The sequence below is a fragment of the Anolis sagrei genome, chromosome 5 (genome assembly GCF_037176765.1).
Source record: "Anolis sagrei isolate rAnoSag1 chromosome 5, rAnoSag1.mat, whole genome shotgun sequence".
In the NCBI taxonomy this organism is placed as follows: domain Eukaryota; kingdom Metazoa; phylum Chordata; class Lepidosauria; order Squamata; family Dactyloidae; genus Anolis; species Anolis sagrei.
The window spans coordinates 124180659-124469016 of record NC_090025.1 but is presented as its reverse complement, the minus strand read 5'-3'; the positions used below and the strand labels follow the sequence as shown (position 1 = coordinate 124469016).

The following is a 288358-nucleotide window of genomic DNA, read 5'->3' as shown; positions in this document are numbered from 1 at the left end:
GATGAAAATTTATTCTCTTCAATCTAGTATGCTTCCTCAAATACTTCCTTCTAGTCTATAGACATCACTTCAACTTTACAGTTTTAAAATTCTGTATGTGAATTAGAGGCACAAACCCTAATCATGCAAACTGCCTCCTCTGGTGGAAGGGAAAAGGTGACATATTTGCCTATGATAGTGGTTCTCAACCTTCCTAATGCCGCGGCCCCTTTATACAGTTCCTCATGTTGCGGTGACTCCCAACCATAAAATTGTTTTCGTTCTACTTCATAACTGTAATTTTGCTACTGTTATGAATTGTAATGTAATTATCTGATATGCAAGATGTATTATCATTCACTGGACCAAATTTGCCATAAATATGTGATACTGGTGGGGTTGGGGAGTACTGATTTTGTCATTTGGGAGTTGTAGTTGCTGGGATTTATAGTTCACCTACAATCAAAGAGCATTCCGAACTCCACCAATGATGGAATTAGGCCAAACTTGGCACACAGAACTCCCATGGCCAACAGAAAATACTGGAAGGGTTTGGTGTGCTTTGACCTTGAGTTTTGGAGTTGTAGTTCACCTACATCCAGAGAGCACTGTGGACTCAAACTATGATGGATCTGGACCAAACTTGGCCCAAATGTGAACACTGGTGGAGTTTGGGGACAATAGACCTTGACATTTGGGAGCAGTAGTTGCTGGGATTTATAGTTCACCTACAATCAAAGAGCATTCTGAACCCCACTAGCAACAGAATTGGGCCTAACTTCCCACATATAACCAATAGAAAATACTGTGTTTTCTTATTATCTTTGGTGACCCCTCTGAACCCCCTCAAGACCCCCCCCCCCAGGTGCCCCGACCCCCAGGTTGAGAAATACTGGCCTATGAAGTGAAGTCGGAGTGCAGCCATATGCATTCTAAGGTAAGCCTCACCAAGCCAAATAGGCATCACTCATAGTTTCTTGTTCATTTTCATATTTTGACAAGTATTGCTGTTGTTATTGCTGGGGAAGTGCTATGTTTTTGGTTTTTTTTTTAGGTCTTGATAACGGCTGAGTTTTTCCTGTTGTTTTTCCTCAATGCAACTGTCACTGGGTATGGCGACATCAATAATCCAGACGTTTTTATTTTCCACAGTCATGATGTCTGGTGTATTTTGTTCCAAAACTTTGTCAGTCTGGTTCGAAAGTCCCACAGTATTTTTGTGTGTTCATTTTCTACTACCTTTGCAGGTTTATGATCCCACCAGTTCTTTACTACTAGCAGATGGTACTTGTGACATAAGTTCTAATGAATCATTTGGACCACAGAGTTATGCCTCTGTTTGTAGCCCATTTGTGCGATTTTCTTGCAGCAGCTGAGGATATGATCAATGGTTTCATCAGCTTCCTTGCACAGTCTGCATTTTGCGTATTATTATTATTATTATTATTATTATTATTATTATTATTATTTTACTGACACAAAAACACAGTATGTCACAGCAATATGCTGGATTTCGTATCACAAAATCACAAGTCGAACACTTTCCAAGCATCTAGAACTGTGTGATGCGTGCAGATCCAATTAAGGTGGCTTTTTGCAGTTGACAGATCATGATTTTGTCAATGTTTATTGTTTCCAAATGCCAGCTGAGATCTTTTGGCATGGCCTCCAGTGTGCCAATGACCACTGGGACCACCTGTACTGGTTTATGCCAGAGCATTTGCAGTTCGATTTTAAGGTCCTGATAATGGCTGAGTTAATAGCATTTCATAACTGTGTGGTTTTCTGGCATTGTGTGCATCCTCTGAGGATGCTTGCCATAGATGCAGATGAAACGTCAGGAGAGAATGCTTCTAGAACATGGCCATATAGCCCAAAAAAACCCTACAACAATCCAGTGATTCCAGCCATGAAAGCCTTTGACAATTGTTGTTGTTGTTATTTAGTCAGTAGTAAGCCCTTATGACTTCAGTGGGATTAAGTAAATGTGTACAGGATTGTAATACAAATGAAACATTTTGAAAGGTCATTGGAATATATAGATTTCTTTGTCTCCTAGAGTTAATTTTACTGTTTCCTCATAAAAGAGAATAAACTTGATAGAATCTTAAACACCAATTACTATATTGCAGTTTTTACCTTGCTTTGTTGCACCCTTCCTCCTCCACATCAACATCTCCATTGCTTTCTGTGCAATCTTTGGAAGGAAATCTGCAAAACAGACCTCATCAATACATTCCCATTAAAATTTAGATTTTCCTGCAGCCATAACATGTGCCAGGTAAACTTCTACATTGCCATATAATCCAGATTATCAAATCAGATAATCCACAATATCTGCTTTGAACTGGATTATTTGAGTCTACACTGCCATATAATCCAGTTCAAAGCAGATAATCTGGATTGTATATGGCAGTGTAGAAGGAGCCTTAGGGTGGTTCTACACAGACAGTTTGTTTTGTGGCTTGCGTACTCACCATCAGGGCCTCAAAATGGTTCCAGGATTTCCTAAGTAATCATCTATGCCACACATGTCAAATGAAGGGCCTATGGGCCAAATTCGTCCTGTCACGTCATTTTATGTGGCCCGCGAGCCTTCCAATGCCAGGACAACATACAAAAGTGACATGTGTAAAGTTGACACTTTGAAGTTAACCGTAAGACTGATATTGAAGAAAGTGGTTTCGCTATGCAGATCAGGGTTGTGCCGTCGCGCCTGGGGGCTATAACTCATAGTGAAAGAGACATAGATGTGACATCTTTCCCCCAGGGGTTTGCTTCTTGCCTTCCTTTAAAGAACTGGAACTCCCAAGGACCAAAACACTGTAGATAACTCAAAATAGGTTTTATTGTTCACAAAGAGTGATACCTTTAAGGCAATAAGCTGGAAGTTTCAAAGGGGGTAAAGGAAATATACATTACAGTCTCTAGTTGTCTTGGGTCCAAGGAGATTTTGCAGCTGAGAAGCTTTTCCTGTTCCCTCTTTTCTCAATAACTGTGAAGGTCAGAACAAATAAGCCGCAGTCCAATGGCTTATGTTGAAGGCACAGAGTCTTCCTTTTGATGCCAAAGGACCGGTTTGAAGGCGCTTGGGTCTCCTCAACGTTGTCCAGGGCGATCTGGACATGAAGTATGAGTACCAAGGGTAAAAACCTTAGAATTGGTGATGAGAGGTAACTTAATTAAGGGCTTTAGAGCCAAGTCTCTTGCTCACATCTATCTGATAGAAAGTTTGATGGTAGAATGGAAAAGAAAGCCCTGCCCTCTTCCCCAGGAAGGGGAGGAGCCAAACAATTAAGCAGGGGAGGCAATTCAACAGATGCAAAAAATATTGACAGCTACAAATAACCAATCAATCCAACTATACATTTACAAGATAAGCAAGTTTGGGCATGTTATTTAATTTAAACCTTTGCACTTTAAAGTTTAACACACAGGTGGCGCCACTCGTGCTGTCACAAGGGTATCAAGCTCATTTTCACTGAGGGCTCTTCCAGACAGGCCCTATATCCCAGGATCTGATCCCAGCTTTTCTGCTTTCAATTGGATTATGAGTCTGCACTGCCAGATAATCTGGGATAAACAGAAAACCTGGGATCGGATTCTGAGATATAGGACCTGTCTGGAAAGGCCCTCAGTGGAAACAAGCTTGACACCCCGATCTGCATAGCAAAACCACTTTCTTCAATACTGGTTTGAAACTGCATTAAATGTTCAATGTAGATGAGGACCCAGTTGTTCCTGCAGGCATTTTGGGAGAAGCCTTTAAGAAATCTCTAAAAGATTCAAAATGTTTTTTATTTATGCAAGACTTTGATTGTTTCCTTTCACATTGATCGATTGATCTAAATAAAAGAAATTGCTGAAACATTGTGAATTGGTCTTCTTATTTATTTTTTACCTGTTGGAATCTGTCCCTATTCTTTCCATGTCATTTCTGCCTCTGGTCCCCAATGTTCTGCAAATGAACTGAGGTCCTGGATCACATCTGCTTTGTTAATTGAGGTATACCTCTATTCTCAAAGACTGTGTATATGACATTTACCTTGGCAAGCAGTTTGTTTTGCCATCAGAAGTCAGCTAGATGCCAGGAGAAAAGTAGGAGCAGATGTCCACACTCCATCCAAATGCCACCCCTAATGATAGATACTGAGCTTTTAATAATCTTTTGCGCTAATTTTTATAAGTGCTGGCACAACATGTTCATATCTCAGACGACATGCATTAAAAATAGAAATAAGACTGCTGTCTTTCAAAGAGCTTTTCATTGCCATTGTACAGAAATGTCAGAATTATAAAACAATGGCCATTCATTTTATGTGCTTTGATAAAACCATATCAATTAATCATTGTGGAGACTGATTGTTCACAATGTTCTCAATTTTCCCGCTAAAAGCTATGCCAGAGGTTTCTGAGAAACCTGAATATGGAAACCCAAATCGGACAATGAGATGGATTTTATTTTTGCCTGAAGCTGCTATTGTTTCATGAGTGGATTGCAAGCTAGAGTCAGGGCTTGTATTTTTATTATTACTTTGTTCAGCATCCAGTCCTGTGTTATACAAAACCATACTACTTTTTAAAATGAACTCTCTTATCACAACAGATTGTTGTGCCTTCTGGCCTGCCTCGGGGGAGCATGCTTGCTCCATTAATGTTTAACATTTACACAAATGACTGCCAAAAGGGACAGAGAGTTTCATCTACGCTGACGATTGTGCCATCACCACTCAAGCAGGGAGCTTTGAATTGGTTGAACAGACGCTCTCTGAAGCTTTAGGTGCTCTTACTGCCTATTACAAGGAAAACTAGCTGATTTTTTAATCCATCTAAAATGCAGATGTGTGCTTTGCATCTTAAGAACAGACAAGTATGTCGGAGGATTACCTGGGAAAAAATCCCACCGGAGCATTATAGCAGACCAAAATAACTGGGAGTCACTCTGGGCTGTGCTTTTACTTATAAGAAGCACTGCTTGAAAATCAAGCAAAAAGTGGATGCCAGAAATAATATCATTCGAAAGCTGACTAGCACAACTTGGGGATCACAGCCAAATACAGTGAAGACATCTGCCCTTGCACTTTGCTACTCTGCTGCTGAGTATACATGCCCAGCATGGAATACATCTCACCATGTTAAAACAGTGGCTGTGGCTCTTAATAAGACATACCGCATTATCACAGGATGTCTACGCCCCACACCACTGGAGAAATTATACTGTTTAGCTGGTATCGCACTACCTGAAAAGTAGCAGCCAGTAATGAGAGGACCAAGGCATTGACATCTCCAGCCCATCCTTTGTTTGGATATCAGCCAGTAAGCCAATGCCTTAAATCAAGAAATAGCTTTCTAAGATCTACAGAGCTATCCACAGGAACACATCAGCAAGCAAGAGTCCAAAAGTGGCAGGTTAAAAGCCAGAACCTCAATCAGTGGCTGATATCAAATGAGAAACTCCCTCCTGGGCACACAGAAGCCTGGATGACTTGGGAGGTGCTGAACAGACTGTGTTATAGTTTTAATGAATGTATATGTTTTTATGGCTGCAAACCGGGCTGAGTCCCTCAACGAGGTTGAGAAGCTCGGTATACAAAACTGTGAAATAAATAAATAAATAAATTGTATCGTGAGATGCAGAGCTAACCTTAAGAAATGGGGCTACAAAGTGGAGTCCGTGACATGTGAGTGTGGAGAAGAGCAAACCATAGACTACTTACTAGAATGCAATCTGAGCCCTGCCACATGCACAATGGAGGACCTTCTTACGACGGCACCAGAGGCACTCCAAGTGGCCAGCTTCTGATCAAAGGAAATTTAGTATAATCCCAAGGTTTTTACTTTGTGTGTGTTTTTAATAAATTATAATTTTAATCTCAATTCACTTCTGACACAATAAATAAAAATCACAAGAAACGACTATACAAATTATAAAACAGTACACAGGGACAGTATTGAGAGAATATTTATTTGCTTTCAGTGCTAGTTTCAATAAATATTGGTGTCATATTTATGTCTGAGGTAAAAGAAATTAAACATACTTAAGAACGTAGACCCATAGATCTGTGCAGTGTTGTTTTTTTCCACCATGCAGAAATGTTTTGTCATTTCAAGAGAAATTCTTGCTTTTTATTTGATATTACTAAAACTGAAAACAGAACAAAACCCTCTTTTCAAGGGAAATTTGTCAAGAACAGTTATTGCATGCTGTTTTCAGTGGGCCCTTTGAAAGCTACAGTAGATCTAGGAAACTCACGCATTAAGTGTTACAGGAAGAAACCAGTTGTGAGGATGTACTTTAGGGCCAAGCAAGGTAAACAGTGTTATGAAAATGACAGCACATATTGCACATTCATTATCCTCATACTATATGCCCTGGAATAGCTAATAAGCATGGTGTTTTACCTTTAAACATGCATCCCGTTGGCTTTCAATGAGGTTACACCTGGGTTTAAAGCTAGTCAAGGACTTAAGAGCTTTGCTACATCAGGCTTTTCCACAGTACTAGTTGACCACAGATGAACACTGAATGGGAAATGACTCAGCTTTAGCATCTCCACACTGATCAGAAGTGTCTGGAGATTTGGCACTGAGACCCTGCCTCAGAACTGGGTTTGCATCTCTTCATCAATCAGTTGCATGGACATTTCCCCTAAATGAAAAATCCCATAAATATTATACTGTACAGGTTTAGAATTCTGCATTCTGATGTCATGATTATTAGCAGCCTGAGAAAATCCGCAGCATAATTCTACATACTACTTTAAATTTGATCCAGATTTAACCCTATTATAGGGCATCCTGCTCTGGATATCCTATATGCTTGTGTTGACCTTTGTGATAAAGGAGAGGTCTACTGAGGGGAATGTCCAAACACATTGAAATTACTCTTACCAGAAGAACCAAATTATTAGAAGGGATGGAAGAATAAAGAAAAGCTAAAGCAGTGGTTCTCAACCTGGGGTCCCCAGATGTTTTTGGCCTATAACTCCCAGAAATTGCTGATTCAGAAAATTGCATTAGATAGACCACATCAGCTCTAGTTTCTGATACAGAACATATGCCATCCTGTAGTTGCCATCTGCTCGCCCACAAAAAAAAATCATATTTAGTAACCTAGAGCTGATGTGGTAGTAGTAATCTTTTGTGGATAGTCAGCCTCTCCCCTCCTGACACCCCTGTTGCCTCAGCACTCACTATAAGAGGGTTTTGTGAGACCGGTCACTCTCATTGCCAAGTAATTTCGAGACAACAGTGTAGTAATGGTGAGTCCACAGACCATATTTTTGTTCTTGCAGACCACTGGTGGTGCATGGACCACAGGTTGGGAACCACTGGTTTAAAGCAAGATTTAGAAAGAGGTTTACCATTGCCTTTCTCTACCACCGAGAAAGTATGACCTGCCAAGGATCATCCAGTGGGTTTCCACATAGGCGCACCTCAATATTTTTAATTGATATTTTAAAGGGGTAATTGCCATTTTAGGCTGCTGTACTGCTTCCTTCTTCTAAAAATTGGTTTGTGAGCTTCTCACAAGGGGGCTGTTCTAGTTTCTGTGCTGTTACGTTTGCTCATATTTGCATTTTTGTCCACATTTATACCTCAGAACTAGTGGTTATATGTCAATATTCACTTCAGCTATGTAAAAATGGAATAGTCATGGAATCTGTTGATATTTCTGAAGTCATATTCCAATGTGCAGAAACACCTCGTAGTATAGAAATACTCAATCTGTCCACCTGTCTATCCATCCTGCATTTCAGACAGTAGGCAAGAATTACCATGTTTGAAAAGCATCCCTGCTTGGGGAACGGCAGCATGTAAGACAAGGGTAATATTATGCAAGTTTTTATATGTATTTTTAAAGTATGGGCATAATTTCAACATGTGATCCCTATGCGTCAAGTGATGCAGTTATTGGTAGTGTGTCAAAAGCTGTATGCAGAGGCCTCCTCCAAAATGCTCTACTATTGTTGTAGGCAACTGGTATGACACAGAGAATGAAAAAAATCATGGAATCTCTGCAGAGAAGAACCTTTTGTGGGAATGGAATTACAATTAGCTCACCTGCCATTTTATATCCCTCACAATGTTCCTGACCTTGTATTGTTACGGGGAATAATGGGCAAGAAATGAGAGATGTCACAGATCAATAGTGCTGTATATTTTAAGAAAATTGTGTGTAGTGTACTGCTTGTGGAAAAGAAGGATGAGAAAAATATTCAATGCATTTTCTCAAAAAATATTCCCTTTTCCAGAATCATGTGTTGTATCCACATCTAGCCCTTGATCAGAAGCAAATATTGCAATGCAAGTACAAGCTGGAAGAATCAAAAGTGTTTGATCAGTGGTAAACTGTAGTGTAGATAAATCCTTAAAAAAAAAAAAACAAATCAAGGAATAATGCTCTGTAAATCCACGTCATTGGGTCAACTAGCTCACATTGGGTATTTTAGCAGCACTGAAATATTCTTCACATCAGTAAATCATCTTCGGAAGTTTCTAGTCTGATTTGCAGACTTCGCCCTGACAAAAATAAATAGTTATAGGATCACCACCCCATCTCTACTACTCTGCTAAAAAATAACTTCATATTCAATAAAACTCTCCTGTTCACAATAAAATAGATATTAAAAAAATAAACTCTTCATTTTCATTATCTGTCACAGCACATATAAACATATTAAAGGGCAGGGTGTAGCTCTTGAGTTCCTCATCTGTAAGTGCAGCAGTCTGACAGATTTCAACTATTGGTATGTATGCTGGTGAGGGTCAGTTGACCCTTAAAATCAGCTGGCAAGCCCAATACCTGTGAACCAACACAAGCTTAACATGGAAACTATGACCTAAGATTTCATCCCACAAGGGGGAGGGATGTGGGGGTTCTTCTAAGTGTGACTTTCAATGGCCTTCAGTTTCCAAAGGAAATGGAGAATTTAACAACAGTTCCCATTCCACATTAAAATCTAACGTCCCCATTCCACCTTAAATACTGAGTTTCAGCCATTTCTATGTGCATGGAGAGCAGTGAAGTTGATTCTTTCCTGGTTTCACAAGTCTCCTTTTCTATACCCTTCAAACACGAAATCAACCAGAAGCAGTCCTGCATCATTTGACAGGCTCCATGGGACTCCACCTTTAAAGTGAATAGAAGTGATAAGATGACTCTCCCTACTTCTCTCCAGCCCCTTGTGGGGTGAGGTTGCTACCAACCCCAGATAGAAAAGGCCTATTGAATCCATGACATTTATGTAAGTGCTGACGTAACATTTCCAATGGATTCAATGAGTAGACTTTAGCTGGGACCAACAATTGGATTTAAGTCTTTACTGTTCTCTTTTTTGAAACCCCAATCTTTTTAAAACTTTAGAAACAAAACACAATTTTATGCTTTCTTGAAAATGAAAGAATAAATATTGTACATGTTAATGTGCTTCAATACTTGATATAGTGAGCTGGACCACCAAGGCTAGAAGTGCTTTGTTTAAGAAACACTGTGTGACATGCACTTAAACGCTTTAGATATTTGGATAGTTGGAGTAATCCACACTGAATTCATGAAGCTACAGCTAAATGTCTTTGTGCTTTGTTTCTTGGTAACTCCAAGCATAGAATAATTTGGCTGGCATTCTTATTGTTATCATTATATTCTGCAAGCTATTGATAGCAGACATGACACTACCCTGAACAACCGATTTGGAGTATTAGTGAAACCTATGGACTGTGTTTCAGCACTCCAGGCTCATGCAGTGTGTGGCATTTCTGGGGCAGCATGGTTCACATTACAGTGGTACTAGGTGGTGAGGTATCAGGCTCAAGCTTTGATCAGCATCAGCTTGTGGCCATCAATACTCTATAGAGTTCACTATTGCCAGTGGTTCATCGAAGGTTGCCAACATGATTTGCTTTGTGGAAGGTATAGAGATGATATCCCCTGCTTCGGTTGGTGAGTGAATTGCATTGTCTAACGAATCAGCTATAAGGTCCGACTCCTCTTCTTCGTGGTCTTCATACAGAGTATTGATATGCAGAAGAGGGTGCGTTGGGTTACAGTTCAGGGTGGGCATTGGCTCAGCCTTGCTGACCTGGGGCAAAATGACCTTTGCTGTAACACCAGCAGTTGCTATATGGTTGTGTTTACAGGTGAGGAAAGCCGCAGCAGCAGGCACAGTTCTGCATGTTTCATGTGAGTAAAGGGTATCTTTGCCAGGAATGGAAGAGTCTGAAAGAGAAACAAAATGCATGATGAATTCTCACCACTCTGTCCACTTCTTATGTTGCCATGAAATCAATTCTGGCCTTAACATTTCATGTTTCTCGTTTCTCACAGTTGGTTGAGGAGTCACTCTTCTGTGTGCCTTGATGCACAACCACAGTTTAATAACTATGGGTTGCTTTAGGATCTTCCCATATGCATACTTCACTGGGCTAGCAGATACATTTGCCTCCAAAAGTCTTACTGCTCTTAAAGTGGTCTCTGATACCAACCAGCCATTACAGGCACAATCATCTCTCTATATTGATGGATTCTGTATCCATGGATTCATCCATCCATGATTTGAAAATATTCCAAAAACATACCTTAATTTTGCTATTTCATATAAGAGACACAGTCTACTATGCCATTGTATTTGGTGGGACGTGAACATCCATGGATTTTGGTATCCACAGAGTCTCCTGAGACAAAACACCAGCAAATGCCAAGGTACCCATGACCAGAGGGAATCTTTCTTCTAGGCCAATGGTTCTCAACCTGTGGGTCCCCAGGTGTTTTGGCTCCTAGAAATCCCAGCTAGTTTACCAGCTATTAGGATATCTGGGAGTTGAAGGCCAAAACATCTGGGGACCCACAGGTTGAGAACCACTGTCCTAGACAGAAGGGGAAAAATAGAAGGGGAACTCTACTTTCAATTTTCTTACTAAATAGATAAGACATGCCCCAGTCATTTGCCTTCCTCTTTCTTTCTAGCACTGGCTGCTCTTGGCTGTAGTTGGAAGAAAGAATAGCAACAAAAAAACAACTAGCCTCAGAGCGAAGAGGGAAGAAAAATCATGGGATTAGTCTCTTACTCATTCCTTATTATAAGAAAGAAAAAAAAGGCTGGCATAGTGGTGCCCCTATGGTGATAGAGGTTGTCCCAAGGCAGGGGTGGTGGTGGTTCCCAAGTTTGGCTCTAAAGTCTTTGTAAAAACTAGGGCCTTTTCACATTACAAATTTATAGCACCAAGATTCTACTTCAACTGCCATGGCTGAATAATCAAATCTTGGGGTTTGTAGTTTGATGAGACACTCAAGTTCTCTGGCTGAGAATTCTGAATACTCCACTCTTAAACTATATGTCCCAGGATGGCAAAGGATAGAGCCATGGCAGTTAAAGTAGGATCATGCAATCAAAGCATGGGGAAACATTGCCTCTCCAAATGTTTTGGATTATAGCATCCATAACTCCTTATCATTGGCTATACTGACTGTGCTGAATGGCAATTGTACGGGGGAAAAATCTGGAGGCCCATGACTCCCTACTTCTGATTTAGGGTCATATCAATAGTATAGCATTCAACTGCTTTAACTATTCATTTTCAGTGGATCAGCAATATTCCTGAATTTCAAGAATTTTCTGGTGGAAGCCATAACAGATTGGTATAAATCTTATTGTTTCTCTTCTATATATACCTGTAAATGATAGCCAATTATTAATTAAAGTGTTTTTGATCTTTTTTTAATGACAAGGAAGGCTCTATATGGCTATTTTGGATGAGTGCTTTTTAATGCCCTAGCACTAAGTGCAGTTCTAGACAGCGATAAAGTCTGTGCCAACCTAGGCTTTAAAAACCCAGGTCGGGCCACACTGTAGTCCGCACACCAGCCTAGAAAATGAAAGCTTTTGAGTCTGGGTGTCTAGATGCCCTCCCAGAACCTTCTGGGAGGACAGTGAGACATTTAGACCTCCTCCCCAAATCTCCCCAAAATCCTTTAAAAATAAAAGAACACACTCGACTGCCATTAGCGTGGTGCTGGAGGTCTCCTGGCAAGATTGCCCTATGTTCCAGGAGGGTTCCGGCACCAAGCTAATGGTGGCCAGGAAAGTACTTTAATTTTTAAAGGGTTTTCTGGGGGGGGGGGGGGTTGGGAGCGGGGGCTCTCTCGGGTTTCTTGGGCTCTAGGAAGAGAAGAAACCCAAGACAGATATGTAGATGGGCACTGGAAGTCACACAGCGTGATCTCCAGTCCCATCTATACAGCCCCCCACACCTGGAAAGACACAGGTCTTTCCAGCAGACAAATTACCTCTGTACAAAGCAGGGTTTTACTGCTCTGTGCCGAATGTAGTCACTTTTCCATAAAACATCATTTGGACACCCGAGGGGAAAACGCAGGAGGGCACAAACTATAGGTGCTATCTGGATGCACACTTAGTTTAAAATGCAATCTGATTTACTTACAAATTATATGAGCAATAAAAACTTCAAACTCAGAGATCAATTTTTGCCTCTTTTCCCCCCCATAAGACTCCACCCGACATAGTTACATATCAATGTGATATTGTACTGTATTTATTCTGGCTCTACTCAGAATCTGAGCTTCTTGCCCTTTGAAATGAAGTAAATATCTGAAGTATAGCAGATATTTGTGATTCTAGACTGAGTCACCTGAGGGTGTAAATTGGCCTTAGGGACTAGTTTTTCCTCTGGAAACACAAGTTACAATATACATATAATTTTTTGTTGCCATTCACATACCTTGTGTGAGTGGCAAGTCTCAAGCTTACATTTGATTATTCTTTGCAAATCCAATCTACAAAACCCTGTTGATTAGTCTCAGACCTGATTTATACGTACCCCTGTGGTGAGGTTGCCACTTTTGTGTGGTCAGAATCCCATGACGCAGCAGTAACATCTTCCCATGCTACCTCCGCCAGTCTGACACACATGGTCTCCAATATAGAAGCTACTGCTGTGGTGTGAGATTCCAACCAGGTGGAAACAGCAACCAGTGACATCTGAGTAATTGCAGGAAAAACTCCAACGTGAGTAGAAATTTTGAAATCTACTGTTTGCATTTGACTTCAACGCAATAGAAAGAGTAGTAGAAATATCACTGTACCTTTGAGAGAGGAGGTGACGTGCACTATGACTTTCTCTTCTTGGCTTAGAAATCCACTCCCTTGGCTTTTGGATGTTGCCATAGAGGTAATCGGTTGAATCTCCGGCTTGGGTTTCTTGTTACTAAGGATATATGGGTGAACATCTAACGAAAAGTGCCGGGTGTGCTTTTTCTCACCACTTGTGCTGGAGAGGGTGCTGGATACAGTTTTTTGGGACAAAGATGTCTGAGGGTTTTTTGAGTTGGACTCAAGCAAAGGAGCAACCAGACTGTCTGTTGCGGTTTTCCGACGGACTGGTTTGGGCTTCTCAGACTTGTTGTTCTCAACTTTCATAATCGTTAACTGCTCTTTAAATGGTTGTGGAAGAGGATTTGTACTTGGTATCCATTTCATTTTCTTCCGAGGCCGCTTAATGACCAGGTGCTCATTAGGGTCGATGTCTGTGGGATCAATGCTGGGATCTATGGTTTGTATCCCAGAATCGCGTACAGTTGGGGTGACATCGTGATTGGATTGGGCTAATGCTGCAAGCAGCTGGCGCACCACATTGTCATACATCAGATCACTTTCATTGGTAATGAAATCCAAGCGGTTCAGTGACTTGATGTGGTCTCGATTTTCATTGCAAAACATCGCTAGGATATTGATGTCACAGAACTGAGACTTCTGCCACTGCTTTTTAGTCTTTATGCCCACCTTGTTCAGTTTGTCAAAGATGAAATTGGATTTGCGGACGATGAAAAGATGGATTAGATTGATGAGAATAATCAAGTTCATGAAGGAGAGGAGGACAATGTCTACACCAGCAATGATCCGTTGTAGTTGAACAGATGGCAGTTTGCAGTTCACCCGGATGAGTAATTTGGAATGGCTTGTTTTGTCGGGAGGTTGTCCGAGAGCACAAGTAAACTCGTTTTGTTTCTGGGTAGCATAGTACGTGGACAAATAAGTGATTGGGATGATGCTCAGGAAGATGATGAACAAGTGCCTCACAAGATAAAGTTTGGCTAAGAAGTTACTGCGCCCTCTCCGTTCCAAGTATTTTTCAAACAGATTTTGCTCCGGGCTCTTTTCTTTCTCAGCGTTCTCAATGATCTCTCGTTTCTCTCGCTCTGTAATCCCAGGGCCCTTGGATTGGATTTGTTTTTCAATTTTGGGTGCACGGCCTTCAGCAGCTCGGTGGTAGCAGTTATCTATCTCCTGGAGCAAAAAGTTAAGTTCAGACGTCAGTCTGGTGGAGGCCAGGAATTCCCAGCCAAGTGCTGGAATGTACATAATGCCAGCGAAAGCCAGCAAGGCATATGGAAGGAACTTATGCTCAAACAAGGAGGGCCAATGGCTGGCATTGACTCCTGGCAAGGCATCTCTTAGTTCTGTCCAACAGTATCCTCGGGCATACAAGGCTTGGTCACGCGTGAAGTTGTGGGGTGTGTAACAGTATATGGGCTCCTCTGTATAACAGAGAGAAAAGTCACTGCTGTACAATTTAACCTACAAAAGGAGCTCTGCAAAATAAATATTTCATAAACTATATCAATTTCTCACCTATTACATGTTTAAAATAACATCAAGTACACAGAGATGTATCATTCCCAAAGGGTTAAATATATCCTCTTCCCAAATTATGATACAAAGCACAGGGAAATCTTATTACCTTAAAAATGTGATGATTAAGTTGAAGTAAGACTATAGTGTAAGTACTTACACAAATTCTCTTGACTTTTGTTACCCACGCAAATCATAATACATTCTGGAAAGCAAATGAAGAAGATACCACTTCTGCATACCAAATGAAGGCTCGTGTCTCTTGACATATCAAACTATGCTATGTATCTCTGTCCTCACAACTGCTCAGATTATAATTAAAAAATAATGGCAATTTTAAAAAGCTTGTGGCCATTTTTTTTTAGCTACATTGCTTCACTTGCTTCAAGTCTGAAGCAAGGCAAAATACACTTGGGGCAGTTTCTCTCTTACTGTATCACCGAATAATCTAGGGAGGTAAACTCAGTTCCTCATAGTTCCAAAACTAACAGAATCTTTGAGATCATAGCAACAATAATTGATTTTGTGTTATTGAAGGCTTTCATGGCTGGAATCATTGAATTGCTGTGAGTTCTCCAGGGCTGTATGGCCATGTTGCAGAAGCATTCTCTCCTGATGTTTCGCCCACCTCTATGGCAGGCATCCTCAGAGGTTGTAAGGTCTGCTGGAAACTAAGCAAGTGGGGTTTATATATCTGCAGAATGTCCAGGATGGGACATTCCACAGATATATAAACCCCACTTGCCTAATTGCCACCCTGGATATCCCACAGGTATATAAACCTCACTTGCCTAGCGGCCACCCTGGACATTCCACAGATATATAAACCCCACTTGCCTAGTTGCCACCCTGGACATTTCACAGATATATAAACCCCACTTGCCTAATTGCCACCCTGGATATCCCACAGGTATATAAACCCCACTTGCCTAATTGCCACCCTGGACATTCCACAGATATATAAACCCCACTTGCCTAGTTGCCACCCTGGATATCCCACAGATATATAAACCCCATTTGCCTAGTTGCTACCCTGGACATTTCACAGATATATAAACCCCACTTGCCTAATTGCCACCCTGGATATCCCACAGGTATATAAACCCCACTTGCCTAGCTGCCACCCTGGAAATTCCACAGATATATAAACCCCACTTGCCTAGTTGCCACCCCGGACATCTCACAGATATATAAACCCCACTTGCCTAGTTGCCACCCTGGACATCCCACAGATATATAAACCCCACTTGCCTAGTTGCCACCCTGGACATCCCACAGATATATAAACCCCACTTGCCTAGTTGCCACCCTGGACATCCCACAGATATATAAACCCCACTTGCCTAGTTGCCACCCTGGATATCCCACAGATATATAAACCCCATTTGCCTAGTTGCTACCCTGGACATTTCACAGATATATAAACCCCACTTGCCTAATTGCCACCCTGGATATCCCACAGGTATATAAACCCCACTTGCCTAGCTGCCACCCTGGAAATTCCACAGATATATAAACCCCACTTGCCTAGTTGCCACCCCGGACATCTCACAGATATATAAACCCCACTTGCCTAGTTGCCACCCTGGACATCCCACAGATATATAAACCCCACTTGCCTAATTGCCACCCTGGACATCCCACAGATATATAAACCCCACTTGCCTAGTTGCCACCCTGGACATCCCACAGATTTATTTATTTATTTATTTATTTATTTATTTATTTACTTACCTTACTTATATACCGCTGTTCTCAGCCCGAAGGCGACTCACAGTGGTTCACAACAAATACGAACAGCAAAAATTCAGTGCTACAGTATAAAGACAGTTAACAACCTAACACATTACACAATTAATAAACAGTTACTACAATACCCATTCACTGTCGTCTCGTCATCAAAAACATGTTCCAGATTCGTCATCCATTGTTCCATTCCAGTGTTCATTAACCAATCATTGCACTAATTATTCGAACGCCTGCTCAAACAGCCAGGTCTTCACTTTTCTGCGGAATACCATCAGAGATGGTGCTAGTCTAATGTCCGTAGGAAGGGCGTTCCACAGCCGAGGAGCCATCACCAAGATATAAAACCCCATTTACCTAGTTGCCACTCTGGACATTCCACAGATATATAAACCCCACTTGCCTAGTTTCCAACAGACCTCACAACCTCTGAGATGCCTGCCATAAGTATGGGAAAATGTCAGGAGAGAATCCTTCTGGAACATAGCCATATAGCCCGGAAAACTCATAGAAACCCAGTAATTGATTTTAATCTATTTAGTTGTCTTTTATCCTGCCCTTCCTTACAAATGTCCAGGGCATCTCTAATAGACTTGGAGGCTCTAAACTGAGTAACATTTGCAAGTCCCACATCTGCTTTGCTGTGCCAGATTCTTCTAATTGCAATTAATTCTGCTACTTGTAATGAATCAGGGAAAGATAGTTTACAATTACCCGACAACTGGGACTGTAGCAGCTGTTTTTAAAACCAGCTCCAAAGAAGGTTAGGTTCAAACACAGCAGACAGATGCATTCTAACCATTACATAGAAGTGACAACTTTCCTCACAGCATGTTGCAACAATAATCCATCACGCCACATCAGATTTAAGTCATATTTCAATTCTAATTGGCCTGGCAGTGGCTAGACTAGGCTCTAAATCATAACTCAGTGCAATTGCTGCGGTGCTGGCTGCTACAGAATACCAGGCTGGCAGGTGAAAACTGATGCGATTCCTTCATGCTCTATCTGTGTCACAAAAATGGCTGCAGGCTAGGAAATCCACATAACTGACTGCTAGTAATGCTTTCTTGCAACTTGAACCCTAAGCTTTTAGTTGTAAAACACTATGGTGAGAAGCAAAGCAAACTGGTTTTGCACAATTCTATCAGCATCATCCTGACATGAAATATATCTCCTAGGAACAGATGAAAGCAATCAGTTGAGCACCATGTTTATCTTCTTGGAACCATATTAAAGTATAGATTTAAGAAAGTACTGTAGAATCCCTGTATTGGTAAGGGATATGTTGTAGGATTTCCTATGAATATGCAAGGCTGTGAGTATTGAGCATACCACAGAGTTGTGGCAAAGGACCTATGAAATGCCTAGAACGGACAGCTCTCTAAGCATCACTAGGTCCTTCAGCATAGCTCCATGGTGAATCTCTTGCAGAAGCATATTATAGAATCATCTTGGGGACCTAGAAAATCTTTGAGGACATATTTTGGATATGAAACCATGGATCCTGGTCCTGCAGATACAAAAGTTGTACTATAATAATACACTTAGCACATCATGTATAATCATGTAAGGGAAGAAGTCAATAAGGGTCCAAGCACCTTCTTCTCCTCTGCCAGTATGATCTCTAGGGCCCCTTCCTACACAGCTGAATAAAATCTCACATTATCTGCTTTGAACTGGAATATATGGCAGTGTGGACTCAGATAACCCAGTTTAAAGCAGATATTGTTAGATTTTCTCCCTTGATATTATGGGTTACATGGCTGTATGGAAGGGCCATAGATAAGAAGTTCCCACTTCCATTGCAGATTAACCAGATTAATGCTATAATTAAACCATACACTGTGGTTAACCAGTAATTATTATTAGTGAAAACAAAATTTGACCTGCACATATCCATAATGATGATTAGTAGAAACAAGTTTGAAACTGGCTTGTTTATATTAATTCTCATTATGCATTAGTTAAAAACTGGATAACTTTCTGTGGTTCATCTTTATAGCATTCCTAACACTACAATGTGATTAAATATTGTGTGAGAATTCAGAAAAAGACTGTTGAGCAGTGAAGAGAAGAATGACTAAAAGTATTTAGGCACACACACACAAACTCACACACATGATCAGAGAATTTTGGCTCTACCAAAATACAATTATTTCTAAGTACACAGAGACCCCTTCCACGGTTGTATAAAATGATTTGCTTTGAACTGGATTATATGGCAGTGTGGACTCAGTTAACCCAGTTCAAAGCAGATACTGTGGGTTATCTGCCTTGATATTCTGGGTTATATGGCTGTGTAGTGGGTCCAGAAAGACATATATAAAAATATCATATATATCATATTTCACTGATTCTAAGGTGCACTTTTCCCCATTTAAAGAGCTTCAAAAAAAGAGATGTGCTTTAGATTTACAGAGTATTTTTTTTCTTTCAAAACTGTGTTACCTCTGGGTCCTTCCACACAGCCATATAACTCAGAATATCAAGGCAGAAAATCCCACAATATCTGCTTTGAACTGGGTTATCTGAGTCCACACTTAGATACAGTGTTCCCTTGCTACTTCGCGGTTCGCTTTTAGCGGACCCGCTGTTTCGTGGGTTTTTGAAAATATTAATAACAAATATAAAATATGAAATATTTATGTCCAGTGGAGGCCAGGGACCCCGGAAGTGCGGCGGCACAGAGGCGAAGACCTGCCTCCCTGGCCTGCTGCTGCCTGCGTGGCTCCAGAGGCTCTGCAGGGGTCTGCAGAGGCCAGGGAGGCAGGCAGGTAGTCTTGGGATGGACCGGGAGGCGGGTAGGGAAGTGTGGGTAAGAAAATAATCTATAAAGTAATGTATAAATATTAATATTAATATGGCGTCCCTACTTCGCGGATTTTCACTTATTGCGGGTGGTCCTGGAACGGAACCCCTGCAGTAAGTGAGGGAACACTGTAATGTGGGATTTTTTGCCTTGATATTCTGGGATATAGGGCTGTGTGGAGGCACCCTGAGTCCACACTACCATATATTCCAGTTCAAAGCAGATAATGTGAGATTTTATTCAGCTGTGTGGAAGAGGCCTTAGTCTTCAGCATATTCTATGGCATTAGGCAATACTGAATGGCTGGAACTCTGACCACGACAACAACAGACCTCCGAATGGGGTGAAAAAAAAAAGCTCCTACGAGTTCAGCTGAAAAAGAGAGGTATTGTATATGAGTAACAAGCCTGACACATGACAAAAGACTGTCGTTTTCAATCCAACCAAAGCTTGCTGTGCACACAAAACCAGCTGGAACAAATGAGAACTCTACAGGAACACACACCTGTTCAGTGTGGCATAATATTACAGCAGTGTGGACAGAAAGCAGTTCTTTGACACAAGGACCCAGCTTATGAATAAAAATACAACACAATAAGTGCATTATTTGATTGCTCTTTTTATTGAATAAAAAGCAGGCATCCCATTGTTCCTGTGAACAGGTCTAAAAAGAATAAATACATTAATATAGCCATGGATCCTCTTCTTTCTGGAAAATAAATTATAAATGCGTCTAGTTAGTTTAAACAGCTCTTACATTTGTTTCCCACAATATAACCATAGCAGCTCCACCCACCTTTTCTGAGAAATTCTTAACATATAAAAAAGCATTATTAAAAGATGTGTTACCAGGAGCCTGAAAAAAAATCTGTCAATTTTCTTTTTACTGTAGTTCTTAGAATCCTACCAAAATTCTGGTCTCAATTTTTATATCGGTTGTGCAACCTTTTCTCCTTTCATTGAAACTTATATTTATATTGAAGTGCCTCTTTTCTAATTTAAATATTTGTTTGCATTTTCCTTATGCATAACTTATCCTTGTTGGATAAAAGATGTTTGTGCACGTTTTTCATGCATGCAAACTTTATCTATACATATAAAAGTAAAAGTCTATCTATCTGTCTGTTGGTACCACAAAGGCTGTTGGTAGGTGAAGGGCTGGTCCTCTGTGATGTCACTCGATGTGATGTCACTGGATGTGATGTCACTGGATGTGATGTCACTGGATTGGACCTTTGTGATATCACTGGCTTGGGTGCTTATAGGTGATGGATTGGATATGAAGTTAGGTCTTCTATGATGTCACTGAGAAAGAAGGAAGCAGAGTAGCGAACACTACAGTGTATGAGGGAAAAGGATGGCAGCAAGGATGTGGGAAGTAAAAGGAGAGGAGAAAAGGATAAGGGGTGGTAGCACAACTGGTTAATCAGTTGCAATAAATCACTGCCTACTGAAAGGCGGCAATTTTGAAGCCCGAGTCAGGGTTGAATGCCTGACTGTTAATAACTGTTTTTTTTTTTAAAAAAAATAGCTGTTAAAAATGCCCAGCTCACTGTCGACTTAAGCAGTTTGGAAACAGCTGTGAGTAGAGAAATTAGGGACCACATAAAGCGGGGAGGCTAATTTATGACACCATAAGAGTAAACCACAGACCACCTATTACACTGCAACTTGAGCCCTGCCATATGCACAATGGATGACCCCCTTACAGCGACACCTGAGGCACTTCAAGTGGCCAGCTTCTGGTCAAAGGACATTTAGCATAATGCCATGTGTTTAACTTTGTGTTCTTAAATACATTATAACTGTACCCTCAATTTGCTTCTGACACGACAAATAAAATAACCCAAAAAGGACCCTTTACTGGTAAGAAGGGGTTTTCCCTTCTCATAGCTAACTACAGGTCTCCTATTTCCATGTTCATGGAAGCCACTTCCTCTGAAAATATTAAATATTAAAGAATTCACTGTTTAGTTTTCTTATTTCAGCTAGGGACACATGCACTTTCTTCAAACATGAGAAAACCCCATTGGGATATTACTGTTGCAATATAACTGCAGTGAAGGCACTGAAATGGAATAGTGCTTGAATTCCATGTCTTCGGTGTCTGAGCAAGCTTTACAAAATCTTGACACACACACACACAAACGCAGGGAAGATGCCAAATTATCAGCCTTAAAATGGTTTATTATTGCACTTAGTACTTACTATACTACCTGAATAAAATATAGTTGTATTACTATTTTAATAAAGAAGTAAAATCATTATAGCTGTGAGTGAACTCTCTTTGTCTCCTGACAACCAATATTTTTAGACCCAATCCATTGCTGGCTGGATCCTGGGTTGCTTTGGGACCCATTTAGAGTGGTATAAATGAACCTTCAGCTCTTAATGGAACAAGTGATTCTCCAGGATGCATTGGGAATATGGTATGGCACTTGGATGACTTGCTTGAGTAATTTGGGTAATTTCTTGCATTGTAACTGTCTGAGGGATTCCGTGAGTTGGAGCTCTACAAAGTCACTTGTCCAAGCACTTGCTTTGCTGCACCTCATCTTGCCTATTCTACTGTTTCATTCTCTTACAGGTTATGTCAAATAAGCACCAGAGAAAGTAAGAGATTTGTTAATATGAAATGTACAGCCAGGGGGTAGCCTATGGCATTAATTATCCCATGTGACTCTTGTCTTCTTACATAGTGGGAGACTTATTCTGATGTGGGCTTCTAGGTATCAAATTAGAATAGGTAATGGTAAAGTTTTTCCCCTGACGTTAAGTCCAGTCGTGTTCGACTCTGGGGTGTGGTGCTCATCTCCATTTCTAAGCCAAAGAGCCGGCGTTGTCCATAGACACCTCCAAGGTCATGTAGCTGGCATGCTGGTCTCTTCCGCCGGGAAGTAGCAGCCAATAGTGAAAGGACCAAGGCAGAGACATCTCCAGCTCATCCCCTGTTTGGGTATCAGCCAGCATGCCAACGACTTAAATCTAGAAATAGTTTTCTAAGATCTACAGAGACACTCGCTGGAACACCCCAGCAAGCGAGAGTCCAAAGTGGCAGGCTCAAACCCAGAACCTCAATCAATGGCTGATACCAAATGAGATACTCCCCCCTGGGCACACAGAAAACTGGCCGACTTGGAAGGCGTTGAACAGACTGCACTCTGGCACCACGAGACGCTGAGCCAATCTTAAGAAATGGGGCTACAAAGTGGAATCCACGACATGCAAGTGCGGAGAAGAGCAAACCACTGACCACCTGCTGCAATGCAACCTGAGCCCTGCTACATGCACAATGGAGGACCTTCTTGCAGCAACACCAGAAGCACTCCAAGTGGCCAGCTACTGGTCAAAGGACATTTAATCAACTACCAAACTCACAAATTTTGTAACTTGCTTGTTTTCTTTGTTTCTGTTAGAAATGTAATATAATTTCACTGGTTGTTCTGACACGACAAATAAATGTAGCTGGCATGACTGCATAGAACGCTGTTACCTTCCAGAGCGGTACCTATTGATCTACTCACATTTGCATGTTTTTGAACTGCTAGGTTGGCAGAAGCTGGGGCTGACAGTGGAAGCTCATGACACTCCCCGGATTTGAACCTGTGACCTTTCGGTCAACAAGCTCAGCAGCTCAATGCTTTAATCCACTGCGCCACCGGGGGCTCCTCCAAATTAGAATATGGGACTGGATTTCTTCGATCCCACAATAACACCATATTATATGCTCTATTGCCCTCTGGCAACTGTTTAAAGCAAAAACAAAGGTGTCTGTAGGAGCAGCTGTCAAATAAAATGCTCATTAGCACCCCATGGCTGGAATCCAAAGAGATACGCTCAAGGATTTGGGCCATGTTCAGTGGGAGTTTGGTTATCCAGCCAAGGCCCCATGCCGCTCTTTCAGAATAATTTCCTTTGGAAGGCCCACTCAATTTCAAACATAGCTTTTTATGAAAGCCTCTGATCACTAAAAATCTCCAGGTGAAAAAGCAGGAATTCTTACACAGTTTCTTTCTTTCACAGTTTATATTATACAACCTGAAAATGCATGCATCATATTTAAATAGTCTTTGCAGCAGAAATGGCAAACGACTTGTAGAAAAATCAATTTCCACTCATTTTATGGTTACATTTAAAGAAAATGAAATAAAAGAATCCAGTATCCTATTCCAGTTAACTGAATGTTTTTCCTGGTCTTTTCTGGCCAGGGGAAAAAAAAAAACACTTCCTGGCTCTTTAAAAATATAGCAGTTCTACATATTCTGACATTAATTTTAGAAAGTATCAGAGATCTGGCTCTCATTGGGTATGGCAGATATCTAGCTTTAACTTGCTTTGATTACCTTTACCAATAAGTCTCATCTAATCAGAAAATTGTTATTTGGAACTTTCCTGACACTTTGCATGCTACAGAATAAATCCATAAATTGTGCAGACATGATTACATATCTGAGAGCAAAACAAATGAATAGATGCATACAAAACGTCAGGAGAGAATGCCTCTACACCAGGGGTCCTCAAACTAAGGCCCGGGGGCCGGATGCGGCCCTCCAAGGTCATTTACCCAGCCCTCGCTCAGTCAACCTAAGTCTGAAACTACTTGAAAGCGCACGACAACAATAACAATAACAACAACAACGTCTCATCAGTCGAAAGCAGGCCCACACTTCCCATTGAAATACTAATAAGTTTACATTTGTTAAATTGTTCTTCATTTTAATTATTGTATTGTTTTTAAGTGGATTTTGCACTACAAATAGGATATGTGCAGTGTGCAGAGGAATTCATTCATGTTTTTTTCAAATTATAATCTGGCCCTCCAACAGTTTGAGGGACTGTGACCTGGCCCTCTGTTTAAAAAGTTTGAGGACCCCTGCTCTAGACCATGGCCATATAGCCCGAAAAAACCTACAACAACCCAAATGAATTGTTTTCTCCAAATTTTCCTCAAGAGAATTTGCTAGCAGAAGTGTGACAGAAGGCTGAACTAGGGAACTGCTAAGAGACATAGAAATACAAGGTTCATGAGCTTGCCTCGGTAGGCTGAAGCTATTTCAAACACACACAATGAGAGTGCAAATGCCAAAGCTTACATATTCAATTAAACTGCCTGGCTTGTCTGCCTTCTTGGAAGAAAAAAAGAAAAAAAAGCAAAAGCAACCATCGCAGAAACCTTAGGGGACATTTGGTGAAGAGAAAATATTATGTTAGAATACAAATACAATACACTAGTTACTTGGGCAATCTTTGCTGGGAGTCAACTATAATATTATCATTTTTGACATATACAACCCAATATTATATAAGCTGACATTTTCCAGGATCTATCCTTAAGCTTCTTAAAGCCCATCCTCAGAATGCAGTAATTCCAAATTAAGTACCAATGGAGGATGTAATAATGACCTCTTCTTTCATTCCGATGTATGAGCTGTGGCAAAATGAAACCCTGCCTTTAATTCATGATGAATCATCCTTCTGGTGAGTGCTGTCCTTCCAGAGAAACAATTATGTTCAGATGGCCCAAGCAAGCCAAACAGAGAAGAGACAACTAATCTCTTTCTGAAATGGACTGACTATGAAAGGACTCACATGTTCCCTAAATGCTGTTGTCCTGACTCTTCATTCCATACCAAAGAAACACTTAGCCTACGATCAAATAAATGCTTAGCTTGAGTTCAGTGGGACTCAATTATGAATCAACTTGTATAGGATAGCACTGCTAAAGTGTTCATTATTTGTATACCAATTAATTTGGGAGCAAACAGTAAATGTGAACTGGGATAATGAAGCAAGACAAACCTCCTAATCTGAAAAACTAGTGCATCATATACAATTTTGGGATATGTTTGAAGAGATATTGTGCTGGGAAGTTCCAATGGGTTTTGCCTTGGCCCTGTGTGGCTTGAACAAGAGTATCCTAGATGTCAGTGATTGGGTATGGGAGGGTGTCATCAGTAGCCATGGAAGTTTACTTGCTGTTTTTTTTCCTTCTCATAGGAAATTCCAGATAATCTTCCAAGGAACCTCAGTGTCCCCTCTAACCAGGGCTTCGAAAACATAACTGTGTGGGATTATAACTCCCAAAACCCCCTGGTTAGAACCTAGAGACAGAATGTTGTTCATAGCAATATTATAATGTGGGATCTACAATCTGGGAGACTTTTCTCTTTGAATCCAACATACTCCAAGAATATAGTTTTAGTTATATACTGAAAAATGTACCCCTTTTCCAAGCTTTTAGCAATATAAAATGGCAAAATCAAGATTTGCTTTTTGAATTTTTTTAAAAAATATGTTCAAGTTGAGGGTTGTTGAATCTGTAGATGCAGAATGTGGATACAAAGGGATGACTATAATATTACTTCGTCTTCACAACCTTTTTCTACTGTCTGACCACAATTACCAGTTTTTCAAAAAATTAGAGAAAATAGATCCAGTATGCCTCACAAGGAAAACAGATGTGGAATTTCACCAAGAATGAAAAAGGAAATGAAACAGAAAAGATAACAACTAGAGTGCAGATGGAAAACTCAACTTTGTTGTGACAAGACATGTATAGAGAGCACCTCTGCTCCTTTAAGGTAGCAGTATGTGCAGCTAAGAAAGTTTTGTTCTCTGCATGCATTGCATCTGTGGATTCACATCCAGCTGAGCTGTTCAGAGTGGTGAGGGGTTTAATTCAGGCACCCTATCCCCTGAACCCATTATTAGAATCTTCAGTAGTTCACTGTCAAGCCTTTAACAATCATTTCACAGGTAAAATTTCTTGCATAAAAGATGACTTATATGCGGTCATTGAAGCAGAAGCCAACAATGAGGTGTCCAGCAACTCTGTGTGTGGGATTACACTAGACCAGTTTCAATTGTTGAGTACTGTTGATGTAGACAAGCTGCTGGGGCAAGGAAGGAAGACAATCTGCTTTCTTGATCCCTGTTCCTCTCAACCAGGGAGAAGATGCAGTTAGATTTCAAATACAACACATTATCAGTACATCTCTCAGGGAGAGGGATTTTCCATCCTGTTTAAAAGAAGTAATAGTTAAACCACTGCAGGTTCCAGATGATGGTGCTACTTCTCAAAAAAAGGAGCTGTTAAATGATGTCCCAGAAGGTGGCATTCGATCCCCAATGCTTTTTAATATTTACATAAAAACGCTAGTAGAGCTCAAGCAGAGATGTGGGGTGGGATGTTATCAGTATGTTGATGACACACAAATATATTTTTCATGCCTTCAGAAACAGCCTCAGCTAAGGATATCATGTTTCCTCAGAATTAATGCCTTGAAGAGATAATGGGATGGATGAGTAAAATCAAACTGAAAATAAATCCAGACAAAATAGAGATGATTGCCATCAAGGGTCCTAATCTAGGGGTGGAGGTGTGTCAGCCAGTTCTGTATGGGTTATGTTTCCCTTGAAAGAATGCATTTGCAGCTTGAGAGTGCTCCTCGATCCCTCTCTCCAAATTTCAGCCCAGGTAGATGCGATGGTTGAGAACGTTTATTACCACCTTCAGCTGATATGCCAACTGTGCCCCTTCCTAGATTTGGAGGACCTAAAGATGGTAGTGCATGTGCTGGTAACCTCAAGGTCAGACTTCTGCAATGCACTTAACATTGTGCTACTTTTGTACCAAGTTTAGAAACTCCAGTTTGTTTAAAATCTGGCAGCTAGATTAGTTACAAGAACATTCAAGAGTGAGCATATTACACTTATACAAAAGTCACTCCACTGGCTACTAATTAGTATCTGGACAAAGGATAAAGTGTTGGTTTTTACCTTTAAAGCACTATATTGTTTGAGACCACACTACCTAAAGGATAATCCCATACAATCTGTCCTGGACACTGAGATCCTCTGGGGAATGACTTCTCCAACCAGCGAGAACCTAACTAGCAGCCACCATCCATATTACCTTTTTGCTGGCTGTGGAACAACCTACTGGAAGAGATCCGACAGATAAATGAGCTGTCAGAATTTAAAATACATCTGAAGACCTATCTCTTCCGACAGGCCTATCCAGATAGTTTTAATCATGAATTTTAAACATGTGTCTTGTGTTCACTATATTTGTATCTTTGTTTTGTATATTTTAATATCCGTATTTGTAGAAATACATTCTAATATGTGTACTTTATATAATACGTACAATGATTATATTTATATGTTGTAACCTTCCTCGAGCAATGAGGAAAACTGATTAAGAAATAAAATTACCTGTTATTTACTCAATGCTAATGCTCCATCAAATCTAATGCGCACCTCAATTTCAAAACTTTGAAACCCAAAAAAGTATTTACCACATTATGTGAATCTAATGTGCATCCTAATTTTGGGAACGTAATTTAGTCAAAAAAGGAGAGAATTCAATTCGAGGAAGTACAGTATTATTATTAAGAACGCGAGGACAGTGTGAGCTGGAGAATCGTCTTCAAGATGTCAAATCCCTCTTTTGAACCAACAGCTTTCTGCTCCAAAATCCATTACAGAGAAGGTAAATGATGATGCTTAGAAACAACTAACTTGCTCAAAAAACCAAAACCAAACAAAAGACTGAAGTGGAATGTGAGCTTGAAATGCTCGTCACACCCCACAAGAAAATACAAATTTCACAGATGGCAAATTGATGATGCTGAGAGAACACCCACACCAGTAACAACCCCAGGCAAATCAGGCACCATCCCGCATCAAACCAACCAAGCAGCTTACTCTCTGTCTCACACACCATACTGAAAGAACAACCAGGCAAAATACGCACATACTGAATAGACAAAAACTTCCAATTATATTTTCCAATGTCTCTGTGTTCCATTTCTGGAAATAAATGTAGCACAGAAAGGCAATTACTGGAGAGGTGAGCAATGTAGCAATGGAACCCTATGTGTATACCCTAAAGACTTCCTGACACCTCATCCATTAAAAGAAATCTATCCAAAAACGAATGGGATATACCTATGGGCACTACAATACAGACCTATGACAGGCAATGATGATCTTAAATGCAAACACTGCAGTTACACCGATCTCTGGTTCGGGTTTTGCAAGCTAATTTTGAAAACAGATTGTGTCATTTTCATTATAGAGATACTCTGGAGGTTTGTGTGCAAGCATAGGGTCAGTCAGAGAAGTGATGCCTGCTGCATACATTTGCACAAAAGCTGCAATTTTGCCAAACCTCTGGGGTAACTGCCTGCTAATTAGCATTGCTAGTCTGAACCATTTTCCACACACAGATTATATTTGATGGATGAGAGTACTGGTTTCCAGTCACACACCCACACTCATAAGTCTGCTAATAACATTTTTTTTAAAAAAAATAAACGAACAGAAAATTCTTTGTTTCAGGACCATATATGTAGAAATACTAGAAAATCGTTTTGCATGTTATTAGGATAGCTTATGCTGATTTCAGGAGGTGTATCCTTTCAAGTTATTTCACATTATTTCAAACTCAGAAGCTTGGCTTTCATTACCTAATGGGTCTCACATGTTGCCTTTTGCTACGCTGCTTCTCCCACCCACAGCAATAATACACCAAGGACTTATTTAATGTGGACAATTTAATGGCATAATTGAAATCTCAAATGATTTTTCTAGATAGGTAGGCTTCAATAAGTAACATGATTCATATTCTAAAGGGCTCTGTGAGGGATATTTTGTGCAATGAAGCTGAAAATACAATGCTTTTAAATGCCTTAGAACAGATTCACTTAACATCGGTAGCTATTGTCACAAAGAATATTTGGCCATCCCTGACCCAAAACAAGACACCCACAAAAAAACTCAGCTCTGAAAAAAGAAGAAGAACGAATCCACAAATACAACTGTATTTTGGCTTATTTGGCCTTTTAAAAAAGGACCTTAATATCAATGTAAAGCACTATAACATAAAAGGGACTGAGATATTTGCTATAGATACAATTGCTTCTTTGTCAGAAAGTCAACAGGAGATCAGAATGCTTAGCATTTGTTTAGTGCTTCAGGCGCATGATATTATTTGTTGTTCTGATCCTTATAGAAGTTCTGTGAGGAAATTCTATATTATTATCATCCCCATATTGCATAAAGAAGGAGATTGGCTTGCCTAAGATCATCCTGTGAGTTCACAGCAAAGGGTTGCATTAAATTAGCACTGAGCTTAAAATACACCCATTCTGATGACATTATAAATATGTATATATTTAAGGCACCACAAGATGCTTCCTTGTCTTTTCTGCGATAGATCAAAGTGACCTGGAAATAGTCACTTAAATAAAAAAGGCTATTATATTCCATTTTACTGGTCATGCACAATTCTAAAAGAAAACTATAAGGATGTTGCGGTGTTGGGTTGCTGTGAGTTTTCCAGGCTGTATGGCCATGTTCCAGAAGCATTCTCTCCTGATGTTTTGCTCACATGTATGGCAGGCATCCTCAGAGATTGTGAGGTCTGTTGGAAATTAGGAAAAGTGGGTTTATATATCTGTGGAATGTCCAGAGTGGGAGAAAGAACTTTTGTCTGCTTGAGGCAAGTGTGAATGTAGCAATTGGCCACCTTGATGAGCACTGAATGACCCTGCAGCTTCAAAGACTGCTTGCCTGCTGCCTGGGTGAATCTTTTGTTGAGAGGTGATAGCTGGCCCTGATTGTTTCATGTCAGGAATTCCCCTATTGTTATTTATTGCCCTGATTTTAGAGTATTTTTTTTAAATACTGGTAGCCAGAGTTTGTTCATTCTCATGGTTTCCTCCTTTCTTTTGAAATTGTCCACATGCTTCTGGATTTCCATGGCTTCTCTGTGTAGTCTGTGTAGTGTTGTTTGCATGGTTAAAACCATTTTTGATGAGCTTCTAAGTGACAATAATGTCAGATTCATGTCATTGGGACATGAATCAGCTCTGGGTTTTAGTATGAACTTTATTGCTTCTATTTGTGCTGAACTCTATCATTTAAATAAGTCTAATGATTTGGATAACTCATTTGAAGTTTAGGTTAAAACGTAGAGCAGATTTATTACACCACCTACATGGAAGCTAACAGCTACTACTGGGAGATATGTCATCCTGTTTGTTTTTACCGTAGATTCAGGCTTTAATAAAACTTAAGAAACATAGATTTCCTACGCAATGATATACAGTGCATAATGCTCTGTGGTGGCTTGTGTTTGTAAATGAAAGTTACAATTCATTCGCTCTACCAGAGATCTGTTGTGATGGAAAAGAAAACTGCTGCAAGTGATTTGCGGATGACAGTTCACCCCTGTGTCTGTATTTTCAGGGCATCCTACTGGGTTCGTTGCTATTGGGACTGTCATAATCCCTGCCTACACTTCAACATTTACTTTTTAAACTGCTGGGATATTCTATGCACTCTCTGCCCAGTCTTTCATTAGGAAAAAAACCCCTAACTTGAATAGGTCTGAATATGCAAGATGGCACTTTCAAATAATGAAAAGCATTGTGGCAATAATGTCCAGGTGCTGTGAAGATAAACACTAATAAGCGGTATTGGCCTTGCAGAGAAAATTGCGGCAGACACACCAAACCACATGGATGCTGTATATCACTATTAAAACTATAAAAGAGACCACAAGAGAGAGAGAGAGAGAGAGAGAGAGAGAGGGAGAGAGAGAGAGAGAGAGAGAGAAAAGCTAGAGTTTCTGGATCTTGCAAGCTATGCCTGCTGACATGTCTTTCACGCCGAGGTCTTCTTTTTTCATATCTCACTAATATAAGTTAAAGGTAAAGGTAAAGGTTTTCCCTTGACATTATGTCTAGTCGCATCTGTAGTGCTCATCTTCATTTCTAAGCCGAAGAACTGGCGTCGTCCATAAACACCTCAAAGGTAATGTAGCCAGCATGACTGCATGGAACGCTGTTACCTTCCTGCTGGAGTGGTTTCTATTGATTTACTCACATTTGCATGTTTTCAAACTGCTAGATTGGCAGAAGCTGGGGCTAATAGCAGGTGCTTACCTTGCTCCCCAGATTCAAACCACTGAGCTTTCAGCCAGCAAATTCAGCAGCTCAGAGGTGTAACTTGCTGTGCCATGGGAGGCTCCTCTCACTAATATATTAAACCTGAATGAGTTTGTATTATTAGATATTCTCCTCAGGCAGAAGATGAGAGGTAAGGAAGACAGTTAGAACAGAATGCTACGAGCTCAAACTTGAGATACCTGAGCTGGGAAAGATGGCATGAACTGAACCAAAAAGAAGGGGAGAACAAATATTTGGAGCAGTGACTTAGCACTACTTTGTGAGAATGTCGGATGCAGAATGATATTTCTGTTGGAGCTCAGCCTGTGATTGTGTTTAAGGATCAGGGTGCTTTGTATGTGGGGAATGAGGTTCATGAAGGTAATGGTGTTTCCAATGATATTGATGCAGAGAATGACCAAGAGATCCCTGTTCAAAGTGTATTTTCCCATGAAAATGTCACTGAAGGGTGTGGGGATGATCCTGTGCTCCCTGAATTGCTACTAGAGAATTCCCATGATTTGGAGCTTGAGAATTTCTGCACCTGGCCCAGCTGCAGAAATTAATGAGCAAATAATTAATGAGCAAATAGATAGACGGGATGTTATTAGTCAAAATAGAAAAGCCGATCAGTTGCTCAGGCGTTCTGCCCGGCTCAGGGAACAAAAGATAAGGGATTCAAGGCTAAAGTGAAACCAGTTTCTGGCTACTTGGGACATAGCTTAATGAGGAGATAAATGTCCTAAGTACAGAATCTGTAGTCAGATGAAGCATCGCTCGGAATCAAGTCAAGATCTCGTCCCTGTTCCTTGGAAGCCTTGCTTTGGAAAGATTCATGTTAAGTACCTTTGATTCATATTTTTAAGTCTTGGATTTTATGATTATGTGATTAAGTGCCTTGGATTCATGTTACCAGTTTTTTGGATTTTACTCTAGAAGTTTATGCCTTTGTTTTTCATGAACTTTGATGGACGAATTCCTTTGACTATTTTGTTTCGGCTTATCTTCCTACCTAATTGGATTTACCTATTCCTTTAAAGTGCTTTTTACTTTTACTGCTTTTCAATTATCTTCAATAAACAGATTGCATTTTTTCTCAGCTGTGTGGTGTTTAAAGTCAGAGGGCTTTTCCTGGTCTGGAGTGCAACAATTTATATGGAGAATGGCAACAAATGCATGCCACATGGTTATAATGACAATCTGGCCATGGGTTTCAAGAAAAGGTCAGCTCAGGACAGTAGATACTGGTAGCTTCAATGTCAGTGGAGTAGTAAATCGACTCTTGTCTTAAATCAGAACTTTTGAGAAACTAGTCAAACTGTTGAACCTTTTCGAGGACTGGATTCAGCACCATGGAGAGTTCAGAGTGGTTCTCAACCTGTGGGTCCCCAGATGTTTTGGCCTTCAACTCCCAGAAATCCTAACAGATGGTAAAGTGGCTGGGATTTCTGGGAGTTGTAAGCCAAAACACCTGGGGACCCACAGGTTGAGAATCACCGGTCAACTTCAAACTGAAACATAGAGCAGACTGACATTGCGGCCACCAGCTTTTGATGGATCGTGATTGGAGAACCAATCCAGGGCTCTCTTGATATTGAACTATGTATTCCATCCATTTCTCAGCATGATTTCTGAGGGTCTGGTGAGAACTGCAGTCTAACAACACTTGGAGGGCTACAGGTCTCCCAATTCTATACCAGAGAGAAGGTCTGTATTCTTTAAAAAGGGCTTGTTGTGTGTTGGTTTGCTACTTTATGAACACTGAAATGGAAGGACAGAACAATACACATGGGAGCAAGAGTTGCTCTGGGGTCAAAGTTTCGATACCCCTTCACCCATGGTTTCTCCACCAATGTTAAAGGCATGAAATCCATTGACTTCGATGGACAGGAGACTGCAGATTTACCAAGTCCTCCAAGACCCATCATGCCAAAACAATACTTTTATGTTCGCCACTCAACCTTTTCTCAACAATCTTTGTTACTGCCCTATTTTTAGTCTGCTGTCTGAATGTATCCTTCCCAATATGAATAAATAAACAAATAAATAATGAAGAACATGGATACAAGCCTTTAGGGTTCAGAGTACTTTGTGATCCTGACAACCGAGATGGTAAACTTGTGGCCCTCTGTCTCAGATCTTTGAAAAATTACTTTTCCCTGGAGTTGTACTTCAACTGCCATTCCACACCTTCATCCAGATACAATAATTGAAAATTATGTGAGCTGATTTTAGAGGTTTTTTTTTAAAAAAAAACCGATAGCCAGATTTTGTTCATTTTCATGCTTTTCTCCTTTCTGTTGAAATTGTCCACATGTTTGCGGATTTCAGTGGCTTCTCTGTGTAGCATGTGGACAATTTTGAGAGAAAGGAGGAAACCATGAAAATGAACAAAACTGGGCTACCAGTATTTAAACAAATTTAAATAAAGAACAACACTCAGAAAACAGAGGAATTCCCAACATGAAATAATCAGGGCCAACTAAAACTTCCCAACAAAGTATTCCCCCAGGCAGGAAGCAGCCAAACCTTGAAGCTGCAATGCTATTTAATACTAATCAAGATGCAACGGTCACACCTGCTTCAAGCAGACAAGAATTCTTTCTCCCACCCTGGCATTCCACTGATATATAAACCCTACTTGCCTAGTTTTAAACAGACCTCAGACCTCTGAGGATGTCTGCCACAGATGTGGGCAGAACGTCAGGAGAGAATGCTTCTGGAAAATAGTCATACAGCCTGGAAAACTCACAGCAACCCAGCAATTCCAGCCATGAATGCCTTCGACAACACAGTGGCTATCATGTCTGCTCTCAACCTTCTCTTCTTCAAGGTATACATCCTCAGCTCCCTAAGCTGTTCCTCGCAGAGCTTGGAGTCCAGGCCTTGGATTATTTGGGTCATGTTTCAGTATCTGAATATCCTTCATGAACTGTGGTGCCTAGGATTGGTCAATAGTCCTGATGAGAGTAGAGTGAGACTATGACTTGCTTAGATCCAGACCAGGCCTGGGCAAACTCGGGCCTTTCTCCAGGTGTTTTGGACTTCAACTGCCACCATTCCTAACAGCCTCAGGCCCTTTCCTTTTCCCCCCTCAGCCGCTTAAGGAAGGCGCCTGAGATGTGAGGATTGGTAAATGTGTATAAGCAGAAGCTTTACCACAGTATTTAAACCAAGATATATCCTTCTGTATAATAAAATGTCACTCACGCTTGTGAAACAAATAACAAACATGGTAAATATATGTGTGTGTGTGTGTGGGTCTCTTTGAATACAAGCAGAGATCGGAGGAATAAAATAGCCCTTTTAAAATAGTCTTTGAAATAAGCCTCATGCCTTAAAATGATCAAACCCATTTCTGTTTGTTCCATCCACAATGTTGCCCCTATGATGGACTTTCCCTCTTCCTAAACTGAAAGACTAATCCCACTGTTCATCCTTTTTGGGCTCCTCTCAATTACACCCCCCCCCCCCACTCCTACCCTCATCCAGGGTTTTATCATGTTACCCATTCATGTTGCCCATTCAGCCTGCCCATTGTGTTCGATTTTATAACATGTTTATTTGTTTTATTTATCTTATTGTTATTGTATTATTTTATTCTGATGTAATTTTGTTGTTTGTATTTTGTATTTTACTCAGTTGTGTTGTATGTTTGGGCTTGGCCTCATGTTATCCTCCCTGAGTCCCCTTTGGGAGATTATTATTATTATTAAAAAGCAGAATGACACTTAGAACCGTTGGCCTCAGGAGCTAGCCAGAGGCAGCCATAGATTTTTTAAATTTCTGTTGTTATTATCTACCTATGAGTTATACTAATTGTATTGTTTATTTTGTTTACTGCTTGTTGTTTCTTATTGCTTGTTGTTTTTGATGTGTTGTTGGGCTTCGCCTCATGTAAGCCGCTCTGAGTCCCTTGGGGAGATGGTGGCGGGGTTTTTGGGTTTTTTTTGTTGTTGTGTCAGGAGCAACTTGAGAAACTGCAAGTTGCTTTTGGTGTGAGAGAATTCGCCCTCTGCAAGGACGTTGCCCAGGGGACGCCTGGATGATTTGATGTTTTTATCATCCTTGTGGGTGGCTTCTCTCATGTCCCTGCATGAGGAGCTGGAGCTAATAGAGGGAGTTCATCCGCCTCTCCCCGGATTCGAACCTGCGACCTGTTGGTTTTCAGTCCTGTTGGCACAGGGGTTTAACCCACTGCACACCGGTGGCGGGGTATAAATAAAATTTTATTATTATTATTAAAAAGCAGAATGACAGTTAGAACCGTTGGCCTCGGGAGCTAGCCAGAGGCAGCCATAGGTTTTTAAATTTCTGTTGTCATTATCTACCTGTGAGTTGTACTAATTATATTGTTTATTTTGTTGACTGCTTGTTGTTTCTTATTGCTTGTTGTTTTTAATGTGTTGTTAGGCTTGGCCTCATGTAAGCCTCTCCGAATCCCTTGGGGAGATGGTGGCGGGGTATAAATAAAGTTTTATTATTATTATTAAAAAGCAGAATGACAGTTAGAACCGTTGGCCTCAGGACTAGCCAGAGGCAGCATCCAATCAGAACCCCTGCCCCTGGCACACTCAGCCAATGGGCTGCTGCCACATCTCTCTCCAGTTAAACCGGTACATCATGGCGTTCTTTTTCAAATCCTAACATGAGGCTGTTCGGAATGGTGGGAGTTGGAAGTCCAAAACACTTGGAGGGCTTGAATTTGCCCATGCCTGGCTTAGTACCACAATGCTCACTCTTGCTCTTCTGAATCCCTTTCCCATCAACAGGTGATGCCACCCCTGCTCTCCTGCAGTGTTCTTTCTCCCCCACCCTGGGGTCCCTGAGGCGCCCCGGACTTCATTACCCAGGATCCCTGCCCACCTGCCTCGGCAGCAAAGGCTCCTGGGAGTGGCAGTCCCCGAGGAGAGGCCAGGGGCGGTGGGTGGTGGGCTTACCGGCGAAGTTCTTGGTGAAGACGAGGGTGACGAGGAGGATGGGGATGAGGACGGTGCCGATGGTGACCACGCGGTCGAAGGGCAGCTCGAGCTTGAGCTGGAGGAGCAGCGCGGCCAGGGAGCCGCCCGCCTTGTCGTCCTGCGCGCCCGGCAGGATCAGCTCCTTGAGTTTCTCGCCCGCCAGCAGCGCCGTGGCCATGTCCGGGTGGTTCTCGATGATGTGTTGCATAAGCGGCGGCGGCGGCGGAGCGGGGCCGGCCTCGGATCCGCCGCGGGGGGCTCAGCCTGGAGGAGCGAGAAAAGGAGAAAGCGGGAGGAGGAGGAGAGGAGCCCGGGAAGGAGGAAGGGGAGGCGGGCCTGGCCAGCCAAGGGGATCCGAGGCATCCTCCTCCAGAGCGGGGTCCCTCGCCCGACGGACTGCGGCATTAAAGGACCCAAGAGAAGAGCAGGAGGAGGATGCCCTTGCCAAGCTGCCTTCTCCCCCGCGCCCCCTACTGCCGCCTCTGCGCAACTGCAGGGAGCGGCAAGGAAGCCAGGAGGAGAGGAGGGGGCGGCATCAACATCATCCTCATCATCATCCGCTCATCACCATCCTCCTCCACTTTGTTCTCAGCATCATCATCCTTATCATCTTCTCATGATCATTCCCATCATATTGTCATCACTATCTTCATCCTCCCATCATCATTTCCATCATGTTGTCACCTCCATCCTCATCCTCTCCTCCTCCTCCATTTTGCTCTCACCATCAACATTCTCATCATCCTTATCATCCTCATCTTCATCCTCCCTTCATCTCTCTCATCATGTTGCCATCACCATCCTCCTCCTCTCCTCCTCCTCCACTTTGGTCTCACCATCACATTCTCATCGTCCTTATCATCCTCTCATCATCACTCCCATCATGTTGTCATCACCATTCTCACCCTCTACTCTTCCTCCACGTTGCTCTCACCATCACCATTCTCATCATCCTCATCTTCATCCCCTCATCATCATTCCCATCATGTTGTCATCATCATTCTCATCTCCTCCACTTTGTTCTCATCATCATCATCATTCTTATCATCTTCATCTTCTTCTCCTCATGATCATTCCCATCATGTTGTCATCATCATCCTCATCATCTCCTCCTCCTCCACTTTGTTCTCATCATCATCACCATTCTCATCCTCATTTTCTTCTTCTCATGATAATTCCCATCATATTGTCATCATCATCGTCATCATCTCCTCCTCCTCCACTTTGCTCCCACCATCACCATTCTAACAATCCTCATCTTCATCCTCTCATCATCATTCCCATCGTGTTGTCATCCTCATCCTCATCATCTCTTCTCCTGTACTTTGTTCTCATTATCATCATTCTTATCCTCTTCTTCTTCTCATGATCATTCCCATCATGTTGTCATCGCCATCCTCATCATCTCCTCCTCCTCCACTTTGTTCTCATCATCATTCTTATCATCTTCTCAACCTTATCATCCTCTCATCGTGTTGTCATCACCATTCTCATCTTCTCCTCCACCACCACCTTGTTCTCATATCATTCTAATCATCCTCTTATCCTGATCATCCTCATTCTCTCGTCATCATTCCCATTTTATCATCACCATCCTCATCTCCACTTTGCTCTCACCATCATCATTCTCATCATCCTCTCATCTTTATCTTCATCCTCTCATCATTCCCATTGTTATCACTATCTTCATCCCATCCTCCTCCATGACCTTGTTCTCATCATCATTCTCATAATCTTCTCATCCTCATCCTCTCATCCCATCATGTTGTCATCACCATCCTCATCCTCTCCTCTTCCACTTTATCACCATTCTCATCCTTATCACCCCCATCAACATCCCCTCATTATTCTCCTCCTCTCATTCTCATCACCATCATACTCTCATCACCATCATTCACTTTGCTCATCCTGATCATTCCTGTCATGTTGCCATCACCATCCTCCTCCACTTTGTTCTCATCACCATTTTCTTCATTCTCTCATTCTTATCACCCTCATCAACATCCCCTCCTAATCATCCTCTTACTCCTCATTCTTATCACCATCATCCTCTCATCATCAACAAGAGAGGGCTGAGAGGAGACATGATGGCAATGTATAGGTAAATATGTGAGGGGAAGTCACAGTAGGAGGGAGCAAGCTTGTCTTCTGCTGTCCAGGAGACTAGGATGCAGAACAATGGCTTTAAACTACAGGAAAGGAGATTCCACCTGAACATTAGGAAGAACTTTCTGACTACAGTAGCTATTCAGCAGTGGAACTCTCTGCTCTGGAGTGTGGTGGAGGCTCCTTCTTCTCATCCTCCCATCATGTTCTCATCCTTCCATCACCATTCCCATCATCCTCTCATCACCATTCTCCTCATCACCCTCATTCTCATCATTCTCTCATCCTCATCACCCTCATCAACATCCCCTTCATTATTATTTCCCTCCTCCTCCTTTCATTCTCATCAACATCTTCTCATCACCATCCTCCTCCTCACTCTCATCCTGAGCATTCTTATTCTCCTCTCCTCCTCCACTTCACTCTCATCAGTCTCATCATTCTCCCATCACCATTCTTCCATTGCTCTCATCATCAAGTCTCATCATCCTCTCATCCTTATCACCCTCATCAACATCCCTCTCATTATCTTCCTCCTCTTCCTCCTTTCATTTCCATCATCATCCTCTCATCACCATTATCAACATCCTCCTCCTCACTCTCATCCTGAACATTCTTATCATCCTCTCCTCCTCCACTTTGCTCTCACCATTATTCTCATCATCTCACCACCATTCTCTTCTATTCTTCTCATCATCACCATTCTCATTATCCTCTCATCCTTATCCCCCATCAACATCCCCATCAATATCTTCCTCCTCCTCCTTTCATTTTTATCAACATCCTCTCATCACCATCAACATCCTCTCATCATCACCATCCCCCTCCTCCATTCTCTCATTTTGAGCATTCTTATCACCCTCTTTCTCCTACACTTTGCTCATCATCATTCCCATCATCCTCCCATCATAATAGTTCTCCATTGCTTTCATCGTTATCAACATTCTCATCATCCTCTCATCCTTATCACCCTCTTCCTTCTCTCATCTCCCCCATTATCCTCTTCCTCTCATTCTCATCATCCTTATTATCCTCTCCTCCTCCTCCTCCAATTTGTTCATAATAATACCCCTTGGTTGCGATGCAATGCCACTGTTTTGCATTCAATTGTTCAGTCGTTCTGGAGACCATGGCTTGAAGTTCCATAGCAACCTGTTTTCTGACCTTGGTTGAGTCACACACTCTCAGCCTCAGACAAGGGACAAGGGCAAACCTCCCGTGAATAAATCTTGCCAAGGAAACCCAATGGTTATTGGTCGTAGATGACTCAAAGGCATACAGGAATAATTGGGGTTTTGCAGAGTCCCTTCTGCAAAACCCCCAAATGCTCAGAAGTGGTAGTTTACTAGTTTTACAATGTATTTCGCCTTCTCAGATAAATAGTGTTAGTGCATTGCCAAACTACAACTCCCATGATGCCACAGCAGTTAAAAGTGATGTCAAACTGCATCAATTCTATAGTGCAGACAAGCCCTGAGATAGGCCGCTTCTGTTTCAATGTGCACCCAACTGTGTTCCATACACACAATTACCGTATTGGGCTGAAAATTATCTCCAAGCAATTAGGTATATAAAGGAACATCAATGAATTTAATGCTGGGTCCTATCTGCAAAGTATCTCATTGTGTATGTATATACAAATACAGGTATTTTAAAATCCAAAATCCAACACGCTTCTAGTCCCAAGCATTTCGGACAAGACTCAGTCTACAATAACAATAACAGTAACAATAACAATAAAAGACGAAAGATTGGGAGAATAGCAATGATGGTGGGTGGAGGGATCAAAACAATAACTAAATCAAGGAGGTTCAACCAATGACCAGATTGGGCTGCTGGGGGAATAAAAGCCATTTGGAGGCAGTTAGGCAAAAAGAAAAGAAGAAAGGAAATGAGGAGGCGGGAAAGGAAATAGGGAAGGAAGGAAATGAGGAAGGAAAGAAAGATAGAAGGAAGCAAAGGGAATAAGGAAAGAAAAAAATGAGACAGGAAATAAGGAAAGAGGAAATGAGGGAAAAAAGCAAGCAAGCAAAGGAAATGAAAGGAAAGGAAACAGGAAATAGGAAAGGAAAGAAAGGAAATGACAAAGATAAGAAGGAATAGAGAAGGAAAGGAAAAAGATTAAAGGAAGATAAGAAAATAAGAAAGAAAATGCAACAGGAAATAAGGAAAGGTGATGAGGAAGGAAGGAAGGACAAAAATGAGGAAGAAAAAAAGAAAGGGAATGAGGATGGGAAGAAGAAATGAAAGGAAGAAAGCAACAAGGAAGTAAATGAGGAATGACAAAAGGAAAGAGAGATCGAAGGAAGCAATGGAAATATGGAAACAAGACAAGAAATAAGCAAAGAGGTAACGAGGAAGCAAAGAAAGAAAAGGAAGGAGGATGGGAAGAAGGAAGGAAAGAAAGCAGCAAGGAAGTAAATGAGGAATGATGGAAGGAAAGACAAATGGAAGGAAGCAAAGGAAATAAGGAAAGGGGGAAATGAGTAAGGAAGTAAGAAAAGAGAAAACAAGGAAGTAAAAAAAGAAGAAAACAAGGAAAGAAAGATGGAAGGGCAGAAGGAAGCAAAGGAAAGAAAGGAAATGAAATAGGAAATAAGGATGGAAATGAGGAAGGAAAGAAAGATCGAAGGAAGCAAAGGGAATAAGGAAAGAAAAGAAAAGAGACAGAAAATAAAGAGGAAATGAGGAAGAAAAGAAAGCTAGCAAAGGAAATAAGGAAAGGAAATGATACAGGATAGAGGAAAGGAAATGAAAGGAAATGACAAAGAGAAGAAGGAAATAGGGAAGGGAAGACAAAAGATTAAAGGAAGCTAAGGAAATAAAAAGGAAATGCAACAGGAAATAAGGAAAGGGGATGAGGAAGGAAGGAAAGACGAAAATGAGGAAGAAAAGGAAAAAGAAAGGGAATGAGGACGGGAAGAAGGAAGTAAAGAAAGAAAGCAACAAGGAAGTAAATAGGGAAGGACAAAAGGAAAGAGAGATTGGAGGAAGCAAGGGAAATAAGGAAAGAAAGGAAATAAGACAAGAAATAAGGAAAGAGGAAATGAAGGAAGGAAAGAAGAAAATGAGGAAAGAAAGAAAGAAAGAAAGAAAGAAAGAAAGAAAGGGAATGAGGACGGGAAGAAGGAAGGAAAGAAAGCAGCAAGGAAGTAAATGAGGAATGATGGAAGGAAAGATAGAGGTAAGCAAAGGGAATAAGGAAAGGGGGGAAATGAGTAAGGAAGTAAGGAAAGAGAAAACAAGGAAGGGGAAAAAAGAAGAAAATGAGGAAAGAAATATGGAAGGATAGAAGAAAGGAAGCACAGAAAAGAAATAGGAAATAAGAAATGAGGAAAGAAAGTAAATGAAGGGAAGAAAGAAATAGGGAAGGAAAGAAAGATGAAAGGAAGCAAAGGAAAGAAATAGGAAATAAGAAATGAGGAAAGAAAGTAAATGAAGGGAAGAAAGAAATAGGGAAGGAAAGAAAGATGAAAGGAAGCAAAGGAAAGAAGAAAACAAGGAAGGAAGGAAGTAAAGACAGGAAACGAAGAAGGGAAGAAGAAAGATGAAAGGAAGCAGAGGCAATAAGGAATGGGGAAATGTGGAAGGAAAGAAAATGAGGAAAAAGGATTGAGGAGGTGAAGAAGGAAGGAAGGAGGGATCTGTGGAAAGAAAGAAAACGGGGAAGTAAAGGAGGAGGAGGAGGAAAAGAAGGCAAGAGCGACAGGCTGGAGCATGACTCTTCTTGTTACCTTGGTGAGTGCAATGCCGAAGAGGGAGGTGCAAACAAAAGGCTGGCTTGCAGATAGGCAGCGAGCACCGGCTTCCTTCCCTCTCCACTTCATCCAGATGCGGCTGAAGGGCAAAATGCTGCCGGCCTTCCCATCTTCTTCTCCTTCACAAAAACAACGCGGGGGAAAGGAGGGGAAGGGGAGGCGGGGGGTGGGCCCATGGCCTTGCTAAAGGCGCCTCTGGCCCTGAAGACAGACCCTCTGCTGCAAGGGGAGGCGCCCCTCTCTCCCTCCCTCCCAGAAATGGAGATGAGGAGCCGGAGAGGTCCTTTAAGGTCTTGGAGGAGACATCTGGAATTGACTCAAAGGAGGAGGAGGAGGAGGAGGCAGGGCTGGGCTAGAGAGGCAGGTTGGAGGGCTGCATTTCATTCTACACCAGAGAATAAAGGCAGCTTGCCTCCACTTTCAATTGTCATGGCTCAATGCTCTAGGTAGCTTTGTCTCTGTCAGGTGCCACCATACATTACAAATCCTAATAAAGATTGCTCTTTGTTTATTCAACAGAAAGGAGGAAATAATGAAAATCAACAAAATCTGGCTACCAGCATTTAAAAAACCCTCTAAAATCAGTACAGTAAATAAAGAGCCACACTTAAAAAAAAACAAAAAACAACAACAACCAGGGAAATTCCCAACAAGAATCAATCAGGGCCAGCTAACACCTCCCAACAAAGGATCCCCCCAGGCAGGAAGCAGCCAGGCTTTGAAGCTGCAAGTTACTAAGAGCACAAGTATCTATATAACAGACTACATAGGAAATAGTATGTTATTGTTAATTACTGAAATATCAAATATGCTGTTATGTAATAAGTTTTTTATCTATAAGGTAAAGGTAAAAGGTTGTCCCCTGACATTAAGTCCAGTTGTGTTCGACTCTGGGGGTTGGTGCTCATCTCTATTTCAAAGCTGAAGAGCCAGCATTATCCGTAGACACCTCTAAGGTCATGTGGCCGGCATGACTGCATGGAGGGCTGTTATCTTCCCGCCAGAGCGGTACCTATTGATCTACTCACATTTGTATGTTTTGGAACTGCTAGGTTAGCAGAAGCTGGGGCTAGGAGCCCCCGGTGGCGCAGTGGGTAAAACCCCTGTGCCGGCAGGACTGAAGACAGACAGGCTGCAGGTTCAAATCTGGGGAGAGGCAGATGAGCTCCCTCTATCAGCTCCAGCTCCTCATGTGGGGACATGAGAGAAGCCTCCTACAAGGATGATAAAAACATAAAATCATCTGGGTGTCCCCTGGGCAACGTCCTTGCAGACGGCCAATTCTCTCACACTAGAAGCGACTTGCAGTTTCTCAAGTCGCTCCTGACATGACAAAAAAGAGAGAGGGAAAAAAGAAGCAGCTGGGGCTGATAGCAGAAGCTCATACTGCTCTCCGGATTCGAACCTGTGACATTTCGGTCAACAAGCTCAGCAACTCAGCGGTTTAACCCACTGTGCCACTGGGGGCTCCCTTTTTTTATATATATACAACATTCAAATACAATTCTTATCACTATTACAAATAAATGTCTGTATTTACAGTGGGAGACACCAATCCCTTTAGTAAAGGCAGTTCAGAGGTCTAATAGGTTGACAGGGTCTGTCTGATGGTTCAAAAAAAGTTTCTTGGAGGATTGTTTGTTACATACAAAGTAGTAGTAGTATCAGAGAAGAGTTCTAAGAGGTCCCAGAGGTTACTACAAAGTATCCCGGGTAGTATTGCCTTGTTTTGGTGGTTGTTGTGGGTACACCTTCCTCAGGTCATCCGTTTTTCCAATATTGCTTAAATTTCAATGGTGTTTAAATCTCTGGCAATTTCAGTAGGGAACCACTGGTTTTGCTTTTAATATTTTATTGCGAGCTATTGAAGCTACAAGGCCATTAAAGCACCGTCACTCTTGGAATCAGAGTGAAGAAGGGGAGCCAGGAAGACAGAGATAATCTGTGTCTCCTGAGTCATCACTTGGGAGTCCCTCCAGCAACAATATAGTAATATATAATACTAATATTGCACTGTGCTAATAATATATTGTACACACACATAATATTGATAATATTCTAATGTAATGCAATATAATACCAATAATACAATATAAGTATATATTTTATATTTCATGTAATATTACTAATAATATTACAGCACAGTGGCATAGTATAGTAATATATAGTAATGTATAATATAGTATAGTAATATAGAATACTAATGTGCTATTTATTTATTTATTTATTTATTTATTTATTTATTTGGGGTTCTTGTACCCCGCACTTCTCACCCCGAAGGAGACCCAGGGCGGCTTACAACAGCAAGGCACACTTAGATGCCCGCCACACAAACAATCATCACAAAAGTACAATTCAAAGTACCCACAATTCAAGCCATTATCTCAATAAAATCTATAAAATCGATAAAAACAATAAGAAAAATACAAACCTAATTCTTCCTCCTACCTATCAGTGTACACTAACTCAAAGATCTGTTTTTGATTCCACTTCGACAATCCTGCTGATCTTACACATCTGATTGTCATATTTAATTGTCTTATTTAATTGCCTGGTTGCCCAAAGGCCTGGTTCCACAACCATGTCTTCACCCTCCTCCTGAAGGAGAGGAGGGATGGTGATGTTCTGATTTCCCCCGGGAGTGAGTTCCACAGGTGAGGGGCCACCACTGAGAAGGCCCTGCTTCTCGTTCCCACCAGCCTCACTTGTGACAGTGGTGGGGTCGAGAGCAGGGCCTCCCCAGATGATCTCAAACTCCGAGGTGGGACGTAAAGAGAGATACGTTCAGACAGATACACTGGACTGGAACCGTACAGGGTTTTGTAGGTTAAAACCTTGAATTGTGGGGAGGAGCCATCATGGTCGAGTAGAAGACGTCTCCCTGGTAGCTCCCGTGCAAAAAGATCAGAATGCAGTGATAAATGGATCAAGGATTTCTCTTTATGGACTGGAAAAGAGGCGAAAGTGTGGTGTGTCTAAGGAGCTGAAAAAAGAGGAGTCTAAAGGTAAATTACTACCGTTTAATTGCTTTTGATTTATGAACTCTGGATAGTTGGCTGGCCGCTCCGGCCGAAAGTGAAACTAACCTATTAATTCAAGTGCGTCATAAGCTTTCCTACTTAAAGAAAAACTTTTGGAGAGACTGAATTAAATGATTTGGAAGGCAAAAGCAATGTCCAAAGCAATGATCAAAAGCATGCCTTTCCTATGAAGAAGGAGTGAGTTATTATTATCAGTTAAAGCAAACCCTTCGGTATAAGGGAAAAGCTGCAAGTGATACAGACATATCTGGTTGGAAATTTTTGGACTGTGCTGAATGATTGAATGGACTGAATGAGTAGGAGTAGGAAGACACACCAAGGGAAAGACACACCAAGTGAGACTCCAAAAAACCCTCTGTGGGAACGTACCAAGCCCTCGGACAGATCTCTTGCAAGGCTTGTAAGGCTTACTGGATTGAACAGGTTGAAAAATCTTGAAGCCCCCCAGGCTCCTCAGCTTCCTAAAGACATGAGTGCAGTTAGACGGACCCCTCCCCAATCAGGGAGCGGAGTTTCAACATCAATGCCATGTCTAACTGCAAAACCAGTTGGATCAGAAGGAAGAAGTGAGAGGGAAGAACTGGGGAAATCAGAGAAAGAAATGAGCAATAGTCAAATGTTAAATAAAATAGCAGATCTGATCAAAAGTGAGACTCAGCTATTAAAACAAGATATCCTGACCAGTGCTAAAGAAATGAAATCAGAATTAGATATGGAACGAAAAAGTTCAGATAAAAAATTCCAGGCAATACAAGAAACCTTGAAAACAATACATGGAGAAATACAAACGAATAAAGCAGAAATTGAAAAAAACAAACAGGAACAACTTGTACTTAAACGGCAAACACAACAAAATGAAAATAGACTTTCAGATATGGAAAGAAAGTTTGTTTATATGCAAGACAATCAAAGAAGGAATAATGCAATAATTAAAAATTATCCAGAAGGGAACAAAAAAGAAGACCTGAAAGCTGAAATCCTGAAGTGGCTGCAAAAGATTACGCCGGTATTGAACTGGTTAGAATTGGATATAGAGAGAGCTCATCGCCTCCCGGCTGGAAGAAATAAAATAACACCCAGAAATATAATAATTCGATTTCACAATTTTGCAAAGAAGGAAGACCTGATGAAAATACTTAAGAAGAATCCTGATTACCTAAAGATGGGTGATTCAAAATTGGAGATATTTAACGACTACTGCCCAGAAACCAAGAATTGGAGATATTCAATGAAACCTATCACGATTCAGTTAATGAAAGCTGGAATTTTGTATACCTGGGGATACCCTATCTTTCTTAAGTTCCAATGGAAAGGCAAGAGATACAGAATAGATTCACTGGAACAAGGTTATCAATTACTGGAGGAGCTTGGAATAGTAAGAAGACAAGAAAGAGACCGGAAGGAGGAGGAGGAAAAGGATCCGGATGGAGGAGAAATGGAGGAATTAATTGGTGCCGTTGGAGGAATCGAGATGTAAGAAGAAATTAAACACTGCAACAACGCTTTTTTTATTTTTTATCTAAAATGAGCACTCGGGGGGAGGGAGACTCTGGGCCACAGGATGACTTCACCCCCCCCTCCCCAATTGGGAAGGCCGGGGGCCATGATTGGGACGAGAAGTCCCGAAGATTGGAAGGGGAGGAAGGGGGAAAAGAGGGAAGCGGGGGGATTGGGGGGGAGGGGGAAATGGGGACTAAGGGTAGGGGAGGGAAAGGGTCAAGGGTTCACGTTGTTTCAAGCCACAAAAAAGCTTTTAAAGGGAAAGGGAAATGATGTCCCATAAATTAAGAATTTCAACATTGAACACGAGGGGACTGGGGACGGTAATTAAGAGAAGGCGGATTGAATCTCTACTGAAGAAGGACGCGGCGGACGCCATCTTCCTACAGGAAACACATCAAAATAAACGGGGCTCGAGTGAGCTAAAGTCGAGCTGGATAAGGAACTATGAAACATCTTTTGGGTCATCAAAGTCAAGAGGAGTAGCAATAATAATAGCAAAGAAATGCAATTTTGTCATAAACAAGGTATTGAAAGATGAAGAGGGAAGATATATAATAATATATGGGGAAATAGGGGAGGAAAAATATGTATTAGTAAATGTATACGCACCAAATGTGAAACAGCAAGAATTTTATGAAAAAGTGTTAGAGCAAATAGAGAATTATCATCAACAAAATGTAATATTTGGAGGAGATTGTAATTGCTGTATGGACTTGAAGAAGGATAAAACTACGATAGCATCAAAAGCTAGAAATATTGAAACAACGGATTTAAGCAGAGTAATGAATAAATGGCAATTAAAGGATGTGTGGAGATTGGTAAAAGGGAATGAAAGTAGATATACATATTATTCATCGGTACACAAGGTGTATACAAGAATTGATTATATTTTTGTCTCCAAGAACATGACAAGTAAAGTGCTAAATGCTGATATAGGTATGATTAAGATTTCGGATCACGCTTTGGTTTCAATTGAGATTGCGTTGAAATGTGATTATGATAAAATGAAAAGGTGGAGGTTAAACACAAGAATACTAAATCATAAAGAGATAGTAGATAAAGTGCAAGCAGAATGGCAAGAAATATGGGGCTTCAACGAAAAGGGGGTGACAAAAGGAGTCCTATGGGATACTATGAAAGCAGTGACCAGAGGGTTATGTATAAAAGAGACAATTAACTTAAAAAGAAGGCAAGAAGAAAGGAAAAGGAATCTAGAAAGAGAAATAGAAGAGATTGAAAAAGCATATGTAATAAAGAGAGATATACGAATTTATGCTAGGTTAAGAGCAAAAAAAGAGGAATTGGATAAAATGGAAATAGACGAAGTACAAGAAAATTTAATTTATTTAAGGAGGGAATATTTTGAGTTTAGTGATAGGAATTCAAAGATCCTAGCCAAATCAACACAGAAAAAGAAAATGGAAGGAATGATAAACACGATAAAAGATAAAACAGGTAAATTATGTAGAGCTATGAAAGAAAAATTGAAAGTATTTGAGGAATTTTATAAAAATCTATATCAAACTAAAGCATGTCCCATAGAGGCAATCAGGAAATACGTGGAAGAAAATTGGGAGAGTAAGCTGGAGGAGAAAGATAAAGAGCTATTGGACCAACCTATTAAGAAAAAAGAAATAGAGGAAGTCATTAATAAATTAAAAGTAGGGAAAGCCCCAGGCCTGGATGGTCTAGGGACAGAATATTATAAAAGCTTTAGAGAAGTTTTAACCCCAAAATTATTGGAATTGTATAATGGAATAATGAAGGGAGATAAAATACCCGATTCATGGAGGAGATCATTAATAATATTAATACCCAAACCTGACAAAGACTTAACAGACCCAGGGTCATACAGGCCCATATCATTAATAAACCAGGATGCAAAGATATTGTCCGCGATATTAGCTAACAGAATGAATAAATGTATGTATAAGTACATAAAAGAAGATCAGTGTGGGTTTATAAAAGGAAGACAAATGTCAAATTTGATAGGGAGAGCACTGAATAAAATTCATTGGGTTAAAGAGGGGAAGGGAAAAGCAGGGATACTATCATTAGACATTTTTAAAGCGTTCGATTGTGTGGAATGGGAGACACTAGGGGAAATAGTGAATAAATTTGGAATGGGAAATAAAATAAAAGGAGTACTAAAACAATTTTATTCAAAGAATTCAGCAGTGATAACTATAAATGATGGAGTGACAAACGAAATAAAAGTGACTAGAGGAACTAGACAAGGGTGCCCTTTGTCCCCGATATTATTTGCTATGGTGATAGAACTTTTTGCTAATAATATAAGGAACGATAAAAATTTAGAAGGATTAGGAAAAAAGGAGAAACAGAAGGTGAGCTTATTCGCTGACGATACATTGTTATTTATAGAAAATATAGCGGAGAAAATAGATAGAATAAAAGAACATTTGGAGATATTTGGGAAAGCAACGGGATTACAAGTTAATTGGAATAAGTCAGAAATGATGCTACTCAATTATACAAGAGAAGAAGAAAAAAAATTTATAGAGCAGAGAAAAATGGGAATAAGAATTAAGAATAAATTAAAATACTTGGGAGTAATAATAACTAAGGATTTAAAAGAGATAGAGGAAGTAAATGTAGTAACTTTAAGAAAAGAAGTTCAGAAAAAGTTAATAGAGTACGAAGGTATACATTTATCCTGGTTTGGAAGAATAGCATTAGTAAAAATGAAAATACTTCCAAAGATAAATTTTATATTTAGAATGTTACCACTTCAAATTACAGAAGAAGAGCTAATTAGATGGCAACAAATGATTAATAAGTACTGCAATGGAAGTAAAAGAAATAGGCTAAATAAACAGTTATGGTATAGATCGCAAAAGGAGGGTGGACTAGCACTACCTAATATAAAAAAATATTATGAAGCAAGTAGATTAAATTTGGTTATAGAAGGAATGGTTAAAAAAGAGGGAATAGATTGGCTTAGTAATGAATCAGGAAAAGTGGAAGATGAAACTTGGAATATATTTTTTAAACAACTTACTAGAAAAGAACTGAGGGAAATTAGAAACCCAATGCTGAGCAACATACTGAAAGTATGGAATAAATACAAGGGGAGGTTAATAAAGGAAGGATCAATTATAACCCCAATAGTGATGGAAAAGAAATTCCCAAAAAATTTAAAAAAAGCAATGGATAAAAAGGTAAGGGAAATAAATTTAGATAGAATAGGGGATTGGATGAAGGTGGAAATGAAGAGGGAAAGGATGTTGGAAGAGTTTAAAGAAATAAAATTATCATGGTTTCATTGTATACAACTAGAACAATGGTTAATAAACTGGAAAAAAAATAATAGAAACGGAAACCAACTCAATCAATTTGAACAAATAATACAGAAGGGAAGGGCAGTAGAAGAGCACGAAAACTTGAGAGGTATAATTAGCAAAATCTATAAGATACTAATTGAAATGAAGGATGGGAAAACGAAAAAGAGTACCCTTCAGGAGATTTGGGAAGAGGATTTAGGGATAAAAATAAGTGAAATAGAGTGGCAACAGTTATGGGGACAAAGACATTTAAAAAACCTATCGATACGTGTTAAAGAAAATTATTACAAGTTAATATGGAAGTGGTACTTAACACCGGTAAGAATAGCATATATGAATAAAAACAATTCAACAAATTGTTGGAGAGGATGTAAAGAACCAGGAACATATATACATATGTGGTGGCAATGTAAATATGTAAATAATTTTTGGGAGAAAGTATTTAGAGAAATAGAAAGCATAATGAATATGAAAATAGACAAAAGTCCTAGTATAGCCTTATTATCATTATATACCAATAAGCAACTGAAAAAGGAGGATAAAGAAGCGATAACAAACTTACTAACTATAGCAAGACTGCTCATAGCAAGGAATTGGAAAAAAGAAATGAATATACGAATAGAGGAGTGGTACAAGGAAGCCTGGAAAATGGCATTAAATGATAAACTGACATGTATATCAAAGGTTAAAAAAGGTATATGGAAACAAAGTGATTTTGATGCTATATGGGGTAAATTTGTGGTAAATGGATTAAAAAATAAGGAAGGAAAATTACCGTCACAAGAAGAAATGAAATTTTGGACAGATGAAATGTAAAAAATGTGGCTTGAGACGGGTGGAGGGGAGCACTGAGGTGAAAAAAGGGGGGAAAAAAAGAGAAAAGGGGAGGAAATGTCAAAGCAAAACAACAAAACAATATGTTAAAGAGGTTGATGTATAAAATGCAACAGTATGTAATAATTGTGATAAATCAATAAAAAATAAAAATAATAAAAAAAAAAAACCAGCAGCCAGTGGAGCTGGCATAGCAGGGGGGTGGTGTGCTCCCTGTATGTCGCTCCAGTGAGCAATCTGGCTGCCGCTTGTTGGACTAGTTGAAGTTTCCGAACAGTCTTCAAGGGCAACCCCACGTCGAGCGCGTTGCAGTAGTCTATTCGGGATGTAACAAGAGCATGGACCACCGTGGCCAGATCAGACTTCCCAAGGTACGGGCGCAACTGGTGCACAAGTTTTAATTGCGCAAAAGCTCTCCCGGCCACCGCCGAGACCTGGGGTTCCAGGCTCAGCGGTGAGTCCAGGATCACTCCCAAGCTGCGAACCTGCGTCTTCAGGGGGAGTGTAACCCCATCCAGCACAAGCTGTAACCCTATACCGTTTGGCCTTACGGCTGACCAGTAGGACCTCTGTCTTATATGCTAATAATATAATATATTGTATGTACAAATAACTTGTAAGCTGCTCTTAATCAACTTCAGGGTGAGAAGAGTGGGATATAAATGTCGTAAATAAATAAATGCTAATCATGCTGGCCACTTGTAACATTCACACTTACCTCAAGCGGACAAGAGTTCTTGGACATTCCACTGATATATAAACCTTACTTGCCTAGTTTCCAACATACCTCATAACCTCCGAGGATGCCTGCCATAGATGTGGGTGAAATGTCAGGAGAGAATGTTTCTGGAACACAGCCTGGAAAACTCACAGCAACCCAGTGATTCAGGCCATGAAAGCCTTCGACAACACAACTCTTACATTGCTTATTAATTGCTCATTGTTGCTGCATTCCTTTATATGGTTATATAGGCATTTTTGTTTGCTTTTCTTAGAGATAAGGGTTTGTTTTCTAACAGTGTAGCAAGTGTTCGCTAATATTAGGCACAATGATAATGTAATCCAACATTTTCCCATTCTGCATTCATAGACCCATTTTTCCTCAATATACCACGCTATTTCATTTTAAAACAAGTTGTATATTTTCTGAAGAATGTGTGCAATACAGTATTTCTGGTCAGTTAAAGTAACTATGTTTGTGCAAGTGTCTTAGATGAACTTTTCATATAATTCCTGTTTCAGAATCTGGCATTCTTGAAGGAGTGTAGAGCCATTCATGTCAAGGAAATGTGGGTCTATACCATCCTTTATTTTTACCTTATGCACAACTGTAACTGTCTTCTTCCTATTCATATTACATAAAAAGCATGCAAGATTATCTTCTTTGCCCAGCTTCCTTCTGTGAGTTAGGTTAGTTGGACGGAGTGACTTAGTTTACGCAGAAGTTTATGGCTAAAAAAGATTTGAATCCAGGTCTCATTCTAATACTCTAGTTATACTACCTTAGGCTTCAATAGTAGTAGTGATGCAGGCAGCAGTTTCTTCATTATCCTATTCTAAGAAGAAAGTCACTTCAAACATTGGCCTATGATTTTGGATTGTGTGATTTTACTAATTGGTTTTAATGTTTAGATTTTTCCATCTTATGGTTTTAATGCAAATGTTTATTTTGTTTGTCTGTTTGTTTATGCGGCATTGGATTGTTGTCTATTTGTAAGCCGCTCTGAGTCCTCATCAGGGTGAGAAGGGTGGGGTATAACTATAGTAAATAAATAAACAAACATTAATTAATAGTGTAAGCAAACCCAAAGGCAAAACTGGGGGGGGGGGGGGGGGGTGTTACAAATTCCAACAATGAAGTTCAGAGCAAGAGTGTCCCAACACAACAAGATCATTTGTAATACTTGCTTGCAACCCAGTCTGAGCAAGAAAGGGAACACCTCATTGCACAGCAGTGGAGTGAAATAGATGCCCATCTCATGCCAGGACTCTTCTGTCAGAGTTAATATTTAAGATTAGGAAGCATTTCTGCTTCCATTAATTCACATGCATTTTCTGGGGATACACAGCTTAAGCTACATAATGATTCCTGCCAATGACTCATATTCAGTCATTTGTGAATACTGTATAAGCTGTTGTTCGCTTCACCTCAACTAGCTTTGTTATTCATACTAATGTTACCAATGAGTTGCAGTGTTCAAGACACATAGAGAGGGCTGATGGAAGCTTTCACTTGCCACTCAAATAGGCAAATATATTGGTATGTGAAATTAGTGTTGAAAAATTAGACTTTTTTTCTTCACCCATCCGTTTTAAACATGTCTTCCTTTTGTAAAATCAAAAAAGTCCTTAGCACATTCCTCTACAAACAACATCACTAAACCAATGATGAAATAGCTGTTCATGTTGCTGGCATGTATTCATTAAAACTAGCTGTAGGAAATTGTAAAGATAGGCTATAAATAGGGAAGTAAATCGCATATTTTCATTCTTGTGCACAAAGACAAATGTTTTCCACACCATTTCTCTTAAGGCTTCTGCACAATGCTTGAGGTATGCATACCCTGCAAGTATTTGGGGGAATTATTCACAAAAATAGACATTACTTTCCATGTAGAAAGAAAAAAAAATGTTCAGAAAACAAGGGGCTGTTTTTGTTGCGCAGAGTGTGTTTTAGCCAGGTCCAATTTGCAAAAAACACACAAGAGGAAAATGGCACAGAAAAACTTTACTCTTATCAGCAGAGGTAATAAACTTGTAGTGTTGCATACAAAATCAAACAGTGCAACAAACTTACATAGTCCTTGTAAGCAACACAGAATAAGGCTTCTTCATATTCATTTAAATGAGAGCAAAACATAAACCTTGAGTAAGTAGCTATTCCACCATAGCAAAGAACATCACTGTTAGAGCATAGCATCTCCTTCAGAGCAGCGTATCGCTCCTCTCCTTAGAGCTACATATTACTTCTCCAAAGTATATTCTAAAATTCATACAGTTATACCCCACTGGGTGTAGCTCAAACATGCTGGCTGACCTACATTACCAGCTGCACATAATAATTAACATCATAAGGTTTTTCTTTAACACATAAACTTGATCCTGCTACAACTTACTGTAAGTTTTTACATAGGAAAGACTCTTTTCTGCACATAAATTATATGTATTTTTGTATGGAATAATCCACTGAAAGATTCTCTTATAGCTCTATTCTCAGCAAGGAATTTTCCAGTATTATTTTGCCAGGAAACAACTAGTTATGAATATCCTTTCAATCCTTACTTACAAAGTCTAGCTCCTTTACGCACCTGTGACTATTTCCTCTGATACCTACATCTCTGCACCTGAAAACCAAGAAGAGAAGTCATAGGGCAATCCAAAGCCAGATATCCTGCCTGATGAACATTACCCTTATGTTACTGTTGGGCTCAGTGATGTAAGATATCTGTAGGCCAAATCAATATGAGGTTATGCCTTCTTTTTCTGCATGCTCTCTTTAGAGTTGCTTTTCTGTCAAAGCTTCAAGAGCACATCTGCAGCAGAGAGCATAATGCAATTGTAAACAGAAGGTATACGTCTCCTGAGTCACCAGATGACGCAGATGTTGTCACTGAGGTGGAAGAATTGCTTAGGTAACCGCCTTATTTAATTTATGAAAATAGCATTACCCAGGTGTTAACACGCTTTGCATCTGTATGTGCTAGCAACACAATTCAATGAAAAATCATCATTTAGTGCTTAGAACATGTTATGTTTGATCTCTCCAGAGGTAGGAGGCACACTTTGCACTCATCCTTTCCCAAGGACAGGCTTTAGGTCAGGAGTGGGCAGAGTGCTGGCGGCAAGCTGCACTTAATATTGTCCAAGGCTTAGTTTGTGACTTGCATCTCTCAGAACCATAAAATAAAGTCCTTGTAAAAGTCAAGTTTGCTGCTTTTGGAGTCCTCTAGGAGCAGTGGCTCGGGGATCAGTGATCTGGTTCAGTGTAGCAAGTGCTTACTGTGAGCAGATGCCGTGTAGGGAGCAGCTAGGGGACAAGTCAAAACCAGTCAAGGGTTGAGCATGGGAGCCACAAGGCAGCAGCAGCAGTTAAGGAGCAGGAGAGAGCTTTGCCATTCAAGCCCAAACAAACAAAACCTATCACATTCATTATAGAATGAGCTAGGAACTAGGCCAAGGAGCTTTCCAAGGTTAGAACCTGAGTGAGTCAGGATCCAGAACACGTGGGGAGGAAAAATAACCTTTAAAAATTAATCTGGTATCTCCAATGTGGGTGTTTTAAAGCCTTGGGGATTGCAGGGAATGTGTTAGGCTAATTCCTGCTATCCTAGGCTATCTTGAATCCTGGCATTCCTTCCCAGCTGGTTCCTTTCCATCTGTGATTGCTGCCTGGATCTTTCATGACAGCACATTTCAGTGTGTGTATCTTCTTCCTATTTGGTGACTGGAGAAGGAGGATTTAGAACAATGGTTCCCAAAATTATTTTGACCAGGGACCACTTTGACCAGGGACCACTCCCCAAAATTAGTACCAAAAGGGTTTTGAATTCATTTTTAGTCAACTTTAGATTCAATTTGGTTATTTGGGGTGCTGATTCAGAAACATGTATTGGATAAACCATATCAGTTTTAGTTTCTGATACAGAACATATGCCATCCAGCAGTTGCCATTATTAAATTAAATATAGTTTTCTTGCCCACAGAAAACTACATTTAATAAGCCTCGGCACTATAAGAGGGTTTCCCAAGATCAGTCGTTCTTGTTACAACAGTGTAGTAACAGTGAAATCACAGACCATATTTAAGTTCTTGTGGATCACTGGTGGTCCACAGACCACAGGTTGGGAACCACTGATTTAGAACATCCTGCTCTATCTCCAATAGCATTAGAAAGCCTTCAGATACCCCTGAGATTGGCTCACCTATTCATGAAGGGGGCTGTGCAAGATAACATCTGACATTTATTGGACATAGTTATCACACAAGCTCAACATCACCTATCTCCAAAAAAACCCAAAAACTCGAAAACAAGGTGAATTTCTAGTTTTAATTTTTCCTATTTTTTCAACTTTTTTTCCCAGTGCAGAAGGCTACTCATTCCTGAACAGAAGAGATAGAGTTAGGTAGCTGGGATACTATTGCCAAGAAGAGAAAGCAGGCATGAATTTGAGGAAAGTTGGCATATTTTAGTGCTGATAAATTGCGTTGTGAAGATCAGAGGCAAGGTGGTAAGAAAACACTAGGAGAAACATGGTGCTTAGAAGTGGTTTTATAAGTTTAGCTATCTATTTATTTACCCTATTTATACCCCACCTTTCTCAACCCTATAGGGGACTCAATGAGGCTTACATATATGGTAATGATTCAATACCGTGTTAACATACATACATTCATAAAAACAAATATGTTAAAATAAACTTTAAAAAATATCAAAATCTTAAAACACTTTATTAAAATCACATTAACCAAGCTATGAAAGCAAAATTCATTAGTATCAGGCAGAAAGTTGCAGTAGCTTCCAGACACAGATGTAGTCACTAGATCCTTCTGGAATGCAGAAGAACAAAGAAAGGTATGGATTATAGAGATGAGAAAACCACAAACTTCCAGCAATTGGACTACATTTTGCATAATTACTGACCCTGCATGTTGGAATTGATGGGAACTTGAATCCCAACATCTGGAAGGCTAAAGAGGCCTATGAGTGATGCTATTTCCTTTAATGCTAAGTCTGCTCAATATCATATACAACTGCATCCCAGTCTGGCTTTGATGTTCTTCCCATTCAGTTGCTTCCTTTTTCCTTAATGCTTTAAAATTTTATAAGAATTTAGATTATAGGTGGGCTATTTCAGCAGTTCAGAGGGCAAACTCTCTGAACCTGCTCTCCCAATGTGTTGGATTTAATAGCAAATTGCAACAAATAAATAAAATACCCCTTTAAAATATTAATTTTCTGTCTGCTTTGGAAAACATTTGGCACTGTCACAAAAATTTAGTAACATTATGACAGGGCAGTAGAATGGCCAAATGGAAATATGGTAATTAGCTGCTTTTTATTTAGTCCAATCTAGGCTGTCATGTACTTATAACCTGAAAATTCTGTCTTGCCACATTCTCAAATTGCTTTCCAAGAGGATCATGCTATTTGTGTGTATATTTGTTATGTAGGCTACAGCCAGGCATCTTCTGTTTTCTTCCATTAGTTTGGTGAGAAATTTAAAATTTCCCCATATAGAAACAGCAATCTTATGGTTATGGAATGGGTATTTTTAAATAACCCTAACCCTAGCCCCCAAATTTGACAGTGAAAGTTGGACAGGTTAAGAATTTGTAACATCTCTGGTGCTGACCAGCAGTGCATTCAAAGCCACTTTGTAAACAGCAGGGGTTTATTGATAATCATTATTATAGTGCTTATTGTCAAAATGCCAATGATCTCCACCCTCTTCGGCAAAAGCTATTTAGGTACATTTGCATAACTTCCAAAAACCATGATAAGTCATGTAAAATAAAGATAGAACTACTTTTCTGTCGCCTGTTTGTATCCACTCAATACTCTGTCTCTCTGCTTTGACAGTATGAGTTGCCTCCTGAAATCACTGTTTCCTGTCCAATTGCTGCACAATTTTCTCAAATTCAAAATGGACTCCAACTCCAATCTGTTTTTATATTTCAAAAATCACTTTTGTGATACTTCTGACATTATGAGCACCCAAAGATCTCTTCCTTGCTGAAAGAAACCCACATTTCTCCCTAATGTCCGAGCTCAAAAATAGTTCATCAGATTATGGTCTTCTTTCACTGCACAACCTTTTTCAAACTCGGTATTACTGTGAAGTCTCTCCGTCAGTGTCTTAGGACATAACACTTCAGCCTCTTTATATCAGCGATTGTTCAGCTAAAAACATTAACTGTTCCTGACCACAAACTATCACTGCTTTACTACAATTATGATGAATTACAGTTAAAAACAAGTAGCTGTGAATTGTTATGTGTTGTTGAAGGCTTTCATGGCCGGGTTGCTGTGAGTTTTCCGGGCTGTATGGCCATGTTCCACAAGCATTCTCTCCTGATGTTTCACCCCCATCTATAACAGGCATCCTCAGCAGTTGTGAGGTCTGTTGGAAATTAGGCAAGTGAGGTTATATATCTGTGTAATGTCCAGGGAGCGAGAAAGAACTCTTGTCTGCTTGAGGCAAGTGTAAATATTGCAATTGGCTACCTTGATTAGCATTTAATGGCTTTGCACCTTCAAAGTCTGGTTGGTTACTGCCTGGGGGAATCCTTTGTTGGGAGGTGTTAACTGGCCCTGATTGATTCTTGTTTGGAATTCCCCTGCTTTTTGAGTGTTGCTCTTTATTTATTGTCCTGATTTTAGAGTTTTTTTTAAATACTGGTAGTCAGATTTTGTTCATTTTCATGGTTTTTTCCTTTCTGTTGAAACTGTCCATGTGCTTGTGGATTTCAATGGTTTCTCTGTGTAGTCTGACATGGTGGTTGTTAGAGTGTGTTCTCGTTTTTATTTAGCTCTATAACTTCACCTGCTCCACGTTTCCCATGATGGTTATTTAAAAGAAGTTGATCCTGTCACTGCTTTGAATACATGTTCAAGAATGGTACTGCAGACATATAAGAAAAAAAGGATTCCACTTGTGTTCCTTTTGTGTTCCAAAACAGAATAGTTGTATGATGAAATGTCTGTACTTTGGAGAAAGTCTAGTGTATCTCACATAAAATTAGCAGGTTGACCAACTCCTGTTTTTTTACATCTCCAAGCTGATAACTACCAAAGCATTAAGAATCTAACTTGCTAAAAATCAAAATGGCAACGAAAAGCATTCAAGCATTTCCAGAGAAACCTCCTCCTGTGCCAAAATCACAGGTACCTAACCATTTTATACCTTTGTGAATAATGGCCTAACAAAATCAGGAAACGAAGATATATAGTATATACCAGCAAGTTTCCAAATTCATTTGATCCCTCTCCTCTCTAGGGATTTAAGAACTCAGCAAGAAAATGGCACCTCATTAACGTTTATTACGATAATAAATACACTGTATTTGTTGAAGGCAACAGGACATGTTTTTGTTTTATATGGCAACAAAAGGCTGCCCAAGTAGCATTAAAAGAATCGGCCATCACAAAGGGAGGAAAAACAATAATGTACTAGGGGCTATGGTTGAGTACACAAAGGAGAGCACAGCCCTTTACTAATTTATGATAATAAATGTTGTATGCATCCATTTTAAAAGATGCTTTGCCATTTTATTCAATAATTTAGACCTCAAATTCACAAGGGAGACAGGTCTCTTTTTCTAAATTATATAAAAAAGTTCCAGTAATTACCATCAAATTGCTTTCTATCAATTAAGGATTTTCTTTCATTATTACTAAAAGACACATCATTTAACTTTCTTTTGCAATGCAGATGGCTGTCCCTGCAGATCTGCCTCAGTTGGCAACCTTTGTCAGGGGTGGGAAATAGGTACCAAACAAGGTAGAAAGTATGGCAGCTACACATAGTTTTCAATTCAGATTGTAAAATGTCTTGGACCAACATTGAACAATGTTTTCTTAACCCCACCTCCCAAAGAACTGCTTCCTCTAATCTGTTACATGAGTAGAAATTGATCCAATGTACTTTTACCTGCCGGCTCAAAAAAAAAAAAAAAAAAAAAGCTTAAAAGGGAGATCTTGCCATATCATCAGAAATGTATTTGTTAGGTATAGAAAAAGAATGGGATATTAAATATGGCTTTTTCATATATGATAGTACCAGCAAGAATACTGCTCAAACTTGGAAACAGTTTGAAGCACCAATGACAGAATGGATTGCTAAGGTCGCAAAATTAACCCAAAATACCAAAGTAAAACACAGGTTTTAAAAGACAAAGCAACTGAAGGCATTTTTTTAAAAAAAAACTGCAAAATGTTCATGAGCTTTTTTGAGCAATAAGAAATCTAACAATGTAAATAATCTATATTTTCCATACTTTTCTTTTTCATTGCACTTTGGATCACAGCTCTTTAGCATTCCTGTTTTAGTTACTGTTGTATATATACATGTCTAACTTGATATATATATATATATATATATATATATATATATATATATATATATATATATACACAGTTGGCCTTCCCATTTGTGGATGTAACCTTAGTGGATTTGATTATTTGTAGATTATTTGCCGCTCCCCTTTGGCAATTAAAATAATAATTTTTAAATCTTGCCTGATTGTAACTAGAACAAAAACCAGTCTTCTCATGTATCTGAGAATAAAGAAAAAGGACACAAAGAAAGATTTACTGAAGTAGTTTTAAGATGGCAATTAGCTGTACTGACTTTGAGATGCTGGGAGCTGTAATCCAGAAAAAGTAACTTTTCCAGGCACTGACAGATTCCATCCTAACTGTTTATGACCAGAGGGAGGGCTGGTCTTCATTACCACAATAAAACAAACCCAGAAGAGACTCTTCCCCTCAACGGTTTCATGTATGAATTATGCTGTGAAGAGGTACTTTCCATTCTGTGTGAGGATGCGGTAAAGCAAGCACCATGCCTTAAGCCTAGCTCATCACCTGAAACAGGAAAATCTAATACCTTATCATCTTTCATATACCATATTGTATTTAAAAGACCGCACAACAGATCACAACACACAGAAAACTTTACTCATTTATGATTTTACAACATCAAAATATAGCAAGTACGAAAACATAATTTAACAGGCGTCCTTTTAAATAATACTACTTTAAACAACTGCAATAATTCTTCACCTGCTTTATATTCCATACCAAACCGTTGACAAATCATGAAGATTTATCAGGTTGTACAGCAGTCCTTTTTAATTCGTCATTTCTGTTAATTAATAGAACAAGATTAGTTAATAATACAATACACATTTGAATAGTCCCAATCTCTCTTTGTTTTCAGTCAAAGATGATATAACACTCAAGCAGGCTCTGTCTTTTCCTTTTCACATTAAACCTATGAAATTGTAATTCTGTGAAAGGGCTAAGAGTCTACGTTTTAAGTACTCACAACCCTATTAGTACTGAACTAGTTTTGACATCCTTCCAAATAGCTCAAAATAAAAAAATATACCACTCTACTTTTAGAAGTCAATATGTTTTATGTATGCCATCAACATGCACACTTAGATATTGGTAGATATTGGAAATAAATATTTGTTTTCTCCAGTCTGTGAAGACAGGAGTTTGGCTGTGAAATATTTTCAACCTGCAGCATTACTGCAATCAGAAGATAAATCTATGACAGAGGAAATGCCAATTCTGAAGTAATAAAATTGTCAGGAAAAATTATTGACTCCAGCTGTAAGGAGATGGAGTCTAGGAGCCAAAAAAAATCTAGAGCCCCTACACTCAGTCTTTGTTTGCCCTCATCCAGTCCATTACTGATGATAGACACTGGTTTAGGGTCAGAAAAGCTTCCTTGGTGGAAAGGAGTTGTAGAGTTGGGTGTCATCTGCACATAGATGGCACTGCTCTCCAAAACTCTGGATGACCTCTCCCAGAGGTTTCATGTATGTATTGAAACAGCAAATGGATAACACATTATACAAATGTGTCAGTCTAGAAATTTTATTCAAAAATATCTACTAAAAAAACCTGATAGACTTACTCATGGGCCAATGTGAGTACTGTACCTTAATTGTTAACGTAAGAGGAACAATTCCCTATTCTGAGTAGATTGGTGAATACAAATAGCTTAGTCCATCCCAGGACAACCTAAAAGAAGTACTGACACCCTCTAGTCTCTCCACTGCAGAACTGCTTCTGGCTTTTTTGGATGCCTGGAAAATGGCAATGGTGGACAGGGGTGGATCACCCCTTGAATTGGCCTTGCTGCCCTCCTCTCTCCACAGAATGGTCTTCAGCGTGTCCATAGGTCATATCAAAATCCACAATTTCAGCCTTCAAACCTGTCCTCAATTTATATCCATGAGTATATACAGTATTATCCAATTATGACTTTTAAAAGGAATTTTTAGAGGATCAACTACATTATTTTATTCTTTTACACTTCTTAACTCCAAAGCAATGCTAAAAGATGCTCACAGTCTTTGATTTTCCAGTTCTTGTGGTAAGTCACAGCCAACGTAAACTCCGTTTTCCAAGCTGTAATCCAAAAGGGCACAAAAGGAGGGATTCTGATCAAAAGAAAATAAGACTGTGAGAGCTATGTACTTTATTACTTATGTTCAAATATAAACAGTGCACTAGTTTTTTTTTATTCTTCAGCATACCTAAAGAGGAATGAGTCCCCTTGGGGGTGACATGGGTGGGATATAAATGTAATAAATAAATAAAAACTTACAACATACATGGAGCTGCATTTTATGCACATGTGTTGTTAAATTGGAATTGTATAAATGGAACAACATAACCTCATTATAATCTCTGAGATGTATTGTACAAGAAATAGCTATTTAATATGGTCTCTCTGAATAAAGAAAACCCATATTATAGTAGACTCTCAGTTAACTAGAACTCTCAAGTAAATGGGAAAGAGTCAAAGACATAATAGTTTATAGATGAATTTAAAAGTAAAATAAAATTTTAGCTGAAGAAAGATGTTTTTATAATAGTTACAATATAGTTAAACTGTGTTGCACTAAGATATGTTTGTCTTTGTCTTAATTTGCTTTTAACTACTGTATTTCAATATTAATATCAAGTCAATATAGAGTTTATGGAATGGTATAACATGGAGTATAGTAGTAGGCTTATTTTTAATAGTAAAACTCAAGCAACAAGTACATTTATCCAGCATCTTCCAATCCCCATACTTACTTAGGTGATCCCTTGTCTTCCAGGATCGGTGTGCTGGTGGGTCTGTAGGTGACTGTGGAGCCCTATTCTTGATCTTAATCTTCTCTCGCAGTGAGGGCATTGGTTTCCAGGTGGAAGGCGGTCTCAGTCAGGGTTGACTTGAAGTGCCTTCCTCTTGGCACGTTTCTCTCGTTTGCCCTCCATTCGTGCCTCTTCAAATTCTACAGCACTGCTGGTCACAGCTGACCTCCAGCTGGAGTGCTCATGGGCCAGGGCTTCCCAGTTCTCAGTGTCTATGCCAGTTTTTAAGGTTGGCTTTGATCCCATCTTTATATCTCTTTTCCTGCCCACCAACATTCTGTTTTCTGTTCTTGAGTTCGGAGTTGAGCAACTGCTTTGGGAGACAATGGTCAGGCATCTGGACGTGATCGGTTCAGCGGAGTACCATCACTTCAATGCTGGTGGTCTTTGCTTCTTCCAGCACGCTGACATTTGTCTGCCTGTTTTTCCAAGAGATCTGCAGGATTTTCTGGAGGCAGTGCTGATGGAATCGTTCCAAGAGTTGCATGTGACGTCTGTAGACAAGTCCACGTCTTGCAGGCGTAAAGCAGGGTTGGGAGGACAATAGCATCGTGGGCTCCCTACGGATGTCCCAGTCCTCAAACACTATCTGCTTCGTTCAGAAAAAAGCTGCACTCACAGAGCTCAGGCGTATTTTGGTGTCAATGTTGACTTTGTGGAGAGGTGGCTGCCAAGGTAGTGGAAATGATCAACATTGAGGTCTCTGGGTCTTTGGACTGTGCTTGGTCTGGAAACTCCCCCGCGGTCACTCCTGGGAATGCATGACTCCAGTCGTTGTACCCGCAGTTTCATTGGAACATGCAAGCCCCCTCACCACGACAAGGTGACAGTCCATCGAGAGGGACAATCCCCATACATGCATGTTAACAGAGAGTCTACTGTACTTTTACCTCTGCAGAATTTTGCATAACTCATATAGCTTAACAGAAAGGAGGGGGAAAGGGGGAAAGGAACACTTTCTTGGTTTTCATCTGTCATTTTACTGTTACTGTCATTTTAATAAGTGACTCAGTTGGAGAATAAAATTCTTTTTTGCGTTTCTGTTTTGTAATTCATAAATATATCTTGAATTTGCACAGAATTGAATTTGCGTTTATAGCTGAACAACATCTTCTGATGAGAGCCTGCTTCCAAACTGGAATACAATTTAAATTCATGATCTTCTCTGCATTTCCTGTTTCTATTTTGCTGCCGCAGAATATCAGGAACACCTTTACTTTTGAGGGTTACCTTCCAGTTAGTTCAACTTTATTTTCTCTTTCTTTCACTTTGTTTTCATTTATTTTCATACCTTTATCTCCCAAACCAAGTTATTCTTTGTTCCCACCCTTTTCTGTGCAAAAGAGGCAACCAGTCTCTGAACAGCGGATACATATTATATTTGAAGAGTACATAAATGAACAGTGAAGGACATATAGATTTTAGCCCAGTGCCATGAAACTCAAGTTTCTTTGAAAAAACAAATCAAAGAGTCTTGTGGTGCCTGAAAAACTCATTAATTATTTGTGGACTGGAAAGAATTCAGAGGAAAGTGAAATGTTCTAAGTACAGAAAGTGATTATTACCATTTTAGCAGCAGGCACTTACAAAACAAATGTTGGATGGTAAGAGGAATGTATTGTGGAGGTTAAGAGATGGATTATGTTAAAAGCTTGTGTCACTATCCTGCCACAGGAAATATAGTTGAACCTCTTGATAAACATAGTTCAGTCCTTTCACTCAGAAATCTGTCTTTAAAGTCCCTTTGCCCAATAACAACCATCCCGAAGTCAATGGCAAGAGTGTCCTGGGAAACTGAAGGTCCCTGGTTCTTGAACACTGACATTTTTGGTGTCAACTTTGTGTCCAATGGGGAGGCACAGAAATTGTCCTATGTAGATTGCAGTAGCATATTATTGGCAAACAGTGCCATATATGATACTAGGAGATGAGATGTTGAGGACAATATAATTAGGTCTTAATTATGTCAACGGCTGCTGATCCTCCAATTGTAATTGTAGGTCAGGTTGAAATATTCACGAACTAATGTTTTAAGAGATATGAAAATATAACACTGCCTCAGGGAATAATGTGATATCTGAATTTAGGATGACTTTAACAGAAATGCAGTAACAGCGAATCTTGTCAGAGGACATATCTTTCTGACTCTCTTAGCATATGCAGTTGCTACCAAGAATGTAGTCATCACAGACAGCAAGTGTAAGATACAGGGATCTCACGGTTCAAAGGGTTCAGACATAATTTAGGAAGTACTACTATCAAATCCCAAGAAGTGAGAGACAGAATGACAAAACATGTATGCTTTTGTGCACAGTTTCTTGAAGCCCCGAGGAAGGCGGGCACAATGCACAATCTGATACTCTCATCAAGGGTCCCTTAACAGATTAAGGTAAATGCCTTCAGTTGTCCGGAACTGTCTGAGTCTCATACGTTGCAGAGGAACATATTGTGTGGGTAGAAAATAAATTTGGCCTATTTGACACTGTACATCAGTGGTTCCCAAACCGTGTCCATGGACCACCAGTGATCCACAAGAACTAAAATATGGTCCACGGCCTCACTGCTACTACACCGCTGCAATGAGAATGACTGATCTATTCAATACAATTTTCTGAATCAGCACCCCAAATAACTATGCCAAATCTAAAGTTGACCAAAAACTGATTTGTAACCCTTTAGGTACTAATGTTGGAGAGTGGTCCCTGGTCAAAAAAAGGTTGGGAATCATTGCTGTATATGGAGCGTGCTGAAGGTTCTCTGGCTGCCTGATCTAAAAGAATCTCATGACCTAGATCCACTATACTTGTCTTTTTTAACCTCTTTTTTCAGTTCTGCCATCCAAGTCCTGAGCTTGATACGCACCATTCCTTTGTCACTCTCTCAGCTGTTATTCTTTCTTTATATAGAAAAGCTGAGAAAAATAAATAGATCATATTTATTTATTTATTTATAGTATTTCTCACCACTAGGGGGACTCAAAGCAGTTTGCACATAATTGACAAAACTTCAGTGCCATACATTGGACACTGACGCGATGCCAAACCATAACAACCACAATAATAAAACCACAATTAAACATAAATCATAATTAGACAGTACATAAGCAATCATTAAAACAATAAATAATAAAAACAAACTCTACAAACATCTACTGTCCGAAGGCCTGATCCCAAAGCCATGATTTTAATTTCTTTCTAAAAACCAGGTGGGAGCAGATCTTACCTCATTTGGGAATGTGTTCCATAGGCGAGGGGCCACAGTCAAGAAGGCCCTGTCTCTCGTCCCCGCCAGACGCATTTGCACAATAGACGGGATTGAGAGCAGGGCCTCCCCGGATGATCTTAGATTATGAGATGGGACGTAGGAGCAGATGCGTTCGGACAAGTAAGCCCCGAGTCGCCTGCGGGCTGATATGGGCGGGATACAAATGATGTAAATAAATAAATAAATCAAATAAGCTGGGCCAGAACTGTATAGATATAGATATGAATATGGTCCAAATGAAAATTATTAGCATATGAATGCTTTGACAGTGACATTATCTCATAGAGTCACTTTGTTGTTGTTCATTCGTTCAGTCGTCTCCAACTCTTCGTGACCTCATGGACCAGCCCACGCCATCCTCTGAAATCAAAACTTTTAATTGAATTAAATTAACATAAATTAAATTGACAAACAAAACTTACTTTGGCAAGCACATGAGGATTTCCCACTATAATAAGCAATGCTTTGGGTCTGGTTATTGCTACATTGAAGCGTTTTGAATTTGCAAGGAAGCCTAAATAGACTTTTTCATCACTGCTTGAAGTTTCATTTGACCGAACCTGGAACATAAATAACATGAAGTCTTACAAACACCCAGAGTGCCACTGCATTCACATGCATACTATACGCACACATACTAACCTTAATCTCATTATAGCTTCTTATGTTAGTATAGAAAGTGAAACAAGTTAGATCCGTGTAATCAATGAAAAAAAATGTTTCAATACCCAGTATGAAATTAGGGGGTGGGGGAAAATTGGTTCTAAAATTGGTTCTATCGTAACTATAACGGGTTAACTACTTTTACGTTACTTTTTGTTAAGTAATTGTGAGAATGGGAAAAAAACAGGGGCTCTTTTCTCCCTCATTGTTAGAGCTATTTGCATGAAACTTGCTATGATCATAGAACACATTTACCACTATTAGCTCATCAAGTTTCAGAACATTTCACTCTTCCACAGATTTTTGGAAAATGTTCAAAGTTTTTACAAACAAGTTAAAAAAACCCTACAAGAGCTATCTCCTTGAATTTTCTATACAATGCCACAAGACAGCAGGGAATCATTTCCCCCAATTTTCAGAAATATTCATAGATCTACTGAGTTTGGGATTTTAAAAAAGTTTTGACAAAAACTTTTTTTAAAGCCCCAACAGCTATCTCATTCATTGCCTTTAGCCAATAGGACTTCAATTTAGGGATTTCTTCCCAGCCCAGCACAGATTTACTTACTTGTACTTAAGTATCAGTCTTCCTCTTTGCAGATTCAACCATTTATTGGAACTCTGTTTGCTACTAGGAGGGGAAAATCTCTCCCCTATCCTTATTGGGGTTTTCCGATGCTGAGCAGAACTACGTATTTCTGGGAAATGTAGTTTAGGGCAGAGCCTTTCGAATTCTCTGTCATAGGGCCCCTTGCCTCCCCAAACTACATTTCCCAGAATTCTGTGCTCTCAGTTTCTTTCCCAGCTCACTCAGCTCATACTGCCCTGCTGCTCTCCTCTTCTCATAGTGAGAGGCAGCCTATCTCTTCTTAATTTAAAGAGGAATGGCAGCATTTTTGGCTTTGCCTCGCTTGTGCTGAAAATGAAATTGACTTCCAAGCATTACAGAATTCAAATGAAAAAGTTATCAGTGAGTTTTAATTCTGCTATATTCCTACCTAACCTCTTTACTGGTCCACTGGCAGTAACATCACCTATTCTGGCATCTTTCTATTGCTTCAATGTATTTATTTTGGGTGCTTCACATAAGTAGTGTCTCAGTACATACTGCTGATAGGATGATCACCAGGTATTCTTGCCCTTGAAACTCTTCTACTGAGCCAACTTTGATGTCCATTAGATTCATACTACGTAAGAGAATTCTGATTTTTTCAGCCTAAAAATAGGACCAACACAACACTGTTTTACAACTAGCATTAAACATATTATTGTGGTTTTACACTAATAATAATGTAAGAGCTAGAGTCAAGTCATTTTCTAAAGATTTAAATATATTGCATCATATTCTCCAACTGTATTAAAGAGAAATGTCCTCCTAGAAGCATTATTTAACAGATGCTTCACAGTGGATTGGGACAATACCATAAGAATGTAAGTCATTTTACTAACAACTGAATAATAATAATAATAATAATAATAGGGCTGGGCAAGGGATAGTATGAGAAGATTCAGGGTTACTGTAGCTTCCACAAAGTGGGAGAGTGTTTTGAGATGTATTTTCTACCAATATAGTTTTCAAAACCTTCAGGATAATTTACAGAAAACATCATAGCAAATTATAGTGAAAAATCAATATAAAAGACCAGAAAAGATATCTCCATCTGTGTTTTTTGGAATAGAACCAGATTACACAGAACCAGACCTGTTTCTGATATGGTGTGATCACACCAATATCCACCTCTGATACTGTCTTGGTGATATTTTTAGTAAGAAGGCAACAGTACAACATCACTTGGACCGCTTCTGTAGGATTAAACCAAGAAGGATTGTGGCCTTCACGCATTTCAGTGCCCTGCATTAGAAAGGAAGGAAATGTATTTTTTTCATTTGTATGGCTTGGAATTACCTGACGGTGTAAACTGTATACTGTGTGCAATGCTATTCAAAACAAAACTGTGTATAGACAGAAGTACTCATCTTTTAACATTCAACACTACTTTATCTTCACATTAACATGTATCTTTATAGTCACACATTTCAGATTATTCAGACATCTGGTCAGTTTAAGACATATAGATAGCATGCTAGAATGCCCTATGAGGAGCGACTTAAAGAGCTGGGCATGTTTAGCCTGAAGAAGAGAAGGCTGAGAGGAGATATGATGAGGGCCATGTATCAGGATGTGAGGGGAAGTCATAGGAAGGAGGGAGCAAGCTTGTTTTCTGTTGCCCTGGATGCGGAACCATGGCTTCAAACTACAGGAAAGGATATTCCATCTGAACATTAGGAGAGCTGTTTAGCAGTGGGACTCTCTGCCCCAGAGCGTGGTGGAGGCGCCTTCTTTGGAGGCTTCTAAACAGAGGCTGAACGGCAATCTGTTGGGGGTGCTTTGAATGTGATTTTCCTGCTTCTTGGCAAGGGGTTGGACTGGATGTCCCATGAGGTCTTTTCCAACTCTATAATTCTATGGATTTTCCAACTTCTTTTTATTGTGTTTACAATGACATTTAATTTTTTTTACATTCACTTTTAAAATGAAATGAAATTAAACATTTTAATCACATTAAATTGCTCACATTTAAATTACATTTATTAAATACATTTGAAGTTAAAAAGGCAAAAATGTAAACTATTAAAACCAACTGACATGTCCAATGTTGGATCCATCCATTTATTGGGTGTGTCACTGATGAATACAGTCAGGACTTAATACTTAAATAAATACTGCAGAGGCCAAATAGACACAAAATTTTGGTTGTGAGTCTGAAAGCATATATCATGCTCTCACTTGAGAGTGCTTCACTTCAGGAAACATTATTTTTCTGAGTCTGAGAAAAACTATTGACAATGTCTGTAGGATTGAACAGAGTGCTCTTCACTACGGCACACATCAAGAATCTGTTATTGTCTCGGATTCCCCTCACTGAACACAAATATTGCAAAAAGAGACCCTTCAGGGCTATGAAAAGTAGAGGAAATAAAGCATCTAGCATTCCAAAGTAAAAGGAAAATAATACTAAGAACAGAAAACATAAGTCCAGGAGAAAAAGCCAGCAGACTCTTGCTATCACTATCATTATGACAGCCATCACTTATTCTGAAAGGCAGGAAACTACCAGAGGTCCCATTTCAACCCACGACATTTATAAGGATTTGAGTGAAGTAGAACTCACTGAGGCTATTTCCCCAGGAGTGCTCATTAAGTCAGTATTTTCTGTTAGATGATTACTCATATTTTGGGATATTGAAGTAAGCAGCTTCCAAATAGTCTTCTACAATAGAAAACTGATATAAAGCTCATTTCCTGCATCCTTTAAACTACCATATTTACTCAAATCTAGTGCGCCATCTAATGTAATGCACACCCCAATTTTCAAAACCCAGAAACCAAAAAATCCTATTTGCTGGCAAATATAATGAGCAGCTGCAAAAAAGTGCTCTCATTAAAATTTGGCCGGAAAAGATGTGCATTACAGTTGCTGCCTTCTTAGAACTGCTTCTTTAAAAACGAACTGTTAGGACACCAAATCTTCAGCAACTGAAAGGAAAACCAGAGAAACGGGTAACCCTTCCCTCAAGGAACCTCTCTTGTTTATCCTGTCTCAGCTTCCTTGGGTGAATCTATGTTATAGAATGAACACCATTTTAATTGTCCTGGCTCAATGCTATGGAATCCTGGGAGTTGTATTTCTACAAGCTCTTTAGCTTGCTATGTCAAAAAGGGCTGGTGCCTCCCCAAGCAACAAATCCCAGGATTCCATACACTGAATAATGGTATTCTCAGTGTTATTGGACAGCATGCATGCTTACAGTATAGGTGCATCTTAGGTGATTCCAAAGTCCTTGGGTGAATCTGCACTGGAATTAATGTAGTCTGACACCACTTTCACTGCTATGGTTCAATGCTATGGGTTTATGGGGGCAGTAGTTTACAAGGTCTTCAGTCTTCTCTGCCAAAGACTGCTGGTGCCTCACCAAACTAGGATTGCATAGTATTGAGCCATGGCAATTAAAAGTGGTATCAAACTGCACTAATTCTGCATATAGATGCATCCTTGGAAGGCTATGCTGTGGTTCTAGACTTTAGACCCCAAATCTCCTTAGAGCTACAAAAGGGAACCATAAGCAAATCACATGGAAAACTTCCCTGACTTACTGCAAGGAATTATGGGGACTAAATACTCCAGAGGCAATCATCCAAAAAATAGGATTTAGAATCTGTGCCTGCAAGATTCTGGGGCTTATAGTTTAGGGAGGTTTCCCATTTTCAGCAAGAGAAGTCCTTCGCTCGCTGAACTACAAGCCCCAGAGCTCTGCAAGTTTTAAAGCGGGACAGGAAAGTCCTATCTGATCTTGAAAACTAAACAAGGTCAGTGCTAGTTAATGTTTGAAAAGGAGACCCTCAAAGGTAGGTTATATTTCAGGGGAAGCAGCTGGAAAATCACTTTGTGGGGTCCCCTTGGGCAACAGCTTCTGCCTCCTACCTCACTCCCTCCCAGCTGGGGAAGAAACCTAGGCTTTGGAAGTTTCCCAAGTCTTCAATTTGGCTTCAGCTTGACTAGACTCTCCCCGCCCTCTCTCTCTCCCTTCTAGGCTTCAGGAGGTTTGGCTTCATCTTTTGACTCTCCTCTCCCAGTTTCTCTTCAGTTTCCCAAGTTGGGAAATTGGAGAGAAATGGCCTAGGAGGGAAAGGGGCGCCTTTTCTCCTTTGTCTCGCAACAGGGAGACTAAGGAGAAATACATAGGGAGGGAAGCCCCTGCTCCACTGTTAGGCAGAGGCTGGTGAGTTCGCCAGTCTCATCTTGTTGGAGGAGCAAAGGGACCTTTTGGTGCACGATTGTAATGCACCATTGAATCTCATGCGCACCTCAATTTTGGCTAAGCATTTAAGCCAAAATAGATGTGCATTAGATTCGAGAAAATTCTGTACTTAACATCAACGATGGCTCCCTAGCTCTGCGCAAATAACCACATGATAAATATTTATTCCCAAATTCTTCTTACGTTTGGGATTTGTGAATAAATCTATCAAGAATTACTTGGCTATAGTTTGTCATTAGAAAAAGAACGGCACACTTTAGAGATGTGCAGAGGATACAGCTACAAAACAATGGGCAGCAGAGTGAAAAAAGTATGATTTCAAGATGGGTGAAAGCTTGCAATATTCTTAGGCTGTTACAGGTTTCGGCTCACTCCATTAGGTTGATGGCAATCTCTGAGGCTCTACGATAGGCCTGGCATTTTCATGGGGTTTACTGCTGCAGGACCCCTGTGAAAGTAGAACTGCAAATTAAATAACTGCTTTTTTAAACCTGAAAGAACACTTCTCTAGGAATCTCTAGGTCCTCCATGGAGACATTATGGTCAATTACGGCTAGACCATAGAATTGGACTGGAAAACCTAGAGATTACTAGAAAAGTATTCTATCTAGGAATCCCCGGGATTTCCAGCATCATTTTACATGCAACTTCCAACAAAAGTTGACCACAGAGTTGTCATAGAGAAAGCTAGAGAGAGCACACCAATCTCTAAAAAATAATCAAACCTGCAAAATCAAAACCTAGTAATATGGGGGGGGGGAGGGGGGAAGGAGGACACAGCCGTATTAGTAAACATATGAAACACATCATCAGAAAGTTTACATACCCGTACTCCATGGAAAATCAATGGAAGGTTTTTCATTGGCAACTTCTCCCATCCCAACAAAGAATTTACTATAGAAGGGTCAGCACAGACCTCTAGTTCGTTATGATAGAAAAGTCTAGATGGCACTTTGAGCAGTGCAGCATGTGATCTGTAATTCTTAATGAGTTTTGTTATCTGTAAAAAAAGAACAAAGGCCATGATATGTCATTCTATGCCTGTGAATCGCATCCTCCGATTCTCCAGATATCTTCTTTTGAACTTCATCTCCCAGAAACCATTGCCATGAGCCACACTGATAGCAGCTCCTTACAACTGAAGTATGAAACAATTTGATGACCAAAGACTGAAAGCATTGCTTATATGCTACTGGTTTGTAAAGAACTGCCACTTGGTAATAACTTTATTAGGCCAGTGAAAAATCCACATTAATCAACACACCAAATCCTGTGTTTCCATATTGGTAGTTTAGATACAATTCTTGAGGTTGATATGATTACAAACTTTAATATATAACAAGAAACATTATTATCCAATGTACCACTTACCAAGAGAGGATTGTATGACCCACAAGCCCCAAAAGCCTTCTCATCTCTCATATACAGAGGCCGACTCATGAGTCTCTCCAATAAGGAAATGTGTAATCCATAGGCAATTGCAAGTCTGGATTTCATCACAGGGCCAAGCTGCATTGGATCACCCGAAAGCACTATCTGTAAGCAGAGCATTCTTTAACTAACACTTTGAATATCTATTTAATGTACACTGCATGTAGTTTTTTTCCCCATTCATTCACATTCCTTACATTACTTGCCTTGGTTTACTTCAATGTGATTTGCGGTACTTGTCATCAATATGCAGCTAAGTTCAAAAGAGCCAAGAAAAATGACTATTTTGGATCAACTCCAAGATTCCTTTGACCCAGCACGGTCAGTGGAATGGTGTGTTATTTTAAAGGACTCTTGCTCCATTGTTTGTTTTACTAGCTGATCAAAGAGTAATTGTAAATAGCCTGAGCTAACTTGGCTTGAATATGGGTTGGATGAGGAATAATACATTCAAGCTAAACCAAAGTCAGATAGAAATTCTGATGCTGAATGGTGTATCAATCAGAAAAATGGTGTTCAGCTTACTATGGATGGGAAAAGATTTCTCCTTAGGAATCATATTAATAACTGGAAGGTGATGCGAGGCAGGCACTGCTTGAAATAGCACTGATGTTGGATGATCTCATTAGAGTCTTTTCCTGGAGGAAATGTCTGACTAAATATAAACACTGTAGTAATATATACCGTATATGAAATTACTGCGAAGGCTTTTAGAAAGAAATAGAAAATTAGAACTGGTTCAAAACATAGAGAGCAACTGACATGAGCACAATCTACTAAGTCTGCAAGAACCAAGGATTTTTTAAAAGTAAGATGTTCTAAATGCACATTTCCCTACACTTAAAACAAGTCAATAATAAAAGGTGTATTCTCTTCATTGTTTACATTCTGCATCAATTGTAGGGTTTTTTTTGCCACAGGCCACAGCTGCACATAAAGTTTTAAAAGAAAACTCTGAAAAAGTGCTGTACACTTTGAAAATAAGATGTGGTTAGAAACATGGAATGAACACTAGATTCATTCAGTTTCTCAATAAGCATTTAAATTACACCTTTAATCAGTAAGATTCACACTAATTTCTTCTGCAAAGTGCAACACAACTGTACAGCTTTTTTCAAACTTTGCCTTCAAAACTATGTGCACACTCATAAATACATAAACACTAAAAATATTGCCAATTAGTCTTATGGTAATGTTTTCAAAGCAGCAGCAGTGTGCAAACAGTTGCCTTTCAAGAACGGAACTTTTAATTTTGGTTTGAAACTTTACAAACCATGAAGCAACTCCCTAAAAGCGAAAGGTAGAGTGGCTCAATCAGTTAAATGTGGCAAAAACACACGCACCTGCCCAGTGACTTCTGAGATCAGACCCAGAGGAATCAGGCATTCTGGCTCACTGGCCTGCCCTGCTTCATCCACAAATACATGTGTGAAATGTCCAAACCTACCATTAAAAAAAGAAGTTCAAACTATGCGCTTCATCAAGAAATGTTCTGTCATCCTGTGGCAGCACATAAATAATAAACAATGCTTCATAAAAAGCAAAAATTGCACACAAATAACTTTTGTGAATCAGAAGTATTTCAAGTCAATCAAAGCCTCTCACAGGACTTTTGTATGTAAAAACCGTATTTTTGGGGGTGACTGAATTGCTTACTGACAAGAACAGGGAATCATGTAACTCTTCAAGTGTGACTGAATACCCATATCCATCAGTTCTAGCCAACATAATCAGTGTTGTGGATTGTTTGGCATTGCAGTCTGACATATGGAGAGCCACACAACTCTCACCTGTTTATATGTAATCACCTAACATTTTGTTTTGGGCCCAGCTCATATATAATACCTGGTCCAGACTGTATCTTGAACACATATAGTTTGAACACATATAGACCTAAAACAGGGACATGAGGACATATGCAAGCCCTGCGTACAAAATCCATAAGTTAAGACTTTTGTGCATTGAAATAACAAAGATCTGAAGAGTGCTAACCTTGATGATGATGATGATGATGATAATAATAATAATAAATCTTTATTTGTATCCCGCTTTTCTCCCACAAAGGGACCCAAGGGGCTTACAATGTATCAAAAGCAATACAAGTCTAAAACAATCAGCATATATAACACATAAAACTTATCTATAAAATAAAACATAAATAAGCATTTAAGTTTGTGATCCTGACTACAGGAGTTTTGCAACCATGTTACAGAGATCACTTCATGCCTTCACATTCAATGTATGCAGGATGAATTAGATGTAAATGCTTGTGGATACCGAGGGTGCTATTTATGAGCTTTCCATGTCCCCATTCCCAGTTTTAGTCCTTTTCTTGTTCAGGCCAATGCATAGTTCTCCTTTTCCCACCAGTCCCACAACATGATTATCCCCTGGGAATTAGGAAGTGGTTTAAGGTGACAATGAGCTTCATGGCTAAGTATTTTTATAATACTGGGATAACATACTAGAATAGTTTGAATACAGTGTACTACAAAACAGAATGGGAATGTCAAAAATGTGTGATTTATTTTAATGTAAAGGATATTTGATATATTTTTTGAGAAATACTGTCATGACATATTAAGATACTCTCCTAGATGAAGTTTTTTTCTACGAAGGAGAAATGTCCAGCAAATTAGAAAATGCAAGCAATTGAAAAAAGTGCAAAAACTGTTTTTGGGATTGTATATGGCATTGAATATTTGCCTTTTGTATGTGTAAACTGCCCCAGGTCTCTTCGGGGAGGGAGGATGGGATAGAAATAAATTTTTATTATTTTTATATTTGATACACAACAAGATTAGTACATAGCAAACAAGATCACTATGCAAACAAGATCACGGATGTTGTACTGGATCACACATCAGACACTTCCTAAGTGTCTAGGACTATGTGATGTATCAAAGAATAATGTGTGCAGATCTGAGTAGGGTGGCCTTTTGCAGTTGACAGATGGTAATTTTGTCAGCACCAATTGTTTTTGAGTGTTGGCCAAGGTCTTTAGGTACTGCACCCAGTGTGCTGATCACCAGAGGGACTAACTTTACTGGCTTGTGCCAGAGTCTTTGAAGTTTGATCTTTAAATCCTATTATTATTATTATTATTATTATTATTATTATTATGTGTATTTATAACCCACTTTCTCTATCTACAAAAGAGACTAAAAAACTAGCATAATCCCACATAGCAGTATAAAATGATTTTTATTTTACTTGTGCAAAGTAAGCCGTTTTCATGTCTCTAGTAAACACAATCATGTTGATCTGTACAGTATCCTTTGTTTATAGGATTATCCCGTAGCAAACACCTCTCACAGTACTTCCCAGTTATGGCCTAAATGTTTCCCAAAGACATGTATCAGCAGTACCTTACTCCTATTTGGTAGAACATCCCTGCACTGGTGCATGTCACGATAATTATTCTGAATCGAGATGCCTGCCAAATGTCTTCTCCATCTTTGCAGTAAAGTTTTATTACATCACTAAGATTCTGTTAATACAAGCAAGAATGTTTGTGCAAGCATTATATTACAGGATAAACCTATAATATATGATAGAATTTTTAAAAAACATGACACCTATTTTTTTCCTATTAAGAATGGCATATACAGTATGCATAATGTTCTTGATGTGAAACACTATTAATAAGGAATTTTTGCTTAAGCTGTTCACCATAGTATAAAGGTATACATTTCTGAGGTGTCCTTCCCAAAGAACCTGGAAATACATCCATGAGATCCTTCTATATTATAATCTTTGCTCTTTCTTTTACCTTCTGTCTTCAATTTTTCCTATGCAAAATGTTGCCTGTTCATAGTGAAATCCACAAAAAAGAAGGTTATGTCAGTACAGAGGTGGCAGCTGGTTAATTCAGTGAAAAATCATATCATTCAGTGCAAACGAAGGTTAAAAAACAACATGACAGAGCATGTTTAATGAAGTGGCTGCATACAAAGAAACTCAGCTTCAAATGAATGCTTTGCCCACTGATGTAACTAGAACAGAATGAAGTTATGCACAAGGTTTCTGAACAAAATTTACCTCTTCATTTCTGCTTGAAGCATTAACCCTCACCATTACTCCTGGCTTTAACATATTGCTGTCATGAAGTCGTGAACAAAGAAGGTCTGATGCACTGTTGGATGGTGCACAAACCAGTATTCGGCTGTCTGGTAAAGCGTAATGGATCTGAAATATTATTTTAAAAAGAATCTTTTACAAGTTATGCTTTGGATGGATTATCTTATTATGCATACTAAGCCATGAAATAATATTATTTCAAGATGTGAACAAATATTTTCTGCCCTTCCCATTTCTTCAAAACTCCATAAAGAAAGACCAATACGTTTGGCTCTCTGTATCCAGATTCTGTATCCATTAAACCATCCACAGCTTGTTCTTCCCAGATGATTTAATGTAGGTACCTTCCTCTTTAAGACAAAATAATCTGAAAGCAATACAAATTTCTTCACGGCTGCAATGCATGCTTTGACAAGTATGTATTGAAGAGACAGAACTATTAAAAGCCATGGCAAGATTTCAATTATATTTTTGTTCAATGTTACCTGCAAAATTGCTTCGATGACTGTGACAGTTTTGCCAGTTCCTGGTGGTCCAAAGATAATATAAGGAGTTGGGCGACATTCTCCACTGAGTATCCTTTTCACTGCTAGTTTCTGATGTTCATTCAGCATTGGATTGAAAAAGCCACAGTCCTTTCTAACTGATGTTGTAGTTCTATTTTCTAGGTTAAAAATTGTGTACATATTTGAAAAAAGGATTTTTCTCTGAAGTGCACACAATTTAGAAATCAGACCTGCGAGTCTTTTCTACTATTTAAAATGTTTGTAGGCACAAATCTAAATGTATAGTAGCCAAATACAGCCAATTCACTCCAAAGCACTGCAAAAACTATGGGCCTTTAAGTAGAACCAAGTATCTTTATATTAGTAAAAATAAAACAAGCATTAAATCTGTACTTACCTGTTTGTGTGGCAGTAGTCATCATATCAGAAAACGTAATTGTCTTTTTATCTTTTGTCATCTTTTTCTTTTTATTATTTTGTGCCCTGTTTTTCTGGAAGTAGGAAGAAAGAAGGAACAAACATTTGAAGTATCCTAAAAACAAAACTTTATGTTCAAATGATTTAGAATTAATTTCATTTACTGCAATATCTGTGTGCAGAGCTCATTCATATGTACATCTTAAAGAGCCCACCACACTTTGCCTTATGTAACAGTAGTTGAAAAAATTGAGGACCACACCAGCTTTATGGTTGCCCTCAAAGGGCCACTGAATCTATGGATGGAGAATTCAGGAATATAGAGGTCCAGCTATCATTCTTTTTACTTAGTGGTCGGTGCTCTTTAGTTGTTACAGTTTGGATGTTAATGAATGACAATGTTGCACCCTAGCCAGAGTTCACCTTGTAGCTAAATCCAAACTCCATTATCCTGACCAAACCAAACAAACTGCAGCCTTCCAGGTGTTACTGTATTACAAATCCCATCAATTCCAGTCATTATGTCTAACTATGAGGAATACAGTCTGTAGTCTGGAAGGCCACATAAAATGAGATAGGAACCATACAAATATGCTGCCCAGAAGGTGGATATTCCTAATCTTTCCTAAGTAAAGTTTTAATTGTGTGGCAGAAAACAGAAAGAAGAGGATTTAGAAACACACACATAACTCAAATGATCAACCAGTGAATAACTCAAGTTTGGTAATACATGCAAAGCCTTTACTCCTCAAAAACTATAGAGAAAGTGCCCAGCCAAGATTCAGGTTTCGTGGTACTTAGGGGAGATGTGAACATAGGAATATACCCCCCCCCCTTCTCATTTCAATATGCAAGTACAAACACAAATGACAGCTGCAAAGCTACATATTTTACAACTGTACATTGGTAGATTAATGAATTGGCTTATTTTTAACACGAAGCAGCAGCAAATAGTTTAGAAAAAAGCTGGTGACATTCACCTTGGTTTTGATTGTGGTGCTTTCTTCTTGAATGTTGCAAGGCATTTCTGAATCATTCCACTGCTTGACAACTTGTGGAGACTGTACAGTAAGTCTCTCAGGAAATAAAACTTTGGGACAAAAAAGAAGAAAGGAGGAACCAGATTGGTGTTCCATTCGGAATTGATGTTACTGAAGAGTCAACAGCTATGTTTCTGCATCTTTTAGAAAAAGAATGCTGGCTCCTGCCGTTTCAGTTGGCATACAGGGGCTAAGCCCAATTGCAGTGGATTGCGCCTTTGTGCCATCCTGAGAAATGTCTGCATGAAACCACCGCATGATTGTGATATCAGCAAAAATGAAAACATTAGGGTTTTTTTTTTTTAAAAGTCAGATTGACTTGTTCTTTGCTATCCAGATATGGTAAAGAGGAAGTTAAAATTTCATAATTCAGTTCTGATTCCACACCAATAAATGTTTCAAGGTTTATTAGAGTACCAGAACATCACAAGAAAACTAGTATGGTTTTGATCATATCAGGAGGGAATACTTGAATTAGTATGTAAATTGCCATGTGACAACGTAAGGAAGGGAAAAGAATGCCGAAAAGGAGAAGGATGTTCAATTATACCCAGACTGCATAACTCATTGTGTTATAAAAAAAGAAACACGTTTCACTTTTACATGTTGCAAACTTCTAGCCACACATAGGACTGCAACATACCAAAAGAGAAAGTAGTAATGCCACATGTGCTCTGATTTACCAACTTTTCCCACTTGTGTTGCTCAAGTGGTCCCTGGAACATAACCAGCCCTAAAGAAATGTACAGTATATACTTGAGTATAAGCCGAGGCACCTAATTTTACCACAAACAACTGGGAAAACATATTGCTCAAGTATAAGCTGAGGGTGGGAAATGCAGCAGCTACTGGTAAATTTTAAAATAAAAAATAGATACAAATAAAATTACATTAAGAGAAGCATCAGTAGGTTAAATGTTTTTGAATATTAATATTTACATAAAACTATAATTTTAAGATAAGACTGTCTAACTCTGATTATACCATCATTATAATCTTCTTCAATGTGAATGTGCTTTCAATAATAATAATAATAATAATAATAATAATATAGTAAAATAATAAATGTTATAATAGAGTAAAATAATAAATCTAATAATAGAGTAAAATGAAAAATGTAATAATAATAATAATAATAATAATTAATAATAACAATAACAACAACCACAGAGGTTTTTGTATAGTGAACATGTGTTTGATGTAAGGCATCAGTTTCTCAAACATGTTACAATTTTCAGTAAAGGGAAGCACATTACCCACCTTTTTCTCCCAAATGGACAGCTTGTTCAACTGCAAAATGACATCTCCGGGTTGTAGTCCTGTCAACAGATTTGAATAAAAGTTAGCCCTAAAGAGCAGAGACCATAACAGTATGTCTGCTCCATACATTTTGTCAGTGCTGCAGCTGTATATGCATATGATGATAAAGACTAGCGTCTTAACCAAACTGCTCTTGCTTTGCAATGAATCTCTTCATCCAATGCATCCAAAAGCTGCATGAAAAAATGTTTGTCTTGTCTTTCAAAGCTAGAAAAGAGAAACATTTTGATCTCAAATCAAATACTGTTTTTTTTTAAATTTTATCCTGTGCAACATGGCTACCATATTAAGAGAAACAAGAGACAGCATGGGAGAGAGAGCCTGCAAGATTGAACCACTATTTCCCATTTTTTACATATTTATTTATATTTATTTACGATCGTTCTACATCTTTCTCAAACCCGAAGGTGACTCAAGGCAGCTTTACAACATAGGCATTTAAAACAGAATTATAAAATACATACATTAAAACCTTTAAAAACATATAAAACCACTACCTTCACTATTAGCCTTGTCATCCAAAAACATCGTCTAAGCCATGCCAGTATTCGATTTCACATAATTCTGTGTTTATCTCTTGCACCAGGTTCCCAAAGGCTTGTTTAAAAAGCCATATCTTCACTTTTCTGCAAAAGTTCAGGAGTGAAGGGACTGATCTAATATCCCTAGGGAGAGAGTTCCACAGCCAAGGGGTCACCATTGAGAAGGCCCTGTCTCTTGTCCCCACCAGTTGTCCCTGCGAAGAAGGCAGGACCGAGAGCAGAGCCTCCCAAGATGATCTGAAACTCCTAGATGGTTCATAGGGAGAGATACGTTCCAATAGGTAAGTTGGGCTGGAACCATTTAGGGCAGTGGTTCTCAACCTGGGGTCCCCAGATGTTTTTGGCCTACAACTCCCAGAAATCCCAGCCAGTTTACCAGCTGGTTTATTTATTTCTGGGAGTTGAAGGCCAGAAACATTTGGGGACCCCAGGTTGAGAACCACTGATTTAGGGCTTTATAGGCTAAAGCCAGCACTTTGAATTGTGCACGGTAGCAAACAGGCAGCCAGTGGAGCTGGCGTAACAAGGGAGTTGTATGCTTCTTGAACGCCACTCCATTGAGCAATCTGGCTGCTGCTCATTGGACCATTTGAAGCTTCTAAACAGTCTTCAAAGGCAACCCCACATAGAGTGCGTTGCAATAGTCTATATGGCTTGTAACCAGAGCGTGGATCACCGTGGCCAAGTCAGACTTCCCAAGATAAGGGCACAGGTGGCGCACAAGTTTTAACTGTGTAAATGCTCCTGTGGCCACCGTCGATACCTGGGGCTCCAAGCTCAGCGATGAATCCAAGATCACACCCAAGCTGCAAACCTGCGCCTTCAGGGGGAGTGTAACCCCATCCAACACAGGCTGTAACCCTATGCCCTGTCTGGCCTTGCGACTGATTCAATTTCAATTTGTTTGCCCCCATCCAGACCATCACAGCTGTCAAGCACCGCTTCAAGACCTGAACAGCCTCCTTAATAGCAGATGGAAAGGAGTGATAGAGTTGAACATCATCTGCGTACAGATGACACCAAACTCCAAAACTCTGGATGATCTCACCCAACAGCTTCATGTAGAGACCATATGGACTTGTGGATCAAGTCACTTTAGCAAATGAGCAACCAAGTTATGCAACATGCAAGGAAGGGGAGGTTCTAGAATTATTTTATGACACATATTTGATTCACATACTTTGGGAACAATGTTAAGAAAAGGCATACCTGCCAAGAGGAAATTCCACATCCATTGGTTCACCATTATAGGCTTGTTCAAAAGCTGGATCAAGTTTCAGGGTAACATCTTCTTTATCAATCTGCATTATTAGAGGAAGGGGATAATAAACTACCAGTTTATTCTAGCTCAAGGATTGGCCATCGATAAGCCTACTGCTTCCAAGTTTTAATATAAGTGAAACTAAATATTAGAAGCTCTTCTGAGAATCCAGCTAAGAAATATAAAATCATTCAAAGAATTAACTGCAATGAATCCTAATTTAAGAGAAATTGCTCTTTCTTATACACAATACTTATCTGAGAAAATGTCACACTGAATGTAATAGAATTTATTTCTGAGCAAAGGATAAGACGGTGCTGTTAAAAACATATAAAAAGCCAAATAAACAAACTTGATTAGTGAACTTACCTCAGTAATAAATGCAACATAGTGGATTCTCTGCTCTGTGTAATTTTGGGTTTTCAATATCACTTTGTCACCTATGTGAAGATATATTCATTAGGGCTTTCCCTATATAACCATTGTTATTAATTGGTATTAGACGGACATCCTCAACAAATGGAACTGAATGAAATCTAAGTCAATGATTACATCATAAGCAAGATGACTTGTGTGTTGTATTGTCTCTCATTAAAAAGGAGGTCTTCACAAATTATTTTAATTTATGGTTCCAAAGGCTGTATTAGTCCATGTTTCTAGTGAACAACACTAAGCTTTTCTGTGAAATTCAGTCAACCTGGGTAATAAATGAAAACTCAAGGAAAATAATGGCTGACATTTTTGTGAATGAGATATGAACTTGATTTATGAATTGCAAAAATGTTGGATATGGCAGAGATGGACAATGACTAGGCTTATACAATCACCAGATCCTTCCAAGTTTGAAGAATTGCAGCCCTTTATTGGTGTATGGGTGTGTGGAGTTGTGAAAATATAGTGGAATTAATGCACATGCAATATCATCCCCACAATAACCCCTCAAGACATGCACTCCAGCAGAGCTACTTATTTCCCGCATGACTGTGTGTATTTGAGGGGAGGGTTGAGGAAATATAGTAAAATTAACACACATATAGGTGTTCTCCACAACTTCCTTTCAACACAGACATAGGCATATCCACACCCATATGTGTGTGTGTGTGTGTACAAGCACTACATCTCCCCCCCAAAGAAAGAAGAAGACAAAGAAGGAGGGAAGGTTGGTCACAGCAACGCATGGCAGGCACAGCTAGTAATTGCAATAAAAATCATATGGGAAAAAAGAGATATGCATGTGAAAGTCATGCTATGCATGTAAAACCAGATTATTTACCTTAAGGCAACCGATGTATCCTGCTGATAGCAATGGAAGTCATGTGTCACGGACTACAATTGTATACAGAACACTGCCCATTGAACAACAGCACCTAATCACGGATATGAGTTGCACAATCTTGCTATATTGTATGGAAATTGTGTTGTTCTGGTGCAATGTATTTCTGCATACAAATATTTATGCTACATTGGCTGGGGATGTGGGATTGCTGTCACGGCCAACCACTGCATCATGCTGAGTCTTTTCATTCTGATTACTGCAGAGTATCAACAAGACAACAGAAATTCCACACCTGGATAAAGATAAGGGCGCCCCTCTACAACGCCTGGAACTTCAAGTACCAGAAAGTTTCCATTTTTTTTCAAGATGACCCCATGCAGGGATAACTCCTTCAGTTCCTTCTCTTCGGAAATTTCTTCAAGCCAGAGCAAAGTAGAAAAAAAAGCTTTATAATTAGCTAGAGTTAGGCCCTGAAAAGAGAGAATTTTTTGACTTTAATTTCATTACACGTGGTATTAAGAGGCTTTCCCTGCCCCCCACCCATCATGTGCACCGAATTGTGAATGCAAAGAATACGGCATTGCTCTTGATATTAGTTTTTTACTTTTTTGTCTAGTCTGTAAATGATAAGTGAGCATACCTTATAGTGTAGAAGCATTAAATCTCTACCGCCTAACCAATGCGAAACAAGTGGACCATTCAAAGGGTCAATGAATAAATAGTACACAGCCATTTTTCCAACCTGCTGCCTTCCAAATGTTTTCGAATAAAGCTTTCATCAGTCCCAGCCAGTACAACAAACAAAACACACCAATATGTTACATAGAAGTGCATATAGAAGTATAGATCAATGGAAGGGTTTACAGGTCCATGTTAATCCCAGGACAAATTGCAGAATTTACATATAGTTACATGGTTCTCCCATTCCTCACAGCCACTTTTTACTGAATGGTGGATCTGTCTAATAGCTAAAAGAACATTTTACATAGCTGTTACAACTCTCTCATTCACACAACCTCAAAACATGGAAAGCATGAGTGAGCCTTGGTTTTCACTCTCCTTCCCACATTGTGTGATTAAGGTGAAGTGGGAGATTGGAAGAGATTTTCCTGACTTCATGTTCAGTTACAAAAAAAATTTCTATATTTCTTATTTATTTTTTGCTGTGTTTAATCAACCCCACTCAGGAGGGGGTTTTTTTCTTGCTAAAGTAGCTCTCAGTTTTTATGCTGGCACCCAACCATTTGAACAGAGCAATCTAGAACAGTGGATCTCAACCTGTGGGTCCCCAGATGTTTTGGACTTCAACTCCCAGAAATCCTAACAGCTGTTAAACTGGTTGTAGGCCAAAACATCTGGGGACTCACAGGTTGAGAATCATTGATCTAGAAGCAAAGCTTGAAGAAAACATTGCAACACTCCCACTCTGGGTCTCAGGGGAAAAAAAAGCCAAGCTTACATGTGCCTATCCTTTGCTGAAGAATCTAACAACATTTCTGAATTGCACTAAACACTTACCTAGTCTAATATCTTCAGCAAACCTCTGAATTGGAAAGCAACCAAATACACTAGAAAGCTCAGGCTTACTTTAAGAGCAACAGAACGCCTTTCATGCTAGTCTATGTTTGTGCCTTTTCTCTCCACAGATGTTCCAGAGGTATATTAAACAATTCCAGTAGTAACACACTTTTGCAATCTTTTTTCAACCTTTTCAGTCAGTACTATCAAAAGAAATCATGACAAATTGTCCTTACAGTTAAGAAGAATAGTAAACATATTCATGATTACAGACTGTAGAGGCATTTTTAACAATGTATTTTATTTCCTTTCTTCTGATTTGGGATCCAAAGCACTTTGTAAAATAGACTAAGCATAATACAGTGTGATAATTATAACCAAAAATTATATACCACAGAAGCTATACTACCTCTCCGAGATGTGGATTAAAAGTAAGTATGTCCAGGTTATTTTCCACACATCTCCGTAATGAATCTTGAAGGGGGTACTGTCCAATGAAATTTGGAAGCTGTCTCCTTGATTGTCTAAGTTATTAGAAGAATCATAACAGAAGGCATTTTATTATGAAATTTTAAAGAAGGGAATTCATAACATTATGTAACACAATGTAATTTCCTAATTGGTTCCATCATAAAAACATTGAAAGATTTATTAAACTGCAAAAGCTTTTGCGGGACATCCTGCAGGACATTTTGCTATAGCTTTTCAATGAATATCTCGCAGAATCTCAACCATTTCAACATGGTTTGTGGCAGGCAAAAAAACAAAAACAAATAAAAACAAATCTGGAGTATAACCGTTATTTTCAAATTAAGTACAGCACAATTGAACAGGAAATAACAGTTTCAAATTAGGAACAGAAAATAATTCAAATTCTGTTCAAATGTTCAAATTCACACAATACTACCCATCCTCCACTCATCATGCAAACCTCCCCCTTTCTAGCTGCTACTGCGGCTCAGGAACTGGGGAGCACGGGGCCAGGGCACCGTTATGTCCTGGGGAGGAGTGGGCGGGGTTACCGACAAAAATTGAAGGGATACAACTTGGAAAGATTCTGTTAGAGCCTGCTCAGATGTAGTAAACTCCACAAGTGTACATTCACAGAAATCACAAAGAAGAAATATTTACACACGCACACACACACGTATTTAAGTATTAAAGGTTTGAGAAAGGAAGTACTCAGGAAAGCAAACTGAACACTAAATTTTTTAAAACTAATATAGACTATGTTATTGCTGCAGAGTAATTCGGTCAAACCCAAAACACAGTTTGAATTTATCTCTTAGATGTTTTGCCTGTGCGCTGCCGATATCACAAATGTAGTTTGTGTGTTAATTGCAAATGTCTACAAAGAGGCTGTCCCAGATCTGCATTGCAGAAAGGCTCAATAAAGTGCTGCACTGATAGGTCATGATTCTTAGACCAAACAACATAAGACAGATAAAGACTCTGAAGTCATGGAAGTATGTTTTTAATAGTAACACAAACATGTAGCATTTCTGATTATCATATTCTAAAATGCAGTGGCCATGGGGAATTCCAGATGACTATAGAAAAACTGCTTGAAAGAGTGAGTTTAAAGCCTCTGTAGTGCTCTGACTGCAAAGTATGGGGCCAAACATAATCCTTATTCCTTTCCAGAAAGAACACTGTTGCAATTCTATGCCTTACAGCTGAAAAGGAAAGAAGAAGCAGTAGCCTAGGCTAGTTATGACCAGAAGCACTGGATTTGCTGGGAGGTTGCTCCATCCTTTCCCTTTGTCCTGCCCTTGATTTTCCATGGAAATAATGGAGTCAGGCAAACCAACTCACAACTCACAAACTTACTCCACAGTAAGTTTGTGAGTAGTGAGTTGGAAAACTCCAACTCACAAACTTACTCCACAGGTAAACAAAATGTTTAGCTTGGATACTCTTTTAGGATGCAGCAATACAATAGGGGAAAGCTATCTCAGTTTAAAAACTGTTCCATAAGGATGTCTTCCAAGGTTTATTGTTTCAATGGATAACCAACATAGGAATGTTGCTACTCAGCAAAGAGGGGTTTTGTTATGTTGCGTTTGTGAGTGCAGACTCCGGACAAACAAAATCAGGGTTATTTGGGTCTATACACCTTGTTTTGACAGGTTCTGGATCCCAATCAATTCAGGAGCCTGGTTTCAATAGCTTCTGAATTTCAGCATTTAGTATGTCTACACTGCTGATATCCCCTTAATATCCTGCCTTCAAAATAATGGCCCTGAGCATTAATTTTGACCAATGTAGTTATACTTTTTTATTCCCATGTTTATACCTATTCCTATAATGAATTGGAAATAATGAACCAATTCGTATTAGGAATATACATATTCATTTAAGATGGATCTTTAAGCTTGACATAATCACGGGCAACAAAAAGTAATTTTGTTAAACAGAATAACCTGGGTGTAACTGCCAGTACCTTTTGTGCGTTGGTAAAACCACTAGTGCCTTTTTATCGTGCTCAGGGATTACTTGGCATTTCCTTTGGGAAAAGGGCTCAGTGGCTGCTATCCGTGCTTCTTCCTCTGCTACCACTGTGGCTTGAATGTGCCGACCAATAACACAATCCGAAAAGCAGAGCAACAAAAGTTCCGTACAGTGGCCAAGATTTCTTTAAAGGAATAAAATAAACATAAGCCACTTTGAATCTTTTGTCTAGACATATAAAGTGTGATATAAATAAGAAATAAAAATCATGACTTTCATTGTTGTCTGCATGAGAATGCATATAGGAAAGTCCTGCCTCCCTCTCCAAATTCTGAAATGTACAATGCCTGGGAACAAAAAGGCTACAAGAAGAGTACATGAATAGTTGAGGTGTTGCTTTTAGTGTTTTCAGTCTAGGCTGCTTGGACGCAGATATAAAGATGGGCTGAATTGAAAGGTCATAGACAAAAGGGAGTGACATATGCATCTGACTTAAATTTGGAAGAAGTAAAATGTCCAACTAGTCAAGATAAAATAGGGTGATAGAGACAGAAGTGTCCTTACTAATGGTATTTTGTACTCAAGAAAATACCACGTGACTTTGATTAATCAGTTTTGCCACTGCTGAAAGTCCCAATCATCACAGAATTCTTCACCGTGCTACTAGTAGCCTTCTTCTTCTTATTTATTGTTCTTATAACCTGCTACCATCTCCCGCAGGACTCGGTGCGGCTTACAAGAGGCCAGGCCCAACATCATCATAAAAACAATAACAGCAAATGACAAATAACTCAAAAAAGCAAAACAATACAATAATGACATGACACATAAGGCAGGGCCAAATGTGAAAGTTTTAAAAGTTAAAGGCTGGGAAGTTTAAAGGGGATAGGAGGAATGTTTTGGGAAAGATGGATGTGCAGACAGTTCTAAATCTCTCATAAAGTGCACTGAGGACATATTGCTAGGATTCCTTATTCTGGGAAGGCATTCTGGAACATCCACATTTTCAAGCTCCTTCTATGTGCCCTCCAAGTGCTTTGAACAGTTTGCCAAAAATTTATTTATTATTTATTTATTTATTTGCTTTTCTTCTATACCGCATATATCAGCCTGATACAGCGACTCTATGCGGTTTACAGTGCGATTAATAACAATTACAATAAATAAGACATAACATACACAAACATACAACAAATAATCATCTACGCCTGGATGAAATCAGATCTCGTTCTCATAATCCTTTAGCCGTTCCTTGTTCAGTAATGCCGTCATTGTAAGTTCAATTGCATTGTTGACCGAATGCCTGTTCGTAGAGCCACGTCTTGGTCCTCCTCCGGAACGCTAGCAACGAAGGGGCCTGCCTGATGTCCACGGGTAGGGCATTCCATAGCCGAGGGGCCACCACCGAGAAGGCCCTGTCTCTCGTCCCCGCCAACCGCGCCTGTGACGCTGGCGGGACCGAGAGCAGGGCCTCCCCGGACGATCTTAACGTCCTTGCCGGCTCATAGGAGGAGATGCGTTCGGAGAGGTAGGTGGGGCCGGAACCGTTTAGGGCTTTATAGGCTGAAGCCAGCACCTTGAATTGGACAGGGTCTTACATTAATTTTGGTCCAAAGGATGCATTAGGGGTTATTTTTATTTTTTCATATACAACAATCTACATTTATTTTTGTACAACATACATTTATCAATTTATTCATGTACAAAATCAACATTTATTCATGTACAGCAATCTATATTTATTCAAATACAGTCACGTCATCTTCTTCTGGAACATCGTCATAATATTATGTCAACAATATTATTTATTTATCTTTAACGATACAGTACTATTCTTATTTTATAATTCAATATGTCTGCCATATGCTGCAAAAGATGTACTACCTTTTATATAATTTAATTTGTTTATATAACATCAACACTGTTTACTTTTATTTATGAATGTTGTTGTTGTGTCAATTTAGTATGTTTTATTTTTAGTGTTACTTTTGCTGTTAATTTTGTTAATTTTGTTGTTCGCCTTAATTAATTATTGTTTATGGTTTGCACTGTGATTGTGTTCTAAACCACTCTGAGTCCCTTCGGGAAGATGGGGCGGGATACAAATAAAGATTATTATTTGTTACACAACAAGATTAGGACACAGCAAACAAGATCACTATGCTGGCTTTTGTATTTGATCACACGTCAGACACTTACCAAGTGTCTAGGACTGTGAGATCTATCGGCGAATAATGCATGCAGATGACAGATGATGATGATGATTACCGATAAATGTGTCTGTCTGGCTGAGGATCTCAACTGGGGCTTATTTTTGGGGTAGGGCTTATATTATGAGCATCCTGAAAAAAAATCATGCTTTGCCTTATTTTCCGGTCAAGACTTGTTTTTAGGGAAACAGGGTAACTATTACTCACAGACACTTCTCACTGTGGACTGGGATGAAGAAAGTTTTAGTCTGACAGATCTAAAGTTAACTGGATCAGATGATAATAGAGACAATTGAGAGCTATGGTCAACATATGCAGGTTCTTTAAGGGATACGATAACCTTTGATTTTACATTAATTTAACCACTTTACAGTTGCATCTGCTGCAAAAGACAAAACCCTCAGAAGCTACCTAAAAGCAAGAATTAATTTAGGAGCAATTCTGGGTAATTAGTGCCTACCCCAGAGAGCCAGAATCCCCTCTTGGATGCAGCAACTTCCCTGATGAGATCAACTGCTTAATTAGGTGATTCCATTGCCAACACTACAGGGAACTATCACTCTTCCTCAACTTTGTAGGCAAAGGAGAATAATAATAAAGCATAAATGATGCATATGTTTATCCATTTTTAGAAAGCTGGGTCTTCTGAACTAAATATATATACATACAAAATTGCTAAAGCAGTGCCATAAACTGAGGATTGATATAGATGATGCTTTGACATACACATTCTATTGTAATTCCTTCTGACTTTCTCTTACAGTTCTGGAAACCAATGTAGAGAACCATAACCTATTGTTATTGAAAAAAATTCAGTAGGAGATAGAACATATGCTTACTTTGCAGTGCATGAAACCGTAATAGAAATCTTTCCCCCAGAAGGCAAAAAGATGTCCTCCTTGGCTTCATCCGTATTTTCTTCCATATCTTCATTCTGTACTTTTTCACAGCTCAGTTTTTCTGTTTGACTGACAAAAGAACTGTCACAGCCTCCAACATTATTAATGTCTGTAGATGCAACTCCTTTAAAAAAGGAAAGAAAGCAAATTAAGCCACTCCAATTACAACAAATGTAACTTGCAGATGAATTATATTTACCAGAATTAATTCCTGTGGGTGCAACAGACTATACTATAGTTGCTGTTGAACTCTTCTGACTGTTACCTGGCACTTCCAGATAAAATTGTCTCTCTTTATCCCAGCCACCTAATTTGCAGCTAATTAAATGATGTGTTGTATTCCCTTTGTTCCTAAAGAAAGAAAGAAATGACTTAAACCTTAATATTTGCGTTATGTAAAAAAGCATTATGTTTCAAGATAGTAGCATTTCAACAGTGAGGCATTGTCATACACCTGCCCAAAGAAATCATTAATATACAAAGAAGAGGGTATATCAAAGGCGCCCTACTGAAAATATAAGGAGTCCATACATTTGCCAGAGGATCTCATATCCAGCAGATGTTTCCAATAATATAAGGCAGCAAAGGGGACTGTGAAGGAAGGGGGTTGTCGCAAAAAATAAAAGAGGGTTCACTAAACTGAGGTGTGAAATCACACTGAAAAAGAATGTGGACTACAGCTCCTACCAGACCAAGCCAGTGTGAAGAATGCTGTGAGTTGCAGTCCATTAACATTTGGAGGACTTTATGATTCCCTCCATTGTGTCTTAATGAAAGTGGAATCAAAAGGTGGTGCTTTTTGGGAAAGCACTATTGGATATGGTTCATAGATGAATTAATGAGATCAGGCCCTACTTTTCTTGGTTTGGCTTATTGATTTTTCCAGTGTGCTGAGTGCAAACTACCAGAAGGAGAGGTCTTGATCCCTACGTGCATTCCTCATTTGGTACCACTGACAATGTACTACATTCTGTGTACTGCACTTCCACAGCCTTATGCCTGGTTCAAATTAACTAAGGATAAATGAAAAACAAGGAGCAAAAGACTCTTCTCACATCAGGATTCTCTTTCATAATTCTACATTTTCAACAAAATGTTGTCAAAATTTTAACTTCTATCTTGAAAGACTCTCAATATTCTAAATAAACTAGCTACCTTTTACTAAATACTAGCTTGGGTACTCGGCGGTGCCCGGGTTATTTGAAAAAAGCATTGTTTGTTTTGGGGTGTTAGGTAATATCATTTAGCTAACTAGTAAAACTATTGATTAGAAAAAGTCAGTCTTTAATGAGTGCCAAATGTGGACCAGGTCCATTATTGAAGGGGGTCACAGTGTTCTGCCTTGATGCAGGGTGAACTACAACTTCCATCCTGTTGAGTCAGTCTCCCAAACCTCTCCAGTCTGTTTAGTTGGTGGTCAATTCCTCTGTTTGCTGTGTGCCATAAGAAAGGGTTAAGGAAGAGGCAGTAGGCAGGGTCATGCAAATTTCACATCAATGAGAGAGAAAAGAACCCTGGGGTGCTTGTCTGTGGTGGATGAAACATGTCAACTATAGGATGAAATGGTCCCCGAATGAAAGGTGGTGGGCTGTAGTGTTTGGGGAAGACATTGGCAGGGTTTCGGCTACATGTTCATGGTGCTCACTCTAACCTGGAATGTCAGTGGAGGGAGTGCCTTTGGAGACGTCTCAGTACTGGGAACTATAGCCTGTTTGTAGAGGCGGGAGGCTGTCTGTGTAAGTGGACACCTCTGACACACACACACACACACACTTTTCACTTTATTATGTGTATAGATTTTAAAAACTTAGTTTTATCTTATTGATTTTAGAAATAGTTGTGAAGCAAAACTGTTATTACTCACAAAGATACAATGTCTTGTATGAAGTTATTTGAGATCTGATAGAAAAGTTTTGGTGTGACAGGCATATTTGATATTTTGCAGAATAAGGAAAGAAAGGAAATAATTACTCCCCAGTTCACTATGAGATGCAACTTCACTAAATGTATACTTACCTTTCTAATTGTCAGACTATAGGTTTTTCATATGAGTATTCTTTTCCCTCCAGTGGTTTGAATTTTTTTAAAAAAACAAACATTTTACTTGCCTACTCCCTGCCATAATACATGCATGTGCATGTGTATGCCTCTGCCTTCAAAGTTGCCTGTTGAATGTTAAAGGATTTTCTTAGGCAAGGAATATGCAGAGGTGGTTTTGTCAGTTCCTTCCTGTGGTTTTGTCACTTCCAATGAATGCAGCCTATAGCACCTGCATTCATTGGAAGTTTCTTATCCAGGACTGGTCCTGTTCAGCTTTCAAGATCAGACAGGATCTGGTACATATTAAGGCATTTCGGGCCTTATTTCCACAATATGCACATTGTTAAATTAACGCTTCAAAGACCAGCAATAGAAACATACCATAGGGAAGAGTGGGTGTGAAAAAAGACCTTTAAAAGGAAAAAAAAAGTAGGCAATGAAAATAATTACAACTCACTCAATCCAGACCTCCATGCTTTTAGTTACTCCTAACTTGAGCTTGCCAATGTTTGTTATTTTGGATACTTCAAGTCCTTCTTTGTCTTTCAGTAAGTGTTCCCATGACTCACTGCAGATGGTTCCTTGGGTTATAGAAGACCTGGCAAAATACATAATTAGGACCTTCCTTGTATTATAAAAATCCATACAGAATTTTCAAACAGCTATTTCAAAATGATTAATTTCTGACATGGATGTGTTAGGTTCCTTTCTGTATCAGCTGTGTTTCTATTTAAACTGTGCTTTATTTTAAAAGGATTCTCATCCTTTCCTTTTGGAGAAGATCAACATACAGGAAGAAAGTTTTGAATTTACGTAGTGATGAAAACTACAGGCATGCTTTGTAAAGAGCCACAATAAAGAGCAAGCTCTTGATGCTGTGTTAGAAGACAAACATATCTGACTCTTGGTTGTGTTCACGTGACTCCTTTTTAGCAAGTTCAGCTTTTCAAAAAAGTGTTGTCCACAACACTGCAACTAGTTACCATGATATATTCCTGGGTATCTAGGTATAGACCAGGCATGAGCAAACTTTGGCCCTCCAGGTATTTTGGACTTCCCAGAAATCCCAGTCAGCTTAAGGCTTCTTAAGAATGGTGGGAGTTGAAGTCCAAAACACCTGGAGAACCAAAGTGAGCCCCATGCCTGGTATAGACCCAGGACTCCAAATTTAAAAAACAAACAAACCCAACTTCAATTAGTTTACTTTGTATGAAAAACAGCACTAGTTGGAATGTCTCAGTCCAAATAAATTTTTAAAAGGCTATGATCTGCCCACATGATGTACAGCCAGTTCTACAGCAGAAATACTTCTTCAAGCTATTAATTTGGCCTAAAAAGTACTGCATGTTACTCTGGAGTGACCCATTGTGTTTTTGACAGGACTGCTTGATTGGTCTGAATCCAAGATGATCCAGTGTCTGCACAGCAAAAGACCCACTTTTGTTTTGCTGGCCAGAAGCAGCTTCCTAACGATGTCACTTTTGGTGTTCACATAGTAGGGTGTTCTGTTGTGAACTCCCAATAAGTGACAAAATCAGCAAGGCAGGGAGTGTTTTGGGCAGTTAAACAGCTGCAGCCAACAGGAGGACAGAGAACCCGTGCTGATGTGCCATGTAGACTGCAGAAAAGCTTTGGGGCAATTCTATACATATGTATGGACTCTGTGAGGTATATCGGGTGCAACAGTATTTCACCTACTGGGGATACACCCCAATTCTTACGCATTTTTATCTGCAGGAGCCATGCAAAGTGCTCTCCATATGTAGCATGACTGGTTACTTTCCACAGCAACCACATTGACCAAGTCATATCTTTGAGGCACGTAACCATCAGCAAGTCTCAGGGAATCCAGAGTGAAAAACACACTGTCATCTACAACACCAGTTCTTCCACACAGACTGGATACACGGACCTGAAATAATTGTAGTTGGCAAATGCAAAGTTAAAATGCAGTAATCAATATAAACCTTTAATCCAAGTATGCATAAAGCTACTTAAAGTTTCTGGAGAAAACTATTGAGCTGGCCATCTGTATTTCAAATCACAAAGCTGTCACAGTTATATTAAATCAGGCATCCTAAACTGTGGCCCTCCAACTGTTTGGGCCGTCAACTCCTAGAATTCCTGACAACTGAACAAGCTCGTTAGGGATTCTGGGAGTTGGAGGCCCAAGCAGCTGGAGGGCAGCCGTTTGAGGATGCCTGAACTAAATGTATTGATTTAGACTTAATTATGTCATAAACTAATTCTTAACCATGATCAAACACTAAAACAGTGTCACTGATAACACTAGCGAACACACTTTTTGGTACATCAAATGTTAGCCCTGTTTCTGGGTACATTTGACTGGGTATATGATTCCAAAAATGGCACCAGTTGTCCTTAATCAGACACGTCACGCACAAAGCCTGTGGACCACATAATTTAATTATCAGAGCAGCATAGTTATACAGTCTGACATGAGTCCCTTGAAGGCAACTATAAGGCTGATGTGGCCCTAAGTGGAAATGTGTTTGACACCCCTGCCCTACCAGCACTAGTTTTTAAGATACAGAACATATGCCATCTACCAGTCATCCATATAAAATCATAAATATGTATAAGAAACTAGAGCTGATGCAGTCAATCCGATGCAATTTTCTGAAACAGCGTCCCAAATAACCCCAGTAACAGGCCTAAAAACCAAGACACCAAAAATGTTGTTGTTGTTGTGCTGTGCAATTCTTAAAGTCTACTGTTGGTTACTTGACTTAAATATTGTCTTGAAGAACCTTTACTTTGACATCTAATACTATTTTCAAATATACAGATTCCACTATTTCCTGAAGAATAAGAGTAACATTTCCTGTTTGTAGTCCATTTAGGCACTACTGCTTATCTTACCCTTTATATATGGTGACAGCAGGCAATAGCTATGAATCCATTCCCAGTTTCAGAATCTTGAACAAAATGAGACTGCAATTGCAATTTCACCATGTTGAACAGTTTAAGAAATCTATGACCTACTTTAAGGGGCACAATCAAGGTACTGCTTTTCTTATACAGAACAAGCAGTGTGAGTCCAGAAGCAATAAAAATTAGAAATGAGACACCAAATCAATTTTGGAGCAGAAGCCGTTCTCCTTGAACTATGTTTAGCCTTTTTAAAAAAGTGACTACGAACATTAGAGGTATATAAAATGATGCATGGTATAGAGACAGTGGCTGCAATATTAGATAATGACACCTTGAAAATTCATTAAGACAAATTGTGTAAAATGAGGTGAGACCAAAAAGAAATATTTCTTTGCACATTACACAACTGCAATTTGCCACTGTGATAAGTAATGCTGTCTGTAAACTTAACAGCTTTCAAACAGAACTAGGTACATTCATCAAGGATAAGGCAGCCAATGGATATCAATGACAATGTATTTTCCCTGGCAACAGGGGATGTATACATCAGCTTCAGGGAACATGAGGGTGTAAAGATTCTCTTTTTGAGCTTGCCACAAAAGGATCTCATGGGCCCCTTTGGAAACAGATTACAGGTAGTCCCCGAGTTACAAATGTCCAATCTACAAATGACTCATAGTTAAGGACGGGGCTGAGATAACAGGAAGTGAGATAAATCTATCCTTAGGGAGAGAAATTCACTCTTGGAAGATTTATTACCATGGGAAAAGGGGTCTCCACTGAAGCTTTATCATGAATCCACAAGGTTTTTCAAAATCTATCACAGGAGCAGAAATGAGGTGCAATTTTCTCAACAGGGGCACAGACAACAAAAGAAACACCAGTTTTAACCCTCCCCTATGCTATCCAAAGTATGTATGTTTGTATGAGTGTGTGCGTGTGTGTATTTGTCTGCCTCGAGTTACACTTTAAAAATGTACCTGTTCCGACTTAAATACAAATTTAACTTAAGAACAAACCTACAGAACCTATCTTGTTTATAACTTGGGGACTGCCTGTATTGGGTTGGATAGGCCTTTGGTTTGATTCATCAGGACCCTTTTCATGTTACCTGCAGTACAACTCAGATTGCTATAGCCTATATATCTATCATTCACCTACTATGTATTAGCTGACTAAAAATCTAAGAAATCTCAAAAGTCAACCAGGCATTAGACGTACCTTATCAATTCTTTTATATCTCAAGGGTTCCACACAAATTGCTTTAGTGGTCCATGTTGTTGGGTCAATAACATATTCTGCTACTACCCAATCTCCTTTACAAGGTTTAAAGGCTTGAAAATAAAATCACAATGCATTTCAATAAGTTTGCGTATCAATTTGACCCATTTGCAATAGAATGTAAGAGCCATCGCAAACTAGGTTCCTGCGGGAGAAAACCTTGCTAGCATGTCCCTGACATCACGAGACTCCGCCTCTCGCCCCGCCCCTTTCTCCGCCCCTTTCTCTTTGCCAGCGTGGTTTTTCCTTTGCTAGGGCAGCATTGCCCGCATTTTCTCTCAGTTGGCAGAATTCAACTGAGAGAAAATGCGGGCAATGCTGCCCTAGCAAAGGAAAAACCACGCTGGCAAAGAGAAAGGGGCGGAGAAAGGGGCAGGGAGAGAGGCGCAGGCTCATGACGTCAGGGACGTGCTAGCAAGGTTTTCTCCCGTAGGAACCTAGTTTGCGACGGCTCAAACAGAAGAGCAAGACAGTTAAACAGCAGTTGTTACTTAGTTGCTGAAATTGGATTGTTATTGCTCTCAACATAATACCAAAGATAAAATTTCAAAACAAAATGAGGAGAAATGCCACAAATATAAATCCATACATATTTTGAAACCAAACTTACCAAGGAAAATGACATAGATTTTTTTCTTTCACCAGCCCTCACTTCTATTATGATTTTGGCTGAAGTAGCCAAGCATATAGATCTCTGTTTTTGTTTTTAAGATGGTGGGCGTAACTGATGAGCAGGCTAACCTGCTCTCTTCTTTTCTCTCTTTTGCTGTTCACATATTCTTATCAAGAAATTCTGAGGGCAACTGCTGCTTACTTGAATTTTTGTACACAGGTACACACATCTCAGCTGCCTGTGTGACTTCTTGTCACCAAATACCACACAGTTCAACAATAAGAAAAGAGTACATAATAGAAAAGGCGGTTTCAAAAATGAGTAGACAAAAGTATTCCAAAATCAGCAAAGCAATCACAAAGGTACAATCAAAAACCATACTGTAAAAGCATGTTCACAGTTATATTCATAAGCTTGACATTCTTGAGAATAACCAATAGCAGGGACAACCCAGGGGTTTCAACACTTAAAGCAAAACTAGATCCAAAGGCTTGAAACTTGTACACAACTATACTCCAAAAGCTTGGAAACTTGATCCAAGAATTGTAATCCAATCAAGAGGCACTGATCTTAAACAAGAAAGCAAGATACATTACCAAAGACCAGAACTCCTAACTCAGAGCTCCCAAGAAAGGCAACTTGACCGATAGAAATCCAATGTTGATCTCCAATGAACATTATCACAAAACTCTTAAGACTTCTAATTCCTACCCATGACATCACTCTTTCTTACACCTAGGTTCCCTTTGTTTATGTTTTAGCCTCCAGGAACAACAAATTTGTCTCTGCTTTGCACTATTTCTAATAGTTGAGTTATAGGCAGTGCTCCCATCTTCTCCACATTTCTTTCAACAGTCAGTCCCTGGCAGATTATCATGAGCACCACTTTCTGTTTCCCTAACAACAACTCTAACCAAAACATTCCCATTATCAGGAGGAAAACGTACAGCTAGACAGAGGAAAATTGGGAAGGGGGGATACCTTTGAAGTCTGACTTGGCCACGGTAGTCCATGCTCTGGTTACATCCCGTACTGCAACGAGCGCTACGTGGGGTTGCATTTGAAGACTGTCCGGAAGCTTCAAATGGTCCAACGAACGGCAGCCAGATTGCTAACAGGAGCGGTGCTCAGGGAGAATACAACTCCTCTGTTGCACCAGCAACATTGGCTGCCATTTTGCTACCGGGCACAATTCAAAGTGCTGGCTTTAGCCTATAAAGCCCTAAACGGTTCTGGCCCAACTCACATGTCCAAACGCATCTCCCCTTATGAACCATCTAGGACCTTAAGATCATCTGGGGAGGTTCTGCTCTCATTACTGCCTTCGTCACAAGTACATTTGGCGGAGATGAGAGACAGAGCCTTTCCGGCGGTGGCCCCTCGGCTGTGGAACACCCTCCCTATAGATATTAGATCAGCCACTTCCTTTCTAACATTCCAGAAAAAAGTCATGACTCGGCTTTTTGAACAAGCATTTCCAAACGCAGAGTAATCAACATAGGAAAACGGAACGACAACAATGAGACCGGACAACGTTTTTAACAAGGCGACACTATGAATTTATATTTTACCAATATGTTTAATTTTTATTATATGTTATGTTTTTAATTGTATTTATGATATTGTAAGCATTGAATTTTACTCTGTTAACCACCTTGAGTTGCCTACGGGCTGAGAAAGGCGGTATTCAAATATAATAAATAAATAAATAAATAAATATATTGATGCAAATAGGCTTTGGTAAAAGGAGGTTCTTGTTAGAGGCTTTGTTAATTGAGGTGTATCCCTGTACACACGATTTTCAGAGATAAAAATATTTTTCTTACGCTCAAGTGAGGTGGTAAAGAATGTTAAATCCGCATATAATAAACTATGGCATCTAAGGCATTTTCACTGCAACGCAAAGATGCAAAGAAAAAGGAAAAAAAGTGATGTAAGTTTAAAATAAAATGTAAATCACCTTTAGAAACCACATCGAAGGAGAAAGAGGTTGTTTGGTTTATGTATCCACCAGCTTGAGTTAGGTATGTAATATTTCCAATTAGTGTCTTAATATCAGAGTCAATCTCACTGGGACATGTGCTGTGATCTTCCCATGTATCAGGTATGATTTCTACCTATAAAAGTGGACAAATCAAAGTTTCCTGCAAATCAGTTTTCTGATATATAAAAGAATATAAAAGATTTGATTGTTGATAATTCCCTGTAGAGGAGACATACTACAGAACTGCTTCGAACATACTGAAATACACATAATTGACAACATTCTATAAACACTGGTATGTACAGACTACTAGACAGACATGGCGAAACCCACAAGAAACCAGGAAAAATTGAGATGAGAGATTCTGACAAGATTATGGCCCTTATGCATGTAGGGTCATGGGGCTGATTGGTGGTCAAATGTTTTTTACTTCAAAAATATCACTAATGCCACACAGAGTACAAAATTATAATGAAAAGTTGCTAATCTCTCTCATATATTCCAGACACCTACTTTCTATAATCTGAATTGTGGATAAAATATTTGTAAAATAAAACGTTAGAAATATTATCCGGATTGGTCGCCAGGACCATTTATTATGAAATGGCCTTGGTCAACACAAAACACTGGCACTGAAATGTTGAGAACACATTTCTCCTAGATGAATTCATAGCTATGAAAGGGCTCCAGCTATTTCTCTTCGCAACACATTTGCTCCCGTCCACAACTGTTATATGACCATCATATTAATTCATTGATAAAAATATGATCTGTTTTCTCTCCTGAAATCTATTTATGTTATTGTGGGTTTTTTCCGGCTATAGGGCCATGTTCTAGAGGCATTTCTCCTGACGTTTTGCCTGCTCTCATTACTGCCTTCGTCACAAGTACATTTGGCGGAGATGAGAGACAGAGCCTTTCCAGCGGTGGCCCCTCGGCTGTGGAACGCCCTCCCTATAGATATTAGATTGGCCACTTCCTTTCTAACATTCCAGAAAAAAGTCAAGACTCGGCTTTTTGAACAAGCATTTCCAAACGCAGAGTAATCAACATAGGAAAACGAAACGACAACAATGAGACCGAACAACGTTTTTAACAAGGCAACACTATGAATGTATATGAATTTAGATGCAGGCAAAATGTCAGGAGAAATGCCTCTAGAACATGGCCCTATAGCCCGAAAAAACCCACAAGAACCTAGTGATTCCAGCCATGAAAGCCTTCGACAATATATTTATGTTATATTGACAATTACGAATGCAAAGGGATATGTTACATGCAACATTTTGTATGCTCCTCAAAACAACTCGTGTTAATTGCAATTGTCGGAAATCTGTTATATCTATGGTAGCCTCTTTTCATACAGGATGAGACAAGTAAAATGATGAATTCCTCAGGAATGCTGAATATGAAAATGAAGAATTCCTTAAGGATGTTGAGTATGGACACTAGCAAGGAAAAGGAGGTGCAAAGTGACAGGGTAGAGCTCATTTAGGTACTATTTCTATGTTCCTATTCAGTGTCTTTAATTCATTTCCAACTTATGGTGACCCTGAGAAGAACTTATCATGGGGTTTTCTTGGTAAGATTTGTTCAGAGAGGAGCTGTCATTACCTTCTTTTAAGGCTGAATAATGTGGCTAGCCCAGAGTCATTTCTGGGATGAGAAGGAATTTGAACCTTGGTCTGCTACAGTCCCTGTCCAACACTCAAACTAAGATACCATTCTGCTACATTCACAATGGAGGACCTTCTTGCGGCAACATCGGAGGCACTCCAAGTGGCCAGATACTGGTCAAAGGACATTTAATCAACTACCAAGTTTGCAAATGTTGTGTTTTGTCTGTTTGTTTGTTTTGTTCTGTTAGAAATGTAATACAATTGTCTGGTCGCACCTGACACAATAAATAAATAAATATACTCAGTGGGGTAAGTCTGCCATCTGCTGGATGCTTGGAGGAATTACCAATATATGTGCATGGAATCATGGACAGAATTACTAAATGCAATACTGTACACATAAAATAAACTTCACATGAATATTATATGTAGTGAGTAACATTATTTGAAAAAAACACTCACAAAATGATTTTAAACATAGAAAGCCATCAGGTGTTATAAAATAAACTGTATTATTCCTCCATTTGCTCTATTAATAATGTAGTTTATATTTCGTAACAGCTGCTGGCCTAAATTCAAAACCCTTTTGTTTCCGTTTCAGTTTTTGGTTTCAAATAATCTCCTCCACTATACATAATATTCAATGTTCCTTTTATATGTACTGTATTTAGCGTAGTTCTGCCCATGATTCAACTTCTAGCAACTTTATATTATTTACTTTTGTGTGACCTAGATAAAGATTGGATGCTTCCTATCCCGTCTGACTCACATTCAAACAATATTGAGAATCTGAGTCAGATTATTATTTCTCTCCATAATGAAGTGATAGAGACACACCCAAGAACCTTAATATTTCTCTTGGTACATAATAACTGCATAGGCAACATGTGCTGAAACACTTTGGGCTTTCAATATGACCAAATGGATAAACAGAATTTTATTTTGTACACAGTTTACAGAAAAACTTGACGAATTTCCACAGTAATTTTAAACTCACCCTGATTGCCTTTAATCCAGTAGATATTTTATCTTCTTCAACAAGAGCTACAACCCTCTGTCCAACGTGCAATGGCGCATTGCTAATGACAGCATCATTGGTGAAAACAATGGAATCGTCTATCATCCCATAGTCCAGGCAAAATCTTGTCACTACGCCTTGTACAGTTTTTGCCCTTTTGACATCTTTTAAAAAAGATAAACATATTTAAGCCAATACAAAGTGCCCCTTGTATTTCTTTCAAGATAAGTGTATTAAAAACTTTTCTTGGTCCTCTGGATGTACTTTTTGTTATAGAATAAAGCAGAAAACAAATCATCTGGAAGTTTCATGCCAGTGAAGATGGGTAACAGGAGAAGTATTAAAGTCATTCACATCTCCCCTACCTCCCTTTTATAATCACTGCTTTGAAAGCGATCGTAATTAAATTACCTACCTTGAGCAACTGCTTGACAGAAGGCAACAAGCCATGCTGGGTTTATTAAGCAATAACATTTCATTAAGAGTTTTTATTAGATGTACAAATCAATTTCAGGATAAGAACAGCTTGGGTAAAGCCACAACAGTGCTGCAAGCTATCCCCAGGAATGCTCTTCAGTTCCATATCAACTATTTTGGAAATTGCCAAGAAAAAAAGTATGTCTTTATCTGTCCTTAGCATCTTTTCCCCATTCTTCTGGTTTTGTGCAGCTCCTGGAATTTCTCTATAGTTCACTATGCATTACAGTTCAGTATATAGTATCCCTTTCCATACTGAGACCTCCTTTTTATAGGACCACAATCCTAATTCTAATACAATTCAATATTAATTCAATCTTATAGTTAAGCCCATTTATTTTCGAATTAATCGCTGATAAGAATCCAATTGCACTTCAGAATATTAAAATGCAACTAAGATGGAGTAAGGTCAAGAACAATGAACAGGAAGGCAAAATCTTATATGTAACTTTCCTTAGAAAAAAACCCAGTAAGATTAAATGTAAGTCATTGTCAGGATTCGAAAATGGTAGCCCTCTACATGTATTTTCCATTTACCTTGCCCAGGATAGTGAATGGTGAACAATAATACAAGAAGTTCCTTTTCCACTTTTCTTTGGGTAAATACATAGCACACATAAGCAATTCACAGACAAGGACAGGCAACAGATGGATTGGTTTTAGACAAGAATGTTAGAGGCACTATATTCCCCTTACTTAAGACTATCATGGAGACAGATCCATGCTGAAATCTGTCTCCATTTTAAAGTTTTATTGCACTTGGAGAAACATGGTATTGTTCTGTGGGGGAGTCACCGCAATGGGGAATGTTAATCCGTCTCTTTAGCAGTGACTCTCCTGAAAATGCCCCCCATGCACTCTAATCAGGATGTTAAAAGCTTTCTATTGGAATAAATGGCAAGTTTTGAAAAGGTTTATTACAGTATTTTCAAGGAATGGCACAGTAGTAGGAATGGCACTGCCCTCTCCTGCAGTGCACCACCTCGCATGCACACATAAATGTTCCCTCTCTGCACTTTAAATATGCTTTTAAAATGTTTCCAATGGCAAAATGTCCAATTATTAGGTAGCCTGGGAATTGAAGTCCCAAACATTACAAGAACAAAGAGGAACAATGCATTAGACTGCATCGGAGACTGTGGTGGGCAAAGCATAATCTATCAGATGTTCCGTAGTTTGGCAGTAACTCCCACTAACTCCAACCAGCATAGCTAATGGTGAGGAATGTTAGGTGTTGCAGACTGAATATCTCTGGACAGCGGATTTTGTCTTCCTGTATACTAGACTGACACCCAGACAAGTCTCTGGGATCCATTTTTAAATGGTTAATACTAATTTTAATTTTAAAGGGTGATAGAAAGGAATGAAACATTATTTACAAAATGTTCAAGTGCATGAAAACTCAATCATGAATACCTCACCAAGAAATATAAGCTGCTCAAGTCATCCCACTAGTCAGCAGGATATATCAACACACTATGCCTTTGTATGTGGGCATTACTTGAAAGATGCATGATTAGCTTGGGACTTATCCTCTAAATTCAACTGTCCAATAATCAAAGAGACAAAGGATGAACCATTTTATCCAGTACTGTGAAGCCACTATCTATCACTTTATATATCTTTAGAGAAGAAGTATGTATATTGCGGACATCACTCTCAATCTCATCAGATAAGAGGTACTAAATAATGTATATACAGGGTCACAATATGTCACAGTCAAAATGCACTGACAGACCCTGATTCCAATTCTCTGTAAAACACTTTAAAAGTAATGGGTTCCAAAGCTATACTGGTTTACTAACAATTATACTTTACTTTCAAAATAAATATTTTATGCCCTCTTGTTCAAGAAGATATCACACTGACTTTGGAATGTCAGCATACCAAGTTGTGCACATTCAGTAAAATTCACAGAACTGTATTTCTTAGAAATCTGATTGCTAACAATTAGAAGTAAACACATGTGACAAATACATTCCACAAAAATATGGACATAATTACTCAAGAAGCAATCACGTCCACAAAATGTTAAAAACTGAGATGTCAAAATAATTATTAGAAAGTATTCTCAGAAGACATGAACCAAGCCTAAATCAGGCTCATTCCAGATGTCCTAGAAAATGTGTTATTGTTGTTTTATTTCATTTTAATCATGTTTTGGTTCCGATACTTGTTAACATATAAAATGATTGACAAAAGTATTCACAGCTAAACATTGGAACATAAGAACCCGAGTGTCTTCAAAAGACTCAGTCAAAACCTAGACCACAATCCAATTGTGAATTTGTAGCCAAACTAGAAAAAAGTGTCTGTTCAGCAACGGTCTCCATTCAATTTGGCAACTGCAGAAATCTTGCCAAGAAGAAACTGAAGGACCCAGATGCCCAAAACTGATAGAAATGTAATTGGAGATAAATGTAAATGTAGATAATTGGTATTTAATTATAGACACATATTCAGTGTGTATCAAAATAGTAACAATGCACATTAAATCCATCACACAGCGATTCAAAGCCTAAAGGATACCAAGGATCCACTATATTATAGACACAAAAGATATTTACATCTATTTATATATAAACCGGACTACACATTTCAATCCAATTACTTTTCTTTACAATGTATGGACCACTTGCAAGTGATCCATACGACGCCATATTGAGTGATTCAAATGTGATATCCGGGTTGATTACATATTATGTTTGCCAGTTTTTCCAGCTATTTAATCTGGATGCAAAACATGTTATTTTGGGAAAGTGAAATGAAACAAGTGGGTGTTATTTTAAAACAACAAACCTAAAACATGCCTATATCATAACTATATAGACAAAGAGTTATGGTTCTAAATACATCCTGTCTTTCAACCGTTTGATAACCCACCACCTTTCAATCCAGATCACTGGCTCTCATATTTTGATCTTGTCATTTTTTTTTAGGACTTTGGTTCCCAGAATTCCTGAAGATTAGCCAAGCTGACCAGGGCTTCTGGGAGTTGAAGTAAAATATATATATACTGAGAATCACTTATCCAACTCAATGAGGTTGAAGTGATACGGGGGGGGGGGGGGGGGGATGGAATTTATGGCAGAGGGTGCCTACTACATTGCAGAATTAATGCAATGTGATACAATTTGAACTGCCACAGCTAAATAGTATGAAATCCTTGGATTTGTATTATTGTTGTTATTATTACACTATGTAACAACATTTGAAAAAATATGTTCTTGGTTTGAAAGTGTCATTTCCTGTTTAATTGTGCATATCGCTTTGAAAGCAGTTTTATACTCCAGAAATATCATTTTTGTGGCTGCCATGAACTATTTTGAATTGGTCGAGATATTCATTGAAAAACTATAGCAAATTGTGCTGCAGGATGTCCCGCAAAAGCAAAGTTTTTGCAGCTTAATAAACCTTGTACCTTGGTCCATATATCAAATGGATAATTTATTAGGAATCTCACATTAGAACAATGTATTTTATCTGTGGCCAAGACCTAAAAATAACATATAAAACAGTTTTAAGCAAAACAGATTTGTCTGAGTTGCTGTGAGTTTTCTGGGCTGCATGGCCATATTCCAGAAGCATTCTCTCCTGATGTTTTGCAGGCATCCTCAGAGGTTGTGAGGTCTGCTGGAAGCTAGGAAAATGAGGTTTATGTATCTGTGGAATGTCCAGGATTGGAGAAAGAACTCTTGTCTGCCTGTGGCAAGTGTGAATGTTGTAATAGGCCACCTTGATTAGCATTTAATGGCCTTGCAGCTTCAAAGCCTGGCTGGTTGCTGTCTGGGGATCCTTTGTTGGGAGGTGTTAGCTCCTGATTGATTCCTGTCTGGAATTCCCCCGCTTTTTGAGTGTTGCTCTTTATTTACTGTCCTGATTTTAGAGGTTGTTCATTTTCATGGTTTCCTCCTTTCTGTTGAAATTGTCTACATGCTTGTGAATTTTAATGGCTTCTTTGTGTAGTCTGACATGGTGGTTGGCAGAGTGGTCCAGTATTTCTGTGTTCTCAAATAATATGCAGACTTCTCAGATTGAATTTGCCTGCAGTGCCTTTCATTTTTCTTGATTCATGTTTGGGCAATGCTGCGTTTGGTGGTCCCTATGCAAGCTTGTCCACAGCTGCATGGTATACGGTAGACTCCTGCCGAGATGAGAGGATCCCTCTTGTCCTTTGCTGAAGTGGGCAAAATGCAAGGAGAGAATGTTTCTGGAACATAGCTATACAGCCAGAAAAGTCACAGCAACCCAGTGATTCCAGCCATGAAAGCCTTCAACAACACCTTTGCTTCATTTCCCACAAACATATAGCCAATTGGCTTTTATTACATGCTAACAAAACATTGCAGTTGCTGCTATTTGGTCACTTCCGCCCTGTGTCCATTTGTCAATATCATGCCAACTACATATGGCATGTCATAATGAAATGACTTATGGCTATGACAGCATAAGAGCATTTAAAGCATTAATTAAAACTGACAAAACATTAAAAGTAGGAAAGAGCAGGTAAAATACAAGTACAGCCACTGAAGTCTAGAAGTTAAGAGTGCTGGATTGCAGTCTGGGAAATCTAGGTTCAAATTCTCATTAAATATGAAACACAGCAAGTGATCTTGGGCAATATGTCTGAGATCCACATATGTTGGGGATCCTTCCCCCCAGCACCAACTGCTGCTCTGAGCCAGAGTGAAGAGAGAGGGGGCCAGGGGACAGTTCCACCTTGTCTCCTGTGCTATGCTAATAATATAATATAATATAATATAATATAATATAATATAATATATTGTATATACATATAATATACAGAGTACAGAGTACCTAATATAGGAAATCAAATGACCTGACAATGGAATTGGACAATGCTTGAGAATAATGAGACGCTGATAATGTTGCTTTTATTGCTTTTGTGATGTCTTATACTGTTTAATCTTGGAAGACAATCCTCCTCGGAAAACAGATTAAATACTGTTAAATACAGATTAAATACTGTTTAATGTATTTTATCTATTATGTTTTATGTATACTGATTTGTTGGAAAACGCCTTGAGTCGCCAATTGGCTGAGAAAGGCGGTATACAAATACAGTAAATAAATAAATATTTATAATATTATAATGTAATGCAATATAATACTAATAATATAATCATATATTTATATTACATGTAATATTACTAATAATATTACAATATAATGGCATCGTACAATATAGTAATATTTAATACTGATACTGTACTATGCTAATAATATAATATATTGTATGTATATATATCTTGTAAGTCGCTCTTGAGTCTCCTTCGGGGTGAGAAGGGCGGCATATAAATGTCATAAATGAATAAGTAAATAAATATGTGGGGCTGACTGTGGTAAATAATGTATATATTCAGTTTTATCACACTTATTTACTGTATTATTATAAGTGTCTTATTTAACTTACTACATAGAGTTTTATTAAGTTGTCTCAAGCTTTGTTGTTTGGTTCGGTATGGTGATATGGTGTAAGGGCTAATCAATAAAGTGTATGTATTTATTAATAAACCTTCTCTATATTTTTTATGATGGAACCAATTAGGAAATGACATTTACAACCCAGGAACAAAAATGGTGTTATATAGAGCTATTATTTATTGTATTTATACCCCCTTTCAATCCAGGGGGACTCAAGGCAACTAACCACCAAACACTTTGAAAACAAAGCCAATTATCAAATTAGTAAAGCAACAATGAAATAATACTGCATGATAAATAGTTAAAACAGAATACCAGCACTGTTTGGAGGGAGAGAGCTGAAGGCCATATAAAACAAGCCTGAGCAAACTTGGGCCCTCCAGGTGTTTTGGACTTCAACTCCCACAATTCCTAACAGCCTCCGGTCCCTTCCTTTTCGAGGGGGAAAAGGAAAGGGCCTGAGGCTGTTAGGAATTGTGGGAGTTGAAGTCCAAAACACCTGGAGGGCCCAAGTTTGCTCAGGCCTATTATAAAACCATGTAAAACTACAACTCCCATGATTCCACCACATTGTGCCAAGTGGTGTCAAAGTGTATTCATTCTCCAATGTAGATGTATCCAGAAATCAAGCAGGAAGCACAAGTTGGGAAGGAAAAGCAATGCTGGAGCTGCACATCCTTCTATTTTCCACTTGAGAGGAGAGAAAGGCACAGGACACGTTGCCATTCCTGCTCCTGGCTTTTTCCTTTGGGAACCAAAGGCCTCTAAAGCCTATCCCTTTCTTTCTCTCCCCAAACAACCAAACCCATTGGGTGGGAAACGAAGCCTCTTCCTCCTCTTCTACCTCTCCTTTCGCCAGCCTCCTTTTCCTCCTCCTCCTCTTCGGCCCTTCGCCAGAAGAAAGCGAGGCCCTTGGAGAAGAGTTGGAGCATCCCGACGAGGCTTCAGCCACAAGGCCTGAGCCTCTCCCTCAGAAACGCGGGAAGCGCCTTCCTCAGGCCCGCCCGCGCATGCGCCAAAGCCTCTTCTGTCTGGAGCCCTTTTATAGGAAGAGGCGCTTCAGTGAATAGCTTTCTGAGGAGACTGAGGCGCTGGTGCTTTACCCAACTACAAATCCCAGGATCCCCTATAGCATTGAGCCCGTTTCAGAATTAAAGTGGTGTCAAACTGCCTTCACTCTACAGTGTAGAAGAGGAATGTGGTAAACTTCGAAGTTTCCTTTTCATTTCACACATTTCTGGCCTTGTATGTTTATGTATGTATGGGCTTAATGGCAACTCCCATTAATTTCACAGGATTAGGGTCTGGAGAACAAGCCCTATGAGGAGCAGCTTAAGGAGCTGGGCATGTTTAGCCTGAAGAAGAGAAGGCTGAAAGGAGATATGATAGCCATGTATAAATATGTGAGAGGAAGCCACAGGGAGGAGGGAGCAAGCTTGTTTTCTTCTTCCTTGGAGGTTAGGACGCAGAACAATGGCTTCAAACTACAAGAAAGGAGATTCCATCTGAACATGAGGAAGAACTTCCTGGCTGTGAGAGCCGTTCAGCAGTGGAACTCTCTGCCCCGGAGTGTGGTGGAGGCTCCTTCTTTGGAAGCTTTTAAACAGAGGCTGGATGGCCATCTGCCAGGGGTGATTTGAATGCAATATTCCTGCTTCTTGGCAGGGGGTTGGACTGGATGGCCCATGAGGTCTCTTCCAACTCTTTGATTCTATGATTCTATTTCCTTTGACATGGAATCCTCAGTTGGTTTTTCACTACTTCCTTTTTCTGAAACAGAGCCTATCTTTATTTATTGGGAGGCCCCTTCCGCGTAGCTGAATTTTTCAAACTGCTAGGTTTACAGAAGCTGGGACTGGCAGTGGAAGCTCACCCCACTCCCTTTCAGTCAACAAGTTTAGCAGCTCAGTGGTTTAACCCACTGCACCACCGGGGGCGCCTTGCAACAAGATTAGTACACAGCAAACTAGATCACTATGGTAGCTTTTGTATTCAATCACACTTTGGACACTTCCCAAGTGTCTAGGACTGTGTGATGTGTTGTTGTTGTTCATTCGTTCAGTCGTTCAGACTCTTTGTGACTTCATGGACCAGTCCACGCCAGAGCTCCCTGTCGGCCGTCACCACCCCTAGCTCCTTCAAGGTCAATCCAGTCACTTCAAGGATACCATCCATCCATCTTGCCCTTGGTCGGCCCCTCTTCCTTTTTCCTTCCATTTCCCCCGGCATAATTGCCTTCTCTAAGCTTTCCTGTCTCCTCATGATGTGGTCAAAGTACTTCATCTTGGCCTCTACTATTCTTCCCTCTAATGAGCAGTCAGGCTTTATTTCTTGAAGTGTGGACTGGTTGGATCTTCTCGCTGTTCAAGGCACTCTCAGAACTTTCCTCCATCACCACAGTTCAAAAGCATCTATCTTCCTACGCTCAGCCTTCCCTATCGTCCAGCTCTCACATCCATAGGTGACTACGGGGAGTACCATTGCTTTAACTATGCTTTAACTATAACTGTGTGATGTATTAGCGAATAATACATGCAGATCCAAGTAGGGTAGTCTTTTGAAGCTGACAGATGATGATTTTGTAAACACCGATTATTTTTAAGTGCAGGCCAAGGTTTTTAGGCACTGTACCCAGTACCCAGTACTGGAGTCCCTGGTGGCGCAGTGGGTTAAAGCCCTGTGCCGGCAGGACTGAAGACCGACAGGTCGCAGGTTTGAATCCGGGGAGAGGCAGATGAGCTCCCTCTATCAGCTCCAGCTCCTCATGCGGGGACATGAGAGAAGCCTCCCACAAAGATGATAAAAACATCACCACCAGGACCACCTTTACTGGCTTGTGCCAAAGTCTTCGCAGTTTGATCTTTAAATCTTCAAATTGTGTAAGTTTTTCCAGTTGCTTCTCATCAATTCTGCTGTCACCTGGGATTGCAATATCGACAATCCATATTTTGTTTTTTCCATACTTTATTATTATTATTATTATTATTATTATTATTGTTTACCTGTCTTTCCCTATGTATTGAGGCAGGGAACAACAACATTACAATACAACATATACCACCATTTAAAACACACACTACATAAAATCCATTTAAAAGAAATATACAACCAATACATAATTATCACCACAGTGGAAATGAACATATATCTTTTTGCATCAGGCTTGCAAAAGCAGATAAAATATTTTGTTTGTATTTTACAAGCATGGAATATAGGATGACTACAACAAAGGGACTTTTGTAACTGTAGGAAAAGGGAATACAGCAGGTACAGATTGTTGCCTGGTTGCGTAACCAGCAACAAGGGCTGAAACCCCCCTTTCCACACAATAAAGGTGCTTGATTTGGCCTCACCCTTGCAGATTTTTCCTCTTTCTGGATTGGGCTTTCTCCTTTTCACTTGCTGCGTCATCTTAAATGACATACATCCAATTGTGATGAGTACAAACCATTGCAGACCTCTTCAATGCATGGAATTGTTAATATGTTTCTGTTTATTCCAAATGACTCACAATGGGATTGAGATCTAAATTGATGTAAAAATAGTTACAGGATGAACTGCAGTTTTATGCTGTAGTTTCACTGAATTTGGACTTTATTTTTTAGGCTGACACCGTGGAATCCTGTATGCTACAACAATCCCATCTGTTGTTCCTCCTGTAATATTATCATTTGTATATACAGGGTTAGTCAAAATGCATAGGCCAATAAGCCATTCAATTGAATGGCTTATTGGCCTATGCATTTTGACTAACCCTGTATTACAGACATACTTTCAAATCCTTCAATTGATATGAATTGGAAGTTCTCCTGGACTCATCATTGAGCCTGGAAACCCAGGTTGCACTCGTGCCTTGGAAAGTCAGACTTGGCCACAGTAGTCCACACTCTGGTTACATTCCGAATAGACTACTGCAATGCGGTCTACGTGGGGTAGCCTTTGAAGGCTGTTTAGAAGCTTCAAATTATCCAATGGGCAGCAGCCAGATTGCTCACCAGAGTGGTGTATAGGGAGCATACAACCCTTCTGTTGCCTCAGCTCCACTGGCTGCCAATCTGCTACTGAGCACAATTCACCTTGGCAGAGAATAATAATCTCTGCCAAACCAGGACAGTTAGATTGGTCCACTTTCCAGGTGTGTTGTGTGGATAAAATAGGAAGGAGGGATGTTTGTAATGTACTGATCTAATTGGGGGTAGGTAGAATATAAATGTAACCAATGAGGAATTGTGGTGGGGCTGCAACCTTAATGATAAGTTATGCCCAATGATTCCAGTGGAGCATAATTTAAAGTACCTTTCCCCTGATTCAAATTCTTGTCTCCGACAATGCCATAGTCTTGCCAGTATGATAAATCTTTAGTGGAGGCACCTTTTTATTCTTCTTACTACACTAGGAGAAGTTCTTGATGTGAAATGAGAAGCATAAATAAAGCGGTTCCATGTATTGTAGCAAACAGTGCTTTGTGTGTGGAAGAGGTGTTTTCAGAATGAAGTGCTTTCACTGCTATGAAATTACAGCAGTGACCATTAGCCACTTTAGTTCTTTCCAATGGAATCCAGGAATCTGTAGTTTGGTGCCGGGAGCTCTGGTAGAGAACTGTAGTACACTTTCTGAACTTCAGCACTAGAGCTCTAGCAGAAAATTCAATGTACAGGCAGTCCCCAAGTTACAAACATCCCACTTACAAAGACTCTGAGTTAAGAATGGGGCTTAGACAAGTGGAAGTGAGAGAAATCTACCTCTCAGAAAGGAAATTCACTCCTGAAAGAGTTGTCATGAGAAAAAGATGTCTCCACTAAAGATTTATCACCAATCCTTCAAAAATGTATCTCTTCCGAATTCAACTTAAGTACAAACCAACAGAACCTATCTTTCATAACTTGGAGACTGTATGTAACTAACTCAAAGTACAGGGTTCAAAGTATAGTCTATTTAATTTCTGTATTACTTATCAGGTGATGTCCATGTATTGCGTACAGTTGTCTCTGTGGTTACCTGAATAATGTGTTTGTGATGCATTTGGCAACATTTCTTGACCCTACGCATGCAAAATTTTCCTATAGTCATTGATTCTGCTCCCTTTCCTACTTTGCATTCTAATAGCTTGTGATTAACAAGAAATTTTGTTATTGTATGTGATCGATTTCATTTTGAACATTACCATAGAATCCTTCATTTTCTTCTTCTTCTGCCTTTGTAGTTGGAGCATAAAGTTGAATTAAGGTTATATTGATGGTTTTCCCCTCTGAAGTCTTATTGACATGATGACATGATTTGGTTAGTCTTTGCATTAGGTCCTTTGACTGCTTTTGCTTAATCTCTCTTAATTATAAATACCACCCAATTTCTACTTAGATAATTACACTGTGGTGCTGGAGGAAAATTCAGACCACAAGAAGTCCGTACTCCAGGAAATAAAGCCCAACTGCTCACTGGAGGGAAGGATATTAGAGGCAAAGATGAATTACTTTTGGCCACATAATGAGAAGGCAGGAAAGCTCGGAGAAGACAATGATGCTGGGGAAAATTGAAGGAAAAAGGAAGAGGGACAGACCAAGGACAAGATGGATGAATGGTATCCTTGAAGTGACTGGCTTGACTTTGAAGGAGCTGGAGAAGGCCACGGCTGACAGGAAGTTCTGGCGTGGGGTGGTCCATGAAATCATGAAGAGTCTGAAGCAACTGAACAAATAAATAACAACAATTACACTGTGTAATTATCTGACTCAAAATGTCCCATTTGCTCACTTTAGCTTGCTCACTCCCAAGTATTGCAATGTTTATATGTCTCAGTTCTTGTTTTACAATTTCTAGCTTCCCTTGATTCATTCTTCCCACTTTTCATTTTCCTGAAGTTTCGGACATTCCTTTCGACTCTGAGCACATCAATAGCTGTTGTGTCCAGTTGCTTTATTAGCCTCAGCATTACTCATAAATGTACTCTGCTCTTTTTCAGTAGTTGAATGTTATCCGATTTGGGAATTGCATCTTCTGGCACAATGTCTTGTTTTATTTTGAATTATCTCATCATGGGGGTTCCTGGTAAAATATTTTCAAAAGGACATTTACTATGCCTAGCTCTGTGTAATGCTAACAAGTGTTAGCTATGATGCCACTGCTGTTGCCTCTGAAAAGTCCTTTGCCAATGACGATCACTACTAGTGCTACTACCCAGTAGTTGTTTGGCCCATTTAGTCTGGCTCCTCCTCAAAAGCTTCTCTAACATAGGAGACACTAGCATCAGCACTTCTGCCACCTGCATAGACTCTTGCTTCACAGGAGCGCACATTCTCACTCACTAGCGCCATTGTTGAGTTCACAGTTTGGCTTCATTAAATTTGAAAGACGTCTCAAAATGTATGAACCATTTCACTTATTAGCGGCATATCATTAGGAATGAATGCTTGGATCGTCTTTCCTCTTCTCGGAACAAGAATGAACATAGGGGGTCGAAGTACATTGAAACGTCTGCATTTAGCAACATGGTTGTTTACTTTTAGGTGAAGACCTAATTATCTGCAAAACAATTATAATTCTCAATATGCCAAATATCCCTTTATACTGCCAAGAGTAAAAAAAAAATCAGATGAGTTTCTGTTACGACTGGGTGGTTTTTCAGTGTTGTGCTCCTGAGGTTGTTTTCTCGTAGCAAAGGAAATGCGGAACTGTACAAAAAGCCCATGCCATTGTAGGAGTTGCCAGCCTGCCAGTTATCTCCAGGGTAGATGGCATTCTTTGTTGCTTTGGTTTCCTAATAGGGGAATGAGGTTAAATGAAGCCAAGATGATTGCATGTTGTTGTTTGCTAAACTTTAATTTGTCTTGGTTTTTGATTTGTTTTTGAACTGTCTAATACAAAATATGAAGTAAGAGTGCAGAGTTTATGTAACATCGTTACATGAGGTCACAAACAAAAACAATCTCCTTATATTACTAAGATGGCACTTTCACACCATTTTTAAAGGACTGTATGATTCTTATAAAACTTTAACTCATTTGAAATCAGTGAGATTTATTTCAAAGAGTGTAGTTTAGTATCCCAAGAGCATAATGGGTTGAAAGGTTCACATACAAGTCCCATGGCCTTTTTAAAAATATGATCATATATGTTAACAGTGCTTCTTATTTTGTGGGTTTAATATTGAATAATTTCTTAAGACTAGACAATAATATCATAATTCTATACATTTCAATTCAGGCATGAGTCCCATGGAGTGAAAATACATGTATGAAGGACTACAGGTACATTCACAGGTTGCTGTAATGTATAACAGGATGAAAATGGATATTAAGCTGTGAATTAGGTATTCTAAATATAAAATATATCTGTCAGGTTTTGTTTCTCCTAAGCCAATGATGGAATTAGTATTGTGAGAATATGGTACAGTAGTTTTCTAGTGTGTTCTCCTCATTAAAATTCAGCTGGCATTCCCTGTTCTCTGGCTTAACTGTGGTTTTTGCTGTGCTTTTGTTCCACGTTTGAATAGATCTTGTTGAAAGCCAAAGTGGAAGAGCAAACTTTTCAAAGACAACATGAATCACTAAGCAGTGAGACTATAACAAAGTGTACAGGCAACTCTGCTCACAAAATTATTCAGAGTTAACTATTTCATCATTTAAGGTACGTATGATAGAAGTTAACAACTGGTAAATATATAGCTAGAATAAATAGTTTACTCTAAAACTTGTTGAAAACTTAAAAACTGGCAAGTTGCATTTTGGAACAAACTGTGTTGCCCCTTCATAAAGTTTGTAGTGACTAAAATCTCAGAATGTAATGTATTTTCGGGGATTTTTGCTTTGCCTTTTCGCCACCTTTTTCTATTACACCAAAATGAAAGTTAGGAAATGGCATATTAAAGAACACTTGTTCAGCTATTCATATAGGTTTGGAAGTTGTTGAAAAATTCAGTTATGAATATTTTCTAACCAAATTCATTAGACTGATGCCAGTTCATAAAAATGTCACTTTAATTATTCACTGCTTGCACATTTCAATTAACTGTGCTTGAAATGTATACGTGTCCGGTGGTTTGAAAACAGAGATAACTAAAATTACCTACTTATCTACTTAATATTATCTACCTTAACCCCTTAATTCTAACCACATTATTTGACAATTGTGTTGAAATGTATGCATAGTTAAGTACTTGAGAATATGTACTGTATTGTGTAGCAAAATGAGAAGATAAACATCTAAGGAAATGGAGTATGATATACAATTTACTGGTGATTCCAAACTGAGCAATATGTTTTCCTCTCCTCTTTTAAGAATTATGACCAAGGAAGAATCTTACAGGGAAGAATTTAGCTATGACAGAATGCCAACTTTGGAGCGTGGGAAACAAGAAAATGGGAATTATGTTCCGGATGCTAAATCTAGTGACCTTCAGCTATCAAAAAGATTCCATCCGTGTTTTATTTATAGAGCATGGATCTATTCTTTGTTGATGGGGGTAAGTATGAATTGTTATGGTAGAAAAACTAGGACAGTCTTACAAGGATAAAGGCAGAGAAAAACCTCATTATACCACAGTCAATTGGAAATGTTTGAAATGAATTCTTATAATATTTGAGCTTTATAAAAGTTTGGGTTGAAATTCTTGTGGTGTCAGCACTGCAGCACTATATGTACTTCTTGGAAATATGACCTTCTGTATTCAGTGAGGCATAATCCCTGAAGTATGTGAATCAACCCATTAATTGGTTTTCTTGCTTGTATGTCTCATTGTCTATCTGTCATGCTGTACAAGTTCATATGCTTGACCACAGAGTCATCCAACTTGTGTTATCTAATGGAACCAAAATAAATATCCTAGTAAGGTTTTTGCCTCAATTCATAAGCAACTTGGGTACTTCCCAAATAAACATTTTGGATTTCTTTCCTTTTTTTAGCCCTAGATTGTACATTTATGAACTTATTTGGGTCAAAGCTGATACTTTCAAATCTTGGCTTTTTAAAAATGTGATTTTGGTCCAGTTCAGAGAGAAAGTAGTATGAAACAAATTTTAAGATTGTAGGTGCTGCTAAACTTTTGTGCCCTTCAAATCACAATCAAAACCATCAATATTAAGGTAGATTATGTTACCTAAAAGTTCTAGTTGCATTATACAATTTGTGTGTCTGAGATAACATAGCTCTCTCAAATTCTGTCATGTTTTTCTCATGGGTGTCTGAAAATTATGTAGAATCCCATATTTGAGAGAAATGGTGGTATAAAACAAAACAACTAAGAACTTTCCATTTGCTCTACCAATCTGTCACTGCTGAAGAATAATGTAATCAAGGAAAAGTTGAAAAATGTCCAGATTCTTGGAAATTCATGTTATCTTTTGGAAGCAATTGAGGATCTCATTAGTAACATGCTTCTCTTGTATTTATCATTTAAAGGAATGTAGCCTAAGCAAACATAATAGAGGTTAGGACACTGACTCCACTGATTAGTAAAGTAGATAGTGGTATTCCTAGAGCTAAACCAGGATGCCAGAAGGTCTAATCCTGTGGGCCGCATGCAACCTCTGAAGCCTTCCGAAGTACTCAGATCCTCCAAACGGGTGGTGGGGAGGTGGTCAACTAGGATGACTGCTAGAAATGTTTATTTATTTATCAAATCACAGTGGCAGCAAAAGCAACCTTTTGATACTCAAAATATTTTAAATCGTAATTCGATAAAAGATCATGGCAAAGTTATCAAACATATTTATTTGAGATACATTGCACATTGGAAGCATTGTTTTATATAAAGCTATTTACAACACAACTCATGTAAATACAATTTCATCTTGTGTTAAAATACTGGGGTTTTGTTATGATAATCTATATAAGTTTTTTTAAAAAAAAAATCATGTTGTTGTTCACCACTAAGCAATCTATTATTACCCAGGACCATAACCCAACATTACTCACTGTGCAGACCAAGTACCTTTTCAATTACAGAATTTATTTCTAGGAACAAAATGATACTACCACCACTAGATGCCATTTGCAAGTGTTTTGGATGGGATGGAAATGCCATGGCTCCTGAAGAGAACATTTCCATCAGTGGACTGGCACCTTTATCTTTGAGATTACAGAAAGTTCTGGAAGTGTAGATCTGAAGCTGGTTGATATTCTTGAAGCAATAAACCCCATCATGATATTCTGGCAGAGTGTTGATAGTAGCTTGGATTCAACCCACTCAAAACCCATTCACTCTGTGGCAATGATTCCAGATCATGCTAGAACTGTATGAGCAGCAACTTTATATAAGCCTTAGCAGCTGACTGTTTAATTGATTTCTATTCAGTGTAGAAAAACGTGAATTAAGTTCACTTAATCACAAATGGAATATTTGTCTAGGTAAACAGCTAACGAACTAAAATGACATCTTTGTTATGTTTTTATCTGCAGTCATTGTGCCCTCTTGTCAGTATTTGCCAAGGAAACCATGTGTCTTTCAAGGACTTCCCAATTTTATATTGTCATTTCTAATTTTTCATAAAACTAATAAAGGCTTTCTGATCTTGAGATTAGCTAGAGTCACAACAATTAGATGTATTCATTTTTGGTGAAACTGTTATCATGCTTTACGAAATTCCAAGGTCTGTAATGAATGTGGGCAAGTCAACTAGACATTTTTTGATCCTGGTGTCCCCCCCCCCCCCCCCCTTTCAAATCTCAATAGTTTAGCTATAAACCTGAAAGGGAAAGATTATACTCATTATGTTCCTGGGATTTTTATTAGGTAAAATGGAGAAAGATAAATACTACCAGTACATAAATTTTATCAGTAGTAAAAATGATCAAAAAAGAATGTTATTTCTTTGAATTTTTGGAACTTTTCCTGATTTTTCCTAAAGCCTACTACAATCAGTTCCACAATCTTTTTAAAAATATGTTGCACTTTGTCAGTATTCTTAAATGTGAAAGCCTAATTCTTGCTATTCTTTTGACATTTGTTTGACTATAGTCATTTTGATGAATATAAAGCCAGTCCACTGGTGTTATTTTTGGTCACTGGAGCTTCCATCATAGTTGCCATAAGATAGAGAAGTCACAGCTGAGGTTGCTGATGTGTCCCCCTCCCCCCCTGCCTCCGGGTACCTTATTAGCCAGAAATGCTTGTAAAAAGTTTGGAATGCACCACTGTGTAGCCACAAGATGTAGACACAATGTCTGTCTTTGGTTAAATGTCTCAGTGTGCATGCCAAGAAAGAAGCTTGTTTTCTTTAGTTAGAAAAAAAACCCAGTTGTTCAACATGTGTATGTGTGCCCTTTAAAAAGTTGTAGTTAGCTGTAAGAAAAATATTTCACTATATTTTTCATAAAGTTGTGATAAAAGCAAGGACATCATAAAATACATTTCCTTCTATGAAAATGCAGTCCCAAAGGGAAGAAAATATTTGTTTTTCATAAATTTTCTCACTTTCTCAATGTAATTGGCGATACCTATTTTTCCTTTGTTACATACAAATGCTTTCCAAGTTGTTGTTCAGATCCATTGTTGCCAACTCCTTGCATAATAATTGTCAGGACTTGGAAGTAATGGCATTTTTTCAACCTTCTGTTTTTGATTTCATTATCATCAGTACAGAAAACCCATGATGAAAAGCCCCAATATGTTCTTTAAAAATTCCTGCCAACTTTCACAATTGTTGAGTTGTATAAGTTTTGCCAATATTTTACCTTCTGTGAAATTTCTATGTTTCAGATTTGCATACTTGTTACTTCAGGATTTTCACTTTATTTGGGAAATGTATTTCCATCTGAAATGGATTACTTACGCTGTGCAGCAGGTTCAGTAAGCATTATGTTTTATTCCTGTGAAATAGTTTATATTCATTATGTTTCAAAGGTATTCTTTGGAATTACTTTGGTCATAATTGAACTCTCAACATGTAAATGCTTTCTTTGTGTAATTTTTGCTGTTGATTTTCCATCTATCCATCTGTCGTCTATCTATCTAGTATAATTGGTGGCATTTTCCTAATTAAAGTTGAAGAACGCTTTAGCTAGAGTGAAATTTAACTTACCACCTTATCACATTTGGGGCTTTTGGGCCCTTGCTAAACTTTGAGGACAGGGCCTGCTGAGCGCATCACATGACCCTGGTTTTGCACCATCCCATTGATCCTCAGAGTTGTGGGATGCTACTTCACCAAGGTAAGTAGTGGTTCGGGTAGCTCCAATGGAGTTACCTGCATTTTTCCTCTCCTTTCTCTCATCTGATGTGGGAAAGGGCAACACCGCAATGCATGTTGCCGCCCTTTTAATCATCTGATGGGGACAGGGTGCCAATGCGCCGTGTCCCATTCCCTCCTTGTGATGGGGGAAGGAGGGAGTGCGTGCAAGGCAAGCCCTCCCCTTGTGCCTGCTGTTCTTGTTGCCGATTGCTGGCAAAATGGAACAAGATGGTGGGGGGGGGGGTCCTTAATGTCATCCAGGCAGTAAGCCATCTTAGCAGATAGAAGATGTGGATCCAGAATCACATAATCTAAACTAAATTAATGCCTGTAAGTGGAAATTGCCATTGAGTTCTCTTTCCATTGGTTAGGGCCAAGAGTGATAGTGGAGAAGTGAGAGCTACCACATGTATTCTAGATCCTTGCCCTTCCTGACTGATTAAACAGGCTAGAGGGGGACTGGAAGAGTGGGTGAAGGTAGAGGTCAGTGCCTCCTTAGAACAAGACAAAGTTCCAGCTTGCCTAAAGGCAGCAGTTATGAGACCTATATTTAAAAAGCCATCTCTGAACCCCTCTATAATTGACAACTATTGGCCTCCCTTTTCTTAGCAAGGTCTTGGAGTGTGAGGTGGCCTCATAATTCCAGGGATTTCTTGATGAAACAGATTATTTAGAACTATTTCAACTGGGTTTCAGGCCTGGCTATGGAACAGAGACTTCTTTGGTCGCCTTGATGGATTACCTCTACAGAAAGCTAGACAGGAGGAGTTTGTCACTGTTGGGTCTCCTGGATCTCTCAGCATCTTTCGATACCATTGACCATGGTATCCTTCTGGGTCATCTCACTAGTATGGGACTGGGAGGCACTGTCTTATAGTGGCTCTGGTCCTTCCCGGAAGGCCTGGCTATTCATCTGTGGGGTTCCTCAGGGTTCCATTTTGTTCCCCATTCTGTTTACATATACATGAAACCGCTGGGAGATGTCATTCAGAGTTTTGTAGTACAGTGCCATCTGTATGCAGATGACACCCAACTCTACTACTCCTTTTCATCTAATGTGAAGAAAGCTGTCCTGACCCTAAACCAGTGCCTGTCATCAGTAATGGACTGGATGTGGGTAAACAGGTTGAAACTTAATCCAGACAAAACAGAGGTACTCCTGATAAGTCATAAAGCAGACCAGGGAATAGGGATCCAAACTGTGCTGGACAGGGTCACACTCCCCCTGAAGACACTAGTCATGGCCAGATCTGACCTTTCAAGGAATGGGTGCAAAGGCGCTCCCAGCCACCACAGATACCAAAGCTTCCAGTTTTAATGCTCAGTCCAGGAAGACCCCCAAACTGCAAACCTGTTTGGGGGTCTTCCTGGACTGAGCATTAAAACTGGAAGCTTTGGTATCTGTGGTGGCTGGGAGCGCCTTTGCACCCATTCCTTGAAAGGTCAGATCTGGCCATGGTGGTACATGCCTTAGTTACATCCTGTTTGGATTACTGTAACACGCTCTATGTGGGGTTGCCTCTGAAGAGTGCTCGGAAACTTCAGCTAGTCCAAAGAACTGTATCCAGGTTGCTAACTGGGGTTGGCTACATGGATCAGACAAGCTCCATTTTGCAGAAGCGCCACCGGCTGCCAGTCTGTTACCAGGCACAATTCAAAATGCTAGTTATAATCTTTAATGCCCTGTACCAGGCATCCTCAAACTGTGGCCCTTCGGCTGTTTGAGCCTCCAACTCCCAGAAGCCCTAACGAGCTTGTTCAATTGTCAGGAATTCTGGGAATTAAAGGCCCAAACAGTTTGAGGATGCCTGCCCGTGATGGTTTAGGTCCAGGCTATTTGGCTGACCACATCCCCTTGTACGAATCTGCCTGGGCCCTGAGATCTTCAGAAGAGGCCCTTCTCTTAGTCCCCCCTCCATCTCAAGCTCGGTTGGTGGGAATAAGAGAGTGGGCCTTCTCTGTGGCTACTCCACAACTCTGGAACTCCCAGAATGGAGCCCTCCCTGCTGTCCTTTAGGTGGCAGACTAAAACCTTTTTATTCAGACAGGCTTTTAAAGATGAAGGTGTCTAAGATCTAGTCAGGGCGTGCTGTGGTTTTTAACTGTTTTGATGGATTTTAACTATTTTTTAAAATGCTACTTGTGTTTAATTCTATTTTAATATTTGCATTTTTGTATATTTTAAATTGTATATTAATGCTTTTATATCAAGCGGGTTTGAGTCCACTTTGGGGAGATAAAGTGGGGTATAAATAAATATAATAAATAAAATTAAATATTGATGAGAAAAGATTTACAGGTTCAGAAAGGGATCCAAGGTGCCCAGTTTACCTTGGAATAGTAGTTAAGAAGCATTCTAGAGGCATTTCCTGTTAGTTTTTTATGTTCTACCTGGGAATTGAGACAGAATCAAAGAAACATGCTGGCTCCTGCTTGAAAAGAAAGCAAGGAAAGTACCAAGAGGGGACCAGTTGGGGTCACCTAAAGAACACAAGAGATGTTACTTTATTCTGAATCGAATAATGCAGTTGTCCGTCAGAAAGCCCTTTGCACAATATGTTGGCTATGTCAAGGCATCAGGTTTTATTCTTACAGTGACATGTTATCTTTCTGCTGTTCATAGCAAAACATATTACTTTAAAATATAACGTTTAGGTTCATGAAGTTTCCTTCCTTCATTGCTGAACTTCTAAATTCCCAACCCACATTAATTTTACCAGTTTTATTTTTGTCCATAATCTATACAGTTAGACATTAGTAAAATCATTTATTTCAGTGAGTGTTGTGCTCAATTTTGTACTGAGCTCTGACCCCTCTGGGGTTTTAAAAACTCAATTCTTATATTTTTCTAGAAATATTTTTCATATACTATATACCCTGGAAACTACACAAACAATTGTATAATTTGCTGTGTGCCATATGCTTAGGAAATTGTTATACTCCTGAAATTTTAGTTTTTTAGGGGTTGTCTTAATTTTATTTTATTCTTTCTCAGTGTATTCCCTCAGCAGCTGTGAGTTTTGCCATAGCCAGAAACAAAATCAATGTGGTAAGTACTTTAGGTTGAAATATTTAAATTATCAATATTTTATTGGTTTCATTAAAATAAAACATTATCATTGTTATTATTTACAGATACCTAATTTTCAGATTCTGTTTGTATCCACATTTGCGGTTACAACAACATGCCTAGTTTGGTTTGGATGTAAACTTGTCCTGAATCCTACAGCAATAAATGTGAGTTGAAAGCAACACAAATGTTTAGTTTGCTATTTAATACTGCATTGCTTTTTTATGAAGTATACATAGAATCATTAAACAAGTTAATCAGGTTTAATCAGTCATTGCTGGAGCAATTTCATAATGGATTATTTTTGTTTTTGATATGGATAAGTATAATTTGTGCCTTTATGATAGATCAAGACAAAATTATTTGCACAGCTCTCACTGTGTTAATGGAACTTAAAATAGTTGTAATTAACTTTTCACATTGAGTTGAATTAGTCCTAAGTATGACTAGCTTGTTCTGGGTCTGGGGGCACATCTTGACTAACCGTTTACCAGAAAAGGCACCCGAATCAGCTTCCTGGCAGCCAAACTACGTATGGAGCTGATCCGAGGTAAAGTGAGCAAGGCCACATTAATGCCGTATTGACCTGTATTAACCAAAGCTACAGATTGCTCTGAATTCTACCCCAGTGTTCAGAGCAGCTCACCACTTGGGTCCATGAAAACAGTTGGGAGGGTTTCAAGATGGAACCAGCTGCAATTGTTTACTGTGTTTCTTGGGCTTGGGTGACCCAGGAACACTGGATGACACTTACAATCCCCTACTTTTTTCCTCATTGCAGTGATCTCTAGGTGTGACATAGGTTCTGCTGGTCACTCAATGTCTACAGCTGGGATAATCAGGGAAGGGGTAGGAAGAAGAGAGGTAAATAGGATTCAGTGCCAATCATTGGTCGGGACTACCTCCTGCCTCTGCAGCAGCTAGGGGTGCGTGGTTGTGTAATCCATCCCGGGGCTGATCCAGCATGTGCTACACCAATCATTCTCAAAATAATGGGTCAGTGTAGATTTACCTTATGTCAAAGTTACCGCTTAGCAATCTATCTCCAGATTGGTTCACATATATGTGAAGATCATTTTATTTTTCCGAACCCATCATTTATTTATTTCTTTGCTTGTTTAATAGTCTGTCTTTCTCATGGTATGGTTTCAACAAGGATCCTTTTCATTGTGTTCGAGGAGTCTTTAGAGCCCAACGATTCTTAATCTTCCAAAGTAGAGCCTTCAAACATAGCACATTAAATATAATTTCAACATATAGAATGAAATTTTTCTCTCTGTGTGTGCAATTTCAATGTTTTAAACTGAAGACCCTTTAAACTAATCATTTTTAAATTAATAGTTATGTACTTGGTCATGTCACTTCTGTTTGTTTCAGTACTATGTTTAGTTTATTTTTCTAATATTCAGAGTGAAACGGATGAAAAATATTACTTTCACTACTCAAGATTCAGAGCTTGGGAAATATATATTTTGGACTACAACTCTCACAGCCTGGGTTAATAACTTTTCTGTGCTGTGTTAATAATTCTTCCTCCATAGGCCATTTGTGTAAATATGTGACTGATTTAAATGTAGTTGATTAAAAAATATATCTTCAACATTATAGCCATAAAAAAAGGAACAGAGTTCCATATTGAAAGCTAGTGGGTAAAACTCTGGCCAAGGGGAGGTGCTCTTGTTCCATTTTTCCATTCAGAGGAGCCTGTTGCCCATAGACTTTCTCAGATCATTGCTGGCATGTCTGAATGGGATGCCCTTTTACCTCCCTTCCGAGGCTATACCTATTGATCTACTCGTATTACCTGCCTTCGAATTGCTAGGTAGGGAGAAACTAGGGCCGACAGCTGGGAGCTCACCCCGACTTCCGGCTTAGAAGTGCAAACCTGCAGATTTCTTGCAGCTAGTGGTTTTATATTTCATTTTATATAGCGGTTTTATATTCCAAGTATATATTTCATTTACCGATTGCATGCAATTTTATGAGGTTCCCATTATAGGAGATATAATTGCAAAGAGTGTTTGGATTCACTTCATAAAGCAATGTGACATTGGACTGTTTGATATGCTTTTGTAAATAAATCTGTATTAATCTAATTTATTTCATACATTTTATGCACAGATAAATTTCAACTTGATTCTCCTTATTCTGTTGGAAATTTTCATGGCAACAACTGTAATAATTTCAGCTAGGTCAAATGAGGAATGCTGCAGGAGAAAGAAAGTAAGTTTTCATTTCTTTAATATTTTAAATATAAAATACCCCAGGGATTGATTCAGCATGTATCACGTATCCCTTCTTCTACATAACCTCTGCTTTTTTCATATGGAATTAGGACCTCAGACAGACTTTATCCACTTTAATTGCACATATGAGAGTAACCCGTTCAAAGACTTTATGCTGCTAAATATTGCTCCTTGTGACACATTTCAGTCAGGGAATCTTTAGTTATATACTTAGTGTTTTCCATTTTTATTTCTGTATTTCATTTATATGTATATTACATTTCTGCATACAGACAGATGGCTAATATCAAGCTATATCAAGATCCTCTTTATTTCTTTTCAAATATAATTTCATCTTCAAAAATAACATTAATATTCATGTTATCATATTCTATAAATCTACTATATAACTTGTATATATATAATCTCATATAAAGTCAATGTTTATATGTATTAGGGATGTGCAATTTTTTTGTTAGTCTTCACAAGTCAGATCAATTTTTTAAAATTCGTATTTACGAGGTGATATCCAACACATGGGTGTCATCTGCATCAAAAACTTAAGAATCAAAACTTACTCAATACTTTTCAGTTTAATTTTGTAAACCTTGGAAGCCTCCCTAAGTCAGTTTCATTTTCAGTGCAAGGAAACAAAGTAAAGCCAAAAGGTTGTATTTCCTCTTTAAATTAATAGTGTCTTGCCATTAGGAGAGGTAAGCAGCGAGAAGAAAGCAGAGTTCGCTGGGAAAGAGATCGAGAAAGCACAGAATTCTGGGAAATGTAGTTTGGGAAGGCAAGGAGCCCTATGGCAGAGAATTCCTGTTCTAAACTACATTTTCCAGAATCTGGATGAAACATGGTACACATACTCCTCATGTTCCAACTTAAAATAATTGAGAAGTTTGAACTAAAATCTCACCCTTTTGGGGAAAAGTGAAGGAACAAAGTGGATTGGCTGTAGCTAGGCAAATTGACCCTTCATGAAGTAACTGGAAAAGAAAGGGTAATGGGTGCTGCTAGGTTACATGAGTATGAGAGAAAGGAAGGAAGGAAGGGAGGGAGGGAGGGAGGGAGGGAGGGAGGGAGGGAGGGAGGGAAGGAAGGAAGGAAGGAAGGAAGGAATGGAAGGAACGGAAGGAGGGAGGGAGGGAGGGAGGGAGGGAGGGAGGGAGGGAGAAAGAAGAAAAAGAAAGAAAAAAGATGGGAGGGAGGGGGTGAAAGAATAAGGAGGAAAGGAAGAAAGAGAAAGGAAGGGAAGAGAAGAAAGAAAGGTAAAAGGAAGCGAGAAAATATAAAAAGAAGGGAACAGGAAAGAAAGAAGAGGGAGGAAGATGTATCAGCAAAAGCAAGGGAAGAAGGAAGGAAGGAAGGAAAGAAAGAAAAGAAGAAAAAAAAGAGGAAGAAAGTGTATGAGGGATATGGAGGAAGGAGGGAAAGAGCCACAAAGAAAATGCATAACGGACAACTCTCTCTGTGTGTGTGTGTCTCTCTCTGTGTGTATGTGTGTGTATGTGTGTGTGTGTGTGTGTGTGTGTGTGTGTGTGTGTATATATATATATATATGCATGCTAGTAAGGAAATGTAAATTTTATCTTTATAGTTTACATATGGAGTATTGTCTGTACTTTATGCTAAAAATTCTCTTGCATAGACACAAATGAAATAGTGTCACCTCCAGTTTGTGCTGAAATGACCACAAAGAAACAAAAATGTTCATAGTGCAGCTAGTGTGAAATGAATTTTCCTTTAGTCTTGTAGGATGTTAGGGCTGCAAACATCAGATCATTTACTTTATCGACCCCAAGGTACATTCCCATTCATATGTGAGAAGTCTCTTTTGAAAGTGGAAAGGCTTTTTTCTGATTTAACAAATATTTTGCATGAATAAAAAAGCAGTTAGCAGCATGCTTCTGTTAGAACAAATTGTTTTGTTGCACAATGTTGCAAGATGTAGTCTTGCTCAAAGCTTACTAGTACAACGCATTACACAATCTCATATGCAGAGTCTTACACAATGTTACAAGGTACCCTCTTGCTCCAACTTCTTGACATTAAGTCTCCCACTAGTTCTTGGGCAACATTTTGGAGAAGATTGCCATCACCAGAATTTCATTCAGCAGTGTACCTCTGGATATAGCTACCTAGCAATGCATAGAAAAGGCTATGTGTTTCAGAATGAAGGGGTGACATTAAAAGGACTTTTTGGTGTGTGTGTGTGTATGTGTATGTATATATATATATATATATATATATATATATATATATATATACACACACACACACACACACACACATACATACATACATACATATATACTAGCCATCCCCTGCCACGCGTTGCTATGGCCCAGTCTGTGCATATGTATTTTGTGTGTATATGTGTGTGTATATATTTGTGTATATGTATATATGTGTGGTTGCATATATATGTGTGCGTGTGTGTATGTGTGTGGGTTTGTGCATGCGTTGTAATAATTTATGTTTTTTGGCTTTTTTAGTCCCTTCTGCTGTATATTTCAGTGTTTTTGTGAGTGATGGTCACTCGTTGGCCTGATAGGGGTATTGTGTCCAAATTTGGTGTCAGTTCATCCAGTGGTTTTTGAGTTATGCTAATCCCACAAATGAACATAACATTTTTATTCATATAGTAGATGGTCACTCATTGGCCTGATAGGTGTATTGTGTCCAAACTTGACGTCAATTCATCCAGTGGTTTTTGAGTTATGTTAATACCACAAACGAATATTACATTTATATACATATACATGTGTGTGTGTGTGTGTGTGGGTGCTTGTCTCTTTCTGTGTGCTTACAGGTAAACCCCAAGTTATGAGGAAGATTATGTAGGTTTGTTCTTAAGCTGAATTTGTATGCAAATTGAAACAGGTACATTTTTAAGTTTAACTCCATCTGTATATGTGTGTATTAATTTTTGATAGAATAGGGAAGAGTTAACAGCCCTGTGGTGCTTGTTTTGCTGTCTGTGCCCCTTTTAATAAGATTTTACCTCACTTCCTGTCAGGCCCGTAGCCAGGATTTCGTTTCGGGGGGGGGGGGGGGGCTAAAAAAATTTCAGGGCGGGGGTTTCGGGGGGGGGGGCTGAGTTTCGGGGGGGGGCTGAGTCTGAGTGAAAGAGGGTCTAGCCTAGCAAACCTTTTGTATCATTACCCGAATACCCCCATGCATATGGGATATATTGAGTATGGTGATCAGATCATGATATCAATAAACATAACAGTTTAAATAATGCACCAGTAAGGCCTTTTCGCGAACCACCATGAGAATTTCGGGGGGGGGGGGGGGGGCTGAAGCCCCCCGAGCCCCCCCCCCCCCCCCCCCGGCTACATGCCTGCTTCCTGTCCCTGTGAGAATTGGATTTTGGAAAATTTGGCTTGTTGTGGAAACAGAGATTGGAGATAAAGCTTCAGTGGAGACACCTTTTCTCCATGATAACTCTTTCAGGAGCGATTTTCCCCTCTGAGGGGTAGACTTGAAAAGCCTGATCTGGCCAAAGTGGTCCACGCCTTGGTTACATCTCGGATGGATTGCTGCAACATACTCTATGTGGGATTGCCTGTGAGGACAGCTCAGAAGCTGCACTTAATGCAAAGAGCAGCTGCCAGACTTCTAACAGGAAATGATTACAGGGAGCACACTACTCCCTTGTTAAAGCAGCTCCACTGGCTAGCTGTGTGTTTCCAGGCTTAATTTGAAGTGCAGGTAATTACCTATAGAGTCCTAAATGGTTTGGGTCCAGCCTATTTTCATGACCACGTCTCCCTCATTGAACCTACTCAGGCCTTACGGTCCACCAGGGAGGCCCGTCTCACTGTCCTACCATCCTGACAGGTGATGTTGGTGGGTACGAGGGAAAGGGCCTTTTTGGTTGTGGCCCCCTGACTCTGAAACACTTCTCAAAGAGATCAGATTGTCCCCCACTCCAATGTCTTTTAGAAAACAACTAGAAACATGTACGTGGAAGCAGGCCTTCGATGATAGTTCACTAAAACTTAAGTGATGGAGGCTTTTAAATTGATTCCAATACCAACTGGATTTTAATTGGTTATTAATAAGAGCTTATTTTTGCCTCTTGTGTATAAAATGTTTTATTCCAGCACATAATGTTATACTTATTGTGATGTTTAGATGTTATAATTTAATATGCTCATGGATGCTTTTTCTGTACTACAATTTGTTGATTTGTGTTGCTTTGATTGTGTATTGTATATTGTATTTTCGTTGTAAGCTGTCCTGAGTCCCTTTTGGGAGAGCGGGTGGGTTACAAATAATAATAATAATAATAATAATAATAATAATAATAATAATAATAACAACAACAACAATAATACTGCTCTCACTTCTTGTTGTCTCACCCCCATTCTTAACTAGGAGTTGTTAGCAGATCAGATGTTTGTAATTTGGGGACTGCCTGTACAATATGTGTGTGTATGCATAGATGATGATAAGTAATGCACATTTTAGTACTATATAAGATGAAGGGGTTTGATCACACAAAGAATATATACTACATATGTTCTATAAGTTTATATGTGAACATCCCCATTTCTGAATGCAGTCACAGAAATATAGTTATTTCCATCCAAAGTGAGCTTCTATGGACCAAATACTAATGGCTGGCATGACATTACTTTTATTATTTTTTTCCTTGTCCTTTTAGTCATCTATATATGATAGTACCAGCACATTGAACAATATCAGCTTTCCAACACGTATCTTAAAATCCTATTCGGTAAGAAATCTTTGTTTCATTAGTTACTGTAAATCTACTATGATTTGGTTATTATATCTAACTGCCAAATACATTTACTATTTTTAAAAAAGGTAATTGAAGTGATTATTGGAATTTCTTCTGTGTTTGGCGGAATAATCGCTTTGAATATGGATGTGCTAGTTTCCGGCCCATATCTTTCAGTAACTTTCTTTTGGATCTTAGTGGCGGTAAGTATTGTGTGACCAAACATCTTTTTTATAGAATAGTACAGTCATTTCAATTTAATATCTCCCCCCCCCCCTCTCTATAATCATTGAAATATACCTATGCAGCATTACAGCAGTGTTTCTCAAACTGTGGTCCTCCAGGTGTTTTGGACTTCAGCTCCCAGAAATCCCAACCAGCTTACCAGCTGATAGGAATTGTGGAAGCTGAAGTCCAAAACATCTGGAGGACCACAGTTTGAGGAACTCTGCATTAGAGGATAAAGACTGGGCATTTCCATAGTTGTTTATGTGTTATGTAGAAATATTATTATGTATTATCAATGATGTCTATATACCTTCCAGTAGCACTGCTGTCTACAAATAGCATATTCTGGAGTCACTGTTGTATCCCCTTGTATAGGAATCTTATAAAAAGGACCCAGGTATATTTCCTACCTGCTCTATTGTATTCAAAACTCTGGATTTACAAAACAGTGTAATTTTATAAGAATAAAGCACTGTGGATAAAAGAGTAAAAAATCAAATGCATAACATTAGCATGTAAAATATATTAAATTGTAATGGTAAACATTCCGTTGTTCAAAGAAAAGCTAAGTTAATATCTCCACATAAAGGCTGTAGGAATATACATTTTCCTAGCAGTGGTATTTCTCATTAGATCAAGAATTAATTTTCAAGGATACATGTATGAGAGTGTTTTGTAAATCAACTATATGTAAACAAAGTGTACAAAAGATAGATGAACTGTAGGCACTCTGTGCAAAATTAGACTCTATTTTAGTTTCTGGATATGAATATTTTCTCAAAACGGGTTTTTTTCTAGTGTTTCCCCAGTGCCATTGCAAGCCATGTAGCTGCTGAGTATCCAAGTAAATGCTTGGTAAGTATGTCATTAAGATGTTCTGTTCTTAATAACACTTGAGGAGCCTGACGTCATTGTGGTTTGTTTGTTTTTTGAGGTTATAATGAAAATAAGTCCTAGAGGTCTTAGTGAAGGCAAAATAATAACCAGGCTGATCTCTTAATTCCACTAAAATTGATAAGAAAAAAAGAGCGGGGAGAGAGGGAGATAATTTTGCCACACATTCTAGGAAGGTGTCAAGGTGTCATAATGGAGCTGTCATTGTGTTTATATTGATCTCACAGGCCTCTTCCATACAGCTGAATAAAATCCCACATTATCTGCTTTGAACTGGAATATATGGCAGTGTGGACTCAGATAATCCAGTTCGAATCAGATATTGTGGATTATCTGCTTTGATATTCTGGGTTATATGGCTGTGTGGAAGAGTCCACAGTGATCACCAAAAGGGTTTTGTTTTTGTTTTTTTGTTTTTTGCAGTTATTAATGCTTGGAAACCCTATTTAATCAGATATAATAGTGAGACAAATAGCACTGTATTCCTGCTTCAAAAATATTTCCGTTGTCATTTGTTTACTATGGGATTTATTTCTTCTGTTCCCTTCCATTGAGACTGTTACTGCCTATTGCAATATTACAAAGTTCATAAAAATATTCTCTATTGACATCTACTCACAAAAATATCAAATTTCATGTTTTTTTAATTCTCATCTACTTTTTGTATAGAATTATATAGCTCCCTATTGATCTTTCAGTTTTATGTCATGATGCAGGTTGAAGTAGGGAAAGTGTTTAACAATGCAATTCCAGGGCCCTTTCACACAGCCCTATGACCAAGAATATCAAGGCAGAAAATCCCACAATTTTTTCTTTGAACTGGGTTATTTGAGTCCACACTGACTTATATTCCAGTTCAAAGCAGATAATATGGGATTTTATTCAGCTGTGTGGAAGTGGCACCGGTTTGCTCAGAACTAAATCTGAGAATTTCAATGTAGATGACTCTGTTGTCAGATATGGCCCCACTCTTGGTATATCTAGATTTTACTCTCCTTTGTTTTTACTTTCTACAGGCTTCCCTTATAAAACCATTGTTCATATAGAAGTCATTATGCATTATTTTAAGTTAAGCTTCTAATCTGCTTGAATATTTAAAATGGCTTGGGTACTCTGAATATTTACTTAATAATATATACTTAATAATAAATTATTACTAATGTCAAAGCTAAAATATTCATCATTGTGAACTTCTAGTATGTCATATTTAGTGTTGTTTTCTCCATAGGGTAAGATTAAAGTTAGATTTGTTTCCCATGAATAATATATTTCAATCTTCATTTCCACAACCTTTTAAAGATTCAAAAATCTGTGTACCTTTTGTTGTTTAACAGTGTGCCTCTTGATCATCTAATGTATATCACAATTGTATCTTGAATTTAGGTAGAAGTACTGATTGCCATAAGCAGTGTTACGTCACCATTATTATTCACAGCTTCAGGATATTTGTCCTTCAGTATAATGCGCACTGTTGACATCTTTAAAAACTACCCACCAACAGTTACAGTATGTATTATTTTTAAGTTATGGGGAGGAGGGGGTATGACCACAATGTTCAGTAAAATGCAATATCAAAGAGGCAAAGGGAAGGCTGAATTGTATGTATTTACGAAATAAGCAACTCGTTTTGGACTATATGTCTGTAGTTTAACACAAAATCTTTAAGAACATGATAGAAGCCAAGTCAAAGCTAGTGAATGTGTATTGTATTTTGGCTGTGGTGCCACTTGTGCAACCTCTAATTCCTGGGATGTTTTAGAGATGTTTATCAGGTGATTGGAATCAATTTATGTTTCAACAGTGAAAATATTTGCTTGCCAATTTGCATACTGCTAAAGACGTCAGTTTTCAGGAAAATATTTTTATTCACATTGTAAAACATGACAAGTTTCTTCTTGTAAGTTGTGGCAATCAAATGTGCTAGTACTTCTGGTTACAGATGTCCAAAATAAATTTCTCAACCACTTAAAAAAAAGGATTGAAAATGCAGCACATTTGTATCCTTTGTGTGTCTTGCACTACTGTTACTGTTTAGACCTATTTGTTGTTAATTGCTATCAAGTTTACTTTGACTTATGGTGGTCCCATGAATGAGAGACCTGGGTGTACCTAAAATCCTTTTTACGTTTGCACTGTTTTTCAGCAATCGTATGATGTGTTACTCCTACTTCTAATGCTGATGCTGTTAATTCAAGCTTTCCTGACTACTGGAACTGTTATACTGTGTGTAAGCTTCAAAGCAAAAATGCAGATGCGTGATTCATTGTGGGCTCTGCCACAAAAACAAGGGTACAAAACAGCAGAGGTAAATTACAATTTATGTTTCAAAATGTGTCCAAATATGATATATTTCTGATCATTTGTTTATGCATGTGTCCATTAAGGATGGAAAAAAATCTAAAATGTTTTTTAAAATAGCTGAAAAGCATGTTTCTCAAGTGTTGAGAGACCTCGAGAAGAAGAATCTATGACTGATGAGAATTTTTGCACTTCAGGACTTAATTCTGCACAAAATTCCCAGCTTTTATATGTACAGAAAACAATATTTCCCTGTTCAGAAAATGTTGCAGTTTTGCATTTACTGTGCACAAAATTTGCATTTTTTTGTGCAGAAACCATTTTTAGCACAGGATGTGGCATTTTTTTTTGCATGGAACATAAGAAAGCAAAATTAAAGAAACCACATACATGCAGATTTTGTGTAGAATAAATCCCAATGTGTGAACAGTCTGAAAAAACCTCCACGGATTAGGACTTATTCTGCACAAAATTTGCACGTGGTTATTTTTCTTATGGTTGGAAGAAAATATCTAAAATTGCCATTGTTTCTTTACTGAAGAATTACTATCCTAATGTGTGTGAACGCATCTTGATGAACAGGAAACGTGATAAATAAATACTTTTAATGGTTCATAATCATTTAGGTCTCAATGCCTTTGCTATAATTCTTTAAAATATGGGAGACACAATTCTTTATATTACAAGTAAATGTGATAGTGAAAGATTACGCTAAAGTCTACTCATGGGTAGATCTAAACCATCCAGACCAAGGCACCTAACTGGAATCTGAAGGCAGCATACTTTCAAAGGAAAGTGGAAATACCTCAATATTGATCTCCATTTTGATGTGTATTGCCTTTTTCTTCTAAATTCATTTTAAAGGGTGGGCTTCTCTATAGGATACATCTCCCAGATTAATCTTTTATAGATCTGTTTGAATTTGGATCTACTACATCTGGTATATATGTATAACCAGGAGTAATTGGTACTATATTCCATTGTATCCTTTTTTCTCTCTATCTCAGTGTTTCCCAACCTTTTTTTTTTTTTACCTGGGACAACTTTGACCAGGAACCACTCTCCAACATTCTTACCAAAAGGGTTACAAATCAGTTTTTGGTCAACTTTAGATTCAGTTTGGTTAATTGGGGTGCTGATTCGGAAAATTGCATTGGACAGACCATAGCAGCTCTAGTTTCTGATTCAGAACATATGCCATCCAGTCGCCACCATCTGCTTGCCCACAGAAAACCATATTTAATAATCTAGTGCTGACGTGGTAGTAATTTTTCATGGGTAGTAAGCTTCTCCCCTCCCAACATCCCCTTTGCCTTGGCACTATAAGAAGGATTTGCGACACCAGTTGCTCTTGTTGCCACATGGTTTCGAGGCAACGGTGTAGTAATGGTAAGGCCGCGGACCATATTTTCGTTCTTGTGGACGACTGGTGGTTCACAGTCCATAGGTTGGGAACCATCTTCTCTCTCTATTTTGCCTCCTTCTAACAGTGTCTGAATTCATATTATAAATTATATCAGACAGGAACACTTTTCTATAAACTACTATCTACCCTGAGGCAGACATTTAAATAATTATTCATGGATGTTTAGATCAATGTATTGGAGTGGAAACACAGTAAGTTACATCAGGCAGGAACACCTTTATTTATTTATTTATTTATTTCGTACATTTGTACCCTGTCCTTCTCACTCCTGGAGGAGGATTCAGGGCGGCTTTACAACAAGCACTCATTTGAGTGCTAACCACAGTCATAGAAACATTTAAAACAGATCATTAAAATACATTAAATTAAAAACATTTGATTGAAATCACGCTAGTTTAAAAACCATTGCCATCCTTTTTGTAAACTATTATCACTCATTAAGTCAATGCATTGGAGTGAAATCCTTTGTAAATTAGATCTGTAAAGGTGTACATAAATTACCACCATCTTATCTAACATTGATGCATTTATCCATTTCTATTTTAGATTTCCAGTAACAGCATGAAAGATTTTGACAAAGAGAAGGCTTGGAAAGCTGTTGTAGTGCAGATGGCACAGTAATCTGGACTTGAGATTTGTGAACCAAGAAAAGTTTTGCATGAGGAATGCTAATACCTGCTTTTGCAATCACTGTGGACACAATCACAGAGCAATTTATTTCATAGCGGTTATAAAATAACAGGATACCAGCAGTAAGCAACTGTATCTTACTTTTAAAGTAATGCAGCTTGTTACCGTAGAATGTATATCGGATTGCAGTTTATTAAAATTGTAATATTTTATTAGTAACTGTGCTATGGTTAATTAGAAATTAAGACCATCTGAACAGTAAAATATACATGGTTATATTGTAGGTCTTGATTATCTTTATACAGTAGACTCTCAGCTAACCAGCACTCATGGGGATTGGTAGATGCCGGATAAATGTAATTTTTGTGGGGTTTTTTTAGAGTTACTATTAAAAATAGGCCTAACTAATACTATATCCTATCCTATATCCTATCCTATCCTATACTATGAACTTTGTATCGACTAGATATTAATATTGAAATACAGTAATTAAAAGCAAATAAAGACAAACTTAATATAATTGTTTTACTGTTTGAGTTAAAGGACAGTTATGGATATTTGAGTTAAAGGGCAGTTATGGATATGAGATAATGACTTGGTTTTCATCTGTTTGATTGAGTGATATCTATATTAATTGCTCATATGTTTAGATTGTTTTATATTGTGATGAGATGTGTTTTATTGTTTATCTGTGTAGCATTAAAGTTTTGCTGGATTTGTAAGCCGCCTTGAGTCCCATCAGAGGTCAAGAAAAATGGGGTAGAAATGAAGTCAATTAATTAATTAATTAATTAACTTTTGCCTATTGCTTGAGTTCTGGTTAACTGAGAGTCTACTGTATTAATATAATTGCCAGGATTCAGTTGATGCAATTGTTTAACCCTGATCCAGTTGAATAAAAAAAAAACTTGTATGAGTGACTTCGGTGGTCTTTCCTGATACTGTGGGAATCCCAAAATATTTTAGGGTCGTTCATGTTTGTGGGCGCAGAATAAAGCACGTTTCAGAATGTCCAAACATTCACATGAGATGAAGCCTTTGTTTTTAATAGCTGTTTGCTCTAATTCTTTTTGCAAAAATGTAATCAGTATAAGGTATCTGTGTTCAAAGTTATTTCTGTTTTAAAACAATTGCTACCTTGCTTTAACATCCCTCCCCATAGTAAATAAACATAAACCCTGAAGGAACATGGTTTTATGTTTTTATTTGCAGGAACTGCCTTCTCCCACTTCTTCCCAATAATGTTGTATTTATCTTCTCCTCCTCCATCTAGAACACATCAACATTAGGACATCTGAGCAAATACACTTACTGTTAATGGGTAGCCAAAGGATTTGTTTTTAGGAAGGTCTGTCCCACCTAGGGAATCTAGAATACTAAGACTGCTCTGGCTACAGAGTAATTGATTGCATATTTTCAACTTCATTTGTAAGATACTCTTCTATCTTGTAGGATGGTAGGTTATTTATGTAAATGATGAAGTTTCAGAAAACAGTTGTCTTGCAGTATCTTTCTGCTTAGACAGGAGAAAGACCACATTTCATTCAAGCACATTTTTTTCTCAATTTTTTCCAGTTTTTGAGTTCTTCAATGGCAAAATGCAATTGATTTGTTTGGATATTTTTTTCATCTGGATTTGAATTTTTTAAAAAAAATGTATGATCCATGTGGCTGAAAAATGGCTTTGTTGTTTATAACACTGAAGGTTCCTGTGTTATAAAGTACCTAATGTGCATGTCTACTTCTTCATGGGTTTTTCTACAAAAAATTGACTGAGGGACTAAAATATCTGGGTGAGGGGTAAGCAGATTTGCATAGTTACAGTGTATGTATCATTACTGATGCTTTATGCCTTTCTTTTTATAGAAGATGTAAAGTTCTTAAGGATTTCTTATTACTTTTATATAAAATAAAAGCTTTTTATCACAAAACAAGTTTGAGTGTTGATTGATGTTGATATACAAAATGAGCATTTTTTTCTGATAGGGTGTCTTGCAAGGAATCTGAACATCGTGTAACATGGGGGGAGTTGTCTTCTTGGAGGGATTGTCATCTATTGATGGAAGGGTGTTTCAGAGTCGAAGAATAGCCACACAAAGTTCTCTCCCGTTTCCATCAAACTTCCCTTTAAGGGGCTCAGACCACAAGAATGCCCCGCTCTGCATATCTTAAAGTTTTCACGGGGTTGTACAAAGAGACACAGGATGCTTCCATACATGCACATAATGCAGTTCTGACCAGCATAAAACAGGAGTGTTTTCAACCGTTTCTCTCTTTTAAATCAGTGACTTTGTATTAACACCAATCAGATGACAACACTAAACAAGCTTGCTCTTGCCACAGCTCCCAGAATGCACAGGGTTACCTGCCCACAAAGGTCACAATGGTAGTTAGGGAGCATGGCTAGATAGGTCTTTGTTAGTGAAGGATTAAAGGAGGAGTTTAAAGTGCCACCAAGTAGAGGAGCTCTGTTGCTCACAGGAGGCTAAATCTGGTATTTGGAAGTAAAAGGTCAAGAATGCCAACACTGTCCAGGTGAGCTGTTCTAAAATTATCCATCCAATGTTTGACTTGTCCAGTTACAACACAAATACTTCATACTGGGGGCAGGTGATCAGGGGAAAAAGAAAGGAGATGGACTTGGCAGACTTGAAGGAAGGAATGTGCAGTCTATTAGATGCTGTTGGACAACAACTCCAACCACCTAGCAGAATCATAGATTATGGAAGCTGCAATTTAGTAAATCTAGAAAGCTTCAGGTTTGACATTCCTTCCTAACACAGACCTAGGGCATCCTTTAATATCGTACAACGCTTACTTGGAAGATAAGAGGTTAATGAACAATTACTGTCAATGTACTTAAATATTTGAGTAAGGGACAAACATGGCTCCATTTTTGTTGCAATGACAGCAGAAATTAAAACCACATTTGAAATCTTTAGAGAATTGATGGGAAAGAATAAGGATAAATGTAAAGCCAGGGATGATTTAGACAACAGATTTCTCAAATTATAACTGGCACTTGAAATTTGACTTTCAAGGACAGGACTATTCCCAATACTGTACTATTTCAGTCACATTCTACTGAGTAGTTGAGAAATGTGGCATGCCTTCTGTTAATCAGGCATGATCAAATAGATAATCCAGTTACTTAAATGGAATTATCTTGAGCAGAATGAAATTTGAACCACATCACCCTTGGTCTTCCATCCTTCAACTCAGTTCTAACACCTAACTCATATGATGTAATAAAAATACATGTGCACATATCTGTAGGTGGATACATTCCAGGACCCTTCCACTCAGAAAAAGAAATCAGGGTATTAATAAACATAACAACAACAACAACAACATAAAATTCTAGATAAAAGCAAACAGCATATTTTCACTATACTTGGGAAGGAAGCATACCATAAATTTTACTAACAAACCTAGAGGGGCCCAAAAACACTTCTGCAAAGTTGGGTAAACAAAAAAGGTATCCTTGTGGAAGAACAAGCAGGTTTTAGACAAAACAGATTTACCATCATTAACTGTTTTATTCTGAATCACTTGATTGCTAAATACGCCTGTAAGAGGATACACTTGTATGTTGTTTTATTAACTTATCTGCAGCATTGATACAATGAACAGATAATTATTATGGAATAAGTTGTTTGCCCTTAAAATTGAACCTAGACTGCTGCTACTGATCAAAGCTTTATATATCAACAGCTGTTTGAGAGTAAGGTTTGGGGTAAATGGAGCTATGACAAACAAATAGGATCAATACATATAAAGGGGTATGGCAAGGGTGCATTTTAGCACCAATATTATCTCTATATCAATGATCTGCTTGGAGTAATGAAGGACCCTGTAGTTCATATACCTAAAGTCCTAAACACATACTGTAACACTTTGTTAGATGCTGATGATATGACATTACTATCACATTTGCAAGTTGGACTTTAAGTTGTTAAGAAGACTCAGCTCCTATTACCAGGATAACTCTCTTATCATCAACAAATCAAAGTAAAAAATAATGCTGTTTGGAAAAAGCCACCAGAGACACAGGTGGCAATTAGATGGTGAGGTAATAGAACAAGTAAACACCTTCCCTTATCTTGGAGTAACTTTCTCTGAGACTGGTTCTTGGATTTTTCATCATTAAAGGAGTGCACTCAGAGCAAAGGCTTGCCTGAATTTAATACAAGCTAAAAACACATAGCCACCCAGGTACCCTAATCCCGATAATTAAAGTATATAAAGCTAAGATTACAACTATGCTTTTATATGCAGCAGAAATATGGGGTTTAGGGTCCATCTCAGTAATAGAACAAGCTCAGTCTCAGCACTTAAGAAGCATACTGGGAATAGATAAAAGAACCTCAGCTGTTGCAGTGAGAGCTGAACTGGAAATGCTAAAAATCCATGCTAACCCCCCCCCCCCCACTTCTACAGGGAGGGAAATACTTTTAGAACATAAATAAATGAAAACGTGGATATCAAATCCATATATAAGGTAGTCAGACTGTATTGAACATAATACCATGAGTGCTTTTCTCTTAAAAAAGGAATCTATACAATTTCTTAAATCCCTCTTTCAGTGTTGGTATCAGTACATTAAAAAGAACAGACTCTTAAATAATAGCACCATTGCACTAGGAACCTGTTTTACTCATGTATATTTAGAAATGTTTTATCTGGCTGAATTTATACTAGTTCAAACTGCATTATATGGCAGTATAGACTAAGCTGCCATTTCACTTGTTTCTACTTTTACTTGGGATGAAGTCAGTTGAACACATAAAAGATACTGTAAAGTAAATATATCTAGGATCAGGTTTCACAGTAAAGTATTATTCAGTAGGAAGGATGCCTTCTGTCACTAGGAGAAGACAGCATATGCATTTTGCTGTAAAAATAACAAATCATACTTATTTTAATTGAATGAATTTCCCTAGTAGTTTTAGATAGGGAGCTATCAATTTGCACATGAATATGCAAAAGTTGTTTCTGCTGTGTGCCTTTGATTTAGTTTCCAATGTATGACAATGTTATAGGGTTTTCTAAGACTCATCTGGGCCCCTTCTACACTGCCCATATAATCCAGATTATCAAAGCAGATAATCCAGATCATCTGCTTTGAACTGGATTATATGAGTCTACACTGACAGATAACTCAGTTCTAAGCAGATATTCTGGATTTTATATGACAGTGTAGAAGGGGCCCCAGAGTCACCTAAGTAGATTTTAATGGCAGCAGATTGGAATCCTGGTTTCCAGTCATAGTCGAATGCTTAAACCACAACTAATTCAAACAGGCATTGAAGGCTTCCTTCAGTGAAAAACACATAAAACACCCCTTTCTCTCCACAATTATCTTCCTTCCTCTCTCCCCATTCCCTTCCCCCTCCATATTTTCAAAGATCAATACCCGAAGAACTATAACAACCTCAATCTAAAGTTGCATTTTCATATTTAAATTGCATTTGTATGTCTTTTGGTAGATGCAGAGTTTCAGTTGTGTGATGTGCTTAATTTGCAGGATTACTGCAAAGCAGTGAAGCAACAATGACAGGATGAACCTGCTTCATGCAGAAAGAAAACCATTCCTCGCGCCTATAAATGAAGAAACAAAGCACGAAGGAGACAATTGTCAGTGTTTGGAAGTCATGACACTTCTGCAGGGGGAGGAGAAGGGTTTAATATGACTGGAAAAATATAATTTAGTATACAAGCAATAAATGGGTTACAAGAATTCTTACTCAGAAAGGGAATCAATGGAGGAGAAATGCTCCTCATAACTGTTGCTCCAAAAGGAAAATCTTCCAGTACAGTGGTTCTCAATCTGTGGGTCCCCAGATGTTTTGGCCTACAACTCCCAGAAATCCCAGTCAGTTTACCAACTGTTAGGATTTCTGGATGTTAAAGGCCAAAATATCTGGGGACTCACAAGTTGAGAACCACTGCTCTACTAGATTTCATGATCATGCTGCTTCATTAAGGAGACAATTCATAGGCACATCTTAAACCATGATTTGACTTAGTTTCTATTGCCAGTTATCCAAATTGTTTGGAACCTGCAGTATTTTGGATGTCAGATTTTGGAATATCTGTATTTGCACATAAATATATTTACTTATTTTATGTATTTATTAGGATGGTGCAAAAAAGTTGTTTGTATTTTGTAAGATCTGTACAGATGAAGCAACATTAAGAGATGCGAAAAGTGCCCATACAAAAAAAAATCTAAGAAAAAAAAATCACCCATGACTTTTGTGACAGTTCAATAAACTCCTTAAGTCAGTTTCATTTTCAACATAAGCAGCAAACTGTACCAGTGGTGCGATGCCAAACAGGTAATTCCTCTTTAAATTAAGGAGAGCCAGGTTGCCTGTTGCCAGTGGGAGGGCAAGCTAGCTGGAAGAGGAACTGAGAATTCTAGGAAATGTAGTATGGAAAAGTGAGGACCCCTGTGACAGAGAATTCAAAAGGCCCCTTGTTAAACTACATTTCCCAGATTGCTGCTCATACCAGAAAGCCCCAATGAGGTAGGGGAGAGCTATTGTCCATTCATAGCAACAGCCAGAGTTCCAATAAATTATGAATCTATAAAGAAGAAATCCCTAAACTCAAGTTTTATGGCAATAGTTCTCAACCTGTGGGTCCTGAGATGTTTTGACCTTCCACTCCCAGAAATTTATTATTATTATTATTATTATTATTATTATTATTATTATTATTTACAGTTTTTATATTCTGCCCTTCTCACCCCGCAGGGGACTCAGTATACACATATATGGCAAACATTCAATGCCAGTTTGACAGACAACGAATACAGACAAGACACAGAGGCTATTTAACTTTTTTTCTGGCCACCAGGGGAGCTGCTGCTTTCATTGTCCATCAGCTACACCAATGAAGTTCTTCCGCATTCCACATCCCGGAGTTTTCTTTATGGCCTCATAAATTAGTTAATTTAGCCTCCCACACAAGGCGGTACCTTATTTTCCTACTTGACAGATGCAACTGTCTTTCGGGTTGCAAAGGTCGACAACAGGCTACGCAATGGCTGGACACCCACTCCAGCCCGGGCTGGCTTCAAACTCATGACCTTTTGGTCAGAGTGATCTTAATGCAGCTGACACTCAGCCAGCTGCGCTACAATCCCGGTAAACTGGCTGGGATTTCTGGGAGTTGTAGGCCAAACACTGTTCTATGGTATGTGTTGTGTGTATGTAAAGACATTCAAGGAGATAGCTGTGGCTTTTTAAAAAAGTTTTCTTAAAACTTTAAAATTTCCCCCCAAATCAGTAGGTATTCTAATCTTTTTGATACTTTGGGGGAATAATGACCTGGTTATCTTGTGTTATTGTAGACAAAATCAAGGAGATAGCTCTTGAAGTTGTAAAAAATGTTTATTAAAAACTTCTAAAATTCCCCAAAGGATGAGTGAAATGTTCTGAAACTTGGGGAGGGGCAGTAACAGTGGTAACAGTGTTCTACAATTGTGGCAAGTTTCATTCCAATAGCTCTAACAACGAGGGAGAAAGGAACCCCTACATTTTCCCCATGGGCACAATTACCTTTGGATTTTGGGTGATTTGGGATTTTGGAATTCTGAAAAAGACTACATCATCCTAAACTGATATATGGTGCATCTTCGCGGTAAAATTAATGCAGCTTAAAACTGCTTTAACTGCTATGGTTCAATGCTATGGAATCATGGGAGTGGTAGTTTCCTGAAACACCAGCACTCTTTTTGTAGAGAACGCTAAAGATCTTGTAAAATGACAACTTCTGAGATTCCCCAGCATTGAACCACAGCAGTTAAAGTGATGTCAAATTGCATTAATTCTACAGTGTAGATGCACTGCTTGCTCAACATTCATTGACTAAGTACCACCTTGTTTGGGAGAAAGAAAACAGAACTCACTTCAACAAGAATGTTGCATTTGGACAAGCTAGGAGAGGTTGCGGCAATTTGCTTTTGCTGAGGCTACTGAGAAGGGCAACATTCAAAGCCGATCCTTACCTCTCCTCCACTACTTTTCCCCTTTTGAAGCCACTAATTTCAGCAGTTGAAGTAAGCTGAGGATAGAAAGGGAAAGTAGGAAAACTGAGAGAGAAACTGGGATATTTTAAAAGCAGCTGAAAAAGTGGGACAGTAGAGGATTAACATACCAAATCAGGACATTTGGAAAGCATGCTGTAGGTTGTTCTTACATTAGGAGTCATTTTTGTAGATGAGCTGCCAAGTTCAAAAGCTAATACAGCATTAAGTCACAGAAAGAAAACATCATTTTGACTCTGGTTTGAATCACTGTGGTCTGTACTGTTCAGTGTTTGTTCTTTTTTTCTGACAGGGTTGGCAAAGGGTGAACGCCCTCCTCAAAAAATCCTGAAAATCACTGAGAACAATTGCCTTCCTGCAGTTCCATGTCACCAGGGACTATTTCCAGGTATGTCGCCAGAGTCTTTGTCGTACAACTTCGAGTTTTTATTTGAAAAGCAACACAGCCCTTTGTATCCAGCTGCAGCTTGAAAATATTATAAGAAAAATCAACAAAGTAAACATTAATTTTGGCATCATATATAAGGGACAACATTTCTCTGCACCATTGTATATAATAGGACATGAGCACCCATGATTTTTGGTATCCATCGAAAGGTCCTGGAATCAAACCCCGATGGATACCAAGGGCCTACTGTATGAGGATTTGGTTTAAATGAGCCTATCTATTAGTACTTGAAATGTATTTAGAAATGGTATACGTTTTTGGGAGAAAATTGTCAGAGAAACTAAATTAAGGAAAAATAAAATGAGAGTCTGTTGATACACAGTAGTTTCCCAGAATCAAGGCTGAGGGAAACAAAATCAGGTGATGATTATTATTCATAGTGCTTGATGAAGTGTTCTGGGAGAATGTGAAATCCTGTGCCTTTTGTGCATCACTTTCGTGACATTTAAGTGGTGCTAATAAAAGGTGTTGCCCATCTAACCTTATAAATCACATGGCTACTTTGTTTTCTATTAGTATTAAATAATGTCTGGAATCCTACATTGGTGAGACATTTATGAAAATGTGCAATTATGGGTTTGTAAAGCTAGGTAATGTGTTCATAACTGTAATACAGGTTGACAGCCAATGTTTCTTAGGGCCCTTCTATGCATGCATTAAAACCTGAGAGGAAGCGGGTTAAAGGGTGTGTGTGTGTGATTAAACAACATTTAGCTAAAGTGTGGGCAGGCCCGTAGCCAGGATTTCGTTTCGGGGGGGGGGGGCTGAATTTTCTTCAGGGGGGTTTTTTGGGGGGGGGGCTGAGTTTCGGGGGGGGGGCTGAGTCTGAGTGAAAGAGGGTCTAGCCTAGCAAACCTTTTGAATCATTACCCCAATACCCCCATGCATATGGGATATATTGAATATGGTGATCAGATCATGATATGAATAAACATAACAGTTTAAATAATGGACCTTACGAAAAGTAAGGCCTTTTCGTGAACCACCATGAGAATTTCGGGGGGGGGGGGCTGAAGCCCCTCAAGCCCCCCCCCCCCCCCGGCTACATGCCTGAGTGTGGGAGAAACCAGGAGGAATCACAGGGAACCACAAGTGGAAAGCAAATACAACTCTCTCAAATTCTGTCTTTTACACTTTGCAGTGTTAAACAGAGCTTGAATTAAGAATTCGGGGAAAACAGAGACCCATGGGAAGTTTTTTTAATTTTTATTTTAAAAAATTACTCCATTATTTGCTGGACTTCATATGTGCATATGCGCATCTCTGGAGTGATTTTTTTAAAAAACAAAACAAATTCCACCAGATGTCCTCTTTTGGGGGGGGGGGGGGTGGAGGGAAAGGAAAAGAAAGGAAAAAGAAAAAAAATGGGATAATAGATTTGTTATTGGTTAGTTGCATCTTTACAAATGTCTAATATGTCACAAGGAGAAAACAAAAAGGGTGGGGGTTGTTGTGGTATGGGAATTTCATTTAGGTACCAAATGAATTCATTGTTACAACTAAATCTTTATCTCTATTTATTTATTTATTTAATATTTCATAAAATATTGAAGATTCTAACAATTTTAATTTTAACTTCATTGGTTGCATCTTCTTGTGTTTTCCACTGGTCTTCATATATTCTTTTCCAGTTCTTCTTCAATGAAAATTGATCTTAATTTTTCATAACACATTGTTTCACATTAAATCTTCCTTTAGATTATTTATTATTATTATTGTTATTACCTGCGAAGAAAATTCTACAATTTTCATTTAAATTGTTAGTAGGTTAGTATTTATATCATTTTCTCATTATCATGCTTTCTTTCTTTTTAGATTACATCAAATTTAAATAATTCTATATAACCATAACTAATGAGTTTTTATAGCTCATCTCAATCCTATTAGTTAATGTTGTTTCACAAAATTCCTTAAATTTTGGATGGGTGTTTAGTACAAAATACAAGTGTGTGTATACACACACACACACACACACACAATATTAATATTAATAATATCCACAACTTTCTATTTCTCTAATATTGGAGCGCAATTTATTTTATTAAATCTGGCCACTTAAAAAACACTTTTTGGGAAAGTTAAATATATATATATATATATACACACACACACACACACAGTGACACACACATATATACATACATACATACATACATACATAAAACATGCAATCTTTAAAATTAAACAGTCAAAATACAAGTATTTTCCCCCTATCCCACCACCTCCCCATTCTCTCCTGTAAACCTCTACCCTTGACTTCTCATTACATAATACAAAGGTACAGGAATACTATTAAATATTTATACCTCATATTAGAGAGTTTACCATCTTATACACAACCATCTGTCTAAAGTCCTCAAAGAGTATTCATTTTGTTTTCTTCATCATCCTGAATCTCATTTTATATCATTTCCCTTCCTTCATTCTCCCCCACTTAGTTTAGTTAATATAATTTCACAAATTTTTGGGTGGGTGCTTAGTACAAAATACATGTATATACAATATTAATAGTAATAATGTTTTCCATCTACAACTCCTGGGTTCAAAAACACCTCTGATTTAACCATAATCACTCAGTATAATGATATTCTTATAATCCATTAAAAAAAAACTTAGCTCCTGAAGACCAGATCTCTCATACTTCTCGTTCTCATGGTTTTTTTCCCCACTAGCTCATTCAACATTTGCCTCCAATAACTTGCTCAGTTGTTTCTCCACCTATAGTTCCTGTTTTTGATGTTCTGCAATCTCAACCCACATCTTTCTCAGATTTTGGACATTTTTATAGACACCATTCCACCCGAGTGAGGACTTTAGTAGAACTGATTGTTGTTTTAACCGTATATTATTATCTTGGGTATAGATCTTTTGATTGGGCACCATAAAGCTTTGATATCTTACCAGTTTATTTCTTCTAGCCTTACTGAATGATTCTTAAAATCATTTTGTGTGTGTGTGTGTGTGGGGGGGGGGGGAACCCCTTGGATAAAAGATATGGGATACCATTTCATATCTTTTAAGGAAATTAAGTAAAATAGCTAATGTATTTCACCTTGCATGGTCTATGAGCAAACTTCTAGTGGGTAAGAAGCTAGCAGTCTGAGACTTTGGTTTTTTTTTTAATAGTAAGGCCAACATTTCAGGGAAATAAAACTTACAGTCCACACTAATCCAATAATCCAGGGGCATATATTTACATTGTAGGAAGGGTAGTTTTCTGTCCTTGTATAGAACGATAGCTGATTCGCTGTTGTGGTGTCACATTTCGGCACAGTTGTTTCACCTTTTCTGAATAGCACTGGCCCCTTCCCTGGTCTCTCCTCTAGGTCTGCTTGGATGGAATGTAGACCATCTCTCCGTTGGCAACATTCCAAGACAAGAAGTACTCAATAAAGACTCATTCCATGAGGGCATATACTTAACAGGAAAGGAGATACTGGGAACATTTTTTCTTTAGCCAGGATGATCACCTTGTTGGTCGGTACTATTTTATGGATAACTTTCTTGAGAGAGTCAATCCTCCACATTCACTGAGGTTAGGGGTACAGGCCACGTGTGAGAGTGGGAAAATGCAAGTTAAGGACCCTCTCTTTTTTATCTGAGAGAAAACATCTCTAGGAATATCTACATCCTCCAGTATGACTCCAAATTAAACTTCCAGCAGAAGTTGACCATAGAGTTGCATTGGAGAACTTAGCAATTCCTAAAAAAGCCTTACTAATCAAATTTGCAAATAATGAAATCCATAAAAATTGAACCTGTAAATGTGAATGGTCAATTGTAACACGACGTTTGTGTATTTCTGCAAAGTTTAGCTGATGTTAAAGAGTCACTCCACTGAAATTAGTGAGACTTAATTTAATTGTGACTAACAGAAACCTTAATGATTTTTGTGAGTCTTCTCCCAATATAAATAAACCTGGATCTAAGTCAAGCTGAAATTCAGTTGCAAGTGGCCTCACAATACCAATTGGTTGCAAAATGCCGGATGATAAGAGAGTTAGAAGCAAAAATATGCAAAGGAGTACATAAATAGCCGCCACACAAGCAAGCAAATCCCAAATTGCTCCTGAAGACCAGATCTTTCAAACTTCTCTTTCTCGAGGTTTTGTTGATCCAAGCAAAATATTAATGATCTTTCTTCTTGCTTAGGTTGTAGATGCCTGTGACATACATGAACAGAAGTGCAAAATATGGTTGATATTCAATTGCTAACCATTTATGTATCATCCCTGTTTTATTTTACAGTTACTGTAACCTAACATTATTCCTTATATTTTTAGAGCTAACCCCGAGACCTGTAGATGAGTTACCTCCTCCCCCGAAAATAGATAAATACAAGCTTGCAAGATTTTTAACCGACAAGGCCATCAGGGTACATGCGATTCTCCTCCTTCTCCTTCTCCTTCTCCTTCTCCTCCTTCTCCTCCTCCTCCTTCTTGATTGCACTTTTAACTGCCATATATGACTTTAAAAATGTTTAACAAAAAAAAAAAGATAAACATGAAGCTACTAATGCTGAAATAAGAAGAATGGGACCTATGTGTAGTAGGGTATGTGTGTGCATGTGCATATGCATGTATTGTGGGAGAGAGTAGACATTCTATTAAATTGAACTGGCCCTGGAATATGACATTGATTATGTGATTTTAATTGTTGTTTTAATGTTATGTTTTAATTGGTTGGTTTAAATGTTTTTTGTTTATTCAGTATGTATGTATAAATGTGGCATTGAATTGTTTCCTTTGTAAGGCTGCCTTGAGTCCCCTTTGGGGTTGAGAAAGGCGGGATACAAGCATGGCAAATAAATAAATAAATAAATAAATAAATAAATAAATAAACATTTCTCCAGTGGTTGTGGCATCACCTTGCTTTGGAGGCCAGATTAAAGTAGATGTTGGCCTCATTTATTTGCCAAGTTAAATCCTGGCAGCTCATCCAAGTGCCTGAGGACCAGTGACTGAGGCTTATGTTTTTAATGGTTTTTGTATGGTTTTTATATTATGTGCTAAATGTTTTTAAACTTTATTTTATGTTTGTTGTGGCATTGAATTACTGCCAACTTGTAAGCTGCCTTGAGTTGCCTTCGGGCTGAGAAAGGCGGCATATAAATATGGCAAATAAATAAATAATAAATTTTGATTTTGCCTTCTTCTGTGTTTTGTTTTATTCTACCCAATTATATGGATTAATTTTAAATGATTTTAGAATTGGTTTAAGTTGCTTTTCTTGCCTATACCCTGAGGTTATAAGATAGGATTGATATACTAGATAGGTAGATAGGGAACTTTCTTCTCTTGACTTAAATTGCCTTCCTGAAGCAGTTATTAGCTTCACTGGGAAAGCGTTTCTGTCACGTGCCAGCCAAACAGGATTCAGAGGGTGGTGGGAGCCATTCATATAAGGAAGACCAAGTAGCATTTGGGGGTTTAGGATATTGAGCAAACAATTAAGAGCCATTCGCTTTCCAAAAGCAAATAATTTTTAATTATTTAATTATTTAATTATTTAATTATTTAATTTAATTATTTAATTATTTAATTTAATTATTTAATCATTTAATTTAATCATTTAATTTTATTATTTAATTAAAATATTTATTTAATAATTTATAATTTTTAATAATAATAATATTTTTTTTTCAGTTCATAGGAGCTGAAAACTTCTATAATTGCTTTTCTATCAAGACACACAGATATCTATATTTTTGTGTCCTTGAGAGATGTGGCTGTTAGGGATTGTCATGATGAATGGCTGCTGGACCTGTATGTATGTAAGACAAACACTGGCTACAAAGTAAAGATTTTTTTTTTGCACCAGTACTTTGATCCTGCAATGCATTTGGTTTGTTTTCATTTAGGACAAAAGAATTTTCACTATCTGTGGGCCTTACCCAGTAATCCGCACCGCTTTAAGGAAGAGAGGATGGGTGGAAAGAAAATATACCCATAGAAGTGACACTCAGGACCGTAAAGATGAAGGCAATGAAACAGAGCGTGACACTGTTGGCAGAGTTGGTAAGAAGAGCCCTTGAAGTGGGGTAACATTTTATGTCTCCTTTTCTTGCTTTCCCTTTACAACAGTGGTCCTCAACCTGTGGGTCCCCAGGTGTTTTGGCCGACAACTCCCAGAAATCCCAGCTGTTAGGATTTCTGGGAGTTGAAGGCCAAAATATCTGGGGACCCACAGGTCGAGAACCACTGCTTTACAAGCTCTCCTTGACTCTAATTTTAAGACAAAAAAAATAGATGTGTAGACTGAGTTAGCAGCCTGTAATGGCTATGCTTGGCTGTCACAAAAATTCTGTTAAATTTGAAAGACATTTACTTGCTTTTTGCACATTTTTTCTTTCCCCTAATAGTGTAAGAATGATCTGTCACCTTTCGGTGAGTTTCTCTTTGCTGTTACTTTAGCTACTGATATTGTGATGTCATAGAAGCCTCATATACATTCTGTCTTCTATGGAGGGGTCCTCCACAGAATGCTAACAGAGCTGCCTTAATAAAGAATATTTTCACTAAACTGGAAAAGAGCCTCATAAATGACAGGGTCTCTATACCATTAGAAGAAAGAAAGGATTTCCTCTATTTACCCAATTAATTGGTTATAGGTGTCTATCAGACATGAGTTCTGACTGCAGGCATTTCTCCACTTCTTAATATGCAATAGTCTCTAGTTCTACCTAAAACACACCCTTTAGATTGGCAAACTTCTTTTTTCATCCCCCCGGGAAAAAAAACCCTCATAGTGGTTATTCAAAGCTAGGAGAAAGCTGTTTTCTCACTTAAAGGTTTTGCTTGAACTTCTGCACTAGGACAAAAAGAAAAAAAAATGCTGTGAGAGTCATGAGGTTATTATTCCAGGGAGAATTGCAGTATATTGCAGTATACAAAGAAGGAGTACAAAAAGACTGTTTGCAAGTACCAGAAGCCAAAAAGTCTAATAAAATATATACTTATTGTATTATGAGTATTTCTTCTCATTCAATTCTAGCATCTCTCCAGTCCAAGCATAGTACCAGTATATTACTTATGCTACACCACATTGTGCTCTGACAAAAATGGCACGGGACATTTTTGTTGGTGGTCCAAATGCCTTCTGTACTTGGTTCCAAAAAATACCACAAAGGTAAAATCAATAGATTTGTTGGGACTTATGAAGCAAGTGATTGAAATTGAGGGTTTACAACTGAAGAGGTAACAAAGTCATAGACGCCTACACTGTAGGGTCTATTTAATTTTATTTATTTTGGGTATTTTTACCCTGCCCTTCTCAAGCCCTTTAGGTGGGACTCAGGGCGGCTTCCAGCCGGCACATATTCGATGCCTACAATTAAACACAATAAAATACACAAAAACTAATAATTATAAATCATTAAAACATTCAGTGAATATAATAAAATCTACTAGAAAAGAAGCCAGCCTGGTGGCCATCATCTCTCCGAGTTCTGTAATTAGTGATTCCATTCAGTTTATCATAATCCATTTCCATAGCATCTTGTCATAATTGTCTTTGTCAGTCTGCCAGATTACCCAAAGGCCTGGTCCCATATCCATGTTTTTAATTCCCTTTTGAAAGAGAGGAGGGATGACAATGATCTAGTTTCCCCGGGGACTGAATTCCACAGGCGGGGCGGGGGGGGCACCACTGAGAAGGCCCTGTCCCTCGTCCCCACCAGTCTCATTTGTGACAAGGGCGGGGTTGAGAGTAGGGCCTCTCCAGAAGATCTTAAATTCTTAGGCGGGACGTAGAAGGAGATACGTTCGGACAGGTACGCTGGGCTGGAGCTGTATAGGGTTTTATAGCACTTTGAATTGTTCTCGGAAATGGATTGGCAGCCAGTGGACCTGACATAGCAGAGGGTCTAGTCTTGTATGGATGTTTGCAATGGCATGTGATCCTGGAGCAATTAAAATGACCAGACTTGGTGTGTGAGGGTTGTCACCTTGCTAATAATGTGACTGAATTCTGATAGGAAACTTGAGTGGTTTAGGCGTGGACAGGGGTTCAGATTTAGTGATACCTGACTATTGTTTTTGATGCCCTTCAGGGACAGATATGTAATTTTTTTGGCACTTTCAGATAATTATGTCTCCACATAGGCCTGTAAATGCATCAGTATCAATTGAATCTTGTGGTGTTATTATACACACAGCTGTATTTTCAGTTCACTTTGCTAATTCCCATAATTTGAGCTGATTTAAAGCAATATATTGATTCAAGTTTTGTTCTTTTGCACATATTTTTTTAAAGAAAGCAAAACTACATTGCGGGAAGAGGATAGCCGTTTTGCAAATCCAAATGACATCCATGATATAATGGTAAGGTTGCATAGGAAATGGTTGTTTGATGTGTATTCTTATAGGTGAACAAGCTGTGTCTGGTATCATTTTAGGAATAAATCCAGCTCTCATAACATTTGTTTCAGTACCTTATTTCCTCTCATATACATTCAATAACATATGTCTAGAATATCACAGGTTTAAAGGAAAAAGTAGGGCATATTGACAACCCAGAACATGCCCCTAAGAACTTTTTCTGTAAATATTAAGTACATTAACTGATCCCCAAATATAATTGACAGTCTGAACGGCCAGAAATCTGGCAGGGAATGATATTCAAGGGCTCCATTTGGCTTAAACTTTTGTTATATATTGGAATCAACACTGCTTTCTTTCTGATTATTCAGTTTCTGTTACAGAATAAGAGTGCATCTACACTGTAAAATTAATGCACTTTGACACAATGTTTATTATAATGGTTCATGGGAGTTACAGTTTGGTGAGACACCAGCACTCTTTGACAGAGAAGGCGATAGACCTTGTAAAACTACAATTCCCATGATTCCATAAAATAGTGAAAATGCACCCTTCATCTCCAAGGCTTCAACAACCTACATTCGGTTTGGATCGCTGGAATTATTTCTTGACTGACTGGTTGTGAGAATTGCTTTTCCTTGATCACCTGCTGATTGAATTTTCTTATGCTATTAGTTCTTCCTTTTTTCTGCCGCCTTCAAGCTTAGGAAGTGTTGAAATTAATTAATTGTTTTCCATAACGACAACACCATCAAATGATCATCAACTTGCTATGTAGTTACTGAACAAGTAGGAATTCTCATAAAATGAAATGACGTCTTTTGCGTTGGCGTACATAATAGAAAATGAGCATCTAAAGGGCATTGGGTGATGCAGACAATATGTTCCAGGTGGAATTATAACATAGTATTTTTGGGCCAGTCTAGGTTGGTAAAAAATGAAGAAACCTCCTTTTATTGGACTATAAAAAAAGATGCAGTGGACTACAGTAACCTCCATTTTGATCAGATGCTGAACCATTATGCAAGAACTAGCTCCTTTACAACCAAAGTAAGTACTGTAAATAGTGGAGAGGATGACTTATTGGTGCATTGATATGCCAGCTTATCCAGTCACGTAAAGAAGACATAAAAATAAAGCTTGCACAACAATGAACTCATTTCCTCGCCAATCATTCAGTAGGTATAGTGATGTCTGACAAAAAGTAAATTTGGGGGAATTCCAAAAAAGAGGCCACAGAAGTGCTAGGTCTCAGACAGAGGTCTTTTCTTTCATCTGTTTATTGATCTATTAAACTGGTAGTTGAACCTGAAATGATCAACACACAAAATATTAATACAGTGCTATACTTTCCACCCATTTAAGAAGACCAGTTAGGAAAGTATCATCTTCAGGAGAAAATAGAATATTTGTGCTATTAACCTTAACTACTGTCACAATAATCTCAGCTCCATTTCATAAGTTTTGCTGCTCCACCAAATAACATTTTTAATGGAGTAAAATTCACCTTATTGGTCCCAGATAAGGACCACAACTTTAAATGCCAAGTTGTTGCCCTGGAAATAAAATAGTTTGGATTTCTGGTGTTGTACATATGGTGATATATAAAAACACCTTGGTTTTTCTGGAGTCTTGGTTCATCAACCAAACCATTACAAAAATATATATAAAGGTCAGTTTTCATCACCATATACCAGCAAGTGTCAGATACGCAAATATCAGATTAAGAACATCCTTATAGAAGAACAACAAGAAGAATGTGATTGAATGAGATTAAGTCTATTATAAAATTCAGACATGAAAAAGTAGGATAAAAACTTGTTAACAAATTAATTGAGTTGGAGTTGTCAGGCGGAATAACTTTTGGGGCCCAGGATATAGTCTTAAGGGCATTCAGATGGACCTCCTTAGGCATTTGAAGAGAATAATCAATCTGAAGTGAAACTTAAAGTTAATTTTCCATAACATCCCATAATTTTGTGTTTTCACTTATGTATGTGTATTTTAAAACAGCAGACCACAGGTAACACTTTTTGTTTTATAGATTGGCCTTTGTTTGCACATGAGGAATTTGCCATGGTATGCGTCAGCCAACCCAAATTCTTTCTTCCCTCGATGTTATGGCATTTGCATGGAGGATGAGAGAGAAGATTTTATTGGTGAGTTCCTTGCCATATCTTCCTTTGTTTAAACCTTGGAAAGGTTTACAATGGACCTTCTTTTCCCAACTGTAACATGGAAAGGATGGTGAAAGTAGGGAAGGTGGTTTTTTTTTTTTTGTAAGAAATTCTGTGTGTTGTATTGACAAACACCATAAGGTAATTAGGTGCTATAGGCGATCCATTTTTTATTTTGCACATGCTCACATTTAAGAGTACAACATTTCCTTTTTGGAAAATGCTTGGCAACTTTTTGGATTAGGTATATGCTTGCAAGACACATGGAAGACACATGGAAGTCTATCGATAGGGGCATATATAACATTCCATCTCAATGAGCAAAACATCTCTAAACTAACCTGGGTAATCTTACAGTCACTAGGATTAAAACTGGTGATAGTGATAGTGACAATAATAGAAATAATGTCTGACCTGTTTGGCTCACCAATTATGTCCCACATCCTAACTATCATCATAAATTAGCTCCTTGTGAGCCTTTCCAGATGACCAAAAAGTATCTGGAAGTCTCTAGTTTTGTTCCTGTACAAACCAGTTTTATTTTGGAGATCCACAAGCATGTTCTGTGACCGTTAGAAGAACTTTTTCATTTCTACTTCCCAGGTCAAGATGCAGATTCAACCGAAATCAAACAATGGAACACAACAGCTTATATTAAAATAAAATTAGCCTAATGTTTAAGTTGTTGACATTGCCAAAGCAGAAGACTAAAATGAGACCTCCATACTTTCTTGACATCTAAAGACTATAGTATTTTACTAACTCTAGGGGCTTCTGGCTCCCATGTCAATAGGTGGGAAAACTGCCCTGGATTTTACAGTAAGCCATAACGGAGCTATCCAAGGTGCTGAATCTATTCTGAAGCTATTTTTAATTCAAGTCTGGACTAAAACCCAAAGTGGCTTTACTGTCTCACTGAATTGAAGTCATTGGTCTTCACTGCCTACTTGCCAGTTGATAGGTCAATTTCTCTTATTTCATTTCAGCAATCTAGATAACATTTCAGCACAGATTAATATCAGACTGGATGAAATTATGCATTGATGTCATTAAAAAAACATGGACTCTGTATGTCTTCAGCATCTCTTTTGGAGGGCTGGAAAATTATTATTATTATTATTATTATTATTATTATTATTATTATTATTTGCTTTATTTCTATACCGCATTTTTCAGCCCAGTCAGGCGACTCAATGCGGTTCCAGAACAGGTTTTCAAGCAGTGCAGAAGGGTTGCATTGTGGTAGGGAAGGCATTCTTTTCACATTGCTGGCTGGGCTTTAGAGAGATCTTTAATTTAGACCATTACATAATTTGATTAAGGCCTCAAATATTCTATGGCATTTCTATTTTCTGGCACAAAACTCAGCTTGTGGTGAAAGAATGACTTGTGGACAGGAACGTCTTTAATTTTCTAACCAAAAAGAGAAAATGAAGTAACTATTTTTTTTCTACATCGTATTTTCACTCCCATGGCTAACTCCACCTCAAAAAGGAAGATTGTTAACTAGAACAGTGACACATAGGGGAAAAATTAACTTGATACATTGTGTTCTTGATCTAAGGGAGCCTCCATAGTCATGCCTTTATATATACCCATTTCATGGTGCATTGGGCCTCAACTGGGACCAGAGCAGCTGTGGCCCATCCAGATGTGGTTCACTGCCAATTCGCTTCACTTTCAGCTGCATGGTTTATGATCAGAGATGACTAGAATGATAGTCCAAACTTTGAATAGTCACAAGTTCATAACAAGGTTTAAGTCTAAACCCTGTAGAATTTCTTTTAGAACTTTCCACATCTTGAATAACCAAGTGAGTAACAATAGGTTTAATACATCTACCCTGAATTAATGGGCATATTGGTTTATTATTATTATTAATAATAATAATAATAATAATAATAATAATAATAATAATAATAATGTTTATTTATATCCAAGTTTATCTCTCCTGAAGGAGACTCAGTGTGGCTTAGATTAAAATTTAAGATAAACAAATATGCAAAAATTAAAATAGAAGTAAACATAACAGTATTAACATTCACAGTTAAAATGTATTAAAATATATTGAAAGCTAAAAACCACAGAACCCTCTGACCGATCTTGAGTTTACTAAATTCTTGTGCACTCACACACTATTCTAGAGCTTTGCCATTGAATATGTGCCTTTTCAAAGGAGTGGGGGGGGGGGGGACATAACAATAGTAGTACATTAGACTCTCGCTTATCCAACATAAATAGGCTGGCAGAATGTTGGATAAGCGAAAATGTTGGCTAATAAGGAGGGATTAAGGAAAAGCCTATTAAACGTCAAATTATGTTATGATTTTACAAATTAAGCACCAAAACATCATGTTTTACAACAAATCAACAGAAAAAGTAGTTCAATACATGCTAATTACTGTATTTACAAATTTAGCACCAAAATATCGTAATGTATTGAAACAGCTGTGGATCTGGGCAGGAGGCAGACTGCATTGAATAATACAGAATGTTGGATAAGAGAAGGTTGGATAAGCGAGACTCTACTGTAGTAGTAGTAGTAGTAGTAGTAGTAATGATGAGAATGATGATGATGGGGCATTTATTTCAGATGACTTCAGGAAAACAGCAGCATCCAGCATACTCAAATGGGTTGTCAATTTGCATGTTTCTGGGAACAAGTATGACTGGACATCTACTGAAAGCTCTGATAAAGAAGATGCAACTGAAGCTCAAGGTATATTTATGATTCATGAGTATTACACAAAGTTTAGCACAGCTGGTAAATCATCAGCAACTATGAACTGCTGTGAGTCACCTCTGGGCTGAGAAGTAAAGTAAATAAATAAATAATAAATATAAGATCTATCAACCAAAAGGTTGCAAGTTCAAAGCCCCAGGTTGGCTTGAGCTGCTGACCGTCAACCCTGCTCACTGTTTACCTAAGCAGTTTGAAAGCAGTTTTAGCTGTAATTAGAGAAATTAGGTACTGCTAAAAGCGGTAGAGGTGTTTTACGATGCCATAAAGAAAAGATCAGAAAATGCTGGAATGAGGAAGTCCTGATGGCTCTTTGTCATAGAGGATGGAGTGACAGCACCCCCTGTGGACTCAAGCCCAACCGTCCATGGCATTGAAACAACACACTTCCTTCTGTTCTGTCTGTCTGTGTACTGTCTATACAAATGGCATTGAATGTTTGCCATGTATGTGTATTGTGATCTGCCTTGAGTCCCCTTCAGGGTGAGAAGGGCAGAATATAAATAAAGCGTTGTTGTTGTTGTTGTATTATTATTATTATTATTATTATTATTATTATTATTATTATTTGTAAGTATATCCATCTATGTGTGGCTCAATTTTGGAAATAATCTACAAATACAATTCAGGAGGGGGTCAGGCTAAGAGAAGATGCTGATTCAATAGTCCTATGTTATTACCTCAGCTTTTATTTTGGAGCAAGATGTGGATTTTTCGATGTTGTTTAATTGCAACACCACCTTTCATTTCCATTAATGAGGAATTCTAGATATTGCAGTCCAGGAATATCTGTAGGACCATACTTTGCTTGCTCTCTCTCTTTTTTTAAAGATTATAGCCACATAAAATAGTAAATGTTTCTTGGAGGGAATTATGAGTTCCAGTTATTTAAAATGTCATGCATTCCATTGACCAAAACAATTAGGGAAAGTATGGGAAGGAGTGGGAAGATGATTGAATCAGTGTATTCCTTCCTCCCTGCCTACTTAAAACCTGTTTTGCCAGAGGAAAGGCTGAAGAGGTCCGGACTGAGATTACTTCATAACTGGGGAGACTGACAATTTGCCTAAGGGAACTTTGCTTTAAAAATTAAAAATAATACATACATTAATTTTAATCAGGAGCCCCTGGTGGTGCAATGGGTTAAACCCTTGTGCCGGCAAGACTGAAGACCAACACGTTGCAGGTTCAAATCCGGGGAGAATGTGGATGAGCTCGCTCTGTCAGCTCCAGCTCCCGATGCGGGGTCATGAGAGAAGCCTCCCACAAGGATGGTAAAACATCAAAACATCCGGGCGTCCCCTGGGCAAAGTCCTTGCAGACAGCCAATTCTCTCACACCAGAAGCAACTTGTAGTTTCTCAAGTTGCTCCTGACACTCACACATTTTTTTAAATACTTTGTTAGTGTAAATGATCTTGGTTACCTTTTCAGAAAGGTAGTGTATGTTCTTTGGTGTGATCTTGAAAGTATAGAGTAACCGTTTTTTTTTTGTTTTTATGAATATCGAAGTGCTGGTTTAAGAGGAAAATACATTTTCAGTGGAAATACTATTCTCTACCTTAACTGGGATCGGTAGAAAAACTAAGTATGCAAAAGAACACCTTTCTAGGAATCTCTAAGTCCTTCAGCATGTCTCAATTGTCAGCCTCCATTCATATTTGACCATAGAGGTGCACTGGAAGATGCAGAGATTTCTATAGGAAGTGATCAATATATTTCATGCAAAATTTCCACTGGGCTGTTGTTGCATGTCAATATAAATATATAAATAAAGTATTATTATTATTATTATTATTATTATTATTATTACTGTATGCCATGCTTCTGCTGCTGTGGAGGCATTCTGCTTATGGCTGGAACAGCTGCTATTGTGTGATAGTTTTATTGCATAATGGCAACATATCTTTGTAAAACAGCAAAATCTTTTTGGAAAAAATATGCCCAAAAGATCAAAAAGGAGATGTGAATTTCTGGAAAAAAAATTGAGAGTCCAAACAGTAAGCACAGTTTTGACACAGCCTTGGTTAACGTAACACAAGATATGCTACTGCTCAAAACTGTGGGGTGACATTAATATTTGTTTATCTGCAAACAGCTACCTGTATGCATTTTTTGAATTGTATTGCCTGTCCCTGTTGAGAGTTCCTCAACTAGTTCCCCAACTAGGACCCAATGGAAGGAATCTTGATTAGAGAAAAAAATTAATTGCAGAAAAACTGCTCATGACTGAAAAGTGTTTTGTGTTGGACTTCATAGATCCTGATGTAAAGAAAGTGAAGGAACTTCCTGGAGAAATGGTAGAAATGGCATGCAAAGTGTGTGAAACTTACCTTGGGCAAATTGAGCATAACGACATTGACACAGACATAGAAACTGTGCCAGTGCTGTCCGAAAACGAATGGAATCAGTTGATAGAACAGTACTACACTCTCATTCAGTAAGTATTCACTTCTAATTCTGTTGATTGAATATTGAAATAATGAATCTTTCCATTGTGGTTGCTTTGTGTCTTCATGCTAGTTTTCATTTGTGGTGAACTTAAAACAAACCTATAATAGACTTTTATTGGTTTGTTCAGAGGGGAATTGCCATTGCCCAGTAAAATAAATAGATTAAACAAACAGTTTTGGTAGAGATCTCAAAAGGAAGGAGGATTAGCACTTTCTAATAATAAAAAAAATCTGAAGCATACAGATGGAGATTGATTATAGAAGTAATGATAAAAAAGGAAGATATAGAGTGGCAAAAAATGGATTTGGAAAAAGCGGAGGAAGAAATTTGGAATATGAGAATTTTTTTAGGGAAATTAGTAATTCAATGTTGAGCAATGTATTAGATATATGGAACCAATACAGGAGAGAGCTAATCTCGGATGGTTCAATAAAAACCCCAATTATAATAGAAAGAAAATTTCCAAAATTTTTTTAAAAATATAATGGATAAAAAATTAAGGGAAAAAAGTTAGATAAAATAGGAGATTGGATAAAGGTTGGAATGAAAAAGGAAAGGATTATGGAAGAATTTAGAGAAATAAAATTGTCATGGTTCCATTGTATACAACTAGAACAATGGTTCAAACATTGAGTAATAAATCATAAAAATGGAAGCAAGCTTAATTAATTTGAACAAATAATGCAAAATGGAAGATATACAGAGGAACATAAAATTGAAAGGAATAACTAGTAAAATATATAAGATATTAATTGAAATAAACAAAGGAAAATAAAGAACAACACCCTCAAGGACACGGGAAGAAGATTTAGGGATGAAAATAAATTAAATGGAGTGGTCACAATTATGGAGACAAAGACATTTGAAAAAATTATCAATACGAGTTAAAGAAAATTTTGAGAAGTTGATATGGACATGGTATCTAACACCAATAAGAATAGCAAATATAAACAAAACTATTGGAAAAAAACTGCTGGAGAGGATGCAAAGAAGTGGGAACATATATACATATGTGGTGGCAGTGTAAATATTAGGCTTGGGTGATCAAGAAAAAATGGTTCTAATCTCATTTCGCATATAGGGGGCGCTGGCGATTTGATTTTGAAATGATTTCTGATATTTTCTTGAAAAAAATATTGGAAATAGCAGAAATCCGAATCGCTTCGTTTGCTTCGTTAATGGAAGGTGCCCCTCCCTCCCTCCCTCCAGAACCATTAAGTAACTATGACAAAGTCAGAAAGCCTAAACAAACAGTTTTAAAATCCCCGTTAGTTTTAGATGGCAGTTTCCCTTCCCTGTTAGTTTTTAAATCTCGCGGTTTCCCTTCCCTGGCTGGCAGCGCTGAAGAGGGACGAGGGACGTCCCCAGTGGCCTTCAGGAAGAGCTGTTCTTAGCCACGCTCACCTTGTCCCTCTTCAGTGCAGTTCACCGCCAGCCAGGGAAGGAAAACCACAAGATTTTAAAACTAACAGGGAAGGGAAACTGCGAGATTTTAAAACGTGGCCTTCAAGAAGGGAAACTGCGAGGCTTTACCAAAATTGCTTAATTGTTCTAAAAATCAAAATAACTGTGGGAGACATTTGAAAATAATTACAAACAATGGGTAAGTGGTTTAAATTCGCAATTACTCCTCCCACTATTCCTGCATGGCTCGAAATTGGTTCAAAAAGTATTTTTTTCTGAAATAATTCCGATTTAAGAAGATAACGACTGTACCTACCCATGCCTATTAAATATGTATGTAATTTTGGGGAAAGGCATTTTGAGAGATAGGCGATATAATGAACATCAAAATAGAAAGTATAGCTTCATTATCACTATATAATAATAAACAGCCGAAAAAAGAGAAAAAGATTTGATATTAAACATTAACAATAGCAAGACTGCTTATAGCAAGCAATTGGAAAAGGGAAATAAATATACAAATAGAAGAGTGGTATAAGGAAGTATGGAAATTGGTAATAAATGATAAGCTGACATGTCAATTAAAAGTAAAAAGAGGGATATGGAAACAAAGTGATTTTGATGATGTCTGGGGAAAATTAATTGAAAGAGGATTCAAAAAGGAAGATGGAAAATTACCTCCACAAGAGGAAATGAACTTTTGGACAGATGATATATAGCAGTACAGTGGAAAGCAGTAGAACTCTAGTGAATATTTCTAAATACTCCACCAAACCACAGGATTCCACTAGTTAGCAGTGAAAGTGGTACTATATTGTTATAATTATATGGTGTGGATACATCTCAATTCTTTTCCTTCTTGCAAAGCAAAAATTGGGTTTTTGGATGGGCAGAATGGGGAATGAAACTAGACTCTAGTGCTCGCAGTCTTCATGTGATTTCTTTTTCAATGCTGTCCTTTCTGTGTAGGAGGCCCGCCCTAGAACAATTCCATAAGACACTTGAAAAAAAATAGACTTATCACCTCTTATTTGTAATTGCAAGGAATGTTTATAAAATAAAATATGTTCTTGTTTGCAGTGAGGATGCCGTGATTTCTAATGCAGACAGTTATTTCTTACAATGTCAGAACATTTTGCGCAAAATTATGCTAGTCAACCCACAGGAAGATATGAATGGTCTCCACAACATCTGGATTATTAAACCTGGAGCAAAATCCCGTGGTAGAGGTAGGACTAATGCACTTTGGTAAATATTATTATTATGTGAGGAAGTTTGTCACTTGAAAATATATGTGACAAATACAAACTGTATGATTAAGAATGTAAGAAGAGATGGGGGTCAATTGCACATATGTTCTGACATTGACAATAGAGTTGCTTAGGGAAACCCTTCCACCAGGACACTGGCAGCCTCCTCCTCTTTCTCCTCAGTAACTGTAACAGAGGGGTTGTCTACACGAACAAAAAATGTGGACTCAGCTTGAATTCAGTTTTGGCTGTTTACATGACACACCTAGGCCCCATCTACACTGCCATATAAAATCCAGGTTATTTGCTTTAAACTGGGTTATATGGCAATGTAGACTCATATAATCCAGTTCAAAGCAGATAATGTGGATTATCTGCTTTGATAATCTGAATTATATGACTGTGTAGAAGGGGTCTGAGACATTCGGTGAATATCCTAGGGTTTTTTTTTTTTGCCCTTAGCCCAGCTTTGTTTGCTATAGGCAAAGTTGGGATGAATACATGAGTTTGCAGAAATCTCTGGAGTAATTTAGGACTTTGTGCCTATCTGGTCAGCTGGATTAGGTCTGTTTCAACCCAATCCTCTGTCCAGATGGACACCACAACCATCACTCTTTACCTGTGCTGATCAGAACTGGGAAAGTTGACAGCTCATCTCTGAGCTGTCACCACAACTTCCCACTGGCCATGGAGGTCTCTTGCTGGTCACATGGGCAGCACATTCTGACATCAGCAGATACAATAGATTGCAGCCAGGACCTTCCTGGGATCTCCATCGCTGGAGGGGAATGGTGGCAAATGACATGGGGATAAGAAGACAGCCAGTGCCGATGATGGGTTGGACAATTTGGATGCTGGTCACAGATTCGGCAGGTATGTACTGGATCAGGGGCAGCTCTTGGGCAGAAATACCCTAGAGCAGCGACTCTCAAAGTGTGCTCCACAAAGCCCCTAGGGTAGCTTGGACTGGGAGGAAAGATTCAGAGCCCTTTGTGTCTTGATGTTTAGTGTTTAGTGGACTTGGATATTTTTTGCTTCCTTGTTAGTTACTAATTAGTTCAACTACTGTTGTAAAAGATATCAAGCATGGATGACTGCAAAATGTATTCAAGTGTACAACTCATGAATATAAAGCCAGAATTTCCAACAATACTGGTTTAGTTTTATTTCCAAATGTAACTAATGGCATTAATATTTTTTATTCTCATGTCTTTCTATTTTTCAGAAATCATATGCAAGAACCGACTGGATGAAATATTAAAATTAGTTGAACCAACAGATCAGTTGCAATTGAAAGATCATAAATGGGTCGTCCAAAAGTACATTGAGGTGCCGTTACTGATATATGAAACAAAGTTTGATATCAGACAATGGTTTCTTGTGACAGACTGGAACCCCTTGACGTTATGGATCTACAAAGAAAGCTATCTGAGATTTTCCACTCAACGTTTTTCATTAGATAATCTGCATAGGTAACAAATACTATCTGCAATCTGAAATCACATATCTTCATCTTTGCAGTGACATAACAAAATAAATAACTAAGAATTTGCTGCCCTTTTATGACTTTCCACACCATGTGTTTATAGTGGCCATTTCATCTTGCCTAATAGGAGACCCCAGTGGCGCAATGGGTTAAACCCTTGTGCCGGCAGGACTGAAGACCAATAGGTTGGAGGTTCGAATCTGGGGACAGTGCGGGTAAGCTCCCTCTGTCAGCTCTAGCTCCCCATGTGGGGACATGAGAGAAGACTCCCACAAGGATGATAAAACATCAAAACATCTGGGCTTCCCCTGGTCAACGTCCTTGCAGATAGCCAATTCTCTTACACCAGAAGTGACTTGCAGTTTCTCAAGTCACTCCTGACACACACACGCATGCATGCATACCTTGTCTAATAGTTGATCCTAGCTAGCACTCAACTTCTTATGCATATTCTAAGATCAAACACTTTGATTGGGGTGAATAACTGATTTTTAACTTATTTTTCACCTGTAGCACGCATGAACCGAAACCATCAAGTGATGAGAACTGTTGAATGCATTAAAAGCAGCAACCTTGTTGCAAGTAACTATAAAAGCAAATAAGAGAAAAAAACTCAACATGTTATATAGTTTTTGTTCAGTTCCTGATGAAGGCCAACTTTGTTAGTGATTGAAATGTGTTGGACTTTTAAAAACAAATAATTTATGTGACAATCTATTAGCACTTTGCCAGTTTGCTACTAAGCACAATTCAAAGTGCTGGCTTTAGCCTTTAAGCCCCCAGCATATCTGTCCGAATGTATCTTCCTTTATGAGCCATCATGGAGGTGAAGATCTTCTAGGGAGGCCCTGCTCTCTGTCCCATCTCTGTTGCAAGTGCGGTTGGTGGAGATGAGAGCCAGGGCCTTCTCAGAGGTGGCTCCTTGGCTCTGGATCTCTCTCCCTACTGAGATTAGATCAACTCCCTCCCTCCTGGCTTTAAAAAAACAACAAAAAAACAAACAAAAACAAAAACAAAAACATGGTTGTGGGACCAAGAATTTGGTTAGCAAAATAATGCAGTGCAAAGAATAATTAGGAAATATGTGCAATGGCAATCGGAATGGCTACAATGTACAATTTTTGGATCATGTGATTTTAATATTTATACTAGGATGTTTTTAATGCTTTGTTTTAATGTTTAAATGTTGTTTATGCCTCATGTTTAATGGTTTTAAAGATTTTAATTTATAGTTACATGTTGGTGTTTATATGAGGTTCTGGGGGAAAAGCCCTATTTTTGTTGTTGCTTTACTTCAAACATCCAGAGCCATGATATCTATTCAGCTATGCTCTCATTGTGCTAATGTTGTTGTTGGGCTGCAAATCCCAACAGCCCAAACTCACTGGGTCAATGGAGAGGAATGCTGGGAGTTGCAGTCCATGAGTTTCTGGAGGGTCACATGACCACCCATCCTGCTCTAGTCTGTGGATGTCATGCAAGCAGAAATATATATTCCTACAAGAGACTGAAAATGGCAATCCCCAAATATCTGGTGGACAACAGTTACACATCCCTGCTTTTAAAAGTCTGTCCACAATATTTAGATGTTCCATTTAGGTGCAACTCTTCAGTGCTCATCATAGGGAAGCATACCAGTTCACTCAACTGCATGGCACAGAAGGCCCTGAAAGGGTTTTTTTTTAAAAAAACTTTGCAGGGAAACTCTTCCAGTCACCAAAAGTGTCATAAAGTCATAAAAATGCAATACAAGGGCTGAGATATGAAGACAGGTGTCTATAGGCTTGTCAGGTGCAATGCTCTCAAATCCTTGTATTTCACAGTACAGGGAGATTTTGAAACATTTGTGGAATTTTCATGGGAATCATTCATGTTTTATCAGATATATAATTATATTCTCAAAAACTGTCAATAATATTCTTATATGCTACAAAAGAGCTTTTAACCTGTGGATGTCAGCCTTCTTCTACAAAATCGATTAGCATGTTATATTCCAGTGCTACCTGTTTTCCAATGGTAACCCCTGCATCTCATGTTCACAGCTCCATTCATCTTTGCAATAATTCCATCCAGAAGAATTATAAGAACGCTTCAGACCGCAGTTCTCACTTGCCCTATCACAATATGTGGACTTGTGGCAAATTCCAAGACTACCTGCAAAAGAAAGGCCTTGGCCACATCTGGCGAAACGTGATCTACCCATCCATGAAAAGAATTTTAATCTACACCATGAAGATGGCTCAGGAACATGTTGAACCACGGAAGAGCAGTTTTGAACTCTATGGAGCAGATTTCATTCTTGGGCATGACTATAAACCATGGCTGATTGAAATCAATAGTAGTCCAACCATGTATCCTTCTACTCCAATTACATCTGATCTATGTACCAAGGTTCAAGAAGACACAATCAAGGTTGTTATTGACAGGAAGATTGACAGAAACTGTGACATTGGACATTTTGAACTTCTCTGGAAACAGGTAAGAAACATTTAATTTTGTTCTCTGATTGGGTGACATTCAAAATATTTACATATTCAGCTTCATTATAATTGTATGCCAAGTTTGAAATGGAATGTGGAACTAGTAGTTATGCTTTATCATTTATTTAATAACTCCTCTTCCAAAGTGGTTTACAAATAGACATCTGGGAGTCAACCTTCGGTCTCTTCGTCAATGTAGACAAACCCATAATTTTGGCAGTGTGCTAGTATAGCCATATCAAGCTTTTGTACAAAAATAATGAAGACTTCTCAGGGGAAGACTTTCCAAGTGTTTTCTGGAAATAAATTGATCCTAGCAAAATAATAAATTATAAATTTAAGAGGGTACCCAGAAAAAAATACTTATTTGTTTGTTTACAGTATTTATACCCTGACCTTCTCACCCTGAGGGGGTTTCCCATTTAATTATTTATCGTATCAGAAGTGGACTGAGGGTACAGTTGTTATGTATTTTTTTAAAAACCAAAAGTTTAAACACTTGACATTATACTGAATGTCCCTTGACCAGTAGCTGGCCACTTGGAGTGTCTCTGGTGTCATTGTGAGAAGGTCCTCCATTGTGCATGTGGCAGGGCTCAGACTGCATTGTAATAGGTGGTCTGTGGTTTGCTCTTCTCCACACTCGCATGTTGTGGAGTCTGCTTTGTGACCCCATTTCTTAAGGTTGGTTCTGCATCTCGTGGTGCCAGAGCACAGTCTGTTCAGCACCTTCCAAGTCATCCACTTTCCTGTGTGTCCAGGAGGGAGTTTCTCAACCGTTTTTTTTTGTCATGTCAGGAGCGACTTGAGAAACTGCAAGTCGCTTCTGGTGTGAGAGAATTGGCCATCTGCAAGGACGTTGCCCAGGGGACACCCGGATGTTTTGATATGTTTACCATCCTTGTGGGAGGCTACTCTCATGTCCCCATAAGAGGAGCTGGAGCTGATAGAGGGAGCTCATCCACACTCTCCCCAGATTCGAACCTGTGACAAAGAACCTTCAGTCCTGCCGGCACAGGGGTTTAACCCACTGAGCCACTGGGGGCTTCTCAATCGGTATCACCCATGGATTGAAGTTCCGGGTTTTAGCCTGCCACTTTTGGACTCTTTCTTGCTGAGGTGTTCCTGTGAGTATCTCTGTAGATCTCAGAAAACTATTTCTTGATTAAAGGCATTGGTGTGCTGGCTGATATTTAAACAGAGAATGGGCTGGAGATGTTACTGCCTTGGTCCTTTCATTATTGGCTGCTACTTCCTCACAGATATCAGGTGGTGCAATACCAGTGAAACAGTACAATTTCTCCAGTGGTGTAGGGCATAGAAAACTGTGATAATGCAGCATGTCTCATTAGGAGCCACATCCACTGTTTTAACGTGGTGAGATGTGTTCCACACTGGCATGCATACTCAGCAGCAGAGTAGCAAAGCGCAAGGGCGGATGTCTTCACTATATCTAGTTATGATCCCCAGGTTGTGCCAGTCAACTTTTGTATGGTATTGTTTCTAGCACCCACTTTTTGCTTAATATCCTAGCAGTGCTTCTTGTAGGTCAGAGCACGGTCTAGGGTAACCCCCAGGTATTTGGATGTGCTGCAATGCTCCAGTGGGATTCCTTCCCAGGTAATCCTCAAAGTATGAGATGCTTACCTGTTCTTAAAATGAAAAGCACACACCTGCATTTTAGATCGATTCGGAATCAGTAAGGGCACCTAGAGCTGAGGAGAGCTTCTGTTCAACCATTTCAAAACTCCCTGCTTGAGCGGTGATGGCACCATCATCAGCATAGATGAAACTTATATCTATGTATAATAATCTCATCAAATGTAAAATACTCCCATCAGTTTTCCCATAATTGTATAATAATCTAACCTGCATTCTTGTGAAAAATGATGTTAAAAATCCCACTTGTTTCTGCTTCCTCTCCTTGTTTCTGTTGTAGCCCATGTTGGACATGCCATTTAGTCCTGCTGACCTTATTGTGGAGGGAGTCAATGTGAAGCAACTGAAAAAGCATATGGTTCCCATAAGCAATTTCAATTTCCTTGAACCACTTCTGAAAGCTACAAAACCTACAACTAATCAAGAGAATACAGGCAATGTGGTGGCATCTCTCATTGATAAGCAAAAACTAAAAAGTGGAAATAACATTTCTTACACCTTGCCAAAGGCCCTCAAGAAGCTGCAAGAGAAAACCTTGAAAGTTAGAAGCATCCACAAAAAGTCTATCAAAACCATAGACTTTCCTCGCATAGTTGATGGTCCTGAAGCAATTGCCTTCTCTGAGAAGAAAAAGACCAAAACAATTAAAGTGTCAAGCAGCCACCAACTTGGGAGTGACGTTGTTGCTGCCTTTCCTAGGTCACATGCACTAGATTGGGCATTACTTCAGCCTTCCAAAGATACAGGTAAGATTACAATTGAAGTCATTTAAGTGATCAGAAGGCAAACCTATCATGTATTTTTTGGCAAGATTTGTTCGAAGAGGTTTTTCCTTTGCCTTCCTTTGAGTAAGGTTGTGATTTCGCTGAGGTTGTCTAGTGGGTTTCTACAGTTGACTGGAGATTCCAACCCTGGTCTCCAGAACTGTAGTCCAGCACTCACACTACTACACTACTATGACTGGTGCTGCACCACAGAATTAATGCAACTTGGCACTATATCTGCTTTGACTCAATGCCATGGAATCCTGGGGGATGTAGTTTAGTCTTTAGCCTTCTCTGCCAAAGAGTTCTGGTATCTTGCTAAGCTACAAATCCTTGCTTTCCATAGCGTTGAGCCATGATAGTTAAAGTGGTGTTAAACTGTATTAATTCTATAGTGTCAAGCCAGCCTTACTGACAATAACTTGTTCACTAAGGAGTTAGTTGGATTAATTTAGAAATAGTGCACTGAGGTGTGTGTGTTTTCTTTGTTCGTTATCAATTTATCAATTTCTGCCACACTAAAACTTTGAATACATATTATTCTAAGATTTGACTCTTTCCAGCATTGTTCATATAAAACTCATGCTGCAGTTATCGTGTAGTGCAGTACTTTGTAGTTTAGTAGCCTTGTTAGTTTGTTTGGAATTTCCCATGAAAATTAAAATTTAAAAAAATCTATGGTACAGACTTTGGTGGTTTATAGTTCACTTTGACAGATGGGTTCATAGAATCATAGAATCAAAGAGTTGGAAGAGACCTCATGGGCCATCCAGTCCAATCCCCTGCCAAGAAGCAGGAATGTTGCATTCAAATCACCCCTGACAGATGGCCATCCGTCTGATCACTATGCATATGCTTATGTGGGTGAATGAATATGTGATTGCACTCAGTGGGATCAAAAGGCAGTGAGCCCACTATACTTATCACTGTAAAAGAGATAATTGAATCCTTTGTTGGGAGGTGTTAGCTGGCTCTCATTGATGCTTGTCTGGAATTCCTCTGCTTTTTTAGTATTGCTCTTTATTTACTGTACTGATTTTAGAGTTTTGTGGACAGTTTCATGTGGACAATTTCAACAAAAAGGATGAAACCATGAAAATGAACAAAATCTGGCTACCAGTATTTAAAAACTCAAAAATCAGGACAGTAAATAAAGAGCAACTTCAAAAAAGCAGGGGAATTCCAGTCAAGAATCAATCAGTGCCAGCTAACTCCTCCCAACAAAGGATTTCCCCAGGCAGCAACCATACCATTAAATGCTAATCAAGGTAGCCATTTGCAACATTCACACTTGCCTCATAGAATCATAGAATCATAGAATCATAGAATCAAAGAGTTGGAAGAGACCTCATGGGCCATCCAGTCCAACCCCCTGCCAAGAAGCAGGAATATTGCATTCAAATCACCCCTGACAGATGGCCATCCAGCCTCTGCTTAAAAGCTTCCAAAGAAGGAGCCTCCACCACACTCCGGGGCAGAGAGTTCCACTGCTGAATGGCTCTCACAGTCAGGAAGTTCTTCCTAATGTTCAGATGGAATCTCCTCTCTTGTAGTTTGAAGCCATTGTTCCGCGTCCTAGTCTCCAAGGAAGCAGAAAACAAGCTTGCTCCCTCCTCCCTGTGGCTTCCTCTCACATATTTATACATGGCTATCATATCTTCTCTCAGCCTTCTCTTCTTCAGGCTAAACATGCCCAGTTCCCTAAGCCGCTCCTCGTAGGGCTTGTTCTCCAGACCCTTGATCATTTTAGTCGCCCTCCTCTGGACACATTCCAGCTTGTCAATATCTCTCTTGAATTGTGGTGCCCAGAATTGGACACAATATTCCAGATGTGGTCTAACCAAAGCAGAATAGAGGGGTAGCATTACTTCCTTAGATCTAGACACTATGCTCCTATTGATGCAGGCCAAAATCCCATTGGCTTTTTTTGCCGCCACATCACATTGTTGGCTCATGTTTAACTTGTTGTCCACGAGGACTCCAAGATCTTTTTCACACGTACTGCTCTCGAGCCAGGCGTCCCCCATTCTGTATCTTTGCATTTCATTTTTTCTGCCAAAGTGGAGTATCTTGCATTTGTCACTGTTGAACTTCATTTTGTTAGTTTTGGCCCATCTCTCTAATCTGTCAAGATCGTTTTGAATTCTGCTCCTGTCCTCTGGACTATTGGCTATCCCTCCCAATTTGGTGTCGTCTGCAAACTTGATGATCCTGCCTTCTAGCCCTTCATCTAAGTCATTAATAAAGATGTTGAACAGGACCGGGCCCAGGACGGAACCCTGAGGCACTCCACTTGTCACTTCTTTCCAAGATGAAGAGGAAGCATTAGTGAGCACTCTCTGTGTTCGTCCACTTAACCAATTACAGATCCACCTCACCGTAGTTTTGCCTAACCCACATTGGACTAGTTTCCTTGCCAGAAGGTCATGGGGGACCTTGTCGAAGGCCTTACTGAAATCCAGGTATGCTACATCCACGGCATTCCCCGCATCTACCCAGCTTGTAGCTCTGTCGAAGAAAGAGATCAGATTAGTCTGGCATGACTTGTTTTTGATAAATCCATGTTGACTATTAGCGATGACTGCATTTGTTTCTAAGTGTTTGCAGACCTCAATCAGACAAGAGTTCTTTCTCCCAAACTGGACATTCCATAGATATATAAATCTCACTTGCCTAGTTTCCAACAGAACTCCCCCCCCCCACCCAACCTATGAGGATGCCTGCCATAGATGTGGGTGAAATGTCAGGAGAGAATGCTTCTGGAACATGGTCATACAGCCCGGAAAATTCACAGCAACCCAGTGATTCAATCATTTGTTAAATGGCCAACACAAAGATAAATCAAGGTGATTCAATGAGTTGATTCTATTCATAGCCAACTACAGATTCAGGCCTTAAGTATAACGTGGATATACTGTCACAGATTAATGAGTCAACATATGCAGTATGATTAAAAGCCTCCTGGCCATAGTGGATAGAGTGGAACATCTTGATTAAGTCTTTGTCCAGCTGTTTTGTAAGCTGTGGAATTAAATGTGGATGTCTGCTCTTTATTTAAAGGTTTGCAGAACATGAACAAGAAGACTCCGTGCCTAATTTGTGGAGATGGTTTCCAGCCAGAGAAAGCTTGTAAACTCTGCAGCTCTTTTTGTGCAACTGTATTGCAAGGAGGTTCATACTTACCTATGAGTTCGTGTTCTTCTCCTGAAAAGATGGCAAAACCCAGGCTGAATGCCCCATATTATGGGTCTCCAAAATACTTTTGACTCTATTCAAAGTGCCTTGAGAGTTTTTTTTTAAAACATCCGGCACCCTAATGATAAGACAGAACTTTACCACCTTTCTTGTATATATCTATATCTATATATAAAACAAGTCTAAAAATACTAAAAGGCCCAATGTATTATCAATTAACAGTAACCACTGTGGAAGATCCTAGTGAAATTCTAGCTATTCTAGAACATAGTGAAATAACATAGCTATTCTAACTCCACCATTTCAATCTTTCTGTACTGTTAAATAAGGTGTCACTTTTTAAACAGGAAGGGACCTCCACATGTGGCGATACTATTAAAACTAGTGTCTTTAGAAGGAAAAAAAGAGATTATTCCTTGATCATTCATCAGTCAGAGAGCCTGTGTTGCAGAAATCACACAATTGTTTGCATTTTGCTCCACTGAAGGATATTATAAAACAGCTTTCTTGCGCAGTTTCACTATATAGTTGTTTCTCCGTATCAATACATTTTGCATCCATGGATTCCATGGCTTGGAAATACAGGCAAGCCTCAAGTTACAAACATCCAACTTACAAATGACTCATAGTTAAGAATAGGGGTGAGACAACAGGAAGTGAGGTAAATCTATCCATAGGAAGGGAAGTTCACTCCTGGAATAACACTTTATTTATATTCCTCCCTTCTCACCGAGTGGACTCAGAGCAGATTACAGTATATAAGCAGACACAGGCAAACATTCAGTGCCTTATTAAAATGACGTACAATGAGACACTAACACAGAGACAAAAGCAAAGACTTCTTTCAGGTCAGCAGTTCAGTAGCACAAGGGTTTAACCCATTGTGCTACCACGATGGGTTAAAAGAGTTTTCATGGGGAAAAGGTGTCTCAACTGAAGCTTTTTCACCAATCATAGCCTCAAAATCAATTGTCACAGGAACAGAAAGTGTGGTGAAATCTTCTGAACAGGGGCACAGGCAGCAAAACAAACACCGCAGGGCTCTTATCCTTCCCTATGCTCTCCACTTAAAAACAAACTAGCAGAACCTTACTAATCTCATTCATTACTTGGGGAATGCCTGTATTTCTAAAAATACAAAAAGCAAACCTAGATTTTGCAAATTTTACTATGCCATTTCATGTAATAAGATTTTAGCATCCCCAGATTTTGGTTTACACAGGAAGTCCTGGAATCAATCTCCAGTAGGTACCAAGGGCCCACTGAATGCCAATCTACATGTGACAAAAATAAGTTAGGGAGATGACAAACTTTGATGTAATTGAGTGTTTTTACATTGAAAGGAAGAAGATGGGCCAAGCTTCAGACAACTCTCTCCAAACAAGGACATATAATACGATTCTGAGGAGATAAGCTGTCCAAATCCATTGCTTTGATCTGATGGAAACTGGAGATCTGAAACAAGGGTGTTGTGTGTGTACACTATTTATATACAAAATATTTAGTATTAAATAATAGATGGAAATGTTCTACAGCAAAATTCTGATATGTTGTTACCAAAAAGCAAAAGAGTAGCCTTCATATAAAAGACAGGTTAAAACAAGCTGGGGAAAAAAAAATACTTGCCAACTCCTGTTGTTTCTATGCATACAGACTCATCATTGTTTTCTATCCAAACTTGTGAAAATAATTTCAAGTTGAAACTTAATCCAGACAAGACAGAGGTTCTCCTGGTCAGTCATGGGACTGATCAAGGTATCGGGTGGCAACCTGTGCTTGACGGGGTTACACTCCCCCTGAGGACACAGGTCCACTGCTTGGGGGTCCTCCTAGATTCAGGGCTGACACTTGATGCTATGTTATCTGAGTCCACACTGAGATGATGTGGGATTTTCTGCCTTGATATTCTGGGATATAGGGCTGTGTGGAAGGGCCCTACAAATATCCTTATGGATTTGCCCATGGAGTTTTATATGTGATTACAACTAGCGGCTGGTATCCTCCCCATGAACATGGATACTTTCTTTACTTTCTCCACAGCAGATCCATCCTGTTGCATTTGAAAAGTAATAAAATATCCTGAAGACACAATATTTCTTTGGATCTTGGATGCTCAACCAGGGTCAAGCCTTGTTAGTACATAGAAGACAGGCTGTCAGGGCTATATTTGGAAGAAAACAACTCTCTCTCTGAATAAATCTTGTCCAGAAAACTCCATGATAGGGTTACCGTAAATTGGAGTCAACTTGAAAGCCCATAGGAAGAGCCAAATAGGAGTGGGAACTGATGAAAAGTCATCTACAAGATGAACACTAGAGGGCCTCATTCCAAGATCCTTCTAGCCATGCTAGCAATGCCCATAATAAAGAAAGCCCTGTGCACGGGATGAATATCTTTATTATTTTTCACACCTATGTTCTTCCTCGCTCCCACTTTTTAAATAAAAAAAGACCCACGTCTGAAACCCTCTGTCAGCAATGAATTAGTTGGTTGACCTTAGCCAGTCCTTATCTCTCAGCTCTAAACCTGATACAACGGCAATGGGGATAAAATAGCAAGGTTTGATGGTGAATCATGTGCCTTGGCCTTGAGTACCTTAGGCCCCCTCCAAACAAGTGGACTGGATTATATAGCAGTGTGGACTCAGATAAAAAGGTAAAGGTTGTCCCTTACATTAAGTCCAGTCATGCCTGACTCTGGGGTGTGGTGCTCATCTCCATTTCTAAGCCGAAGAGCCAGCGTTGTCCGTAGACACCTCCAAGGTCATGTGGCCAGCATGACTGCATGGAGCGCCGTTACCTTCCCACCTGAGCGGTACCTATTGATCTACTCACATTTGCATGTTTTCGAACTGCTAGGTTGGCAGAAGTTAGGGCTGACAGCGGAAGCTCACGCCGCTCCCTGGAATCGAACCTGCGACCTTTCGATCAACAAGCTCAGCAGCTCAGTGCTTTAACCCACTGCACCACTGGAGGCTCCTGTGGACTCAGATAACCCAGTTCAAAACAGATATTGTGGATTATCTGCCTTGATATTCTGGGTTATATGGCTGTGTCGAAGGGCCCTTAGACCAGTGGTCCCCAACCTTTTTTTGACCAGGGACCACTTGACCAAGGGCCACTTTGACCCGAGACCACTTGACCAGGGACCACTTTGACTAGGGACCACTCTCCAACATTAGTACCAAAAGAGTTACGAATCAGTTTTTGGTCAACTTTAGATTCGGTGTGGTTATTTTGGGTTCTGATTCAGAAAATTGCATTGGATAGACCACATCAGCTCTTGTTTCTAATACAGAATATATGCCATCCAGTAGTCACCATCTGCTTGCCCACAGAATACCATATTTAATAATCTTGGGTTGATGTGGTCTATCCAATGCAATTTTCTGAATCACACTCCAAGTAACCACAGAGACAGGCCTAAAAATAAAGATACCAAGGCCAGGGGTTCGAATCTGGAGAGAGTGGGTTGAGCTCTCTCTGTCAGCTCCAACTTCCCTTGCGGGGACATGAGAGAAACCTCCCACAAGGATGGTAAAAACATCAAACATCCGGGCATCCCCCCTGGGCAACGCCCTTGCAGATGGCCAATTCTCTCATACCAGAAGTGACTTGCAGTTTCTCAAGTTGCTCCTGACATGAAAAAAAGCTTCTCACCTCCCAACATCCCCATTGTCTCGGCACTATGAGAGGGTTTCACGAGACCAGCTCTTGCTGCAACGGTGTAGTAACAGTGAAGCCGCAGACCATATTTTAATTCTTGGGGACCAGTGGTGGTCCATGTACCATAGGTTGGGAACCACTGCCTTAGAGGAACAACATGATCATTTAACTAGCAATTAATGCTGAAAAGGGGAATGAAAACCCCACACAGTCCCAGATTTGCACCGCAGTGTTACTTCTGAACTAGGCTTCTAAGTTTTAGGATGTTCCTATTCATTAGCATGCTTTATGTTAAAATAATTAGCACTCTAAAAAGGGTGGCTATATAGTTGCTGTAGCATAAGAAGCAACCTTGCACAATCACATCTTGCCACCCATCTTGATCAATCAATGGCATTAATTTGGGGCTAATCAGAGAGAAAATATTTACATAGTGAATAACTGGGGTGACTAAGCAGGTTCTATACTAAACCTTTTACATCCAGAAGAAAGTGGCTTGTATTGTTTCCAGTAATGAACTTTCCTAATCCTGAGTCACTGAGACAAGCAAAAGGCTTCTTCTTCTTCTTCTTTTTTTTAAAGAAGAGGAGGAGTTGATTTCTGAGGTACTGGGGTGGGACTTAGTACTGTATTTAAAAGTTTTGGTGCAAAAGAGTGAGTTGTCAGATTGGAAAAACAGTTACTACTGGAAAAGTCTCAGACTCCTTTATTGTAAAATAATATTAATAATAATAATAATAATAATAATAATAATAATAATATACCAGAAAAGGAAACAATTCTTTTCTGTAAAATACATTTATCTTTTTTAAAAATAAAAATGTTATTTAAGATACAGCTTTTTGCAGTGTTTTGGGGAACATACGGTCACCAGCTCCTTCCTAGGATTGAAGAATGTGGAGTCACGTGTTCACAGGTATGTTCTAATTTAATCTGTATCTGTTGTATGTAATGATAATTGCCTGCACCTAAAAAGCTTTTGACAAGTGCATTTTATTCCTGAGTTGGATTTTGCATGCTAAATTAATTAAGTAATAAATAAAAAATACTTAGATATTTCTTCAAATGAAAAAGAAAAAAAAAACACAAAATGCCAAATATTTGCAAGGCATGTTTTTATGACTGCCCACAATTCATTTCCCAGTCTAAATAAACTTGTATTATGTTTAAAGATATTAAATTTGCATTGAATATATTCAATGGGAAGATCTGAGCATAATTTTCAAGCTTATTTCCAGATTTGTAAAGAGAAAGAAATCAGAAATAGATATAATAAAGGCTATATTAAAGTGAAGTATGCTATACTCATGCTGATGCTTGAAAAAATAATTTAAAACAAAAGATTAAATGATTTAATAGCACTTTGAGGGATTATTTATATTTTAAGGGAGCTCTAGGAATTTTCATCACCTCATTATTTGGATTAATACCAAATGTTCTTGAATGTATTTGAGCATCAAAGTCTATCAGCTGAATGAAGATAACTTAATAATTGTTTCAAATGCTTGTATAGTAAACATTCAAATTGTGATCTAACAAGGCACCTTCTATTTCATCCATTCCCCTTGGCCTGTGGTCTTTCTATGTACTGGGAAAAGATTTAAACATAGTCCAAAAAGAGAATGATTATATTGCCATTTGCGGCAAGCAATGAGAATGTTGGTTCTTAAACTAACTCCACTTGAGGGCAGTCTTGCTGATGTTCCGAATTAGAAGAATATTCTTCTAACAAAGCAAGGCTGGATGCTTTGTAAAAGGGATCTTTTTCCAGTTAGTGTTAGATGCTATATGATTACAACAAAAGGTAATATAATTCACATACTATTCTTCTTTGCTTATCATCACCTGATGGGTTGTCCACCAAATGTGTGAAGCACCCGGCCTGAAAATCATTGTCTTGGGATGACTTTGAGCAATATTTTGAAACCTCTGGGGTGATTCACATCTACCATTTAGCAATGTTGAAAGGATTTTTAATAAGAATTTTAATGAAATGTTTCATTTTGGTGAATGGTTTGCCAGAACACACTGCAAGTGGAGAACTATGATCTGTATGCGTATTTTTGGAATTACTAGAATACCATGACTCATGTTCAAAACATCCCAAATAGAGTGCCTCTGAACATGTGGAAAGAATTTTTTCCCTCTTGAAAATTGTATTTTGGTGAGGCACCAGCACTCTTTGGCAGAGAAGACGAAAGATCTTGTAAAACTATAACTCCCACGATTCCATAGCATTGAGCCATGGCAGTTAAAGTGTTGTCAAACTGCATTAACTCTACAGTGTAGATGCACCCTAGATCTGCATGTTATTCCTCCAAGACTTTTTTGTGCTTATTGACTCTTGAAGGTTCCTTGGACTACGTTTTTCTGTGCCCTCTCCAAACCAGAGTAAACTGTTGGAGCTTTTTTACACTATATATATATATATATATATATATATATATATATATATATAAACACACACACACTACATACACACTACATAGACAGTTACAGTCTATGGAATTCTGGGATTTCCAATTTGGGGCTAAATGCCTTATCAGAGTGCTCTACTGCCCCACTAAACTGCAAATTCCAGGGTCCATGGCAGGAAAAAAAATTATGACTTTATAATTATACTGTGGGCCCATAGTATCTGGTTGCCTTTGGCTCCACAACTTCTTGTGAATGCCAAAATCTGAAGATGCTCAAGTGCCACTATATACAATGGCATAGTAAAATGACACCCCTTATACAGAAAGGTAAAATCAAGATTTGCTTTGGTGATATTTTTTTTGAGGGGAGGGAAATATTTTCATGCTGTGGATAGTTGAACCTGTGAGTGCAGAATCTGTGGATACAGAGAGCTGACTGTATAGTATAAGCTGCAATTCACCATTTAGTGTAGTTATTTATTTATTTACTACTATCCTGCTCTCTCTCACTCTGAAGAGTACTCAGAGCGGCATACAGTTCAATGCTGCATATTCAAAACCAACCAACCATACAATGTATAGACAGTTCCTTCCCAGAACTTTTAAACATCAAAACATACCTGCTTTTCACAATCAGAAATATACTGGAGGAGTGGGGTTGGGCAATGCTGCATTTGGAGGGTTCTTAGGACAGGGCATTGTTCCTGGTATGTAAAAAGCTCATACCAAAATGAATGTTTCATTTTTAAAGGATTGGATCTGAGTGTGCTGGCAGATACCATAATCAGATCCAATGTCTATGCCACCGTATGAATGCTTAGAGGCAGGGTTAGGCCCAACATGGTAAATATATCATGGTCTTTTATGTGATAGTATGTTAAGGGAGCTATCCAAAGGGCACATCCATGCTGACCACTTACTGTAAAGGGCTGGCAAACCAGCTCTGTGGTGGCTAAACAATGCACAAAGCTGAACTGGATTAACTTGGACAAAAGCTGCTTAGCATGGCCTTGAACTGCGTTAACCAAAGTTGTGGTCTGCTCTGAATTTGTACACGGAAACCAGAGCAAACAGCAACTTCGAGCCCATATAAACAGTTATGCTAGTTCCAAGATGGAATCACCCTCACCTGTTTAGTCAGTTATCCCTTTTTTAAGCCAGGCTTTGAAGCTACAAGGCTATTAATGCTAATAAAGGTGGCCAACTGCAACATTCACTTGCCTCAGGAAGACAAAAGTTCTTTCTCCCACTCTGAATATTCCACAGATATATAAACCTCACTCACCTAGTTTCCAACAAATGTCACAACCTCTGAGGATGCCTGCCATAGATGTGGGCAAAACATCAGGAGAGAATGCTTCTGGAACATTGCCATACAGCCTGGAAAACTCACAACAACCCTATCTCTTTCCCCCTGAGCTCAGGTGGCCTAGAGACACGGAAGGGCACCCACTGCCCCCTCCCTCTGTTCTTGTTGTGGTGACCAGTGGGTATGACATAGGTCATGTTGGTTACTTGTTACCTGGAGTGACACTTTGCTGGAATGACAAGGTGACCAAAGAAGGAGGAAGGAGAAGGGGGTGATTTTTCTTCTCTCTCAACTTCTGCATCTCTCTGTCACCTCAGCTGACATCACTCCAGGTGAAAAGTGACTGGCATGAACCATCTTGCACTCACTGGCTGCTGTGATAAAGAGAATGGGAATGAAAAGAAAGGGTGACTATCTGGCAGCTTTGAACTGGATTTGGTGCTTCTGGGATGTCAGGAGACCCCTGCCTCTGCAGCAGTTGGGTGGTGGCAACAATCAAAACCATATTGGGGGTGAATTGGCCCTGGGGAAAGTGATCAGTTTAAATCTACCCCAGGAGTACATATCATCTGGATATAGGGATAGACTGTATCTTTTCAGATATTGCTGGATTGTGTATTAATGGGAAATGATAGATACTGCAATTCAGCAATATCAGGAAGATTCAAAGGGGCTAATTTCTGGAATATAAACTGAAATGCAGATTTTTTTTTTTACATTGGCAATAGAATATTAAAAGGTCAGTTTTCTCAAGCCCCTTCTACACTTCCATATAAAATCCAGATTACCTGCGTTGAACTACAGGAAAGGAGATTCCATCTGACTGTGAGAGCTGTTCAGCAGTGGAACTCTCTGCCCTGGAGTGTGGTAGATGCTCCTTCTTTGGAGGCTTTTAAACAGAGGCTGGAGGGCCATCTGTCAGGGATGCTTTGAATGTGATTTTCCTGCTTCTTGGCAGGCGGTTCGACTGGATGGCTCATGTGGTCCCTTCCAACTCTATGATTCTATGTAGATTTATGTAATCTAATTCAAAGCAGATAATGTGGATTATCTGCTTTGATAATCTGGATTATATGGCAGTGTAGAAGGAGCCCCAGTGTTCAGCAATAGTTTATCTACTGATTTAAATACCACTATATTCCACTCACCTTTGTTCCCAGTCTTTATAATGTATGCCATTATTTTGGTTTCTCCAACACCAGTGTCTTCGGTTTCTTTAGAAGGCATTTATTAACTCAAAGTATGCTAGGATGAGATAATTCAGGAGCCCCCAGTGGCATAGTGGGTTAAACCATTGTGCTGGCAGGACTGAAGACCGACAGGTCACAGGTTCGAATCCGGGGAGAGCACGGATGAGCTCCCTCTGTCAGCTCCAGCTCCCCATGTGGGGACATGAGTGAAGCCTCCCACAAGGATGGTAAAACATCAAAACATCCAGGCATTCCCTGGGCAACGTCCTTGCAGACAACCTATTCTCTCACACCAGAAGTGACTTGAAGTTTCTCTAGTCTCTCCTGACACGAAGAAAAAAATCTGCCTGAATTTATTCAGTACTACATTTATCTATTTTATATATATATCTATATATCTATATCTATCTCTCTCTCTCTCTATATATATATATAACAACATTTTTTCCAGCAAGCTCCAGGAAACACATTGAATTCTTTCTACCCACTTGATGCTCACAACAACCTTTGGTATAGGTTAGGCTGAGGTACAGTGCAAGCTCCTTTTTAGGTTGTTCATTTCCTGCTTTTGCTTGTTTGTGTTGACTCTTTGTTTCTGGAAGTCATTCACGTGACAGAATGAAAGCACTCCCAAAACTAACAACTATTTTCTTTTAAAGACCTTAGTGACCTGAGCCACATTTGGATGCCTTATCAGCATGCGGCACAGCTCTGTTTACTTACTTGTTAATAAGCTATGTTACTTAAAGCTTTTCATAAGGACAGCTCATGGGGGAATTCCCTTGTTCTTACTTATATCCTCCTTTTGCTGATTGTTTTGCAACTCTCTCCTAATTTACATCAAACCTATGGACAATGAAAAGTTTCAGCTATATTACAATCCATGGTAGTGCCACTTCTGGCTAGTGATATATGTTTAGAAGTGTGGATTCTGACTTTTTTCTTTTCCCTTTTGGTGAAATGATGGAGCCAGGAAATAGAGGAGGAAATAGTAGTCATGTCTTAATCTGGGATTTCCCTACCAAAGAAAATATATTAAAAAGCAGGCAATGACTCATGAGGGAGTCTCTCCTTATCTGACTCTAACTCAGCACCATAACCTTTGATATTGTTCACCTTAGTAACCTCTCTGTGTGCTAACCTGTATAATACAAACACCCAGGCAAAGCTGTAATAACACAGCTGTTCAGGACCCTGGCTTGAAGGTCTGCAATACGTTAACTTGTCCTAATATTGACTCAAAGAATTTAGCTGGCTCATTCTGAAAGATGTCCAGACATTAACCCCAAGGCATATCATATCAGAGAAGGTTAGCTGATGACTGTATCCCGTGTTCTTTAAAGAATCCACATGGTCATTTGCAAACCTGGAAAAAAGAGGATAAGGAAAGAGGAAACTATTTTTCCCTAAAAATGCTATTTGTTTTGAATATTCCAAATGAGATGCTTTAAAAATGGATCTCAGAACCTTCAAAGCTCAGACCCTTTTATGTACCTTTGTTGCTTCATGAAAATATTGGGTGTTGTGTAATCACGTCAGCGTTTTTATCATTGGGCTCTTTTTGTGGGGTGCAGTATTTTTTTTTCTTGTGTCAGGAGCTTGAGAAACTGGAGCCCTCAGTGGCTCAGTGGGTTAAACCCTTGTGCCCGTAGGACTGTTGACTGACAGGTCGACGGTTTGAATCCAGGGAGAGCAGGTTGAGCTCCCTCTGTCAGCTCCAGCTCCCCATGCAGGGACATGAGAGAAGCCTCCCACAAGGATGGTAAAATATCAAACATCCAGGTGTTCCCTCCCTGAGCAATGTCCTTGCAGACGGTCAATTCTCTCACACCGGAATCTACTTGCAGTCTAGTAACTGGGATAGGAGGAGATTGTGATATTACGGCTTAAGTTATAATATTGTCTCCTAATCACGGTTTGCACAAGTGCCTCTTTGTATCTGTGTGCAAAATTCATATACCTTCAAGGGATTGTGAGAGGACAAGAAGGAAAGCTTTGTAAAGAGACAGACATTTTGTTTACTGCACATAGACACAAAGAGATGCTGAAGATTACAGTTTTGTGTCAACTCTTTTTTCTCTCTTGCCCTCTGATGTTCTTCGTTTGCAACTCATGGCTTTCATGTTAGTGGACAGTGAATCTGTTCTGAGTTTCAGTCTGAACCTGGAGCTATCTAAGGTGCTGAACACTATCCTCAAAAAAGTCTTGTCCCTTTATCCATGGGGGATATGTTCTTCAATTTACTGTTGAATCAGGAGACCACTGATAATGGTGAACCTTACTGAAATGAATGGCTTTTGCTGAAAGTTACAATACAATTGTCTTGGAGAACCTGGAACATTCCTAAAGAGGTATCCTCTCGAGGACTTTTCAGTTAATTCAGGGTGACTGGTAACTTCTATAAAGCATATCATGAAAGAATTATACAATATATAAAATGAAGAACAATTTTAGCCAATGTAAACATGCCAGTCATTCAATGGGAAGTGTGGGCTTGCTTTTGGTTGATGAGAAAGTCAAGTTAATTAGGATTGTTGTTGTGTGCCTTCAAGACAGTGACATATGCTACCTCCTAGTTTGGTGGAGTCTCCTTCTCTGGAGGTTTCTGAGTAGAGGCAGCATGGGCATCTGTTGGGAGGGCATTGATTGCAGCAGGGGGCTTATAGTTGCTGCCTAGCCCTCCCTTTTCTTCCCAAGGGAGGAGCCGCAGCGAAGGGCAGCCTTTTTGGAAAATGCAGGATGGCGACATGGGACCAAGGTGGGCCAGAGTAGTAAGGGAGGGAGGGAAGCCAGGCAGGCACTTGGCTTCCAGGACCTGCCCTTCCCAGTCAAGGAATCAGTCAGTAGCCATGAAAAGCAAGACAAGACAAGGGGTGGTGCAAAACAATAGTGAAGATCTAGTTCCAGGGATTTCCAAACTAGATTAGGTATCTTTTCCACAAAGTGGGTGATAAGCACTACTTCCAGTGGCTGGTAAATATTTGTTGCAGGCTTTATCTAGGAAGACTGATCATTCAGTGAGTATAGTGAGGCAGTGTCAGGTGAGCTGGAGATATGCTAAACTTTTTCTGAAATACTTTTGTCTTCTTGCTACCTGATACCCTTTCCACACAGCTGAATAAAATCCCGCATTATCTGCTTTGAACTGGAATATATGGCACTGTGGACTCGGATATCCCAGTTCAAAGCAGATATTGTGGGATTTTCTGCCTTAATGTTCTGGGATATAGGGCTGTGTGGACTCATAAACTATGTGGAAAAGGTCTCAAGTAGCAAGAAGACAAAAGTATTTGAATTGACAAAGCACATATTGTGGGATTTTCTGCCTTGATGTTCTGAGATATAAGGCTGTGTGGAAGGGCCTTGAGAGGGAGGCAAAACAGCGGGTTCAACACCTTTGATGTTTGGACTAAGCCCTAGAATGCATTGTATGGAAGCTACCAGCCACCATTGATGGTCACTCCAATTCTTCTCTTTTCTTCCTAAGATTCTTCTCAGGCCTCTGAATAAAATCACACATTATCTGTTTTGAACTGGTTTATATGACAGTGTGGACTCAGATAACTCAGTTCAAAGCAGATATTGTGGGATTTTCAGCCTTGATATTCTGGGATATAGGGCTATGTGGAAGGGCCCTCAGTTCTCTTACTTCTCAAACACCTGTTTTTTTGGATCTGTTTGCAAACAGGGTATCACAAGGTCTAAATTGTTTAGTGTAAATGAGTTCCAAAGACATTAAAATTTAACCTACATTTTTCAGCTCTGGGCTATTCAACTACTAGATTTTGATTTCAAAAGAGAATTAAATATTTGCTGTGGCTAAAGCTTTATCTTGTTTTTAGTAGCAATACAGCAGGATATAGGGCAATCAATTCACAGTCTTCACCAGTAAACTGCTAACTTTTTCATTGCTCATCTTGTTTATATGTTTATTGCATTCTTGATGAAAGCCAGTGAGGGCTGATCATTCTTGACCTTTTGCTTAATAGATGTGATTATGAAGACCCCCAGGGAGAGGAAGAAGGATGTACATTCTCATTGATGACTTGAGATGGGCCATACCTTAAAGAATCCCTCCAGGCTCCTCAACACATTACTACAGTCATACTTTGCTAATGACCTGCAACTGTCTAACTCAAAGGAAAAATATGCATGCTTTCTCTATCTTGTGTGCTGCTTTAAGTCACAAATAGTCTTGGGAAAAAATGACTACTTGAAGTTGCCCTTACTTGCCCACATATTTTCAAGCAATTTGAAGCAGCATGGTGATTTTGATCAGAACAAAGTGTCTGTATAGTCATTATCTTTTCTTAGAGGAAGTAAGCATTGCAATTCATCCAGGTGTAGTGAGAACCACTTTGACTTTCATTTCCCCCTTTTCATCTTGAAGGACTGAAGCTTCTTTAAATTTTCCCCCAACTTCTTCCTCATTTTGGATGTAGTCTAATGATTTCTCTCTTTACTGGTGGAGCCACTGTTGGAACACTAAAGCAATATGTATATAGAGGCAATAATAGCCCCCGGTGGCACACTGGGTTAATCTGCTGAGCTGCTAAACTTGTTGACCAAATCCGGGGAGTGGCGTGAGCTTCCACTGTCAGATTCTGCTTCTGCCAACCTAGCAGTTAGAAAACATGCAAATGTGAGTAGATCAATAGGTACCGCTCCGGCAGGAAGGTAACGGCGCTTCATGCAGTCATGACCTTGGAGGTGTCTACAGACAATTCAGGCTCTTCATCTTAGAAATGGAGATGAGCACCAACCCCCAGAGTTGGACATGACTGGATTTAATGTCCGGGGAAAACCTTTACCTTTACCTTTACTTAGGCAATAAATTAACTGCAAATAATCAGGAATAGATTATTTGGACAATCTTATTGAAGGATAAACGGCTCTTTCCAAAATATCATGCAAGAACACACATTTTCCCCCAAACCAACCAAAAATCTTAGTTTTATATGACTGACTGAAAGTGTACCGTATGTACACACAAAAGACAGCTTGTGGTTTCTCTGTGTAAGGCCCAGGGGCCGGATACGCTCCTCCAAGGTCATTTACCCGGCCCTCGCTCAGGGTCAACCTAAGTCTGAAACAACTTGAAAGCACACAACAGCAACAACAATCCTATCTCATCAGCCAAAAGCAGGCCCACACTTCCCATTGAAATACTAATTACTTTATATTTGTTAAAATTCTTCTTCATTTTAATTATTGTATTGTTTTTAAGTGGTTTTTTGCACTACAAATAAAATATGTGCAGTGTGCATAGGAATTTATTCATGGTTTTTTCCCCTTCAAATTATAATCCAGCCCTCCAACAGTTTGAGAGATTGTAACCTGGCCCTCTGTTTAAAAGGTTTCAGGGCTCCTGGTCTAAGGAATGGTGAAACCATGCCAAGTTTTTTGGTCTAAAGTTAAAAGGAATTAGCCAAGATTTATTGGCTCAGTCTTCATATTGAGATAGATTTTATCTGACAAGTTCTGGCCCAGCTTATCTGTCCAAACCTATCTCCCTCTGTGAACCACCATGGAGTTTAAGATAATCTGGAGAGGCCCTGTTCTCGGTCCTGCCTCTCTTGTAGGTGCGATTGGTGGTGATGAGAGACAAGGCCTTCTCAGTGGTGACCCCTCGGCTGTGGAACTTCCTCCCCAAGAAGATTAGATCAACTCCCTCCCTCCTGCCTTCCACAAGAGAGTGAAAACGTGGCTTTGTGACCAAGCCTTTAGAGAATTAGTGCAATAGATAGACTTGGAACAATGTGCAATGACCATTGGAACAGCGGAGATTACACTCGTGAATTACATGTTTAACTCTGAATTTATTATATTTAAATGCTTTAATTATTTCGAATGTACTTTTTAATTTTATTTTAATATTTATTTAAGTGTACATTGTGTTTTAAGGCATCGAATCATTGCCTGTATGTGAAACTGCCTTGAGTACCCTCCAGGGTGAGAAAGGTGCAGTAGAAATGCCACAAATAAATAAATAAATAAATAAATAAGTAAGTAAGTAAGTGGCAGGAGCTGATTTCCATTTCGGCAGGGCAATGATGCTGCTCCAGGTTTTATTCCAGATTTTAAAACGACTGTCCAAAGTATTAAGTCCTGTTTTCAAAAGAGGTTCAGTACTTGGAGAGCTCTTTAAAGTACAGACTGAAACTCAAAACAGAATCACCACACCTATTGACAAATTAAAAAATCACTTGACAAAGTGCCTCTGTTCATTTTTATGGTGGCAAATCTACATCAGATTCATCTGGAAATGATAAACAGATTTCAACTACTTCATGGCGTGATTTTTCTGATGAATTTATATAGTTTTTAATATAATCACTTTACATTGGATTCTCAAGAACTATAACCTTTGAACTACCTGGAGGACTGTCCAAAATCCTTGTTGTTGCTGCTGCTCTCTTCCTTAGAAGTGGAGGCTTTCCAGGATGGCCCAACACATTTAACCACTTGAGGCAAAGGACAATGCAATATCTTTCGATATTCAAGAGCTATCCGGACTTTCAACATTACATTACATTACAGTGATCCAAATATACGCCCCAACTACAGCTGCTGAAGAAGCAGAAGTAGATCAGTTCTATGAGGATCTGCAGGACCTACTGGATAATACACCAAAAAGAGACATTATTTTCATTACAGGAGACTGGAATGCCAAGGTGGGAAGTCAAATGACAACTGGGATCACAGGCAAGCATGGTCTGGGAGAACAAAATGAAGCGGGACGCAGGCTGATAGAATTTTGCCAGGAAAACTCGCTGTGTATAACAAACACTCTTTTCCAACAACCTAAAAGATGGCTTTATACATGGACTTCACCAGATGGTCAACACCGAAATCAGATTGACTACATCCTTTGCAGCCAAAGGTGGCGGACATCCATCCAGTCGGTGAAAACAAGACCTGGGGCTGACTGTAGCTCAGATCACGAACTTCTTATTGCCCAATTTAGAATAAAACTAAAGAGATCAGGGAAAATACACAGACCAGTTAGATATGATCTCACTAACATTCCTAGTGAATATACAGTGGAAGTGAAGAACAGATTTGAAGGACTAGATTTAGTAAACAGAGTCCCAGAAGAACTATGGACAGAAGTCCGAGACATTGTTCAGGAGGCGGCAACAAAGTACGTTCCAAAGAAAAAGAAAACCAAGAAGGCAAAATGGTTGTCTGCTGAGACACTGGAAGTAGCCCAAGAAAGGAGGAAAGCAAAAGGAAACAGGGATAAGGGGAGATATGCCCAGTTAAATGCGCAATTCCAGAAGTTAGCCAGAAGAGATAAGGAACTATTTTTAAATAAGCAATGCATGGAAGTGGAAGAAGACAACAGAATAGGAAGGACAAGAGACCTCTTCCAGAAAATTAGAAACATTGGAGGTAAATTTCAGGCAAAAATTGGTATGATAAGAAACAAAGATGGCAGGGACCTAACAGAAGCTGAAGAGATCAAGAGAAGGTGGCGAGACTATACAGAAGATCTGTATAGGAAGGATAATAATATTGAGGATAGTTTTGACGGTGTGGTGAATGAATTAGAACCAGACATCCTGAGGAGTGAGGTGGAATGGGCCTTAAGAAGCATTGCTAACAACAAGGCAGCAGGAGATGACGGGATCCCAGCTGAACTGTTTAAAATCTTAAAAGAAGATGCTGTCAAGGTGATGCATGCCATTTGCCAGCAAATATGGAAAACACAAGAATGGCCATCAGACTGGAAAAAATCAACTTATATCCCCATACCAAAAAAGGGAAATGCGAAAGACTGCTCCAACTTCCGTACAGTGGCCCTTATTTCTCATGCCAGTAAGGTAATGCTCAAGATCCTGCAAGGAAGACTCCAGCAATACATGGAGCAAGAGTTGCCAGATGTTCAAGCTGGGTTTAGAAAAGGCAGAGGAACGAGAGACCAGATTGCCAATATCCGCTGGATAATGGAGAAAGGCAGGGAGTTTCAGAAAAACATCTACTTCTGCTTCATTGACTATTCTAAAGCCTTTGACTGTGTGGATCATAATAAATTGTGGCAAGTTCTTAGTGGGATGGGCATCCCAAGCCACCTTGTCTCTCTCCTGAGGAATCTGTATAAGGACCAAGTAGCAACAGTCAGAACTGACCACGGAACAACAGACTGGTTCAAGATTGGGAAAGGCGTACGGCAAGGCTGCATCCTCTCACCCAACCTTTTTAACTTGTATGCAGAACACATCATGCGATGTGCGGGGCTGGATGAATGCAAAGCTGGGGTGAAAATTGCTGGAAGAAACATTAACAACCTCAGATATGCAGATGACACCACTCTGATGGCCGAAAGCGAGGAGGAGCTGAGGAACCTTCTAATCAAGGTGAAAGAAGAAAGCGCAAAAGCCGGGTTGCAGCTAAACGTCAAAAAAACCAAGATTATGGCAACAAGAATGATTGACAACTGGGAAATAGAGGGAGAAACCGTGGAGGCCGTGACAGACTTTGTATTTCTAGGTGCAAAGATTACTGCAGATGCAGACTGTGGCCAGGAAATCAGAAGACGCTTACTTCTTGGGAGGAGAGCAATGTCCAATCTCGATAAAATAGTAAAGAGTAGAGACATCAGACTGGCAACAAAGATCCGCATAGTCAAAGCCATGGTATTCCCTGTAGTCACCTACGGATGTGAGAGCTGGACCTTAGGGAAGGCTGAGCGAAGGAAGATCGATGCTTTTGAACTGTGGTGCTGGAGGAAAGTTCTGAGAGTGCCTTGGACTGCGAGAAGATCCAACCAGTCCATCCTCCAGGAAATAAAGCCCGACTGCTCACTGGAGGGAAAGATACTAGAGACAAAGTTGAAGTACTTTGGCCACATCATGAGGAGACAGGAAAGCCTAGAGAAGACAATTATGCTGGGGAAAGTGGAAGGCAAAAGGAAGAGGGGCCGACCAAGGGCAAGATGGATGGATGGCATCCTTGAAGTGACTGGACTGACCTTGAGAGAGCTGGGGGTGGTAACGGCAGACAGGGAGCTCTGGCGTGGGCTGGTCCATGAGGTCACGAAGAGTCGGAGACGACTGAACGAATGAACAACAACAACAAATCCGGACTTATAGTTAAATCTTACTTCAGTGCTTGTCTTTCACCTAAAGGCAGCAAGCTAGCTTGGAAGGCTTAGACAAGTTGAGTATCTCCCTATATATTTGGTACCACTTTTTTCCCCTCAGCAGACAGTTTCCTGAACTAGTTGCTCCTTTTTGACTAATAATATGTCTGGCTCTGGATTTTCTAAGTAACATCTTAACATACTGTGCAAAAAAAGTGTAAAGAAGTGTGTTCTGAGTTATGTTACCCTGTATAAATTATGTCATTGTGTCCAGATCTTTCTCCCTTAAGCTTTTGTATGGACTAATGAAGCTTTCAATGTGAGAAACCAGCACATTTGCTAAATTGGCTTGTGGAAGTAAGCCATACTCAAGTGTTTAGTTATCTACTAAATGCTTGAGTAGTCCTCCACTTCCAGCCATTTGTCTTATTATGTGTAGAGTAACAACATGAAGAGCCTCTGAATGCAGGCTCTCCACATGGTTCTATTTGCATGATGAGCCTCCAAGGGCACTTCCAGACAACAATTTAATGTGGGTTAAAACAGATTAAAGTAACCTGTTTTTGCTCTCATTGCTGTCCCCACACCTCCTCCCCCCCAAACCCGGGTTTTCCCTAGAGTGTGTAATTACCCCCCCCCCCAATCTTCTTCCTCAGCCTTTCCTGGCTCTTGGTGTATCATTTCTATGTACTAGGAGGCCTGCTGGAGGAGCAGCATGGTGGCCCAGTAAGATTATTTTCTTTTGAGGGTTTTTGGTGGGGGGTTGGGAAAGGACAGAGTGCCCTCCTTGGTCTTCTGGGCTCATAGAGCCCAAAGAACCGAGGTGGGCTGTGGGGACTGACCCCTGGGACCACAGAAGTTGTCCAGGGGGTCAGTCCCCACAGGCCTCCTACCCCATTAGACCTGGACCTTTCAGGAAGGCCCATGTCTAATGGGGTATCAAATTAATTTTGGACAAAGCATGATTTATCTGCTTTGTCCTGAATTAATCCTCTTTTACCAGAGGCATCGTTTGGGTGCTTCCTGTAAAGGCCTGACAGGGTCCGCATTTTGAGCCCTGTCTGGAAGAGCCCCCAATGAAGCACAGGTTCTCCTTTTCAGCCTATCTGTTTCCATATATAGGGAAAGCAGCCATGGAAGAGGTAGGGTTTGAACGATCACTTGTTTGTGTGTTTATTTATTTCTCGTGTCAGGGCAGCCAGTCAATTATATTACATTTCTAACAGAACAAAGCAAACAAACAGAGAAAATACAAAATGTGTGAGTTTGGTAGTTGATTAAATGTCCTTTGACCAGTATCTGGCCACTTGGAGTGCTTCTGGTGTTGCTGCAGGAAGGTCCCCCATTGTGTATGTGGCAAGGCTCAGGTTGCATTGCAGCAGGTGGTCAGTGGTTTGCTCCTCTCCGCACTTTGTGTGTTGATTTAAATTGGATAATCAAATATTTGGCATTGATTATATTGTCTGTTATGCCTCATGCATAAGTCAAAGTCCTTGAATCCTATCTAAGCATAGAAAAGGATATTAATGTGAGTACAGCAGGAAGGGAAGCAGGTTATTCCCACTCCCTCAAAGCCACCCTCTTCACATAGGAGATCAGAGAGTTTCTGCTATGTGTAGAGTCTCTCCACATGATCCAGAACTTAGAACGTGTTTTGATTATGTGAAGAGCTTATATACATCATGAAGACTTATTTTCTGAATGTTTCTCTCCTTGTGAAGGGAGAGTCAGATTTCCCCCTCACCCATGAACACCATAGTGCAGCTTTAGACATTTTATATTTCCTTCTAGTAATGGAAAGGTCAACCCAGTAGGCTTTCCCAGGTTGTATATTTTAGAATCTCTTCTTTTAAGTAGTCAAAAACATTTTAAAGACTTCACAATACTTCTTACTGTAAGTGTTCCAGTCACTACTTCCTCATGTAGTTTAAGAACTGATAATAAAGAAGGGTTATCTTTTACTGTGCTTTCCTTTTTAAGTTTCTTCCTGGTTTGTAGATTCCTACTTTCATTGTACTTCTGTAATTCAGCAATGGCCTGGCTATATATAACTTAAGGCTATATATAATTTGCCTTAATATTAGGTTGAACTAAGGGGCAGTACAAAGTACTGTTTGTATCAAATGTTCAGCTGGAAAGACTGTAATGCAGAATTTAGTGTGACTTTTAATAAATCTGGTTGGGATCAGATCATAACATCAAATGGTTTTAAAACTTTCACGAGAACCATCCATTTTTAAAAAAATGATTGGCCCTTAGAGGCCGATAATTAGCACATTTGCTTAATAATATTGCATAGAATCATAGAGTTGGAAGAGACAACAAGGGCCATCCAGTCCAACCCCTTGTCATGTGGGAACACACAATCAAAGCACTCCTGAGAGATGACCAAACAGCCTTTGTTTAAAAACCTCCAGGGAAGGAGACTTCACAACATTCTGAGGTGTGAGATTGGTAAATGTGTATAAGCAACATTAGCAGAAGCTTTACCACAGTATTTAAACCAAGGAATATCCTGCTGTATAATAAAATGTCACTCAGGCTTGTGAAACAAATAACAGTATCTTTACTTTGGTTCAAAAGTTCAAACAAGGTAACAATATATACATTGGTCTCTTTGAATACAGGCAGGGAACAGAGGAATAAAACAACCCCTTTAAATAGTCTTTGAATTATGTCTCATGCCATAAAATGATCAGTCCTTAAGATAGTTGGCAGCCAGTAATTTTTCTTCACTGTACAAAGTGAGAACAAATGGCAGAATGACAGTTAGAACCGTTGGCCTCAGCAGCCAGCCAAAGGCAGCAGCCAATCGGAACCCTGGCTCCTGGTACACTCAGCTAATCAGCTGCTGACACTTCTCTCTCGAGTTAACCCACCATATCATGGCGTCCTTTTTCAAATCCTAACATGAGGCAGCATAAACCAATATAAAACATCTCTTACCATCAGAAAGTACTTCCTAATGAGCTGAGATTTAGACTGAATGTCTTTATCTGTACTTTGAATCCATTGTTCTGTGTCCTAGTCTCCAGAGCAGAACAAAACAAGCCTGCCCCTTCTTCAATGTGGTATGCTTTAAAATATTTAAACATAGCTACCATGTCCCCTCTCAATCTCAGTATTTACTCTGTTTGATTTATTTCTTTTAATATTGGAAGGATGACAATCAAGACTTCCAAGATTGTTGGATTGCACTCCCAGCATTTCTCTTTGACCTGGGCAATCAAACGACCTGCAATCAAACATCACCTGAAGGGACTTATGATCCCCACCTCTGATGCAGGATTATAGCCCTTATTTGGTCAAGGGCTGCATCTACACCTACTGAAACAATCTAGTTTAAATAGCTCTAGAGCTGTTCCGATGCAGCTCTGGGAGCATTCCCAGAGCCCTTTAGTTGTCCACACAGTTGGCCAGCCCAAGGACACATCGGTGCCACTGTTGTTTCTGAGGCTTCACTGCTAACAAGCAGCTCCCTCTCAGAGGTTTGGTTTCATTTCTGGTCACAAGGTCCAGTGCCAGAAATGACACCAGCAGAAATGAAACATCACCAGCAAAGCTCTGAAAGAGTGCTGCTTATTGGTAGTGATATAGCAATGAGTCTATTGGTGCCTTCCACCTGGAAACCAATGCCATCACTGCGGGAGAACATGCAGATCAAGAATAGGGCTCCACAGTCAGTTACCTACCCACAGCCAGTAATCAATCCTACTTGGACAATGAGGGATCGCCTAAGTAAAGCTTCAAGGAGCTCCAAGGGCTCCACAGAGCATACTTTGAGAACCACTATTTCAAGGTATCAAACCTGACTCATCATAATGGGACATGGTTAGTTAAATCAGTTCAAAGTTCATATATCAGTGCACAGATGTCAGTGGTTGGTGGCATGTGGAATAGAAGTATAATATGGGTATAATGTGACCTCAATAAAAATTATTATTTTAATATTGCAATCTGTAGAAAATGCTGGCCATGTGAAGATTTTTTTATTTGGAAACCCATCTGAAGCACTGCTTTAACTATGACCTTGCTTGAATTTTGAGAGCTGGGATTGGCGATCTTACAACAGCAAGCAATTGCCCTGTTTTAAATTAGGTTCTTTCTTGCTGTGACTGTTGGATTAATTTCTGCTTGTGACCTCTATCATTGATTTTCATGTTTTGTGAGTATGTGTATGTTTTGCTTCCTCTGTATATAAAACTGCTAACTAGGTCAGAATGTACTGTATACAGCAAAGTGGACTCCAAGTCACCAAAACCTATTTCACAATAAAGTTTAATTTTTTATGTGCCACGGGATTCTGTTTTTGCAGTGACAAGAGAATGTGGTGATTACCTGTCACTTTCCTTACTCCACGCAGGGCCCTTCCACACAGCCCTATATCCCAGAATATCAAGGCAGAAAATCCCACAGTTTCTGAGTGTGAACTCAAATAACACAGTTCAAAGCAGATATTGTGGGATTTTCTGCTTTGATATTCTGGGATATAAGGATGCGTGGAAGGGCCTGTAGATGGAAGGCAAATGTCAGGCTTGAAAGGGTCTATAGGCCCTTCCATACAGCCTTACGTTCCAGAATGCCAAGGCAGAAAATCCCACAATATCTACTTTGAACTGGATTATCTGAGTCTACATTAAGATAATGTGGGATTTTTTGCTTTGATATTCTGGGATATAGGGCTGTGTGGAAGGGCCCTATATTGTTTTTAACTTGAATCCTGAGATCTACCTACTGGAGACTCTTATGAAAGATTCAGCATTAAATTGCACTGAAAATTAAAGTATTCCAAGATCAAAAAATAGTCCTGGGAATGGAACATTTCTCTCTCTTACCCACCCTTTACTGTACATTTCCTGCTTACCCAAAAGTTTGCTCATGTTTCTGGAATAATTTAGTATGGGAGTTACTTGTGTTGTGAAATACCTGGGAATCATAAAACTTCACCAATCTTCTTTCTGCAAACTACTCAGAGATAATGCCCCAATAGATGAAGATCAACCCTTTGTCCAATCATCTTATTGTTGGTGTGTGCCTGGAAGTCATTTCCAACTTATGGTGGCCATAAGTAAGCCCTACCACTTTTTCTTGGCAAGTTGCCATTTGAGGCTGAAAGCATATATGACTTTCCCAAGACCACCCTGTGGGTTTCCATAACCAAGATGGAATTCAAACCTAGTTTTCCAGAGTTGTAGTCAAACATTCAAATCACTGCACCACACAGGTTCTTCATTGTCTCTTAGGACTTTAACCTGTGGGTTTAGAATTTTGTTTCCATGCACTTTGGAAACGGAGTCCCATGGGAGCCCACGGAGGACATCACATGATGTAAGGACACTTCTAGTTGGACTCTGTGGGGCTCCATTTCTGAAGTGCATGGAAATGGACCCTTAAATCTGTCTTCAAATAGAAGAAAGTGACAGAAAGCAGGGGAAAGAAGACCTCAATGTGGAAAGGATGTTTAAATGGCTGGCTATCCCAGAGGATGGGGGAAGATGGGAGGGAATGGGCTAAGATGGTTACCTCCACTTTCCCGTGGTTTTCCCTTTCTGGTGGGATGATATCCATAGATGCCCCTAAAACCTGGAAGCATCTGGTGAATTAATAGGTTACAATGCAGAAAGAAGAGAAGGAAAATCAGTACAATCAATAGTCACAGTTATGTTTGTGTGTGTCTCTCTCCTTCCCTCCCACTCCCTCTCCTCCTTTCCCCCTCTATACACACACACATGCATAGCACCTAAGTGTTTTGTTTTTTTTCATATGGGGACCTGATCCAATTTTTTCACATCTATCATCCCATTCATGCAATCTCTCTAACCATGGAAAAAGTTTGAATCCTGAAATTATTATTACACAATCTACATTTCTGAGAAAGCACTTCTGTTGCTTTTAATTCATGACTCCTGGTTTTTGAGACCCAAAGTTTATGCAAACGATTATGTAAATTTTAGTCATTCATCAAGGGATTATCTTGTCATTGTCTTCATTATTTTTTTTATTCAAGTTGAGCAATGTGGCTGCAAACATCAGACCAACTAAACTATAAAACTGCATTCTTCTGAACCTTTTAATTGAATTTACCAAAATTCAGTTTCTTTGAAACGCTGAACTTAATACACAAGTTGTTGGCATAGTGACTTAGACCATCTTGTCCCACTGCAGAACTTTTGATTGGGTGACGGGGTAGCTTGCTGGAGCATCATTTTGCCTCCTACTAGAATTACTGACTGTGAGAAATTCCCCAGGGCTGTTCAACTTCATTGGAAATTAGCTGCAGTTGTTCCTTGTAAATCTGATTTAGTGACACAAGTGGATGGGTGATGTGTCTGCTTTTCCAAAAGAAAATCCAAACTTTTTTTTATTCCTGGTGCAACACTTTCACAAGAAAATTCTTAGATCTGTGGAATACTTGTAAAGCAGATATTTAAAAGCTTCTTCCTCTCCCCCAGGCTCCATTCTCACATATTTTAGGGCTGAATGGAATGTAACACAAATGTTACTAGCTGCTTTGGATCCAGTGCGTCCAAAGTTGTGCAGAAACTTTGACTATATGAGATTTAGAAATGTTCTTAAAAACTTTGAAGCCCATTCAGAAGAAGTAACAGAACTTGGTCTCACTATCTTATGGCTCCTTTGCATTGCCACAAATTGTCACTCCTTCCTTCCTAAGTATAGATACAAAGAACTCTCTCTCTTTTTTTTTTTTGATATGATAGACAACAGTGTTTCTCAACCCTGGGATCAGGACCCCTGAGGGAGTTGTGAGTGAGTGTCTGGGGGGTCACCAAAGACCACCAAAACCAGCCATCCAGTTTGTCATGGTGGTTCTGTGTGGGAAGTTTGGCCCAATTCTATCATTGGTGGGGTTCAGAATACTATTTGATTACAGGTGAACTATAAATCCCCGCAACTACAACTCCCTGTCAAGGTTTATTTCCCCCAAACTCCATCAGTGCTCACATTTGGGCATATTGAGTATTTGTGCCAGGTTTGGTCCAGATTAATCATTATTTGAGTCCACAGTGCTCTCTGGAGATAGGTGAACTACAACCTCAAAACTCAAGGTCAATGCCTACCAAACCTTTCAATATTTTCTGTTGGTCATGGGAGTTTTGTGTGCATAGTTTGATTCAATTCCATTGTTAGTGCACCGGGATTGTGGCGCAGCTGGCTGAGTGTCAGCTGCATTAAGATCACTCTGACCAAAAGGTCATGAGTTCGAAGCCAGCCCGGGCTGGAGTGGGTGTCCAGCCATTGTGTAGCCCATTGTCGACCTTTGCAACCCGAAAGACAGTTGCATCTGTCAAGTAGGAAAATAAGGTACCACCTTGTGTGGGAGGCTAAATTTAACTAATTTATGAGGCCATAAAGAAAAAGACTCCGGGGAATGTGGAATGCGGAAGAACTTCATCGGTGTCGTTGATGGACGTTGAAAAGCAGCAGCTCCCCTGGCGGCCAGAAAAAAAGTTAAATAGCCTTGGTGTATTTGTGTGTTAAATGTTGTTTGTCAAACTGGCATTGAATGTTTGCCATATATGTGTTGACTGTAATCCGCCCTGAGTCCCCTGCGGGGTGAGAAGGGCGGAATATAAGAACTGTAAATAAATAATAATAAATAAATAGTGGAGTTCAGAATGCTATTTGATAGTAGGTGAACTAAACATCCAAGCAACTACAACTCACAAATGACAAAATCAACCCCCCTCCCCAACCCCACAAGTATTCCAAATTTGGGCATATCGGGTATTTGTGCCAAATTTGGTCCAGTGAATGATAATACATCCTGCATATCAGATATTTACATTATGATTCATAACAGTAGCAAAATTACAGTTATGAAGTAGCAATGAAAATAATGTTATGGTTGGGAGCCACCACAACATAAGGAACTGTATTAAAGGGTTTCAGCCCAAGGAAGGTTAAGAACCACTGATCTACAATATTGACTTAATGCAATTTGATGGCAATTTAACTGCCATGGGTTAATGGTATGGAATGCTGGAATTTGTAGTCTGTGAGGCACCATCGATCTTTGGCACAGAAGGCTAAAGACCCTGTTGAACTACAGCTCCCCTGATTCCATGGCATTGGGCCATGGCAATTCAAGTGGTCTCAAACTGTATTAATTCTGTAGTGTAGGTGCACCCACAGGGGGTGCAAACTTCATAGGGTGAAAGCATCAGAGGGGCTGACATTTTAATGACTTCTATAAAATTTTTGTGGACTATTTCAGCAGATTTTTTTCAATAAAAACTTCCCTATAGTTATATATAACCACAACATACTTTCATAAACCCAGCTTACATTTACTATGTCAATATATTTCCAAAACTAATTTACTTTTTGAACTTTCTAATGGAGATGTGACTTGTCAGGGATGTCATTATTACCCATCCACAATGTCTCTTCAGATCATGTAATTTCATCCAGATGCACTGTATATAGCCTTTGTTACTGCTGGTTTTTTTAGGAACAACTTTTTTGGTATTTTAGCTATAAAATTGTAGTTTGGTCTGGTATGGGAGGACTTCCATAGGAATAACACCATGACTTATGCAGTGATAATGAGACTGGTGCCGAGGCTAGATTCCTTTGTACTTTCAGATTCTTTCGGATTTCTGGATTCCCGTAAAGTGTACATCTCTTTCCAAAGAGCCCTGTGTAAATATTATAAATATGAACTAAAAATTAAATGGTGCTTGAAGTACACATGTTAAAGATGAGTGATTTGAAGATTATTTAGGTCTACTCATAAGCAAATATTTTGAGTACTGACACAGGGTATAGGAAACAATAGAACCAAGCAACTTCCTCTTTCTGTACCAGGAAATGGAATCTGATTTTGCAAACCATGTGGGAATTCATTTTATGATTCTGTTGACATTCAGTACCAATCTTTCATGCACTTGCATGTGTCTTCATGTGTAGGGAATTCTTGTTTTTTCTTTGTCAAAAAAAATCTTCATACTTTTTAATATATGAGCAAGAGAGAAAAAAGAGGAAAGGGTAAAAAAGGGAGAGGAAAGCAAAGAGCAAGAGAAGTCAAATTTATTGATTTATTTGGACTTTTCCGAAGTCTTGCCTCTTCTTTGTGACTCCTTTGTGACTCCTTTGTGACTGACAAACTGTCAAAGCAATATATATATATATCTGTGTGTGTGTGCGTGTATGTGTGCATGCACACACAGTAGAACATCAGCAAATGTAATAGCTATAAATCGAGCCCCACAAAGAATAATTGAACAAAACAGAAAGGATAAATGTATCTGAAAGTTTCTCCAGGCACTACAGTATTGTGTGTACAGAGCCAGGCATGTAGCCAGGGGGGGGGGGGGGGGGGGGGCTCGGGGGGCTTCAGCCCCCCCCCCCGAAATTCTCATGGTGGTTCGCGAAAAGGCCTTATTGGTGCATTATTTAAACTGTTATGTTTATTCATATCATGATCTGATCACCATACTCAATATATCCCATATGCATGGGGGTATTGGGGTAATGATACAAAAGGTTTGCTAGGCTGGACCCTCTTTCACTCAGACTCAGCCCCCCCCGAAACTCAGCCCCCCCCCCCCGAAACCCCCCCTGAAAATTTTTTAGCCCCCCCCGAAATGAAATCCTGGCTACGGGCCTGTACAGAGCAGTCCCAAACAACCATCTTTGGAGAGGACATTGATGTAGAGTAGTACAAGTGAGTTGCCACTTCTCTTTTCTCTGAAATCAACCAGTCTGGGAGAAAAATCATAGCAATATGGGCTTGCACTCAAGACCTACCTTCTGTCAATGGAGGGAAAAGTGAGACCTGTGGATGACATGAAGACTTTGGGACTTAATCTTACGGTGTCTGAACCCCCCAGAATACTCTGACACCCTCAACGCTCTGCCCTTAAAATACCCCAGCCATTTTTTTGGCAAATAAATTGGCAAAGAGAGAATCTGCTACAAAATATTGTGGTGCTGTTACCTATGCACCCTTCCAATATTAGAGAAAAGTGTAAAATCAGTTGTCATTTGCATTTAATCCAGTTATGTTGGGAGTGATGGTGTGCCAAACCAGCTAATATAATCAACAGTTAAATCCAGATTCAGACAAAGATCCTGTATGCCAAAGTGTAGCATACTAGTTCTATAAGAGAAACTATGTTATGTTTCTCTCTCAGAAAAGAACATATCCATTTGCGTATTTCTCGAGTGTTAGTACTATAACTTTTTATTGTGGCAAGGTAGGCAAAATAAGAATAGTCCAGGGAGCTGGAATTGGCAAGGTGGTTATAACTGCCAGTCTGTAGTGGCTGGTTGCTCCAATGACTGCATAGCACTGAAGATATGCCAGGTTTTTGTCAGGAATTTAATAGAGCTATCTAAATTCAAAGTGCTGACTTTAGTTTACAAAACCCTAAATGGTACCAGCTCAACTTACTTTTCCGAACATATCTCCCTCTATGAGCCATCACGGAGGTTAAGATTTTCAGGGGAGGACCTGCTCTCGGTCCCACCTGCTTTGCAAGTGTGGTTGATGGGGATAAATACTGTAAACAAACAAACAAACAAAAAACAAATAAAAAATTGACTCTATTTTGGAGATAGCTCATTTAAAGTTTGGATTAAAAGTGGAATGGAATCTTCACTCAACTGACACTGAAGTCATTAGTCATTCTTGCTGGTAATACTAAACTAATGTTAGGTCTTACCAAACTAACAGCATTTCTGATAAAATCAAAATTTTGTGAACGAATTTCAAAGACATAGCACTAACAGAATAAATGGTCACACAATGAGTCTGATATAAAATGATCCTAGGCAGCTACTCTTTGTCCTTGCAGAAGAATAGTTTCTTTGATCTGACTAGAGAACCTGTTTTTCATTATACTCTTCCTTTTTCTCAGAAGAAAGTTTTAGGCAGCAAACAGGGTAGGAAGGTTATCGCTAGAACTTCTAAGATGTCTTTGATGCATTTCAGTTTTGTACATTGGGAAAAAAGTAGACTAAGTACTCTGTTCATCTTTATTCTTTGATCAATTATGCTGTGAACACATGGAAAGTATGAAGTACTTGAAATGACCCCTGTAACGTCAGGTCATATTTGGCACTGCCCAAAACATGTCAAAAGGGAGGGGGGGGGGGGGGTCATTTTTCCTGGAAATACTTGAAAGTATTCTCCCAAATATCAATCAATAACTGTCCAGTCTCCATAAAAATAATAAATTGTATAAATAACATAAGAAGGGACCTGTAGGATTAGACCTAAACTCTATATATTCTAGCATTCTGTTTCTATACTGGGTAAAATAGAACATGGGGGTTTAGCTATAGTGTGAGGGATAAAATGTGGGCATTGCTCCCTCAAAATTAAAAAAACTGGCTTCTCAGGTGTGTGTGTATATACAGCCCATCGGCTGTATCAAAACTTTTAACAAACACATTTAACACATCCACATACAGAATACGAGGGGCTGCTGATAAGTCTTTGGCTTTGTGTTCTTGTTTTGTTTCAATGGTAACAAATGTTACATCACATGAAAGCCTTATGTGTCTAATATATGTTTTCAAAATTTTGTGTTTGTAGTTTATGGCAACAGTGATCTAGGCACGCAGGAAAACAAAATGGCGGAGTCTAAGGTGATACTCACAGCAAATGAGAGCAGAGGAGTGATAAAATTCTTTTTTCTGCAAGGCAAGTCTGCGAAGGATATTCATAGTGATAGGTGGCAGACATAGGGGGATCACTGCCCTTCATACTCTACAGTTAAGATTTGAGTTGCCAAATTTAAAATGGGCCTCTTCAGCACCAATGATGAGGAACGTCCTGGACAACTGAGAGTGGTTGTTGTTCAAAAGATCGTTGATGCTGTGCACAACCTCATACTGAAGAATCTGCGAATTTCAGCTAAATGAATAGCAGACATAATGGGGATTTCTCGTGAATGTAATTGTGTCATTATCCATGAACATTTGAACATGAAGAAGCTCTCTGCAAAGTAGGACCCCAAATGTTTGACAACAGATCAGAAAAGCATGCGAATGAAAACTTCCTGGTTAATTTGTCAGCGTTTCTGGACTGATAAGAACTTCCTGGATTGACTGGTCACTATGGATGGGACCTGGATTTATTTGTATGACTCTGAAACCCAGGAGCAGTCAAAAGAGTAAAGGCATAATGGTTTTCCTCATTCAAAGAAGTTCAGGGTGCAAAAATCAACCACTAAGGTGATGATGTCTGTGTTTTGGGATAAGGAGGGCATGTGGCTAGTGGACTACCTTCAAAATGGTTCCACCATCAATGCAAGGTATTACACCGAACTTTTGGACCAACTGAAGGCGTTTCTGAAAGCAAGCTGTCCAAAGGAATCTTGTTCCTGCACAAGCGACTATGGCAGAACTCGTGTAGCTAGGCTTCCAGCTGGTTGACTACCCACCTTATTCACTGGACCTACCTCCCTCTGACTATCATCTGTTTCCAAACCTGAAGAAACACCTCAAGGGTACCAAATTTCACACCATTTCTGATGCCATGGCTGCTTTGGATGACTGGGTTGAGGCACAACAAAAATCCTTCTTTTTGCAAGGCTTACATAATTTGGAATGCCAATGTAAGAAGTGTATTGATATCAGTGGAGAGTATGTGGAATAAATGTAAAGTTTCATCTTCCTATCTCGTTTCTATCTGGGTAAAACCAAAGACTTATCAGCAGCCCCTCGTACAACACACTTTATAATCAAAGTTAAAATAAGCAGGCTGTTAACAAGGGGTCAAGATCCTGATCCAGATCACATATCTGCATCACCTCTACAATTTACACCAATCGTCTCCAAATATGCAGTTCTTAACTGAGTTGCTTTAAATAGAAAAATATCTGTTTTGTATATTATTTTAGCATTCTTAGGTAAACTTTGTCTTCAGTTCCCAACTTCTAGCATTAGTTAACACATATCCCTGCATAATAGTCATCTCCATGTAAGAGTTGCACCTTTCATTCATTCACCTGCACACCTGCCCAGGTGACTGAATGACAGCTATGATTGACCCGTGCACCTGCCCCCTTGGAACTACAGGGCTTCACTCAGCTGACAACTGAGTGAGCTGGATAGCGGGAAGTTTTTCCTCACGTAATATTCGCACCCCTCTTTTTCACTCAAAAAGGGATAAAAATCAAAGTACTCTTTAAGTTGGGGTGCTCTTAAGTAGATGTTCCACTGTATATGAAAGCTTTGGATAGCTGAGGGAAGAGTTAACACTCTGTGGGCTTTGTTTTTCTGTCTGTTCTCATGTTCATAAGATTTCACATCATTTTCTGGGATTGGAAAATGTGACTAGTTGTGGAAACAAGGATTGGGGAGAAAGTTTCAGTTGAAAAACCCTTTCCCCATGATAACTCTTTCAGGAGTGATTTTCTCTTCTGAGGAGTAAATTTCTCTCACTTTCTGTTGTCTCAGCCCTGTCCTTTCACTATAAGTTGTTTGTTAAGTCAGATGTTTGTAACTTGGGGACTGCCTGTAAAGAGAAAACATTTTAAATATAACCACAAAACATTATTTTGGTCAAGGAAAATAATGGATTCACACCTAAGGGGATTAACAAACCTGTTTCATTTTTGTACTTAAAATAGTTTTGAAATGGGGCTTTATGGTTCATTGCTGAACAAGAAATCGGAGGCAGTATCCGACTTACTTCTAACTTTCTTTTTGGTGTAAACATGAACTTTAAATCCTGATTTGCATTGAAAGGTGGATGTGAACAGAAGCATTGCTCGGATAACCTTTCCGGCTACTGACAGGTAGACATCTATCAGTCCTTCCCAATAGTCATTCAGTGGCATAGATTCAAATTTCACTTTTAAAGCAGTGGCATATTGAGTTTCAATAAAACCTTTATATTCTGGCACAGACTATAAAAAAAAAGATTTTAAAGATTTTTCTGAAACATCTACAATTTTTTTGTAGAACCCCAAGGTTCTGCGGAACACAGCTTGGGAATCGCTGCCATAGAGCATCTGAAAAGAGTGAAGAGAAAAACATCTCTCATCCACTTTACCCATTCTGTGCATGATTTTATACATGCCTACCATATTGCCTCCAACTCACATTTTCTCTAACGAACCCAAAATATCAGAACCCTTTCTTCTCAGGGGACTTGCTCTAGCTCTTTTCATCATTTTGATCACCTTCGAGTGTGCTTATTCCAAGTAGTTGCTCATTTGATTTCTAGAAGGCTTAGTATAGTATTAGGCAGTTTCATAGGCATTTTGTTAATCACAAATTTGCCTGTTGGTTGATTAAGTGATTACAGCTATTGCACATTTTCATTGAGCTACCAACCACAATTTCAAAACATTTTCATAGTCATTCACTGTGAGCTGATTACCTCAATATTTATCTGAAATTAGTTGCCCAACCCTGCCATTGGACATCACTTGGCTATGTTACAGATAACAGGCAGGACTGAAATATTCCTAAAAGAATAAAATGCCTAAAATAACATTTTGATTGCATTTTTGGAAGAGTAAATCTTACAGCCTTCTTCTAACTGCATGGTTGTCTGACTTTAGATGGCATCTATGTTGGAATTTGGTGAATGTGAACAGGATAAGCCTGTACCAAGAACAAACTCAACATAATTCTCATATCTGTATTCTTCCATCTTCTAGTCTTATTGACCCATTTTAAATATATACAACTCATCACAAAGTTAGGTGTTTTAAAATGAACGGAATAATTGGCACCTAGTGGTGCTTTTGATACCAGAAACAGAATTCAATTGTCTTAAAAGAACAACACTGTATGCAATGATGACTGGCTTATGTGTCTGACTGGCCTGTGTGTCTAAAAGGATTATGAATATATCTTTACTTCTCTGTATAATGTAATACGTAAATAGCTAATCCTTTACTAGTCTGGACTTCCAGTGTGACCTCCCTACAACTGGCACGTGATTGTTTACTAACTTGAACTCTTTTTGAAAAGCATGTCTTTTATACCTGTCTGAACGCATATCCCCCTATGAACCACCATGGAGATTAAGACCCTCTGAGGTGGCCCTGCTCTCCATTTCGCCATTGTCACAGGTGCGATTGGTGGGGACGAGAGAGAGGGCGTTATCGGTGATCAAAATGTTATAAGCACCCCCTGGTTATGGAACTCCCTTCTTGGTGAGATCAGATTGGCCCCCTCCCTCCTGTCCTTCAGAAGGATGGTAAAAACTTGACTGTGGGACCAAGCTTTCGGGGCAGTGCAATAAAGCAGTGATAGGAAACCTTACCAGGCCAATTAGATAAGACGCCGATGATCAAAACAGTGTATTTTAATGTTGAGACAAATGTTTTTAATGTTTATGTATGCATATAATGAATTCATGTCCCGGCATTGAATGTTCACAATTTTTATGTTGTGCTCCACCCTGAGTCCGCTTCAGGGTGAGAAGGGTGGAATATATAAATAAAGATGTAACATTCTAATGAACACTCTTATAATTTTTCCCCAGGGATTTCTTTGCAAAATTCAACCTGCTTGTGAGTACAACTATTTTATTTTTCAAAAAATTGATAAAATGTTCATAGTTTCTGTGCATAGTTGGTCACCTAGTGGCAAACCTTTATGATGATTTAGCTTTGTGAAAAGAATTGGCAGTGGACAGGGCAGAGCAAAAGGGAGTCATTTTTCTTTCCTCTCCTCTGCCATTTGACTTCACTAGAGTGTTTCAGGTGTACCAGAAGTGATGTAATGTTACTACTGAATGCTATTTTGTCTGATTTTTGGCTGTTTTATGGTATGGAGATACAGGTTATCAAAACAAATTGCTACATTTCTAGGTGATTTCAGGATTTCTTTTGGCTAGCTTTGAAAGACATAAAAATAACCTAACAACTGTTCCAGAAAAATATAATTGCATGGGTATGGGACATGTCACTCTCAGTTTTGGGTGGTTGAGAGAAGCAAACTGTTTTATGTGCAGGATTTTTGTTGGAGGGAATGCCCAGAAATTGGTCCCATTATAATTTGGGGGGGGGGGGGAGTTAGGTTTGGTGAAATATCAAGGCTGGCCCATGGGGCTCCTAGAGGCCTCCCTGGTTCAAAACTTTGTCAGAAATGAAAACCTCCTCAATGCATAGGTCTATGTGAAATCAAGACAGAGGGACAGAAATATTTGTGTATACAGAATAATTCATATGTATCTAATCTGGTCACTTTGAAAGATTGTGGTGCCCTCTCGTGTATGATGTTATTCAGCTTCTCAGAAGTTCTGCCACTTGGAAATTAGAACTATAGATCTAGAAAAGGTCCAAATAAATATTCTTTGAATCTGATATTTATAGAAAGAGCCATAAGATCAGTATATATTACTAATTTGATTTTCTCATAAGATAAGACACCTGGGAATATTTTTGAATTGACTCAGAAGAAAGGCCTCAGCCAGACATGGCTAAAATATCATATTGCAATTGCTCTAAAGAGAGTTTACAGTCTTGGGACCTCATCACATGGGGAAAAAAAACCCATCCTAGGATGCTGCTGAGATAAAGTTAGGACAGAGTCCACCAGAGCCCATTGTATGATGTAGGGCTACTTTCAACGGGGCTCTGTCCTGGCTCCATGCATGCTGTGTCTCCGCAGCATCCTACCTCTGTTCTCATAGACCAAGCTTCAAGCAGATGAGGGCTGGTGTATGTTCTCTGTTCTCATAGACCAAGCTTCAAGCAGATGAGGGCTGGTGTATGATGGTAAGGGGGCACTTCCCCACTGCTCCATAGATTCCCCTGCTGTCCCCTGGCTTAGAGATCTTCATGTGATGAAGTCCTGGGTGAAGAACGAATGTCTTCTGTTTCAAGCAGTGCCATTTTCCCACCAAATTGTTACAGCTAAATGCTTCACTTCACACTCAATAAAAGTGAAAGAAATTATGTATCAAGTTTTAAAATTTGTTGCTTTTGCACAGAACATATTCATTCAAAATCTTCTTAGAAGCCATCACATGTTTTCATAAAATCTTGTATGTTTTGAATGTTTTGAATCTTTAAGTTCGTTAAAATAGAGTTGTCTCTCCACATTTGGGGGGGTTAAATTCATAGATTTCCTACTTTCATGGGGACGTTAACCCCTAGATCCAGCAAATATGGAGAGATTATTGAATTTTCGCATTATTTGAATTTATTTTAAAACGTTTTTCTGTTTTTTTAAAAAATATATTCACAGCTAGTATTTTGAATAGTTTCTGCCACGATGCTCCTGCCTCTTTGCCTCCTGTTCCCCTGAGAGGCATGAAGCTTGAGACTGTCATGAACTGCGCTGAAGAAATTGACTGTTCTCTTCACTTAAGTGTTAAGGGAACACTGCATCTTGATGGTAAGTCAAAACAGTCTCTGTGGAATGTGAATAATGACAAAGGTCTGTAGTCTAGGACAACAGCTCATACAAAAGGCTCCAAACTCACTAATGAGCCTTGTGACATCCTGGAACTCCACTGTTTGTCACTGCTGACCACAAGTGAGCAACACGTACGTTTTGAAGGGCTTGGTTGCAAGTGCCCGTGAAGTACCTTTTGCAAATGTGGAACAGTCTATATCTATATTTATTAGTATCTATATTTATATCTATATCTATATCTATATCTACCTGCATCTGCAGATACAGAGCCAACCTTAAGAAATGGGGCTACAAAGTGGAGTCCATGACATGCTAGTGTGGAGAAGAGCAAACCACAGACCACCTATTATAATGCAGTCTGAGCCCTGCCACATGCACAATGGAGGACCTTCTTATAGCAACACCAGAGTCACTCTAAGTGGTCAGCTGCTGGTCAAAGAACATTTAATAAAATGCTAAGTTTGCAAACTTTATGTTTTTTAACAATACAATGCAATTGTTTGGTTCACTCCTGATACAATAAATAAATATATCTAACTATTCTCATTCCAAAATTATATTGATGAAACAACAGATAGGAAAACAATATAATGGCATTGCAAAAATATACACTGAACACACCTGAATCAACTAAATTACAACTACAAAAAGAGAATGCACATCAATTTTTTTAACTTCTGGTTATAATTGTCAGATTAGTACTCTTCTTCTAAATGATGTCTTAACTGTGCTACTACAACATGATCATTTCTACTAACTTTTGAAACTTAATAGGGATACCACCCCCATGTTGGCTCATAAAGGTAATATCCAAGACCTAATCCTTCTTGAAAATCGACAGAGATTTATCCTTAATCAACGATGTCAGTTTGTCAATTCCTACCAAGTCACATAGTTTCACCAACCAAACTTCTTGTGTTGGTAATGTAGTGTCTTTCCATCTTTGTGCATATAAAAGTCTAGCAGCCATATTACTTTGTCACACAGCTGCTGGAGGGGCATGGGCATTCCATGCTCCCCAGCACCAGGCTCCAGTTGAGGGTGATCCCATCGGGAAAAGCATCAATCATGTGGCTTCCCTCCATGGATTCCAATGGCAACAAAAGGCAGATTTTGCCGGTATGCACCGGGTATGCCTTACTTCACCTACGAAGACCTGCCAGCATTGTTTGATAGGAGCCAGCAGGCTCTGTGGGTGAAGTAGGGCGGAGCTGGCATATGCCGCCAAAATCCACTCTTTGTGAAGAGGTCCATAATAATATCCAGAGAATCCTTTCATACTTCTTCAGTAACTGGCTCTCCACCATTCCCTACAAATAGCACTCAGGTCTCATTTGCAATTTTAACTTAAAATATCCCACAGCATCTTATGGATCTGAGTCTAGTACTTGTTTGCTTCATCACAAGTTTACCATATATGGTAAAATGTCCCTTGATAACAGTTTAGCTTTAAGGTGGCTGTGGAATGTTAGGTTTGTATGTTACTTTTCTAATCTCACAAGGGTTTTACTTAGGCCCCATCTACACTGCCATATAATCCAGTTTCTGAAGTCGCGGTGGCGCAATGGGTTAAACCCTTGTGCCAGCTGAACTGCTGACCTGAAGGTCAGTGGTTTGAATCTGTGAGAGGGGGTGAGCTCCTGTCTGTTAGTTCCAGCTTCCCATGCAGGGACATGAGAGAAGCCTCCCACAGAATAACATATCCGGGCATCCCCTGGTCAACATCTCTATTGACGGCCAATTCTCTCACCCCAGAAGTGACTTGCAGTTTCTTAAGTTTCTTCTGCTATGATAAAAAATCCACTTTCTGAATCCAGTTTATAATGATAGTATAGACTCATATAATGCAGTTCAAATAGGATAATCTGGACTTAGTAACTGGATTATGTGGCAGCGTAGATTCAGCCTTAGTTAGCTAAGTGAAAACCATGTTTGCATTTTGTAATAATTTTAGAGCAATTAAAACAATTGGGTAGCAAAGAATGGAAATGGGAGGAGCTGAAAAAAACTGGGATATTTTAAAAGTTCTTGAAAAAATTGGATGACAGAGAATTATCTGGGAATGTTCCTGCCAAATCAATGCATTTGGAGTATATGTTATTCACTAATATTGTGTTGAATGAGTCTTCTACGTTTTTTGAATAATCTTTATTCAATCTGATAAATCATAAATATCTTTTGATGGAAAAGGTTTAGGGGAGGAGCAAATGTTAGAGCCATTCTCTTGGGCATGGGTTCCACTTATTGGACTTTTCAAGCCTATGAAGTCAGTATCTGAATCCTCTGCTTTTTATTGCATAATTCTCTATCAGGAAACTCCAAGGTTTCCACATTGACCTTTCCAAGGAAAGATCGATGACAACCTTTCCTTTGCGAAATTTGGGATTTAAGAAGTACAACAGACAATGCAGGTGCCAGAGGTCCATAAACACACTCTACACTTATTAATACTTTCTACTTTTGTTTTTGAAGCACTGCCCCTGAGAAATTATCAGAGAAGGTGTTGTCTCCTTCAGAGGTTTGGTGAATTTTCCCCCCAACAGAGTGCTCATAAATAGACTAGGAATTTTGAGAGATGATTTTCTAGCCACTCTTTCACTGTATTCTTTTAGACACAGCCGATGTATTTTATCTTTATGAAGTCGACTTGTTTCTTTTAAAATCACTGTAGCACATATGTCTAAATTATTTTCAGAAAATATTCGTGGCATGGAAATATGTTCTTTCTCAATGGAAACTCAGGCATCTAACTGTGTGACTGTGAAGATTTCCACAGATATAAATGTAAATTCTGCTGGGAGGAAGGTAAACATTACTTTTTGTTGTCATTATGAAAACATTGCATACATAATGTCGTAATGTTGACGCATTACAGTTTCTGAGATTTTCAAGGAAGTTTATAACCAGAAGAGAGCTTAGGGAAATCTTTTTAAAGAACTACAACTTCCATAATTCTGAGATCTGAAATCCAGTGAAGTAATGGATGATTTGGTATCTACGAGGGGTGTTCATTAAAGATTTTCCCTGATCTACTTCTCTTTATCACAGGACACTAAAATTACACATGTGTAATGGCATAAGCCTTTATAGGTTACGTGCCAATGTACAACTCAGAACTGATAACAGTCTTGATTTTACAGGTGCTGAAGTGGTGTGAGGTTTGATAATGAATCTAGTGGAATACAGAGCAGTCATCAAATTGAAAAGCTGCACACCAAAGGACACATTTGATGAGATGAAAGAGGTTTATCATTATGATTCTCCATCATATGATGTAGTCAAGAACTGGCATCATCAATTCAAATGTGGCCAGAATTCAGTGGAAACAGCTTCAATTCCAGGGTGATCCCATTCTGTTATTGATGAATACACCATCCAGCAAGTGGAGGTTGCCATTTTGGAAAATCTCAATTTAAGCATTTGTCACCTAGCCCAAAATATCAAGATTGGTGTGGGGTCCATGGAAAATATCACCCAAGAGCATCTTCACATGCATAAGGTATCTGCTCACTGGGTCTTCCAGTTGCTCACACCTTTCCAGAAGCAGGAACAAGTCGAATGCTCTCAGGCTCTATTGACAATGTGCCATGGAAATCAGAAAGACTTTTTCAACAGAGTGATCACACAGTATGAAAGCTGGGTCCATCACTATGATCCTGAGACTAAAGTCCAGTCAATGCAATGGAAGCATTATGACTCACTGCCTCCAAAGAAGGCACATGCCCAACTGTCAGCAGGCAACATCATGCTCACACTATTTTGGGACTAGCATGGAGTAGTATTGATGGATTTCCTGTTAAAGGGTACCATGATCACTGGAGCATACTATGATTCACTGCTGTGGAAAGTGCGGGAGAATATCAAAACCAAGAGACATGGCATGCTCAATAAAGATGTCCGCCTTCTGCAAGACAAATGCACCAGTTCACAACTCACATTGCCAAAACTGAAGCATGCTCCTGTGGCTTTGAAATTCTACCACATCCCCCTTATTTACCCGACCTCGCACCATTGTACTTCTACCTCTTTTAAAAAATGAAGTTATTTTTCAGGTGATGAGACTCTGAAATCCGAAGTCACAACCTGGCTTTTGGAGTAACCTGTCAAATTCTACAAGTGAGGTGTTTACAGCTGTTTAAAAAGATGGGAGAAGTGTGTGTTCCTAGATGGCACCTATGTAGAGAAGGACTAATAACTGTACCAAGTTTCATTACTCTCAGTCCACAAGAAGCTGGTCAGAGGAAATCTTTAATGAATGCCCCTCATATTAAGTGCAGGGTCTGTATATGAGAAATTCAGAATCATATAATCATATAAGTGGAGTATGGAAGATGGAATTAAATATTTCAAAGAAGGTATTACTTTGTTTTCATGTAGGATATATTGCTGAACTTTGCAGTGACCATTTATCCCATTTCTGTTTGCCCCACCTTTAGTGTCGCCTCTATGATGCACTTTCCCCCCGTCCTAAACTGAAAGCCTTGCCTCACTGTTTTTTTTATCATTATTGGGCTCCCCTCACTTACATATTTTTATTCTTACCTTACCCAGGGTTTTATTATTTTATAATTTTATCTTGTCCATCTGGCCTGCCCATCCTGTTTGATTTTATTTTGTGTGAATTTGCTTTATTATTTTATTTTGCTATTGTAATTATCTTCTGATGTAATTTTTGTTTTCTGTATTCTGTATTTTATTGTGGTGTATTGTATTTTTTGGGCTTGGCCTCATGTTAACCGCCCCGAGTCCCCATTGGGGAGATGGTGGCAGGGTATAAATAAAGATGATGATGATTATTATTACATGCAAAACTGCTATTAATAGCAAACCCTATTGAAAGGAAGGACTTTTGGGCTTAGAGTATCATAGGGGAATGCCAGAGGACCTAGAAAATATCCAGACAAGACATATTTTGTCAGGCTTGGATAAATGAAACTGTGGATACTGGATATGGGGTTCATACTGTATTTCTTTGCATATTATTCAATAAGTTTTTAAAAGTATCAGGACCTTCTCATCCTCCTGATTATAACTATCTAAAAGAAAGGTGCACAGGTTCACAAATAGACATAAACAATAAATTGATGGGAAAAAACAATAAACATGGATTTCTTTTTCAACTCTAGCTTGGGAAAGTTGAAATGAAGCTTGGGAGACTTGGCTCTGAAATAAATATATGGCAATTCTCACATTTTGGTTGTTTGCCAAAGTACTAATTACACCATCAAAGAACTAAATGCCCAAAGAGGGACTGAAACTATTAAAGAATGATCCACAGCACTGATAAAAGAAGAGTAAGCATTTGATTCTAACTGCAGCCACATTAATAGACTAATGAATGTCTGTCTTGAAAAGACATGGTGGTTTATGTTTGCTTCATGAAATTTTCTCCCTGTGTGGGCAGAGGTTATTTCATACCATTGCACCCAGATGCTTTCATTTAAAAAGATATGTAGACATGAAAATAAATAAACAAAAAACACCACAGCCCACAAGAAACTAATTATGGCTCAGCCTAGTTGCTTCACACTTCCATTGTACATCATTTTCTCCTTTATTGCAGAAGTGGCAATTTCAATCATTCACCCATGTGCATTTCACAACTATTTATTTTTATTCTGAGTGAAATCTATTTATGGAAAGGGCTTTCATGAAGCTGCTATATCTCTTTTGGGATCCTCTCAACCCTGACCTGATCGTGGCTGGAGATCTGATCACTGTTTTACTCCATAGAGGAAATTTGTGGAAGCATTGCTACATGAAGCTAGTGCTTCTGTGCATCTTAGAATACCCTGGTATCCTGGTGCTTCATTGGATTGGTACGTTAGACTGAGAGATTGTGACTGTCTAAATGGCCAGATGGGGAACTGAACCTGACTCTCACCAGTTCTGATCCAACACTATATAACACTGTATTGACCCTTCAAAATAATGACATCTCAGATGTGAAGTGTTTGAGGAGGAGTATGATGGTATAAGCAAGAGCTTCTCTCTCATATGCTACTGTGAAATTAAGTGTCAGGCCATGTACAATCTTCCAGAAATTATTGGATTGAAATTCCCATCTTTCCTCACCATCAGATATGGTGGCTACAGGTGATTGGAGGTAGTCCAAAATCATCTTGGAGATCTGATTGATTTTCACTCTGATGTAGATGGATTCCAAGGATTGTTGGATTAGTGCAGGATACTGTTCCATTATCTGGGTGGAGGCCACAAGGGTGTGCTAGACAGAGAAGGATAGCCCATTTTATGGGAGGGGGGAGGGAGGTTTGATGGAGTTAAACCATTTCACTCTGTTTTCCTGTTATTCCCCCCAGCCATGTCACCATTGGGAAATAACCCTCATTTATGAAATGGGAAGTGGGGAGGGGGAAAAACCAGCAAAAACAGAGAAATTGTTTTCTTCCTTCAACTCTCCTCCATAATATGGACTATCCCTCTCTGTCTAGCTCCTCCTTGTTTATAACATGACACGTGCATAACATGACACAGGGACATGGAAAGACTGAGTAAATACAGTCAGGCATGCCCTGGGCAGTGTTTCTTGTAAATGGCTAATCTTTCAAACCCAAAAGCATTGCTTTTTATGCAATGCTTTTGTAACACACACAATAAATAAATAAATGTGTATATTTCACTTGAAATATTGGGATAATGCCTACTTCTTTGATCATTTATTGGCAGAAAATTTGAACAAAGTTGCCCAGTACAACAACAAAACAGAACTACTTACTTAACCTTGTTCTCCTTTGCTGTTTCTGGAAGTCATTTACAATCTACTTCATTGTGTGTATATGTATTTTCCACTACAGGTGAAAGTACAATTTAATTGCTTTGAAGTCAATGCAGGGCAGCATCTTCATGTGACCATGAAAACACTTCCAAATTACTGTGCAGTTAAACGGACTCAAGAATATTATGTTGAAGGTAAGCTATATATTGAGAAAAATGTTGATGTTAAGTAGTGGGTGTACATCTTGAATACAAAACGTAGAATGATACTGAGGAGGACTCCATCTACAGTGCCATATAATCAAGTTTCAGAACGCAGATTAACTGCATTGAACTGGATTATATGGCAGTGCAGATTCATATAATTCAGTTGCAGTTCAATCTGCATTATATCAGTGTACACCAGGCCTGCACAACCTGTGGCCCTCCAGGTGTTTTGGACTTCAGCTCCCAGAATTCCTGCCCATTGTACAAGCTGAGAGCAGGTATACCTAAACACACTTTCTAGAAAGTAAGGTTAACTTTCTGTGAGTGAGTCTGTTCTGCTGATAGAATAAGTGTTTGTATGTAAGTATGGTGTATGGTAATCCCCCCTTCTCCACATGCTCTAAACAGTGGTAAACATTCATAAATAAGGTGATGGAGCTCCCCTGGTCTTCTGAGATGTTTGAAAATTTGAGGCAATTACGTAAATGGAATACATTTATTAGATCCAGTCCACTATATCATCAAAGCTGAATGTGAGTTTTAAGATATGATTTAAAGTTCTGCTAAATAAGGCAGTAACACACACGCACACACACTTGAGAGGAGAAAGGTAGAAGAGGAAAGGAGAGAATTAGAATGGAACTACTTTGGGATGTGGGTGGAACAATCAGGATAGGATGGAACTATAGAAATTTTTCTTCCTTACTTTCATTCAGGGTCAGTTCAGGTTGGGTTAATATTACATTAGGAGTGGATTCTATATGGACATTCCTTCCTTCATAGCCTTGATTCATACGTACAATGCATGCACTCAATTGAACAAAGCACTACTCATTTCCTCCCATTCCCAGCATTATTGGTGCTATTTCCATGGAAAATATAATTCAACTATAGTCCCTCTCTTGTATGGGTATTTTGCCATATTATATTTTCCCCATCTATTGCAATGCCATGTTGGTATGGCTATCAACTCATGTCAAAGCTCCTCCCTCAATCCTGTCCCTCTGGCTGACTTTCCAGTTGCCTTGTTGAAAGCAACTATAGCCATTGCTAAAATGAATGTTCCCCTAACAGTGGTTCTCAACCTGTGGGTCCTCATGTGTTTTGGTCTACAATTTCAAGAAATCCCAGCAAGTTTATCAACTTTTAGGACTTCTAGGAACCACAAGTTGAGAACCACTTCCCCAGACTATGGTCAAATTATACCTCCATCCTCCAGTAACAGACAGAGGCATGAGTACAATAAACTACTCAAAAAGTATACCACGCATGCACACACTATCATATCCATTAATGCACTATTTGATTGTAAATAAATAAAGGATGCAGCCCATCTCTGTAAATCCAGAAGAGAGCACAGAAAGGGGTAGAGCCATTACGCTTAATGGAATCCACATGCAAGTACCTGAGTATTATTCATATTCTGCCTAATATCTTTAGGTTAACTGGAAGTGTGGTGCTCTACCTTGTGGCAATAAATGATATTGCTCCATGTTTGTAAGACAGAGTGGTGTCATGATGAGATGGAAAAATGTGGAGGCAAAATTGGTGGGCTGTGGCAAGGTAGAACCAGCCAGACACTCATAGTTCTCTGACCCATTCCCATTATGTAAAGCTCTGTATCAATAATAGCAATTTCTTGTCCGTAAAAAACAGACGTCACAGAATAGAATGAGTAGTAAAGGTGGATATGAGTGATACATCATAATAGAAAAATGGAAATATTTGAGGGTATGCAAATTATATATTATTTGAATCTGCTTCCACTGTTGAATCCCATGCTTCTTCCAGAATTTCACCAGTGAAATGCTACTCCCTTGATTTGCTATGATTACATTTCTACTACCACATAACCATGTCTCTAGAGGTTAAAAACTGACACACATCACAAGATAACAAAACAAGCTGAAGAAAAAAAACATCCTGTTTTGTATTTTCCAGATTGCCAAAACAGTGATGTGGCAAGAAATATTCCAGACTGTTTTGGTAAGTAGTCTAAATTCTAAGCAGTACTTATAGAATGTGTCCACTGTTTCTGAATTCCACTCATCATGTGTTTATCTAAAATTTAAAACTAGCTCAAAATATGAAATAAGAAAACCATGGTTTGATAAACTGCTACAAACCAGATAAAAGCAGATAACATTTTGCTTAGTATGTGTTAAAATATACAGTATGCCTTCATGGGACTTGTAACCACAATTTTGCCTACCCACATATCACAAAATATGTCCCCTCTAGGAATTTTCTAAGTCCTCCAGGTGAATCATAGAATCATAGAATCAAAGAGTTGGAAGAGACCTCATGGGCCATCCAGTCCAACCCCCTGCCAAGAAGCAGGAATATTGCATTCAAATCACCCCTGACAAATGGCCATGCAGCCTCTGCTTAAAAGCTTCTAGAGAAGGAGCCTCCACCACACTCCGGGGCAGAGAGTTCCACTGCTGAACGGCTCTCACAGTCAGGAAGTTCTTCCTAATGTTCAGATGGAATCTCCTCTCTTGTAGTTTGAAGCCATTGTTCCGCGTCCTAGTCTCCAAGGAAGCAGAAAACAAGCTTGCTCCCTCCTCCCTGTGGCTTCCTCTCACAGGGTGAATCTATAGAAAAATTCTGCCAGATAATATTTTTATAAAGTTGTCCTGGAGGACCTAGGAAATTCACAGAGAAGCAACTTTTTTTCACATTTTCCTCCAAGTGGTAAAAGTCAGCAAAAATATCTCTAGCAGCATTCACTGGGGCCAGTCTGAAATGACTTTTGAAATGATTTATTTATGCATACAAGAATGCAATAAAAGATTAACATCTCGACATCAGTGAGACTTTAGTATACATAATTTGCATATTTTAGTTTCATCAAAATATTTAATCAGAAGTAACAAGCATTATATTATCCTTAAAATGCTAATTGAAATCCTGGGGAAGATTCTAGATGCTCTGTGAAATGTCGTGGTCTCATGGAGTAATGTTACAGTCATGGTGCTGTGTGAGGACACAATTCTCAACATGCATATTAGGGGATAACTACTGAGAAGATAAACACAGAACAGTGTTGTAAGCCAGTGCTATTCAAAGTGGTCATCTGCAAACTGGTTCCAATCCATGCACCGTTAATGCTATTCTGTGGTAAGTTTCCAGGAAACTATGCAAATAAAATCATATGTGACACAAACATGCTGTTGTCCTTTGCACACTGAGAGAAATGTGCCAGTCTGTCACACCTGATACCTTGCAAAGTCTTGTTGCAAATCCCTTTGCATATTCAGAAGTACCTTCAGAATATTATGTACTGAAATAGATGGTGACAACTGACTATATAATTCTGTTCATGTTTATATAGAAGTACATCTCTCTGTGTTCAATGGGATAAAATTGTAAATCACGGATCCTGAAAACATTCACACTGAATATAGAACTGCAAGTCTTTGGTTATAGGTTTTTGTGTGTGTATGTCAGGAGTGACTTGCAAGTCACTTCTGATGTTAGAGAATTGGCCGTCTACCAGGACGTTGCCCAGAGGATGCCCAGATGTTTGGTGTTTTACTATCCTTGTGTGAGGCTTCTCTCATGTCCCCACAAGGGGAGCTGGAGCAGACATAGGGAGCTCAACCAGGCACAAGGGTTTAACCCATTGCACCACCAGGGTGTCCTTTTGGTTATAGTGACTACATTAATAAAAAATCCTTGTTTCCAAGCAGATGTCTTTATTTATCCAATTTTGTTGTGGTTTCCCCCCACTTCATTTCAGTTCCCCAATTGGTTTATGAGGTGGACAGAATGCAAAAGACCATTTCAGTGAACATTTTGGAAGTTACTCAAGACATGGACTATTATGTTCGATTATGTCATCTGCGGTTTGTGTGTGAAGATGTGGGATCGGTCACCGTGGTAAGTTCCTTGCAGAAACTGATTGTGTTGCATGAAAATGGCCATATTGGCAGAACCCTGTTTAAAATAAAATAAAATAAAATATTATCTGTAAAATATGTACAGAGATTATGCTCCTCCTTTTCTCTTATTTCATTTTCTTTGGTCATGGGTATGAAACCAAGTTTTATGTAGGCATGTACATTTTTGGCTAGTGTCATATTTGAAGGAAGCAATGAGCAATGTTAGGAATTTCCATACTGTTATAAGAAAGTCTTTGAAAAGTCATTTTCAAAAACTATTTGCTGTTAGAGACTTAAATGCCTAAAATTCACACGTTGAAGAGGGGTTTTTTTTTGCATTAAAATCATTTTCTGTATAGGAAACAGTAACTTTTCTGCAGAAAATAACATTATGTGCTGAAATAATGTTATGTGGATAAATTGCTGTTTATTGCAGAGTACTGCTATTCTTTGCACCAAAAATCCACATCCAAATTTTGCACAGAATAAGTCCTGATCTGCAAAGATTTTCAAGTATTATCCTCATCAGGGTTCTTCTCCATCCAAGAGACATTTATTGATCATTTCCCAAACATTTTCAAATATTTTCCATCCCTAGTTTGATCTCAGTCAAGGACTACCAAGTTTCTGAACAGGAACACTTTCCATGTTATTGCTTTTTCATCCTTCCCTTCCCCAAAGGGACACATTCAAAAATATCAGATTACATTGGATCTGAATTTCTAGTCTGCAGTTGAGATTAATGTAAAATCCTGTGATAGTTGCATGAATTATTAACTTATGCAGCGAGGTGATGCCAACATAACTGCCTCCCCTATGGGTATACATGTCAACTTAGTCACCCAAGTTGACATGTATACCTATATATATGTTTCTTCCAAGTCATTCCAAGGGCATTGCTTAGCCCTTGAATGAATCTAAGATAGACATGGGTTTTTGAAATTATAAGTTCATAACGCTACAAAAACACTATGAAAGCAAAGTTCAAGCAATTATTTGGAGTCAGTCTGAAGCATTGAACTGTTTAAGAGCCTGTAAAGACACACAAAACTTGACATACCACATGCTGTTTTACAATTTACAATTTCAGATTACAGAAAAGGATTCGATAAAACCAGTTTCTTTCCACTATGATGAGCTACTGCCTTGTCTCTGTGTTGAGGTAATTGTTTCCATTGTGGTTCAGTTCATGACTTTACTCAAAGTGCAATAGTGCACTCAAGGGCTGTGCTTCTTGATGCAAAGGACAACATTTATGTTGAAATATTTCCAAAAGAGTGTTGAGTGCCTGATTTGGATCTTAGTACAAAAATGAACCCGAAATCATGAGTGATAATTATAAGGAATATTTGGAATGTCCTCCAGAAAAGTATGAGACTATGGGAAGTGAAGTACCTTTTGTCTGGAGAAAACATTGGGCAAATTAAGAATTTCATTGACCACTGATTAAAACTTTGAGTCAAAGTCTGGTTGGCATTGTATGATGAATCTGATAAAATCTTAGCCCATCTAATCTCCTTTACAAATGATTTATGCCTTATAGAACCTTTACTAAATTTCTATTTATAATTGGACTGTATAGGTTTTATTTGCATACTTGAGTATTTTAGAATTTTATTATATTTGTTAACACTTTTATATCCCTACTCTAATTAGTACTAACTAATGGGATTCAGGCCAGTTTTCTTGCATTTCCTCCTACCTTACATCTAGCACTGGAAGGACCAGATTTGATATACCACAGCTCCCTCCATGCTCAGCCTAGATGACAGTGTGAAAGCATTATTCTGAAAAAGGCTGATAGGAAGATCATCCTGGCTTTTTTCTTGACATGTCAGTAGAAATAAAATATTGGCACATTCAAGAAAGAGGGAACCTTGGGTGAGCTTCCAGTAGAAGCAGAACCATCAAAATATCTCAAAACCCCAATTTGCTCAACAAGGTACCAGATTCAGAAATTCCATTCAGAAGTGACTTCCTGTTGGTCAGTTTTGTAGTTCAGAAAGCTGGCTTAGAACATATTCTTAGAGTGGCATCCTCTGTGCTCTTCATGACTGGCCATCCCTTCTGTAGATATGACTGAACTACAACTTCTATCATTCCTGACTGTGAAATGTGCTACAAAAGACTGCTTTGAGTTGAAGTCCAACAACACCTGAAGTCTCCATCCCTGCTATGAAATGCTCCCTCCCCTTCCCATTAGCTTAGTATTTAGTGAAGATAGATTATGTTGATGATTCTTTATATGCAATTAGATTTTGAACTAACTGGACCTTAGAGTTAATTGCTTCATGTTTGAATTATAGGCATGGGCAGCAATTCCAGATGCACGGAGAATACGAGTGTGTCCATTTAAAAATGGTAAGTGAAGAATACCTCCTGCTTTTTAAACTTCTTGCATAGTATAGAGAAAGATTAATACAACAAGTTAGCACTGTTAATTTTTTTAAAAAAACCAAGGAGTATTACCCTACGTTCTATATTTTAATTTTGTGCAGACTCGTATGTCTAGATGTTGACATTAGAGGTCAAAAGTTCAGATCTGATCCTTCTATGAAAATAATTCTCAGTTCCCTTATGTGCCACTGGTCCTGAATTCTATTATTATAATATCATTCAAAGAACAGATGTTGTAATAATTTCCAAGATAAGTTCTCCCAAAGTTCAGAAATCTCAACTTTTGTATAATGCAACATACCACTAATTTGTTTCTGAAAACTGCTCGAATTCTTATAACATAAAGTTCTTTGACAGCTTAAAACAAACAAGCCTTAAAACAATTTAAATATGAATTAAACCATAAAGCCATACAATCAGAATCAAAAATAGCACAGACATTGTTTTATTGTTACTTTTCATTAAGTTGGCTTTGACATATGGTGTTGCTATGAATGGAAGGCCTACAAACTCATCAGTCATCAATTGCCCTGCTCAGGTCTTGCAAATTCAAGGTCATGGTTTCCTTGCTTGAATCAAGAATATGCAAGGTCAGGTTTAGCTGTGTTGATTTTCATTCTTGTTATTGTGGGCCATCTTGTTATGATTTGCCAATGCTTTCTTCTCAGGCTGAGGGAGCTTGCTTTGCCCAAGTTTACCCAGTAGACTTCCATTTCCAAGCAAGGATTGAAATCCTGTTCCAAAATCATAGTCCGATGCTCAAAACAATACCAATGTCTCTTTTATTCTTTTAGCACCAACCAATTCAGATCTTCATTAGTTTTGAACCTGTCCTACAGTAGACAGCAAAATTCGCTATGTATTCTATGTATGGAATGAATGGAGTATATCTTGATTTATGACAGAGGCAAACAATGTCTATTTCAATTTCCTTTATTTATGACGTCTGTTAAAAAAACACCAGGTGAAATTTATATCAGATTCTTCTTAAAATGTGTGTATGTGAGCATACGTGAGTGCATTATGATGTCTGGAAGTAGTGGCTGGGGTCTTGGTGTCAATCATTGTGAGGCCTATATTTGCTAAATTCATATTTTGTGTATACTCTTAAAAATAACAACTTGTGAAGTCTTATTAAGGCCCCAAACATTACATGATCTATAATTGTGTTTTTATATCTTCCTTATCTTCATATGTTGCTTTTAGATACTAAAGCCCTCTGGGACAATATAAATTATAATCCTGCCACACAATCACTGGTATGGGAAGCTGCCTGTCCCGTTGATGTTTCTGTCAGCCTTTGTCAGTTGATGGAGACAGACAATGAGTGTGTTGATCTAGAGAACACTTTCAAGACTGGTCTAGAGAAAGTAAGTACTCAAGATAATAGACAAATACTGGACTTAGCATTTGTTTTTGGACTTACTGTGCAAATGGCCTTGCTGACCAGATTTGGCCTTCACCGTTAACTGTCATTATAGCTGTCACTATTGGAATAGTCTTGAGCTTGAGTGATAGTTTCACCTTTTCCTTTCACATAATTTATTCCCATCCTCACACTATTTCCATTTTTCTTTGTCATGAAGATCTATTAATTTCAGCTCCTCTTTGTCAACTGATCCATCTAGCTCAGCTGATAAGAGAGAATCCGCCAGGGTCACCCATTTAGTGGCCAGAAGTTGAGTAGGAAATATCTTGGTTTCTTTCACACAGCATGTTTGTAATACTATAATTCCACTTTAACTATCATACTACCTTATCATAACGGCCAAGTGGAGTGTCCCACTTCTTCTGGTTTCTGGCGAGGAAAGAGGGTGCAGTGAGGTGAATCTGTCACCCTGCACAGCTCTCTCTCACAGTGCTTTCCTCATCATAGTTACCTCTCACAATGCTTTTACCTGGTTGAGGGCAAAGCCACAGGCAATGTCATCTGATGGCTGTGTGTGTGGCTGGGGCTCTAAGTGTCCCAGGAAGCTTATTTTGAGCCATGGGATGAGGTCCATGGTTCCATCTATGAAATCCTGGGATTTTCAGTTTAGGGATGAAGACTGAGAATTCTCTAGCTTTAATAATCTAGCTATTTTGGATTCCAGCTCCTGGCAGTTGGCCAAGCTAGTAAGGGCTTCTGGGAGTTGAAATGTCAAATATCTGGAAGACCAAATGTTAGGAACCATTTCTGTGGTGTCTTGCTCAACTACAGACCTCTGGGTTTCGTGCAATGTTGCCATGCAGTTAATGTGAAATTATAGTATTGCAACTGAAGTTTGAAAGGGAATCACATGGAAGCAGATCTTGGGTGGTCAGTTGAAGAAATGCCTTAATTGTAAAAGATGATAACTCCCAGCATTCCTTGCCAGTGACTATCTTCAGTAGGCCTGCTGTGAGTTGCCACCCTATAGAATTCTACCATACAATTACCATTCTTGTGTTACAGTTTGGTTGACTTCAAACTTTTAATGACAACTCTTTTAAAATCCCATGAAACATCACTGTGTGACATTTGGCACTTAAGTGATTGTCAATAGCTAATTATCTGATTTTTCCTTCAACCAGGTGAAATACTCTCAAGTTGATGCCAATCCAGGGCTTTGTATGAAGGTATACTATTTTTTTCTAATATAATTATCTTACTACATTTTGTTAAAGATATTGAAAAGAGAGATGACCTATTCATTGCAGCTGTCAAGCAGTAAATCTATTTTCCCTTCTCATTTCTCCATGTTTGTTATCAAAAAGGGTAAAAAGAGAGACATGAAAAAATAGCATATAGATGTGGCCCATGTAAATACAAAATGTATTCCACCTCAATTCCCTCTTTCCCTTCAGAGACTTTGTTAAACTAGTAGGACTGTCAGAATTAGTAAAGCATCAACAGATAGTTTGAAATACCGAAGAAGCTTTGATGTTGTCAATATTATAATGTATTAATCAAATGTAAATGATTAGGCTAAAGTAAGATTCCACTGTCAAATCCAAAAGTGGGAGTCCTAAAGACAGATTGGATTAACTCTAATTGAAAACAGAGAGCCTTATTTCTTAGTAAATCTGTAAGGATTGTACTGTGATTTGCCATTGGCTGTGGCTCAGGTCAACATCTTATGAATTCATTCATGTTTGGTTTTAATTTCAAGATTCTTAGTAGGAAATGCATCTGATAAACATGATATTAAAAGTATCTCTGCATTTTGATGGAAGTAGCATCACTTAGAGGGGGCTGAGAATTATTATTGTGAATAGAGTAGTTAATTTCCCTATTCCCTGCCTGCAGAATTCCTGGAGGAAGAGAAAACGTTAACAAACATGGGACCTTTTGCACTAGTTGATTCTATGTATTTCACTGCCATTCTGTCCAAGATACTGGACTGGCAGTCTTATAGAGATATAAAGTGTCACCTTGATTAAATTCTTATATCACTCCACTGTGAATAGAAATTAAGATTTTTTTAAAAAAAAGATTCACATTTTCTAACTAGGTTTTTTTTTTTTGTTGAAATCCTTTCTAGTTTACAACAGATCATGGTTCCTGGGTGAGATGTCCTTTTGCCCATGGAAATTTCCAAGGTAAAATGCAGTTTATACCTTCTTATCTCATGTATTTGATTAAATATCCCACCCTTTCTTACAGGAAAACTATCACCTCCCAAAACAACACCCTTAAAATCATGAAACTCATATATCCATAACTGATTTATTGAATCATAGAATATCACAATTCTTTGTCTGAGAACTGTGAACCTTTTTCTCTCTGGATATTGCTGGATTGCACATCTATTATTCCTTATCATGGTCTGTGCTAGCTGGAACTGATAGGAATTATAGTCCAATAACAGTTGAAAGGTGTTATATTGCCCATTTCTGCTGTAATATGTTTGAGTGTGAGTGTGTGTTTGTGTTCAAATTTAAAGATTGAAAGCACTATGAATGTATCTCCTAGATTGCAGTATTTCCTATGAGGTCACATGAAACTTTCTTCCTCCAAGAATAAAGCAGTGCTAATTTATAAAACAAGATATAGATAGTCCCCAAGTTATGAACAAGATAAGCTCTGTAGGTTTGTTCTTAAGCTGAATTTGTTTGTAAATTGGAACAAGCATATTTTTAAGTGTAACTCCAGCCAAATATCTTATCCTATCTATCTATCTATCTATCTATCTATCTATCTATCTATCTATCTATCTTTCCACCATCTCTCTCTCTCTCTCTAGCATAGGGAAGAGTTAACACCTCTGTGGTGTTTGCTTTGCTGTCTGCGCCCCTGTTTAGAAGATTTCACCTCACTGTCTGTCCCTGTGATCATTGGATTTTGAAAGAGAAAAAAAGCTTGTTGTGGAAATGAATTGGTTTTATTTCATGTTAAAAGTATTGTATAAATAAACAAGTATAAAACCGATAAAATAGAGTGAACACAAGCAGCTAAATAATTTCAGACCAAAAACGGGTAACAGCAACCGCATTGGGTTGTTGTAGGTTTTTTCGGGCGATATGTCCATGATTGACTTTACACAAACATTTTTTTTTCATTCACAATCATCATAAAGCAAATATGTCACTATCTCATTCATTCACGTGGGCTATTTTAGGGTATTTTGGATTTCAGATATGGGATGTATTATTAGTGCTTTTGCCCCACCCTCAAATACATTTTATTGCACTTGCAAGGAAGAAGAAAGAGAGAGAAACACACTCCTGATACAGAAGTGTTCCCAGTCCACACAGTGGGAATAATGCTGCCTCAAAACTGATGACAGCACCCCAGACAGCTTTCCAAGGCAATAATGTATTGCCATCAGGGCATCCAGAAGAGGGTGGAAGGATTGCAAGCCACTGCTGAATAGGTCTTCATAGCATTCCATTTTCAATAGCAAATTAAGAGGCATCAACTATGCTTACTTCTATGCACACTTAGCTTCCTCCCCCTCCTGGCGGATTGACCATTTTAGAGGAAAAGTGGGTTGGAAAAGAAAAAAGGGGAAGAAGAATTAAGAGGTAGCCATGGGAATGGGCATAATTAACACTAAACCAGTCCTGCGGTCTGTCCCATCACAATAATGAGAAAGGTCCAACATGCCTTCGAATGGAAGACCAAGTGAGGAGGCGGCTTCCCCTTTGCTTTTCTTCCTGAAGCCCTGCAACAACTCTTGTCCTGCAGAACTGGCTTTTGGGATTTGCAACTGGGCACCTTTCCCACAGAACAATCAGAGCAACCAGTAAAATAAATCAGTGTTAGTTTCCTAACCTCCCTGCATTGTGGTGGTAAGTTGCAGACCTTTTCTGAGGGAAAGAAGAAGTGCCTCAGTTCTCACCTTCCTCTTTGCTTCTTTCTTCTCCTTCTCCTCCAGTGGGAAAAACCACCAACTCCACATCTTTCCTTTCCCTTACTCATGAAGGAGAAACGTAACTTCAGCATGAAGTTGTAGTGGGGCCTTCAAGGTGAAGCTCAGTTTCTTCCTCATAAGCAAGGGAAAGGAATGGCAGAGAGTTGGCAGTTTTTCTTGATGGAGGAGAAGGAGATAAAGAACAGTGGTTGAGATAACAACTGAAAGATCTTGGTAGCAATTAAATTCACTTACAAGGAAATTGCTTTTATCTGATATTTTTAATGGTAGTGTTTTATTTCTGTGTTTTAATTGTAATTTTTGGGCTTGTCCCTTGTAAGCCACCCCGAGTCCCCTTGGGGAGATGGTTGGCGGGATATAAAATAAAGTTAATATATATTATATAATCATGGAAATTTCTTTAATGCCAAGTTACTACTACACAGCAAAGTTACAAATGTAGAAAACGTGGACAACTTTCAATTCAAAATCTCTAAAAGCCCTGCCCTCTCAACTCCCCTAAGTTCCTCTGTACAGCCTCCAGCTTTTCCAGTCTTAGCTGGTTTATTTTATCAGGTTCTTTCCCACACAGGGCTCCAGATGTTTTCATTCATTGACTTGGACTGTGAATTTATGGCATGGAGATGTTCTGTTGTTTTGAACACACCAGACATACATTAAAAAGTGTACCCACACAGAAAAACATGCAAGCAGGAAAATTAAAGATATATCATTGTGAACAGGAGTAGTGAACTATTTACGTTTCAAAGATACAGTAAATGAAATGTCTTGGTCATCTTCGGTGCTCAGACATTGCACCTACTCAGGATCAGGGAAATGTTTCCAGCATGCCAAGTATTGCAGGCTATCATGGTGATGTCTAGAATTCAGTATTTCCTTCAGTTCAAAATGCTGTTGCCGTTGATTGCACGTCTTCTTTACCGCCTCCCTCTTGCTCTAAAACACCGTATCTAATGTTAAATGTTAACATAACCTGGAGCCCAAGCTTCTGCCACCTACCAAAAAAAGAAAGGCCCCAAAGCCCTCAAAATTTCACCCTGCTCCCCTTTACTCCTGAGTCCAACAACCCCAGGCTATGTTTTCAACCATGACCAGTGCTTACAGCATCTTGACCACATCTATCAGTGGCATCCCCCTTTACCACAGGTTAGTTTGATACTTTGGTGTACAGAGAAAGAAAATGTGTAGAGATAGAACACTTTGCTGTTGGAGGGGGAAATAATGGGGTCCACTTGCTACTCTGCTGTAACTCTGTGTTTGACCTCCCCCTCTAAGGCAGATCATCCACAGGCCACACCAAATCCCCATGACGTCTACATACAACCCATGGCTCATATATTGTGCAAGCCTGTACTAAATAACACCAGTTCGACAGTGAGAGGGCAAGAAATGATATCTTCCTTTTAAAATGGACTTTAGTTATCGTCATATAGTCAGGCTGTATGACATCGGGATGTCACCTCATTTTCTAGACCAGGGGTCCTCAAACTACAGCCCTGGGGCCACATCCGGCCCGCCGAGGGCATTTATCCGGCCCGCTGAGGAGGAGGACTCCTTCTCAGTGGAATCAGTCTTGGCTCTGCTAACGCAGATCACCTTTCATTCTTTCTGTCTCCCCTCACGCTGCATGCCAAGTATGGTTGAATTCAATCATTGGGGAATTCAGAATGCTCTTTGATTGCAACTCCCACATGTCTGAGTGTATTTTAACCAAACTTCTCCAGTATTTTCTGTTGGTGCTGAAAAATAGAGTGCATCTACACTGCAGAATTAATGCAGTTTGACACCAGTTTTACTGCCATGGCATAATGCTATGGAATCCTGGGATTTAAAATTTTATAAGCTGTTTCACTTTTTTTTGCCAAAAGATCAAACTGGAGCTCCAGAATTCTATAACATTGAGTTAAAGTGATTCTTCATTTTAAATATTGTATTTGTTCCCATTTTGTTTTTTAATTTCAAAATAAGATATGTGCAATGTACATAGGAATTTGATCATAGTTTTTTTTTAAAAACCTATAGTTTGGCCCTCCAACCATCTGAGGGACAGTGAACTGGCCCCTTGTTTAAAAAGTTTGAGGACCCTTGTTCTAGACAATAGTTAAGTGATATTTTCATATACACTGAGGCCCTTTTCTTAAAACAAAAAAAAGATGAATACTGCATGAATGACATTTAAAGAATTATGATTTAGAATGGGATTGAGAAATCACTTTGGGGTTTATTAGAAGACAATTTTCATATTGATTTATTGCAGACACTGAGCATCTTTTTTCTGGAATCCATGGGACCCATTATAAATGGATATTGGAAACACAATCACAATTCAAGACTAATTTTTACAACAGCACTACAAACAATTACCAGATGTCCATTATCCAAAATGTACTGTGGATCAAATAGTGTGCTAGTACAGAACTTGATTCTAGGGCTCTTTTACATATGCTGCTCATTAGTATATTTTACTTAAGCGATCCCTTGTAGTCTGAGTATGTTCACCTTCCAAGTGTAATGTATTGCGGTGGGTATGTGGGTGACTGTAGAACCCTATTCTTGACCCTCATGTTCTTCCACAGTGAGGACATTGATTTCTAGGTAGAAGGCAGTCCTGGTCAGGTTTGGCTTGACGCTCCTTCCTCTTGGCATGTTTCTCCCTTTCTCCCTCCATTTGTGCCTCTTCAATTTCCACAGTGCTGCTGGTCACAGATGACCTCCAGCTAGAGTGCTCAAGGGCCAGGGCTTCCCAGTTCTTGGTTGTCTATGCCGCAGTTGTTAAGGCTAGCTTTAAAAACTAGTAAAAGTTAGTATAACAAGTTTAGATACAATGTGAATGTACTAAATAGAAAATATGTAATAGGTACAGATGCATAACTGAAATTCCACTATAAGAAATTTACTCTTTTGTCTCATTCTAAATATATTGTTGGTAATCTAGCTAATTTATTTGAAGTGAAAAAGACAGACTGGTATTTTTTTTTATCTCTGGCAACCACATATCCAGCTCTCTCCCATTTTCTGAGCTCAGATGGACCAATACAATAATTCACAAGGAGCAGGCATGAAGGGGGGGGGGGCTTGAGGGGCTTCAGCCCCCCCCCTGAAGTTCTCAGGGTGGTCTGCGAGAAGGCCTTACTGGTGCATTATTTAAACTGTTATGTTTATTCATATCATGATCTGATCACCATACTCAATATATCCCATATGCATGGGGGTATTGGGGTAATGATACAAAAGGTTTGATAGGGTAGACCCTCTTTCACTCAGACTCAGCCCCCCCCGAAACCCCTCCTGAAAAAAATTCACTCCCCCCCCGAAACGAAATCCTGGCTGCGGGCCTGACAAGGAGCTATATTACTTTTTTTGTTAGGAGAACTGAACATTGACACTCTTAAGCTTGGCATGAATGTTAAGCTGGCAAGGAAGGAGGAGTGGAGAAAGTTAAACGAATGGGAAAAAAGGAAGCGTGAAGAGTTGAGTGCTGAACTTTGATGCTGGAGATCAGGGGTCAAATCCCCAGTAAGCCATGAAATTCATCTTGGGCAAGTCATACTCTCTCAGCTTTAGAAGAAGGCAATGGCAAACCTCTTCTGAACAACCTTGGTAACAAAATCATGTAATAAGTTCATCTTAGGATTATCATTACTCGGAAAGTACTTGAAGCCCACTAGTTCTGATTACACACATAACATATTAATGATGGAAGGATAGCATTTGCTGCACTCATCATTTTATCAGTTCCGGCATGATATTTGCAACATGCTTTTACTGGTTATTTTTCAGTAAAAAGGAGCCCTCGGTGATGCAATGGGCTAAACCTTTGCATCGGCAGGACTGAAGACCGACAGGTTGCAGGTTCGAATCCGAGGAGAGTGCGGATGATCTCCCTCTATCTGCTCTAGCTTTCCATTACGGGGACATGAGAGGAGCCTCCCACAAGGATGATAAAACATCAAAACATCCGAGTGTCCCCTGGGCAATGTCCTTGCAGATGGCCAATTCTCTCACACTAGAACCAACTTGCAGTTTCTCAAGTCGCCCCTGACATGGAAAAAAAAAGTAAAAAGAAATTTGGAAGGGAAGCTACTGGAACTGTAAGGAGTTGGGGATGCAGATCTTTGAACACAAATGAGGCCCATGATACTCAGATGTGTGAAATTTGGGTTTAGAGCTGAAAGGTCTGTGCCCAAACTTTAGCTCTGATAAATACAACAGTTTTACAAAAGTATATCGTTTTAATCTCCTGTTTAAAACTAGTAATAATGATCTGCACTGTTGGAGGAATACATGATGAAATGTGGGAATTTGGTTACTAGTTTTGAGCTACAATGATAAACATGTCTATGAATTTTTTAAAAAATGAAAGCATAATAGAAAAATTGCCTATTGAAATAGAATCAGCTATCAATTGCACAAATCAATTTTCTCATCTTGTTTCAGCTTGGAAAATGAGACTTACTGTGATGGAAGATCACATTGAAGTTTCCTTCATGTCACACCCTGAGGCAAAGTTTTCAGTTCTTGTATGTCACAAGACTGAATCGTCTTCATGTAACTCTACTGGAATACATCAGCCAATTTCAGTGGTTTGTACAGCTTTTTATGTTGAAAATTTTACATTGGGGAAGGGAAATGTGAAGCGATGAAGGATTGATAGGGGTCTTCAGGAGCATGAAAGTGGGATCCTCAGGTGATTTGCTTCCTGCAGGCATCACTTTGCCTACTTCTCTATGTGTTGTTGGACTGCATCTTTCATTATTTAATTGCTGCACATCAACAATTTCACAGCAGAGCCTGGCTATAATCCCACACACCAGTTCCTTACTGGAGGAGGAGGAAGAACTACTGCTAAGCTTTGACCTTGACACTCTTCAGATTTAGATATATCCATATAGAGCAAAATGAAAATTCAGTGTGCCCTAGCTATTACTGGAAAATCCTGGTTTGTAGCAAATTAATTTAGTAGTGGATTTATTCTGCGCCTTCTTATCAGTCACGGGATAAATCCACTAAATAAGCCTGGTAAACTGTGGGAATCCCTCCCTCCCTCCCCCCAACCCCCAGACCCTTTTGAAAAGTTAAAAAACTTACCATGCCTGCAGTATACCCTCGGAACAGCTTTCCCAGCACATACAAATGATGTGCCAGGAGAGTGGGGGAGGGGGGGAGGAGGCCCTACCCCCGACTCTCCTGCCGTGTCATTTGTACGTGCTGGGAGAGCTGCTCCGAGGGTATACTGCAGGCCTGGTAAGTTTTTATTACTTTTCAAAATGGTCTGGGGGCTTGGGGGGGAGCAGGGGTAGGGCCTCCAGATGTTCTCTCGGGCTAGTCCTTGGGCTAGTTCTCTCGGGCACATACTTTCTGATGTGGGTATGGACAGGCCCCCAGGAAAATCCACGTTTTAAAACACGGATTCTCCTGGGATTAAAGGCCTATCTGGATCCAGCCTTAGTGGTGATGAACACTGGGAGTTGCAGTTCAACAATGACTGAAGGGCCACAGAATTGTCTGATTTGGTTTAAGTGGAGCTGCAGAATATATTGAGATCTCAGTTCACACTGTCTTAATTAAAAGTGTGATTTACTGCTATATTTGTATCAGTTATATAAATTAAAACAAAACAAAACGAAAAGCAGCCTTTTCAACTGTAGGAAGGAGAAAGTCAAAATAACAGTCAATCAAATCTTTCATAGAAGCTTTTGTGTCCTTTCATCTATCTTGGGAATCAACATGTAGTTTACCAAGGCCATTCGGCACCTGGGTTTTATTTAGATGTATTATTGGATTAGAACATCTGCTGTCTCAGCCATCATGGTGAAAAGAATAATAAGCATTACAATTCAATACATCTGGAGGACATCTGGTTGGCGAGGACTGGTCAACTTGTTGAGAACAAGTATTATTCAGTAAATGATCGGGTCAACATAGTCAATTAACAGCTTGTAGAAACTGCAATATTAGATTTAGACTATAGAAAAAGAATATATTTTGTGATTCAGTCCAAAGTAATCAATTAGTTTTCAAGTACATGGGAGCCGGGCTTTAGAGAACACTAAGAGATGAGATTGGTCTTGAACTATGTGCCCTAACTGAGTGGATGCTTCAACTGTATTTACTGTCTGGTAATCCATATGGTTCAAATAATAGCCATCTCAACATCTTATAATGAACAGTGCAGGTATAAACAGATGAATGTTAACAAAGGAATTGGCACAGCATCAGTAGCAGCTATCCAATCAACAAAACCAACATCCCATAGGAAATAGAGAATTGTACCTGCTTTTCATTGAGTTCTTTGCTTTATTCTCAGTGGAGACAACAGTGTTGAAGCTACTTTATGGCCATTCCATGAAAGGGAAATTTCCACTGACACAAATAATTGTTCTTTGTGAGACAGTAGAATGAATGTCATAGCCGAGAGAGAGAGAGAGAGAGAGAGAGAGAGAGAGGGAGATGAAATGTTCTGATACACCTGCTGTCTTGAGGCTGATTGTTTCTTATTTTGCCATTTCTAGGTCGGCCTAAAGTCAGTGTCTGTCAACATTTCGGAGAAAACATGTGGTTCCAACTTCTGCATTCAGGTATGTCTTCTTTCTTTCAGAGTTATCTTGTGGCAGAGTGCAAATAAAAACTAGCAGGGGAAGTCTTCCCTCTTCCTCCTTCCCTGTTGCTTGTGATTGTGGTATGGTAGGAATCTGCAAACAGCAGAATGGGTTGTTTAAATGTGATACCATCAACCCAAACAATGCCTTTCAAAGCTGTGGTACCAATCAGGTATGATTTAGTAAACAATCTATGAGTGCTAAACACCAGAAGCCTTTATAATCCCATCACCAAATGATTGCAAATACAATGATACATTGTTTGAAAGAGATAAAAAGGCAGTTTACAGCTGACAAAAAAGTTGAAGCTTAAGTTGACAGATGCTGAACAAGCCAGAGAACTTCAAAGAAAGCAAGTATCAGAATATAGAATATATGAATAGTAATTACATGTTTAATTGTCAAATTCTAGCAAGCACATCCATCATTGCAAGAAATCACCATAAGGCCGCTTCTTCACTGTCATATAAAATCCAGATTATCCGGGTTGAACTGGATTATATGGCAGTGTAGACCCATGTAATCCAAAGCAACTAATGTGGACTATCTGATTTGATCATCTGGATTATATGGAAGTGCAGAAGGGGCTTAAATTAATGCTTTCCCCTCTCTAATCATATGGAATGTGAACGATATTGTACTGCAAAGTGCAAGTCGATGAAATATCAACAGTGCAGATACACCCTATGTTTCTCTGGAGAGAATCCAAAGTGAAGTAAATGTTCTGAAAATAACAAGAGGTAGTCATTGATTTCAATCTGTCCTTTTCACAATGTTATTGATCTATTTATAATGTTCATGCATCTCTTCTTAGAGTTCAGTTCCATAAGTCTTTCTGTTTGTGCAGAGAACTGAAATCTTTTACACACTTACCTAAGAGTCCCAGGGAAGTTAATAAAAGTAATTTTGAAATCGATGTGACAGGCTTATGCTGTTTGTTTCTAAAGCACAAAAAGATCAGTCAAATTATTTGCAATGAAAACCAGTCCCAGAGAATACTGTTTCCTTGGATTTGTCGGAAACTATTGTATACTATTGAAACAAGACACAAAAGACCCGAGGCAAAATTATAAAGAAATTGTGAAATGGTCTAAACATTGCAGATTATTGTTCCTGACTCAAGTATAAATGTAATGCATCTAAACAGATCATTTCTTAACAAGCTGCATTTGTTTAAAAACCAAGCACAGCTTGTTAGGAAATGATCCATTTAAATCTTTGGATATGAGCTTTAAACAAACCTTTATTAACTGTTCTGTTGTTTCAAAGGCAAATAACATATTCCATTTTTTTCTTCCACAAGGGATGGAGAACAGATGTGGACTATTCTATCCCTTCATACATCTGTGATTTGCCTTGCAGTAAGTCCTGATAATGTATATCTATACCACCCCTCACAACATATGCCAGAATAATTTGGGAAACAGAAGGATTTTGGAGGCCAGTGTAGTAGTATACTTTGATCATCATCTGAAGATTTAAACTTTACATCTATATTTAGGTGTAAGATGGGGGCATCTGTATGTTTGCACCCAGAATATGAGGGTTCATTTCATGGTGAGTCCTTAGTGGTGCAATGGCTTAAACCCTTGTGCCGGCAGGACTGAAGACTGACAGGTCAGAAGCTCAAATCCGGGGAGAGTGCGGATGAGCTCCCTCTGTGAGCTCCAGTTCTCCATGTGGGGACATGAGAGAAGCCTCCTACAAGGATGGTAAAGCATCAAAAACATCTGGGCGTCCCCTGGGCAATGTCCTTGCAGATGGCCAATTCTCTCACACCAGAAGCGATTTGCAGTTTCTCAAGTTGCTCCTGACATAAAAAAATCATGGTCATGGTGTAAACTATATATCCCAATGCCTCCTTGAGCAGTGTGTATGCTTCTGAAATTTCCACAATGGCACTAAGATGAAGCAGTATTTCTGCTGTTATGAACATCTCAATCATAAGGTAGACACCACCTAAGAGGAGGGATTGACTCAAACTAATAGTATCTGTACATAAACAAGCATGGAAAAAATCACGAATATGGAACAGGCCCAAGAATAACCAAAGTCAAGCCATTATTTAGAAATGCCAAGCATTTGTACCACGGTGATTTAAATCCTTGAGCCTCAGGCTTGTTGAGAATAATGCTACTGTTTACATGACATCCTGGTTATCAGCCAGTTGAACAAAAGGCAACAAGAGTAGAAGTTGTGTGTGGGTGTGGAGGAACCTTGGCAGGGTGATTAGGCCTAAGATTCACATAGTGCTTATTTCCATCACCCTACCTCCCATTCTATTAGAGAGCGACATGTCTTTGGGATAGTTGAAAAAAGAGGGAGATCACAAAGGAAAGAACATGGTATTAACTGAAAGGAGTCCAGTCTACACTGACCACCTAGGTTAGTGTATATTAGGAACAACCCTGCGGCAGCTACACACAAAATGAGGCTGATCTGTGACAACACTGGGAAAGCCTTGCCTTGCATTGCTGGAAGTTGGGAGGAAGCCCAGATTCTGACTCAGCTTTCAGGCTTTCCCCCAACATAGGACCAGTGGAAATAGTTGGGCTAGTTCCCAAATGGAGAGGGACACAACTGTTCCCATTGCCATCCCATGTTCCCCAGATTCAGGTGACCCGGGGACATGGGATGGTAGTCCTCTTTCCCCCTGCCCTCTCATGTTGTAGCAGTCTCCAGCCATACCTCTGGACTTATCTGTTTTCTACTACTTGCCCTGATGGCAGCTGGGGCAAGGGGAAGTGCTGGGAAGGGATTTCCTCTTTTCTCCCCTCCTTCTCTGTCTGTCACTCTGACTGACATCAGGGCAAGTGACGGGGAACAGGAAGGTGCTGTGTCATGGCTGGAGACTGCTGCAACATAGGAGGTGAAGGGGGACACTTAGGGTGGCTGCTAGTTTGCATCTTACATGCCAGTGAACAATGGGGACTGCTTCCTATCTCCATAGCAGTTAGACAATCCCTGTGTGGATTCAAGTGTCTGTGAAGATATGACTAGGGACAAGTCAAGGTTTGAGAGTTTCTCTAGTAGATCTCTTCAGGTATTTCTGAAGCCCTTTTCATTGATGGGTTTACATGATGACGATAGTGTTTCAATTTTTTTTGGAGGGGGAAAAGCTAAAAGTTGCTTTTCTTACTCATTCCCATGTCCACAGTGTCATATCACCTTGGAACATTGTGGATAAATAAAATAGTGAGTTGCTGACAAATCCAAGTGTTCCATATGGGTTGACCAGCACTCATATTAATAATGTTGGGACACAGAAATCCTGAGGGTTTATGTGTCCCTTTGCAGCAATTGCAATTGCTACTCTGTATTTCTGTTGTCAGCTTACTGTATTTGGTATTATCAATATACGATGAAAGAGCAGTAACTAATGATCTATTAGAAAGATCCCAGATATCTAGGAACATTGACTTATCCTCAGATGTACGTATTTACTATTAAAGGAAAACCTTTCACCCCACAGCCTCTTCTACTCGTGGCACGGGAATTTATGAAAATTCCTTTAGTATCCTACCTCTAGCAGCATTGCTTGCTATACTTGGGACTATGATGGCTCTTCTTGGACACAAACTTTTTTCAGGTACAAGAAGCATGAAAATTAGATGTGGAATGAATCTGGGAGAAAGAGGGATAAAGAAAAAAACCTGCAATATTAGGACTTTGGGGGCAAGGTAAAGAATAGATGGTGCAGCGAGTTTATAATAATAAGGAAATACAGGTTGATCATCCCTTATCTGAAATACTTCAATATTTCGGATTTTTTTATTTTGGAATACTTGTATATACATAATGAGATATCATGCAGATGGGATACAGGTCTAAATATGGAATCAATTTACATTTCATATACATATACAGCTTACACACACAGCTTGAATTTAATTATATATATGGAATTAAAAATGTTGTGCACAGAACAAAGGTGCTGCTGTGTCAGCCATCAATGTGGATAAATTTGAGTATATTGTTTTCAGAATGTTTGATAAGGGATGCTCAAACAGTAATAAAAGGGGGTGGGGGTGGGGTTCTGGTTTGGCAAATGCCCTAAAGTCAATAGATCAGTGGTTCTCAACCTGTGGGTCCCCAGGTGTTTTGGCCTACAACTCCCAGAAATCTCAGCCAGTTTACCAGCTGTTAGGTTTTCTGGGAGTTGAAGGCCAAAACATCTGGGACCAACAGGTTGAGAACTGCTGTACTGGATCCTTCCTAATCTTAAGCATGGTCCACTCTGGTTATTACTTGGATGGGAAACTGCCATGGAATACAACCTCTATAACTATATTTCAGAAGAAGGAACTGACAAAACCACCTCTTAGTATTTATTGTCTAAGAAAACCCTATGACATTCATGGTATTGTCAAAAGTTGACTTGAAGGCACATACAAGATCCGGTGAATTCTGTAGTCCAGAGTTTCTCAAACTGTGCTCCTCCAGATGTTTTGATATTCCTAACAGCTGGTAAACTGGCTGGGATTTCTGGGAGATGAGGTCCAAAACACCCTGAGAAGCACAGTTTGAGAAACACCGCTGTAGTCTGTAGAATGAGTTGCACTGTTATCAGGAGACATGTTGCAGAGATGTGCCAGCACCTTCACACCCTGCTGTTTATAGTTACACAGTAATGCTCAAAATACAACTGAGTAAACTTTACATCTCTATCATGCAAGTTCCCCTTGAGGCATGACAATGATAGCATGAGGAACTTTGTCATCCACCTGTTAGACCTTCAAAAGTGCTCTTTCTTCTAAATTGCTCTGTAACTGTGTTTGTTTTGTGAAGCCTATTTATAGTATGCTTTACTGTGTTTTAGTGAGATATAAAATCTATGCCAGTAAGAGGAAGTAGAGGGCAAGTATTGCGGTTATTACCATATGATGATATTGCCCTGTTGTAATTTTTCAATTAAACACAGGAAGTGCCAGAGAATGACAATTATCTCCATCTGTATGGGAGATGTATGCTCTGCCAGGCAGTGTTTTATGTCTAAGCTATTTGCAACAGAGAACAAATATGACTAGTCACTGTTGTGTAGATAAAAGCAGCTTTGGTTTTGTTGAGGTTATTAAGAAAACATATATATATATACACATACTCACAAGCAGCTGAAGGAAATCAATCCAGAGATGATTTCATGATGACTGGTCAGAAGTTGTGGATTTAATGATAGATGCCAGGTGAAACTACAAGTCAACTTCAAACATTGTTTTTAATTATACTTCTTTGGTTACACATTTAATTTCTAGCCCAACATGTGCCCAAAGCTACAGTTTCCTCCAGATTCTGGGGAAAGTTCTGAGCAACCCATGAGTTTGGTTAATGTGGTTCATGACCATGTTCAGCAGATTTAGTCTGCATTACTTGGATCAGCTTTGTGCATTGTTTAGCTGTCAAGGAGCGAATTCATTGGCCCTTTGTACAAAGTGGTCAGTGTAGATGTGCCCATAGGAGTGATGAACTAGTAATGCCTCATGTCTTCTTGGAGGTATCATATGTATAATTCATGACAACGATAAAGAGAACTTATGGAGACTGATAGTATTTTTGTCTGCTCCTCACTGAAAAATATTTGGTCCAGAAGAGTGTTTGAAAACATACTATTTCAATAATAAGCTTTACTGAGGCCAAGGGGTTGCCACTTTCTAAACAATTACACAACTATAGTTCTGTGTTCCACTTTAACTGCATTGACTACATCAATGAAAACCTGAAGCTTATAATTTGGTCGGACACTTAAATTACCTGACTGAGATCCCAGGATTCTAAAGGAATGAATCATGGTATTTAAAGTGAAATAATAATGCTATAACTGTGTCATGTAAATGAGCCAAGGTCTAGCATAGTACACGAAGCGTAGCTTTCCATGGTACAAGAATTGCACAATTGATTCACGTATTTAATTTCATTCCATTTTGCTGTATTTAATTAACATTTCTGGGAAATGAGATGTTCAAGTTGTAATATTATTGTCTTGCAGTTTTCCATAGGAAGAGAAATGAAAAGGAAAACAGATCACATAACACAATACAGAGGTGGGCATGTATTCTTTTGAAATAGCCTCTTGTCACTCTGCAGACTATTACTTCTGAAGCTATAGTACTTATTTATGAATCAGTATTTATAAGTCAAATATGAATAACATCATTTTAGAATTTGGGACAAATATTAAAATTTAATAACTTCTCATTTAAATTCACAGAGACAAAGTGTTATAGGTATATGAACATTTTCAAATAAAATAGAAACTGCAAACATCATATATATAATTGGTTTAGAGTGGAATTAAATATGCTTTAATAATTTTATCAGCTGCATACATGAAATAATTTCTAAAATACCGTTTTGTGGCTGCACTCTAATCTCTGACTATAAATACTTATTTCCTATATGAAAGATTGCATCAAATGATACTATTCAGTCTTAGGTGAAAACATCTTGAAGACAAAATTGAAGCAGAAAACTTTTCCTTAATCTTTATCATAGTAACAGGCCACAAATAAGAACTATATGTTTTCATTGGGGATGCTGAAAGAAAAAGAACTGATTTGTTTTCAGAAATAAAGTATCTTAGGTAAGTTTAAAGCTTATGACATTGCTTAAGCTGACATAGCTAGATATTTTGGAGCCAACATTGGATTTTTTCATTTACTATTAGTTAGTTGACTTCATTATATTTAATAATGATGATGGAAATAAAACTTTATACCTCGCCACCATCTCCCAAAAAGGACTCAGGGCAGCTTACAGAAGCACATACAAGTGCCATAAACACAAAAAATACAGGTAAAATCACATCAACATATTAGACAATGACAATATCAGTTCACATAAAAACAGCACTTTACAAAAATAAAAAAAACCCAATCCCAATTAAAATCAATAAAACATATTACTAATTGGCATTAAAATGAGTAGTACAACATCCCAGACACAGCCCAGATTCGACCATTAAAGTGCCAGTGTCAATATTATATCATTTGGTCCTTAGATTATGAGATGCCATAACCATTTCCAAAAGCCTGCCTAAAGAGCCATGTTTTCAGCTCCTTGTGAAAAACATTATTATGTGTGTATGTGTGTGTGTGTTGGGGGGGGGGGCTAATATCCCTGGGGGAGCCACCACCAAGAAGGTCCTCTCTTTCGTCCCCACCAGCTGCACTTGGGACTGAAGTTGGGCTGAGAGTAGGGCCTCCCCGGTAGATCTTAGAGCCACGTCAGTACATAGGGGGAGATGTGGCCACAAAGATAGGCTGGACCTAATCCATATAGAGTTTTGTAGGTAATAACCTGCACTTTGAATTGGGTCCGAAAACTTGTCAGCAGCCAGTGGAGTTGCTTCCATAGGGGCGCATGTGCTTCCTATATTTAGCCTGAGTTAGTAATCCGGCTTTGCAGTAATTACAGTTTCTGAGCTGTTTTCAAAGGCAGCCTCACATAGAGAGCATTGCAGTAGTCCATTCTAGATGTGACTAAGGCATGGACCACTGTGGCCAAGTCAGGTTTTCTGAGGTACGGTCACAGCTGGTGCACAAGTTTTAACTGTGCAAAGTCCTTTCCAGTCAACGCCAACACCTGAGCTTCAAGTGTCAGTGTTGAATCCAGGAGGACCTCCAGATTGCGGGCCTATGTCCTTAGGGGGAGTGTAACCCCATTGAGCACAGGTTGCCACCCTATACTCCGATTGGCCTTACAACCATCCAGGAGGACCTCTATCTTGTCTGGATTAAACCTCAGCTTGTTGACTCTCATCCAGTCAATCACATTTGTTAATTGAATCACTTGTTAACCTCAGTAAATCATTCCAATATTTTACATAAATGCTCCAGTTTGAAAAGGGTCTTTTTATAGAGGCATAGGGAGATTTGCATCATGATTCTTTATGATAATTATGAAGCATCATGTAAAAAGGACTAGATTACCAAAGACAGATATGACAGCAAATTCTGAGAGCATCCAAAACTTTGCATATTATGACAGCATGATGGTGGTGGTGGTAATGATGATGATAATGATGACAGTAGTTTCCCAGACAAAATGTGCTAGCAATCCTTATTCAGCACTAACATGCTTTTCCCCTTTTTATTTGAATACATAAAATAGGGCAAAAACTATACTGATACTTAGATAGCCTTTATATGAAAGAGTCATTTTAAAGTAAAAGAAACCTAGCAAATGTTCCCTCCATTTCAAGGTAGCTAAACTGAACTGCTTAGAAAAATATTTTTCCTGATGCTTGGGCAAGCCAAATGATGTTTTCTTGTTTGCAAATAAAGTAAAAAAGATCCAGTATCAAAAACATGTATTTGTTATCTAATTATTAAGCTCTGCTACTATACCTTGGTGGCACAGTGCATTAAACTGCTGAGCTGCGAAATTTGTCGACTGAAAGGTTGCAGGTTCGAATCCGGGGAGTGGCGTGAGCTTCTGCCGTCAGCCCCAGTTTCTGTCAACCTAGCAGTTCGAAAAATGCAAATATGAGTAGATCAATGGGTAACGGCACTCCATGCAGTAATGCCGGCCACATGACCTTGGAGGTGTCTACGGAAAATGCTGGCTTTTCAGCTTAGAAATGGAGATGAGAACCAACCCCCAGAGTTGGACACGACTGGACTTAATGTCAGGGGAAAACCTTTACATTTACTTACTATACCCCAGTGGAAACCCTTGCTGACCGATTTTAGGGCAGTTATTAACAGATTTCTTTCTATCTATCTACTTTTTCTTGGTTTAAACTATTCTCCATTGTTTGTTGAACTGTTCCATTTCTACCGAGAGGAAGACATACATGTTTGGAGTACTTCCCTATGGGAATTTCCCACTGGTCCTATTAACACAAAACAGAATTCCTCCTTTCAAACCTTGTTAAGAAATGTTCTCAAAAAGGGGGTTTCCTTTATTTTTGTGGCAATATGTCAAAATGGATTTTCTTCACAAAATTTTAATGACAAATGAGTACTCTAATTGATGTGTTCTATCTGTAAACAGAAAGTTATGAAATTGTCTAAATCCCTGCTACTTCAAGTGGTGGTCTGGGGACCAGTGCCAATCCACCAACCATCTGGTTCAGATGGAGAACTTCTAGGAAAGAAAGAAACAATTATAGCCAAATGGGATGAAATATGTTATGTGTTCCTGGCACACTGGGAAGAAATTGCTAGATAGCTTTAGAACAGTGGTCCTCAGGCATTTTAAGCAGAGGGCCAGTTCATGGACCCTCAGACAATTGTGGGGCCAGACTACAGTTTGAAAAAAAACCCAAATGAATTCATATGTATACTGAACATATCTGATTTGTAGAACAAAAACCATGAAAAAACAATACAATATTTAAAAGGAAGAACAATTTTAACCATCATAAACGTACTGGTATTTTAATGGGAAGCATGAGCCTGCTTTTGGCTGATGAGATAGTTATTTAGGCTTGTTGTTATTGTGTGCCTTCAAGTCATTTCAGACTTAGGATAACCCTAAGTCTAATGTTTAGAGTGGGGGCCATGTAAATAACCTTGGAGGGCCACATCCGGCCCATGGGCCTTAGTTTGAGGGCCCCTGCTTTAGAAGAACCCATCTACACACAGTGAAGGTCTACATACCGTGAGGCATCAGATCCTGTCTGATTTTGGAAGCTGAGCAGGGTCAGCACTGTTTTGCACTTGGATAGAAGGCAGTCAATGAATAATAGGTGCTTTAGGTTATATTTCAGAGGAGAAGGAACTGACAAGTCATCCCTGCATATTGCTTGCCTAAGAAAACCCTATGAAATTTAGACAACTTGAAGGCACATATGTATGCATACCTGCTACTAGTGACAAAATAAGTTCCTATAGGCACAACAGCGTGGGCAAATGAAAATAATTAGCAGTCCCAGTTCTTGGTATAGCCAAAGATGTCCACTTGCCTTTTCAAAGTATAATACTGTCTCTTTTTTTCTCCTCAGATTGAAGAGCACCCAATCTTCATATTTATGAAGGACAGCAAATAGTTTAGAATTTCCAACTTTTCACCAAACATCTCAGGAGACTGGAATTCTTCTCTGTTGCAAACTGTTACTTATGTGAATAGTCTTCACATGCCAGTGGTCCTTACTGACTGCCACAAGGTCAAGTTTCTACAGAGTAAACTCCCTCATCATGTCAGACTTCTTCAAACCATTGCCTTCCAAATGTGTTCGGAGTACAAAGTCTATAATCCCCATTAAAAACACTGCTCTGGTCAAATTGTTTTTCTTGAGAGCAAAGGTGCTCTTTAGATGTTGCCATATGTATTGTAAGAGTTGGTTCTTCATGGTTTCATCCCATGGTGTGCTACTACAAGCAATTGAAAGCCTACAGTGTATAGGAATCTTTCTATGGAATGAACAGTTCTCCCCTTCTCTCCTAATGCATGGCCAATGTAAAGAGAAATCTACAATTGTTCCTCACCACATCGTTGTGGACTTTTTAGCTGTGCCATGGGAAGAGCCTTTCAGGAGGCAGTTCCTTGATGTTACTATGTATATAAGAAATGCCACGGTGTATATAGAGTCTTGCTTTTGAAGAACATTTCATTGATAACATGTCTTTTTGTAAATAAGCAATCCTAGACTGTTCCAGGAGTTGCTGAATGAGAGACATTTTGTATCATTCTTTTCTTTAATCATTCAGTTGTTTAGTGTTTTTCTATTAGTTTATTATTTTGCTTTTTGAGGACAGAAACCTAAACCTCAGATGCATTTCATTTTTTTAATAGTTGGGGTCATTTAACCAAAAACAGTATGTATTGTTGATAGAGTACTGGCCAGGAATTCAGTTCTATTGAATTTATGTGGCTCACTTTTCATTAAATGTATTCATTCTTAGTTCTTATCCACAAATCAGTGAGAATCTGTTACAAATTAGTAGCCTTGGCTTGAATCTAAGCTACTCTTTTGAGGTCTTTGGTACCAATACCTTCAAACCTTCAGAGGTATTACACTATGCTGCAAACCTATATGCTATCTTGTCCTCTTGTATTCCATTTTGAATCCAAATTGGAATTCTGCTACTTGTGATGGAGGAGGAGAAGCAAGAAGATCGGTGTGGAAAGAAGGGGAATGAAGTCCAATATCGGTCATGACTGAGAACATTTAAAAACTGTTGGCACACTATCTCTGGTCAAAACAGCATCACAAGCCATGTGTGGATAAAGAGCTCTTTGTTTTCCCCTCCTACCTTGTACTTAAATTAAATTATATCCTAGAATCAAATTAGTCTGTGATCTTATATACATTCATGCAGGAATATTCAACACAATAAAGCTTACTTTTGAGTATGTATACCGAGGGTGGAGAAAGCCCTTGTGGTCCTACCAGCTCTCTCATTCTATGATTTGTTGTTGTGTCTCTTCAAGACATTTATGACTTATGATGACACAAAGAGAAAGCTGTCATGAGGTTTCTTCGCAAGCTTTATTTGGTGTGTGTGTCTGTGTATGTGTGTGTGTGTGTGTGTGTGTGGTGGGTTTTGTTATTGTTCTTCTCTGAGGCTGACAGGGCATCACTTGCCTAAGGTCACCTACGGGTTTGTATGGCTAATCAGAGATTCAAAACCTGATTTCCTTGAGTCCTAGTCCAACATTTAAATCACTATATTACATTGTGGGTGGTTCTCCACTGTCATTTAATGCATGCAGACTGATGTAAGGTAACCCAGGGTAAGCGGTTGCACACCAGGTTAAAAACAAAAACAGGGGAAGCTCTGAATGGTTGTCTGTCCTGCCCCCTGCACCCCATATTCCTCAGCATTTACATGAGCTCTGGCCCTTCTGGCAGAGGAAAACTTAAGGAGCTATCATTTGTTGATTTGATGTGTGAGTCCATTTAAAGGTTCACACCAGAGACAGCTGCAACAATATGCAAAACAGTTCACAATGGGATTAATGGTCAGTTCAGTTTATGTAAAGGAAGAAGCACAATGGGTAGTTATGTTGACTGAATAGTTCAATGAAAGGCATAAACTGTTAATCCGTGTGCTTATTCTCAGGATCAGACAGCTCTGGATCTTATCAACAAACAGGAAAAACTTTACATGATGGTATTAACTTCAGAAGTTACACTTTCATACTACAAATGGCCGCAAGCCAGGCCCGTAACCGGTGGTGGTGGTGGTGGTGGTGGTGGTGGTGGGGTTTGAGGGGCTCCCCCCCCCGAAATTCTCAGGGTGGTTCGCGAGAAGGCCTTACTGGTACATTATTTAAACTGTTATGTTTATTCATATCATGATCTGATCACAATGCTCAATATATCCCATATGCATGGGAGTCTTGGGATAATGATACAAAAGGTTTGCTGGGATAGATCCTGAGCCTCCCCGAACCAAACTCAGTCCCCCCAAATTAAACTCAGCCCCCCCCCAAATAAAAATTCTGGCTACGGGCCTGCCACAAGCCATTTGGTTACATCCATGTCATGACTACATTCAAGCTTGACTCTAATGTTTCTAAGGTCATGCTTGTGACAGCAAAATACTTGTGAGCTGTGACAAAGTACTAGCCATACAACCAATTTGTTCTTAGAGTACTCTTTGGGCAACAAATGATGCTTACACATTTCCTTTTGAAACAGGCCCTTCCTAAAAAAAATAAAATAAATAACAGCTAAAAGGTAGCCAAAAATGCCTACCAGTGATTTGGTCATTATTAATTCTGACAATGAAGTCTAACAATGGCTAAAAAATATTTAAAATGTACCTCCAACCTTGAGAATATGCCCATCCCAACATGAAGTGAAATTCGTCCTGTTATTGATTATAGTCTTTCCGAAAGCTTAAGTTTTAATAGAAACTTGAAGCAGCTTATAAAAAAAATTCGGATGCACAACAGCCATTATTTATACTTATAAATGACAATCATACCATGAACTCTACAAAAATACCAAATGTTTGCCATTTATTTCTTTTAGCATGTTCCAAATTCCTGTCAGGCATTCTCTATTTCTGATGTGTAACAAGGAGTGAAGTAAATAGACATGAAAATGGCAGGGTCTGAAACCATGTGGGAATACTTAATTTACTCAGGGAGTTGTTTACATAGGGGCCCAGAAAAGATGAAAGCAACTAAAGGATATGAGAGTCCTGGCAAGAAAGGAAGCTCTTCCATCTGCATGAAATTTTGTCTCTGTTGTTTCAGAGGACACATTTTGGAGAAATGTGTAAATCCACAGCATATTGATGCTGTTGAAACATATGTTGCCTTTAGGGGGTTTCTTAAGAAAACGGAATGTTAAAATCTGAGTGCACAAAGTTAACACGTCCCAATGGTGGTTATCCCAAGCAGTTCAAAATGCTGCAGTGCTGGGGCTGGTTACAAGTTGAAAGAGATTTACTTGCCACCAGTTCATTTCCAGGCAGATTTCAAAGTATTCGGTATGACCTCTGAAGCCCTATATATTTTGGACTCAGACTATCCAAAATAATATATCCCTATTGCCCTATAACAGCCAGACTTCAAAGATCTCTGGCACATGCCTCGTTCTCAGTCCCACCATCATCTTGGGTGCTGTTGGTGAGAAAATAGGACAGAGTTTTTTCAGTGGCTGCTCCAAGACTGTGGAACTCCCTCCCATGGAAAATTTGCCTAGTTCCCTCCTTGCTCTCTTCAACCAACATGATTTTAATCATATGCCAGAGTAGTATTCAAAATTTAACTATGTGTGCTGTCATGTGCTGGGCCTGTGAAAAGGTCTGTAGATAGGATGTGTTCTGTATGCCCAACAGGACGCCAGGGGTGCCTCAGATTAGAGGCCCTTTGGATTTCCCTAAACAAAGTCTTTAGAAACTTGGAAAGCTTAACAAAGTTCTTTATTATTGCTTAGGTCTTCAATAAATCAAACAAATACTTCAAGGCTTTGAATCAACTGGTGGCTTTCTTAAGCTTGTCCACAAGGGACAGGCAACTATCTTCATGAACTGTTTTTTCTCTATCAGGGAAATCCTTGACCTCTACCAGGTCAATCTGTCTTAGGTTTTGCTGGTGTGGACCCCTACTCCCGGTCCAAATTGTGTTATGGCTGCCGGAAGTGGTCCTTACCAAACAGAGTCCTTTTGTAGATTTCCAAGAGGAAAGAAGGTCTTCAATTCCGAACAAAGGCTGGCTGTAAAGCTGTGGGACTGGATCCCCCCAGCAAAGCTATGCTTCTCTGTAGAGCTGTGGGACTGGATCACCCCAGCGAAAGCTGTAAAAGACAAAGCTTTCTACAGGTGGAACTGATTCACGTCCTGTACGAAAGGCTTCTCTGAACTGAACTAGAGGTCCCCTTTTCCTTTCCAAAATCCAGAAAAAGGGGCAGAACTAAAGAACCTAATGATGATCGATGGGTCATTGGCCCTATAATTGCAAACCAAGTGAAGCCACCTTATTGCAAAATGCATGGAACCTTGGAATACATGCAAGCACTCAAAGGAAGAAAAAGAAGTTGGAGCTCCTCGTACAGACGTACCAGAACATTATGTATTAATAAAATTTATGTTTAATAACTGTAAACTTTTGTAATAGTACTTATTATACTAAAATATCTACATTTTGTAAGCTGCCTGGGTCCCTTGGCAGGCAAAAGACTGGATACAAATTAAATGAATACTTGAGCGAATGAATAAATATACTTGTCTCTTACAGTATGATACTATGGAATGCTTCTGGTAGATTGAAAATGCTGGGGATTGATTTGATGAGCCATAATAGGCTAGAAAAAAGGGGAACAAACTGAAATGTATTGCAGTAAATTAAAATTAAAGCCAAGCATTCATAAATACAGTTTTCATATCCAAAGTAAAGGAGTAGGCAAAGTTGCTAATAGAAAGTAAACATGGCAAAGATAAGATTTCTTAAATGTGAACGATTTCCAACATCAATGTTTGAAAGAGGGAAGAATAGTGGGGGGAAGAATTCTCATTTGTGTTTTTTTTTAATGTCATAAGTTACTTGAGAAACTGCAAGTCGCTTCTGATGTGACAGAATTGGCAGTCTGCGAGGATGTTGCTTAGGGGATGCCCAGATGATTGATGTTTTACCATCCTGTGGGAGGCTTCTCTCATGTCCCCACATGAGAAGCTAGAGCTCAACAGATGGGAGCTTACCCCACTCCCCGGAGTCAAACCTCCAACCTGTCGGTCGACCAGTCCTACTAGCACAAGGCTTTAACCACCAGGAGCTCCAATATTTCTGGGTAATGTCCTTATACATTTCTCTCTCTCCCCCCCCCCCCCCCCTTTTCCTCAAGATTATGCTGGGGTGTAATTACAAGGAGAGAACTTGGGCTGCATTTTCCAGAGCTGTTCTCCAGAAACACCCTTTTGGAGCTCTATTCTAATTTGGGTTTGAGGTGCAGCTGTTTCTTGCAGTCTTTATATGGTAGTAGCCAATCCTCTTCAAGTTAATTTTCAAAGCAGCATATGTCAGTTGTCAATGTTTTATTTATACATTTCCCTACCATTTCGAATGTTTTGACATCTCTTTAAAAGCATCTGTGGGAATTCAAGTCCAGATGGCCAAAGTTTAAACCCAACAGTGCAGTGATGCTAGAGTGCAATTTCATATATAGTTGCCAACTTACCCCCACTCACTCCCCAACAACAACAAAAAAACTCTCACCTTCGCCTGCTTTGGGGCAATAATTTGAAATGCAGAAAATCACAACTGAACTCTCCCCTCACCCCTAGAATGGAGACAAGCACAATCCACTGATAAAGATGACTGCAAAGCATTAGGAAGAAGGATTTTCAAATCTTGGTGACCTCCCATGCCTGTTGATGAAGGTTGCATCTATCTATTGAATATATAAAAATATATACAGGCAGTCTCCAAGTTACAAACAAGATAGGTTCTGTAGGTTTGTTCTTAGGTTTATTTATTGATTTATTTACAGTATTTATATTCCACCCTTCTCACCCCGCAGGGGACTCAGGGCGGATTATAATGCACATATACATGGAAATCATTCAATGCCAATTAGACATACAACATATATAGAAAGACACAGAGGCAATTTTAACATTCCAGCATTCTGGCTACATGAGGGTATGCTTGATTCCAGTTTGATTCCGGCCACAGGGGGAACTGCTGCTTCACCATCCATTTGTGACACTGAGTCCTTTGATGGAGTACTTCCTCATTCTTCTGCACGCTGCTGGAAGGTTTTATGGCATCATAAATTAGTTAAATTAGCATCCCCGCATAAAGCGGTACCTTAATTTCTTACTTGACATATGCAACTGTCTTTCAGGCTGCAAAGGCTGACAGCAGGAATTCTTCCAGGAATGATTTTCCCTTCCTAGGAGTAGATTTCTCTCACTTCCTGTTGTCTCACCTCTGTTCTTAATGATGACTCATATATAAATAGAATGTTTGTAACTTGGGGACTGCCTGTATTTATCAACTTGCAGAATAATACGGATTTTTTTCTGAGACTATGGGGTTGGGGTAAAGGTTACCATCCCAGAGAGGTTAGGGCCCAAACCATTGCAGCTCCCTATTGTAAATGAAACCCTTCCGCCCCAAAAGACGCAAATGAAAACCATGTACTTTACATAAGACATAGTTTGGCTATGAAGCAGCACAATATGTAATACCCCTCCTTCATTCATTCTTGCTTTATTGTCATATTGCAACCTGAGTAACTGGATGATCTGGCTCATGTGTTTATTAGCCATCATTACACCAATGAGTCAAACATGTTGGACTGATGGCATGTCTGTAGACCTCCTGAATGGATAATCAAATCCAGAACAACCATTACATTAAATGCTTATTAAAAGTCTTAAGAAGAACATGTTCCTCCGCCCCTATCGTCCTCATTTTCTACATTACAAAAGGATGGAGTTAAAAACAAAGAATGTCGCTTGTTTGAGCTTATAATTTGTAACAGATCTGAAGGGGCTCAGCAAGGGATGGAACTGTATCTTATTTTTCAATGTCCTGAAGCCCCAAGGAACTTGCAAATACACCATCCATCTCTCCTTCAGCACTTCTGAACAAGTGAAGGGAAAAGCAAAGATGTTTAGCTCCTCAGACTGGTGGGCAGCTCTGAAGGGGAGTAGGCCTTAGTGTTGCTTCATGGGATGACAAACAATTATGTAATATCACATCTAGTTTCAATTGTAATCAGTTATTTGTGCTGGGGTGGTGAGGGATTACATGGGCTTTAGGATTCTCCTAAATCTGCATGGTGAGAAGCCAGGGGCTACATGTGGTCCATCTCTGTCTTAGAGCAAGTGACCAGCTCTGATCTCTCTTTGTATGTGCAATTGTAGCTCCTTCAGAAAAGTAGTGAGGTATAAAATGTTATATCGCTGGTACTACACCCTGGAAAAACTTGCTAAATTCAATAAAGGGATAACAAACAACTGTTGGAAATGAAGGCAAGAGAATGGGACTTTTATTCATGCATGGTGGACATGCAAGCAAATCAAAAAATATTGGAAGGAAATACACTCTATGGCCCAAAAAATCTTAAAAACCAAGTTTCCCTTAAAACCAGAGATCTATCTACTTGGGATATCCGATGCAGAACTAAATGAAAACCAGGAGAAGATGCTCTTCCTACTCAGCACTGCAGCCAGGCTCTTACTAGCAAGACTATGGAAACAAAATGAAGTACCCAAAATTGAAGATTGGATAATCAAAGTATTCGACATAGTGCAAATGGATTGTCTATCACAAAGACTGAACAATGTTCGTAAAAAGACGGATTGGTCAGGTTTTAAAGACTTTATCAAAACTATGAAAATTCCATTACTGATAGACCTGTCTAACTTATGAAAAAATAAAAATAAAAAATGAAGTGACAATCAGAAGATCAGATAGAATAGCTGCGAAAGTCAACCATCCGAAAGTTATCTACCCTTAGAAGACTTTGGGAAGTACAAACACCTTTTTTTTTTTATTATTCCCTATCTTTCTCCTTTCTCCCCTCTTTCCCACCTACTCTCAGCACATTATTACCACAATTGTTTTCACCTACTTTTGCTGTAAATATCACCAAAAAAAAGCACAATAATATATATATATATATATATTTAAAAAAACGTAGTGAGGGCCTTCTTGTTTAACAAAGCTTTAAACTGATTTTCCTGAGTTCTGCTATTATGGTTATCTGGGAATTTTAGAGGTATTCTATTGAATCCAATTTTACCATTTTGACAGTTTACTATTTTAAGGCTTTCCTACTTTTATATCTTATTTATATATGGTTGACATTATTTTTATGTCTTATTTATAGTGGAGAATCCGTGGGGCGGGGTGGCGAATCCATGGGATAGCGGAGAAAATTCTTGCTCTGCACCCTGCATCATCCCCTTCCCATCACATGGGGAAAACCATTGCTGCCTGGCTTCCCACCCATGATGCCCCTGGTTTTCTTAATCAGAATACGGGCAATCACCAGTTTCCTGAAATCTTTCTCCCAGCATGCTTTCCATGTGGAGCCTCCCTGGAAGTAGCCTACGTCATGTGATGGGCTCCAGCAGGCTCTGTACCGGCTCCATGTGGAAAATGTCCTACAATGGGGCAAAGCCCCATGTGATGAGATGGCAAGACTCTGTTGAAATGTTAACTCTTGATGGGCAGTTTTGATTACTCTCTTTATCATTTTTAACCTTTTGATCAGACTTAGATTTGCCTGTTCTCTGATGTTTCTCTTTCTCTTTTTTTAAAGACTTAAGTAGGACTCATGCCTTCAACCCTGCAAAAGGTGCTGGGTATGTGTATCTTGGAGATGTCCAGATTCTTTAAATTCTATTGACTGTCATCGACCTTATAGATTTTCATGCTCAATTCCATTTGTTCTGGGTTGGGATCCTGGACCAAAGAATATAGATAGGAAAGGCAAAATGACAAGGGAAACTAACTTGACTTTATGCAGAAGTGATGTGAACAATTTCTTTTGACTATGACACCTTGCCCTCTGGGCCGGAGTGCATATCAGTTCCTTTGAATAAGCAGATCCAGACACCAGTATACCTTTCCTGTAAACCCTCATTCTTTGACTTATTGTGTGATAATATTGTTCCTGGCACAAGGAAACAATTTCTTTTTTTCCTTCCAAAAGATAAAGGCCCCTGTTTGTCCCTGACAAGGGATTGCTCTTTTCTTGTTCTTATGATTTATTAACATTCAATGGCTTTTGCTACTGTACAATTACACTCATAAACTCTATTGCTTAATAAAAATACAATAGGCGGTACTTTTCATGGAGCTAAAGTGCTGGGATATATCATTTGATGGCAGCTGGCATTTAGTGTTCAGTGTCATTTTCCAAAGGGAAATGTGCCATGCTCTTACTCTACTGTGTCACTGGATAATTATTTCCTTAATTTATGCAAAACACTGTTTGGTTTGGACTGAGTCTCATGCTCTGCCCTTTCATTCAGTTCTGATGTCGTTTGTTTTGGAGAACTCAATACTGGAGGCATTCGCATATCTTTGATTCAAATTTAAACACTTAACTATGAATTGGCATAAGGACAGGTTTTTTTTTGAGAGCCAGTGTGATGCAGTGATTTGAATATTGGATTACTCTGGAGACCAGAGTTTTATTCCCTGCTCAACCATGCAAATCTGCTGGGTGGGCAAGTCACACATGCTCAGCCCCAGAGAACCCTGTAATAGGCTCATCATAGGGTTGAAAGCATACAGCAGCAGCAACAACAACAAAGGTTTGTGGTACTTGATAACCCCATGAATTTTAAATGTTTAAATAGTTATAGTGAGTGAGAATAATTCTCTGCCACTACAACACTTCTTGTTTCTAACCGACATGGTCTGGAGATCATAAAGGGATTCACAAAGCTGATTTATACAGATTCACATAATTGATCAATCTAGTCTAGCATTGTCAAGGCTTTCCAGTACTTCAAAGAGAATTGTTTCCTATAATGTCTGAAGACTTCCTTGGTGTTCTTCAGTGGTCTGTCATCCAAGTTGTTGTTATTGCTGTTGTTGTTGCTGCTACTCTTGCTGCTGCTGTTGTTGCTGCTGCTGTTACATTTATTTATACCCCAGTTTTTTCTCCACAATTGGAGTATATTAAAAGCATTTCAATAATGAGACACCATCCTGCTTAGCTTTCACGAAGATTGGGTGGGTTTCTGGTGGATATGATAGTTCAACATTTCTTTTACCTTTCCATTTTTCCCAGGATATCTGACTTCATTGTTGTTCCCTTGCACCTATTTGCTGCCCCATATCAAGAGTCAGTCAATACTTTATTTAATTATATATTTCTTTGATATTTCACCTGGAAGAGACTCAAGTTTTCTGTAGAGATAGTACTGAATTTCTCTAGCAGATACAAGATATTTGGCTGCTTGAACCAAGCAACTAAGACTGGAGCTACGACACCATATAATGCAGTTTAGAGTTGCAATTTATGGTCTGTGTAGACCTAAATAATGCAGCTGAACAACACTGAACTCAGTTATATGGATCAACACTGATTATATATTGCAGTTTAAAACTGCAATATATGGCAGTGTCGATCCAACCAATGATATTTTCCCTTGCCGAATCAGGTTATTTTGGCTCCATGGTGTTGCAAATCTCTGATCTCTCCTAGGCATCAAACATATGATAACAATAAATGGATTTTCCATAGTTCACTGATCTTTCATGACACCATCACTTGCTACCTGGAGTAGCTGTTTGAACAGCTATGCCCCACTCCTTGGAGTATCACTATGTTTTCCTACATGGGTACAGTGAAAGGGGAATAGGTCCAAGATGACTTTCCCCAACTTATTCTAGATCCTATTGTGCACACTGAAGAGACTCTGAGGAGAATGCAGAGCTTCAAGGACAACAACGAGAGGAAAATCCAGGAAATGCCCTTCATTCTGTTTTTACTGCATCTATGGAGCAAGCAGCAATCCTAACGTTTGGATAGCAATCAATTCCCTGTTGCCAAACCACAATAACCTCCTTTCCCAAGAAATACCTAATGTTCTTATTGTCAACAGACATGACTGACAAAAATATGCAAATACTGGAAGGGAGGAGCACAGGGCCAGAAGGAAAACAGGCAAATGAGGCCTGAGGTGCCAACATTCTAGAGATGCCTCCTGCAGGCATATACACATTGTGAAGAATGCCAATGCCTAAAGAATTCTGAAGGGGACAAGCTAGGGAAGCTTATCAACTTGTCAGAAAGAGAATTTATGCATCTTGACCCTACTTTAACTGCCTTGGCGCAATGCTATAGAATCATGGGAGTTGTAGGTTTTTAGCCTTGTCTTTCAAATAATGCTTATGCCTCACCAAACTACAACTTTTGTGGTACCATAACTTGGAACCATGGCAGATAAAGTGGTATCAAACTGCAATAATGCTATTAATAAAAGAGGAGGGTAAAATTATGCATGGGGCAAACACAAGATTCACAGAGGAACAAAAACACATTAGATAATGTTAGCGTTAGCAATGCTTGGATGCCTCTACTCACTACTTGCTAGTTTGCATGTCTGTAGGTCAGAGTCACCATTTATTTATAGAGATTCCATGTTTGTTTGATTGTCTTTCTCATCCTGTCACTCTAATTTACAACTGTTTTCATTTCCCACACACTCCTCCCTTAGACCATGCATTTTACTATGCACAAATGTTTGTACTGACAGTTAGACTTATCAAGAAGTCTCATCTTGTTTCTTACTCTAGACCAGATCTGCACAATTTGTGGCTCTCCGAGTATTTCAGACTTCAGCTCCTATAATTCCTGACCTTTGGAACAGTTGGCTAGAGATTCTGGGAGTTGGAGACCATAACAACTAGAGGGCCACAGGTTGTGTGGGCCTACTCTAGACCCGATGGGTAAGAGGGAGGGAGGGAGGGTGTGGACTTGTTGCTGTTCAGCTTCTGCCTTGCCAATTGGATATTATGCTTGAGAGATCCATAACTATATCTAACATTTTCCAACACATATAGGCAAAGAGTCTTTCCAAAGAGCTCTGCATTATTGTAAGAGACTTTAAATCTCTGTCTCTGGTGCTAGGAAAGGTCAGAAACATTATGTTCTGATATCACAAGGCTGATGTTTGCTCTTATTTCACAGGTTCTATAGCTTTACCAATGCCTCAGTGACTGGTGTAGTCCACAAAGAGTTATTAAAACCACACATCTGCTAAAAACATGGAAGGTCCTTTGTCATCTGTGTAAAACATTCCAAAGAAAGAATTGAATTTGTATTATATAAGCCATGGATTTTGTGGATTAAAATAAAAACCCAGGTGAAATTCTCATTAGCAGATTTTTCCAAAGTCTAGCTTGACATTTGCACCCACTTCTTCCCCTAAAAGTGTTGACATATCCTGCTCATTTTTATCTGAAATGATTCCGTGTAATGTTCTGATTACAAAATATGCAGGGTGGGAGGCAGTTTGCCACAGTGTGGGAAACTGTCTGACGTGATGAACTTTACCAAGTGATAAGGGCATGGTTACGCCAAACACCACTGCCTGAGCAAATGCCACACTTGTCAGTCATTTTCTGTAAGTGTGACAAAGAGGAACTTCCTCTTCCAAAATTATCATGTGGTGACCCTCTGAGAATCCCTTAGACTGTGGTGAGAAAGCCTTTCGGTCAATGGAAGGAAGTACTGTGCATATGGTTGCCTTTGTCATCGTTGTATTAGCTTCCACCATATTAAGTGGACTGTCATTACTCTTTGATGCTACAGATTATCATACTAACTATAATTTCATGTTTATGTTTTCTTTGTGAAAGTAGAAAAAGTATAGGAGGAATGGAGAACACCTCATGGACATAATGCATGAATTCATGTCAGTTTCAGTCGTATACCCTATTTTTCTCTACACTGATTAAACGATTGCATTCACCTTATAGCTGCCTCGATCCTGATTGATATATAATATATGATCCCTTTAGCAGGGAAAGTACTTCTTTTAGATATTAATATGATATACTGAAACTCACATCTTGCTCCCTGGATTTCAGAAAAACCGTTTGTGGCTGAGTTTTGCTTTGTGGCTGTGATCTAGATTGGGGTGGTTTTGGGATGGTTGGCTAAGATAGGTTGCTAGATGGCAAGTGTCATCATTTTTTTTTAATGTCCAGTGCTACTTGCTGGGGTGTATGCTTTGCAACATTACGGAAATTACAGAATACCACAAGCTCTGTTCTGAGTGAAGGAAGAAAGGTTTATTTGAGAGTAAGTAAATGCAGGATCAATCTTAATTCTACCATACCTACCACTGCTGCTACCACACCTACCACCTCCCGCCTTGCCAGGTGAACTTTGAACTTGCATTCCTTTTGCAGTTCCTTATCTGACTCAAATGGTAGTGTGCAGGCATGTAGCCGGAGGGGGGGGGGGGGGCTCGAGGGGCTTCAGGCCCCCCCCCCCCCGAAATTCTCATGGTGGTTCATGAAAAGGCCTTACTGGTGCATTATTTAGGCTGTTATGTTTATTCACATCATGATCTGATCACCATACTCAATATATCCCATATGCATGGGGGTATTGGGGTAATGATACAAAAGGTTTGCTAGGCTAGACCCTCTTTCACTCAAACTCAGTCCCCCTCCCAAAACTCAGCCCCCCCGAAACCCTCCCTGAAAAAAATTCAGCCCCCCCCCCCCCGAAACGAAATCCTGGCTACGGGCCTGGTAGTGTGGCACTCTCCTCTAGCTCTTGAGCAAAAGGATGGTAATGGTTGGTGTCAATGGGCTGGTGCCACCTAGGAGCTACAGGGGAGGAGCACGTAAATGGGTAAAATAGGAACAAACCTAAGTAAGGGACAGGGAATGAGTAATTCTCCATTTGCTCACTTCCAAGTTTGAGGTTTATATGTGTAAGAAGTACAGATGTTTCTGCCTTGGATTATTAAGGATGAATGCAGGGACTGTGATATTATGGACATATCATTAGTTGTTTTTTTTTAAGTGGTGATACCTAGAAAAAATAGCTTTGAAAAAAAGCGGAAAAAAACATTTCCCCCCAATTCTAGGAGTTCTATTTTCTAGTTCAGACCAAGGTTTGGAAATTGGGGTGGTCGTGTTATTTTCAGTCCAGGCTGCCATAACCATTAGTGAGAAATTATTCCAATTGTTGTGTAAAAACATCTAGAGTGCCAGTCTTGATCACCATTAGTTTATATGGTTTCAAATATTCCTTTTCAAATGAGACTCATGGGTAATTCCAGACTGACCCACATGATGCTTCCTTCTTCCTTCTTCTTAACAGGCGAAGCTGGAACTTGACAAAGCTAAAGCAACCAGAAGTGGTTACCACAGAGTGGTAGAAATGGTTACCACATAGTGGTTAGAGGGCTAACTTTGGAGAGGGAAAATCCATATCCAACTTCCTACTTAGACAGAAAGTTACGTGGTCTGAGAAGAAATAATGTGTAACTCAGCTCCAGAGCTCAGAAATGTAAACATTTGGACTTCAACACCCAGACTCCCTCGATTAGATTATTCTGGGCAGCATAATCTAAAACAATAACAACATGGTATATGTTTCCAATGTGTAGGAGGTGGAAGTGGAATTGGCAAAGTCAGACACATTACATCAGTAATGGGTGGGTATATGTGTATATTAGAAAACTCATTTCTTTCTTTTTGTCCTTTCTGATTTCAAAAATTCATTTTAGAGTTTTGAATGTTTTTCATTATATTGTTTTTTAATCCACATTTGGTCTCAATTCTGAGAAAAAAGCACAGTACAAATAAATATATGCCTAATCTTACTAATATTACAGTAGACGTTCAGTTAACCAGAACCCAAGCAACTGGCAAAAAGTCAAAGAAATAATACTTTAAATAAACAAGCTGTTTTTAGTAGAACAGTAAAATATAGTAAAACAGTAAAAATGTGTTACATGAAGTTGAGCTTGTCTTTATGTGTCTTTATTTGTTTTTATCTAACCTTTAATTTGCTTTTAGTAACTGCATTTTAATATTAATATCAAGTCAATACAGCGTTTATGATATGGTGGGATATGAACTTACTGACCCAAAGGTTGGTGATTTGAATCCAGGGAGTGGGGGTGAACTCTCGGTGTTAACCCCAGCTTCTGCCAACCTAGCAGTTTGAAAACATGGGAATGTGAGTAGATCAAAAGGTACTACTTTTGTGGGAAGGTAATGGCACTCCATGCAGTCATGCTGGTCACATAACCTTGGAGGCATTTATGGACAACTCTGGCTCTTCACCTTAGAAATGGAGATGAGCACCACCTCCCAGAGTCGAGCACGACTAGATTTAAAGTCAAGGGGAAACTTTTACCTTTTATAATGTGGGGTATAGTATCAGTTAGATGTGTTTTTAATAGCTCCTCTTAAGCAACCAAAAAGTACATTTATCCAGCATCTACCAATCCTTATGGGTGCTAGTTAACCGAGACTCTATTGTAATTTTGTTGCATTTAGGGAAGAGTCAAACATTGTTCCTTGACTAAGCAACTGAAATAAAATTTGCATATCTGTCCAAATTCCAGCACCAACACTGTATGCATTCAATCCTCAAAGATCATCTCAAGGCAATGGGATCAAAGATTTGATTTGCATTTGCTCCTTGTGGATGAACTAAAGAAAATAAAATAGGTTCTTGTTGACACACAAGGGAGTCAGCTGGTGGCACAGAGTTTTCCAGTGTCACCTCTCCAAACCTGGGGCACTTGAATCAGCTCCTTGATGGTCAAACTAGGCATGGAGCTGATTTAATTTGATATGGGGCAAAAAAGCTTAACATGGTTTTGACCCACATTAACCAAAGTAACAGGCTGCTCTCAGTTCTGCCCCATGTACACAGTTGGGCCAGTTCCAAGATAGAACCAGTCACAACTGTTTACGTTGCCATCCTTTGTTCAGGGGCCCCAAAGAGCACTGGATGGCACTCACTATCCTTTCCTGCTCTTTTTGTTGAATTGATTTCTAGATGCAACATGGATCCTGCCAGTCAGCTGTTATCCGGAGTGATGTTGGCCAGCACAAAAAGTTAATCAGAGAAGGGACAGGAGAGAGGAAGGATGAGGCCTCTTCTTTCCCCCTCACCTCTTCATTCTGGTGCCTTGGCTGATGTCACTATAGGTGATGAGAAACTAGCAGGGCCTATGTTGCACCCAGTATGTACAAAATCAGATACACAGCCTCTTTACATGGGCAGCTGGAATTGCCATGCATTGTGATGAATTCAGTGACCACCGTTGGGTACGTGAAGTACCTGTCAGCCTACCTCCCACATTGCCCAGCTTATTTTTAAGCCGATTCCAGGGGGGGGGGGGTGTCAACTGCAAAGCTTCCCCCATTCCTTCTGATGCAGAATGGGATGCTTCCCATGCTGCCACAGTGGTGGCATATGCAGGTTCTGTACTAGTAGAGCAACAGAGCCCTGCCAGAAGTTCCTTTGTGTCATGAGATGGTCGCCGGTGGGCTCCATGAGTCAACTATGGCTGAACCGGTGTATGATGCCGCATCTGATATGGCCTTTAGACTCAGTATAATAAACACTGTGTATATTCCTCTTCAGGATAAAAACAGCTCACAATACTGACTTTGTTCTATCCTGAACTGTCATAGTATATAACAATCAGGTCAGAATGAACCTTTGATGATTGCTAGTAGAGGAAAAGCTTTGTTTGTGAATAGCACTTCTGATGGAAGCTCTGTATCTGTTAACAATTTCTGCAGCAAATCTACAAGAAATGTGTATCACTTTGGGACAAAGATACTGGGTGCAAGAATTTAAAAATATCTATTTGATTAATGCATTCTTGCTGAGGAGTATACTGGTCTATGAGCCAACGATTGGCTTAAAAACCTAGGGAAGTATCTAGTACCAAGTCCAGAAATATTATGGAAATCTGAGAGTCCAGTGAGCATACAATTGAGAGAATTTGGAAGATCACAGTCCAAACAAACAAACAGTTATTGGAAGCTCTGAATGAGATCGTAAGAGTCCCATATTGCACAGAATTCTCTGATCTCTGTTTTCCAGGGTCTCAGATTGAGGTGTCTCCCATTAATATGAACCTAGGACCTTCTGTATTTAAAGCCTTTGTTTTGCCAATGAGGTATGGTCTTTCTCTAACTGTGATCTGCTCTGAAATATTTGAGGTCTCTCCTAAAGCTATTAATAGCACAAACTCTTTAGCAAACATCAGACAAAGAAGTCTCTATTTCCAACAAAAGACCATTCTCATATTGCACAAAAGGAAGTATTAATAGAGCACTTGTGGGAACTAGAGGGAAGTGATCTATTTGTCTGTTGAATATTGCATAACACGGGTTAGTTCCCACTGTTTATTCTGTAACTCTATGTACTATATTTTCTACCTTTTATACTTCCACAGACAGCATGAACTCAATGAATGATTTATGTACTGTTTTTTTCTTCTTGACAATTGAATTTAGTGTCCAGGGAAAGTGTCCTTATTGGACCATTCACTTCTGTTAAAGGCTGTTAAAGAATGGAATCAGTTAGATTATTGATGCATTTTTGTTCCCATGTTTCTTCTAACCCAGTCCTGGTGATCAAGGATGGGGAAAAATCTGTCAGTATCACTTTTTCCTGCATCCTAATGTTTTATTCTTGAATGGTGATCCACTTACATGCACTGAAAGATTTTCTCACCAGAGTGGAAATCATCTATCTGACAGATGGCAAGCTATTTAACCTCAGCAGACTGAAAGCCAAAACCAACATCTGTTATAGAACTCCAATATGCTGATGACAATGTCATCTGTGTGCATTCAGAAGAAGACCTACAAGCCACTCTAACCACCTTTGCAGAAGCATACGAGAAGCTCGGCCTCTCATTGAACATCGAGAAAACCAAAGTGCTCTTCCAGCAGTCACCAGTCAATCCTTCTCCAATGCCAGAAATACAGCTTAATAATGTAACATTAGAAAATCTTGACAATTTCCACTACCTTGGCAGCCACCTCTCCACTAAAGTCAACATTGACACTGAAATACAACACCACCTGAACTCTGCGAGTGCAGCATTCTTCTGAATGAAGTAGAGAGTGTTTGAAGACCGGGACATCCATAGGGATACAAAGGTGCTTGTTTATAAAGCCATTGCCCTCCCAACCCTACTATACACCTGCGAAACATGGACTGCCTACTGATATGCAACTTCTGGAATGATTCCATTAGTGCTGCCTGCGAAAAATCCTGCAAATCTCTTGGGAAGACAGGTGGACAAATGTCAGCATGCTAGAAGAAGCAAAGACCACCAGCATTGAATCGATGCTCCTTCGCCATCAACTCTGCTGGACTGGCCACATTGTCCAAATGCCCGATCACCGTCTTCCAAAGCAGTTACTTTATCCCGAACTCAAGAATTAAAAAATGGAATGTTGGTGGACAGGAAAAGAGATTTAAAGGTGTACTTAAAGCCAACCTCAAAAACTGTGGCATAGACACCGAGAACTGGGAAGCCCTGGCCCTTGAGAACTATAACTGGAGGTCAGTTGTGACCAGCAGTGCTGTAGAATTCAAAGAGGCACAAATGGAGGGAGAAAGGGAGAAATGTGCCAAGTGGAAGTCATGTCAAGCCAACCCTGACTGGGACCGCCTTCCATCTGGAAACCGATGTCCTCACTGCAGGATCCAGAATAGGGCTCCACAGTCACTTATGGACCCACCGCCAAGACACCACATCTGGAAGACCATCATCCTCAAGTTACGAGGGATTGCCTAACTAACAACTTTTAACTAAACACATAGTCAGGGACATTTCACTAGGTGAAGAAGTTGTATGCATTATGAAAAATTATTCAAAACTGAACAGAAGATTACAAAGACTAAGTTAATTGCACCCAGCTATTCTCTGTATGGGAATGACTATATTGAACTTTTCTTCCAAATGTTATCACAACCTTAAGGGGATGGGGCAATTTTGTTACACTTTTGCTCCTCTGTCCAAGTCTGATAGGCTCTGCATGGGCCTTCACAAAGCTAGGAAATAAATACTCAAGTTTAAAAACATTATTAGAAATCTGAGGATGGGGAGGAATATCAGGGCACAGGAGTTTATATGTTCTTCTAGCTAGTTTCAAACAATGTTTACCACCTGACGACAGAACTTGTGACTACTTGCGTCAGTTACAGATGAGCAAGATACGTTAGGCTCCTCATGTCTCATCTTTCATCACATAGCAATAATTACTCAAAGACTTATGAGATGAAGTCACAATTTAGAACACAGGGCAATTAATAGAGTTCTTTAAAATGAAACTTGGCGATTCCTTCTCAAGCTGTGCATGGCAAAGAATATACGAACAAGAGTTTTTCTGACATATCTGTATTTATAGAATGTGATGTCCAGAGTTGTCAGTTCTCAAAACAACCAAACCAAATCCAGCCTCGCTTGCTTTAAAGGTGTAGTGATGTGCAGAGAGATTTCATTTACTACCTTTTGCACTTAAATTGGGCAGTTGGAAATGGTTATTGATTGGCTTTAAATTTATTTAATAGCCATTTATTTTAATAGATGTGCTTTATGTTTTAACTGCTCTTGTTTTATTTGTTTTATTGTTAACTGTCTTGGATTCCATTTAGAAGGCTAAAATCAGGGTGTAAACCCAATAAATAAGTAAAATAGACTTAAATTCAATTGTTAGTCCCCATAAGAGTATGACCAGCTCCAAAGTGCATTCAGCTAAGGGGCAACCAATTTATGGCCATATTTTAATTCTCTGTAGGCCAAATCTGCAATCTGACATATACACACATACACAAGTGGATTTGTCTAATGGACATGATATCACAAACTTTTAAAATTAATCTTACAATTTTAACCAAACATCCACGTTCCATATTATTCCTGAAATGGCAGCATAATAATATAGTGGGATATTAGAAATTATCTACTTATTCGAGTAAGCTGCCAAAAATATTTAATTCTATTTTTAATATTGTGCCATTTTGTCAGGGTTGCCTTTGTTTTTCCCTGTTGAGTTACTCATACTTTATTTATTATTACTCTCCCTATTAAATTTTGCATTTGTCTCCCTTTAACGAAACTCCACTGATCATTCTTTATATATTTATACATACAATTATTCATTCTGCTGGCCATTATTGCTGATAATATTTTTGCGTCTTGATTTATTAGATATGAAGTCCTTATCTGGTTACAGTATCAGAATATCAGGGATTTCCTCCATGTATCCGGTATTTTCTCCCCACACAATATTCCATTATATACCTCCAATAGTTTAGGGATCATCATTTCTTTAAAGGTTTTATAAAATTCTGGACCTAGTCCATCCAGACCTGGGGTCTTTCCAATCTTTAATTTTTTAATAGTTTCTTCTATTTCATATCTCTCAATGGGCTTCTCTAGTAATTCTTTATCCTCTTCTCCTAATTATCCTTCCCAATGTTCCTCTACATATTTCCTAATTTCTTCTGTGTGCAGGCCTTTGTTTGGTATAATTCTTTATAGAATTATTCAAAAATCTCTATTTTTCTTTCATTGATCTACATAGGTCTTTTTTTTATTTCTTATCGTGTTTATCATATTTTCCATTTTCTAGGCTTTAAATTTCTTACAACAATTATTATGTTTCCATAATATGTATCCTATAGCTGTCCTGTTTTTCGGGGTAACCTTTCTTACCTGCGTTAATTCCCCTGATGGTAAAGCAAGAGCTGAGGGAGTAAAATTGATGTCATTTTCTAGTATATGTTTTATCTGTTGAATATTAAAGAAATTGACCCTGTTGCTGCTGCAGCTAGTAATAATAATAATAATAATACAGGGTTAGTCAAAATGAATAGGCCAATATTATTGCCTTAAACCATCTTATTGGCCTATTCATTTTGACTAACCCTGTACTTTATTTGTATTCCGCCCTATCTCCCCGAGGGGACTCAGTAAGTAAAATGGCTGGAGAAAACATATGTATATTAACAGCAGTGTAAGAGTTCTGAGAGTGCCTTGGACTGCGAGAAGATCCAACCAGTCCATCCTCCAGGAAATAAAGCTCGACTGCTCATTGGAGGGAAGGATACTAGAGACAAAGTTGAAGTACTTCGGGCACATCATGAGGAGACAGAAAAGCCTAGAGAAGACAATTATGCTGGGGAAAGTGGAAGGCAAAAGGAAGAGGGGCCGGCCAGGGGCAAGATGGATGGATGGCATCCTTGAAGTGACTGGACTGACCTTGAAGGAGCTGGGGGTGGTGACGGCTGACAGGGAGCTCTGGCGTGGGCTGGTCCATGAGGTCACGAAGAGTCGGAGACGACTGAACGAATGAACAACAACAACAAGATTACCATTACAGTCTTCAAACAGTGTGTAGGCAGCTCTTGTCTTCTTATAAGCCAGATCACTTTTTATTGGCACAGATAGGGGCACCTCCCCACTGCCTAGGAGCTTTCTGTCATGTTGGTTGGCATATAATGATAAACAGACTTACCAAGTATCATTAGCCTGCCAATTTTAATCTAATACATTAGTTTGTTTTTCACCTTGATATAAGAGATTCTGCACTTTTAAGGCCCCTTCCACACAGCTGTATAAAATCCACATTGAACTGGATTATATGGTGGTGTGGACTCAGGTAACCCAGTTCAAAGAAGATATTGTGGATTATCTGCCTTGATATTCTGGGTTATATGGCTGTGTGGAAGGGCCCTAAGTAAGCTCTTTTTGCATATAACATGTGGTCACCCTTTTGTACTTTGTATTGATCTGCTGGTTCATTATTGGTGCAGTACATTTGGTTGCATGTCCTTATCTCTGAGAAGGATGTCGAATCATATTCTTTAATCTTATTGCACTTCAAAGATGATCCCTTGTTAGTAGTTATAGCATTGCGAAGCAGCTGTCTCATGTTTCCACCCCCCTCTTATTGATTTTTTTTTTGCTGAATAAGCATCTAAAAGACATTTGTTTCTTAATGAGTGTAGAATGTAGCTACTCTTATCAGTCTGAAGCACCTTCAAAAGGAACCATGGCAGGGTTCCCAGAATAAGACAAGACAAGACAAAAACATTCAATGAAGCAAGGCTTCGGTATGGCTTCAGTGGCTATTATCTCCAGTGGGCTGAAACTTCAAGCAACTGCAAATCCCAGCTATACATCACAGTAGGCTAAGATTTCTTATCTTATTGCTCAAAAGAGGCTTGTCTTTTCCCTCCTCTGAGGCTGAGAGTGTGTAACCTGTCTAAAATAATCCAGTGGGTTTCCATGGCTGAGTTGTGACACCAACCTTGGTTTCCTAGTGTCCTAGTCTCACACTCAAAACACTACATGCTGGCTTCCATTTTTCCTTTAACACCAATTGCACAGTGAGATGGATGGTTCTTGTCACTGGTGTCAGAGAACAAATGGGAATCAGTGTAGTGTACTTGTTTAAGTGTAGGGCTAGGACACAATACATTACCTGGCCTAGCAGTAGGCAAAGCTTTCTAGTACTTGCATCTGAGGAACTAGATATAAATAATGTACAGCATTTCTTATTGGGAATGGGTGCTTTCATTGTCCATTCCTGAGTGGCAGAATGTGGTTGGACTCCAACTCTTGATCCCATGATTCTAGGAACTGAGACTTGGAACTTAAATCTCTATAAAGCTTATAGATCTAACAATCAGCCAAATTTCCTACCTTGATTATCTGCTGGAGAGTGTTATAGGGAGGATGTGAAACACAAACTCGGGTTTGGAAAACTGATAGAGATCCCATGCTCACCTTGAGGACTCACTCATCAATGTTTCTCTTTGGAGAAATGGGGAAAACAAACAAACAAATAAATAAACAAAGAGTAGAGTGACACACAGAAGAGTCATAAAAACTGAGTGTATCTAGATTGTCCAAATGTCCCTTTGACTTTTATGTCAGCAATACCACCCTTTATGCCAGCAATACCACCACTTGATACAGATTTGATAGCCAATATTGGTTAAATCTGCAAATAATATATCCTGTGTTATGCCTATGTATGCATCACAAAGAAGGTGGTATCCCGTACTTCCTTGAAAAATGTCCCTTGTTATAGCTACATAGCCACACGCATGGAGTTCCTGGTCATAACTTTGTCCCCCATCCAGGACACTGTTTGGCTTTAGGATATCCCAAGGGACATTCCACCTATCCCCATGCAGCGAGTGAAGAAAGTGGCCATGTTGAATGTCATCTACCTGATTTTCTGCTGGAAGTTAAGTTGCTCTTTCTTTCCTGGGTTCAGAGGAAGCTGGAATATACTTGCAGACATGATTTTCTTCAGGATGGAAGTATGATCAGGAACCTGATCAAGGATGGAGGCATGATCATGATGAGGAAGTTGTTGTTGGGAAGCTAGGGAAGAATAGAAGTGAGAATGCATCCCCATCTTTTCAAAAGACTGTGTAAGGATGCTGAAGGGAATTGGGGGTCCACCACTATGCTTATTGGATTGTGGGTGGAGTAAGAAAGAGCTGGCAGCTCTAACTGAAGCTATTTCCACAGAACACTGAAACAGTTGGAGAAGCTGTAGCACAATGGGTTAAACCCTTGTGCTGGCTGAACTGCTGACCTGAAGGTTAGCTGTTCAAATCCGCAAGGTGGGGTGAGCTCCAGTTTATCAGTTTCCAACTTCCCATGGAGGGACATGAGGGAAGCCTCCCACAAAATGATAACACATCTGGGCGTCCCCTTGGCAACTTCTTTGCAGATGGCCAATTCTCTCACATCAGAAGTGACTTGCTGTCTCTCAAGTCACTTCTGACATGATAAAAAAAATGGGCTGAACAACATTGAAAAGCGGTGAGGCGATTGTGTGGTCTTCCAGAAGTCATTGAATTATTTTTCAGTATGCAAGTTGCTACTGATTTTGGTCCAGTACTATTTTGCGGACCACACATCTTCCATCCTTCATTTAAAGAAAAGACCAGACTTTAATAAGAGGAGGCATTTCATTCTGCACTGTGACATTACTATAACCCTACTGTAACTTATATTCTCTATGGAATCCGTTTAGGGACACATATTTATATTTCACAGCCAGAGTACTCTAGTATACCCCCAAACTACAAACACTAGGATCCCATAGAATGCAGCCATGGTAGTTAAAGTGGAAGCTTAGTGATATAATGGTGTATTGTGAAAGAGCATCAGTACAAAAAATATATTAAAGCTGAGGATGTGGATTTTTTTTTATAATGGCAAAAGAAAAAGTGTTCATTATGTTATAATTAATTTTACAGTTTCATTAATGAGAAAATGGTATTTGAGCAGTGATAATAGTAATAATTTATTACTAGTAGGCAAACAATCTTAGAATTTAATGTCCCCACAGTAGTTAAATGATTGTAAAAATGGATGACATATTGGTTTAGTAATCTCAGTGTAGTAATACAGCAGTAATAAAATATATGGAGACTAGGAGCAAATATAAGAAACTTCAAGGCAGGTACAGTACTTGAATTCAAAAAGTGTTATTTTTTAAATAAAAGATCTTCCTAACAAACATAGGCAGTGATACGAAGTATTTATAGTACAGAATAAAACAGAATCTTGAACACTCAAAGGATATTCCTAGTTAGGTGCACCCTTGACAAGGGAGCAGAGTAGCCAAGGAAGAAATGAGATAAGAAAGAAGAGTAGCTTTTCTCCTTTTTGGTCTCATTGTCATCAATGTCTCTGTTATTTAAAGCAGATATTCAAACTATGCAAATCCCTCAACACTTAAAAAAAGTTAAACAAAAACTATCCAGTGGTTTCTGACCTGTGCCGCAGTTCCGTCATTTACTTGTGATTGATAGCCTTTTGGTTGAAGAGTTCAACAATATTTGGAGGACCATCGATGTCCCTATTTCTGCTTTAGGAGCCACAAGACTATGTCTCTTTAGATGCAGTTGAATAATAAAGAATAGCCTTTGATATGTGAAAACATTTCTGGACACATAACATAATGTAATATTTTATATTTTAGGATGACTCAACCCAGTTAGAAACATTTGGTTGAAAAAAATCTATTGCTTGCCTATGCAATACAATTATTTGCAATCATGTCATGTTCATCCTGTTTCCTGTCCTTTCATCCTGTAATTCACAATGAATGATGCTCCCAGGGAGTAGGGGTGTATATAAGATCTGACTGAATGCGATTTTCCTGCTTCTTGGCAGGGGGGTTGGACTGGACGGCCCATGAGGTCTCTTCCAACTCTATGATTCTATGATTCCATGATTCTATGAGTGGGAAAATATGGTCTTCTAGATATTTTTGGATTCCAACTTCCCTCAGCCTCACTCAGTCTGGCTGATAACATTTGGAGTGTCATAAGTTCCTCTGTCCTAATCTACAAAAGGAACAAATAGACATAAAACTTATGAAACCGACCTTTCTTCTCAATTCCTTATACCATCAATCAGATGATAATTGTAAAATGGTGGCTGCAAGTAGAGGTAGATGTAAAATGATGGCTCTGAGTCCAGGATCAATTATCATCTGCTATTGCCCCTCCCACAAGTCAAGGAACCACTACTTCTATTATTATTACAACAATACTTTTAAAAGTGGTTTGTAGAACTGAACCAAAAGCTAGTCAAACACAACTATCAATACTCATAATTTACAGATGGGGAGTTTCAAAACTGTCAAATAAACCATTCGCTCAAGACTGGGCATGTTAGAAATGGTCATCTTTTCTTTTAGTGGGACAATTTTATTGGTTACTCTGTACATGGCATTCATCGACCTTGCAAAGGCATTCGACACAGTGAATCGCAGCGCTCTCTGGACCATCCTCCAAAAAATCGGGTGCCCTGCGGCTCCTCCATGATGATATGACAGCAACAGTCTTGGACAGCAATGGCTCCCAAAGTGACCCATTTAAGGTGGAATCGGGTGTCAAACAGGGATGTGTTATTGCCCCAACTTTATTTTCCATCTTCATTGCTATGATACTTCACCTTGTTGATGGGAAGCTTCCCACCGGAGTGGAAATCATCTATCGGACAGATGGCAAGCGGTTTAACCTCAGCAGACTGAAAGCCAAAACCAAAGTTACAACAACATCTGTTATAGAACTCCAGTATGCTGATGACAATGTTGTCTGTGCGCATACAGAAGAAGATCTACAAGCCACTCTCAACACCTTTGCAGAAGCATACATGAAGCTTGGCCTGTCACTGAACATCGAGAAAACCAAAGTGCTGTTCCAGCAGTCACCAGCAATCCCCTCTCCAATGCCAGAGATACAGCTTAATGGTGTAACATTAGAAAATGTTGACCATTTCCATTACCTTGGCAGCCACCTCTCCACTAAAGTCAACATCGACGCTGAAATACAACACTGCCTGAGCTCTGCAAGTGCAGCATTTTCCCGAATGAAGCAGAGAGTGTTTGAGGACCGGAACATCCGTAGGGATACCAAGATGCTTGTCTATAAAGCTATTGTCCTCCCAACCCTGCTATATGCCTGTGAAACGTGGACTGTCTACAGATGTCACATGCAGCTCCTGGAATGATTCCATTAGCACTGCCTCCGGAAAATCCTGCAAATCTCCTGGGAAGACAAGCGGACAAACGTCAGTGTGCTGGAAGAAGCAAAGACCACCAGCATCGAAGCGATGGTCCTCCAACATCAACTCCGCTGGGCCAGCCACGTTGTCCGGATGCCTGACCACCGTCTCCCAAAGCAGTTGCTCTACTCCGAACTTAAGAACGGAAAACGGAACGTTGGTGGACAGGAAAAGAGATTTAAAGATGGGCTCAAAGCCAACCTTAAAAACTCTGGCATAGACACTGAGAACTGGGAAGCCCTGGTCCTTGAGCGCTCCAACTGGAGGTCAGCTGTGACCAGCAGTGCTGCAGAATTCGAGGAGGCACGAGTGGAGGGTGAAAGAGAGAAATGTGCCAGGAGGAAGGCGCGTCAAGCCAATCCCAACCGGGACCGCCTTCCACCTGGAAACCAATGCCCTCACTGCGGAAGAAGATGCAGAGCAAGAATGGGGTTCCACAGCCACATACGGACCCACAGGGAAACCCATGATGGAAGACCATCTTACTCGTCCAACGAGGGATCGCCTAAGAGAGATTGGTTACTGTTAAAGACTTGCTAACCCACTGTGAAAACATACAGAGATCTACTAGGAGATCCCAATCTACCTTCTGCCTGATCCTTCACTGAACCTTAGGGAATTTCCCGCTGGCATCTTCTTTGTTTGTGTGGGTGGGGGATTTCTTTCTTCTTAACAACGGCTGTGTCTTCTTGGGCAGGAGATTTCTCAGCTGTGGCGGGGATTATTTGGGAAAATCAAAGCTTGCACACAATTCCCATGAATTAGTGAATGATCTAATTGAATTCTTATCTCAGTCCTCAATTTACCACCTTAATTTGCATTTGTTAAAAAAAGAATTTCTTGGGTGAACTTTAAACTTGAGGATGGAAACGTACACTATTACACTCAATGCTCAAATGGCAGCTTCTCATTCCATAATGCCTAGAAATGGAAAGATTTAAGCAAGCCTAGATTCGTCAACCACGATGAAGAACTAAGATACACTGACCTCTTTCTGAAGTTGTTAATTACTGTCATTGCCCTTTTGTTGATCCTCATCAAGAGCAGCCTGATATGCAAACTTTGTATTTTTTACTCATTATCTCCATGTTTGGAAAAGCTTCTGCTGTGTAGTATCTGTGTGTCACATTGCTATTAAAAGCCATGAGCTGAGCCAGTAAGATGACAATGTGAAGAGTAGTTTAAAGCACACTGTGCCGTTCTGTAAAGTATGGGTGGGCAACACACAATCCAAAGGTCACACACACACCTTCCAATTTGTGCCTTCCAAAATAACTAAAACTACAGCTACACAAGATAAGGGATGATGCTAGTACTTGTTTAGCTACATCTGGACCATAACTGAATTAGATTTTTGTTATTCTAAAAAAGAAGACTTAGGGTCCTTTGCACAGCCCTATATCCCAGAATATCAAGACAGAAAATCCTACATTATCTGCTTTGAACTGGAATATATGGCAGTGTGGACTCAGATAACCCAGTTCAAAGTAGATATTGTGGGTTTTCCTGCCTTAACATTCTGTGATATAGGGCTGTGTGGAACGTCTCTAAATTATAAGTAATGGGTTAGTTAAAGGAGGTTTCCTTCAAGTTCTCTTTTAGCTATGCAATGCGGATTTTTCTAGATATAATATAGTAATCTACCAATATTAAATGATATGTAACATGGTAATCTACCAATAAAGAGACAGCATGGTGAAGTTGTTTGAGCATTGGACTACTGGAGAGTAAAGTTCAGTTTCCTACTAAGCATGGAAATCCACTGGGAGGTTTTGGAAGACTCATACACTCTCAGCCCCATAATAGGTTTGCCTTGGGATCACCAGAAATCGGAAAAGACTTGAAGGCACACAACAACCTATCTACCAATGAAAGGTTGACCACATGTAAACGCACCCTAAAACTATGTCTGCTGAAATTCTGTCTTTCACATATTAATAAAAGATTCAAAAGCCTTGCTCTCTTTTGCATTTGAACATCCTAGTCGTGTATCCCAGGGTGCTTTCCACACAGCCCTTTATCCCAGGAGCATTTGCATTTAAAAAAGTGGATGTTCCTGGGCCTCTATTCACATATACCCCAGAAAGCGCGTGCTTTTTGGGGGGTGGGTGTCCAGATGTTCTTCCGGGATTGGCCCGGGAGAACACCTGGAGACTCAACCCCCCTTGCTCAAAGCTCTAAAACCCCTTTTAAAAGTAAGGAAAACTTACCTGGTTTCCAGTAGGGTGTTGCCAGAGCTCTCCCGGCATGTAAAAATGATGCGGCAGGAGAGCGGGGTTGGGGTTGGGATTCCCACAGTTTCCCAGACTAATTTAGTCTGGAAAACTGTGGGAATGGTGCCTGGACTACAGTCCAGAAGGCATAGTCCATCTACTACTTCTGGACTACAGTCCGGAAGTAGTAGATGCTCTGGACCTCATAAGCATTTTGCCAATGTTGCAATGCTGATGAAGATATAACAAAGTGCTCATAAACAGATTTTTTTTGTCATTGCCTCTCTTCTCCTTCACTCCTGATTCCTCCAGGTTTCCTCTCTTGAACCCCATTTTTCTTTGGGATCACTTGCCTGTGGCATGCTGGTGCCTACTGTGTAATTTCAAACTCAATTTCCTTTCAGGAATACACAAGAAATGAGGACAAAGGAATGGTTGGAGAGAGTTCTCATGGAAATCACTTTCCTCTCATGCTTCCATTTAGTGTGTCTGTGGCTCCATCTGTTTATATTCCTCTATCACCTCGGAGTGCTGGGATATACAGTGCTCTGTAGTAGCGTTTTCCCCTCGATATTGGATTTTATTCAGACTTTTTAATCATGTGTTTTCTATGCAGTTTGGCAATCTAGTGTGCATTAAGGGTGTGCGTTTTATAACTACACCCCCACTTATCCCACTTTCTTCTGGATTTTCAGGCTATTGTAGATGAGCCCTGAGACATCGACATCATCATCATCATCATCATCATCATCATCATCATCATCATCATCACTAGCTGTCCCCGGCTATGCTTTGCTGTGGCCTCAGTCTGGTTCGTTCCTTCTCTACCTCTTTCCTCTTTCTGTTCTTCCTTCCTTCCTTCCTTCCTTCTCTACCTCTTACTTTCCTTCCTTTCTTCCATCCTTCCTTCCCTATTTCCCTCCCTCCCTCATTCTCTCCACCCTTCCCTATGTCTTTCTTTCCTTCCTTCAGTCTTTCCTTCCTTCTCTCCTTCGTTCCCTCCCACTTTCATTCCTTCTCCTAGTTTTCTTTCCCTTCCCCTTTTGCTCCTTTCTTAATTCTCTACGTCTTTCTTTCCTTCCTTCCTTCTTTTGCTCTGTCTGAATCATTATCTATATCTATGGCTGGATGGCCCTCTGTTGGGAGGGCTTTGATGTGTCTGGCCTGACAGGAGGTGGTTGAATCGGATGGCCTTTATGGGTTCTTTCAAATTCTAAGGTACCACTGGGCTGGCCCTTCTCCAGAGCAAGACCTGGTGAGAGCCAGCCAAGAAAGTCTGTACACTGCTTGCCTCCCTGTCTGGATTCCTTGCCTCCCCCCTCCCTCCTCTGTCTTTCTATTGCTGGTGTTGCAGCTGAATTGGCTGCAGGCAACGGAGTTTGGAGTTGGCCTCCTGGCCCTGGCCCCTCACAAAGGGTTCCTCCTTCTCCTCCTGGCTGCGTCCTTGGACCTCTTCCCTGACCAGAGTGGCTTTGCTGGGCTGTTCTTCTCCTGTGGGTCCTTCCTCCTCCTCCTCTCCTTGGCTGGCTTCTCCACTGCCACTTTGGGGGGCTGCTGCCTTGGATCCCAAAGCAGGGACGGCCATCTCCTTTGCTATGGTTGCTTATTTTCTCCCTCACACTGGAGAGGGGCGGGGCCAGGGCAGTCATTTTCACACATGGGCTGTAACATCTTTTTGCTATTTTGAGGTTTTCAAGTCCTTGCTGCTTTGTTTTTTGGTGGTTTTTTTTATAGTGATAGCCACTCGTTGGGTTGGTAGGTGTCTTGTGGCCAAATTTGATGTAATTTGGTCCAGTGGTTTTTGAGTTATGGTCATTCCACAAATGAACATTACATTTTTATTTATATAGATGATGATGATGATGATTATTATTATTATCATCATTATCACTAATTTATTTTTAGCTCGCTTTTCTCCTATGGGTGGGACTCAAGGTGCTGAAATGGTATATGCCCAGTCTCCATTCAGTTGAATAAAATCGAATTAGTGGTTCTTTTGCCTTGTTCATTTTGAAGACAGTTGTATGGGAGTTCATGAGATAATGTGCATCAGGGGATTTCCTCTTTGTAATACCTTTTTCTCCATTTATAAATGAATTGAGGAACTGGGTACACAGTTTTATGAACTACTTTAAAATCCCCTGTGTTTAGTGCATTAAATTTAGCATTCAACTCAGAAGGTTCAGTGCTGAGGAAGAAACAGTGGCTTTTATAGATAAGAGGAACCTATTGTATATAAAAAGGCAATAACAAGGTACTTTAAAAGAAGCTTCTAAAGGCAGTGTAGAATGGGAAGTGAAAAGGCCTTTCTGTGGCAGCAACAAATTACAAATAGTCATAATTTTATATTACGTTTGCTGATGGGATCATCAGTTCAAGATCCCCCTAGATTCTTGGTCAAAACCTGGGATGGTCCTTGCTGATGTCATTAAGTGTTATGCTTTAAGTAGCAATCATAGATTCTCACAGGTTGTCATTCAAACATGCATACTACACAAAACATGTTTTCCTGTTTGGAAATTAACACAGAAATCTTAGTTAAAGGGATTGTTCCCAGATCAAAGTAGAATAAGGGTATTTTCTTCCCACATACCCAAGGAGATGGAATGATATACATTTAATTAAGCCAATGTCCAAAAAGTACCAGATGCTGTCTAACTCTGGAAGCTAAATCTAGCCAACACTACTACTTGGATGGGAGATAGTAGTGTATAGTATGTACATAGGTCATATTTCAGAGGAAAGAATTGACAAAATCTATCTCTGAGTGTTCCTCTGAAATCCATTGATCATCAAATGTTAATAGGTGACATGAAGGCACATACAAATATGCATGCTTGCTTCTCAGAAGTTAATGGATGCAGATCAAAGTTGAGAGTGAGCACCACAACTGCGAAGGAAGAAGGAAGCTAACTTACATCAATGCATTAGAACCCCCAGGACGGTCTTTAGTTGCAGCAACAAACCAATTAAGTCTTGAAAATAGCAGAACTGGGCGATTGCACACTACTCTATCTTCTTACTCCAAAGATGACTCCACCAAAACTGGATAATTTGCACCTGTCTGGAGATGATCTGTGAACACTGGAGATGAAGGGCTAAGGCCCTAAAACCTGGCAAACCTATTTGTTGAGCTAATGAAAAACCATAATTCAGCAGGTGAAACATTTAAAGATGTTTCTGTCACATAGCTGTTATTAAAACCAGAGGATTTTATGCAGAGGGATTACATAGAACTATGGGCTGGAAGGAAATTTCCTAGGATTGCTTTCTCCTTGGAAAACATCCATTATGTACTTCATGAAACAAAAACTGGTGATGGAACAAAGTACATTTTCTCTGGAAAATCTGCCTGTGTGTTTTTGGCAAAGAGAAAATGCACGCAAAACCACTTGAATCTTTGGAAAATACTCAAAACAAAACTGTTTCTAGTGAAAGATATATATCATGTAAGAAGGACTAAGATGAATCAAGAATATTGATGGATGAGAGTGCCAATCATATAGCTTTGTGGAGTGTGTTATCACTAATTCTAGGTTATCACAGTTTTTAGTCACAAAGTAACATGGCACCATGCAACAATCATAGCAAAATGACAGTGTCATGTACTACAACAGGTATCATAGTTTTTGTGTCTGGATTCAGTAACATGCTTTATTGTTGGCCAAAGTGGGAACTAGAATTGCTCTACATCTGGAGAATTGTTTTGAAGTTTATCCTATATGTATTAGTCAAAATATTGATCTAGAAAATCTGTAATAATTTATCCATGGGTCAATGCAAATACTGTAACTAAGGGCCCTTCCCCACAGCCATAGAACTCAAAATATCAAGGCAGATAATCCACAATATCTGCTTTGAACTGGGGATGGTTCCAGACAGGGGAAAAGTCTGGTCCGACCCAGTTTTTTTTAAAAAAACTCACACTTTCCTGGGCGGGGGGGAAGGTGCCCAGATGTCCTGCCGGACCTTCCAGCAGGGCACCAACACCCCCCCCCCCAAGCCTTAAAAAGTAAAAATTATTTACCTGCTTGGCATTACCCTGCTGCTGGCCCTCTCCTCATGCATAGAAATGATGCATCAAGAGAAAGGGGGGGGGGGGGAGGGAGGGAAGGAAGAGAGATTTTCCTCACCCCCATTCTCCTGGTGCATAATTTCTACCTGGAATCAGCCCAGAAAACCTGAGAGGTCTATCTGGACCAATTCAGTCCAGAAAACATGAGAGGGCTGTCTGGACTGCACCCTCAGAAGTCCAGGACTTCCAAGGGGGGAATCCAAACATTGGTCATACTCGATTAGATCCAAGTTTTCCAGGAAGACCTCTGTCTAATCCAGTATCAAATTAATTTACCACAAAGCAGGGTTTTCCTGCTTTGTGGTGAATTCATGTTTTTTTTTTTACATGAGGCGTCGTTTAGATGCCCCATGTAAAAATCCAGGAAGGCGTACACTTTCCTCCCTGTGTGGATGCGCCCTGGGTTATCTAAGCCCCCTTCCACAAAGTCATATAACATGCCACATTATCTGCTTTGAACTGAGTTATATGGCAGTGTGGATTCACAGAATCCAGTTCAAAGCAGATATTGTGGATTATCAGCCCTGATATTGTGGGCTATCGGGCTGTGTGGAAGGACCCTGAGTCCACACTGCCATATAATCCAGTTCAATGTGGATTTTATACAGCTGTATGGAAAGGGCTTTAGCCTTTATCAAAAAGGAGTAGAGTGACACAAAAGTCCAAGCTTAGTCCAAGCTGGGTGAATATTAGAACAGGACACTGACTCCTCTATTCACTCCACCATAGCATCACTTGCGGCATTTTTTAATGTGACAATTGGGTTTTAAAAAAATTGGCTTCTTGTGAAAACAAGGATTGGTGATAAAGAGACACCTCTTCCCCATGTAAATTCTTCCAAGAGTGAATTTCCCTTCCTAGGGGTAGATTTCTCTCATTTCCTGTTGTCTTATCGTTGTTCATAACTATATATAGTTTGTAAGTTGGATGTTTGTAACTAGGGACTGCCTGTATAAGGTAAATTCTTGTTTTGAAGATTTGACTGCCAGAGGCTATGTATTATTGATTTGGGGACCATGCATAGAGACACAATCAAATTGAGTGGCAGCAGTCAGTGTGAAGATTGAGTGCACAATTGTGTTCAGTTTTAAAAATCACCTGTCTCCTTTGCATGCACAAGAAGGTCTGAGCCTTTTGCGTCGAGATTAATTTCAATTGTTCATATATGCAGCATCTGCTGTGTAATGCAGCAGGAGTCTCTCTAGGATATTATTTGACTTCATGTACTTGAAATGAAAGTTAGTGTTATACCACCCTCTTGTGTTCAGATAGAAAAATTACAATTGTATAAATGTAAGTACTCTGTGCTGAACAATATTTTTACTGACAAAAGTACAGAAGATGTTGAACAGTAAGGTTTATCTGGTCATTTGGTGAATTTAAAGTAATAAGAATAATGAATACGGCAGACAAAAGGTTTATTCTAATACAATATCAAGGTTCTATGCTGCTTCCAATATGTTGCTGGATTGCACCTTCTATCATCTCACACACTTGGTTATTCTTATCATGACAGATAGGAGCTGTAGTACAGGTTGAATATAACTTATATTAAGTGTTTGGGACACAACATGTTTCAGATTTTTAGAGATTTTGGAATACCTTTATTTGCATCTATGGGGCCTTCCACACAGCCCTATATCCCAGAATAGCAAGGCAGTAAATCCCACATTATCTGAGTGCAGACTCAGACAACCCAGTTCAAAGCAGATATTGTGGGACTTTCTGCCTTGATATTCTGAGATATAGGGCTATGATAATGGCTGTGGGGAAATTGACCCATATCCACAGTAGGAATATACTTTCAAAGGAAGCAATGAATAATAGCAATATTCTTCTTGATGGAAAAAAGTCTTCAAAAACAATTTCCTGTCAGAATTGCCATAGTTGTTTTGCATAGAAAACCGTTTTGTGCCTTTGTACTGAAAAATTCTGTATTGTTTGCACAAAACAATAAGAAGTGAAATTTGTATTAACTTCCAAAGACTAAAAGACTAAACTGAGGATGTCAAAAGGGCTTGTCTGTACAAACAAAATATTTGAGTTGTAGTTCAGGTTATTCTGTCTCAGAGCTGCTCTGGATTCACCCATTTGTGAATGTGTACACCCCAAATTTAAATCAGCACTGTTGGGAAAAAGAAATTTACTTATGAATAAGTGGATGCAGATTGCTCTTACTGTTGCAGCTGCTGCCATGACCCTCTCTTTGCTAGATGAGGCCTTGTGCTCATTCTCCTGTCCCTTCTGCTTATCCAGTTTGAGTGGCAGCGGTGATAGTGGCATGCTCCTCTCTCCTGGTTCCTTGGTAGGTGATGGCCTGTAGGAGTGCGCCACAACTGCTGCTGACATGGCACCATTCCTTGGGCCCATCTTGTTACTCAGAAGTCAGAAGAGAGGGGTGAGCTGCAGAAAGAGCTAGACAAGGTTTCATAACCACAGGATCTTGCCTGGTGGGGAAGGAAGGTATGGTGACAGCAGCTACAACAGTGGCAGCCAGAGGAAAAAAAATGGGCAAAAAAGTGTGTGTGTGTGGAGGGAGTGATCCTTCATTCACTTATTTGTAAGTAAAGCATCTCTCTCCTGCTCTGAGTAGGGATTGTGATATTCACAAAAAATGAACGGATCTGTAATGTCACAAAGCATACAGTATATCCTAACAAGTTGCACTGGACATTTAAAAATGTCAATGCTTTCCACCCAGAACCTGTCCCTCTCCACTTCCTTGAAGCCACTCTGATCAAGATTGTATACAAGTCACAAAACAGAGCAACAGGCTAGATTTCCCAGGAGACAGCAGAGGAAGAAGTGGGCTTTAGTATATTGCATTAAAGCTTAAAAGAGGTATATTCAGTACTAAGAGTCATGTGTCAGGAATGAAAGTAACAATGAATTGGATACGATTTTTTTTCTTTGTAGACAAGCCCATAGTTTGGCATATCATGAAAAGACATGACTTATTGGAAATGGCTTCAAACTACAAGAAAGGAGATTCCATCTGAACATTAGGAAGAACTTCCTGACTGTGAGAGCTGTTCAGCAGTGGAACTCTCTGCCCCGGAGTGTGGTGGAGGCTTCTTTTTTGGAGGCTTTGAAACAGAGGCTGGATGGCCATGTGTCAGGGGTGCTTTGAATATTCCTGCTTCTTGGCAGGGGGTTGAACTGGATGGCCCATGAAGTAAGTCTCTTCCAACTCTATGATTCTATGATTCTATGAAATGGCAATAATGCTTGGTAATGTAGATGACAATTGGAAAAGAGGAAGACCATATTACACAGTCAATCAAGGAAACCACAGCACTGAGTTTTTAGGTCCTGGCCAGGGCAATTAATGACCCGGGCTCTTATTTATTTACTTCATTTATACCCTACCTTTCTCCCCTCTTTGAGGTCTGTTATTTATAGAATCAACATATCTTATGGCAACAATAACAAAAAAGTCCTTGGTTCATTGATGATTCATCTCATCAGTTTTCTTCACACCATTGAAAACATGTTTTTTAACCATTGAAGATTTTAAATATTCCTAAGAAACAAATGTAGTACCAATTGGTGGCTTTCATATTAGTGGAGCAGGGTATTTCAGTTTGAATGTTAGAAGAGCTTTCAGGGGTTTCTTTTCTTTTTTTCCATGTCAGGAGTGAAGTTGCCTAGGGGACATCCAGATGTTTGATGTTTTACCCTCCTTGTGGGAGGCTTCTCTCATGTTCCCGCATGGGGGGCTGGAGCTGACAGAGGGAGCTCATCCGCACTCTCCTCGGATTCAAACCTCTGACCTGCCATTCTTCAGTAATGCAGGCACAAGGGTTTACTCCATTGTGCCACTGGGGGCTCCTAGCTTTCAGGGTAATGAACCTGTTTTGAAGACAGGGTTCAATACACTGGACAACTGCTTTAAGAAATGAACCAAAATCTGGAGTAACACTATTATATCCCTGAAATGAAAGTCACTGTCAGCCACTGGTCATGTGAAAACTGTTCATAGACACAATTCTGATTGGAGTATTATGGTTTGTTGGTCCTTTCTTCAATATCTATCTATCTATCTATCTATCTATCTATTATCTCCATTATTAAGCACAATTTCCAACCGTAGTCCATGTTTCTTTACCATCCAGTAGCTATTTGTAAAATGATCATGATGATGCACAGGTTTTTCATGAACACCTTTAAGCTTCGTACACAGTTTGGTCCATATATAGCGTAAGTCCCTGATGTAATTAGTATTACATTATTCATCACATCTGCTATTATACTTCACTATATTCAGTCAGATGTTCACCTCTACCTAATGCCTGTTTTGTATTCTGTGTGAGGACTCCATTTTTAAATAAAGCAAAATGAAAGTGTAAATCATTTAAAAATTCAAGAGCAGGATCTTGTGACATATTGCAGAAGTGGTAATGATAATAATGATAATAATAATAATAGGGAAGCAGATGGAACAATAGATCACATCCTCAGCTGCTGCAAGAAGATTATGCAGACAGACTACAAGAAGAGGCACAATACCATTGCTTAGATGATTCATTGGAACTTGTGCCACAAATATCGTCTGCCTGTGACAAAGAACTGGTGGGAATCACAAGCCTGAAAAAGTTACAGAAAATGAACACGTCAAACTACTCTGGGACTTCCAAATTTAGACTGACAGAGTTTTGGAGCACAATACTACTGACCTCACAATTGTGTTAAAAAACAAAGTATGGATAGTCGAAGGCTTTCATGGCCTGAATCACTGGGTTGTTGTAGGTTTTTTTGGAGGCTTTGAAACAGAGGCTGGATGGCCATGTGTCAGGGGTGCTTTGAATATTCCTGCTTCTTGGCAGGGGGTTGAACTGGATGGCCCATGAAGTAAGTCTCTTCCAACTCTATGATTCTATGATTCTATGAAATGGCAATAATGCTTGGTAATGTAGATGACAATTGGAAAAGAGGAAGACCATATTACACAGTCCAAGGAAACCACAGCACTGAGTTTTTAGGTCCTGGCCAGGGCAATTAATGACCCGGGCTCTTATTTATTTACTTCATTTATACCCTACCTTTCTCCCCTCTTTGAGGTCTGTTATTTATAGAATCAACATATCTTATGGCAACAATAACAAAAAAGTCCTTGGTTCATTGATGATTCATCTCATCAGTTTTCTTCACACCATTGAAAACATGTTTTTTAACCATTGAAGATTTTAAATATTCCTAAGAAACAAATGTAGTACCAATTGGTGGCTTTCATATTAGTGGAGCAGGGTATTTCAGTTTGAATGTTAGAAGAGCTTTCAGGGGTTTCTTTTCTTTTTTTCCATGTCAGGAGTGAAGTTGCCTAGGGGACATCCAGATGTTTGATGTTTTACCCTCCTTGTGGGAGGCTTCTCTCATGTTCCCGCATGGGGGGCTGGAGCTGACAGAGGGAGCTCATCCGCACTCTCCTCGGATTCAAACCTCTGACCTGCCATTCTTCAGTAATGCAGGCACAAGGGTTTACTCCATTGTGCCACTGGGGGCTCCTAGCTTTCAGGGTAATGAACCTGTTTTGAAGACAGGGTTCAATACACTGGACAACTGCTTTAAGAAATGAACCAAAATCTGGAGTAACACTATTATATCCCTGAAATGAAAGTCACTGTCAGCCACTGGTCATGTGAAAACTGTTCATAGACACAATTCTGATTGGAGTATTATGGTTTGTTGGTCCTTTCTTCAATATCTATCTATCTATCTATCTATCTATCTATCTATTATCTCCATTATTAAGCACAATTTCCTACCGTAGTCCATGTTTCTTTACCATCCAGTAGCTATTTGTAAAATGATCATGATGATGCACAGGTTTTTCATGAACACCTTTAAGCTTCGTACACAGTTTGGTCCATATATAGCGTAAGTCCCTGATGTAATTAGTATTACATTATTCATCACATCTGCTATTATACTTCACTATATTCAGTCAGATGTTCACCTCTACCTAATGCCTGTTTTGTATTCTGTGTGAGGACTCCATTTTTAAATAAAGCAAAATGAAAGTGTAAATCATTTAAAAATTCAAGAGCAGGATCTTGTGACATATTGCAGAAGTGGTAATGATAATAATGATAATAATAATAATAATAGGGAAGCAGATGGAACAATAGATCACATCCTCAGCTGCTGCAAGAAGATTATGCAGACAGACTACAAGAAGAGGCACAATACCATTGCTTAGATGATTCATTGGAACTTGTGCCACAAATATCGTCTGCCTGTGACAAAGAACTGGTGGGAATCACAAGCCTGAAAAAGTTACAGAAAATGAACACGTCAAACTACTCTGGGACTTCCAAATTTAGACTGACAGAGTTTTGGAGCACAATACTACTGACCTCACAATTGTGTTAAAAAACAAAGTATGGATAGTCGAAGGCTTTCATGGCCTGAATCACTGGGTTGTTGTAGGTTTTTTCGGGCTATATGGCCATGTTCACATCAGGAGAGAATGCCTCTAGAACATGGCCATATAGCCCGAAAAAACCTACAACAACCCAAAGTATGGATCATCAGTGTTGCAATCCCAGGTGACAGCAGAATTGAAGAGAAACAACTGGAAAAGCTGACACTATACAAAGATTTATAGTTTGAACTGCAAAGACTCTGGCACAAGCCAGTAAAGGTGGTCGCAGTTGTGATCAGCACACTGGGTGCTGTGCCTAAAGACCTTGGCCTGTACTTAAACACAATCGTCGCTGACAAAATTACCATCTGTCAGCTGTAAAAGGCCACTCTACTGGGATCTGAACACATTCGCCGATACAACACACAGTCCTAGATACTTGGAAAGTGTCCGGCATGTGATCCAATACAACAGCCAGCATAATAACCTTGTTTGCTGTGTACTAATCTTCTTGTGTTTCAAATAATAATAATAATAATAATAATAATAATAATAATAATAATAATTCTGGATTAAGACAGACAGAGTTTTGGAGTACAATATTCCTGACCTCACAATCATGTTAAAAAACAAAGTATGGATTGTCAATGTTGCAATCCTGGGTGATAGCAGGATTGAAGAGAAACAAGTGGAAAAGATGACACGATATGAGGATATAAAGATTGAACTGCAAAGACTCTGGCACAAGCCAGTCAAGGTGGTCCCAGTGGTGATCGGCACACTGGGTGCAGTGCCTAAAGACCTTGGCTTGCACTTAAACACAATCAGCGCTGACAAGATTACCATCTGCCACCTTACTAGGATCTGCACGCATTATTCGCCAATACATCACACAGTCCTAGACACTTGGGCAGTGTCTGACGTGTGATCCAATACAACAGCCAGCAGAGTGTCTGCTGTGGACTCATGTTGTTGTGTTTCATATAAAAGATAACTGAAATAAGACTTCTGGTTTTTGGAGTGCAGCTAGAAGAGTGGGATAGCGGGAAGAAAATAATAATTTTGGAAACTGTCTCCTAATCGGGTGATAAATAAAATTCTCAGTTCCCCAATGTGGCTGTATCCAGTGTTATTTTCTATGGAAATAGAAGTAGTTGATCTACTCATGGTTTTAGCATGAACTTTAAAGGATATATCAAATATGCTGGACATATTTGTTGAATAAGATGGAGCAGAATGAATTGCTTCTCTAAAATCAAAGAGAACATTTACTTCATTGATATGGAAGCTACCAGTCACCACAGGCTGTAGAGAGATTAGGGAGAAACATCCCATTTATCATTTGGCTGTGTGCATAGCTGACAGAGAGTAGTTTCATTTTATCTCTTTATTTATTGATTTATATCCCACCTTTCTACCACACTGGGGACACAGACAGTGCCTAAAATGCACGAGTACCAGCGTTTTCTCCTGGAGCATCTAAACGATGGCTAAACCCAGCTTTGCCCCAAATTAATTCGACATCTGGAAAGATCTAGGTCTTTCAGAAGACCCATGTCTTTCCAGGTGTGAGCACTATGTGGATTGGGCCCAGGGATCACGTTGTGTGACTTCTGGTCCCAACTCACACAGGTGCCTTGGATGTTTTGAGCTCCTGGAGCACAAAAAACCTGAGACAGCCCTCACCCCCTCCAAAACCCTTTAGAAAGCCTTAAAACTCAAAAAATAACTTACCCAGCTGCCATTTCCCATTCTCCGGAGTTCTCCTGGGCCATAGAAATGATGTGCCAAGAGAAGGGAGGAGGAGGAAAATCACTCCTGCCCCACATCTCCTGGCACATCATTTCTATGTGCCAGGACATCTCTAGAGAAGGGAGAATGGTGGCCGGGTAAGTTATTTTTGAGTTTTACACCTTTTCTGGGAGGTTTTTTTTTCTGTCTGGGTGCCCTGCCGAGCATCTGGACTCCCCCCAGGAAAGTGCGGATGTTGGCGGAGGCATGTGGACTTTAACCTGGGCGCATTTGTATTTAAGAAACCCAACTGCACCTGGGTTAAAGGGATGTGAGGAACCGCCCTGAGACTCAAGGTGGTGAGAACATATTTAAAACAATACAAATTTTAAACAATATATAAAAGTCAAAACATTACACATCCACAGTATTAATATACAAACATTAGTCCAACCCTAATCAGTTTGAAAGATCTTGACAGTGCAAAATCATTTCACTTGCTGACAGGACAACAAGGGCAGCGTCATCCTGGTCTCCTTAGGGGGAGACTTCCAAGGTTTGGGAGCAGTCACCAAGAAGACCCTCTCCCTTGTTCCTACCAAATGAGCCTGGAAATGTGATGGGACAGAGAGAAGGGACTCTCTGGATGATCACAGAGCTCTAAGGGGGTCATAAAGAGAAGTACGGCCCTTCAAAATTATATTTTGGACAACAACTTCCAGAATGACCCAGTCAGCATGATGAATGACTCTGCTAACTGTAACATGTCTCAAACTCTAATCCAGAGTTTTCCAAACATTTCACATTGGTGCCACAAATTTTAGATATTCATCATTTGGCAATACAGTAATTCCGCTTTACTAGCAAGCATGAGTTTAAACCAACCCCTTTCATTTATATTTTAAAAATATATGATTTGTAAGGTAATAACATACATTACCAAGGTTTTCCAAGGGGAATATAATAGTGAACCATACTAATCAGCACTTGTGCTGCAGAAAAATGTATGCAAATTGGTATTGCTTCTTTTCATAGACTCAGATTTTTTTTGTTCACATGACACACATACACCTGCAGCTGGCACACTGACATGCTGCGACGCATAGTTTAAAAAGCTCTGCCCTAACCCATTTTTCTGACTCTGCTACCTGTAGCATTTATAAAACTCTACCATTCCCAAAGTCTGCATCAAAAGGCATCTACTGATGTATATGCAGAAGCCCTCTAGTTAGACCGAAGCTCTTAAGCACACCCTATTGCCATATTTGGAGGAAGACAATCAGTTCTTCTAGAATACTTAGTTAGGCGAACTTTCATTGTCCGAGTAGGATTGTCTTCCAAGATTGATGTACTGGCGGTGGGTACGAAGGTGATTGTGGAGCCCTATTCTTGATCTGTATGTTCTCCCCCAGTGAGGGCGTTGGTTTCCAGGTGGAAGGTGAGCCTGGTCGGGGTTGGCTTGATGCACCTTCCTCTTGGTACGTTTCTCTCTTTTGCCTTCCATTCGTGCCTCTTCAAGTTCTACAGCACTGTTGGTCACAGCTGACCTCCAGCTGGAGTACCCAGGGCCAGGGCTTCCCAGTTCTCAGTGTCTATGCCAGAGTTTTAAAGGTTGGCTTTGAGCCCATCTTTAAATCTCTTTTCCTGCCCACCAGCATTCCATTTTCCGTTCTTGAGTTCGGAATAGAGCAACTGCTTTGGGAGACGGTGGTCAGGCATCCGGACAACATGGCCGGTATAGCAGAGTTGATGGTGGAGGACCACCGCTTCAATGCTGGTGGTCTCTGCTTCTTCCAGCACGCTGACATTTGTCTGCTTGTCTTCCCAAGAGATTTGCAGGATTTTTCGGAGGCAGCGCTAATGGAATAATTCTAGGAGTTGCATATGGCGTCTGTAGATAGTCCAAGTCTCGCAGGCATATAGCATATTTGGGAGGGCAATAGCTTTATAAACAAGCACTTTTGTATCCCTAAGGATGTCCTGGTCCTCAATCACTCTCGGCTTCATTCGGAAAAATGCTGCACTCGCAGAGCTCAAGCGGTGTTGTATTTCTATGTCAATGTTGACTTTTGTGGAGAGGTGGCTGCCAAGGTAGCGGAAATGGTCAACATTTTCTAATGTTACACCATTAAGCTGTATTTCTGGCATTGGAGAGGGATTGGCAAGTGACTGCTGGAAGAGCACTTTGGTTTTCTCAATGTTCAATGAGAGGCCGAGCTTCTCGTATGCTTCTGCAAAGATGTTTAGAGTGGCTTGTAGGTCTTCTTCTGAATGAGCACAGATGATGTTGTTATCAGCATACTGGAGTTCTATAACAGATGTTGTTGTAACCTTGGTTTTGGCTTTCAGTCTGCTGAGGTTAAATAACTTGCCAATTGTCTGATAGATGATTTCCACTCCGGTGGGAAGCTTCCAATCAACAAGATGAACTATGGATGGAAAATAAGGTTGGGGCAATAACACATCCCTGTTTGACACCTGATTCCACCTTAAATGGGTCACTTTGGGATTTCATGCTGGAAAAAAAGTCTGCTTAAAGTACTATTATATCTTGCCAGTAAATCTCAGCATAATGAATGGGTGTTAAATCCACGAACACACTCTTAGAAAGAGAGCTTAAATACCCTATAAATACACAAATTTATCGTTGGGATGCTTGAGGCCAATATTTTAAATCTGTATCTTCAAATGGTTGGGTGTCAGAAATCAGTTCACTGGCTTTAAATCACAGGCAGGATGAATAGGTCTTCCATTCCACAGTCAGCAGCATTATCTTTTGTCTGCCTGTTTTGCATGTCATTTGGTTCTCTTGTGATTTATTAGGGATCAGCATCAACACAAATTCATGGGCTGTGCTAATATGATAGTACGAGACAGTTGTCAAAGAGTCCACTAGATGTCCTTCCAGGGCTATTTAATATGTCTGGGGTCTTTTGGCTTTAGTGTGCTCAGATTTCCTTGAAGGAATGTTACAGTCACTGTCTTCTTTGACTGCCTCATCTCAAGCACTCCTCAAGTGCCAAGAAAAGGAACTGATATTTTAATTAGAATGTAAAGGGAAAACTTAACACCGAGTTTCAGCTGGTGAAACTATGTGCACATATTTTCAGCAAGGCAAGCCTCTATTATGTTTTTATCTTCCTGACTTCTTCAATTTGCATGCCTATTGTCCTTATATAATAGAAGTACTTTATTAATTTAAATGAAAAATTATATCCACTTTGATGGCTATCCTAGAGATAAGGCATGAATTGCTTTGGCAATGTGCCAATGCTTGAATAGGGAAAGCTAAAGGACAAATGTTCCATGAATGCTCGCAACACCAGCCCAATGCTTGTCCCAGCTAGAGGAGACCCAGGGCCCTTCCAAATAACTGCTTAATCTGGAGTAAGGGGAATTTCTCCCCGAAGCAGGGCATATAATATTACCTGGGCATCCCTGTAGGATTTATCTTGAGAGCTACGCTCCATCGTCATTTGGATATTACTACTATTTGAACTCCCTTTTGGACTGTGCACTTTATGACTCATTGTCTTCTTACCTTATTTGAAAATAGTTTGAATTGCTTCTTACTTAGGCGATCCCTCGTAGTCTGAGGATGATGGTCCTCCAAGTTCATTGTCCTGGCAGTGGGTTCGTAGGTGACTGTAGAGCCCTATCCTTGATCTGCATCTTCTTCGGCAGTGAGGGCATTGGTTTCCAGGTGGAAGGCAGTCTCAGTCGGGGTTGGCTTGACGGGCCTTATTCTTGGCACGTTTCTCTCTTTTGCCTTCCGTTCATGCCTCTTCAAATTCTGCAGCACTGCTGGTCACAACTGACCTCCAGCTGGAGCGCTCAAGGGCCAGGGCTTCCCAGTTCTCAGTGTCTATGCCAGAATTTTAAAGGTTGGCTTTGAGCCCATCTTTAAATCTTTTTTTCTGCCCACCAACTTTCCCTTTTCTGTTCTTGAGTTCGGAGTAGAGCAACTGCTTTGGGAGACGGTGGTCAGGCATCCGGACAACGTGGCCAGTCCAGCGGAGTTGATGGCGGAGGGCCATCGCTTCAATGCTGGTGGTCTTTGCTTCTTCCAGCACTCTGACGTTTCTGTTGCATATGCTTCCCTGAAACCTGTATATATTGGGATCTTACAACTGTAACATTTGAGAGTGGTTGTTCCTTTTCAATTTAATTTTATGACTGTATTACAACTTTAGGTTTGTGAGCTGTTGCTCCTTTTCACTTTACTCTATGTGAATACACTGAATTACACTGAACTATATATTGAATATTATATATTCTATGCACCTTGAGTATTATTTCTCTTTACATAGATTATTTTGTGTATTTAGGTTTCTCTCATGCCCCTGCATGGGAAGCTGGAGTTGACAGATGTGAGCTCACCCTATTTCATGGATTCAAACCACTGACCTTCAGGTCTTCAGGTCAGCAGGATTTAACCCACTGTGCCACTGTAGCTCTCCCCCCCCTTTTTTTTGGTAGTGCAGAGATATATAGTGCTCGGTAGCAGCATGTTTTTTTTTTTTGCCTGTTATCAGATTTTATGAAAACCTTTTTATCACATGTTTTTCATGCATTTCCACAATCAAGTGTGCATTATGGGTGTGTAAATAGCTTAGGCAAAACAAAGGTTGGTGTACAGTGTTCCCTTTGTACTTTGCGGTTTGCTTCCTGCAGACTTGCTGTTTCACGTTTTTTTTTTAAAAAAAATTAAAATACAAGTAATGAGGGAATTCTGTATACACAGATCTATAAACCCCACTTGCCGAAGTGGTGCCAGCAAGGGGTGCAGGGAGGGTCACCAAGGCAGCTTCCGCTGTGGCTTCTTCTCAGTCACTTCCCAGGGCTTTGTCTTCTGGGGCCGGAGAGGGCCACCAAGGCAGCTTCCACCGGAGCTTCTTCCTGGTTGCTTCCCGGGGCTTCTTTCTCTGGGGTCGGAAAGGGCCGCCAAGGCAGCTTCCACCGGGCCTTCTTCCGCAAGGACCAGAGAGGGCCACCAAGGCAGCTTCTGCCAGGGCTTCTTCCCAGTCGCTTTTCCTCAAGTGACTGGGTGGGGAAGCAGGCAGGGAGGGAGAAGGGTGGCTCCAGCAAGGGGAGGTGGAAGGAAAGGAGGAAGGGAAGGGGAAAGAGGAGAGGAAGAGAGAGAGAGAGGAGGGGGGAGAGGAGTGGGCAGAGCTATACTGTGCATATACAGTATAGTGTCCCTACATCATAGGTTTTCACTTATTGTGGGAGTTCCTGGAATGGAACCCCTGCAATAAGTGAGGGAACACTGTACATCCAAGGAGTGTGAGCCATTACCCAAAACACTCACCTGGATGTGAATTGAAGGGTGAGGTGATATCGTATGGCTCAGAAATGGGGAGAGTCTGATCTCAATAATTTGAGAGAGGCTTCTCCAGACGATTCCCTTAGAGGTTGCCCAGGTTTAGCTTACCAAGGGACCCAGGTGTTATGCCCCGAATAGCCGAGGGGTAGGCTGCACGCTTTATTCGCCGATACATCACACAATCCTAGACACTTGGGAAGTGTCTGATGTGTGATCCAATACAGCCAGCAGAATGTCTGCTGTGGGCTCATCTTGTGGTGAT

At 39.3% G+C, this 288358-nt stretch overlaps 5 protein-coding genes across 8 annotated transcripts; 3 read left to right on the top strand and 2 right to left on the bottom strand.

The window, feature by feature from the left end:
- Positions 1–5925: 5925 nt before the first annotated feature.
- PANX2 (pannexin 2) lies at positions 5926–42286 on the bottom strand. 2 transcript variants are annotated; one of them, XM_060777789.2, is made up of 5 exons: positions 41944–42286; positions 36083–36367; positions 13082–14533; positions 12817–12977; positions 10111–10198 (listed from the first exon to the last, which is right to left on the bottom strand). In XM_060777789.2, the coding sequence occupies exons 2-4, from the start codon at positions 36309–36311 to the stop codon at positions 12847–12849; spliced, it is 1812 nt and encodes a 603-aa protein (XP_060633772.2). In that variant the 5' UTR covers positions 36312–36367; positions 41944–42286; the 3' UTR covers positions 10111–10198; positions 12817–12846. The 2 variants fall into 2 exon arrangements, with proteins under 2 accessions (XP_060633770.1, XP_060633772.2); XM_060777787.2 differs by lacking the exon at positions 12817–12977 and having other exon boundaries at positions 5926–10198; positions 41944–42285.
- Positions 42287–60304: 18018 nt separating this feature from the next.
- Positions 60305–108590, bottom strand: MOV10L1 (Mov10 like RNA helicase 1). Its single transcript, XM_060777786.2, has 27 exons — positions 108444–108590; positions 101657–101841; positions 99017–99173; positions 96384–96496; positions 93989–94179; positions 92725–92865; positions 90493–90578; positions 90168–90351; positions 87111–87302; positions 85077–85191; positions 83442–83619; positions 82243–82313; positions 81822–81913; positions 80011–80069; positions 78691–78800; positions 77691–77784; positions 77273–77451; positions 76749–76895; positions 76076–76197; positions 74051–74150; positions 72648–72812; positions 72103–72276; positions 68158–68307; positions 67564–67671; positions 66215–66352; positions 61734–61825; positions 60305–60513 (listed from the first exon to the last, which is right to left on the bottom strand). The coding sequence occupies exons 1-27, from the start codon at positions 108529–108531 to the stop codon at positions 60465–60467; spliced, it is 3480 nt and encodes a 1159-aa protein (XP_060633769.2). The 5' UTR covers positions 108532–108590; the 3' UTR covers positions 60305–60464.
- Positions 108591–115083: 6493 nt separating this feature from the next.
- On the top strand, positions 115084–137224 carry MLC1 (modulator of VRAC current 1). Its single transcript, XM_060777791.2, has 12 exons — positions 115084–115222; positions 115874–116057; positions 119292–119381; positions 122759–122812; positions 122899–123000; positions 124955–125056; positions 129737–129808; positions 129901–130017; positions 130841–130897; positions 132320–132442; positions 133080–133241; positions 135207–137224. The coding sequence occupies exons 2-12, from the start codon at positions 115878–115880 to the stop codon at positions 135279–135281; spliced, it is 1134 nt and encodes a 377-aa protein (XP_060633774.2). The 5' UTR covers positions 115084–115222; positions 115874–115877; the 3' UTR covers positions 135282–137224.
- A 3627-nt stretch (positions 137225–140851) lies between these two features.
- On the top strand, positions 140852–171801 carry TTLL8 (tubulin tyrosine ligase like 8). The gene is made up of 14 exons (XM_060779551.2): positions 140852–140927; positions 143639–143734; positions 148078–148169; positions 149655–149811; positions 152048–152115; positions 153034–153162; positions 154157–154271; positions 156883–157008; positions 159288–159468; positions 161967–162115; positions 163362–163608; positions 165665–166100; positions 168042–168507; positions 171586–171801. Exons 1-14 carry the CDS (start codon positions 140852–140854, stop codon positions 171789–171791), a joined length of 2544 nt encoding a protein of 847 aa, XP_060635534.2. The 3' UTR covers positions 171792–171801.
- Positions 171802–176004: 4203 nt separating this feature from the next.
- IL17REL (interleukin 17 receptor E like) lies at positions 176005–243132 on the top strand. Of its 3 annotated transcripts, XM_060779552.2 has the most exons (18): positions 176006–176301; positions 204862–204889; positions 206571–206720; positions 209437–209546; positions 213557–213671; positions 215625–215669; positions 217429–217568; positions 218661–218732; positions 219877–219931; positions 221174–221337; positions 222521–222565; positions 223471–223528; positions 229741–229886; positions 231816–231881; positions 233206–233263; positions 235375–235491; positions 237886–237940; positions 241846–243132. In XM_060779552.2, the coding sequence occupies exons 1-18, from the start codon at positions 176206–176208 to the stop codon at positions 241874–241876; spliced, it is 1551 nt and encodes a 516-aa protein (XP_060635535.2). In that variant the 5' UTR covers positions 176006–176205; the 3' UTR covers positions 241877–243132. The 3 variants fall into 3 exon arrangements, with proteins under 3 accessions (XP_067325135.1, XP_060635535.2, XP_067325134.1); XM_067469033.1 differs by lacking the exon at positions 235375–235491; XM_067469034.1 differs by lacking the exons at positions 235375–235491; positions 237886–237940 and having other exon boundaries at positions 176005–176301.
- Positions 243133–288358: the final 45226 nt, after the last annotated feature.

What these genes read in the sequence shown, in the direction of transcription:
- TTLL8 (XM_060779551.2), top strand. Translation starts at nt 140,852, where the DNA reads ATGAACCTGCTTCATGCAGAAAGAAAACCATTCCTCGCGCCTATAAAT. An exon ending in TCACCAGGGACTATTTCCAG is followed by an intron (nt 143,735 to 148,077) that starts GTATGTCGCCAG and finishes TTATATTTTTAG; the next exon opens with AGCTAACCCCGAGACCTGTA. An exon ending in ATGACATCCATGATATAATG is followed by an intron (nt 152,116 to 153,033) that starts GTAAGGTTGCAT and finishes TTTTTGGGCCAG; the next exon opens with TCTAGGTTGGTAAAAAATGA.
- PANX2 (XM_060777787.2), bottom strand. Translation starts at nt 36,311, where the DNA reads ATGCAACACATCATCGAGAACCACCCGGACATGGCCACGGCGCTGCTG. An exon ending in CTTCACCAAGAACTTCGCCG is followed by an intron (nt 14,534 to 36,082) that starts GTAAGCCCACCA and finishes TCTGTTATACAG; the next exon opens with AGGAGCCCATATACTGTTAC. An exon ending in CGTCACCTCCTCTCTCAAAG is followed by an intron (nt 10,199 to 13,081) that starts GTACAGTGATAT and finishes TTTCTCTTTCAG; the next exon opens with ACTCTTCCATTCCTGGCAAA.
- MOV10L1 (XM_060777786.2), bottom strand. Translation starts at nt 108,531, where the DNA reads ATGCTCCAACTCTTCTCCAAGGGCCTCGCTTTCTTCTGGCGAAGGGCC. An exon ending in TTCTACCAAATAGGAGTAAG is followed by an intron (nt 74,151 to 76,075) that starts GTACTGCTGATA and finishes TTTTAATGGTAG; the next exon opens with GTTTGGACATTTCACACATG. An exon ending in GGTCATACAATCCTCTCTTG is followed by an intron (nt 72,277 to 72,647) that starts GTAAGTGGTACA and finishes CTTTTTTTACAG; the next exon opens with ATAACAAAACTCATTAAGAA.
- IL17REL (XM_060779552.2), top strand. Translation starts at nt 176,206, where the DNA reads ATGTTATTTAAGATACAGCTTTTTGCAGTGTTTTGGGGAACATACGGT. An exon ending in TGCCTTGTCTCTGTGTTGAG is followed by an intron (nt 218,733 to 219,876) that starts GTAATTGTTTCC and finishes TTTGAATTATAG; the next exon opens with GCATGGGCAGCAATTCCAGA. An exon ending in TGCCCATGGAAATTTCCAAG is followed by an intron (nt 223,529 to 229,740) that starts GTAAAATGCAGT and finishes ATCTTGTTTCAG; the next exon opens with CTTGGAAAATGAGACTTACT.
- MLC1 (XM_060777791.2), top strand. Translation starts at nt 115,878, where the DNA reads ATGACCAAGGAAGAATCTTACAGGGAAGAATTTAGCTATGACAGAATG. An exon ending in TCTATTCTTTGTTGATGGGG is followed by an intron (nt 116,058 to 119,291) that starts GTAAGTATGAAT and finishes TCTATGTTTCAG; the next exon opens with ATTTGCATACTTGTTACTTC. An exon ending in AATGCTGCAGGAGAAAGAAA is followed by an intron (nt 125,057 to 129,736) that starts GTAAGTTTTCAT and finishes TTGTCCTTTTAG; the next exon opens with TCATCTATATATGATAGTAC.